This window comes from Macrotis lagotis, chromosome 4 (assembly GCF_037893015.1).
Source record: "Macrotis lagotis isolate mMagLag1 chromosome 4, bilby.v1.9.chrom.fasta, whole genome shotgun sequence".
Classification (NCBI taxonomy): Eukaryota; Metazoa; Chordata; class Mammalia; order Peramelemorphia; family Peramelidae; genus Macrotis; species Macrotis lagotis.
Window position 1 is genome coordinate 277,555,340 of NC_133661.1, and position 288,358 is coordinate 277,843,697.

The 288,358-nt window shown below is 37.1% G+C and overlaps 5 protein-coding genes across 15 annotated transcripts; 4 read left to right on the forward strand and 1 right to left on the reverse strand.

The window, feature by feature from the left end:
* Window positions 1–26,980: 26,980 nt before the first annotated feature.
* LOC141520430 (tripartite motif-containing protein 10-like) lies at window positions 26,981–48,113 on the forward strand. 2 transcript variants are annotated; one of them, XM_074232084.1, is made up of 7 exons: window positions 26,981–27,053; window positions 28,042–28,134; window positions 42,824–43,054; window positions 44,200–44,225; window positions 45,113–45,228; window positions 45,980–46,012; window positions 47,064–48,113. In XM_074232084.1, exons 1-7 carry the CDS (start codon window positions 27,051–27,053, stop codon window positions 47,594–47,596), a joined length of 1,035 nt encoding a protein of 344 aa, XP_074088185.1. In that variant the 5' UTR covers window positions 26,981–27,050; the 3' UTR covers window positions 47,597–48,113. The 2 variants fall into 2 exon arrangements, with proteins under 2 accessions (XP_074088185.1, XP_074088186.1); XM_074232085.1 differs by lacking the exon at window positions 45,980–46,012.
* A 50,459-nt stretch (window positions 48,114–98,572) lies between these two features.
* On the forward strand, window positions 98,573–134,604 carry MAX (MYC associated factor X). 8 transcript variants are annotated; one of them, XM_074236112.1, is made up of 5 exons: window positions 98,573–98,878; window positions 99,457–99,483; window positions 106,674–106,780; window positions 128,219–128,349; window positions 129,537–134,604. In XM_074236112.1, exons 1-5 carry the CDS (start codon window positions 98,843–98,845, stop codon window positions 129,722–129,724), a joined length of 489 nt encoding a protein of 162 aa, XP_074092213.1. In that variant the 5' UTR covers window positions 98,573–98,842; the 3' UTR covers window positions 129,725–134,604. The 8 variants fall into 8 exon arrangements, with proteins under 8 accessions (XP_074092213.1, XP_074092215.1, XP_074092214.1 ...); XM_074236113.1 differs by having other exon boundaries at window positions 98,575–98,878; window positions 106,674–106,781; window positions 128,226–128,349; XM_074236114.1 differs by lacking the exon at window positions 99,457–99,483.
* Window positions 134,605–134,804: 200 nt separating this feature from the next.
* On the forward strand, window positions 134,805–135,542 carry LOC141522583 (pancreatic progenitor cell differentiation and proliferation factor-like). The gene has a single exon (XM_074236120.1). The coding sequence runs from the start codon at window positions 134,887–134,889 to the stop codon at window positions 135,229–135,231; it is 345 nt and encodes a 114-aa protein (XP_074092221.1). The 5' UTR covers window positions 134,805–134,886; the 3' UTR covers window positions 135,232–135,542.
* A 5,792-nt stretch (window positions 135,543–141,334) lies between these two features.
* On the reverse strand, window positions 141,335–234,801 carry FNTB (farnesyltransferase, CAAX box, subunit beta). Of its 2 annotated transcripts, none has more exons than XM_074236110.1 (12): window positions 234,504–234,801; window positions 216,421–216,485; window positions 199,403–199,475; window positions 198,488–198,579; window positions 180,763–180,909; window positions 180,579–180,662; window positions 163,309–163,395; window positions 162,298–162,427; window positions 161,470–161,602; window positions 145,285–145,396; window positions 144,032–144,146; window positions 141,335–142,929 (listed from the first exon to the last, which is right to left on the reverse strand). In XM_074236110.1, exons 1-12 carry the CDS (start codon window positions 234,648–234,650, stop codon window positions 142,804–142,806), a joined length of 1,311 nt encoding a protein of 436 aa, XP_074092211.1. In that variant the 5' UTR covers window positions 234,651–234,801; the 3' UTR covers window positions 141,335–142,803. The 2 variants fall into 2 exon arrangements, with proteins under 2 accessions (XP_074092211.1, XP_074092212.1); XM_074236111.1 differs by lacking the exon at window positions 234,504–234,801 and adding an exon at window positions 233,710–234,476.
* A 44,516-nt stretch (window positions 234,802–279,317) lies between these two features.
* Window positions 279,318–284,830, forward strand: LOC141522577 (uncharacterized). 2 transcript variants are annotated; one of them, XM_074236103.1, is made up of 2 exons: window positions 279,318–279,731; window positions 283,116–284,830. In XM_074236103.1, the coding sequence occupies exon 2, from the start codon at window positions 283,630–283,632 to the stop codon at window positions 284,602–284,604; it is 975 nt and encodes a 324-aa protein (XP_074092204.1). In that variant the 5' UTR covers window positions 279,318–279,731; window positions 283,116–283,629; the 3' UTR covers window positions 284,605–284,830. The 2 variants fall into 2 exon arrangements, with proteins under 2 accessions (XP_074092204.1, XP_074092205.1); XM_074236104.1 differs by having other exon boundaries at window positions 283,144–284,830.
* The last annotated feature ends 3,528 nt before the right edge of the window (window positions 284,831–288,358 follow it).

A 288,358-nucleotide genomic window follows, 5' to 3' on the forward strand; every position in this document is an offset into this window, starting at 1 on the left:
AAAAATGCGGAACTCATCCTGGAAATGGATGAATATTGAAAACTACCTTTGTGTGTAATTGGAAAGATGAAATAAAATAATAAAGAATTATTTAAAAGAATAAAATATATACTTCAGAGTATGAAGGAAAGAGGGGTCCCTGGAATAATGGCAAGGTTGGGACACTCCACACTTGTACTCCTCACATAGTGTTTGGACAACAAATTTAGGTTGTAGCAGAGGTCTTGAACTGCCTGGCCTCTCTTTTTGTGTTTCTTTTGTTTCTAACATCAACCTTGTAGATTTTGAAAGGTCCTAGAAGACCCATGAGTGCCAGCAATAAAGACAAGGTTTACTTGCTGTGGCTGCAGCTCCAGAATCAGGATAGAGTCTTCAACATGGAAAGCACAGACAAATGCACAAGTGAATTCCACCAAACATTTAAACAACAATTAATTCCAATACTACCATATTTTCCCAATGTATGAGACACACCCTTTTTCAAAAAATTTGGGGTCTAAAAATTGGGAGCATCTTATAGAGTGGTTGTAGATTTTTTTTTTAACTTTCATTTCCCCACTTTTTGGTGCTTAGTTTTGTGTTCATTGTGGTAATTTTTTACTTGCATTTCCCATTTTTTCAGGTTGTTGTCTTTTCACTCATTGTTTCACATTTGTTACCAATATATTAGGTTACTTTGTTCTGCCCAGAAATGACTCAGAAAAAATTTTCATACAATTCTGAATTCAAGTTCAAAGTGATCCAGTTTGCAAAAGAGAATGGAAATCATGCTGCTGAAGGTCAGTTTGTCCTCTTCAACTGAGAAAACAATCCAAGCCTGGCTCTGGGAAAAAGAAACCCAATTGAAAACACCCTGGTAAAAGAAGGCCAGGAGAGGCAAGGCAGCCAAATGACCTGAGTGACAGAGGAAAGTGAAGAGAGAAATGGAAGAGCAAAGGGTCAGTGGAATTGCTGAGGGTTCAGCAGGGGGCCAGAAAAACTGTGAACAAGAAGTGAATGATTTCAAAGGAGACACAATGGGTGCTTCAGGTTCATGAAAGGTAATGGACTGAGCATGCCTCCATATACTAGACTTCTCCAGGTGGTCAGCTCCAGACCAGAGCACAGTCAGGAGAGCAGACAGAACCTCTCTGAAGACAGGGATTCATCATCAAACACAGATGAGGACAAGCTACCAGATGAGAGTTTTGATAGTGATGAGGAGTTTTATGAATTTTATAATCAATAAAACTTGACTTCAATAACTTTATGTGATACTTTTTTTTTTCAAATTTTGGGTCCCAAAATTAAGGTGTATCCTATACATGAAGAAATATGGTATATAAACTATTTGGAAAATTAGATGAAACCCTATCAAATTCTTTTTATGGCACAATTTTGGTGCTGATACCTAAACTAGAAAGAACCAAAACTGAGAAAGAAAATTAAAGACCAATTTCCATAATCAACATTGATGCAAAAATTTTAAATAAAATGCTTGCAAATAGATTATAAGTTATCACTGAAATGATACACTAGAATCAGGTAGGATTTATAGCAGAAATGCAGGGATGGTTCAAAATTAGGAAAAACAATCAGAATAATTGACCTTATCAAAATCATATGATTATCTCAATAGATGATGAAAAAGCTTTTGATAAAATACAGCATTCATTCCTATTAAAAACAACAGAGAGCATAGGAATAAATGGGATTTTCCTTAAAATGATAAGCAGTATCTGTCTAAAACTATCAGCAAGCATACCCAAGGTTCAAAGACAAACCCAGGTTCAAAATGAACAAAATTACAAAGCACTTTTCACACAAATTTATAAAGTCAGATCTAAACCACTGGAAAAATATCAGTTATTCATGGGTAGAGTGAATTAATGTAATAAAAATGACAATTTTAATCTACCTATTTAGTGCCAAAGCAACCAAACTACCAAACAATTGTTTTATAGAGCTAGAAAAAAATAATAGTAAAGTCTATCTGAAAGAATCAAAGAGCAAGAATATCAAGGGATTTAATGAAGAAAAATACAAAGGAAAGTGGACTGGCCATACCAGTCTATAAAGCAGCAGTTTTCAACACTATTTGGTATTGGCTAAGAAATGGAGTGGTGAATCAGTGGAATAAATTAGGTTCACAAGACACAGTAGTAAATAATTCTACTAATTTACTGTTTGATAAACTCAATGACTTCAGTTTCTGGGATAAGTACTATTTGACAAAAACTGCTAGGAAAACTGGAAAATCATAGGGCACAAACCTAAGCATAGATGAACATCTCATACCCTATTACAAAGTGAAGGTCAAAATGGGTACATGATTTAGACACAAAGTGTGATGCCATAAACCAATTAGAAAAGGAAGGGAGCCATTTATCTGTCAGATCTATGAAAAGAAGGAGACTATACAACCAAAGAAGAGACAGAGAATATTATGAAATATAAAATGGAAAATTTTGGTGGTTATATTAAATTGAAAAGTTTTTGCAAAAACAAAACCAATACAACTCAGATTAGAAGAAAACAATTTTTACAGCCTGTGTTTCTAATAAACAATTCATTTCTCAAATATATGGAATACTGATTCAAATTTATAAGAATACAAGTCAATCTCCAATTGATAGGTGGTCAAAGGATATGACCAGGCAGCTTTCAGATGAAATTAAACTTAGCTATAGTCATATAAAAATGATCTGTCACTATTAATTAGATAAATACAAATTAAAACAACTCTGAGGTATCACCACATACCTATCAGTTTGGCTAATATGACAGAAAAGGGAAAGGATGAATATTGGAGAGGAAAACTAGGATACTAAATACACTGTTGGTGGAGTTGTGAACTGATCTAAAGATTCTGGAGAGTAGTTCGGAACTATGCTGATAGGGAAATAAAACTGTGGGCATGCTTTTTAAAATTTATTTAAGGCATGGGGTGGCTAGGTGGCACAGTGGATAGAGTACCAGCCCTGGAGTTAGGAGTACCTGAGTTCAAATCCGACCTCAGACACTTAATAATTACCTAGCTGTGTGGCCTTGGGCAAGCCACTTAACCCCATTTACCTTGCAAAAATCTAAAAAAAAAATTTATTTAAGGCAATGGGGTTTAAGAGTGACTTGCCCAAGGTCACCCTGCTAGCTATTCACTAAGCATCTGAGGCCAAATTTGAACTCAGGGCCTCTTGACTCCAGAGTTGGTGCTCTGTCCACTATGCAATCTAGCCACCTCTATGGACACCCTTTGATCCAGTAAATATTACTATTAGGTTTGTAGCCCACAGAGATTACAAAAAAAGGGGAAAAGATCCACATGTACAATAATATTCATAGCAACTCTTTTTGTAAAGGCAAAAAATTAGAAATTGAGGGGATACCCTTCAATTAGGGAATGGATAAACAAGTTGTGATATATGAATATAATGGAATATTATTGCTCTATAAGAAATGATAGGCAACAGATTTCAGAAAAACCTGTAAAGATTTATATGAACTCATACTGAGCAAAGTGAGCAGAACCAGAAGAACACTATACAGTTTAACAGCAACATTGTGAGATGATCAACTATGATAGCAATCAAAGACAATTCTAAAAGACCTGTAATGAAAAATCTCATCCACATTCAGAGAACTAAGGAATTTGAATGCAGATCAAAGCATACTATTTAAAATTTATTTTTTGCTTTTTTGCTTTTTGTGCTTTTTCCCTTATTGTTCTGATTCTTCTGTCATATAGCATGACTAATATGGAAATATGTATAACACAATTATACATGTATAACCTATTTTAGATTTCTTGCTTTCCTATAGTGGGGAGAGGGAAATGTGTGAGTGAAACTTTACAAAAATGAATATTGAAAATTAACATTACATTTAAATATTTTTATATAAAATAAATATTTTTTTAAAAAAGGAAAGCATAGACATCAGAAAGGGAGGCCTAAGCCCAAGGAAGATCCCTCTTGATGCTTTTATGAGCTATAATCACTGGAGGTGAAATTATATCCCAATAAGACTTTAATATTAGTTTCCAAACTATTGAATTCTGCTATGATTCCTTATGGATTAGAAATGTTCTGTTACATAACTGATTCATGGTTGTACCTTGAATAACCTTTTTCTTTACTTTCTTTTTGCTAGAGAGAATTCTTAGGGACTGTAACCCAATGAATGTTAAAATTACGAAGCCTACTTCCCCTTTTGAGAAATTGGGCAATCCCAAATTTCCCAGGGTGACAGGTAAAGGGTGAGGATTGGCACAGTCTTCAGTGTCTGTACTTTTATGAGAAGCATCCACAGCCTCATGCTTCTTTACTAGACTCTATGAGAGGCTCTAGTCTCTCAGGACTAAAATCTCCACACCACCATCACTTCTGCCTCCTCCCTACCAGAACCTTTTCCTTTTATCCTGAGTCCCTCAGCTTTGATTGCTGGGTTTTTGCCCTATCTTGCTGGGGTCCTGGTCTCCATGCTACTTCCTAAATATCTTCTCACAATCCCTCCATGGAGATATCCTTTCCCCCTCTTACTTGCCTTCCCCAATAAGATAGAAACTCCTTCAGGGCAGAGACAATCTAGCATTCTTGATTTGTATCCTCAGCACAGTGTGATGTTTGTCCTTTATTTTCTTTTTGTTAATTTATTTATTTATTTGTTTATTTATTTTTAGGATTTTTTGCAAGGCAAATGGGGTTAAGTGACTTGCCCAAGGCCACACAGCTAGGTAATTATTAAGTGTCTGAAGTCAGATTTGAACTCAGGTACTCCTGACTCCAAGGCTGGTGCTCTATCCGCTACACCACATAGCCACCCCTTGTCCTTTATTTTCAAAGAAGACAATGATATCATGACATTCACATGAACTGGTATGCACAGTGTAAATACTTGACTGTTTTGGAACTGAAAAATTTTTTTTTCCTTTCATCCTAGTGTTGAACATTTGTACCAAATTTGGACCAAAATACAAATTTCACAAGAGATCAATTAAAGTTGGAGTATATGTTAGTTTCTTCCTAACTATCCTATAAATAAACCTAAAACAACTAAATAACAATTAAACTTGCAGAAAACGTGTATTTTTTCAACATATCATGCTTCCACCAAAAGAGTTTAAAATTCCTCTGTTTATGAATCTGTTATTATATATATATATATATATATATATATATATATATATATATATACACATATATATATATGTGTATATATATATACTATATATTTTTTTTTGTCTTCCTGGACAGAATGCTTGTTCCTTACAAGTAAGAATCATTCATTCACTCTATTTGTCTTCTCAGTGCCCAACACAGTGCCTGATACAAAGAAGGTACTTAATAAATATTTGTTGACTGATTAAGCTAAATAGGGAATAGGAAGTCTTCTGGAATCTAGGTATAACCTTGGGGTCAGTGAATTATCCTCTTGGAGCTCTCTTTCTCTCTCTCTCTCTCTCTCTCTCTCTCTCTCTCTCTCTCTTTTAGATTTTGGCAAGGCAAATGGGGTTAAGTGGCTCACCCAAGGCCACACAGCTAGGTAATTATTAAGTGTCTGAGATTGGATTTGAACCCAGGTACTTGAACCCAGGTACTCCTGACTCCAGGGCCAGTGCTTTATTCACTACGCCACCTAGCCGCCCCACTGCACTATGCCACCTAGCCGCCCTGGAGCTCTCTTCTTTCATCTAAAAAAGGATTATACAGATAAACTAATATCTCATGTAAAAGAGCTAGGGTTTTCTATTCTCTTCTCTTAAAAAATCTGGCAACTGACCAACTTTTGATTACTTAAAATTCCTTTTTATGATCCTGTTTGCAGTCCTATGACCGTATGACTTATACTCTTCATTTTTACCTAACCTGGGTGGATTGAGATAAACACCAACCTTTTAGTATGGAAAATTCCTTTATTTTATCACCTCTCTCTTCTAAACCTCACTTAAATTATAAAAAGAAAGATACATAAGTTAAATCAGTCACTTAAACAGATGTTAACTCACCCTTTCCCCTAGCATTCCTCATCCTCCATCCCCTCCCCCCCTCAGTTCCTTTCATTTGGAACTTTCCCTTATTATTTCGATCAGACCACTAGAAGGATTCAAGACATCATTTTATCCGATCAAGATCATTTATAAATAGCAGCTCTGCTCTGCTGCAGTTCATGATACTGAGATGAGTGAATTAAATCAAATTGCTATTAAGGAAGAGAGAATGAATTTTAAAGAAGCACAAGGCAGGTTTCTCCTTTAGTGTCTTTTCATGCAAATCAACCCTCTATGGATACCCAGGGCAAGCACTGTGGCTTAAATTGCCAGGTTTCAAGTCTCTTGAGGAGAAAAACCAAAGAGGTAAAACAGCACTGGGTGATCTGCATTTTTCCTTGTCTTCTGAAATCCAAAGAAGCAGGTTTTGGGACTTTTGAGACTGCTCTTTGTTATAGAACCAATGGAAACTACTCTTTCTGACCGGGAAGACATCTTGTTCTTGAAGAAAACTATCCTTTCACAAAGTGCTACAGAGCCAATTGGGAATCTTGGAGTCTTGAGTAATAGTAAGGAAGAAGTGAAAGCTGGAACCAGCAGGGGAGAAGGGAGGACTGGGTATTGGTCTTTTGGGGGGGGGTATTTTTCTTTAATTTATTTACATATTACTAAAATATTCTTGTTTAAGAATAAACATAATACCCCTCCCCCCCACAAAAATATAAAACCTCATGAGAAATAAAGTAAAAGAAAGAGTAAAAAAATGTGTTTCAGTCTGTGTTCTGATATCATCAGCTCTGTCTCAAGTGGAACACAAAAAATCCATCATAGAAGTTACCTCCATATTTTTTCCAGTTGCTATTGATGATTGTATTTCCCTCCATCTATTCCTCCCCACTATCATCTATTATATTTTCTCTCTCCTTTCACTCCCTCTTCAAAAATGTACTGTGGGACAGCTGTGTGGCACAGTGGACAAAGCACTGGCCCTGGAGACAAGAGGCCCCAAGTACACATCCCACCCCAGAGACCAGCAACCACCATGGCCTGGACAGACCACCCAATCCCAGCACCTTGCAAAAAGTAAAAAAGAAAAGGTGTTATATCTGACTATCTTCTCCTATGATCTGCCCTCTCCTCTATCACCCACATCCCCCTCCCCATCCCCATTCTCTCCCTTTTTCTTCTAGATGTCTATACCCTATTGCGTATGTATGCTGTTTCCTCTCTGATCCATTTCTGATGAGAATGAAGATTCCCTCATTCCCCCTCACCTTCCCCCTTTCCATACCATTGCAAAAGCTACATGAAATATCTCTTATATGAAATATCTTAGACTATTCTACCTCTCCTTTCTCTTACTCCCAATACATTCACCAGACTTTATTTTTATAATATATCTTCAAATTCAACTCTCTCCTGTGCCTCATCTATAAAAGCTCCTTCTACCTGCTCTATTAAATGAGAAGATTCACACAAGTATTATCAGGAACACACATAGTTCATCTTCATTAAATCCCTCATAATTTACCCTTCTTATCCTCCCTCTCTATGCTTCACCTGAGTCTTGTACTTGAAGATCAAACTTTCTGTTCAGCTCTGGTCTTCCCCTGTTTCATTGAAAGTTCATCTTTTCTCTTGGAAGAGGATGTTCAGTTTTGCTGGGCAGTTGATTCTCAGTTGCATTTCAAGCTCTCTTGCCTTCCAGCATATTATATTCTAATCCCTACAAGCCTTTAATGTGGCTGCTGCTAAGTCCTATGTGATCCTGACTGCAGCTCCATGATATTTGAATTGTATCCTTCTGGCTGCTTGTATTATTTTCTCTTTGACTTGGGAGTTCTGGAACCTGGTTATAATATTCCTGGGGATTGCTTTTTTTTGGGATCTCTTTTCAGGGGAGATTGGTGGATTCTCTCAATTTCTATTTTGCCCTCTGCTTCTAGGATATCAGGGGAATTTTCTTGTAGAAATTCTTTAAAAATGAAGTCAAGGTTCTCTTCTTGATCATGACTTTCAGGTAGCCCAATAATTTTTAAATTATCCTTTCTGGGTCTGTTTTCCAGATCAGTTGTTTTTTTTTTCCCAATGAGATATTTCACATTTTCTTCTAATTTTTCATTCTTTTGGTGTTGAATTATTGTGTCTTGATTTCTCACAAAGTCATCAGCTTCCTTTAGTTCCATTCTACATCTGAAGAATTTGTTTTCCTCAGAGAGCTTTCTTATCTCCTTTTCCATCTGTCCAATTCTGCTTTTTAAAGCATTCTTCTCCTCAATAACTTTTTAAACCTTTTCTTTTATCCATTTGACCTAAACTGGTTTTTAACATGTTATTCTCTTCAGCATTTTTTGGGTCTCCTTGACTAAACTGCTGACTTCATTTTCATGTTTTTCCTGCATCTCTCTCATTTCTTTTCCCAATTTTTCTTCTATTTCCCTTACTTGATTTTTAAAATCTTTTTTGAGCTCTGCCATAGCCTGACAACAACTTCTATATTTCTTGAAGTCTTTAGATGCAGAAGCTTGGACTTTCTCATCTTCTGATTGAGTGATTTGGCCTTCTATGGGACCAAATAAATGTATATGGTCAGCTTCTTTTTTTTTTTGTTTACTCATTTCCCCAGCCTTTGTCTGGTTTTGAGGTGCTTCCTGAGCTTTTGAGTATTATTCAGACACCCCAGCAAGGACCTCTGACTGCTCTCTTGGTCTGTTGAATGACCACAAGCTCACCCCTCTGGGGTTCCAGACTGTGGCCAGGGTCTGAATCTAGTCAAAGCCCCAGAGTCCTGTCCCAGGGACAGAGGAAAGACCTCTGCAGTCTCCTTCTGTTGGGAGCCAGGGTCTCTAAGCTGTTTGACACAGTCACAGCAAGAAGACTCAAGGCAGTCACACTGCCTGATGGAGTATTTCCTTCTTCAACATATATAGGGATTTCATGCATACCAATATTTATAGGTTTATTATTGATTACAATATTTACTCACCCTAATACTGAAATGACTAAAAAGGAAGGATTTCAGAAAAATTCCTTGAATAAAACAGATTGCAAACTCTGTCTAAATTTAACAGGACTGCCTCTGCCTGAGGCATACAAAAGGCTTCAATATTATGAAATCTCTGGAAAACCCAGCACTGGTAATTCCAAGGAGATGCCAGAATATATACAGGGAAAACAGATACGAGATGGGTCAGATAGAATTCCAGAGAAATTAATAGTTTTGCCCCCCTTACCATACACAGGAATATATGAAAAAGATGGTGAGAAAATAGTACAGGTGACTGATATGTGAACTCCAGCAGCCTTAGTTTCATGGGAAAGAATAAAAAAGTCACAGAAACTGTGGTTTCTATCAACAAGGCCAGAAAGAAAAATTGGTTATTGTAAGAGTTAATGGATGGGTGGACAAGCATAAAGACCCTCACTACAGATTGTTAAGGAAGTGTATCTAAAAACATTACTTACACAAAAAATATAAAAAACTCTCTATTAAAAGAATTGCTTAATTAATAACTTTAAATGAATTAACAATTATACAATGTAGTAATAAATATGGTAACAGACAGGTTAAGGTCATCATGGTCTGAGTAGGGATAAGAAATTAATTAACTATATGATTATTACTTAAACTTGTAATCACATGATTAAAACTTGTAACCATATGAACTATATGATTGATGATAAAAATTGTACACTCTTGTAACCAAGGAAATGATCTCAGCTTGCTTGCTTGCTTGAAACACATGATTCTGAAACTATAAAAATAAATCCAAGCAGCTGACAGTCAGTCAACCTGCTCCTGCCTATACCCACTTTTTGACTCAACTCATTTTGCCAACTCTATCCCTCCTGTCAGGCTCCAAGAACCCAGCAGAGGCTGGACCCCTGCATCCTTCCACTCCCTTACCTTCTGTGAGCTGAGCACTCAAGGAGCAGTTGCTGGCTGGCTTCTGCTGGGCAGCTCTGTAGGCCTGCTTCTGTTTCCTGGGATCTGGGCTGCACTGAGGAAAGCACTCTGGCCTAGGCTTTGTGCTTGCTCTGGTAGAGGTCTCCCTTCAGATCTTCCAAGTTGTGCTTGATGCTCTCTGGAGTGCAGGTCAGGAAACTGCTTCAGCTGCAGGGAGCTGGTGCTCTCAGGTGCCCTGGGGCTGTTTCCAGGAGGCTGAAGTTCCTTCACTCCTGGGCTGCCACCCCTCCAACCCCATGGAACAGTCTTCTCACTATTTTCCAGGTTACCTTGGGCTAGAGAATTGCCTCACTGGATCTTTCTGTGGGTTCTGTCTCCAGAAAATTTAGTTAGAATCATAATTCCAAGGCTTTGAAATATTTTGGAGAGAGCTCCTAAGAGAAGCTCTTCTCCTGCTGTGATTTTGGCTCTGTCCTCTGGTACCCTTCTTAATACTGTTTTCTCCACATTTCACTAGCTCTATCCTTGCTTTACAATCAGTAAATGTAGTAGTGCCCACATTAATGCTTTCCATTTATTTTGAAATCCAAAATGAGAAACTAAGACTGTCTCTCATTTCACTGGTAAAATGCCCTGAGCACTTTAACATCTGACTTGTCATCCTGGATTTGTTTTTGGTCTGCTCTTTCACTAAGCTGGATGATGCATTGCCTCCACCTTTCACTTTACCTTGGCCCTACCCCCATTCCACATGCATGCCACACCCCATCAAATTAGGATTCTCCTTTGTGAGAGTAGTTACATCACTGGCATGGTGCACAAAGTGTCAGAAAAACTAGAAATGGGTAGAAAATGGTCACAGTATTTCCCTTCTGAAAACACAATAGAAAGAACTCCCATATAATTAATTCAGAGAAGTTCAATTGAATGGAAGGAAAGACCCTAGGACATGGGCTCCATGAGAAGAAACCCCAGAATACTGACACCAGGCCCATGATATTGGATGTTTGGGGGAGGGAAGGAGGTAACCAGGGATACTAGAAAATAGATATTTTGGGACCTTCTCACCTCCTACATGCTTCATTCCTAACTAGTACTGTACTCTTGATTTTCTGGACATTCTCCATCAAGCCCAGGCCCATATATTCCCCTTTCTTCTCCTCTCCTCTTTTTAGTTTTTTTAGTTTTTTATTTTTTATTCACTGTCTTCCCCTGTAAGAATGTAAATTCCTTGAAAGCAGAGACTGCTTGTATCTTTTTGTTTGTATTTGTATTCCCAAGGCTTAACCCAATGCTTGGTATACAGTAGGTACTTAATAAATGCTTGTTGACTTGTCAACTAGACTCCTTAAGGGGATATTCTGGGATACTCTTCTGCTATCACTTAGGAAGCTGCAGTTCAAAGGGAAGCAAGCCTGGCCTAGGCCAAGAAAGAGCACACTTGGCCTGCTGGGGAGGATGGGGGAGAGAAGGAAGAGCATGTTTAACTAATTCCTCTTGCCAATAAAAGAGGCCACATAGAACAGTAGAAAACACATTGAATTTGGAGTCAGAGAAAGGAGGTTTAGTAGGCAGACAGGTGTAACCCCATTGCTCTAAGGCTTTCCTGCTGGAAGGGTGGCCTTGTGCCAATTTCAGATGGTTCTTGGCGTGTTGAGAAGGTATGAGGAAGTACAACTTGGTTTTAAGTAGAAAGAATTGAGAATGAGAATTTTTGTTTGAGTTCAGTTGAAACAGGTGAATCAGTCTATATTCAGTTTTAATCTAGGCGGGGAGAAAAGTGGGTCACCTGGTTAAGATCCCACTCATACAAGTTTTCAGGAATAAATCTGTAGAAAATCTTATTTTGTAGTTTAAAAATCTTTGGGGGAAAAATTAGAATGACAAAAGTTAGAGTAATGGAGTCAGTCTGTTATCTGACAAGGGGATCTTAGCTGTTTAGGGGATCCAAATGGAAGTTGCCACATGCTCAACCTTCATCACCTTTTTAACCTCTTTGGTGTGGATTAGCTGAGAACAGTGAATCCCATAATGTGAAATGCTTGTAATAAATAACACTGGTGCAAAAATATGAAAAATTGACATAAATTAAACTTCTATATAACATTTGGAAAATAGATCTAGGTGAAATTAAATTCATTCTGATCTCATTTTAAGTGAAATTCTTTTTTATTGTTGTAACTATTACACTATGCTAAGAAACTTACTAGTTGAATGGTTTTTAAGCCAAGATATATGATTTGTAAAAAGAAATGAGGATCTGTTCTCTTGAGTTGCAGTGAAGGTCACCTTACTGAAAAATACTTTTCATAAAGCAAATCTTATGTGAATTTTAACTGATTTTTATTATCTCCTTAATTAGGTGTAATTATTTTATAACTTCACATGGTTTTTATTTAGAAATCCAATTTTTTGAGATGATTTTTTGTGTAAGGAAATCTAGATGTGCATTTCATAAAATTAAAGCCATCTAATTTAATAATTAGATTGTTCCAAGTTTAAAAATATACAATATTATTTATAGGACTGTTATATGCCTAAAATGTTATAATATTGATAAATATGATAGACAATTGTATCAGCTATGACCATGAGTAGAGGTAATTTCTCTTATACTCTAGGTATTTAGGTATTTGAGATTTTAAAAAATAAACTGTATTTTTTTAAAAAAGAAAGCAAATGGATTACTCGTGTGCTGAACTCTCTAAAATTCTCTTGAGAAATTATAAATTTCTATTTTTGATCTATATTTAAAAGGAAATTAACAAAAGGTTATTTGATTATTATGAAAATTGTGAAATGGTTAATTGAGTTATTAGTATTTATTATTTGGATTGTTTATATAGATATTGTAACAGAAAATCTTATTTCTACCTGTGCAAGAGTCTCGATGTTGTACAGTTCATATAGAAATTCTTGCACAAAATGGAGGTATAATCATAATTGTCAAGCCTGCTTCATCTGAGGATAAATTTAATAAGTTAATTTGGGGGCAGCTAGGTGGCATAAGTACCAGCCCTGGAGTCAGGAGGACCCAAGTTCAAATCCAGCCTCAGACACTTAATAATTACCTAGCTGCGTGGCCTTGGGCACTTAACCCCATTTGCCTTGCAAAAACCTAAAAAAATAAAATAAAATAAAATAATTACCTACCTATGTGACCTTGGGCAAGTCACTTAATCCCACTGACTTGCAAAAACCAAAAAAAAAAAATAAGTTAATTAGGAAGATTTACAGCCAATTAGCCAAAGCTGTTCAAGTGAATAAGAAATGAAGGATCATTTCTAGTGATATAGTTAAAGATAAATATAATAAAGTAATTATTAAAGGTCTGGCAAAATTTTATTATAATAAGAATAATTTAACTAGATATATTTCTCTCTGGCTTAGAAAAATAGAGGCTTATTCCTGTTATAAATATCATTGACCAAGGGAAGGTGATATTTAGAAACCATGAAAATTAGGGGTTAATTTTTGCTAACACTTTTGAAATTAATTTATGATACTTAAAACTAAAGCTGGGGCAGCTAAGTGGCACATGGACGGAGCACCAGCCCTGGAGTCAGGAGGATCGGAGTCCAAATTTAGCCTCAGACACTTAATGATTGCCTAGCACTGTGACCTTGGGTAAGTCACTTAACCCCACTGCATTAAATAAAAATGTTTTAAAAAGCTAAAGTTAAATACAAAAGAGATACCTGTCATTTTAGAAGTTAAGCAAAAGAAATACTAATTTTTTTTTTAATTTAGGGAAAAGTCTGAGCAGCTAGGTGGTACAGTTGATAGAGCACCAGCCCTGGAGACAGGAGTACTTGAGTTCAAATTCAGCCCCAGACATTTAATAATTGCCTAGTTCTGTGACCTTGGGCAAGTCACTTAACCCCATTGCCTTAAATTTTTAAAAATTTAGCAAAAAAGTCTATAAAAGTCCTTTTCTGTGAATTTTTTCATCTGTATAATTTATTGTAATATTAATTTAAAAACAATTATGTCCAACCTACTACTCTTAATGAGATTTTTGAATATTTTTGAAGTTTTCATTATTAGGTTTGTTTGTTTTGATGTAGATTGTGCTCTTTCAGAGCAAATAGTCAAGTAGCTAAACATTTCAGGTCTAAATCAGTGTTTTTGCTATTTTGTTTTAGGTTCTGACTCATTTCATCTAAAATAAGATTAAATTCTGAAGAATCTTACTTTAAAAGGCTAAAGTTAAGAAATTCTTTTTTTGTTTTTTGTTCCAAGAAATAAGATTTTAGGGTAGAAATGTTATGTTAGTGAAGAGTGATAATTTATGTGTCACCCAATTTAGAATTCTGATTTTTGGTTGTTTAATATTGAATTCGAACATGTGTAGAGATAGATGCAAAATACTTAAGAGTCACCTATGTTCAAGAATCACAATCTATGTATTTGTTGAAGCACAGTTAGTAGGCAAGTTTTCACAAAAATAATTATGAAACATTTGAAATTACTGTGTTTATACATTCCAAGTCTTTGTTTGTTAGTGAGCTTCTTAAAACAAAATCATTTGTGCAATATTGACAAGATAAGTTGCTGATATTGATGTGAGATTATAGTTACCATGTGGCTCATTTTGATCCTCTGGAGATGAAATCACGTGAAGTTCTGATTATAGGAAACTGCTATTGAAGGCTCTTATGGGACTGTTAACTGACTTGTTCTAAGTCAGATTCTAGGTGTGATCATTGAAGGAATCCTACTGGGCCTATGATCTGTGATATCAACAACTCTCCGTGGTCTGACATGCATAAACTGCAGGTGGAATTCTCATGGAAAAATTTGAGATATTGGCAACACAGGTAGGTTTCTTCTAACCAGATTCTCTGACTTGGCAAATACAATGTTCAACCTGGCAGATTTTTAAGCCTGGCTCTTTGAAACTGGCCATCTCTACCTGGAATGGACATCTAAATACATAAATGAATATTTATTTCTTTTTATGTCCCTGCTCTTCATAATAAATTACATAATCACAGCAAAATGATCACCAGTGAGCTAAGCAAGGATTTAGCTTTGGTATCTGTTACTAGCTACATTTTCCTATGTTGAGATCCTTTAACTTCTCACAATGCTACAGGGATATTTAGGGAAATAAAGATTTATGACATCAGGATATGATACTTTATCATTACAAGTCTCAGTTTTGTTTTAAGGAAAGAAATATTAGCGCAACTAGTTATATCAGAAGAATGATGGCCTATGAACTATTTTTAAAATGTTTTAAAAAGAGGTCCATTTTTTCAGCTAATAAAACATTAAAAAAATGTTTTATTGTAAATTGCTTACTAGATATGTATTGTTCTGAAACAATTATCCAATGCACATACCAATATATATGCATACATATATATATATGTATACAGATATGTATGTATAATATACCATACTAGTCTAAAATGAGTATCCAATGTATATACCAATGTGTATTGTATATACATACTTGCATACATACATAAACATATATGTGTATTCATACACAGATATCTATATAAATCCCACCCCTGAGCCTTTTGTTACAACTCAAGCTAATCTGGCGACTTTTGATGAATTCACTTTTATATTAGAACCCATATTCTTATAAAAGTGTGATATTAATGTATTAGTGAAATTCACCCTCCAAATGGGGGAAATGAGTAATGCCAAGAATAAAACTGGAATTTTAATTTTCTATTTAATTTTTTTTAGGTTTTTGCAAGGCAATGGGGTTAAGTGGCTTGCCCAAGGCCACACAACTACCAATGTTCTATCTACTGTGCCACCTAGCTGCCCTCTATTTAATTTTTTATTTGTAACTGAGTTATCTGTGCATATCAGAATGACAACTGACCAATAAAAACTGTAATTTCCCTGATCTAAGAAGTTCCAAATTACTTTTTCTAATAATAGAAATATGTTTGACCTCATTATTTTACAAGGAAAACTTGTATTAAGGTGTTCTTTTACCAGAAACGAATATCTCTCCAAGTAAACTCCAAGTAAAATTGGAAAAAAACCTCTTTCTGAGATCACACCTGGGTCAAGAGACAGCATTGGATATTTCCAGAACAGATGTTTCCAGAAGAGCAGTTCTGATTTGCTTTGATGCGACCCCTCTCCCTCCCACTTTTTGTTTCTCCTCAAGCACCCATTATTTGAAAGATTCACTTACTAAAGGGAACTGCCCCTTTGATATCTGTCAACATGTCATTCATTTCTGTGTTGTTATAGATTTTATACTTCCTAGACATGTCTCCTGTGGCACCACTAAGTCTGGTGTTGTTTTTGCTTCAAGGTGTGGCAGTTTCTTCCAGCAGCCCCTTCACCTCTCCATACCTTTCTTTTATTGATCTGCAGTCCATGCTTTGGTGTCACTGATCAAAATGGGGGAATGTAAAAAGTGAATGAGTTTTAAACTCCTATTTCTATAACAAGTCACTAGAAATTCCACTATTCCACATTAACCTTTTGATTAAATTAGGGAACAGAAAAAAATGGACAAGATCCATTCAAGTATCACCAGTAATTAGGCAAATTAGCATTTGAAAAGAGTATTAGAGGGGGCAACTAGGTAACAGTGTATAGAGTACCAGCCCTGGAGTTAAGAGGACCTGAGTTCTAATCCAGCCTCAAGACCCTTAATAATTGCCTAGCTGTGTGACCTTGGGCAAGTCACTTTTAACCCCATTGTCTTAAATAAATAAAATTTTTTAAAAAAGAAAAAGAAAAGAGTATTGGAGTCAACTCTCAGAACAAAAGGTTTGACAACTCCATAACCTCTTCCTGGAATTTCCTTCTCCTTTTCTACATCTTGTCCTTATCTTACACTGGGGACTGTACCCTTCTTTGGTTGAAAGAATCAAAGATGATGGGATAGTGATATTTAAGTCAAGGATTAACCTTCATCAAGTAGGAAGTTCAACCTTCAGGCTGGCTGAAGGTCAAGATTTTGTGAATTATCAATAAATGTACCTTTAACTTAATTCAGTTTTGCTCTTCCTTAAACTCAAAACTTTCCTACTTCTGGGTAGTTTTTCTCAATAGTTTCCTCACCACAAAGTATAGTGGAAAAAGCATTGAATTTGAAAGTCCTAGCTCTATTATTTAAACCCTGTATAACTTTGGACAAATTCTTTAATCTCTCTAGGCCTCCATTTCCTCATGTACAAAAATAAGGAGTTTTGGGGGGGGTGCGGCTAGGTGGCACAGTGGATAGAGCACTGGCTCTGGAATCAGGAGTACCTGAGTTCAAATCTGGCCTCAGACACTTAATAATTACCTAGCCTTGGGCAAGCCACTTAATCCCATTTGCCTTGCAAAAACCTAAAAAAAAAAAAATAGATGCAAAAAAATAAGGGGTTTGGAATAGATAATACTTGAGGTCTTTTTCAACTCTATGATCCTATTCTAACATTGCAGAATAACTGTCAAACTCCTCCAGGGGTTGAGGTACTAGGTATTCTGTTCCTAAGCATATGGTTTGAACAAGAGTTAGGCACCTGCTTTTGGCTCTCTTCAGTTGATTAAATCTCTACCCTATCACCTGGTAACAATTTTACATATAGCTTGTGTTATGGCTCACTTCTAGAGTTTCCCCTCAAAAGGAGGAATAAAAAGGTTCTCAATGTATGATATGAATCAGGCATCATAAAGTTAATTTATTACTTATAACAAAAACATTAAACAAATGATTTATAGAATGTATTAGACAGCTAGGTGGCACAGGGGTGCCAGTGTGCTAGGCCTAGACTCAGAAAGACCTGGAGTCAAATCCAGTCTCAGACACTAGTTGTATGACCCTGGGCAAGACATTTAATATATGCCTTAATTTCCTCAACTATAAACTGGGAATAATAATAGTACTTTCTTCCCATGTTATTGTGAGTATCAAATGAGATACTGTTTATAAAGCACTTAATATAGTATTTGGCACAGAATAAATGCTATATATTATTAACAGAATGAGAAACAGGATTCAATAACCTAATTTATATAACTAATAATTACTGTTATAACTACTATTACAATCTACTGAGAGGCTAGTACTTAAACCTTTTCATAACATAAAAGAGACTGCAAGACTGCTAATTAGGCATTTCATGTTTGATCTCATTCTGCACAGTTTAAACAAGTCTCAGTATAGGTCTGTTGCTAAAATGACCAGACTTGGACCACTTTCTCATTATTGGCCATCCTCCCTAATGTGGAAGTTTCCCTTGCCACCTGTCAATTCAAGCCTGATGGAATCAATGCCTCAGGATTTCTCAAAATCATTCTTGTCATGGATATATCTAGACTTGGAGATAACTATTAAGGTAGAGATACATCTAATCTGGAAAAGGAATACAAAAATAGAAAAAAAAACATCAAAGGGTTCAGGTGCCAGGTCTCTTGATTGAACCTATGGTCCAAGAAGAAATGGCACCAGCAATCGAATGGGACTGAGAGGAGCACTATCCTTTCCTCAACTTGTGAAGATAAGGAGCCTAAAGATAGTGCACACTGATTACCATACTGGAGAATCAAAGCAAGAGGCAGAATCTATCTTTTCTTCCAAAATCTTCCATTGCCATAGGTTGAGGAAAACACAAAGGGATCATTCAGAATTGTCACATCATACCAAAATACTAAGTTCTTCCACAGCTAGGCTATCACATGGCCAGAAGCGGGCCCCAAGATTCCCATGCGATCAACTGGAACTAGGAATAGCAATTCTGTATAGGTCATTTATGGCTCTGTGAGGCTAATTCAACTACATTATCATCCATGGTATTAGACTCAGTATTCTATGTGCTACCAAAAGGAATGAAAATGCTATTAAATTATAGCAATTATTACTTAAACAAATTTAAACAAATTCAACAAATTTTTATAGGTTTCTACCTTTTAAATTTCTGTTCTATAAGCCAAGTCCTGAATGTTCCTTTCAAAGTGCAGTTTTGCACCAGGTGTTTCAGGAATGTAAAATAGGAGAAAGTATAAATATTCATCAATTCCATTTCAAATGTGCAAAATAACACAAAATTAAAATCCAGTTCTTTAGATGCAGGCCCATGAACTACTCAGTAGCTCCACTGTCATTCTGAGGTCAGCAGTGTTATCTTTCTTACTTAAGAATATTTTCCATAAATCCTCCTCAAAGGAACTACTTGGTATACTGGCGCTATTATGACTAATATTATGACATTTTTTTTAATAATATAGTTACATTTGCTTAAGAAAAGGTGAGGTAGAATCTCAGCTGTACTAGTGTCAATTGAGTTGCCTGACCACTAAACAATCACTGGAAGAATGAAGAGGAAGAGAAAACTTGCTATTTTAGATGTCTCCATCATTCTTCTGTCTGGGACTCACATCAGAGACTCTAGGAGCTTTCCACAGATTTTAGCACCGGGGAAAGCCTGCAATAAATCAACTCTGTCTTTACCAGTTGGTGTTGCTATGGCAATGGGAATGCACTGTGGGCTTTAAAAGATGTAATTTTCTGTGATTCACTGTATATTTTTAGTGATTTTTCTTCCTGTATTATCTCTCTATGGCAATTGTCTATTAATGCTGGCCTGAGCCAACACTAGAATAAATGGTCAGTTCTTAGTAACCCTGGGGATCAATCAGTAAGCCAGTGGTTGAAGTCAATGGATTTATGGATCTTCTGAGAGAATGACCAGATTATTAGAAGACAAAAATTCATTAATTTGTGTCAGGACAAATCTCAAAAGCATAGGTCCAGGAAACTAAGACCTGGTTACCTGCATGGTAAAATTGACTTTGTGTGGGTTGCCTCTCACATCCTGGTTAAGGAATGCAGGCAGTTATGTAGATTGCTATGAGGACCAATTCACAAAGCCTTAGGAAATAAAATATCTTTTGCTAAAAGAATAGAAAAGCCTTGGGCTGGCAAGATTTGAATAGTGTTCTTTGGTCTATGACTAAGTTATCTATAACCAAAGCCCAATTGCTGATGAAAAAGTTGCAGAGTGACCAAATGTAAGAGACCAAATATTACTCTATCTACTCCTCTCACAAACCTGAGCATAGAAAGGGTCTGACTAGTTAACCTCTTTGTTTCTATACAGTAGGATGAGTATTTTAGGAAATGAAGTATAAGACAACCATCTAATAAGACTTCATTTTGTTTAGTGATTTGTAATTCTCTCCAAGTTTGAATGAACTTGAGATGATGTCTGGCTCTTTCAAGGATAGACTCATCAAATCGGTTTCGCTAAATGAGGTCTTCAAACTTAAAGAAGAGCTAACAATCTTTTTTTTAAGGTTCTTGCAAGGCAATGGGGTTAAGTGACTTGCCCAAGGCCACACAGCTAGGCAATTATTAAGTGTTTGAGGTCAGATTTGAACTCTATCCACTGGGCAACCTAGCCACCCCAAGAATTAACAATCTTGAATCATTCACATGGGTCACTTCTGAGCTGAAGTTTATCTTTCTATGTACATAAACTTCATTATCTATGAAGAATGAATTCATTAAGCAAATAGTGTAAATAATAATTCCAGGAAAATGTTTAACCAACAAATAGCTTCCAGATATTTTGGTAGGAATCATTATCAAACAATTATATAATGATTACAAATTAGTATTATATAGTCATAAAAATTGAACTGGAGCTCTGTCATTTACTAACTTGGATAACAACAATAACAATAAAAATAGCAGGTATCTTCAATTACTCATGGATTTATGAATAAAACTATCATTCTTCCCTACTTGATCATCTGACTTTTCAGTAATTCAGATTAGCTTTCCCCTTTTTTTTAAGCTATGGAGATGTAACTATCACCAGAGTAAGGATTCGAGGAAGCATTACCTGTCCTGTAATGCCCTCTGCTGATAACAATCAAACATTACAAAGAATGCTTTCCTATTAAGAAACAAAAAATCCTGTCTAATCCTGAGTGCTATAGATAAGATAAATGGAAGAAGAAAAAGAAAAGATGGAGGTGAGTGATGGCCTCCACAAAGTCTCAAATGAGAATCATGGGAAAGTCCTGCCCCACCTTACATTGTCACATCATTATTTACACCAAAGAGGGAATCAACCATTTACTAGTGGTGCTGCTTTTGTTTTGTTTTTAAATATAAAATTATTTATTGACTACAGTATTTACAATAAAGTAAACAATATACAGTTGCATAACATTCCAGTGACTAAAAGGTTTTGTTTTTGTTTCTTGCCTGATTCCTATGGAGTCACAAGTAACTCAGTTACTCAAAAGGCTAGTTCTACATGTTGAAGGGATGAATTGGGATAAAAAAGGAAAAATAGGCGCATCAAGAGTATAGAAGACTACATAATATGGGTAAGGTACTTCCCCATTTATTCCCATAGTTATAAGAATTCAGCACTCCTAAGGGTCTGCATATTTTGGATAGAATATTTAAGTTTCAGCAGATGGAGATATTACTACATGACTGAGAGAACCCTTTGGTTAGTAAAACAAGATGGGATACCCTAATTTCTAAAGTAGGAAGTCCAAATTTTTCCTCATTAAAAATCAAGGCCAGCAAGGGGTGGCTAGGTGGTGCAGTGGATAGAGCATCAGTCCTGGAATCAGAAGGACCTGAGTTCAAATTTGACCTCAGACACTTAATAATTAGCTAACTATGTGACCTTGGGCAAGCCACTTAACCCTATTGCCTTTCAAAAAAAATCAAGGTCATGATTTGATGATTCTTTCACAACATGATTAATATGGATCTATATTTGGCATGGTTCTTACATGTATAGCTTACATTATATTACTTTCTGTCAGGGAGAGGGGAAGGGAAGGGAGGGAGAAAGATATGAAACACGAAATCTTGTAAAAATGATTTTTGAAAAGTATCACTGCATGTAGATGGAAAAACAAATAAATAAAATATTTAATTAAAAAAACAAGGTCATATATGTTAGACGGGATGTACGAAATCAATGCCTGTGAACTGATACAACCATTCTGGAAAACAAGTTGGAACTATGCCCAAAGGGTAATAAAATTGTGTATATCCATTGATTCAGCAATACCAATACTAGGTCTATATCCTAAGAAGATCAAAAAAGGGGGGAAAGATGCCCATGAACAAGAATATTCATAACTTATTGTGGTGGCAAAGAATTAGAAATTGAGGGAATGGCCATCAATTAGGGAATGGCTGAACAAGTTATGGCAAATTAAAACAATGAAATATTGTTGCTCTATAAGAAACAATGAACAGAAAGATTTCCAAAAAGAATGGAAAGACTTACATGAACTCTTCTCAGCAATACAGAAATTACAGACAATTCTAAAAGATCTGTAATGGAAAATGCCATCCACCTCCAGAACTATGGAATTTGAATACAGATCAAAGTACACTATCTTCACAAACTTTTAAATTTTGTTTTATTACTTTTTCCTTCTCATGATTTTTCCCTTTTTGTTCTGATTTTTCTTTCACAGCATGATCAATATGTAAATATATGTAACACAATTGTACGTATAACCTATATCATATTTCTTGCTCTCCTAGGGCAGAGGGACAGGAGAGTGGGAAGGAGAAAACTTTACAAAAATGAATGTTGAAAATTATCTCTACATATAATTGGAAAAATAAACAAAATTTTTAAAGGATATGAAAAAAAAAGAAAAGAAAACCAAGTCCTAAATGGTTCTATTTTAACATTTAGGTAAACATTCAAGCAAGTACTGGCAGCATTTATTCATGCATATTTCTAATCAAGGGCTGGGCAAGATGAAAGCAAAGATGTTGGACATGTGGGGAGTCTGCAACAAGCATGGTCATTCTTGCACACCTAGCAGTTGGGGTTCTTGACTACCCATATCTGATCAACAAAACTTTGGATAGAAAGTCTATTTTTCCTGGAACTTGGATAAATGTGGAGTTGTTGTCTCATGTGTGTGTATTTGGGTTACCTTTGCATCCACAGGGAAGATGCTCACACTTCTATTATTACTCGAAGTACAACAATGAGAAAGAGTCAAACTTCCAAGAAAATAGTACCTTTGCTTTTGGAAAAAAAATGACTGAATTATTTCATCTTTCTCTTCTACTGAGTGAGCCCAGTCTTCTATCCTTAGTTGGTCCATTTTACTTTACTTTCCCTTGCACCCTTCAAATCTGACTAGTATTACCAATGGCACATGAAAAAAGGATGTCAGTGACTTATTCCCACAAAGAGCTGACTGCCTACATCTCCCTTTCTACCAAGTCTTTCCAGTTTACGATCCATAGGAGGTCTTGACAGACTGTTCTGCCAAAGACTGCCACATTACAGCAAGAAATTTTTTCTTGATCTTGAGTACTCTAAGGATTTTCTGATATAAGGAGAAGCGATAACATGATCCCAATTATCCCAAGGCCACCCCATATTCATAAGTATTGGCATATTGGTCCCAAGTAGAAAAAAATCCAGTATCCATAGTACTAAGAGAATCATAAGTTCCACTACAAAAGTAGGTTTAAATTCCAAGATAACTCAGTTAAAGCAAAATAAAATTTGGTTATCTCTAATTATTCAATCTTTCCCTCTGTCTTTAGGGTGTTTGGGTCACTATGGGTAACCATAAAAAAATTTCTAAATTAACTAAATTCCCACCAGATCTAGGCCGCAAAACTACCTATTCTTTCCTGTTTCTACCACCCCAATTCAAGTTGTCTGTTTTAGCCAAGAAAGCTAATACTTTTTTAAGACTTTGGTTTATGTCTCTAGGTAGGTCCTGTCTTATAAATGGATCAACATTCCTTTAACTTTCATCTCTCTAGAATCCTTTAACGGATACCAAATACTGATCCTTATAGTTCTGCAGTGAGGAAGACAGTATAGGATTAATGATCTCTCTTATGAGTATAGTAAAAATAAGATACAGAAGAAATGAACTCTGTGGTGCTTCAAGCCAGGTGGAGCTGGTAGTAGAATTCAGTCTTCTTGAATTCCAGTCCTCAACATTTTTCAGATACAGGTGTTATTGGCAGAGTACCAAGCTCTCAAGTTTAACAATATAGTACCTGCTTCCACTTACTATGTGAAACAAACCGAGTTGCTTATTGTAGAATTTTTGCCTGGTAAATAATCATTAGTGTAACTATATTTTTTAAATGTTCATTCAGGAAATTTTAAATCTGGAAATGAATCTAAGGGAAACACTTTTAAAATCAGATAATCTACATTTTTATGTGATTAGAATAGAAACCACCTGAAAGTGCTTGTGGACCACAGAGAGCAGTTGTCTTTTTGGACCAGCACCACTCTGGGTCACAGGGATGGGTAGAATAATCTGGCTAAAATTGGTTCCCCTCTTCCATTTTATAACCAAGATAACCCAATTTCTTTTTTCTTCTTTTTTTTGTGTAGACCTGTGATCTCATTGCATAGGAAGTTTCCTGGGGGGTGTGAGGTGGGGAGGTTTAGAAGGAGGGAGACACTCTCAACCAATGTAAATCTGTGACTGTTTGGCAATTTGAAATCTTCGTACTGAGAGATTAGGTCACTCACCTAGGACTTCACAGCCAGGGTCTGTCAGAGGCAAGGCTTGACTCTAGGTTCTCTAATACATTATTTTTATTTGCCTTCAAAAAACCTCTGGGCTCCTATTCTTTTTCCAGATATACTTTTTGTTGTCTCCCCATCTCCTTTCTATTCCTATTTCTTATCCAATATTTCACTTCATCTCTGATTCTTTACTTTTCATTTCCAGTATTCTGAGATATCTATTTTAACTACAATAAAATCAGAATATCTTTAAACCCTCACCATATCAAGAAAAATGGTTAAGGGAATTGTCTTTCTTAGTCTTAGGGGAAATTTGATTCCTTCAATCTATGTATTCACAGATACTGATGTGATAACAAGGTATTAACATCCTGTGATCCCTTTATCAAGCATGAACAAATTTCTCTGAGTCAGAAGGAGCAATTCAGTAACATTAAAGTCCTTTGTACTAGTAGCCAACACCTAACTTGCACTTCAAGTCATACTGTCTGTATTTATGTTCCTGTCAACAAAAAAGAAATATATTCATTAAAAATATTTCTGGTTAGATAGTATGAAGCAAATTTCTCTCTGAGTGTCTACTGTTATACTGGTTTATCATCATCACTCTTGCTCTGATCAAACTCACTCATCTCATTTCATTTTTCTGGCCCTAAGCAGGTAATTTCCTTTTGGTGATTCCTGATCCCTACTTACAAAATCGATCTCCACAATGTCTTATTTAAGGACCTACCATTCCACAACAAATCCTACCTTCCAGGGTGATATGGTTAGTCTAGTTTGGACCTTGGTACCTTGGACAGAGCTCTGCTTCTACAGTCTTGAGAACTTGGGTTCAAAACTTCCCTGGCATTTATTGTGAACTTGGACAAGTCATTTAACCCCTATCTCCCTTGACTTCGTTTTCCTCATCTACAAAACATGGGATGGATGGGTTGAAAGAGCCTTTTCCCTTTAAACTCAATCTATGATTCTTTTCCCAATCTCTAAAGCTTCAGCATGATCTGAAAAAATGTAGGACTTTTTTTTTATTTTCAATGAGATCCCTATAGATTTTCTCCCCACCTTTTTTAAGAGGTGAGGCAGTTTTATTTGCTGGCAGGCTTCTTTTCTCCAGCCCTAAAGGAAACAAGTCACTGCAGAGTTGGAAAATATAAACTACAGAAACTGACAGGAAGGAATGTTTTTCCTTTGGCTTTGATTCAGTGACTAGAAAGGCCCTGGGCAGCTTCTCCCTAAGACTTGCAGTTCAAATTACACTTGGGGGCAAGAAGGGGAGACTTGGCAGCAAGCAGGGGAGACTTGGCAGTCAATGGCTTATGTTCTGAGCTGAGGAAAGTGAAACTTTCCCAGGACTATTGTTCCCTTTTCCTTTAAAGCAGTGGTAACCTCATATGCAGCTGTATCCCTCAAAGAAGTCACTTCATCTTGTTTGGTTTGAATTCTTCCAGAATTCAGTGATCAAAGGCTATAGCCACAACTTCTCCTGACCCTGCTGTGAGGAAAGGGAAACTTCACTAATGTCTTTTGCTTTTCAGTATAGGCAGATCTTCCAGGATTATCAAACAGTTAAAGTCATAGGAGTCAGTGTAACCCCCCTATAGAGAGATTTCCAAAAATCACCTAAAGACATTGAAACTAATTTTGGAATCAATGAAGTTCCCTCTCGATGATGAGCCTCTTATCTCAGAAAAGAAGTTTGAAATTGTGCTGCCTAGTTACGAGGCTTTCTATAAGCTGGACTAAGTATTCTGATTCAGAAAGAAAACACTCATTTGGGGGGGACAGTTTTGAGGGAATGTATGAAAAAGAAAGCAGCAAATCATCTTCCATGGAAACTTGTTTCACTAGCTATACCATCACCTTCTAGGCAACTGACCTTTTTCTTTATAGAATCACTGAAAAATAATTTGAGAGAACAACAACAAAAAAAATGGTTTCAAGAGTCAAGTACCTGAACCAATGTAGTATGGCTTCCAAGAAAAGGAAAGATAATAAATAGTTCAGACTGTAGTTCAAACTGGTTATAGAGCTGCAAAACCCCCTAACTTTACCCTGTAAATGTGTGTAAAGTTTCTGAGGAAATTGGTTTATTTTACAGCATGAATGAACTAGTGATATTTTTCTAATAGGAACTAAATAGAAAAAAACAACAACTCCCTTTACTCAAGATCAGCAACAGCAGAGCAGAGTGCTGAGGACAGAGTACTAGACTTTTAAGGAATCTAGCAGATACTTTCTTCCCAGATTCACAATTTGATATGTCCAATGACCAAAGGATGTTAACTTTATTTTCTTTCCTCTTATGGTAAATTATTTTTGCCTCCATCAGACCTGGGGGCTGCAAACCACATGGAAATCCCGTAGGCTTACCCCACTGGAACCCTGGAGCCTTTCTACAATTTGACCCAATTCCACTGAATCACAGGCTAGCTGAAACAGCACAGAAATGAATTTAGCCCAGTACAACTTGCTCAGTCTTGCTCCCTAGTGGGTAGGAGGTTGCAGAGGTCACAATGCCATTTTTGTGGTCTCAGGATTTGGACATAGTGCTATATATAGCAGATATGGAGTGACACATGCTGATGTCTCAGGACCCCAACCTTTATAAGGATACACGTTGCTGTAGTCTCCAGGGTAGGGCTTAGAGACATCATCAGTGATACATGGCTGACTCCTCTTTTGTGCAGCTACAATGGTATGATTTTTAAAATGCTAAAAGTTCTACCCTTCACCCAAATTTCACTCCTACTAAAATTCCTACCAGTAGAGTTATTCCTCTGGATAATGTGTTGTTGGAACATGTGTTACCTATTAGAACTAATTAAAAATATTAGTTTGTGCCTTTTGAGAAAGAGAGGTAGGAAAGGTCAATTCTGACTGGGGAGAAAGGAGTTGGGAAAGAATGTGATTCTTCCAAGGAAGGCTAATCTTAGGTATGGGTGTAGATGGGTATACTATAGTAAGAAGCTATATGAAATAAGATATAGAATGGAGCATTAGACATACCTTGGGGCAATTAAAAAAGGAGTATAGGGCGTGAGGGTCCCAAGGCATCTTCTGCTTACACTCCAAGTTGTTTTGGTCACCCACCCAAAAGAATTAGCACAGGGATAACCTCATTCCTGTGATTTGGTACCATTACTACACTTAGCACATTCATCAACATCTTCTGTCCTTCACCAAGTACACTAAAAGAATAGGAGGCAGGACTTTGAATCACTAGTAAAACACTGTCATGCCTCTTTTATATCATTACCCCAGCCTTTCAAGGTAACATTGATTGGGCTGTTGATAACTCAAATTTTAGTTCCATCAGACAATCCAAACCTGTTACCCAGGCCTTTAGTCTCAGAACCTCCCACTCCCTACTAGCTACTCTTTTAAATTAGGAAGCATGAAGGTAGCAGTATAGAACAGTGGAAAGATCACTGGTCTAGGAAGCCAGGGGACATTAGTTTCAGCTCTTCCATTCAGCTAATGTGACTTAAGGCAAGTCACTTCATCTGGTTGGGACTCAGTTTTATCATCTCTAGAATAAGGGATACAGACTAGATGATCTTTAATCATCTTCAGTGATTATATATGATGATATACTTTAAATTGAATCTAAATTGAAGCCATGGAGCAGTAAATCCTGGCATTTAGAGGCTCTCAAAGTTTAAAATTCATCTTTGTTTCTTTAGGAAAAAATTGAAAACCCTTTGGAGTTGAAGAAGAAGAGGAATACTGTTTTGGAACTTGAAATCAAAGGAGTAAGGAAGAGTCAGGAATTACTGGTATGAAGAGGGCATGGCTCCTCAGTTGGTTTTCTCAGATACTCATCCCTAGTACAATTGTGAATAGCATGTGATCTTCAGAAAGAGAAGTTTTATGCTTGTAAAAAGTTCCTCCTAGTTTTACATGAAGTTGTTAAATTCAATTGAAAAAATATTTGTCAAATCTACATGTACCTTATTACATTAAAAAAATTGTTAGCTTAACAAGCCACCATAGTTATATAGTTCAATATATAGAAACAATGAGGCTTACATAAAAAAACCATGATCTTGCATGTAAAGCTTGTTTTTTTAACTTTTATCAGTTTATGTTTGTGTGTATAAACATTTGTATAAGTATACTTATGTATATACTGCTATAAAAAAAGTGCTGCTGGAAAAATTCTTGTACACATAGATCCTTTCTCTTTATACTTGAGCTAGATTGTTGAGTGGCATCACTGGGTCAAAGGTTAAGTGCATTTCAATGACTTAACCAGAAGTATATTAGCATGACTTTTCTCTTGTATCCTTTGTCTTCTCTAGACACTTTGCCAAGTTGTTGTGGGTGTAAAGTGATTGTCAGAATTGTTTCAATTTGCATTTCTCTAATCATTAGGGGCTTGCCTAGCACAATGCTTAGATTATACATGTGGATGTGTGTACTTATGGGTAGATAAATCTATCATTAGGTCAATATATTCACTTGGAGTTTATTGTTCTGTGTGATTTAAGATACTGATCTAAAAACTAATTTCTATTTGACTACTTTCTGGGTTTCTAAGCAGATTTTTTTTTTAAATAAGAAGTCATAACCCCAGTAGTTGGTATCCTTGGGTTTTCTGAACACAATAATTTTCAGTTTATCAAAGTTTTGTTTATTTAAATCTGTTCTATCGATCAACTTTTCTATTTCCTTTCTTGCAAAGCAATCAGGAGAGTATTTGTCTCCAGGGTCACACAGCTAGTAAGTGTCAACTATTTAAACCTGATTTTGAATTCTGATCCACCTGACTGCAAGGACAAGGCTTTATCCACTATACCACTTAGCTACTCCAGTTTTTCTGTTTCTTGATCACAATCAAATGTTTAGAATGGTAACTGCTTTATTTGAAATTACATACTATTACGTCCCCTTCATTTTAGATACTATTATGTCCCCTTCATTTTTACCTTTGTTTTTTATTGCTACTCTTCAGTCTTGATGTTTTGTTCTTCTGGATGAATTTTGTTGCTATTTTGTATAGTATATAAAGTAACTCCTTAGTACTCTGATTAGATTTATATTTAATCTATAAATTAATTTAAGTAGTATTATATTTTATAAAATATTTGCATGGTATATTTTAAGAATTAATATTTCTTCAATTATTTCTCTTTATTTCTGCAGAGTGTTTTTAGTCATATACAGCTAAGTCCCAAGTATTATTTTGAATGGACTTTTTCCCCCTATCCCTTATTGCTGGATTTTGTTAGATATACTGAAATTTTAAACAATTTTTATCAATTTATTTTATATTCAAGTTATTGTTTTAATTAATTTTTGGTTGACTCTCTAGGATTCTCTAAATAAATAGTCATGCTAACTGCAAATAGCAATGATTTTGTTTCCTCATTATCAACATTGATGATAATGATTTCTTTTTCTTAATTACTACTCTACTTATCACTTTGAAAACGATATTAAACAATAGTGGTGGCTGTGGATAGCCTTGCTTTACTCTTGATCACTAGTGTTTCTCCATGGCAGATAATTCTAGTTTTTGTTTTTCAATAGATAGTTTACTATATCAAGGAAAGTTCCATTTGTTTCTATGCTTTCTAATGTTTCCAACATAGATTAGCATTGCATTTTATACACCTTTTTCTGTATTATCATGTAGTTTTAAATTTTTTTGTTACCATGGTCATATTATGTTTATAGTTCCCTAATGTTGAACCAAATCTTTTCTATTTTTCCTTTGTTCAAATTTCCATCATTGATATGATACTTATCTCCATTTAGATGTCTTACTAACTTCTCCCTAACTTTTACTCATTTTTTAATTTACTTCTTTTCTGTTGACATACCATCAGGTATTCAGATTAACAACCCCTAAGCCATTCTTGAATTGCCAAGTTTCCTTTTTCTTCTTATGCAATAAATTGTCAAGTGCTATCAATTAATTCTGCATTTAGGACATCTCTCAAAACTCGAGGTCAGGTCCTCATCTTCCTCCCTGCTTCTAATCTCTTATCTTTCCAAATCATCCTCCACTCAGGTGTCAAATTTATATTCCTAAAGTACAGTTCTGACAAAGATTCCCCTGATTCATGGCCTCTAGAGGAAAAACACAAATTCCTTTATATGATATTCGAAGACTTATACATTAGTTTCTTATATACCCTACTTAAAGTCAAACTGACCTACTTGTCATCTCTCTTGTACACAACACATCTCTCCTTTATGGGCTATATCAAATGCTAAGAATCTCCCTCTATACCTCTGTCTCAAAGAATCCCAAGCTGCCTTTAAAGGCTCAGGTGACTTCGTATATATACACATACACCCAAGATATAAGACCCTGGATGGCAGGGACCATTTTGTTTTTATTACTATATTTCTAATGCCCAATGTCTTGCACATAAAAGACAATGAATGCCTACTGAATTAAATAAAGCTTATTTTATGTTTAAGGAACATGGGTACTGTGGATACAAAAACAAAACAAACAACATAGCAGACTCAAGGACTACATAAATATTCTATTGCCATATTCCTTCCTAGAAGAGCCTGTTGGCCAGTAATGTTTATTAAGGCCTTATTTTATGTAGGCAAAGGGAAAGAATGATGAGAAGACTTTCCATGACTAGAATGAGTTTGTAATCTAATGAAGAAAACAGGACTATACCTGAAAAAGACAATTTATTTTTTTAATTTTAAAGATTTGATTTATTTTGAGTTTTACAGTTTTTTCCTCTAATCTTACTTCCCTCCCCCCCCCCACAGAAGGCAATTTGCCAGTCTTTACATTGTTTCCATGGTATACATTGATCCAAACTGAATGTGATGAGAGAGAAATCATATCCTTAAGGAAGAAACACAAAGTATAGGAGAAAGCAAGATCAGACAATAAGATATCAGTTTTTTTCCTAACTTAAAGTTAATAGTCTTTGTTCTTTGTTCAAAGTCCACAATTCTTTTTCTGGATACAGATGGTATTCTCCATTGCAGACAGCCCCAAATTGTCCCCAATTGTTGCACTGATGGAATGAGCAAGTCCATCAAAGTTAATCATCACCCCCATGTTACAATGTTTTTCTGGTTCTGCTCATCTTGCTCAGCATCAGTTTATACAAATCCCTCCAGGCTTCCCTGAATTCCCAGCCCTCCTGGTTTCTAATAGAACAATAGTGTTCCATAACATACATAAACCACAATTCGTTCAGCCATTCCCCAAGTGATGGACTTCCACTAGATTTCCAATTCTTTGCTACCACAAACAGCTGCCTGCTCTTTTTAACCCTGGTGTAAACAGACCCTTCCTGCAGATCTTCCAAGTTGTCTTGGGCTAGAAAATTGTTTCACTCAGTCTTTTTATGGGTTCTGCCACTCTAGAATTTGGTTAGTCATTATATAAAGGTATCTGGAGTTTGGGGGAGAGCTCTTGGAACACCCTACCTTTCCTCCATCATTTTGGCCCTTCCCTCCAAACCCAAGGTTGAAGTCTAATTCAAACATAATGATATTCATCACCTTAAGGAGTTGAGGTTTCAAAGTTCTAAAAAATTCCCTTTATTCCTCTCCACTAAACAATCATAATGTGATAATAGGGAAAATATCACTAGACTAAGATACTGTCATTCTTTTAGTTTACCCAGGTTAGAAAACTTAGTCATTCCTGATCCTTCCTTGTTCCTCATTCCCTTCACCACTGATATAGAATTAAATTGTCAAATCTTAATGATTTTATAAGCAAAATATTTATCTCATCTATTTTCTTCTCTATACCTGCAGAATCACCATCTTAGTTCAGTATCACCTCTTTCTAGCCAAAGAGCTACTATTCTATACATGATACATGCAGCATCTTGATTAATTTTTAAATGTTTTCCTGTATTTTTATTTATTTTATCAATTATTTTCCAATTACATTTTAATCTGCTTCAACTACAATAGAGGGAGTGTTGTGGCTGCATGTGGTGGCAGCATATTTGATAACTCTGCTTTAGACTACTATAAAAATTGGACTTCTAGCTTCTATAATCTCCCCTTTCTAAGATATCCTCCACAAAATTGAACCTCTTCTACCTCAGGTCTTTTTTTTTTTAAGGTTTTTTTTTTTTTGCAAGGCAAATGGGGTTAAGTGGCTTGCCCAAGGCCACACAGCTAGGTAATTAGTAAGTGTCTGAGACCAGATTTGAACCCAGGTACTCCTGACTCCAGGGCCGGTGCTTTATCCACTGCGCCACCTAGCCGCCCCAACCTCAGGTCTTCTTAAAGCATTCCTGGACCCCAAAACATTCAGGGCTTTTTTTTTCTATACGATAAAATACAAAATCTCGACTCAGTTTGGTATTTCAAAGTCTATTGCTTGCCTTATGAGGTTTATGTATGAACAACAGTAACTGTTCAAAACTGATATCAAGTCTTCATGTGCTTCTTGTAACTTCTCAAACATAGTTTCTCATCCTGACCTCAGGGCCAAACAGAACAAGTCTAATTCCTCTTTTTTTTTTTAAATGAGGCAATAATGGGAGTGTGACTTGCCCAAGTAAGTTCCTCTTACACATGAATGACAGTCCTTCAAATTCTTGAATACAACTATCCCCCAATAGTGACTTATGCCACCCCTGAGTATGCTCTTGTCCAAAATAAATACTCCCAGGTCCTTCACTTGGCCTTACATGACAGGGAAGCTGGCCTTTGTCAATGGCCATTACCATGAATGCATTTCTTCCTCATGTCTTGCTTTGTCTTTGCATCTCTAACACCTAGTAGATCAATAAACATAGTGGCAGCGATGTCAGTCATCATGTTAAGTCTGGAGGATGAAAAAAGAGGTAAAAACAGTCCTTTATCTCTATAATATCATGGTCTAATGATTAGATGAATTGGACAGGAATTAAATAACTTGGAAGCTACTGCTCCCAGTTTTGAAATTACTTGTATGATTTGGGGCAAATTAGTTTCCACATTTGACAAATGAGGAAGTTAACCTAAATGCAATCAGATAGACTTAAGTACAAATCTAGGTATGTGAGCCTGTGCACATCACCTTATCTCTACCTCAGTTTTCTCATCTGTAAAGTAGGGATGATAATAGTACCCAAGATATTTGAAAAGTGCTAAATACAATGCTGGCACATAACAAGCACTATACATGTCAGGGATATATACATGCATGTGTATTTATATATATTTAAAATCCTACAGAGTGTCTATTAAATACAAAACATTACGCTAAAACCAGACTACAGAGAGACAGGACCTAGTCCCTGAACTTAAGGAGTTTTTAATAGGATGCATTTTAAATTAAAGTGTTATCCCATATTGGCAGTGGGGATGCTACACTTTTTCCCAATTGTAAGGAAAGATAGAAGTCTGGGAACTTGACGCTTCCTGTAGAGGAGGTCTAGGACTACAGAGTCACAGATGCATAGGGGAGTGGGAGTTGATAGCAAGGAAAGGAGAGGCCACCTGGATGGGCCATAGTATCCAATATTCTTAGGAGCAGGAAGCCTTGTCTGCCTTGTTCAATCTACCTTGTTCAGAAGTGGAAGGAATTAGTTGGTGGCCAGCTTCTGTCTCCAGCAACAAAGAATGTGACATAGTTGAAGAATATAATGGAAAGACACTTTGAAAACAAATATTTAGTCATTTATATTCTTAGAACATTGTATGAAACAATGTAAGCACCTACCAAAGGATTGTTGATTGATTCTCCTGGAAAGAATGTGCCGTTTGCCTGAAGTGCCTGTCTCTGTGTCTAGGACCTGGTAAATTTATCAATGCCCTTCTTCCTCCATACTCCCCTGTTATCATAATTCTCTAAAGTTCATGCTCCTTTTAACTTTCTTATTATTGAAATAAACAGGGAGATTTATGTACACTTTTAGGGAGGATGTTCTCTGCACAAAATTTAAAATTTAGAAGGTAAGGTACTCCAGGATTTAGCTTGGGTAGAAACAAGTTTCTTTTTTGTAGATGTTATTGTTATGAATTCATGAAACTCCTGAAAGTTATTCAACAATCCTCCTTATTGAAATTCATGGCTGCATAAAAGAAGTTGGTTTTCCATATTAGAAAAACTAAATAGATAGAAAATACTTTTTGAACAAACAACAAAATGCAATTGATTCAGTTCACTGAATTGGGACATTAGGACATATACTGGACCCAGAAGTGATGGGAAAGAAGGAATTGAGCTGGATTGCTAAAAACTGCATAGTGCTTTTAATGTGACCCAGAAGTGATGGGAAAGAAGGAATTGAGCTGGATTGCTAAAAACTGCATAGTGCTTTTAATGTGACCCATCTATTCTGTGATACAAAGATTTGTCTCTTAACTAGTTAATTCTTAAGGACTAAACTTTGAAACACAAATGCTCTTTAGAGATTCTATATGGATGTAAATCTTGGAACATCATAATCTCCAAAAAGATTTTATTCTTAAGAGTTTCCCATGCTTTCTGGGCTCACTTCCTTTATAGAATTTTAGGTCATGGGATATTTCTACCTGAAATTTTGACATCAATTAAATACTATGATATTGTCATATTTTCATTTTTGTTTAAAAAATTTTTTTAATATAAATGGTTACTAGGAATGAGTCTGACTCAGGTCAGCCTTCTGTTAAAGTTTAATGTGGGGATGAAATGAATTACTTATTTGACACTAAGGGAGGTTTACTTAGTCATAATATAGAAAAGATATTCAACAAGGATACTCCAGTATTTAGCTTGGGTAGAAACAGCACGTTTTTGTCTCATATGGAAATATATCTGGTCATCAGGGCAAGATTTGATGACTCTTATGGTCATGGGATAGCCACCAAGTCTAAAGGGCCCTGACTCCAATGAGGTAGGTTTTTTTATGCCTTAGGGATCTACAAGAAGTTATCAGAAAGATGACCAGGATGGTATAACTTGAGTCTTAGTCTCCTGGCATAATCCAGTCCTAGGAACAACATTATTGACTTTCAAGGGCCAAACTCGTGTTGGAGATCAGAGTGGCGGGACAATAACAATGATTTAAACATTTTTCTCTCTATTAAGTTAGATTAACATTCTTCATCCATGATTGCTTACAAAACAATGGGCTCCAAAACCTATGTGTTCATCTATCTTATACTGAGAGCTTACTTTCTATTTACTTTTATATGAGGAAAAAACTACTTATTCCACTAAAGCACTGAATGATTTTCTCTTGAGAAACCCATTCATAATTTATCATTTGTTATTTAAAGAGACTTGAATAAACTAGTCTGCTGAAATAGAATAATGGGAATTATATAGCAATATCACTAAGAAAATTTATGATGAGAGAAGAAGGTGGGACTGGTTCTATAAAAAGAAGGAAGAATAAGAAATGGAAAGGCTAAATGCATTCCATGGAATATAAAAACACTAAAACTCAACAACTTGTCTATGAAGGAACACACTTAAAATAAAGCCCCTACAATATTGGCCATTTATTTTTTATCATCTTTACTAATTTGCTGGGATGCAAGTTGTGAGTTAACACACGGTTAAAATAAGATGATTTTTAAAAATTCAATTGACAACTATATGAAATTATGTTCTAAGTCATTAATAATAGAAATGAATAATTAAACAGCTATAAGGTTTCATCTCACAATTCAGTAAAAACAGAAAAAAGTCCATGTTAGAGGGGTTTATTGGAAAGAGACTTATTTGGGTAGCATCTGTTGGTAGAGTTATGAATAGGCTGAACCATCTTTGAAAACAATTTGGAACTCTTTTTTTTTTTTAGGTTTTTTTTGCAAGGCTAATGGGGTTAAGTGGCTTGCCCAAGGCCACACGGCTAGGTAATTATTAAGTGTCTGAGACTGGATTTGAACCCAGGTACTCCTGACTCCAAGGCCGGTGCTTTATCTACTACACCACCTAGCCGCCCCTACAATTTGGAACTCTTTCAGAAATTAACTGAACTTTATGCCCTTTAACTCAGTACCACCTCTCTTTAAGTATACATCCCAAGGAGACTGATGATAAAAAGATTTCATATATAATAAAATATTCAGAATAGCACTCATTCTGCTGAAAAAAAGAAACAAACCAAATTGGTGTCTTTCAATTAGGGAATGGATGAACAAATTGTAGCATATGAATGTAATAGAATATTATCGTATGTAAGAAACAACAAATATGTCATTTCTTATTATTCTTCCTAAAGCACCAGCCTGACCATGTTTCACCCTGCCCCCTCTCAAGTTAAGTTAAACCCAAGTGACTCCCTATCATCTCGATTCAAAGCCCTTTATAACTTACCTCCCTCTTACTCTTCCAATCCTCTTATATCTTATTCACCTCCATGTGCATACTAGCTGATAAAGCCACACTGGCCTCCTTGCTATCCTTCTAAAAGCCTCTATTCCAGGCATTTCCATTGACTTCCCCCCATGCCTAGAATTTCTTTTTCCTCACTATCTCCTGGGTTCCCCTGCTTGCTAAGGTGGGATAAAATTGTTCTTGATCCTTCTTATGCTACTTACTTCCCTCTGAGTTTAGCTCAATGTATTTTATATATAGTTTGCTTGTATGTGGTTGTCTTCATATTATCTGCCTCCTTTGTTAGTTTAGCATGTCTTAAGTGACTTGTGGACAATATAAAGAATTCTAAGAACCTTAGGAAGACTCCTATGAATTGTAGTAAAGTGAAGTAGAGCCAAGAGAGCAATATACACAATGACAACAACATAAAGGAAAGTTACACTAAAAGATATCAGATATATTTTCTATTTAAAAATTCTATTTGTTAAATGAGATGATTCTCTGGAAAGGGGAGGGACAGAAACACTGGGGATTAATCATGTTGACCTAAGAAAGGAGAAGACATATATAAAAACTTATTTAAAAAAAATAAATGAAAGATAACCAGAAACCAGATTGCTACAATGACAAATCTAAACTCCAGAGGGTTGATGATGAAACAGCTTTCTTGGATAGACAGGAGTTGAACTGCAAGTAAAGAATGAGGCAAATGGAGTCAGACATGTTCGATGTGTCAGTTTGACTTGCTTAATTATGCTTTTTTTGTAAATAACATTTTATTTTTTCCAATTATATGTAGACAATTTTCAACATTCATTTTTTAAGTAAGATTATGAGTTCCAAATTTGTCTCCCTTCGTTATTCCCCTTCCACCTTCCCAAGAAGGCAAACAATCTGATATAGATCGATGCACAATCATTTAACTATGCTTTTTTTTTTTGGTAAGACAATAAGGTTAAGTGACTTGCCCAAAGTCACACAGCTAACAAGTATTAAGTGTCTGGGGCCAGATTTGAATTCAAGTACTCCTGAATCCAGGGCCCTTGCTCTATCTACTGCGCCACCTAGCTGCCCCCTAACTATGCTTCCTAATAAATGGAAAGTTCCAGTGGAAGAGTGGTATTGAGAAATTGATAGCAATATAGAAAGAAAAGTATTCATGGAACAAATCTTCATGGAACAGATCTTCAATTATTGAGTGAAAATACTCTTTAGAGAATCAAGAACATGAATAAGTATAGCACAACATGAGAAGGTCCAGGAGCAACAATTAGGTGGCACAATAGATAAAGTGCCAAGCCTGGAGTCAAAAAGACTTTTTTCCTGGGGTGGCTAGGTGGCACAGTAGATAGAGCACTGGCCTTGGAGTCAGGAGTACCTGAGTTCAAATCCGGCCTCAGACACCTAATAATTACCTAGCCATGTGGCCTTGGGCAAGCCACTTAACCCCATTGGCTTGAAAAATCTAAAAATAAAAAAAAAGACCTTTTTCCTGAGTTCACTTAGTACTTATGTTTCTCTAGGCAAGTCACTTAACCCTGTTTGCCTCAGTTTCCTGTAAAATATACTAAAATGAACTAAAGAAGGCAAGGCAAACCACTCTTGTATCTTTGCCAAGAGAACCTCAAATTGGGTCACAAAGAGTTGAACATGACTGAAGTGAATGAACAATAGAAATGCCACCACCTGTCCTAAGACCTGGGGGATACCAAAAAATACAACCCCCCCAAAAAAAACAGGGTCTGCTCTCAAGGAACTCAGAGTTTGTGGCTAAACTTCTTGAAAACTCCATCTATCATAGATGTTGTCATTCCCTTTTCTCTTACTCTCTTATTAACTCTTTGCAGTATGGCTTCTGAATTCTCCTCACTCAAGTGAAATTATTCTCTCAAAAGTTAATAATGATCTCCTGGTTGCCAAGTCTAATGACATTTTTCTTAATCCTCATTCTTCTTAAACCAGATGTGGTTCCCCCCAGAAGACATGGTGCTGAAGGTAAAAAAAAAAACTCTTGATTGTAAAAGGGGTCTGGAAACCATGACACATGAGGAAATCATTTTCAAGGAACTGTTGATGTTCAAGAGAAAAGACTAAGGAAGAGTAAGGGACATGAAAGCAGACTTTCAAATATTTAAGAAGATATCACATAGAATGGATACTATGAACTAGGCACTTGAGGATACAAAGAATGCCTGTTGCTCCAGACAGAAAAACTAGGACCAATTTGTGGAGTTAGAAGATGGCAAGAATTCAGCTCAAACCAGTGAAGAACTTTTTTGAAAATTAGAATTAGCCAAGACAGTACAAGAGGAAAACTTCATAAATCTGTGAATTTCTTGAAAATTTTCAACAAAATGTATTTGAAGTATTCTTGAGAAGATTCCAGAATGGGATAGAATTTTGGATTAGATGATCTATTGAGTCCTTTCCAATTCTAAAGCTTTATGATTATTGAAATCACATTACTCATTTCCATGAAGCTTATCATTTAAGATGGATACACTGACACAGAAAAAAACAGAATGGATCCCAAAAACTGGCTCCCAAATTCTCTAACACGATGACCCACATCTTTTTTTAAAAATTTCATGAGATCTCCCAACTTCCTCAACATCAAAAGAAAAACTTTTCATATTCCTTTCATAATCTTTCCTTTCTTGGCTTTAATGATACTTCTCTTTTCTAATTCATCTACTAACTGATTGTTCCTTTACAGTCTCCTTTTCTAGATTATCACTATCTGCTCACACAAATTGTCCTGGGATCCCTTTTCTTCAAATTCTCCTTTACTCTTCTCCCCTCTCTTCCCTTTTCTTCACTATACCCTTGACTAATTGGACTTGATCAAGTCTCTTCCCCACTCCAATCCTTCCTTCACACTGCTGGCAATGGGTTTTTCCTTAAGCACTGTGTGCTAGTCTGACCATAATGTTTCTTTACTGAGTTTCAGCAACCCCCTGTTGCCTCTTAAGGTAAAATATAAACTCCTATCTTTAGAGGACTAGAATTCCAGCTTCATTATTGTCTATAGTCAGTCAAACTGATCTTGTCTCTATTCCTCATACATCTTCATCTTCCATCTTCAGTTTGGAATCAGCTCCCTCTTGATCTCTGATTCATAAAATTCCCCTCTTCCTTTCAAGACACACCTCAAGCACCATCCTTCCTGATCTTCTCAATTTTCAGTGCCCTTATTCCTAAATTATGTTGTATTTATTTTGCATTCAATTTAAAAATTATTTCAAAAATATTTGTTGTCTCCATAGAATGGAGGAAGAGTTCTTTTGAGAATAGGGATTTCATTTATTATATTTTTGTCCTTAACACTTGGCACATACTGGCATATAAATTGATTGATTGATTGATGGACCCATGTCCAAAGGATCCAATTATCACCTCAATGCAAATAATAATGATAAAATTTATATGCTTTTAAGGTTTGCAAAGCATTTTACATATTTTATCTCATGAAAAGCTTGAGATTTAAAGGGGTTAAGTCAAGGTCACAAAAATACTAAACATCTACAGTGGGATTTGAATTTAGGTCTTTTGATCTTGTAGCTTGACCTGCCTGCTGGATATCTCTACCTGGATGTTGCATAAACTTAATCGTAACAGTTTCCCAAAAAAACCCATTTCTATTCTCTACCACAAAAAAAACCCACTAACAAAAAGTAGTTATTAGGCTAAACTTCCCTGTTTTTACTGAGGGTGTTATCATAGAAGAACTAGGACCCAGAGTTAATTCTTGATTCTTCATCCTCCCTCAATGTCTTGTCAGTTCTGCATCTCTCCTGAACATCCTACTCTCTCTAATAATACAGCCACCACTTTGCTTCAGACTTAGTTTATCAAATCTACCATGACTGCAATAGTTTCCAATTGTTCTCCATCCTTCTAGTCTGTTTTCAAGCCTTTCCTGGACACACAGCTGACAAAACAGTATTTGTAAAGCACAGGTGTTGTAACCATGATATTTGCTTGCTCCAAAAGTCTTCAGGGGAAAATCTATTACCCTTAGGATAAAATGCAAACTCCTTAGCTTAGCATTCAAAACCTTTCAATCTGACTTCAATCTTCCTTCCAGGCTTCCTTCACATCACTCCCCATCATGAACTCCCCTTTCCAGCTAAACTGGTCTACATGTTTTTCCCAACTCAGCATTCCTTTTCCTACCTTTACAATCCATCCTTCATAGTGGGAACACACTGTTTCTCACTAACTCCTCTGTGAAACCTCTCCCAATAATTCAAGTTGTTAGTGGCTATATTAACTCATGAATAGTGTGAATTAGTTGCATGCCTGAATCATCTATATAGAGAAAGCAAATTCTCACATTAAACAAGGGAATGTAGTTCACCGGTTGACCACCAGGTGGCAATACGCTCAAGCCACCAACCTGGTGGTTTCATCTAAACTTTTCCAGTGCACCAGTAGGTTTTACATGAAGGCTCTACAGTATCCTTACCATTTACCAAGAGTGTGCTTAAGCCTATGAACTCTTGGACTACCTACCCATTTTCTTTTTCTTTTTTTTTGTTTTTAGGGTTTTTTTTCCCCCCGCAAGGCAATGGGGTTAAGTGGCTTGCCCAAGGCCACACAGCTGGGTAATTATTAAGTGTCTGAGGTCAGATTTGAACTCAGGGACTCCTGACTCCAGGGCCAGTGCTCTATCCACTATACCACCTAGCCACCCCACCTACCCATTTTCAACACCCAGATTTCCCAGCACTTATGTTGGACAAAGGTCACTGGTCTCAATCCAATTTTGATATAAAGCTGATATCAAAATCATGGAAATCTCAATATGATTCCAGTTCCTTTAACCAACTTCACTCCTGAGATTCACAAATTTTGTTGTTGTTGGGGGTTTTTTGCAAGATATTTGGGGTTAGATGGATTTGTACAACATCAGATATCTGAGTCTGGATTTGAACTCAGATCTTCTGACTACAGGGCCAGGACTCTATTCACTGCACCATCTAGCTATCCCTGAAATTCATTTATTTCATAAGATTTTTCAGTATTGATATGTTTTATAAAAATGAAGAAAAACTATTTTAAAATTAGTTATTAAGCCCAATCATTTCCCCCAAATCTCATTCTAGCCGGTAGATTTAGGGAAAGATTTAGGGAAAAGATTTCTTGTTTGGAATCCCATACTTAAACATTACTTAAACAAATGCTGAAAATAAGGATTTTGAACTATCTCAGCATGATTGTGCCAGTTTCTGGGCTTTGCTGGTCCAGTCCTTCTACATATCAGCCTTGGCTCACCTAGTGCCCTATCTTGCCATCATAACACTTTGGTCCTGTGTCTTGCCCAGAATCTTTTCCTCAGTCACTACAGCTCTGGAAATCTATTACAGGTCTACCTTTGCCAAACTCAAATTAAGTGGAAGCAATAGCAACTTCAGCATCAAGTGGCCAGGGGCAGCCACAGCTGCAGCCAGCTCCCATTTTGCCCTTTCTGTTCCCACTTTCAGTCATAGGGTTGAATGGAGTGGTAGATCAACAATGCTTTCCAAAGTAGAAATCATTCCCCCACCCAGAAGGCAAGGAGGAAACGTCAAATTGCAGGTGAAATCTTAGCTCATCTCCCAGGCCCCTCATATGACTTCCACCCTGTCCTGAGCATGAGTCCTCCTTCCACTGGTCTTCTGATTCACTTTCCCCTGTTACAGATCTCTCTGAATCCCACAGGGATGAAACCTACTCAGACTCCACCTCCTACTTCTTTGTGTAAACATCATAGTCCTCCTCTAGAAGGTAGAATAAGAAAAGGACAGACTGGTTTTTTGTTGGGGTTTTTGTTTTTTTGGTCTTTGTATCATCAGTGTCTCACATTTTTTTCATATAACAGGTACTTTATAAATGTTTAATTGAATTCAGTATTTCTTAAAAATGAAAGAACTAAAATTAATTTTGCTTTCATAAATAACTAGAAACATTCTAGGAATGTTATAAAACTAGGGTTAAGCATCATAGCTATTAAATGCAGATCACCTAATGTGGTTTGAAGTTCTACATATTTTTAAAAGAATCAAATGTTGTGCTCTCAGAAATTCCTATCTTATGTAATATTATAGAATTAAGGAAAGACTTACATAATGTGATATTATTTATGTGTGATGAAGAAAAAAAGGGTTCATTCATGTTGGATGGAGATTTTTTTAAAAAGCTTTCCCTTTCTCATTTATCTTTGTATATTTCAGAGACAAACAGAAACTGAGAGGCAGATGATAATATCTGAATTTGAAAAATTCCACCAATTCCTAACACAGAAAGAACAAGATTTCCTGGCCCAACTGAAGGAGATAGACAAGGCTATTTTAAAGGCACAAGATGAGAATATTAATAAGCTCTTGGAAGAGAGGGCTCTGCTCAGCAACCTTTTAAGAGAAATGGAAAAGAAGCATCAAAAGCCTGAAAATCAATTCTTAGAGGTTAGAACAGTCAATAGGGGAGGAAAACTAGGGATAAAAGGAAGGGTATATTCAATACCATCAACCAACACTAGGCAACTCAAAGACAGGTAACTAAATGTCCCTGTAGAGAAGACACAGAAACTTCAGCAGAGCACTTCCATTTCCAAAAGTGGGAATGTGTTGTCCAAACAGAAAAGGTATTTCTGTGACTCAGTTTGAAGACATGATTGATTAGCTTTGACAAAGCACTCACAAAATCATGCTACCTTAAAGAGATAGCTAGTCTAGTACAAGGGGTTTTAAAGCTGGTAGTTTGATTTGAAATCACAGTCTAATTCTGCCCACCCACTACTTGTTCGGTTACTTTGGATTTCTCCTTTCTGGATTCTATTAATTTGTTGGTATTAATGAGCCAATTTCTGACTACAGAGATGATGCAAAGACAGGCAAGAAACAGGTCTGAAATTTACCTAAATGGCTAGTAATAACTTTAAAGAACATATACCATATTTGTAATAGAATCATTTCCCAATGTGTATATTCCCCCAACACACAGACACATACTTAATAAATACCCACTTGTTGGGGGGGGGAGTTTGTGGGGTTTTTTTGTTTGTTTTTGCAAGGCAATGGGGTTAACTGACTTGCCCAAGGTCACATAGCTAGCTAATAAGTGTCTAAGCTTGGTTTTGAACTCAGATCCTCCTGACTTCAGGGCCAGTGTTCTATCCACTGCACCATTAGCTGTCCCTACTCACTTGTAACAATGGAAAAATTGAGCAAAATCCAAGTAGCAAAGCAACTGTAGCTGCCAATATATACATTATTACATTACCATTATGACAGTTAAATATCTTAATAAATCATTAAAGGGAAGAATTTACTGAGCAACATGACTTTGTTAGATGGTTAAGTCAATTACATTTACTAAGCAATCTTGCCAAATAATGAACTTAAACATATATGTGAAAACACCAGGAAAGTAGGAAAGAATGCATCTCTATTTCTGTTCCCAGAAAAAGTACCCATGATAAGCTCATTTTTAAGTTGTAAAACAAATGTGCTACATAAATACTATTCAAAAGATTATGGTATACTTTGAAAAAATGAAGAAATTCAGGGCATGTAGATCAGGACCTGAGTCTTCTTTGTTTTTCTTACAGGATATCAGGACCATCTTGCGCAGCAGGTATGTAGCTGGGTTGACAGTACTCTCAGGAATTGTTGCCAGCCTTGTCCCCTGAAAAAGATTTGGGGAACCTATTTGATGAGGATGTAGTGGTCACATTCTGAGACATATGTAGATGCTAAATGAGTAAAATAATGAACAAAGAAACCCATTTACTTAGCCTTGTAGTTGCTTGTTCATTTGTCTGGAACCTAAAGAAGTTGGAAGGAAACATGAAGAAAAATAGTAGAAAGAACAAGCTTGGTGGGGAGTCAGTGGATCTGGGTTTGAGTCCTAACCTGTTACTAAACTGTGGAAACTTGATCAAGTTAACTTTCTCTGGGTCTCGGTGTCCTCTGTAAAATGAGAAGTTTGGACTGGATGACTCCTAAGCTTCCTTTTTGAGTTTAAATTTATGATCCTATTAAAAGCATTTTAACTTTGGTCATTAAAGGAGGGAGCAGGTAAGATGTTGATACACTAGGAATTTTTAGTTTGATTATTAACAACCAACCCAAAGTATTGCTAACAATATCTTATCGCCTGACGACTTATAGGGCAAGAATAAAAGTTTCAGCTGAGTTTTGTGACCTGGTGGCTTCATGATACTGAATTCTGATAGGTAGTCTCCCGGATAGATTTCAGAACCTCCATGAAGGGGAAGAATATTAAAGAAATTAGTAGGAAAGTGTTGAGTAACTCAACTCCCTGCTCCTGAATCTGGCAAATGGAATTTCTGGGATGCTGTTCCTCTTGACCTGTTCAATTCAATGAATCAACCTACAAGTATTAAGGATCCACCACTCTGTGTTAGAGGCTAGGGAAACAAAAGTAGTAACACATATATCACTTTCACATGAGAAATGCAAAAATCTCACTTGAGTTCAGAATTTCATGTCTGTCTTTAGGCATGATAATACCAAGCCCCTTATGCCAACTTACAAGTTCCTTGACCTGGACAAGAGAATCAAGAATTTCTCCCGGAAACATCTGAATCTCAGTAATTGCTTACAACAGCTCAAAGGTAATGGACTATAAATGTTTTCATATGAAATGTTTTTATTGATCCATGAACATCTAGATCAGCAGTTCTCAAAATGTGGCCCATGAATTTCTTGAGGTCCTTGAGACACTTTCAGGGGGTCTAAAAGGTTAAAACTACTAATACTAAGATATTATTTATTAAATATTACTCCCTTTCCTAACTATATATTGATATCAGATATTCTTCATATGTTTTAACCAGAACATTGTATCACAACCAAATGAATGTAGAAGCAGATATCAGAATCTAACTGTCATCTAATAAGCAGATATTAAAGGAAGTTGTGAATATATATATATATATATATATATATATATATAAACCAATGCCATTCTTTACTATTTCTTTTTTGTTTTAGAAAACATAGCATTTTTATATAAATTATGTTTATATTAACATGAAATGAATTTGTCATTATAAATAACTAATATTTTAAAATGTATCTATTTTAATTTCTAATACAATAAATAAATATTTATATATGTCTCACATATATATTTCATATATATTCACACACATGCTTATGAATATATTCCACATAAACAAAAGCTCTTTAGAGTCCTCAATAATTTTTAAATGTGTAAAGAAGTCTTGAGACCAAAAATTTTGACAACTAATGACCTAGATGATGAAGTTTCTGCTGTAATACATAATGAATAGCAATAGTTTATATTTGCATAGTATCTGTCTACTTAGTGCCTCAAAACATTTTACTTTTTCCCCCCCCTAGAAATACTACCATCTCCCCTGTTGGAAATAAAAGGTAAATTGCTCAAAATAAAAAGTCTGGTAAGGCTATCTATATGGAATATCACCTTATGAATATCACATTTTTTTCAATCATTATTTGTTTTTCTCTCCCATCTCCATGTGCATACTAAAAAATAATAAGATAAACCCACTGAAACAAATATGCAAATATGCATAATGGAGCATATTCTCATATTGACCATGTATAAAACTATGTGTCTCATTCTGTATATTTGTATCTTTTTTACCTCCCTCTTAAACCTGAGATGAGAAGCATCTTTCTACTTTAGTTCTCTGATACAGTTGGTCATGACAGCCTGTTATTTTTTTTTAAGAAAAGCAAAGAAGCATACTCCTTCCCATAACCTGAACATTTAAGGGGTAGAGAGAATAACAGAAACTAACAGCAATTAGGCTATTTTATATATTCAAAGGAAATAGGACTGGATCACAGAACTCAGGTTATTCTTGTGCAAATTCTGTATTTGCTTGGCTGGGCTCACTTTCAAACAAATTTAGTTTTCATGAAACATAGATGGATAAACAAAACAATATAGTTTACAATAGAAGAAGGACAATTGAAGGTATTGAAATCTGAAACCAAGGAAAGTGAGAGCAGCTAAATAGGTAATGAGGCTATATAGCCTTATTGACTGTAAAAAATGTGTTCTTTCGTTGAAGAACCCCACTTTCTACAAGCAAAGCTCAGCTTTCTTAATTTCAGAGAAGCCTCAGGACTCTGAAATTGGTATTATTGCCTTTTGAACAACAGAGTTGATCATTCATGGTCAATAGAATCTGAACCAGATTCCAGTGATCTTCAGGTCTCTTCTTCTGTGGAAAATACTGAGAACCATAATGTAGTTAGAAATATCTTTGGATTTAGAATGAAAGGCACCTTCCTCTAAAGAAAATGGGGTGGAGGGAGGAAGAATCACAGTTGTCTTCTGGCAGAGTCCTTTCCCACGTCCTCCACTCCCACTCATTCATACCCTTGTAACCAAGCTATGGATTTCCACTGTGATCATTCTCTCCACAAACAAGTCTCTGGTTTTTCCCCCCAGATTCTATGTCTTTGGATCCAGAAACTGCCAATGCTTTTCTTATGGTGACGGAGGATCATCAGCATGTGAAAAATTTAGGGACCAAACAGGCTGTGTCCAGAAACCCAAAGAGATTTTCCTATTTTTCCTGTGTGCTGGGATCTCCGGGTTTCAACTCTGGCCGGCACTGCTGGGATACAGAGGTGATTAACGGAGGTTACTGGGGACTAGGAGTTATCAAAGAATCAGTGAACAGGAAGCAATGGTTTAAGTTAAGACCCGAGGAAGGAATTTGGGCTATCGGACTTTATGAAAGTCAGTACCAGGCCCTGACATCACCCTGCACTAGCATCACATTGAAAGAAAAACCCAAGAAGATCAGAGTTGTATTGGAATATGAAGAGGGCTTGGTGTCATTCTACAATCCTGAAACTAAGAGTCCCATCTTCACTTTCTCTGCTGTTTTCACTGAGAAACTCTTCCCCTTTTTCTGGCTGCCCTCAAAAGGGTCTTCTATAACATTGTGTCCCAGTAGGGAGAGCTGCTTCCCCTGATCATCTCCTCCTCTCTAAGAGATTTACAACATGGACAAATACCTAGGGGCTATTGCCATTGAGGTGTTCATGACTGCATGACCAAATTCAGATTTCTATTCCTTGTTGGGGGCTTTAAGTGTCATGTCAATGAATCTCTCCAACCATAAGTTCTAAGAGCTTTTTCTGTTTTTAATGTGTTTGTAGTCAAATAATAGTTTCTGAACTCTATTCTTTTCTACTACTTTTACCTTCATCCATCCAATTTCATTTATAATTCACTTTCATCAAACAAAATCCACCTCCCCAAATGTCCCCAGCTGTGAAAAAATTCCAAACAAGTGAAAATCTCTGAACCTACAGTTAGCTGGCTGGCTGCAGCTTTGACTCATCGTCCTGATAATGGGAACAGAGGACAGAACCACAAGGCCCACAGGTGTCCAGGGTCCAAAATATGCCCTGGAAGTGGCAAGAACCAGACTGAAATGGGAATTGGATTGAATTTGGGAAATATTTAAATGTAGATGGAAAATAAAATACAAGATAAAGATACACTCATTTCTTTTTTATCTTGACAATAATGATCTAGAGTATCTCATTAAAAAAAAAAATTCCTCTTTTCTTCCCAGGAGACCATGTTCTGTATTCATTAACTCTAATAATTATGAGGCAAGATAGATGTTGCAAGGGATAGAGCTCAGGACCTGGAGTCATGAAGACCAGAGTTAAAATTCATCCTCAGGCACTTGTCCATGTCCTTGTCTGTAAAATGAATTGGAGAAAAAAGTGGCAAACCACTCCAGTATCTTTGCCAAGAAAACCCCAAATGAGGTCACAAAAAGTCAGACATGACTGAAACAACTCAACAAAAACAATTAATTCTATTGAGCAAAAATGGCCCAACACTCTTGAGGCCAAACTCACCAAGATGAGTCAGACATACTAATTTTTGCTCAGTTCTAATCTGACACTGTTAGAGCCACACTCCAAAACTCTCAAACTAAAAAGTAACCTGGTCTAGTGATTTCTGCTGCAACCAAATACCTCAAAATGTATTTTTATAACCACATTCTATTTTAAGTTACTCCTAAGTAGAAAATACTCTAAAAGTAGCTTAGATGCTTTCCAAAGGTTTTTCAGATTATTTCCTTTTACTCAAAAGCCATTTTCTATTCCCCAAATACATCTTTTCTATAGGACTATGCCTTTGCTCATGCAATTCCCTCTGTTTAGAATGCCCTCATCCTCTAACTTTTCTACCTTCTTTGAAAGGTGCTGAAATCCTAATCACCCTTCAAGATAAAGCTTCAATACTACCTCCTCTATCATCTTCTAATTCCTTTGACTTTTAAGATGACCTCTCTTTCTCATGCAAAATTCCATAAACACTTTGTTTATACAAATCCACTTTATAATACAATATTAATATATTTATTTATAAGTAATATTTTATATCATAATCATACTTGATTTTTTATTGGTTTTTATCATGTGATACCAAGAAGTTTTAACATTAATACTAATACATCTTTTGGCCTTGAGTTCAATAGTCTATGAATTATAGAATTACAAGATTAGAAGAGACATTAAAAGATCATCTACTCCTTTTACCTGCCTTCAATCAAAACCTTCTCATTTCAAGAATCTATCCTTTAGGGGAAATCTTATAATTTTTTTCCTGCGTTCTGGTAAGTATTCATCTAAAGGGATAGTATGTCGTGGTGAATGCTAAGTTGGCCATTGGAGTCAAGAAGGCTTGGGATCAGTTTCCACCTCATATACATACTAGTTAGTTGGGTGACCCTAGGCAAGTCATTTTACTTGTCAGCATCCCAGGAAACTTTCTAAGATTAGGTTGTAGAGCAGTCCCCAATTTGCATTAATTGAGGAATCTTCCTCACTATGAAGATTCCTACCCTAGTGAAATCACAAATCTAATTCAAAAAAGAAATGTTCTTCATGCAGAAGAGGGGCAATGTGTTAGAAAGGTGCAACTAGCATCAGAGGACATGAGCTCAAATCCTGACTACTTCCTGTGTTTCCCTTTATATTTATATCTCTATAGATAAGTTTTCTTATCTATAAAAAAGGGGGAGTCAAATTAGATGATCTCTAAGGTCCTTTGTAATTCTAAATCCCTATCACCCAATAAGAATATGAAGTTACTTTGCATACTTATTTGAATTCTGTCTTAAATTTATAAAATTAGTATAATTAATAGAGACAATTTTGACATTTTCTTCTGTTTTCAATTTTCTTTTTTAAAACTTTACTCTGGTCATTGTGAAATCAGACATGTTTAAGAGGTTAATGTGGACTACTGCCCACATTCTTGCCTGATAGCTCAGTAAACAAATGAAGGTAATTAATTGTGTCTAGTGGTTAGGGCAGGGAGAGATTTGGTGACAGCTGCAGGGACTGCTTTACTTGGAAATGTTAAAATGACCTGACTTCTTATTTCCTATTTCTAGTTCCTCAAACTCCTAATTCTTTCTCCTTCACTTTTTTTCATTAAGGACAGTACCAATTCTTTCTTCAGAATATTGGCTCTGTCTTTTCTTCTTAGGTTTTATCACAGCCATTGTTCCAGTTTAGTCCATAAACTCAAAACAAAAATAATACAAAAATTAAAAAATAAAATAATTGTTCCACAGTTATTTCTCATTGAGTAACAAAAATTTTATTTAAGCATTATTTTCCTTATATGATAATATTATTCTCAAGAATCCATAGAGAAATTCCATTTAAAAGTAACTAGAGGACATATAAAATAGTAAGGAGTCTACCCACCAAAATTCACACCTAGAACTATATAAATACAATGACAAATTACAATTTATAAAAATGAAGACAATTTGTATCAAATTTAAATTACTGATCTTGGGCCTTAAATTCATTCACTCAGACTTATTTAAATGTTTTAATCTTGGAGGAACTGAGTATTTTTAATCCAGAGAATACTTTAGGAATATATAGAAATTGATTTCAAATATTTGGAAGGATTAGATTTCTTCTGCCTGGCTTCAGATGTCAGAGCTAGGAATAATAAGGTGAAGTTGCAAATGGGTATATTTTATTTAGAGGCAGCTAGTAGAACAGCCAAGAGATAGGAAAACTCATACTCCTGAGTTTAAATCCGGCCTCAGATACTTATTAGCTGTGTGATCTTAGACAAGTCTCTTAATCCTGTTTGCTTCAGTCCTCATCTATAAAATGAACTGGCAAATCACTCCAATTATTTTTGCCAAGAAAACCCCAAATTGGGGTCACAAAGAGTCAGACATAACTAAAATTACTGAAGAACCAAAAAAAGTATACCTTCTTTATTTTCATCCTATCAGTGATCTTGGAATATTTGGAAGGATTAGATTTCTTCTGCCTGGCTTCAGATGTCAGAGCTAGGAATAATAAGGTGAAGTTGCAAATGGGTATATTTTATTTAGAGGCAGCTAGTAGAACAGCCAAGAGATAGGAAAACTCATACTCCTGAGTTTAAATCTGGCCTCAGATACTTATTAGCTGTGTGATCTTAGACAAGTTTCTTAATCCTGTTTGCTTCAGTCCCCATCTATAAAATGAACTGGCAAATCACTCCAATTATTTTTGCCAAGAAAACCCCGAATTGGGGTCACAAAGAGTCAGACATAACTAAAATTACTGAAGAACCAAAAAAAGTATACCTTCTTTATTTTTATCCTATCAGTGATCTTGGGGAGTGGAAGGGTTGGGAGAGGCTACTGGTGGATAGCTCTTGCTCCTTCATGACTCCCTGAGACATCTATTAAAAAAAAAAGTCACACATTTAGTAAGCTTAGCTTTGGAGTTGGGAGAGAGCAGTGTTATAAGTCTATGTGACTACAGGCAAATAACTCTGTGCCTCAACTTCCTTAGATTTCTGAACCTCAAAATGGGAATAACAATTGTATCTATGTCTCATAAGGTGGTTGGTAAGAGTATTTTAAAAGCATGAACCAGGGGGCGGTTAGGTGGCGCAGTGGCTTTAACACCGGCTCTGGAGTCAGGAATCAAATCTGGACTCAAATACTAAATAATTACCTAGCTATGTAGCCTTGGGCAAATCACTTAACCCCATTGCCTAGAAAAAAACTAAAAAAAAAAAAAAGCATGAACCAGGTAGGCAGTATCATGGCTCAGTAGTTGCAATGTGTTTCTTGGAGTCAGGAAGACCTCAGTTCAAATCCTGCCTCAGATAGTCACTGGCTCCGTGACCTCTAGCAAATTACTTGACCCTATAAAGTTTGTTCATCAGTAAAAGAAGGGCAATACTATTTCCTACCTCACAGGGTATTGTGAAGATCAATTGAGGTAATAAATGGAAAGTACTTTGCTAACCTTAAGGTTGTTATATAAATGGTAGCTGTTGCTTTGGGACAGCTAAGTGGCACAGTGGATAGAGCAAGGGTCTTAGAGTCAGGAGAAACTGAATTCAAATCTGATCTCAGACATTTGATGCCTACTGACTGTATGATCTTGGGCAAATCAGTTAATCCTGATTGCCTTGCATACAGTACCATTTCCAGTCACCTTTGTTTATATCTGGTCACCAGATCCAGATGGCTCCAGAGAAGGCTGGTGACTTAGCACAGCACCCCTCACTCAAATTCACTTTGCTAGTTATGAGGGCATGGTCTTTGTCAAGAGCAAGGATAAACATCATCATCATCCCAAATCAGACGAATCAATTTGTACACTATCTTTCTCGTTCTTAAGTTGTTACAAATGAACTAGAGGAATGTTAGAAAATTCATAATTGAAAAATCTATAAATTTAGAGTTGACAAAAATTATCAAGGAAAATATGCTCCTTGTCCTCTAAATCAATGTATATATAATTAGATCCATCTTTGAGAGATTTGTCTAAAGTCACAGAAGATACTCATAGGTAATGAACTGCTAGTGGATTAATGAATTGATCCAACCATTCCAGAGAATGATTTGGAACTAAACCCAAAGGGCCATAAAACCCAGCAATACTGGGTCTATATCCCAAACTGATTAAAGAAAAACATCCCACATATATAAAACTATATCAGCTATTTTTTTTTTTACAATCACCATTTATTTCAATATTCATTTTTGTAAGATTTTCTCCCTCCTTTACCTCCCTCTTACCCAAGACAACAAGCAATCTGCTATAGGTTATGAATGCACAATGATATTAAATATTTCCATATTAGTTACATGAAAGAAGAATCAGGACAAAAGGGACAAATCTCAAGAAAGAAAAAACAAAAAACAAAAAAGTGAAAATAATATTCTCCCCTTTCTCTGGATGTGGATATTTTCCATCACAAGTCCTTTTAGAATTGTCACTGATCACTGTATTGCTGAGAAGAGATAAGTTAGTCACAGTTGATCAATAGCAACGTTGCTGTTGCCGTGTACAATGTTCTCTTAGTTCTGCTCACTTCACTCAGCATCAGTTCATGTAAGTCTTTCCAGGTTTTTCGGAAATATGCCTATAGCAGTTCTTTTTGTGCTAACAAAGAATTGGAAGTTGAGGGAATGCTCATATGTTGGGTAATGGTGAAGTAAGTTACGGCAGATGATTGTGATGGAGCAGTAATGTGCTATAAGAAATGACATGGGAATGATCACAGAAAAGCATTGCAAGAACTGTACAAACTGATGCCAATTGAAGTGAGAAGAATAAGGAGACCATGTTGAATAATAGCAATATTGTCATGATGATCAACTGTGAAAGACTCAGATACTCTGATTAAAACAGTGATTCAAGACAATTCCAAAGGACTCATGATGAAAAAATGCTATCCAATTCCAGAGAGAGGACTGATAAATTATGAAGGCAAACTGAAGTATAATTTTCTCACTTTATCTTTCTTGTTTTTTGTTTTTAATATGGCTGATATGGAAATAAGTTTTGCATGATTTCACACTACAATTGATATCATATTGCTTGCCTTCTCAATGAATATGGGAAGAGGTGGGAGAAGGGAGAGAATTTGGAACTCAAAAAGAAAAAAAAAGAATGTCAAAATAAATAAATGTTTTCAAAAATTAAAAATACTTGTAGAGCAACATGGTGGGTAGAGATTAAAGAGTGTCTTTAGATACTCTGTGAGTGAACAGAATGTGCTGGACACAAAACAGCTAACTAAAGGATTTTTATTTAATCGAATGTATTCATAACGCTGGCAATAAGATCTATATTGACAGTTGGAAAAGCAGTTGGATTTGAGATGGCAACCATGGCACAATGGTGCTCTCCTGCCAAAACAGATGGCACTTGGCATGTGTTCTGTTATATCCACTTAGTTACAATGAACAAAAAGATCTCATTCTATTGTTTCCTGTTAAATCAATCGCTTAGATGCTTGTCTCTTATTTACTCCTTTATGGATACAAGTGAACAACTATTTCCCAATGTGCAGACACAAGGACTCTGATAACTGTAACTCATAAATCACATTTTAATGATAACTAGCATGTATATATTACTTTAAGGTTTGCAAAGCACTTTGCAAATATTATCTTGTTTTATCCTCACAACAATACTGGTAAGGAAGTGCTATTATTAATTTCATTTATAGGTAAAGTAACAGAAGCAGACAGTTATTAAATGATTTGCTCAGGATCACATATGAATGAATTTGCATTTATATTTCACTGATTCCAGGTACAAGGTTCCATGCACTGTGTCACCCAGCTGCACTAAAGATTAAAGTTAAGGTTAAGGTTTACCTCCTCAAACCAAAGACCTGAGGATTCCATCATGAGGCTTGAAAAAGTCTAGGAGGCACGTGGCATAGAATATGGCATAAAGTGTGTTTCTATGAACCAAAAAAAGTTTTTGCTGAAACTCTTATTGCCAGTAAGGGTTTATAAGATTCTGATTCCTTATAAAAATGAACTTGTCTTATCAAATCACTTTATATGTTCACAGAATTCTCAGATCTACTTAGAAATATTTTATAATAGAGAACCCCTAATTATTTAAGAAAAGCAAGCTCTAGTCATGTTTTAGTTGTGATTTTCTACAAGGAAAAGATCTTTATTTAAGAATATAGAACTACAAAGAGATCATCCCATCTAATTCCTCCATTTTATATGTAGAAAACAGTGTCCCTTTCACCCTTGAGCCCAACATTCTAGGTAATTTATATGTCACAATCCTTTCTAAACTTCAATTTAGGATGGATGACCCATAAATGAAGCTATCTAACTAACCAAATCAAATGAAGAAACTAATCAACCAAAGAATTGGCATAGTTTAAAGCAACATTTAGTGAAAGAATATGGTAATTAAAAATAAGAGCAGAATTCTTCCCCCATAAGTCTAGAGATCAATGGGGAAAGTAATATGCATAATGATCACACACATATGACCAAGCAGAGGAAGAGACATGCCTTCAGTTCTGTAAATCTGTAAATCAGAGTCTGTCTGTTGGTCAAGTCAGTGCTCTCCATTGAGCTTAGCCATAGGACGTTATTTTCCAATGCTTCTTTCTAGGTAACACATCTCAGCACATATTCATTCAGCTGGTTTTCAATAATCAGTGCTTAAAACTCTACCCAATATACTCTGGGGATACTGTAATAAGAAATTCTCTCCACTGTTGGGAAGGAGAAGTAGCTCTTTTAGCTTATCACTGACCTTCAACAATCATTTTTTCTGTTTTTATTTAAATTTTCTTTGTTATTATGATCTTGATAAACATAACCAACACAACAAACATGAACCAACATATAAAATAAAAAGACCACACATGAAATTGTGAATTTCTGGTCTGTATAAAATGCTGTTTAGGGAGTTGGCCTTTCATATGGAACAGGATGGTGCTGAAATGGGCATAATGGGCATTTCTTTTTAATAAAGAAAAATAATTAAATCAATTGATAAAGGATGTAAGGGGTTGTTTCATAAATGAATGGTTTCATGACTGAAAAGGGTTAAGAAAAAATATTGGTTTAATAAAAAGGAAGACAAAGGACAGCTTTTATTTGTTCAAAACTGATAAAAATGTAACTTTAAAGAAACAGTATGAAAGGTACAAACTGTCAGATTGATCTTTAGTAAAGATTATGGAATAGTGTACTATTCCATAGTTGAATAGTTGAATCTACAGAAACTATGTTCCCTCAACTCATTATCATCATTATTATGCTGTTGACAAATTGATAGAAAGACCCTTTTTATAGGTAGGGTAGGTAGGTGATTAGGTAAGTAAGTAAGATAGATAATAAATAGATACATAAGATAGATAATTCATATATCGATGACAAAGCAGAGTGCCAGGCCTGGAATCAGGAAGTCTCATCTTTCTGAGTTCAAATCTGAACTCAGATATTGACGAGGTGCATGACCATGGGCAAGTCACTTATCCCTGTTTGCTGCCTGGTTCCTTCCTCTGAAGAAGGAAATGTTAAACTACTCCTGTAGCTTTGCCAAGAAAACTCCAAATGGGAAAGGTTCAGACTCTCTGGAAAAAAAAAATGACTCAATAACAAAAATAGAAATAAACAGATGTAAAGAGAAAGGAGAAGAGATTAAAAGAGAGAGATAGTCCCAGTCCCTTCCCTGAATTTCAGTCAATCATCACCAAATGCCTTTTGGACATTTCAAACTGGTTGTACCAGACTCATGTAAATTCAACATGTCCAAAACAAAATGGTCTTTTTAAAAAAATATTTCTATTTTTTTCCTCCAGCTACAGAAACAAGTTTCAATATTTACTTCCAAAACCTTGACTTCCAAATTCTCTCTCTTCCTCCCAACCCACTCCCCACATTGAGAAAGTAAGTTATTTGGTGTAGGTTAAAAATTTATAGACGTGAAAAATATCACTACAATAGCCCCCCCACACACAAAAAAAGAGAAACCTCAAGAAAAAAAAAAAGTAAGCCTCAGTCTGTATTCAGATACCTCCAGCTCTATCTTTTTAGGATTGATAGCATTCTTGATCACAAGTCCTTCAGAGTTCTCTTGGGTTCCAGCATTGTTGAGAAAAGATAGGTCATTCATAGCTGACCATCTTACAATATTGCTTTTATTTTGTATAGGGTACATTTCCCATTGCATCTGCTCATATATGTTTACTGAAAGTATCCTGTTTGCATTACAGAACAGCACTTTAGAGGGGCGGAGCCAAGATGGCGACAATAAGGGATCTAGTCTTAGGAGCTCTCTGATAAAATTCATCAACTAAGGACTCTAACTAAACTTTCGAGAGACAGAACCCACAAAGGGACCCAGTGAGGTGGTTCTCCTACTCAAGGTAACCAGGAAAAGAGCAGAAAGGCTCTGCTCCCCGGGGTTGGAGAGGCGCCCTGCCAGAGGGGTGGCCCTCCAGAGCCAAAGAACCTCAGCCTCCCGGAGGCAGCCCCAGGGCACTGGGAGTCTCAGCTCACAGCAGCAGGTGAGTCTCCTGAGCTGCACCCCAAGGAGCACCGGCACAAAGTGGGGGAACAGCGGGGGACCTATGCCAGAGCAAGCACGAGGAGCCCAGCCCTCAGGGCACACAGCCCTGATCCAGGAAACAGAAGCAGGCGGAGCCGGTAAGCAGGAACACCCTGGGCATGAGCCCATTGAGCTGAGGGAGGGGAGTGAAGAGACTGCAGAGCTCTGTCCTCTGCCCCTGAAACAGGACTCTGACCACATTCAGATCCTGATCACAGTCTAGGCCCCCCCACAGAACAGCAGAGGCCCCCCCCACCTCGGCCCTGTGGCAGAGGGGGGCGCTTATGGTCATTCACAGACCAGGAGGGAGGACAGAGCCACACACACTGAGACCCTTGTGGGAGTGTCCCAAAAGCTCAAGAAACACCCCAAACCAGGCCCAGACTGGGAAAATGAGTAAGCAGAGAAACAAAAAGACGACTATTGAGAAATATTTTGCAAATGAGCCCAAGAAGGACCAAAATACTCAGTTTGAAGATGAGGAAGCACAAGCTCCTGCATCTAAAGACCAAGAAAAACAGAAAGTGGGCTCAGGCTATGATAGAGCTCAAAAAAGACTTTGAAAATCAAATGAAGGAGTTGGAAGAAAAACTGGGAAAAGAAAGGAGAGAGATGCAGGAAAAAACATAAAAATGAAGTCAGCAGCTTAGTCAAGGAAATCCAAAAAAATGCTGAAGAAAATAGCATGCTAAAAACCAGCTTAGGTCAAAGGGATAAAACAGTCCAAAAAGTTATTGAGGAGAAGAATGCCTTAAAAAGCAAAATTGGCCAGATGGAAAAAGAGATAAGAAAACTCTCTGAGGAGAACAAATCCTTCAGACAAAGAATAGAATTCAGGGAGATTGATGAATTTAACAGAAATCAGGAATCAATACTTCAAAACCAAAAAAATGAAAAATTAGAAGAAAATGTGAAATATCTCATTGAAAAAACAACTGATACGGAAAACAGACTTAGGAAAGATAATTTAAAAATTATTGGAATACCTGAAAGTCATGATCAGGAAAAGAGCCTTGACATCATTTTCAAAGAATTACTACAGGAAAATTGCCCTGATATTCTAGAAGCAGAGGGCAAAATAGAAATGGAGAGAATCCACCAATCCCCCAGAGAAAGAGATCCCAAAAACCAACCCCTAGGAATATGATAGCCAAGTTCCAGAACTCCCAAGTCAAAGAGAAAATATTACAAGCAGCCAGAAGGACACAGTTCAAATATCATGGAACTGCAGTCAGGATCACACAGGACTTAGCAGCAGCTACACTGGAAGCTCGTAGGGCCTGGGATACAATATACAAAGAGATCCCAAAAACCAACCCCTAGGAATATGATAGCCAAGTTCCAGAACTCCCAAGTCAAAGAGAAAATATTACAAGCAGCCAGAAGGACACAGTTCAAATATCATGGAACTGCAGTCAGGATCACACAGGACTTAGCAGCAGCTACATTGGAAGCTCGTAGGGCCTGGGATACAATATACCGAAAGGCAAGAGAGCTTAGAATGCAGCCAAGAATGAACTACCCAGCAAGGCTGAATGTCCTCTTCCAGGGAAAAAGACAGACTTTCAATGAACCAGGGGAATTTCAAATGTTCCTTTTGGAATGGCCAGAGCTGAACAGAAGGTTTGATCTTCAGATACAGGACTCAGGTAAAGCATGGAGAGTGGAGGAGAGGGGGGAAATATGAGGGACTTAATGAGGATGAACTGCATGTATTCCTGCATAGAAAAATGACACTGATAATACTCATATGAACCTTCTCAGTTAATAGAGCAGGTAGAGAGAGCTTTTATAGTTGAAGCACAGGAGAAAGCTGAATTCAAAGATAAAATATGGTGTAAAAATGGAGTCAATAGAAAAAAAGGGAAATGGAATGGGAGAAAGAAAAAGGAGAGGGGGAATAGTCCAAGATATTTCACATAAGATTTTTTTTTTATTACAATGAGCTATTGCAATGATATGGAAGGGGGGAGGCAAGGGGGAATGAGGGAAACTTTGCTGTCATCAGAGATGGCTAGGAGAGGAAACAGCATATATACTCAATGGGGTATAGGCATCTGGAGTAAGAAGGAGGGGGGAGCAGGGGGAAGGGGTGGGGATGTGAATAAAGGAGGAGAGGATGGACCATGGGGGGAGAGTGGCCAGATATAACAAATTTTCTTTCTTACTTCTTGCAAGGGGCTGGGAATGGAAGGCCTGCCCAGGACCACAGGGCCAGGTGGATTCAGGGCCTAAGGGGTGGTATGGGGGCTCAGGGCTTCTTGGCCCCAGGACCAGGGATCTGTCTGCTGCGCCACTCAGCGACCCTACAGCAGAGTCATAGCGAAAGGAGAGAGAAAATAGAGTACATGGTAGTGTAGAAATAAGAAAGGAGGAAGTTGTGATCAGCAATGGCAACAGTGGAAAAATATGGAAATAACTTTTGTGATGGACTTATCATAAAGAATGAGATACACCCATGACAGAGTTGTTGGTGTTGGAACAAAGACTCAAGCACATTTTTTGTTATGATTATTTGGGGGAGGGTACAGGGCAAGTAGGGCTGGATGGCCTGCCTGGGGCCACATAGCGGGGTGATCTTTGGGTGTCTGGGGCCAGATTTGGACCCAGGTGCTCCTGGCTCAAGGGCCAATGCTCTGTCTGTCACCCAGCCACCCCTACTATTATTACTATTTTACTTTATTTGGGGTCTTTCTTTCTTTTTCTTTTTTTTGTTTTTTGCAGGGCAGTGGGGATCGGTTGGCTTGCATGTCACACGGCTGGGTGATTGTTGGGTTTACAAGGCTGGATATGGACTCGGGTGCTCGTGGCTCCAGGGCTGATGCTTCGTCCATTGCGCCACCTGGCCATACCTACAATTATTACTATTATTTTTTTATTTTAATTTTTTCTCTCCCCTTTACTTTTTTCGCCCAAACAAGTCTATCTATATTCATGGGGGAGGAGGGGTATTTTGTTTACTTGTAAACAAGAATATTTTATTAATGTAAAAAAACATTTGTACAAAATGAGAATAAAAAATAAATTAATTTAAAAAAAAAGAACAGCACTTTATTTCAATCTCATACCACAACTTAAGTCATTCCCCAACCACTAAGCATCCCTTCAATATCCAGCCAGCTCTGTTACTAGAAAAGTTGCTATAACTATCCCTAGATATATAGATTCTTTTCTTCCATAGTTCATCTCTTCTGTAATATAGACCTAGCAGTGACAATGCTAGACCAAAGGACAGGCATGGTTTAGCCCTTTGGGCATAATTCCAAATTGCTCTACAGAATTACTGAATCATTTCACAACTCCTCCAACTATGAATCAATGCCTCAATTTCCTTACATCCCTTCCAACATTTGCCATTTTCTCCTTCTATTCTGTTATCCAATCCAATAGGTATAAGGTATTATCTCAGAATTATTCCAATCTGCATTTCTCCTCCTATCAATAGTGAGGTAGGACTTTTTAAAAAATATTTTTAAGTATATTGCATCGATAACCTCATCTGAAAACTGTTACAACTTTTTGATCATTTATCAATTGGGAATGGCTCTTATTTTTTTATAAATTTGACTCAATTCTCTATGAAATGAAGCCTTTATCAGAGAATCTTTTTTCAATATTTTTCATATGGTTGCTATTGTATTTCCCTCCATGCTATCCCCCCCCATTAATTCTATTTTCTCCCTCCTTTCAATCTGTCCCTCCTCAAATGAGTATTGCATCTCACTACCCCCTCCCACCATCTTCCCTTCCGTCTACACCTAAAACCCACCTGACCCCTGTTCCCTTTCTCCCATCCTTTCCTCTCCTTTTTCCTCTAGGATAAGATAAATTTCTACACCCAATTGAATATGTATGTTATTCCCTCTCTAAACCAATTATGATGAGAGTAAGGTTCACTCACTCACCCTCACCTTCCCCCCTTCCACTCCATTGCAAAAGCTTTTTCTTGGCACTTTTATGTGAGATATCTTAGTCCATTCTACCTCTCCTTTCCCTTTCTCCCAGTACATTACTTTCTCCCTCATTAACTCCATTTTTTCAACATATTATACCTCCCAAATTCATCTCCCTCCTGTGCTTTGTCCATATATACTCCTTTTAACTGCCCTAATAAATGAGTAAGTTGGAGTTATCAACATCATCTTCCCAAACAGGAATACATGCAGTTCAGCATCATTAAGTCCCTCATAATTTACCCTTCTCATCTACCCTCTCTATGTTTCCCCTGAGTCCTGTACTTGAAGATCAAACTTTCTGTTCAGCTCTGGTCATTTCATTAGAAAGTTTGAAAGTCTCTTATTTCACTGAATGTCCATTTTTCCCCTGAAAGAGTATGCTAGTTTTAGTGGATAGGTGATTCTTTTGCCTTCTGAAATATCATATTCTAAGCTCTACAAGACATTAATGTAAAAACATGACTAAATCCTGTGTAATTCTGACTATAGCTCCACAATATCTGAATTACTTCTTTCTTGTTGCTTGCAATATTTTCTCCTTATCTTGAGATTTCTGAAATTTGGCTATAATATTCTTGAGAGTTTAAATATTCAGGAGGTAATTGGTGGATTCTTTCAATTTCTAGTTTACCCTCTGCTTCTAGGATGTTAGGGCAGTTTTCCTGGATAATTTCATAAAAATGACATCTAGGTTCTTTTTATGGTCATGGCTTTCAGGTAGTCAATAATTTTTAAATTATCTCTCCTGGATCTGTTCTCCAGGTCAGTTGTTTTTCCAATGAGATATTTCACATTGTCTTCTAGTGTTTCACTCTTTTGGTTTTGTTTAATTGTTTCTTTATTTCTCCAAAGTCATCAGCTTTCCCTACTTCATTATATATTTGAAGTAATTATTTTCTACAGAGAACTTTTGAATCTCCTTTTTCTTCTGGCCAATTCTGCTTTTTAAGGCATTTTTCTCCTCATGGGCTTTTTGGATCTCTTTTTCCATTTAACCCAAATGGGTTAAGATGTTATTTTCTTCAGAATTTTGTTTGTTTGTTTTTGCAAGGCAATAAGAGTTGACTTTGCCCTAAGTCATACAGCTAGGTAATTATTATATGTCTGAGGTCAGATTTGAACTCAGATCCTCCTGACTCCAGGGCTGGTGCTCTATTCACTGCACCACCTAGCTGTCCTTCTTCAATAATTTTTGTATCTCCTTTACCAAGCTAGTTAATTCAGTTTTCATGATTTTCTCACATCACTCTCATTTCTCCTCCCAATTTTTCTTCTACCTCTCTTATTTGATTTTCAAAATCTTTTTGAGCTCTTCCATAGTCTGAGACCAATTCATACTTTTCTTGAAGGCTTTGGATGCAGAAGTTTTGATTTTGTTATCTTCTAAATGTGCACTTTGATCCTCCATAGGACCAAAATATCTATGGTCAGATTTTTTTTCTTCCATTGTTTTCTCATTTTCCCAGCCTAGGATATCATTTTAATTCTTAGTTGAGTTCTGCTTCCAGGGTGGGGGATGCATTGCCCAAAGCATATGAGGTTTTTGTAGCTGTTTTCAGGGACATCCCCAGGGACCTGCAGGTTTTCAATTTTTCCAAGGTCTTGTGAGAGGCTATGACTGCTCTCCTGGCCTGTACTCTGATCTATGGATCTTTTATGCCCTGGAACCATGAGGAGAGTCCCTGCTCCTCCACAGTCAGTATGCACTGTTATGCTTCCACTCTTTTCTGAGACTGCAGCCCAGATTGAAACCTGGATCTGAGTTTGGCTAAAGCAACAGAATCCTGCTTCAGGGATAGCAGAGTGACCTCTGCGATCTCCTCTGACCCCCTTACCATGGTGTGGCAAAGTTTTCCTGCTGAATTTCCCAATTGTCCTTGTCAGTCCCTGGACTGAGAGGTCTGCCATTCACCCAAGAGCCACATGTTCTGTTCTCAGATGGCTGGAGACAGTTTTCTCTGGCTTGGCCAGGTTGTGCTGCAGAGATTTTCTAACCCAGATGTAACAGACCCTTCCCACAAATCTAAGTTGTCTTGGGCTGGAAAATTATTTTGCTCAGTTTTTTTGTGAGTTCTGCCTCTCAAGAATTTGCTTAGAATCATTATTTAAAGGTATTTTAAGGTGAGCCAAGATGGCAGAGTGGAGACAAGAACTTCCAGAAGTTCTCCTCCAAACAACTCCAAATACCTTTAAATAATGACACTAACCAAATTCTAGAGTGGTAGAACCCATGAAAAGACTGAGCGAAACAATTTTCCAGGCCAAGACAACTTGGAAGATCTGTGGGAAGGGTCTGTTACACTGGGGTTAGAAAGGGACCATGCTGTGCTAGAGCAAACAAACACCAAAGGGTGTCTGGGTCCATGGCAGCAGCAGCAGTTTACAGACCACTCAGCCCAGGTATTGCCAAAGGACAGTTGGGAAGTTCAGAAGGAAAACTCTGCCACACCAGAATGAGAGGGCAGCCTGGTCCAGTGCAGTTCTCACACAGACCTGGTTCAAGGAACCAGGAGAAGGCCTGAGGAGCCACTCAGCATTGCTTCCAGAGAGCTCAACCCACAAACAGTAAGGAGGTCAGGTCTCTCTGCTAACCCTGAGGCAGGACTCTGGTTTTGCCCATACTCAGATCCAGGACACAGTCTGGGAACCAAGTCTCAGGAAACGAAGCTTTACTGCCATAGCAGAGCAGGGACTCTCCTCATGATTCCAAGGCAGAAGGGAGTGCTTGTGGTCATCCACATATCAGAGCACAGACCAGGAGAGCACAAGACCTCTCACAAGACCTTGGAGAAATTGAAAACCTGCAGGTTCCTGGGGATGTCCCTCAAAAACCTCAAATGCTTTGGGCAATGCATCCCCCACCCTGGAAGCAGAGCCCACCTTAACAAAGAGTTAAAATCAAGTTATAGGGCTACAGAAATGAGCAAACAACAGAAGAAAAAATCCTACCACAATTACTTTGGTCCTATGGAAGATCAAAATACACATTCAGAACATGACAAAGTCAAAGCTTCTGAATCCAAAGCCTGCAAGAAAAGTATGAATTGGTCTCAGGTTATAGAAGAGATCAAAAAATATTTTGAAAATCAAGTAAGGGAAGTAAAGGAAAAATTGGGAAGAGAAATGAGGGTGATGCAGAAAAATCATGAAAACAAACCAGCAGCTTGGTGAAGGAGTTACAAAAAATAATGGTGAAAATAACATCTTAAAAAAGTTTGGGTCAATGGAAAAAGATATCCAAAAGGCCAATGAGGAAAAGAATGCCTTAAAAAACAGAATTGACCAGATGGAAAAGAATATTCAAAAGCTCTCTGAAGAAAATAATTCCTTCGGAGCTAAGGGAAGCTGAAACAATAAAACAAAACCAAAAGAATGAAAAACTAGAAGACAAAGTGAAATATCTCAATGGAAAAACAACTGGCCAGGAAAACAGATCCAGGAGAGGTAATTTAAAAATTATCAGACTACCTGAAAATTGTGATTTTTAAAAAAAATCACTGCTTAGACTTCATTTTTCAAGAAATAATCCAGGATAATTGCCCTATCCTAGAAGTAGAGGGTAAAATAGAAATTGAGAGAATCCACCAATCTGAAGGAGATCCCAAAATGAAAACTTCCAGGAATATTATTAGCCAAATTTCAGAATTCCCAAGTCAAGGAGAAAATAGTATAAATAGTTAGAAAGAAAAAAAATTCAAATATTGTGGAGGATAATACAAGATTGAGCAGCTTCTACATTAATTCCTTGTAGAACTTGTAATATGATATTCTGGAAGGAAAAAGTGCTTGGATTACAACCAAAAATCAACTACTCAGCAAAACTGTCAAGGGAATGAAACAGGGGACTTTCAACTTTTCCTGATGAAATGACCAGAGCTGAACAGAAAGTTTTATCTCCAAGTAGAGAGCTCAGGTGAAGCATAGAGAGGGTGGATGAGAAGTGTAAATTATGAAGGACTTAGTGATGTTGGACTCCATGTATTACTGCATGGAAAGATGATACTGAAAATACCCATATAAACCTCATTTATTAGGGCAGTTAGAAAGAGCATATATAGACAAGACACAGGAGGGAGCTGAATTTGAAGGTATAATATATTAAAAAGATGGAGTTAATGGGAAAGAAAGGAATATACTGGGAGAAAGGAAAAGGAAAGGAAGAATAGAGCAAGTTATTTTACATAAAAGAGGCAAGAAAAAACTTTTGCAATGGAGTAGAAGAGGGGGAGTGAGTGAACCTTACTCTCGTTGACTCAGAGAGGAAACAACACACACATTCAATTTGGTATAGAAATCTATCTTACCCTAGAGGTAAGTAGGAGAGGAAAGGGATGGGAAAAGGGGACAGCAGGAGGGAAGGGGTGGGGTTAGGTAATAGAAGAGAGGGAAGATTGTGGGAGAGGGTAGTCAGACACAACACATTTTTGAGGAGAGACAGGGAGAAAGGAGAGAAAGCTAAGAATAAATGGGGGATGGGGGAATAGAATGTAGGGAAATATAGCTAGCAATAGCAACTGTGGGGAAAAAATATTTCATGAACTTACAATAAAGAATGCTATCTATTCCAAAGAAAGTGTTGATGGTATCTGAATACAAACAAGCACACTTTTTTTCCCACTTTATTTTTCTTGAGGTCATTCTTTTCATTATTGGGGGCAGGGTTATGTTTACTTTTACAACCTCACTATTGTAGTAATGGGTTTCATGGCTACACATTTTTAATGGGAGTAGTGGGGTGGGAGTGTTGGGGGCGGGGGGAAGAGGCTTGGTGGTCACTCAGAAGGGATAAAATAATCCCATTATAAAGGAATGTTACAGAACTCGGCCCCTCATTGTTTAAGAGTTCATGGGAGGGAGGACAGGGGGGATAAAAGTGTCTGCTGAGAGGTGGGGAGGGAGCGGGAATGTGATCACAGAAGAATAAAGACTCATGACCCACCTCAGGCGCTCTGTCTGGTTCTTCCCCCATCAAAGAGTGGGGGCCGGAGGTACCCCGAAGACTCACCACGCGTTGGACTGGTGAGTAAGAGGACGGACTAGCATTAAGAAGCCGGCGTTGTAAATAAAAACCCGGCAAGTGGTGCCGAAACCCGGGACCTGATTTTGCTAGGGAACGTCTGAATCCGCTGGTCGGATTCTCCAGACAGCCTCGGTCGTTTCTGACCGGGAGGAAGGAGAGGGCGTTTACTCTCAGATATTGCCTGAGGGACATATCCCTATTGTGTTGACTATGCTTTCTTTCTCTCCCCTTTCTCCTTCTGCTCTAATCACACTCCTTGCCGTGCTGGCCTGTCTGATTGTGCCCTGCTTCCTCCTTCTCTTTTGCCGAACGGGAACTTTCCAGTTCTGCCACCTGTTAGGATTGCAGCCTCGGCTAGTAGACAGCATGGGGGGCCGGAATAGTATTCCCGCCTTTGAGCCGGAGGAAAAAGAGGGCGTTGTAGTGCAGCTTTATAAACTCTGCGCTAAGCATGGCCGTAAATTACCTATCAAGACGTGCCGTGCTTTTGTTGAGAATATCTGGAACATCTGCCCTTGGGTGCAACATAGTGGGATCCAACCAGATAAATGGAAGGTGGTAGGGCAGCAGATGGCCTCCTATAATGACACCTGCCCGGGAAAACTGACCCCCAAGGATTTTACAGTGTATAAGATAGTGGATGCAGCCCTGCATCCCCAGAAGGTGACTTTGGCACGAACAATCAGCACTCAGGTGGGTAGCTCGTTGGTGGGATCGGATTCAGAGGGCTCAGAGGAAGAGGGAAGGCCACCCCCTCCCCTGTATCCGTGGGAGGAACTTAGAAGAAACAATGGGGGAAAAAGGGGCCCCCAGGGAGAAGATTCAGGGCCGGAAGTTTCCGAGCGCGGGAAGGGAGGGGTGCAAACAGTCCTCAGGGGTGGCAGGAAGAGGAGCGTGAGTAGGTGGGACCGGGAGGCTGCTGACGAGGAGGGAGAAGTCCGCGCTGATTGGACAGCTGCCGCGCCCCAGGCTTGGCGGCCCAGCCAGGAAACAGAGGCAAAAAATCCCCCGTGTTCCTTGTCCGCCCTTCAGAGATCCCCTCAAGGGCTCCGCCCATCCGGCCTACTTGCCACCAGTGCCTCCATAGCAATAGAGAAAGGGGAGGAGGTGGACTGGGATGACTGGGGCCTCTACCCGGTATTTACGGACCCCCTTACCGGAGCCCGAGACTACCGCCCTGTCCCTTTTAAGATGCTTAAGGAACTTAAGGAGGCCGTGACTAAATACGGCCCAAACTCCCCTTATGTAAAAAGACTGATGCAAAACCTCTTTGCTACGCACCCTTGGACCCCTGCTGACTTTGACGAGATTGCAGCCGCGTGCCTAGATGCCTCCTTATATTTAGCTTTTAAGGCTCAGGCCCGCAGAGAGGCCTCTAAGCTGGCAAAATCCCGGGGTTATACTCCCCTGGATTTAGCCATTGACCTCCTGTGTGGAACTGGAGCCTGTACTGACCCTGCTGTTCAGGCCCAGTATGGCCAGTTTGAGCTAGAGACTGTTAAAGAAACTCATGTTGCAGCTTGGGATAAGATTGGAGCCATGAAACGGGGGAGAGCCACACAGAAGTTGGTTGGGCTGAAGCAGAGAGCAGATCAGACACCCCTCTCATTTGTGAACGAGGTTAAAGAGACCTTGATTAATGCCCAACCCTACGGGGTGAGAGGAATTTCTTTCTTTTTCAGGCCTTCTGATCATCGTAGGGATCCTTGGAGGTGCTCCATCTGAAGGAAATCCGACATGGGGAATACTCCGAGTTATTCCCTCTCCCCTTCCGGTAGCACAGAACTCCCCGATCTACCCTCGCCTGCTAGTGACCAATACATCGATGGGGCTCCCTTCTGCCTCGGTGGGGCCCCTCATGTGTGGCCACAGGGGAAGACATCGAGGATCCCATACCATGGAGGGATTGCCAGATGGCGGGAGGATACCCCCTTGAGGGTGAACAAGGACGCTGATTCTGGGAATCACCCTACTTGTTGTCTGTTTCTGCCGCCTAGCTAGGCGACAGAGGGGCTATATGCTTCTTACTCAGAAAGCCTTCATGGCCATGGAGACGGGGGAGGATCCCCAAGTCTGGCTAGCCGCCATGCATGACATGTGACACCTAGGGGTAAGACGAGGTAAACCCCAAGACGGGCAACTTCTCCTCACCCAGCCACCTAAGACAGGCCCTGAGGGTGTCGGGCGCCTAGGACGGGCAAGGTCCTGGGTTGAAGGAGATGACCTAAGACAGGGTTCCTCGCCCCCGGCTATCAGAGGCCAGTAGAAATGACACCGCTTAAGGCTAACCTCAGCACCGCTTAAGGTCACACCAAGTGATAACCTTGTAAAACAGAAAGGGGGAGATGTTGGGGGCGGGGGGAAGAGGCTTGGTGGTCACTCAGAAGGGATAAAATAATCCCATTATAAAGGAATGTTACAGAACTCGGCCCCTCATTGTTTAAGAGTTCATGGGAGGGAGGACAGGGGGGATAAAAGTGTCTGCTGAGAGGTGGGGAGGGAGCGGGAATGTGATCACAGAAGAATAAAGACTCATGACCCACCTCAGGCGCTCTGTCTGGTTCTTCCCCCATCAAAGAGTGGGGGCCGGAGGTACCCCGAAGACTCACCACGCGTTGGACTGGTGAGTAAGAGGACGGACTAGCATTAAGAAGCCGGCGTTGTAAATAAAAACCCGGCAAGTGGGAGGAAGGGAGAGAATTTAGAACTCAAAGTTTTGGAGGTGAATAGACTTGTTTCTGCATGTAACTGGAATAAAAAATGTAAAAATAAAAAATAAAATAAATTTCTCTGAAAAAAATAATAAAAAATATGTGCCTTTTGAGCCAAAGATATCATTGCTAGGATTATACCCCAACGAGATAAAATAAACAGGAAAAGCACCCATCGAAAAATAAAGAAACGGCTTCCGGCCAAGATGGTGGAGAGAAGACAGGCACAGTTCTAAAGTCTCCTGATCTCTTCCCCATCTATCACATGAAACAAACCTCTTAAAAGAAATCCGAACCAGGAAACCCAGAAAGACAAGCCAGGAGAGGAAAATCTACCTCAGGATTTGTCTCCCGCCACAGCCTCAGCTGAGTACCAGCAGGTGAGTCTCAGCAACCAGGGAAGATCAGTCAGACTAACAGCTGAATGGGAACCGGGAGTCTAAGGGCCCGAGAGCCGGACCTGCTGGATCAGCAGTGGGGCTGGATGAAGGGGGCTTGGGTCTGTGGGGAAGCAGAGGCGCTGGTGTTGGTGCTGTCCCCCTGGAGCTTGGGGAAGGGGCTGCAGGGAGAGGTCTGGTGCAGGAGAGCTGCGGACACCATCCCTGGGCTCCTCAGGTCTGAGAAACTCTGAGCCCACGACTCCATTGCACTGAGGCCTCCTCCCAAACAAATGCAAATTATTTCTGCCTCAGGCCCAGGTGTGTGAGCAAAAGAACCAGCCCAGCTGAGGAATCACCTCAGGCCAGGGTAAAGCCCACCATTGATTGAAGGCAAAAGAATTCAATAGCTCCAATTCCCTCCCTCAAGCAAAGGGAGAAGGCCTCTCAACCAAGGTCACAGACACCCCAGAGAGGGCAACCAGCACCTCCTACTGGCCAGACAGAAAAACTGCACTCAGTAAAGCCTTTAGCGATCCCAAGCCCAGGTGAACCAGCCCCGCCCCCCACTCAAGGTCTAAGCATAATGAAGAAGGGTCAGCAGAAAGGTGGATCCATAGAAAAATTCCTGGAAGGGAAAGACCCCAACTCAGAGAGGCCTGGAACCTCTGAGGAGAATACAATCTGGTCTCCAGCACAGAAAGACTTCCTTGAAGAAATAAGGAAGGAGCTTAAAAACTTGGGGGAGACAATTAATACCTTGCAACAAGAAAACAAAACCTTAGAAAGTACAATTGGACAAACACAAAAGAAGAATAAATCTCTCAGATCATCAATTGGACAATTAGAAAATGAGAATAATTCTCTCAGATCCTCAAATGAGCAAATGCAAAAAGAAATTAATTCTCTCAAAACCTCAATTGGTCAAATGGAAAGCTCTTTCAAAAATAGAATTGACCAATTGGAAAAGGTTAATGAAGAAAACTCCTCCCCCCAAAAAATAATGGAGTCTACAGAAACTAATGACTCCACAAGACAGCAAGAGTCAGTTAAACAAAATCAAAAAATAGAAAAAATAGAAGCAAATGTGAAATACCTCATCAACAAAACCACTGACCTCGAGAATAGATCGAGGAGGGGAAACCTGAAAATTATAGGACTTCCTGAAAACATTGAAGAGAAAAAAAGCCTGGATTTAATATTACAGGATCTAGTGATGGAAAACTGCCCTGACATCATGGAATCGGAGGGCAAAGTAGTTATTGAAAGAGTACATCGATCCCCACCAGAAAAAGATCCTAAAAGGAAAACACCAAGGAATGTTGTGGCCAAACTCCAGAACTATCAGATAAAAGAGAAAATCCCCCAAGCAGCCAGAAAGAAACAATTTAAATATCAATGAGCCACAGTAAGGCTCACACAGGACCTGGCTGCATCAACTTTAAGGGATCGAAGGGCCTGGAACGAGATATTTTGAAGAGCACGGGAGCTTGGAATGCAGCCAAGAATCTACTTTCCAGCAAAGCTGAGCCTTCTCTTCCAGGGAAAAAGATGGACATTTAACAAAATGGAAGAATTCCAAAAATTTCTGATGAAAAGACCAGAGCTAAACAGAAAATTTGGATATCAAACAGGAGGTTCAAGAGACAGATGAAAAGATAAAAAAAAAAAAGGGGCTAGGGCAGTAAAAGGAAAAAAATGCAATCCAGCAAGTTGAAACTGGCTATATCCCAGCATGGGGGGGGGGGGGGTAGAGACTCTCATAAATCCTGAGAAATATAACTCTAACAGAGAGAACATACCTAGCCAGAAATGATAGACATCCATGACCTATCCATTAGGCTGATATCTAATGGGATGTAACTGGCTTTAACTCCACTGGGGAGAAAGACTCTAATAACTCTCAGGAATTTGGACTATATTCAACATAATATACTGAACTAGAAGGGACAGACACTCAGAATTTTCTATGACTTAGATATAATGATCTAAAAAAAAAATACACTACCTCCCTAAAAAGGGAGACAGGAAAGAGATGGGAGGAGGGAGGGGATTGAATGGGACAAATCTCATTACACTAAGAGGTACAAAAAACCTATGGTAATAGAGGGGAAGAAGGGAGTAGAGGAGAAACACCTAAATCTTCTTCTCATCAGACTTGGCTTAAAGTCAACCTACACATACTCAGTTAACTTATAAAATATCTAACCTTTCAAGAAGAAAAAGGGGAAAAGGGGAGGGGAGGAAATAAGGGGAAATAACAAAAGGAAGGGAAGGGAACAGGGAAAGGGGAAAGAAAGGGGAGGGTGTGATATAGGAGGGTAAACACACTGAAGGGGGTGGTATTCAAAAACAAAATACTGGGGAATATGGATAAAAGTGTTGGGGAAGGGGGAAAAAACAAACAGGGGGAAGATAGCACAGAGGGCAATAAAGAATTAGTAATCATAACCTTGAATGTGAATGGGATGAACTCTCCCTTAAAATGTAAGCAAATAGCAGAATCCTACAATATGCTGCCTACAAGAAACTCATTTGAAGCAGAGAGATACATATAGAGTAAAGGTAAAAGGTTGGAGAAAAATATATTTTGCTTCAGCTGAAGTAAAAAAAGCAGGGGTAGCAATCCTTATCTCAGACAAAGCAGCAGCAAAAATAGATAGCTTTAAAAGAGATAAGGGAGGAAACTTTATCCTCCTAAAAGGTACCATAGACAACAAAGTCATTTCAATATTGAATATATATGCACCCAGTGGGACAGCACCCAAATTCTTAGAGGAGAAGCTGAAAGAACTACAGGAAGACATAGACAGCAAAACTCTACTAGTAAGAAACCTCAACCTCCCACTATCAGATCTAGATAAATCAAATCATAAAACAAACAAGAAAGAAATTAGGGAGGTAAATAGATTGTTAGAAAAATTAGATATGGTAGACTTATGTAGGAAACTGAATGGGGATAGGAAGGAATATACCTTTTTCTCTGCAGTACATGGAACTTATACAAAAATAGACCATGTACTAGGACATAAAAACCTAATGATCAACTGCAGAAAGGCAGAAATACTGAACACATCTTTCTCAGATCACAATGCAATAAAAGTCATATGCAATACTGGGCCAAGGGAGATATAGACGCAGAACAAATTGGAAACTGAATAATGTCATCTTAATAAATGAGTGGACCAAAAATCAAATTATAGAAAGAATTAACCATTTTATCCTAGATGATGATAATAATGAAACAACAAACCAAAACTTATGGGATTCATTCAAAGCAACTCTCAGGGGATATATTATAGCTCTAAATGCTTATATGAATAAATTGAAGAAAGAGGAAATCAATGAACTAAACATGCAACTAAAAAAATTAGAGAAAGAACAAATCAAAAATCCCCAATTAAGTAGCAAATTAGAAATTCTAAAAATTAAAGAGAAATTAATAAAATTGAAAGCAAAAAAACTATTGAATTAATAAATAAAACCAAAAGTTGATATTATGAAAAAACCAATAAAATTGATAAATCTGTGGTCAATTTGATTTAAAAAAAGAAAGAAGAAAACCAAATAGCTAGTATTATAAATGAAAAAGGTGAACTCACCACCAATGAGGAGGAAATTAAAGTAATAATTCGAAATTATTTTTACCCAACTTTATTCCAATAAATTTGATAATCTAAGTAAAATGGATGACTATTTACAAAAATATAAGTTGCCCAGGTTAAATGAAGAAGAGATTAAATACCTAAACAACCCTATCTCAGAAAAAGAAATTCAACAAGCCATTAGTGAACTCCCTAAAAAAAATCTCCAGGGCCTGATGGATTTACAAGTGAATTCTACCAAACATTTAAGGAACAATTGGTTCCAATCCTATATAAACTCTTTGGAAAAATAGGGAAAGATGGAACTCTGCCTAACTCTTTCTATGAAACCAATATGGTACTGCTACCTAAAGCAGGAAGAGTTAAAACAGAGAAAGAAAATTATAGACCTATTTCCCTGATGAATATAGATGCAAAAATCCTAAATAAAATCTTAGCAAAACGACTACAACAAGTCATCACTAGGATAATACATTATGATCAAGTAGGATTTATTCCAGGAATGCAGGGTTGGTTCAATATTAGGAAAACTGTTAGTATACTCAATTATATCAACAACAAACCTATCAGAAATCATATGATCGTATCAATAGATGCTGAAAAACTTTTGACAAAATACAGCATCCATTCCTTTTAAAAACACTAGAGAGTGTAGGAATAAATGGACTGTTCCTTAAAATAATTAGCAGTATCTATCTGAAACCATCAACAAGCATTATACTCAATGGGGAGAGGCTAGAGGCATTCCCAATAAGATCAGGGGTTAAACAAGGGTGCCCATTATCACCACTACTATTCAATATTGTATTAGAAATGTTAGCATCAGCAATTAGAGAAGAAAAAGAAATTAAAGTAATTAGAATTGGGAAGGAAGAGACAAAACTCTGACTATTCGCAGATGACATGATGGTCTACCTAGAGAATCCCAAGAAATCATCTAAAAAAACTACTGGAAACAATTAGCAATTTTAGCAGAGTTGCAGGTTATAAAATAAACCCTCATAAATCCTCAACTTTCCTATATATGACTAGCAAGAAACAGCAGGAAGAGCTAGAAAGAGAAATTCCATTCAAAGTAACCTCAGACAGTGTTAAATACTTGGGAGTCTATTTGCCAAGACAGACTCAGAATCTTTTTGAAAACAATTATAAAACACTTCTCACACAAATTAAATCAGATTTAAATAACTAGGCAAATATCAACTGCTCCTGGATAGGTAGAGCTAATATAAGAAAAATGACAATTCTACCAAAACTAAACTATCTGTTTAGTGCCCTACCAATCAAAATTCCAAAAAATTACTTTAATGAGCTGGAAAAAATTGTAAGTAAATTCATATGGAGAAATAAAAAGTCAAGAATTGCCAGGAGCTTAATGAAAAAAAATGCAAACGAAGGTGGCTTAGCACTACCCGATCTAAAATTATATTATAAAGCATCAGTCATCAAAACTGTTTGGTATTGGCTAAGAAATAGAGTGGTGGACCAGTGGAATAGACTAGGTGTAAAAGCAGGAGAGGATTATAGTAATCTGCTGTTTGATAAACCCAAAGAGTCAGGCCACAGGGATAAAAACTCCCTCTTTGATAAAAATTGCTGGGATAATTGGAAGTTAGTATGGAAGAAACTTAGATTAGACCAACACCTCACACCCTTTACCAAGATAAGATCAAAATGGTTACAGGACATACACATAAAAAAACAATACTATAAGCAAATTAGAAGATCAAGCACTAGTCTACCTGTCAGATCTATGGAAAGGGGAACAGTTTATGACTAAGGAAGAGTTGGAGAACATCACCAAAAACCAATTAGATGATTTCAATTACATTAAATTAAAAAGTTTTTGCACTGATAAAACCAATGTAATCAAGATCAAAAGAAATGTAGTAAATTGGGAAACAATCTTTACAACTAATGATTCTGACAAAGGACTGATTTCTAAAATATACAGAGAACTGAGTCATATTTTTAAAACAAAAAGCCATTCCCCAATTGACAAATGGTCAAAGGATATGCAAAGGCAATTTACAGATGAGGAGATCAAAGCAATCCATAGCCATATGAAAAAATGCTCTAAATCATTAATTATTAGAGAAATGCAAATTAAAGCTTCTCTGAGGTACCACCTCACACCTCTCAGATTGGCCAGTATGACCAGGAAGGATAATGATCATTGTTGGAAGGGATGTGGGAAATCTGGGACACTATTACACTGTTGGTGGAGCTGTGAACTCATCCAACCCTTCTGGAGAGCTATTTGGAACTATGCCCAAAGGGCAACAAAAATGAGCATACACTTTGACCCAGCAATACCACTACTGGGTCTATACCCTGAAGAGATGAGGAAAAAGGGTAAAAACATTACTTGTACAAAAATATTTATAGCAGCCCTGTTTGTGGTGGCAAAGAATTGGAAATCCAGTAAATGCCCTTCAATTGGAGAATGGTTTAGCAAATTGTGGTATATGTATGTCATGGAACACTATTGTTCTATTAGAAACCAGAAGGGACGGGATTTCAGGGAAACCTGGAGGGATTTGCATGAACTGATGCTGAGTGAGATGAGCAGAACCAGAAAAACACTGTACACCCTAACAGCAACATGGGAGTGATGTTCAACCTTGAAGGACTTGCTCATTCCATCAGCGCAACAATTGGGAACAATTTTTGCTGTCTGCAAAGGAGAGTACCATCTGTATCCAGAGAAGGAGCTGTGGAGTTTGAACAAAGTACAAGGACTATTCCCTTTAATTCGGGAAAAAAAAAACCCCAGATGTCTTATGGTTTTATTTGGTTACGTCTGAGAATTCTGTTCTCTTTAAAGATATGATTTCTCTCTCATCACACCCAATTTGGATCGAGGTACAACATGGAAACAAAGTAAAGACTGACGGAGTGCTATCTATGGGGTGGGGATGGGGTGGAGGGAAGCAAGATTGGGGGAAAACTGTAAAACTCAAATAATATCTTTAATAAAAATTAAAAAAAAAAGAAAAATAAAGAAACAAATAAAGGTATTTGGAGTTAGCTTGAGGGAGTTCCTACCTTTACTCCTCCATCTTGGCTCCCCCTCTCCACAATTATCTTTTACCTCAAACCCATAGCTTTTCCAAACTTCTCTCCTTCATCAAAGACATCACCATTCTTCTAGTCTCTAGGTAAGAAAGAAATGAGGTCGAGAGTGACTTCTTTTAAGAGAGAGAGAGAGAGAGAGAGAAGAATCTGGGAGGGGAAGAACAACAGGATTTTTCTGGTCAAAACAAAAACAATTGCTATTTACAGTCACTCTTAGCCAATAAACCTTAATTTGTTAATAGATGAATTAGAAGTATTTCATTCATTCCCATTTCAGTCTTCAGTTTCCAAGGAACTGGCCTGACATAGCCTAGAATATAATACCCTACTGGATCTGTCTTTCTTTTGAAACCCTAATTTCCCAGTTCAGCACTATTTTTATGCATGTTTTTGCTTTGCACTACTGTCTGTCAGGTTCAGATAAGACCGGGGGGGATCATTAGAGTCTAGATTTCCTTCACCTCTTCCTCCATACTCTTCAGACCCACCCTAATTATGAGAAATAGTAAGTTTCTTCCTATTTGCCTTCATTTCTTTCTTAATGTAGTCCCTTTTTCCTTCTCCCCCTACTTAAAACAACCCAATAATTTACAGACCCTGAGTTTATCTTTCTTTACTATGTGACATGAGAGGACAAAATTGTGAAAAGATTTTCCTATCTTCCCCCCCATTAGAATTGTAACCCTGATTCTGCCAAAGCCAAAGTTTTTGTGGAGGATTAACAGGACTCTTGATTAATTAACTAAGGCAATTACTAAGCCCTGTATACATGCAAAGGTGCTTTAGTTTATTATAGAGACTCCAGGGGAAAGAGACTTCAAAGAGAAATAAAGGAACTCCCAAAAAGTTGTCAGGGGAGAAATTTTTGAAAGCTACTGAAACCTATGGAAGCTAGCCTCATCATGTTCCCTGACCTACATGATGAGAGAGGACCTCCCCAGTGAGATCATTCTCTCTCTCTCCTTGTTTAGGCTGTCATCTTTTTTTTGGCTCAGTTGAATACTTTGTGTATTATTTGGTATCCTGGTATGTAGACCTTTCCCAATTTCTCTTTGCTGTTTTGCTTAGATAGATGAGTTTATTTGCTATTTGGGATATGATAGCCTTTGGTAGGAAGAAGCTAAATTGGCAAATATAAACTTAAGGTTTCCCTTTCCACCTTAAGAATAATGAGGAAAGTTGCTTTCCCTATGAACTGCTAACATTTGAAAGCTGGCTGATAGATATGTGTTGCCTAATACCCCTCCTGGAGACTAGAAGACAAATTGACTAGCTTCAGTAATCCTGGACCTTAGGTGGCGTTCCCCCGGTATGACACTAGCATAACCCTTCTCCTACTTTTCTCTATTTATTCATCACTCACAAATCACACCTAACAAATATTTAGTTCCACATATACATATCTTACAGAATGTAAGCACTTCATCATCATTTAACCCCTTCAAGTATATATATATATATATATACATATATATATATATACATATGTATGTATGTATAAATACATATGTATATATATATATATATATGTATATATATATACACATATGTATATATACAACCTACCTTCCAGGCTTATTGTGAGGATCAAATGAGATATTAGTAAAGCACATAGCACGGTGCCTATTGCTATATGAATGCTAATTATTATTATTTATTACTATTTACCTTTCTAGGTTTCTCTTATCTCCTATATTTGCATTTCATTGAGGAATTTTTACTCTTTTCATCAGGAAAGCTGTGAAGACTTCTATTTTATTAAAGGTCCATGTTGTTATGCTGTTTTGCAGGATATCATTTGGTTACAAAACATATTTTTTACTTTTTGGATTATCATTTTCCAATATTTCCTTGCTCTTAAAGGAGTTGTAACAAAATCTTGTGAAATCTTGATAATAGTTCCTTAGTACCTGAGATTTTTCTGAATGCATGCTATATTTCTTCTTTGACCTCAAAACTATGAATTTTGGTTATGACATTCCTGGTTTCTTTTCTTTGGAGCCAGAGTTAAATAACTTGTCCAGGATCACACAGTAGTGTCTGGGGCTGCATTTGAAATGATTTCAGGGGGCCAGGGCTCTATCAATTGAACCACCTAGCTGTCCCATTCCTGGGTATTTTTCTTTCTATCTTTCTTTCTTTCTTTCTTTCTTTCTTTCTTTCTTTCTTTCTTTCTTTCTTTTTTTGAAAGGCAATGGGGTTAAGTGGCTTGCCCAAGGCCACACAGCTAGGTAATTATTGGGTGTCTGAGGCCGGATTTGAACTCAGGTACTCCTGACTTCAGGGCCAGTGCTCTATCTACTGCACCACCTAGCCACCCCATTCCTGGGTATTTTTAAGGGATTTCTTTCATGAAATGAATGCAGGATTCTTTCTGTTTTTACTTCAACCTCTATACTAATAAAGTAAGGCAATTATCTTTTATGATTTCTTAAAGTATGTCATCCAATTTTTAACCATAATTTTAATGCAATTTAATGATTTAAGTGATCTTTCCTTAACTTGCTTTCCAGATTATTTTAATAGTAAATATCTCATGTTTTCTTCTAATTTGGTTGCCTTATTGAATCTTTGAATTTTTTGTTTTATTCTGCTTTTCAGGGAGTCCACTACTCAGGCTGTTTTCAGCTCTCTACTGTAAGCTATTAATTCTACTTTTTTTCCTTGATAGCTTTAATTTTTTTCTTTTGCTTTATTTTTTTATTTTGCTCTTAAGAGTTCCTGTGCCCAAGGAATTTTTGCCCTGAGCCTCTATTTGCAGTTGTTGCATTTTCATCTTAGTATCTCTCTTGAGATACCACATTTTAATGTGAAAATAATAATGAATACAGGCAATAGGTAGATTCACTGTTATTTGGCAGAAAACCTGCATATGTTGTTTAGTTGGTTTTCCATGTCTAGCAAGAAGAGCCATAATCTGGTCCCTTAAAGAAAAGGGATCAAATTCCTTCCTCAGTAATGCATCTTGTAATACTCCTCAGAGAGCTAAACCTGATAAAAATGTAAGTGGGAAATAGCTGCACTTAAGAACATAATGCTAATATGTGATTTTCTAAGTCAGCTAACAGGGATCACTATGTTTGCTTTAGTGACCCTTGTTTCTATAATTTGACACTGCTGTCTTTAAAAACTTGGACAATTCCCAGCTGATTTCTGTTGAATAATTTTGTTATATACTCTAATACACTGTTGGTGTAATTGTGATCTAATCCTACCATTTTGGTGAGCAATTTGGAACCATGATCAAAAGGCAATAAAATTGTGCATATCCTTTCTTTTTTTAAATTAAAATTTATTTTTATTAAAGATATTATTTGAGTTTTACACTTTTCCCCCAATCTTGCTTCCCTCCCCCTCCCCCCACAGAAAGCACTCTGTCAGTCTTTACTTTGTTTCCATGTTGTACCTTGATCCAAATTGGGTGTGATGAGAGAGAAATCATATCCTTAAAGAGAAGAGAAGTCTAAGAGGTAACAAGATCAGACAATAAGATATCTGTTTTTTGGTCTAAATTAAAGGGAAAAGTCCTTGCACTTTGTTCAAACTCCACAGATACTTATCTGGATGCAGATGGTACTCTCCTTTGCAGACAGCCACAAATTGTCCCTGGTTGTTGCACTGATGGAATGAGCAAGTCCTTCAAGGTTGAACATCACTCCCATGTTGCTGTTAGGGTGTACAGTGTTTTTCTGGCTCTGCTCATCTCATTCAGCATCAATTCATGCAAGCCCTCCAGGTTTCCCTAAAATCCCATCCCTCCTGGTTTCTAATAGAACAGTAGTGTTACATGATATACATATACCACAGTTTGCTGAGTCATTCCCCAATTGAAGGACATTTACTGGATTTCCAATTCTTTGCCACCACAAACAGGGCTACTATAAATATTTTTGTACAAGTAATGTTTTTACCCTTTTTCCTCATCTCTTCAGGGTATAGACCCAGTAGTGGTATTGCTAGGGTCAAAGGGTATGCTCATTTTTGTTGCCCTTTGGGCATAGTTCCAAATAGCTCTCCAGAAGGGTTGGATGAGTTCACAGCTCCACCAACAGTGTAATAGTGTCCCAGATTTCCCACATCACTTCCAACAATGATCATTATCCTTCCTGGTCATACTGGCCAATCTGAGAGGTGTGAGGTGGTACCTCAGAGAAGCTTTAATTTGCATTTCTCTAATAATTAATGATTTAGAGCATTTTTTCATATGGCTATGGATTGCTTTGATCTCCTCATCTGTAAATTGCCTTTGCATATCCTTTGACCATTTGTCAATTGGGGAATGGCTTTTTGTTTTAAAAATATGACTCAGTTCTCTGTATATTTTAGAAATCAGTCCTTTGTCAGAATCATTAGTTGTAAAGATTGTTTCCCAATTTACTACATGTCTTTTGATCTTGGTTACATTGGTTTTATCAGTGCAAAAGATTTTCAATTTAATGTAATTGAAATCATCTAATTGGTTTTTGGTGATGTTCTCCAACTCTTCCTTAGTCATAAACTGTTCCCCTTTCCATAGATCTGACAGGTAGACTAGTGCTTGATCTTCTAATTTGCTTATAGTATTGTTTTTTTATGTGTATGTCCTGTAACCATTTTGATCTTATCTTGGTAAAGGGTGTGAGGTGTTGGTCTAATCTAAGTTTCTTCCATACTAACTTCCAATTATCCCAGCAATTTTTATCAAAGAGGGAGTTTTTATCCCTGTGGCCTGACTCTTTGGGTTTATCAAACAGCAGATTACTATAATCCTCTCCTGCTTTTACACCTAGTCTATTCCACTGGTCCACCACTCTATTTCTTAGCCAATACCAAACAGTTTTGATGACTGATGCTTTATAATATAATTTTAGATCGGGTAGTGCTAAGCCACCTTCGTTTGCACTTTTTTTTCATTAAGCTCCTGGCAATTCTTGACTTTTTATTTCTCCATATGAATTTACTTACAATTTTTTCCAGCTCATTAAAGTAATTTTTTGGAATTTTGATTGGTAGGGCACTAAACAGATAGTTTAGTTTTGGTAGAATTGTCATTTTTCTTATATTAGCTCTACCTATCCAGGAGCAGTTGATATTTGCCTAGTTATTTAAATCTGATTTAATTTGTGTGAGAAGTGTTTTATAATTGTTTTCAAAAAGATTCTGAGTCTGTCTTGGCAAATAGACTCCCAAGTATTTAACACTGTCTGAGGTTACTTTGAATGGAATTTCTCTTTCTAGCTCTTCCTGCTGTTTCTTGCTAGTCATATATAGGAAAGTTGAGGATTTATGAGGGTTTATTTTATAACCTGCAACTCTGCTAAAATTGCTAATTGTTTCCAGTAGTTTTTTAGATGATTTCTTGGGATTCTCTAGGTAGACCATCATGTCATCTGCAAATAGTCAGAGTTTTGTCTCTTCCTTCCCAATTCTAATTACTTTAATTTCTTTTTCTTCTCCAATTGCTGATGCTAACATTTCTAATACAATATTGAATAGTAGTGGTGATAATGGGCACCCTTGTTTCACCCCCTGATCTTATTGGGAATGCCTCTAGCCTCTCCCCATTGAATATAATGCTTGTTGATGGTTTCAAGTAGATACTGCTAATTATTTTAAGGAACAGTCCATTTATTCCTACACTCTCTAGTGTTTTTAATAGGAATGGATGCTGTATTTTGTCAAATGCTTTTTCAGCATCTATTGATACGATCATATGATTTCTGATAGGTTTGTTGTTGATATAATTGAGTATACTAACAGTTTTCCTAATATTGAACCAACCCTGCATTCCTAGAATAAATCCTACTTGATCATAATGTAATATCCTAGTGATGACTTGTTGTAATCATTTTGCTAAGATTTTATTTAGGATTTTTGTATCTATATTCATCAGGGAAATAGGTCTATAATTTTTTTTCTCTGTTTTAACTCTTCCTGGTTTAGGTAACATTACCATATTGGTTTCATAGAAAGAGTTAGGCAGAGTTCCATCTTTCCCTATTTTTCCAAAGAGTTTATATAGGATTGGAACCAATTGTTCCTTGAATGTTTGGTAGAATTCACTTGTGAATCCATAAGGCCCTGGAGATTTTTTTTTAGGGAGTTCACTAATGGCTTGTTGAATTTCTTTTTCTGAGATAAGGTTGTTTAGGTATTTAATCTCTTCTTCATTTAAACTGGGCAACTTATATTTTTGTAAATATTCATCCATTTCACTTAGATTGTGAATTTATTGGCATAGAGTTGGGCAAAATAATTTTGAATTATTATTTTAATTTCCTCTTCATTGGTGGGGTTCACCTTTTTCATTTATAATACTAGCTATTTTGTTTTCTTTCTTTTTTTAATCAAATTGATGAGGGGTTTATCAGTTTTATTGGTTTTTTCATAATACCAAATTTAGGTTTTATTTATTAATTCAATAGTTTTTTGTGCTTTCAATTTTATTAATTTCTCCTTTAATTTTTAGAATTTCTAATTTGCTACTTATTTGGGGATTTTTGATTTGTTCTTTCTCTAATTTTTTTAGTTGCATGTTTAGTTCATTGATTTCCTCTTTCTCCAATTTATTCATATCAGCATTTAGAGCTATAATATATCCCCTGAGAGTTGCTTTGAATGAATCCCATAGGTTTGGTATGTTGTTTCATTATTATCATCATCTAGGATAAAATGGTTAATTCTTTCTATAATTTGTTTTTTGGTCCACTCATTTATTAAAATGACGTTATTCAGTTTCCAATTTGTTCTGGGTCTATATCTCCCTTGGCCCAGTATTGCATATGACTTTTATTGCATTGTGATCTGAGAAAGATGTATTCACTATTTCTGCCTTTCTGCAGTTGATCGTTAGGTTTTTGTGTCCTAGTACATGGTCAATTTTTGTATAAGTTCCATGTACTGCAGAGAAAAAGGTATATTCCTTTCTATCTCCATTCAGTTTCCTGCATAAGTCTACCATATCTAATTTTTCTAACAATCTATTTACCTCCCTAATTTCTTTCTTCTTTTATGATTCAATTTATCTAGATCTGATAGTGGGAGGTTGAGGTCTCCTACTAGTAGAGTTTTGTTGTCTATGTCTTCCTGTAGTTCTTTCAGCTTCTCCTCTAAGAATTTGGGTGCTGTCCCACTGGGTGCATATATATTCAATATTGAAATGACTTTGTTGTCTATGGTACCTTTTAGGAGGATAAAGTTTCCTCCCTTATCTCTTTTAAAGCTATCTATTTTTGCTGCTGCTTTGTCTGAGATAAGGATTGCTATCCCTGCTTTTTTTACTTCAGCTGAAGCAAAATATATTTTTCTCCAACCTTTTACCTTTACTCTATATGTTTCTCTCTGCTTCAAATGAGTTTCTCATAAGCAGCACATTGTAGGATTCTGGTTTTTAATCCACTCTGCTATTTGCTTATGTTTTAAGGGAGAGTTCATCCCATTCATATTCAAGGTTATGATTACTAATTCTTTATTGCCCTCCATGCAATCTTCCCTCTGTTTGTATTTTCCCCCTTTCCCCCCCTTTATCCATATTCCCTAGTCTTTTGTTTCTGAAAACCACCCCCTTCAGTGTGTTTGCCCTCCTATATCACACCCTCCCTTTTCTTTCCCCTTTCCCTTTTTCCCCTTTCCCTTCCCTTCCTTTTGGTATTTCCCCTTATTTCCCCCACTCCCCTTCCCTTTCTCCATCCCCCCCCCTCTCCTTTTCCCCTTTTAATACTTGAAAGGTTAGATGTTTTATAAGTTAACTGAGTATGTGTAGGTTGACTTTAAGCCAAGTCTGATGAGAAGAAGATTCAGGTGTTTCTCCTCTGCTCCCTTATTCCCCACTATTACCATAGGTTTTTTGGTACCTCTTAGTGTAATGAGATTTACCCCATTCAATCCGCTCCCTCCTCCAGTCTCTTTCCTGTTCCCCTTTTTTAGGGAGGTAGTATTTTTTTTAGATCATTCTATCTAAGTCATAGAAAATTCTGAGTGTCTGTCCCTTCTACTTCTGTATATTCTATCGAATAGAGTCAAAATTCCTGAGAGTTATTAGAGTCTTTCTCCCAAGTGGGGTTAAAGCCCAGTTACATCCCATTAGATAGTAGTCTCATGGATAGGTCATGAATGTCCATCATTTCTGGCTAGGTGTATTCTCTCTGTTAGAGTTACATTTCTCAAGGTTTATGAGAATCTTCCCCACCCCCATGCTGGGATATAGCCAGTTTCAACTTACTGGATTGCATTTCTTTTTCCTTTTACCACCCCCCCCTTTGTTTTATCTTTTCATGTGTCTCTTGAACCTCCTGTTTGATGTCCAAATTTTCTGTATAGCTCTGGTCTTTTCATCATAAATTTTTGGAATTCTTCCCTTTTGTTAAATGTTCATCTTTTTCCCCAGAAGAGAAGGCTCAGCTTTGCAGGAAAGTAGATTCTTGGCTGCATTCCAAGCTCCCGTGCTCTTCAAAATATCTCATTCCAGGCCCTTCAATCCCTTAAAGTTGATGCAGCCAGATCCTGTGTGATCCTTACTGTGGCTCCTTGACATTTAAATTGTTTCTTTCTGGCTTTTTGCAGGATTTTCTCTTTTATCTGATAGTTCTGCAGTTTGGCCACAACATTCCTTAGTGTTTTCATTTTAGGATCTTTTTCTGGCGGGGATCAATGCACTCTTTCAATAACTACTTTGCCCTCTGATTCCATGATATCAGGGCAGTTTTCCATCACTAGATCCTGTAATATTAAGTCCAGGCTTTTTTTCTCTTCAATGTTTTCAGGAAGTCCTATAATTTTCAGGTTTCCCCTCCTCGATCTATTCTCAAGGTCAGTGGTTTTGTTGATGAGGTATTTTACATTTGCTTCTATTTTTTCTATTTTTTGATTTTATTTAACTGACTCTTGCTGTCTTGTGGAGTCATTAGTTTCTGTAGACTCCATTATTTTTGGGGGAGAGGAGTTTTCTTCATTAACCTTTTGCAACTCCTTTTCCAATTGGTCAATTCTACTTTTGAAAGAGCTTTCCACTTGACCAATTGAGGTTTTGAGAGAATTAATTTCTTTTTGCATTTGCTCATTTGAGGATCTGAGAGAATTATTCTCATTTTGTAATTGTCCAATTGATGATCTGAGAGATTTATTCTTCTTTTGTGTTTGTCCAATTGTACTTTCTAAGGTTTTGTTTTCTTGTTGCAAGGTATTAATTGTCTCTCCCAAGTTTTTAAGCTCCTTCCTTATTTCTTCAAGGAAGTCTTTCTGTGATGGAGACCAGATTGTATTCTCCTCAGAGGTTCCAGGCCTCTCTGAGTTGGGGTCTTTCCCTTCCAGGAATTTTTCTATGGATCCACCTTTCTGCTGACCCTTCTTCATTATGCTAAGACCTTGAGTTGGGGGGGAGGCTGGTTCACCTGGGCTTGGGATCGCTAAAGGTTTTACTGAGTGCAGTTTCTCTGGCTGGCCAGTAGCATGTGCTGGTTGCCCTCTCTGGAGTGTCTGTGACCTTGGTTGAGAGGCCTTCTCCCTTTGCCTGAAGGGAGGAGTTGGAACTATTGAATTCTTTTGCTTTCAATCAATGATGGGCTTTACCCTGGCCTGAGGTCATTCCTCAGCTGGGCTGGTTCTTCTGCTCACACACCTGGGCCTGAGGCAGAAGTAGTTTGCATTTGTTTGGGAAGAGGCCTCTGTGCAATGGAGGCATGCCCTCAGAGTTTCTCAGACCCAAGAAGCCTAGGGATGGTGTCTGCTGTTCTCCTGCACCAGAATTCTCCCCCCAGCCTGGTCCCTGAGCTCCAGGGGGACAGCACCAACACCAACGCCTCTGCTTTCCCGCAGACCCAAGCCCCTTTCATTATAGCCCCACAGCTGATCCAGTAGGTCTGGCTCTCGGGCCCTCAGACTCCCGTTTCCAATTCAGCTGTTAATCTGGCTGATCCCAGGCTGCGTCTCCCTCGGAGCCCAGACTCACCCACCGGTACTCAGCCAAGGCTGCTGTGGGAGACAAATCCTGAGGTAGATCTTCCTCTCCTGGCTTTTCTTTCTGGGTTTTGTGGGTCCGATTTCTTTTAAGAGGTTTGTTTCACGTGATAGGTGGGGAAGAGATCAGCAGACTTTAGAACTGTGCCTGTCTTCTCTCCACCATCTTGGCCCATGCATATCCTTTCATCCAGCACATACTAGGTGCATATCCCAAAGAGATGAGAAAAAAGAGAAAAAGACCCACATGCACAAAAATATTCATAGTAGTTTTTTTTTATAGTGGCAAAGACTTGGAAATTGAGAGGATGCCCATCAATTGGGGAAATGATTGAACAAGTTATGGAATATGAATGTGATGTAGTACTATTGTGCTGTAAGAAATTATGAGTAGCCAGACTTCAGAAAAGCCTGGGAAGACTTTCATGAATAATGCTGAGTGAAGTGAGCAGAACAAGGGGAGCATTGTACACTTTATCAGCAACAATATGAGATGATCAACTACGATGGACACAACTCCACTCTGTAGTTCAGTGATTACAGACAATCCTGAGAGATCTGTTATGGAAAATGCCATCCACATACAGAGAAAAAACTGTGAGAATACAGAGCAAAATATACTAGTGTTCATTTTTTAAAATTTATTTTGTTTTTTCTTTCTTTCTTGTAGATTTTCCCCCTTCATTCTAATTCTTCTTTCACATGAAATATGTTAAACACAAATATACACATACAACTTATATCAGATTGCTTGCTGCCATAAGGAGGGGGAGGGGGGAGGGAGGGTAGTAGAAAAATGTGGAACTCAAAAGCTTGTAAAAGGATGAATGCTAAAACCTAAATTTGCAAGTAACTGGAAAAATAAATTTTAAAAAACAATTTAGTCATACACAGACTAGATCTGAAAATTCTAGAAATTGAAAGAATCCAACTAGGTCTTCCATTATGTTTTCTTCTACCTCTATCTCCATCAATCCTATTTCACCACCACTCCCAACATCCTCTGAAAATGACACTGACTATGCTCTACAAATGACCAGTCTCTTATACCCAGGCACACCAAGTAATACCATTATAAATACTAACACAATAATAACATGTACCTCAAATTTGTATAGTGCTTTTTATTTTTTTAAATATTCTCACATAGAATTTTATTTTATCTTCATTTATCCCTATGTGAAACAAGTAAAATATTATTATTCTCATTTTTGCTAACAAGGAAACAATAAATAGGGGAAAAATTGGCATGCCTAAGTTCACAATCAAATGTTCTTTACATTGTGATTTGGTCAGATGTTATCAGATTTTAATTCTTGCAATTAATTATGCTTCCCATCTTGTCATATTTAAAATTTTTTTCTCTTTAAAAGTCATAAGCTAATAGTCTCTTAACATCACACTGAAAATAAAAAAATAAGTAATAGATGATTATTGCCTAGATCCAAAGACACTCTGGTCCTTTGCTTTTATAATTGTCTTGTTCACTCAAAGGAGGAGGAAAAAAAGCAATGATTGGTCAATTTTTTCCTAACATAAGCTCTTTAACAAGTTTCCCATAGCATTCTGCTTCCAATATAAATAGAATTCTGATGAAAATTTTCAGTATATATTAATAAAATATGCACAGGTTTAATAAGTATTAGAACAAGAACTAAGACTGGGATTTAGTTACTTAGTATTTGTCTCCTCCTCTTAGCTCTCAATGATGACTCCTGATGACCTTTTGGAGTTAAAATTTGTATTCTGAAAAATGCCAAAATGAAAGATTATTACCCCAAGTTGCAATTTTCTTGACTTTATTACAGAATCAACCAAAAAACATTTTTGAGGGTGAGCTACTCAATTCTGCTTTATTCTTTGATGTGGGCCCATGCTGTGGAAGGCAGTCCTGTGTCTCTCTTGTCTTGCAATCAATTTCAAGGTTCTTCACAAAGACTTTGAGAGCGCCCCTGTATGGCTTCTTCTAACCTCCATGTGAGCACTTGACTTGTGTGAGTTCTCCATAAAATAGTCTTTAAATAAATGTATATTTAGCATTCAAACAACAGGGCCAGTCCAACAAGTTGTGCTCTCTGTGGTAGAGTTTGAATGTTCGGCAGTTCAGCTCAAAAAAAGGATATGTCTAAGCCCTTGTCTTGACAGGTGATCTTCAAAATCTTCCTAAAATAATTCAAATGGAAGTGATTTAGTTTCTTGGTATGGTGTTGGTATATTGTTCACCTTTCACAGGCATACAACAATGAAGTCAGCACAACAGCTTTGTAGACCTTCAGTTTGATAGGCATTCTAATATTACTCTCCCATACTTTCCTTTGGAGCTTCCCAAACATTAAGCTAGCTCTGGCAATGTGTGCATCAACCTCATCGTCACTTATGGGTTCATCTCTGGAATACTGTCAAGATAAACTTATCCATAACATTCAAAATTCCTTCATTTGCTGTAATTGATGATTCCATGTATAGATGATGTTGCTAATTAATGGAGAACCTGTGGTCTTTTAGCCAAAATTAGCACTAGCAGCAGAGAACTGATGCACACTTTACTTCATCTCAGCCTCAGAGGCTACACTGAGTGCACAATCATTTGTGAACAAAAAGTCATGTACTAATTCTACCTCTACTTTAGTGTGGGCTTGTAGTTTTTTCAACTTAAATTTACCATCAGTGCAGTAGCTGACTTTGACACTGTTTTTGTCTTCATCATAAAAACATCATGCTAAAAAGCAAGGGAACAAACACACAACCCTACTTCACTTTATTGCTGACTGGGAAAGCATGAGAGCATTGTCCATTATCCAGATCCTATGCAAATATGATATTATGAAATTGATGAACAATACTGATGAATTTTTCTGGTAATCAAATTTTGCCATAATCTTCCATGAGCCTTTCCACAAAGCTCTGTAGACAACATTTAAGACCTTAGTCAGAGCAACGTACATTGTACAGACTTATGTTCTGCTCCTGACATTTCTTTTGTCTGGCAGCAAACACCATATCAATCATTCCACAGCCCTTTCTGAAGTCACAATGGCTCTCAGGTAGATGACCATCATCCAGGTGAAGGATCAGCCTATTAAAGAAGACTCTAGAAAGAATCTTGCTTGAAGTAACTAAGATGTGATTATCACAGGACAACCTATTTCCTTTTCCTTTACAAAGATGGACAATGGGAAACACCCTTGAATTCTGGTGGGATAACATCCTCTTGTCATATAACCCAGAAGATTTCAATCAGCCCCCATCTTGTAAATCTCTACTAGAATAGAATCAGCACTAGGTATTTTCCTACAGAAGAGGAACCTAATGGAATTGGAAACCTTTTCTTCAATTAGAAATTCAACTGGAGAGAGACTGACTTTATCCTGAGGTTAAACAGTCAATGACTTAAGCACTGATTGATGATAGTCTGTTGAGAACATTTGGGAAGTATTCAGTCCATCTCTCCAGGATCATGTCCTTATCATGAATCAATATGGATCCATCAGTGTTGAGAAGTTGAGGTGTGCCATAAATCTTAGGCTACATAGTCTTCAGGGCATCATAAAAGTGCTCTGGATTGTTACTATCACTGTAACACTAAATTTCATCTACCTTCTTGCTGAGCCAAGAATTCTGCATCTTCACCTCAACTTTTTTTGATAGAGATAAGAAGAACTATGCTGCTGGAAAACCCTTAAAGTTCTCATTTTTCATTTAGAAGCTTCTGGTTTCCCCATCATTTTCATCAAACCAAGCTTGATGATTGCAAGTGTTCTGGCCTGGATGAATAAATGCAGTGCTTAATACCAAATCTCTAAAAGCTGTCCACTCCTTTCTGCTCCACTATTGCCATATGTTGGTTCAGCTTACTTTCCAAGTTAGAAACAGTTTATGCTAAAAGAAGCACTGTAATTTGCTAAATTTTCTGGTATTCTTACCTTGGGGCTGCCGTTTTTGATGAATGTGAATGTTACTTTGGAGAACATAAGTCTATTATCAGTCCATCCTTCATCACACTCACATCTCTCTTCTTATAATATTAAAATCTACTATACATCAAAGTTTACTGTGAGGGTATATCCACAAAGTCTTACTGCATTTAGGTAAATGAAAGACAGTATTAATAAGGTCATAATAATAAGGTTATAAGATCCACAAGTCTTCAAAAGTAAGTGACCATTGCAATTGCTGCTGTTGTTTCCAACTCCATTCCTTCCAAGGATTCCCTGTCATGTCTAATAGTTTGTGCCTATTCTGATGTTAAAGTCACCCATAATTACAAGTTTGCCCTTTTGTGGTACCCTGATGATGAAGTTCTCCAGCTTTTTATAAAAATTTTTCTTTGACCTCAACTGATTTATCATGATGAGACCATACACACTGACGATGGTGGTGTGGCACTTTCTTGAAAGTGGCAATTGCATTGTCATGATCTATAATTCACTCCTTTTGGAAGCCCTACAAATTTGCTGACTAGATAAATTTTTACTGCAAAATCTATACCAGTTTCAGAATATTCTCTATCATTGTGACCATTTCAGAAAACTGTGGATCCAGCTCCAATTTTGGTAAGCTGGCCTTCATTTGCCAGCCTTGTTTCACTTAGGGCTGCTATTTAGATGTAACAGTTGCTGAGTTCTCTCACATCAAGATATTCATTTTCAGCTCTAATGGGGTTCATGTTGTCTATAAGTGTCCACACATTCCATATACTGATGGTGAGTGGAATCATCTTCACAAAAAAATTTTTTTTGCTTCAAATGCAAGGTCAGATCTCCACTTTTCACAGTAAGTAGGCCAGAGTTAGGTGATGCAGACAATTATAAGGTACCTTTTCTAGTTCCTTTCCACACAAGGAGGTAAATATGGTCCTCAAAAAAGCCTGCTCAGAAACCCAGGGATTATTGAATTCTACTCTGCTTCAGTCCAGTGAGAAGATGACCCTATGATCTGGGGCACTTAACTTCTGTTCAGGGCTGTGACAATAACTTCCAATGTATTCTCACCTGTTGCTTCATCACTTGCCTGTTGCTACAGGACTTTGAGATATGTAAACATGGTAAAATGGTAGGGGTGTTGTCTTTTGACTTGCACATATATTGAATTTCAGTGAAATATATATATCTGAATTTTCAGGCCATTAAAATCTAGTAGCGAGATAAAAACCAGAATGACTAACAATGGTTCAGAAGGCAGTGGATGACCTTGAGGTCTTCATAGTCTGAGCAAACCCTAAGTGCTCCATTGCACCTGCTTCCTTCACCTTCATGGTCTGATGGAACAAATTGTTCACATCCACTCATTCCACCAGGAAAAGAATTCACATGCCTGGGGTAGACATCCTCCTTACTCACCAAAAGGTCTGAATACAGTCAGTTTTATCCTCAGTCTGGTTTAGCCAATCTACTGAGATGGTTTTACTAGGGTGTGGTTGCTGTACATAGAATCATAGATGAGTCAGATGACAGATGGATACCAAAAGTGGAAAGCAGCTCCAAAAAAGGGCTTGGTAGCCCTAAGATCAGAGGCTCTAATCTTCCCTGAATACCCTTAGACCCCTTAAGTTCAAATCGATATTTAAATGAATGCAATGAGTTGAGAAAGTGTGCCTAGATTGACTTAGCAAATATCTTCATGGAGGAAGAAGTATTTGACATGAGCCTTGAGGGATAGATGAAGAGGGAAGGAAATATACAATTTCTCAGAGGTGTAAAAGGAAAAAGATCAATTGGCTCCTTGTAGGGTTCCATTAGTTTGGCTCAAATGGAATGCTTTTAGTAAAGGAGAGTGGAAAAGAGATTTGGTACCAGATTTGGAGGGAACTGGAATTTGGAATCCCAGGCTTGGGAATTTGAACTTTATCCTGTTGATATTCATAGGAATGATATAAGTAATGATCACACCAGTGATGAGAGTGGTTCTTTATCTGGTAGAATGATGCAGGATGATTTGAGGTAGAAAAGTATAGAACAAACACAATGGCAGTCTATGAGATAATAGCTTGAACCAGAGTATTGGAAATACGAACACAAAAGACATTTCTAAGAAATTGACAGAATGATTGGATAGTTTCACTGGTCTCTTAACAGTTACTTGAGCATGACAACTTTGTCGTCAGTCCTTCTTTCAACTAGGTGGATCACAATCCACCTATACCATATCACCTGAAGCTCTTCTCCATGGCCTCTTCAAAGAGTTCCTTCAGATCTCTTAACACTACAAGTATATCAATGTTATATACAGGCTTTATATATTTATATACAGTTTTTCTCTTGCTCCATGAACAGATCATCTCCTTCTCTGATCCTTCTTCTCTTGGTTGATCCCTATCTTCTTTCAAAGGTCAGGTCAAGAGCCATCCTCTAGAGAAACACCTATCCTGTTGCCTTCAGTTATTAATATATACCCTCCTCTATGAAAATTCTCATATATAGTTCATATTTTTCTATGTTCATGTAATTTCCCCCCAATAGAATGTAAGCTCCTTCAGGGTAGGGACTCTTTTGTTTTAATCAGAGGAATGTAAATGAAAACAGCTTTTAATGGATTAAGAACTCTGATCAATGCAATAACTAATCATGACTCCAAAAAGTTGATTGAAAAATATGTCTTTAACCTTTTGGTAAAAAGGAACAAAATGAAGTTATTTACTTAACTATAGTTAATTGTTACAAGGCATTGTTTTTATTTCTGTGAGGGGGAAAGTTTGGGTAGTGAGACTCACACACACAAAAAAGGAAAAAATGGCAATGAAGCTCTTAAAAAAATGTAAAAAAAAACCCTAGGGAAATTCAGAAGAGAATACAGACAAGCAGAACAGTGCTGATATTGTTATGTTATATTTAATATATAATTTTTAAAGCAATACATAATAAGATTCAATTTCAAATATATTTTTTCTAATTGTTATAGATTGAAATATTCATTATATTTTGATGGATGGTCATAATAATGAAAAATTTTTAAATATGTCATAAGAAATTACTAAAATGATGGATTCAGAAAAATCTAGAAATATACATATACATATATATATATATTCATAATAAGGCAAGTAGAACCAGGAAAATAATTTATATGATGAGGATAATAATAATAATAATGACAATTTATTTAAAACATCTTAATTTTCTAATTAGTATAGTGACAAATCATGACTTTCATTAGCTGGATAATGTAGGATGCCTCCACCCTCTAAATTTTTAGAGGTATGGAAAGAGGCATACATTTATTTATAGAGTCAATGTGTTGATTTGTTTTGCTAGCTTATATGTACTAGTTACAGTGGGTAGATGGCTTTGATATATAGTTGAAAGGAGTTAGTGCTTATTGATAGTGATGAAGAAAAGTGCATTAAATGTTTTTAATATATTTTTAAAAGGGTAAGATAAACAAATGACAAGTAGTTCAGTTTTGATACTATCATATTAAACTTAATATATTTTATATGATGATGAAGAAATAAATGTTCCTTCTGATCTCTAATATCTATAAGATATTAAACAAACAGAAGACTTGTGGACAACTTTGTTCTCTTTTAGATGATCTTAAGATAAATAGAAAAAGAAGATAAGAAATACATTAGGGGGAAAGAGGGGAGGAGTTGGGTAGAATTTACTATCATCTAATCTAATCCTACTATGGAAGATAATACAAACTCAGAAGAGGAAAGAAATCACATGGACCTTACCTTCATCTGAACAAAAGCAGATTGAACTCATGCATATATACATAAAGACACACAATTTGGTGTCAAAACAAACAAAACTTAACAGAAAAACTGGAGTAGCAAGGGAGGAGAGTGAGGCTAAATTGTGGGTAGACTGGGATGAGAGTTTTTGTTGTTGTTGTTAACTTGGTCATTTTCAGTTTCATCCAACTCATCATTTGGGTTTTCTTGGCAATGATAATGGAGTAGTTTGGTATTTCCTTCTCCAGGTCATTTTACAGATAAGGAACTGAGGCAAAAAGCATTAAGTGACTTGCTCAGAGTCACACAGCTAGTGAATATCCAGAGACCAGATTTGAACTAGTTAGGAAGAAAGGAAGGTGGAAAAAGAAGGATGGAAAGCTGGCTAATAACAAGGAGGAGAGATTAATTTTTCATGGATGGGCCAATATAATGGGACTTAAAATGCCACTAAATTAATTTACTTATTCAATGTTATGCCAATGAAACCATCAAAGTATTACTTTTATAGAACAGAAAAAAATAAAATTCATCTGAAGGAATAAAAATAAAAGAGAATTAAGAAAAAAAAAGTGGTAAGAAGTAGTAGGCTTACAATTAATAGATCTTAAACCATAATATGAAGAAGTGACCATCATGATTATTTGATACTGCTGAGAAAAAAAATAGAAAAGTCAGTTAATGGAATAGAATACACACATACAATTCAAACTACTACTCAATAAATTCAAAAACTCCAACTACAGAGGAAAGGATAAACTAATCAATAAAAGCTACTTGAAATGGGCAGCAAGATGGTGCAGTGATAGAGCACTGGCCCTGAAGTCAAGAGGACCCGAGTTCAAATTTGAAATCAGATGCTTAATAATTACCAAGCTGTGTGACCTTGGGCAAGTCATTTAACTCCACTGCCTTGCAAAAACAAACAAACAAGGGGTGCCTAGGTGGCACAGTGGATAGAGCACCAGCCTGGGAGTCAGGAGTACCTGAGTTCAAATCAGGCCCCAGACACTTAATAATTGCCTAGCTGTGTGGCCTTGCAAGCCACTTAACCCCATTTGCCTTGCAAAAACAAACCAACCAAACAAACAAAAAACCCAAAAGCCAACTATTAGAAAAACTAGACTGCATCCTGTAAGATATTTAGTTTAGGCCAGTCTCACACCTTTTACCACAATAAATCACAAATTGATACATGATTTAAGATAGGAAAGATCACATCATAAAGTTAAAATGAAAAATACCTTTTCAATATTTCTCCAATAAAAGGCTAATATCCAAGATATCCAGGGACTTGACCTAAACACTTAAAAACAAAAACCATTCCCCAATTGATAGTTGATAAATATGAACAGGCAGTGAAGAAATCCAAGTTATCATGAACCATATGAAAAAAAAATGGTACAAATCTCTAACAAGAGGAATGTAAATTAAAAAATTCTGATGTCTGCTTTATACGTAGAAGGTGGGCAAAGATGACAAAAGGAAATGACAATTTTTAGAGAGGAAAAGAGAGGTCAGGTACACTAATGCACTATCAGTAGAGTTTTAAAATTGAAATACAAAAAGGCTTAAAGCAACCCTTGTTAATCACAATACTAATTATGCTCTCAGTGATTTATCATCTGGACACACATGTTAGAGGAATATTGCCTAGTTCAAAAGGCAAATACAATTACAAATTACAGATATTGTCCCAATGAATAATGGTTTGCTGATGCAAAAGTAAAAACTACAGAGAATAAGGATACAACACAATGTATATTTAGATTGGGAGCCTGGTATGAACTGGAGTGGCTGTAGAGCATAACAGAAAGCAAGATGTAGAGTCAGAAAACTTATAGGTTCAAATCCTGCCTATGACACTTTCTAGCTGTGAGACTCTAAGTCATTTTACCTAATTTACCTTAATTTCCTCTGATGTGAATTGGAGGAAATTATTTGCACTACTCATTTCAAAGGGCTGTTATGACTGAGGATTAAACGAATTGATGTAAGAGAAGTATTATTCAAACCTTAAAGTCCATTCAAATATTATTTGTAAATTTAATAACATTCATCATTCTCTGTCTACATACTTCAAAGTTTCAGGGATTTGTGATTTCAGTCATGTCAGGATTTCTCCTACCAATGAAGATCAAAATCCCTCTATAACTTAGGTGGTTTATTGGGTTCCTGTAGCCAAAAAAATCAATACCAGATGGACCAGAGTGAATGCATTTGCCAAGGATGTTTCAATTAATCAAGAACAAAAGTCACAGGTTAGAAGACAATTCAGATACTGTCATAGTTCCAAACATAAATGATGCTGCATAGCGATCCAGTAGGTTTATTCTCATCACCCACTGGGCACCTTCCAGGAATCTGAGTAGAAAACTCAGAGCTAAATAGAAAAAAAATTTTAATCACTTTACTGACAATTAGACCACAGAGAGCCAGGTCAGTTTCATCATGATGTAAAAAAATGCAAATGTATACACCATGTTGATGATTACACCTTCAAGAGGTAAGTTAGCTATAATGTGTTGTCAAAAGGTTGTTGCCAAAAAGGTACCATATTGATTATATACCTGGTGTTGCTGAAATTCATTGGTGCCTCACTGATATGGAAAGGAACTACATGCTAAAGGTCAAGGATTCCCACAGCATTCAATCACCAAAAGTCCTGTTTCCTATTAGATTAGGACACAGAGTGATGGCAGTTCTGGAAAAGGCAGTGAGAAAGATGTCTTTGCATAAGATGCATGTCATGTCATCATTTGCTTGATGTCATGGTCTTCTTCAATTATAAAGGACAAGCAATTAAGGTCAACCATTTGGTGACAAGCTTCTCCAAAGCTCATTTCCAACTCAACTAGACCTACTAGATCTTGTACTAGGTTGGCATAATTTTGAGAATCCAGTGCTTGTTCCACACCAGAATGAAACACCAGAGTGGAGCTTTGATGGAGGTTCATATTATAACTCAAGATAAAGGTGGGTTGGTCTAAAATGCTATTCCCATTCACTCTTCTCATCCATTTTAAGGAATTTGCTTGGTTTTTGCAGAGAGGGTGACCTATCATTTCATTCAAAGAGTTCTACCTGTACAAGCATTAAAAAAGAAAAACCAAAAATATATCTAGTTCTGATTAATTAGGCCTCCATTCCTAAAACAATGCTATAGTCTCATATCTTGGAATCTTTACCCCTCTAGGTTTCTATTTAATAGTGAGATCAAATACTGAAATTTAAAACACTTGAAAGGTTCAGAGAAGGGTGAGATTTAGACATTTAAAAAGAACTGGGCAGTAGTCATTAAATGGAGAAAATAATTATCACTTGGGAGAGAGTGCTGAGCTGAGTTGCTGCCTCTAGAGATAGTAGAAGATAAATCTTGTCTTTAACAATACTTAATGTATTTGGAAGACTGCTATGTGATCTAGAGCATGATTGGTTGTATGACTGGGGTAAGAGACAAACTTTCCCAGTCCATTTAGTCATAAAAATGTAAATTTAGTTACTATTATTAAAACAGCTCCATTTGGAGTTAAGTTTGATAGAACTTATGAGAAAGAACCTCAAGGTCAGGACTATTTGTATATGATGAGATTTATATGGCATAATGGATAAAGCATCTGGTCTGGAGTCAGCCTAATTAATCAGAACTAGATATATTTTTGGTTTTTCTTTTTTAATACTAGTAGAGTTAGAACTTTTTAAATGAAATGATAGGTGAGACCCTCTCTGCAAAAACCAACTCATCTTCATTCATTCAAATCTGTCCTCAGACACTTGCTAGCTGTGTGATCCTAGGCGAGTCACTTAACCCTGTGTGTCTCAATTCTTCATCTGTAAAATGAGAAGGAAAAGAAAATGGCAAGTCACTCCAGTATCTTTGCCAAGAAAACTCCTAATAGGGTCACAAAGAGTGAGACATAACTAAAAAATGACTGAATACACAAGATTTAATAAAATGCTTGTAGAATTAACTGTGGCAAATTGTATCATGTTACAGTAGCAAAGTACTGTATTTGGAATCATCAACTCTGGGTTCAAATGAGTCCTCTGAAATCAGAGGATCGTAGATCATGGTTTTATATTTTTAGAGTTGGAAGTCCTTAGACAGCTGTTACCTAAGCCAACCCCTCCATTTTTCACTTAAAGCATCATGTAGGAAAGGTTTCAAAGCCATTTTCAAACCCACAACAACTGGCTCCCTATGTAGCATTTTTTTTAAATTTCTCATTTTACAAATAATTTTAATAGTAAATCTATTACTTCAGCTATTCAGCCAATTATTTAATTATTATCCAACCCCGGGTTCCAATTCTGATTCCTCAAAGACACAAAGGAGGCTGGAGGGTCAGGGATGCTAAGAGTCATTCCCTGAACTTGGCCTGAATAACAGGTAGGAAAGCAATGGGAAGTATATGCAAAATGCTGGGCGGGGCAGGGGAGCAGGATACTAAGACATTCAAGAACGACCCGGTACACCGGGGTCTTTCCAAATTACACAGCAGAAGCTTATACAGGTGGTAATTTCCTTTAAAGCTGGTCGGATGTCGTGAAGGCTTTACATTTTGGGACCTCTTCGGACACGTTAGAGACTGTAACGAGGCTCCCCGGCTCATGCCCCAGGATAAGCACCTCCATCCGACCTTCGCCCGGACTCTAAGTCCCAGGGACGAACAAGCCGCGCCTCCAACTGGCTAGGGGACTCGCTTCTCCCTCCCCGCGGCCCCAAGGGAAGGTCACACCCAGGCACAGAGACGCGTGGCCGGGGAGTCAACGGCGCAGCGCAGGGCAAGTTAGAAAACCACGGCCACGTAAGATAATCAGGACGCCCCGGCACCCCGCCGTCCCCCACCCTCCCTCGCAGGCCCGCTGCCCAGCAGAGAGTGCGTGCGCAAACAGCCCACTCCGTTCCCGGAGCTCCGGCGGTCTCCACGTGTCCTCTCCTTACCCAGAAACCTCTACGGCTGCCAGGGAGGAAAACCTCCTGACAACTCGGGCCGAGTACTACAACTCCCAGAATGCTTCACGCCCCCTTTTCTCCCGCCCTCCCCCGCGGGACACGCAGGCGCTCTTGTTCTCGTCAACAAGCCGGAGCGGCTCTTGAGTGTCGATGGTGCCTAACGGGATTTGTAGTTCTTCCCGGACCTTGGGTCCTTGGGCGGCCGAGGGGGAGCGGACTCCAAGTCTCGGCGGCCCTTGCGCGGCGGAGGCCGGTCACGTGGGCGGGGGCCGGGCGTGCGTGCCGCCGTTGATCCGGTGCTGCAGTGAGGAGGTGGTTCTAGCCTTGTTGTGTGTGAGAGGGTGCGTGTGTGTATGCGTGCGTGTGTGCGTGCGCGTATGCGTGTGTGTGTGAGTGCGGGAGCGAGTGCGCGAGCGGGCGTGTGCGGCCCGGCTTGTTGTTGTCCCTGACTCCCCTCCCCTCCACCCCTCCCCCTCCCCAGCCGCCGCTGCAGTGGCCGCTCCCTGGGCCGCAGGAAATGAGCGATAACGATGACATCGAGGTGGAGAGCGACGTGAGTCCCGGGCTTTCTTCCTTCCCGTGCGTGTCTGGTGGGGGTCGGGGGAGGCGTGCGAGGCCGGGCCGCTGCTCCCCGGACGGGGCCGCCGCCGCCGCGCCGCCGAGGCTCGGGCATTTCCCTCCCTCGCCCGGCCCCCGCGGCCCTCGGAGTCCGGATGGGGAGGAGTGGCCTCGGGAAAGCTTTCCCCCGGACTCTCCCCTCACCCCACCCCCGCGGGGGGGGGCGACCCCCCTCCCCGGCCCCCCCACCTGGCCCAGAACCCCCTTGCTTCCTGGTGTGAGGGGGCCAGAGCGCCCTTGGCACGGGCTGGGGGTGAGGGGCATTCGGGACCCCTTCCCCCCCAGCGCGTCCCCTCGGGCCGGGCTGGATCCCGGAAGAAGGGGCGGCGCAGCAGGCACACCCCCCCCCGCCCCCCCAGCCCGGCACGGGGATCCCGGCTGGGGGGAAGGGAAGAGGGTCGGGCTCGTCCCCCAGCCCCAGCTTCCTTCACCGCCGGCATTTTCTTTCTTATTATTGAATGTGAAGCGTAAAAATAACTTCTCTATTTTCTATTTTTCTCTCTCTTATTCCAGGAAGAGCAACCGAGGTTTCAATCTGCGGTACGTCTCCTCTCTCCATTTCATTTTCATTTCCGTTCAGTTCTAATCCTTTTCGGGGTCAGAGAGAGTTCTGTTACTTTCAATGTTATGATGGTATACTGCACTGTGAAATGCTGGAGGTGAGGTGGGGCTCGACGTCTGGGATTCTAGATGGGGAGAAGGGTTGCAAACCAAATCATTCTAGATTCTCAGGTGTTAGGTTCCAATGAGTCTAGGTGAGTGGGAGGAGCTTTGTCCTTAAGGATAGATTCTTGGAGATCAAATCCAAAGGATCTATATAACTACTGTTTGAATTCAGGAAAGGAGGAAGTTCTGAATTAGTCGTTGTCATTATTTGAAAGCAAAACAGGCAAGAGAATATTTGGAAGAGAAGTAGCTTTTAAACCATTGTTACTTTGCAGGCACAGGTGATCATCAGAAATGAAAAGAGTCATTTGAATACTGTATTCCTCAAAGAGCCTAGCAGTATTACATAAGAATGTAATGCAGAAATTAAAGCCACAAGTTGCACATAGAGGAACAGTAGTAGAATGTCACTGCTCTAGGCCCATGGGTTGAAGTCGGTTTCGAAACTAAAGACAAAAAGTTTTGGAGTTGGTGTGCAAGAGACAGGATGAAAATGGGTAGTTTTGCCAAGGGGGAAGACAGAAAAAAATGTGTTAGAAAATGTGTTTTCTTTGCTTTTCTGTATTAAATGTACTCAATACTTGGTTCAGTGGATGTGGATATGTATCAAAAATGGATGTGAACCTGAAGGTTTTAGTGAATTTCAATGTGGGGTGGGAGAAAGAGACTTTTGGGGGGGGCACAAAACAGAAGGAGATTAGATTGGGAAAGAGGAGAATGAAGCACAATAATGTTCCTGATAGTTTACAGTTGGAAGCAGTAAGGAATAATACTTATTTTAAAAAGAGAAACTTTCTGAATTACAACTTGACTTAACAGAGCAAACTGGGATTCAGAATCTTATCCTGAGACTTGAGGGTTCAGAAGATTTTAAGCAATATTAAGAAAAATTCCAGAACGTAGTTATTTTATTAGACCTGAAAACTGTTTCTGATGGTCATTTGTTTAAAAAAAAAATTTCATTTTAATGGTCTAACTCTGTCAGCTTAACATAATTGGTGAGAGTTTTCCTTATTTTGAGTTTTTTGCAATGAATCTTAGTAGTATATCTACTTTAACACTATACCTTTTTTAGCAAAATTTTTTAAAATTTCACTTTTTTTCCCTAAATTCCCTCAATGTGATCTGAAAATGTCTTCCTCCAGTTGATAGGTGGTAGGAAGGTAGAAAGACTTTTAAAAATTCCTTCTCCAGACTCTTACTTGAAACCACTAGTCATGTGCTTTAACAAGAAACTAGTTTTCTTCGTTGAGAGATAATTGACTTTTTCCAAATCCTATTTGATTATCAAATGATTTATAGATTCATTTTCAATGACCACGAAATGATTAAAATGTACTCTTGTACCTTAAGATCTAATCTCAGGGCTTTGTCTAGAAGTTTTTGATTAAGTGTTAAGGTGCCTAGTTTATCGTTTTTGTTTTTGTTTTTTGACTTTTTAACTTGACTTGCAGAGTCATTCAGACTTTTAAAACAAGTAATCACATCATAGAGAAAGGGCAGATGTGTGTTACAAGTATGTTTTTCAGAACCTGCCAGAGGAATAAGAGTTCTGATTTCTATGATAATCAAATTTGTATTCCAAAACTCAAACCTGGACATTTTTGTTAAACTGAAAAAAATTTCTCACTATGGAAAAGCTATTTTTAGGACTTGGACTTTTAATGGAAAATCAAGCTGTAAAAAATTATTGAGTAATTTGGGTCAACATTGTAAGAGTTTTTAAAAGTTCTTATGTAGAGAATGTTATGTTTTCCAGGTGTAAAAATCCTGTGTCATGAGACATAAGAGACTGACATGAAGTAGGAAATAAAGCTAACTGTAAGAGAAAGTGAAACTGAATCTAATATTCTCTGGGAGCCTTGCAAAAGATAAAGACTTTCATTGGTAGGGAAAAAAAATAAGCTTGACTAGAAGGAAACAGTGTGAGTAACCCAGAAGAATGAATATTCCCTATGACAAAAATTACCATTTTGCAAGAATCTCCAGTGATGTTATTTTTCTTTTAATTCCATTAACTCTTTTAAAAATAATGGAAGGATTTACAATATGAACTTAAAATGATAAATTCCTTTTGTACATAATGTTTTTATGTTTTCTTTCTGTTTTGGTGGCATTCCACAGGAAGGGGGTTAAACTTTGAAAACAAGTATTTGAAACCTGAGACTTTCTAAGAAATTGTCCTTCATGTTAGCTCAGCACACTGCATTTACAGAATATCTTGAAGTTTTAAAGCAGGTTTGTGCAATTCCATTTCTGATGTGAAGTGTGTTGGCTTCTCTAATTTGCTTCTCAGAATTGTAATGTATTCAGAAAGGAAGGAGGGGAGTATATATATTTCAGATTTGAACTTGAATAGCAATTGACTCAGGTGATACATATTGTGCCTCTTCTAAAGTGGTTAACCACAATACTTAAATTCCAACATCACTGGTTACTGAATAGACTTTTTATTACTATTACTATCTGTGCTGTACTATTATAATTCTGTTTAAAAGTGATTTTCTACAAGATGACTTCATTGTTGTACTGATTATTGGAATTCAGGTTCTGGCCAGAAGTTTACTAGGCTCAAAAATGTTTTCTTTAGAAAATGATGATTATAATGCTATTATGCCGTGCTTGTCATACTCCGTAACACCAAGGATTAATCTTCAAAGGAAAGCTGGAAATTTGGTCAATAAAGAGTTAACCTTAAGTAGTTAAGAGTGTTCTAACATTGCCTTGATATGTTGATTCAGTTTAAAAGTTATTTCCTCAAATAAACTTGTGGGAAATTTGAGTTAATATTTTCATTCCACGGGCTTTGGTGTATTTATATCATTGCTTACCACCATCATTGCTGGTTGGGATTTTCTGTTGATCAGGTTGAATCTTTCAGGTGACTTGAGAATAATGCTTAGTTTATAAGCTAAGATTTGTATCATTTGTTATCTTCCCTAAGGAATGAGAGGAGTGCTTATATCTCTTATGAGTTTTGAACAATTGAGTCTGTTCATTATTATTGTCAGGATCAGTGTGGTATAGAATAGAGAGCTATCCTTGGAAGTCAGGACAAGCTGGGTTTTAGGTCGACAAAATCGTTGTGACCCTGGGCAAGTCACTTACCCTCTCAGTGTCCCAGAATCTCTTAATACTCTTCAGTTTCACAATTATAGATATAGTAGTTAGGGGAAATTTTCTCAAGGGAAATTCCCTGCCCCATAAATACAGACAGTTGTTAATAGATAAACAGTAAGCATGACAGAAAAGAGCTGGATTAGAGTCAGGAAGACTAGAATCCAACAAAAACTAACTGGGTGACTCTGGCAAGTCACTTAACCTCTCCTGCCCAGAAACATATGTCAATGATATAGTAAGAACATGGATTAAAAATCAGATATGGATTTCCCCCCCTCTCCAAAAAAAAAAGTAAAGACTATCCTTTTTTTTTTTTTTTTTGCAAGGCAAATCTAGTTAAGTGGCTTGCCCAAGGCCACACAGCTAGTTAATTATTAAGTGCCTGAGGCTGGATTTGAACTTAGGTATTTCTGACTCCAGGGCTGGTGCTCTGGGCCACCACTAAGTAAAGACTATCTTGCTGATTGTTGTAATAAAACACTAGGATTCAAATTCAAATATTTCTTTAAAATCAGTGAGTCATCATGGATTGCTACCTGTGTCAGGCAAATTAATTATCAAATATAGCTATATAAGTTTTGAAAAAAATCTGCGCCTAAAATTCCTTAAGTAGATATTTGGAAACTAACCTGATGAGACATTGCTCTGTACCATCTATCATTTATTTGGCTTTTTCAGGGAAAGCAGGCCTAGCTAACAGAAAAAAATTGATTGAAGATAGATTCTATATTCAGAAAATTTGAAGAAAATAATTTAAACAGGTTTCCCCTAATTTTTAGCAATAACTGTGTGAACTGTCTTGCAAGTTAAGCAACTTGGCTAAAAATGTGGCATTTGCTTTCAACATTTAACAGCTTAACTTGTACTTGTTAGTGTTAGGGATGGATGGATAAAGTGTAGAAGATTTTTATTCTGGCTGCATCTGTGGGAAGTTCAGTGGAAGGAGAAGTGAATGGAGGAATAAAGACCTTGGCAGAGGAGCCAAAGCTGGAAGCTCTTTTGTGCCTGAATTCCTGTTGAGCATCTGTAGGCCACTCTTCAGCACCCCATAGTATTTTTGTAAGCCTGGGATGGCCTGAAGGAATGCTGCTTTGGCAGGCACCATGAATCCAGTTTACTTGAGAAAAGGCAGAATCCACAGCTGCTATCTCTATGGTGCATTTGGGTAAGTTTTTCCCTGGGCTTATTGGCCACTCCAGGAATTCTTCTGTCATCCTCTAGATAAAGTTTGTCTGACTGATTTGCCATTTTATCCTTATAAAAGAACTTTCCCAATATAGGACAGAGCAGGCTCTACTTAATTTGACTGCCTTTGTACACAGTATACATTTTTACATATTTTGTGCATATGCCTATGGGAGGAACTCCTATACTTTTCACTGGTAGTAATCACAAACGAAGGTGAGATTTCCTTCTTAGTAAAGGAAATGTAGGTCTGTGAAGGCACTCAAGAAAGCATTGATGATCAGTATTATCCTGGCTGCTGGCCATATCTTTCTGATGAATGGGACAGTGTTGTCAGACTGCCCTAATTTGATATTGAATGTATCTATGCCAAGTACAATTGTCAGCTCAGCCTAAAAGGATTTATGTATGCTCCAAACCTTCTGGAAATATGGATGAGAGCTTGATTATTTAATACAGATTTGCCTTGGTTGTGGTTTGAAGTATAAAATTAGTCCTGATTGTTGCCAAATAAGTTAGATGAATGTTGAAGGTAGGACTAGTAGAGTATATTTTCTTCTCCTTGTTCATCTCTAAGCTTCACAAATTGGCCATTGATAGGTGTGGCAACTTGGGGGTAGACATGGCAGCAGGGATTGTTTTTTGTTTCCTCTCTTCTGCTAGTTAAATTGGACCTGGAACCACTCTTGTAATTCCATCCACTGCTTTGAGAACAACAGTTCCAGCCCAGGCTTTCTACCAGGCAGCAAACTGTGCTGCCTGCATTGTTGAGCCAGTTTCTCAAACTTGGCTTGCTCCCCAAATGACAAGCCAAGATTTCTGCTGATGGTTGAAAGCCAAGTTCACTTACAGTTCTCCAACCAAAAGGCTTGTTGTCCATTTCAGTCTTTTCAGGGCTCAGTGAATGGGAAGGGAGTAGTGCATTCTGGGGACGATTTTTGTCTTAAATTGTGCTTAGCTCCACCTACATAATTTAGGATCTAGTGAAACTAGAGCCACCTTGATTTCTAACTTATACTTGCAAGGCTTTCCCAAAAAAACAAGGGATGTTGAGAGTGAGGATCAAGATGGATTATAATTGTATTTTAATGGTTTTACTTCTGTGCACAGCCCTCTAAATTGAACAGCATTGAGGTGGAAGAAAAGGCAAGCTGGATGGTTCTCACTAAAAATATATGTTTAACATGCAGATGTCAGTGGAAGAGAGGCCATTGAAGACCCAATGTATTGGTCATTTTAGATATTTTATATTAATGTATTCTTCCAAACTTTGTTACTTTGTCATAAGAAAAGTGGGGAAAGGGAACAGGACTATATTGAATTTGAATGCTACGTGTCATTTCGTCTCACTGATTTTTATAATTAGGAAATAGTACAGACTATACAGTATTGTTCAGGTGATCCAGTAGATGAAAATTCATTGACCTAAATTTCTCTGACAACCAGTTGTCTAATGATTTTTCCATATAGTTTTATGGTATGATTATGGATCAGGATAGTGTACTCGTTACTTGGTGAACAAGGTAACTGACTGTTTTAGAAGCTGCTTAGTCATATGCCTTGGAAAAGGAAAAGTTGTATTGTCTGGCAGTTCCCTGTCCATAACCATGATGGAAACCATGTGTTCAGTTAAATTAGAGCAATAGATAGGAGGCTGTGTTTGAAAATCAGGATGTAACTAAAGCTATTACAGCTGCTTCCTCTATGCTAAGCCACCTTTACCTTTAATGATCGAGTCTGTAGTTCAGAGTCTTGTTATATCTGCTATCTAAAATTGTGTTTTCCCATCACCATGTAGAAAAAGGACTTACTGATTACAGCAGATTGCATCTTTAAGGACCTAGTGTAATTGTGCATCATTCTAGTACCTAATTGAATTATTGTTTTTACAGTCTCATTTTAAAAGTTCTGGATGTTCCCTTTGTAAGTTTGTTTCCTTTTGCACATAAATTTGTTCTTTAGGTCACCCCTGTATAGCTATATAATTCTTTAACTTTTCATAATTCTTTAACTCATATGTGCTTTAAATTCTCATTTTAGAGCAATAGTAGCAATTGTATTCTATCATAAGGGTTAACTATTCCTTTTCACTTGAGTTGAGATAGTAACCCATACTCTTTCTCAAAGCCATTCCCTTTTGGAGAGCTCAAGCATTGGACAGCCTGTATATGTATATATATATATCTCTTCGGCTGGTTGTTTTTGTTTTTGTTTTGGGTGGTTTAAAACAAAGAGACTCTGGTTTGTGTATATTTGGATCCTACCAGTTTAAGTGCATTTTACAGCAGGTGCCCAGAGAGCTTTATTCTGAACATGTGAAGGTGGAAAGCTTTGCCATCTAAGAATTGTCTTTATGGCACAAACAGTTGAAGGGGGAAAGCTTGGCTTGGATTTTAAGAATCAGGAAACATATCACTGACTGTTGTATCACATCGGGAAGTTGGGGAAAGGATTTGTTCTAAGAGAATCACATTTTGCTCCCATGAATAACTTATTTTACTTGTGCATGAGCCAGATATGTCGAACTGCCATGGATGTTCCTGTCACAGACCCTGCTGTTACTCTTTTTTCCTGCCTTTAACAGGACCTAATTCTGGAGACCTACTCCTCACTCAGCTACCTCTTCAATCCAGTGCTTCCTAGTCCAGTTGCCAGGGACATCACTGACAGCAGACATCTCTGGAATGAAACCTGGACCCTCTGGTGCTTTGTACTAGGAATGTTGATTCTGATGTGCTCTTTCTCATTTTCTTTTTCAGGCTGACAAACGAGCTCATCACAATGCACTGGAGCGAAAGCGCAGGGACCACATCAAAGATAGCTTTCACAGTTTGCGGGACTCTGTTCCATCACTCCAAGGAGAGAAGGTGAGTTTATTGAGAAAGCTTTCGGTTACCTCTAGTTTGACTTCCCTTTCAGACATAATGAATCTTATCTACCTGGAAAGAGAAAGCACCCAAAGGTAATCTAGTACCTCCTATATAATTTTTTTCTTCCTTTTCTTCTTTTGATAAATATATTTGACTGATATTATTTTATACCTTTGAACATAATATGGTTGCCTTGTTTTATCATCTTTTTTAAAAAATTATGTTTTATTTTTAAACAATTTTTAACGTGTGTTTCTTTTAAATTTTGGGCTCCAAATTCTCTCCTTCCCTTCTTCCCGAACCCCTCCTTGAGAAGGCAAACACAATATCATAATTCTTAAATATTTTTTGATTCTTGCTTCGCTTGGAGCAAAAGACCACATAGACTCCCTTACTCAACTTTTCCACTACCAAATTATATAAGAATTAGTGAGGCTGTTCTGTGAAATACTTGTTTGGGTAGTACTTGATTACTTATTAGATAACAGGAATTGATGATGATGATAATGTTAATATTTGCCCTTTGTTCTCGAAAAAGACCGTGACATCAGGGAGATGATGCCATGACAGGCATATAAATTAGATTTGAGTAAAGGGGTGTTGTGTCAAGTCACCAGCCTCACTTTTTCCTCCAGAGCCATCTGGGTCCAGGGGCCAGATATGAATCAGGACGACTGGAGATGGCCCTGGAAGAGAGGCAGTCATTGTTAACTAACTTGCTCAAGGTCACACAGCTAGTAAGCATCAAGAGTCTCAGGCCAAATTTGAACTCAGGTCCTCAGACTGGTGCTCTATTCAGTGTATCACTTTTATAAAGCTGAAAAAAAATTAGAAAAATTGTTATAAAACTATTATATAAAATGAACATCTATCTCACTTTGAGTGTATTTATACACTCACACATGCACATTCTAATAGACATTCTCACTCCTTTCCAACCCAATGGTGGGCCCCAAAATGACAAAGCTCATAATTGTGCTAGGGGTTGATGAGCATTCTTTAACAGAATATAATAGTAAATAAGTACCTACAAATGAAAAATTTCAGGATTATCTGTGAACCTGATTCTAATAACTTTTTTCAGACACATTCCCCAGAGAGTATGGACAGCCTCCTAAGAACTCTGTGGAGAGAGACATAAAGGAAAATTTGTGTCCTCATAAACTAGATTGGCCTTCCAAAATTAGTGTTTCCCTGAAGATGCAATCACCAGCTGTTTCCATATTTGAAAACAAAACAAGAGGTTGTGAGCAAGGGTCAGTACTTGGAATTTTGGGAAGAAACATCTGTTTTCATAGACAGTTTTATCTTCAATATAGAATCTTAAGTAGTTAAATGGATCATAGCAGTTCCTTATAATGAATGACCCTGAAAAGAAGACTTTCATCTTTATGGTCCAGAAGTCCTAAGACAAACATTTCTTGAAAAAAAAATTTTTTTTGCTTAAAGGAGTGATTTGAATAACTTTCTTTAGGTAGGAGTCTGGTGATATTTTGCACTTAGTCAAGATCCAGTTTGAATTTGAATGGCTAGGGTGTCCTTGGAACTAATGTGAATATTTTACACTCACACTGGCACTTTAGTAAATCAGAATGTGGGAAGTATGCCCTAAGGTGTGGTCAGTCTTCCATGGCACTAAACCATGGATTAGTTCTTCATCAAAAGAATAAGTAAATAGGTATGCCTTTCACAGAACCAGAATTTTCTAAATTGAATTCACCTATTATAGACTTCAGTGGCTCTGAAGCAGAGGTATTTATCTTGAACAACAGCATTCCTGCGTACAGCACAGTTATAGACCAAAGAATCAGCTAGTGACAGACCCACCCTTTCAGTCAAAGTACATATCTATACAAAGGGCTATTACATGTTAATCTGAGTCATTGTTAATTGGTGTATCTTCCAATTTAAGGTTTAAATTTAAACTTTGTAAATTTTAAAATAAGTGAGGTTTTAAGTAGTCTTTAATATATTTCTAGGATAAGTTTGGTGTATCAAAAGGGAAACTATTCTGGTGATCTAAAAGTATGGCAAAAGAGGCAAAAGTTTGGTTTACAAATTTTGGTTTTATCTCTCAATTAGATATTTTTGCACCTTAAAAAATTTTTTTCCTGATAGTCCTAATAACTTAATCTTGATTTTTTTATTACAAGAAAAAAATGATTTATATAATTTCTGGTTATTTCAAAGTAAAGAATCTGGTTCTGTAGCTTGTGGTACATAAACCCTGTGAAAGACTGAAATAATTTGCCATTAATCTAATTAGTAAGTCCTGGTTCTGAAGTTATCATACCCTTTAATTTTGAAAATCCAACTATAGCATTTTCTCACCAAAAATGATTGAAGGAAGCTGGCACCAGCAACTCTGAACCCCTTAGTCCTACCTGGTGAAAACAAAACTTTCAAATTCAAAGTTGTTAAATATGTCATCACTCTTTTTTTTCCTCTAATATTGTTCCATATATGCAGTGAATCCAGTAGGCCATATAGATTTATCAGGCTGCCAGACTCTAATCTATTGATGCAATATTTTTTAATGCATTTAAACCAAAGGAAAGTGACTCTTGATCTAGGTTGTGGTAATTTGGACTGTGACAATGAGTAGATATAAAAGGTCTTTTCTGTCAAGAATTCTGGCAGCATAGTTGCAATAGCTTAGATCAGATGTCCCTGCTTCTTTCCTAACTTTAAATATCCTTAGTTCAGCTGATTTAATAATACTAATTAAAACACTTTGTGGTTCACCCTCTCAATATTTGAAGACAGTTTCAGGCAGTGTACCTTTTAGGCCAGATAATCAATGAAAAATTATTTCATTCAATGTATGAACAACCAAAGGTATTTTTTATATGAAATTAAAGCTATAATAATAATAATATATATATATATGTATATATGTATATGTATGTACGTATATGTGTATCACTTGAGTATCACAACCTGGAGTGTGTTGGAGCCTGCTCAAACTGGCTGAATTTGTACTTACACCTCAAAGGAGTCAGCAAACCCTACAATATCAGGCCTTGATTTATTATTTCGTTTATTTTTCTAGACTAAAAATCAACAGAAAAATGTTAGTAATGTAAATAAAACTGTAAAGTGTGTCATGGATACATTTACCATGGAGTCAGTTGTTAAATTTTTACTAGTGTTTAACATTTACCTGTTTAAAATTTAAACATTTACCTAATTATAATGCAATTAAGTGTTAGGACTTCAACTCAATTTTTCAAGGTACTTCCTTTCTGGTAACATGGATATTTAATATTGATTGAGTTGATCTTTGACTTGGGTAGGAGCCACTTAAAAAGAGAGTCTGTTCCTAAAATATAGAATCCAGATACTATTGGTCCTTAGTTTCTCCAGTTGGGAAATAAATCCCATTGAAAATGATCACTTTTTGCTTAAGGAAAATGATCGCCTTTTGCTTAAGGAAAATGAAGCAATCATATCTGCTGATGAAATTTCTAGTTGAATATATATATTTATTTATTTTCTTAATATCTTCAGTTAGATAAAGATTTTTCTATAGTTTCCTAGGCTGTTTAGTATTTCTATGCTTATAAAAGTAAAGGAGTAAAGAACTAAAAAAAAAATCAAAAATAGAAAAAAGAAAAATATTTTAAGTCATCAAACATTTGAGTATATATACTATTGGGAATAGAACTCTATGATGCTTTGGGGAGACATAACATAAATGACATGAAGCCTTTTCTTTAGGGTATAAGTATGTATGTATTTTTGTATAAAAAAGATAAATAACTGTTATGGTACCATATATTTCAACTAATTAGTATAGAGAGTTCTATGTGTACTTTATTTTTTTATGTTCTATTAAAGCCTGGTTTCCTTAAAGGGGAGAGGAAGGAATATTAATCGAACTAAATAACCTGCTTCAGACAAGCAAGATTAATTGAAAACCCAAAGACAGTCAGCTACATTAAATAGAAAATCACAAACCCTGCCTATTTCACCTCACTAAAATTCTCTTTCACATGACTTGTGGTGACCAACTCAGAAGTCCTTAAGCAGGATAATATTTGCATAGTTTATCTGTCAGTATTTTTATGGAGATGAAATTCAGTTAATTCAACACTCCTTTTTTAGATGTTGCCATATACATGTTAAGGGATGTGGCCAAACAGAGGTAAAAATAAAACAGTTCAAAGACCTTATTTTCTACTAGGAATAAACAGTGTGTACACAGATAAATGCCAAGTAATTTAAAGAGGTATCAGGAAAGGTTTTCTTAGGAGGGGCAACAAAATCAAACGTTTAAGGAAACTTATAGATTCCAAGATTCCAAGAATGTCAGTTTGATTAGAATATATATTAAAGTGGATTAAGGATATAATAAGTATAATTAGCATGGAAAGGTTGATTGGGATCCAATTATTGAGGATTTTAAATTCTGTAGCATATATGAAAAGTGCTATTATGCCTATGTCTCCAGCCTTGGCCCATCTTCTTTGCTTTAAGATAGAATCTCTAATTACCTCCTGGATATCTTCAGTTGCATTATTTTAAATTGGATTTAGCCTTAAAGCCAGCTCCTTCTTGAGGCATCCCTAAGTAATCATTCTTAGGGTTACTCAAGCCAAGAATCTTAGAATCACCTTTGACTTTCTTCCACCCTGCTGCTCAACCACATTTCAGTCACTCTAAAGTTCTTCTTTTGTAATGTCCTTTGACTCTGCCCTTTTCTTTCCATCCCTACAACCACTATCCTAATCTAGAACCAATCATAATTTACTAACTCGTGTTCATGCTTTGTTTCTCCGACCCATTTTTATCCTCGCTACATAAATATACATCTAAAACAGTATTCTATGCATATTGGACTACTCAAAAACTTTCATTTACTCCATTGCTCAAAATATGAAAGTTAGTTCAGCATTCAAGGACCTCCATAGTTAGACATCTTATTTCTTTTTTTATCTTCTTTTTTTTTCTATAGAAGCTGTATCCTTCTGGCCAAACTGGTTAGCTCATTTTACCAAAACATGTGATGTACATCCATGCCATTACACACACACACACACACAAACACTGGTTGTATAAATTGACTTTTCCGTTCAGGCTCAACCTTATATGAATCCTTTCTGACCTCAGTAATTAGTGATCCTTTCAAAGCTTGAAATACTAACCTTTGAGCATTTAACTTGTTATCATATATTTGTTTGTACTTATGTACATATCCAGCTAAATTTCAAGCCTTTTCTGGATCAGATTGTGACATACTTTATATCCCACATGCTTACCTGCGTGCCGTCTCCTTTTTTTAATGCTGTGATATCTGCAATAAAGAGTCAGATGTGGGAACTCTTTATGAAAATTAAATCAGGAGATTACCTTTAAATAGTCTTACCCCAAAATTCCCCTCTAGTGCAATATTCCAGGCTTTCCTCTCTCTCCCCCTCTCCCCCACCCCAAACAAGGGGTCCAACATGATACTGAAAAAAAGAGATAAAGGGGAGCTCCAGATTGATTTATATAAGTGGTAATCAAAGTAAGATACTCATATTGGGGTAATCTAGGCCTTAGGCTAAACAACATATTTGATTTCCTACAGAAGACCCTTCCCTCTGAAAAGAAAAACCCTTTAGTAATTAGAGAAATTAGACAAAAGGAGGAGGAGTTAGGGAATATGTTGGTGTGGATTGGCTGATATTTTTGGGTTAACACCTGGTCACCTTTCAGTACTGTTTAGAGTGGAGACTGGCATTTGAGGTCTTGTACTTACAGGTCACTGTGATCATGATACAATCAGTGTGTTTTCTTTTGGCTTTCATTAATATTGACTTATATTATTCATAGCTTTCATTGATACGGACTCATTGTTATTATGGCTTTCACTGATAGAACTTTTTTTGCTAAGAAACCCACATTCGTGACTTTTACTATTAGAGACTTATACAAGGAAATCTACACAACTACATACATTCACATGATTGGAATAAGGTCCAAGCCACCCAAAGGGGCCCCTTGCCTATGAGTTTCAGAGACAGATGAACCTGAACTGTACACTTTAGCAATTCAGAGAATAAGAACAGATTAATTCTTACTTTCTACCATCCTACATACGTGTGTGTGTGTATGTGTATATGTATATGTATGTACAGCTCACTTTTGATTAACTAAATCTTTTAGATTAGGTACTGAGAGATTTAGAATAACAATTGATTATTTTTAAAGTTTACAAAACACTTAACATATCTCTGATTTGAGCCTCACAACCGCTAAGTGAAGTAGGTACTATGAATATTATCATATCATTTTAAGTCATGAGGAAGCTGAGGCTCAGATGTTTTATTTGCCCATGGACACACAGCTAAGTTTTTCTGACTGCAGGTCTAACGTTGTCTACCTTGTTATCATCTTTCCTCTACCTTTCCCATCAGTCATATATCATCTACAGCAGGGCTGTCCAAAATATGGCCCATGGTGCGATTTTATGCAGCTCCTCCCTGGGGATTTACTAAATGTTTTAGTAAACAAAACTGTACTACTGCAGAGCTCTCAAGAAAATGGCAAATCAAAATATATTGTCTATTGTTTCGATAAAAACTTTTAAAAGTAAGATTGGACAACCCTGATCTATAGTATGTCCAGTCCTAAATTTTACATAATACAAACCATTCCAAGAGGGCCTTTCTTTGGAGATTGGAAATTTGAATCCTTGAGTGGTAGGTGAGATGCCATATTGGACCTGTGTTCTATGACTTGAGAGATTAGTGTCCCCTCAGGCTTATACTTTCTTGGCTAAAAGATGTTTAGTTAGCAGAGGAAGATTTGGGAAAAGATACAAGTATAAATTTTCTCATAAAGACTGTTCCTTTGAAAGAGAATTAGTCTTGGGGCGGCTAGGTGGCATATAGTGGATAAAGCACCGGCCTTGGAGTCAGGAGTACCTGGGTTCAAATCCGGTCTCAGACACTTAATAATTACCTAGCTGTGTGGCCTTGGGCAAGCCACTTAACCCCATTTGCCTTGCCAAAAACCTTAAAAGAGAGAGAAAGAGAGAGAGAGAGAGAGAGAATTAGTTTGACCAAGTCAGAGTATACCAGAACTATTACTTACATTATCTTGGATGTTGACCTTCATTCAATATACTGTAAAGATCACATTACATTTTATGGTTGCCATATTAAAATATTGATTGATACTGCATTTGTAATTCACTCAAAATTCCCGATTCTCTTTTCATAAGAACTGTCTTGCCCCATCAGATCTGGTAATTTGACCAAAAACCTTTTTACAAAATAAAATCTGAAAGCACCGTCATCTATCCTAAAGTTCAAATTTTAAAATTAAATTTAAAATTTCTAATAAAAAGAGGATTAAAATTCTGAATTCTGTATGTTACAAGCTTTTGTTTATAAAATTGGTGGTTAGTCCTTACCGTTTCAGATCAGAAACTTGTTCTACCTAGAAATCATCAAACTCTGGGGAATTAGGAAGGAGTGGGGCACAGGAGGGAATAAGTTAAATGGGCCTACTATGTGCCAAGTTCTTTTATAGATATTATCTCTTGTGAAGCTCACAACAACTTTGTGAGGTAGGTACTCATAATAACCTGTTTTACACGGGAGGAAACTGAGGCAAATAGAGATTAAGTGACTTGCCCAGGATCACAAAGATCACAAATCAAGTCACAAAAACTGGATTTGAATCCAGGTTTTCCTGACTCTACACCCAGCACTAATCCACTGAGCCACTAACCAAACTTAGTAGTCAGCTCAAAAACCAAACTGTCAGTTCTAAAATTTCAATTAAGAAATGTCACAATGTCACAATAACTAGTATTAGTTATTTGTAAGTCAGTCCTTTCAATTAAGAGCCTAATTTAAACATTTATAATGAATAATATGAATGCCAAGGCAACCAATCTACTGGAAGACTATTTGAAAAACCAAAAGAAAAATAAGATTTTGTAATCACAGAATCATAGTAAAAAGGTCATAGAATTATAAGGTTTGAGCTAGAAGAGACTCTAGAGTCCATCTAGCTGAAACTTGAAACTTGAGTTAAACTATTGCATTTTACCCTCCTATTATGGCATCATTTCCTTGGTCCAACTTGAATAAAATAATAACTTTCTTCACAATCAGTTACATTCCAATGGGAAAATTAAGAAGCTACTACCATTGTTCTTAGACAAAGAACAAAAGAGTAAATAGATGAAAATAAGTTTGGACTTGGAGAAAAGGAGACAAGGGTACTGATGTTGTGAGTCTTCTCTAAATTAGTGTGGGGACAGAAAGTTGAACTTGAAAGTGGAAGAGGGTGTGTGACTAATCAGTGGGGAATTCTGACTTTCTACAGCAATTGTTAGACTTCAAATGCAGTAATGAGATTTTCTGAAGGTTAAGAGAGTAGAAGTGGAATTGAAGAGTTTAAAAATGTTACTGTATATTTCAAATATAGATTCCAGACTGTCCAGAATTGCAGATGAAATCAGAAAGAAAGAACCAACTAAAATAATGAGTAGAGATTAAGGAGACCATGATGATCAGTAGTAGTGAAGAAGTGGAAGTGAGAGGGCAGAGCTTGGGGTCAGAAAATACAGTGAGCAATTTTGGTCTAGATGTGTTGCAGTTAATATGTGACAGTGAGTTTGATAGAGCAAATATTCTGAGAAAGTTGATCTTCAAAAGGAGCTGATCTTCAAAGCACTATAGCTTTTAATCTTTTTTGAACTGATATTTGTTAATAATTGTAATGAGCTAATTGAACTTTAGGTAAGTGATACTTTCTGGATTTCTCCTCTTCCTTTCTCTACTTTGGTCATAATCCTTGTGTAAGATGGGAAGTTTTGCTTCTCTTTAGTTAAGTGAATCATAGTAGCAGGTTGTTTTTTTCCCTATCTCTTGAATTTGAATGTTCTGTAGAAGCTCTATTTCTTATATATATTACTGATATATTGTAGAATGCTGATGTGACAATGATGCTTCTAGTTTCAGTGGAGAGGATTGTCATGCTAATTTATGGGCCTTTTGTTTCAGTTCTAAGCCAAACTCATGAATTATTGCTTATAAAGAATTGGACAATGTAGGTTTCTACAAGTTTTGTCCTCCATAACATGAACCAAAGTATAGATTTATGCTTGGAAAAAAAAACAAACTGAAGTTACTAGTCTCTCTTTACTCTTCTTTTTTTAGTCAATTATTTGCTAAAAGGGACAGCAAAATGGCATGCATGGTGGATAAAGTCAGGGCTGGATTCAGGAGATTCATTTTCCTAAATTCATATTTGACTGTAGATACTAGCTGTGTGACCCTGGGCAAGTCACTTAACCCCATTTACCTCAGTTTCTTCATCAGTAAAATGAGCTGGAGAAGGAGATAGCAAACTACTCTTGGAACTTTGCCTAGAAAACCCACAATGGGGTCATGAAGAGTCAGAACTGAAAAATGACAGAACAACAAAATTTGCTAAAATTCTTTTTGTCTCTAAAGAATCTTGTGCTTTCTATTTGGAATTTCAGATTTTATTAGATTTGTTCCACTATAAGGAGACTCTGAGTTAGAATAAAGAATGCCATTTTGAAACGTTTTGTTCTTCTTTTGGTGCTCACAATTAATAACTACGTAACATTGGGCACCCTATAGAAGATTAGGTGTTTGATCTTCCTTCCTGCCAGGTACTTGATCAGAAATAAAAAAAAGGGAAGCAATGAGGTACAGAGGTAAACTCATGAATTTGAATCCCATTTGTGTATTTATTCTCTCTAGGCCTTAGTTTTCTTAGCTGTATAGTGAGGACGTTGAACTAGATGGATATCTGAAGTCCTTTCTAGCTCTAAAATTTATATTCTTTCAATCTCACTTACTTGATCATCTCTTCTTCCTACCCCACTTCTTAGGTATTAATTTTGTGTGTGTGTGTGTGTGTGTGTGTGTGTGTGTGTGTAATATGTAATTATGTATTGTGATAAATATGTACATTGTAACATTTACACAAAAATGGGAATTTAAAAAGAATGAAATAGAGATGAAATTATATTTGACTCTAAAGTTATTAGGGAGCTACTGAATAGGATCAGACGCTGGTAAAAAATTAACTGATAAGCTGTGTGGAGAAAGTGTTGGAGAGGGGAGAAACTTGAGGCAAGGAGACTAATTAGAAGGTTACCACAGTAGTTGCTTTGAGAGGTGATAAAGGTCTCATCTAGGATGATGTCCTTAAGCAGAGGGAGGGAGTCAGATGAAAAATGTTTGTGGGTATAGAAAGGACAAGAGTTGGCAATTTATTAGATGTGTAGGGTGAGGGAAGGTGAAAAGTTTAAGACAAAACTGAAGTTGTAAAGTTTGATGATGAGAAAAATAAAAGTGTCCCTAATAATAATAGAGACATTTAAAAACATAGGTTTTGGGAGACAGTAATAACGTTTGAAATGAAAATCGGTATTGGGGGAGAAGAATTTGCCAAAAGGCACTTGGGCAGCTGCTTCTCTGGGTCCTTATTCTTTATATTAAACCACAGTGTTCCAGTATAGATAAATATAGTGTTATGTATTTTTTTAATATAAAGTAATCAAAAAGTTAATCCATTTACTGCAAAATATATTTACTATAAAATAATATATTTGACTTCAAAAAATCAACTGCAAAGGTGCCTAGATGGCAGTTCATGGAATTTTAGTGGTCTCCGAATTCAAAATGAGTCAGCCTACAAAATTTCACCAGACTGCCAAGGTGGGATCCATGACCCAAAAAAAGTTTAGAACCTCTACCCTGTATTAACAAAAGTACAATTATCCATATACCATGTAAAAATATTTCTAGTGTATTTTGCCATAGTATCTTTCTTTTGAGGTGATCAGACTTTTCCTATCTACAGTCATCCTCTCTTTCTTTCCCCCCTCTTTTTCTCTCACCCATCTTTCTTTCTTATCCCCTCTCTCCTCTCCCTCATCTCCCCTCATCTTCCATTTAGTGACAGATGCTCTCTTAGATAAGTGGTTTCAGGTTAAGCCAAAGGCCATGCCAAGGAAATGAAAGATGAAACCACACAAAAGAACCTACATATCCTAGCAAGATTTATTGAGATATTTTTCCCAGCTAATTGTCAAGTCATCTTGATAGGAACAAAGGCCCAAAATGGGCATTGATAAGTTATTGCTTTTAAATCACTCCTAACAGGATGTTGTCTTGCTTCAGGTCTTATTAGATCAAGTCTCACACCAATCATCTAATGCCTCATCATAATTTGGGAATTATTTCAACATAAAAATGTCTTCTCAGCTTTTCTTATATACAAGAAATGTTGCATTTCAGATATTTTAATATTGATTCACTGGCTTTTTTATCTTTTGTTGGGTTTTTTTAACTTCTGAACACCAAAAAAAAGCACTTTTCTATATTACAAAATAAATTTTTAGAAGAATTGCATATGAAACTTTTTTTTAAAAATTTCTATTTATTTAAGGCAATGGGGTTAAGTGACTTGACCAAGTTCACACAGCTAGGCAGTTATTAAGTGTCTGAGGCTGAGTTTGAACTCAGGTACTCCTGACTCCAGGGTCAGTGTTCTATCTACTATGCCACCTAGCTGCCCCCAATATATGAAACTTTTAATGTCTATTTCATACTGCTTACTTTTTTTTAAGTATATAATAGAGTCAACATGTTACTATAATAGGATCATGAATGTAGAGCTTTAGAGACCCCAAGCCCCAAATTTTTATCAAAGCTGACCTACTTATCTATACTTCCTTCTGTATTTCCTCCTATTCTATGTATTCTTCTCCCTTCCCTGTTGAAAACAGAAGGGGAACAAAACTAGTAAGAAGTAAGCAGTCCAAATAAATACACCAGCGACTATAACCGAAAAATCTATATTTTTTTTTTTGCACCTTGAGTTCATCTTGTCAGGTGAGTAACAAACTTAGCATACTCTGAAGATGGGGTTGATGAGAATTCTTAAGTCTTTAAAATGTTTTTCTTAATATATAAATTGTTCTAGTTTTTCTCTCTTCATGTATTATCAGTTCATACAAGTCTTCCCAGTTTTTTTTATCATTTTTGCACACCATTATTCCATTCCTTCACATTTGTATTTGTTCAGTCATTCTCTTCAGTTTCCATTTCCCTTCTTTTTCTTCCCCTTTTTTGTTTTGCTTGTAACTATTTCCTTCCTCACATCTTTCCACCTACCCATTTCCTTCCTATCTATTTCCTTTTTTGGTATTTAAACACCAGAGCATTTATGTTTGACTTTCCTTTATTTAGTTCCAGTATAAGTAAATTTTTTATGGTGCTCACTCCCTCCACCCTTCTTCCATGTTTATGTACTCTGCTTACACATCCTGGTTATTATTATCGATCCTTTTCCCCCTTTTTATACCAGTGTATTCTTTTTATTAGCCTTTCCTTTACATTCTTTAAAACCCTCACAACAAAATCAGTTCAACTCCATGGTCTCTGTTTTAACTCCTTCAATACCTTTTAATAACATTAAAGTTTGAAAGGACACTTATTCTTTCTCCCTCTACTAAAAGGTTGACATTTATCATATAGCCTCTTCAAGTTGCTCAAATAAATTTGTCTTTTTTAGGTTGCGTTTGACTCTTATACTTGCATTATAAAATTCCTACTCGACTCTGGTCTTTTCATCAGAAAAGCTTGCAAATGTGTTCCATTGAAATTCTTTTTTCCCCTATGTAGGATTATTCTCAGTTTTGCAGGTTAAGTTATTCTTGGTTATAACTCTCTCTTTTTGCCTTTGGAATATTATAGTCCCTAATCTTCTCTATACCAGGAGTCATAAGGTTTTTATACGAGATCCTGACAGTTTCTGAGTTTGCAGTATTTTTTTTTTTACTTAAATCTCTGAAATTTGACTTGTGAAATTCATTGAACTTTTATTTGGAGGTTTAAATCATGGTTTTCAGGGAATCCTATAATCCTTTTATTTTTTCCCCCCATACAAATTTATTTTATTTCATTTCTAAAAGTAAAAAGGTCTAGGCTGATGAAAGATCTTTTCTTGGTACTTAGATGTATTAAAGTAATATATTCAACAAATGCAGTATCCACAATTGATTTTTAACACTTTAGATACTGAAAATCTCAGTATCAAATCTCAATGTTTTAATGTAAATATTTTGATCTCAGTCCTAGAGCTTATGATTGTGTGGCAGAACCAAATATTGATTCCATATTTATAAATATGTCTGGTTTGAGATATTTTCTAAGTTCCATTTCTTTTTTTAGCTAAGTTCCTTTTGCTATCCATTTTATTGGCTACAATAGGGCTGTCCAACCTTACTTTTAAAAGTTTTTATTGAAACAATAGACAAAATATTTTGATGTGCCATTTTAGTGAGAGCTCTGCAGTAGCTCAAGCTTCATTTATTAAAGTATTTAGTAAACCCACAGTGGGCTGCATAAAACTAGACTGTGGGATGGACATATTTTGGACAGGTCCTGATCACAGCAACAGAAGTATTTCATAAATTCACTGGCTTATAGCATATACTACTACTTTTCCTAGTAATTTTGCTAATTACTGTTGCCTGAGTTGAGTAGCAAAAGAGATACCTCTAAGTCAGTCCCAACAGAGAAGCTGTTGTCTTAAAATTGGGACCTTTGTTTTACTTTTGTTAAAATCAAACTCACCAAACTGAGTAGTAACAATTTTTGGAAGAAAATATTGATGTGTGTTGACAAATATGGACATCTTTCCAAAACTTCTGGTATCATTTCATTCTTCACACAGATATATATACCTTTGCACTAACCACCAAATGTCATCTATTATAGGTATAGTTCAGATGGAGGCAAGTACCATTTGCAAACAGCCACATTTGTGAATTGTTCTTCATCATATTTAAATTGGAGAAATGGTGCTTTATAAATGAGGAGCTTAGTTTGTTTCACTGGCAGTTTTTTCTTTTTCTGTTATGGCATACACATTCAGAAATAAAAATGGAGTTTAGTGCTGGCAGCTTTTTCATTCTTGCACCCACATTGCTTGGGCAAACTCCCTCTTTTCCAGGGCAGACTTCCTAAGAGTCCTGTAATGTTTAAGTCATATTTTGATGAATTTTCCAGATCAGTTTTTTCTCAGTCTTTTGATTTTGTTCTAATATGCTATCTCAGGTCATTGATTTATATTTCATCTAGTATGATTTTCATGGAGTCTGTAACTTGAGTCTAGTTTATAACTTGCTATTTTAAGGTGTTTATTCATCCTCCCCCCCCCCCTTTTATTTTTGATTTCTTGCTTCATTTCTTCTAAGTATTCATTTGGTTCTGATTCTTGGTTTGATGTTTGTCATGTCTAGATCTATAATGTATTTTTAATACTCACTGGTGCTTTCTTTAGTTTGCTCATCTCTCCAGCTTTAGTTCTTAATATTAGTACAATGTTATCATATTAGTAATATATTAATATTTAGGAATACATTCTCTGTTAATGTTTCTTTGGGGAGCAGTAGGGGGTAGTCTCTGCTTGGTTCTGCCCTTTGTCACCTGTGCTGAGCTCTTCCTTACATTTTTGAAGTTCAGAGTAGAGGATTCTTTAGGGCTCTTTATAGCATCTTAAGTCAGTTGTTTTTGATAGCAGTTACATTATATTTTCTTCTATTTATTTTTTCAATCTTTAGATTCTGTTGTTAACATTTTGTGTTTTATGGAGTGATAGATTTTTAGTTTGGTCTAGTCTAATTTTCAAGGAGACATTACTTGGATTAGCTATTCCATTTTTGGTTCTAAGTTATTCATTTTCCTTTTTTTTTTTCAGTTTTACTCTTGCTTCATTTCTAATAAATATTCATGTAGTACTTATGGAAAAGTTCATTTTTCCCCCCTTTGATTCTGCTTGCTGTTGTATAGTTAATTCTAATTGGATTTGGGGGCGTCTCTTGAGTTAGAGATTGCTTAATGACAGACAGCATTCTCCTAGTTCAGGTTCCATTTTGGGGATTAAGTGAGGGGCTTGTAAACTCATTTAACAGTTAAGAAAAATGAGCTTTACTTGGTCTATGGATATGCAAAAATATAGACCTATATCACTTTCAGTTTTGATAGACTCTGCCTTCCTACCTCCTTATGGAAGCATATGTGGTCATCAAGGCAGAATATAACTTTGCATCCTCTTGGGCACCCATCAAACCTGAGAGCCTGATGACACTCTCATCTGGGTGGGTTTTTATTATGCTCTTGGGTGATGAGGAAGCTGTTATCAGCAAGGCATGAGTCAGTCAGGTCCCAAGGTTTCCTTTTAGAGAAGACTCATCCCTTGTAGCAGGAAGAAGAGGAGACATGATATGAGAAAACTAATAAAAGTCCTATCATACTCTTGATTTATAATTCTTTATACTAGTAACTCCTGAGCTTTGTACAAAGGCCAGGTTTTTGGGTAGTCAGCGGTGCTGAAAACTTGGCTGGGGTCATATTGGTTCCTGTACTGATCTTGAATTACCAGTTTATGTGTTGATAGGTTTTAGATCTTCCTGGATCTTCAAGGCCTTTCAGTATTTCAGGATAGAGTGCTAAGAAAAAATAACCCTAGAGCTTGGGGATCTTTGTCTGAGTGCTGCTTCTCAGTCTTTTGATGACCAAAATGTGTCCTGAACCATCTTGGGACTTTCTTGTGGGAGCCCTCCTCCCTTACTGCTTTCCTAATGTAAACCTTTGTGGTCTACAGGCATCTCTGGAGCTATCTCTGGACATGTCTAGGAGGATTACATCTTGTTTGCTGCTGCTTTCCTTTCTAGTAGATTCATTTTTTATTGCTTATGGATTTCCAACTTCCTGTTCATTCTGGGGTGAAGAGTGAATTCTAAGTTTTTCATTGGGTTCATTCTGTTAGTATTTTTAGGTTTTTGCTGGAGTAAGTATTTGGGAACTAGGTTGGTTGCTTCCATTCAACCTGTTGTCTTGGCCACAACTGTCTCAGCAGTTTTCCTCACTCTCCAGAGGTTCTAAGGCAGTGATGGGGGGGGGGGGTATTAGGTGTTATTTCCTCTCCCATATCTATGCTTTGGAATAACAGCATCATAAGTTGAAGGCTCATAGAAAGAGAAGGAAGGTGGTGAGGAAAGGAGTTTTTTGGTTGTTGTTCATTCGTTTCAGTTGTGTCTGACTCTTATTTGACAGATGAGGAAACACAGAGTTTAAGTGACTGGCCCAAATCCACATAGCCAATAAGTGTCTGAGGCCAGATTTAAACTCAGGGAAATGAGTTTTGCTGACTTTTGGCCCTATATTTAGGGTCTATTGCCACCTAGGTCTTAAAAATTTATTAAGCTTATTTCTATATCCTTGACCTTGGTTGGGATTTGTAAATTTTATCAATAATTTTTCTTTGTTTAGAGGTCCAGGGCCTCATCACACTTTACAGATAGCCATTATCTAGATAGTTATACTAAGAGCTCATGAGGCATTATGATAAGGGGCTGCATGACACAGGGAAGACAAAATAAGTAGTATAAGTAGTAATAAAATAAGAGTAGAGATTGCATTAAATTTATTTATAACCTAAATTTTTGACTTGATCCTTAAAACTCTTCCAAGATTAGGCAGACTCTTTAAAATATGCCATCTATGAGGAAATAGTGATCAGGTTTACTTGTAGTCAGAATTTTTATTCAGAACTTTCTATTTAGAGAATCTGTTAAATCTGAGAGACTTCAGTCAAGTACTGAGGGCCAGACCAAATACTTGTACGGTTTGTGGCTCTAGGTTTTTAGAAAGAACATTAACAAGCTAGATGACTACGTTCAGTCAAGTAAGAGAGGCAAATTTCACCTTAATATTAGAAAAAAACTTCCAAACTAGAACTTTCTAGAAGTGGAATGGTCTACTTCAGGAAGAGCATTACATTTGGAGTTTTTCTAAGTGGGTAAGTTGTGAGGTTGCTTCTGTGCTTATGTGCAAATTTGTATTTAAATAATAATCTTCCTGGTTAAATTTTGTGTTGTTGCTGTTCAGTTATTTCAGTCATGTCTGAATCTTGATTACTCCATTTTGGATTTTCTTGGCAAAGATATTAGAGTGGTTTTGCCATTTCCTTCTCTAGTTCATTTGATAGATGAAACTGAGACAAACAGGGTTAAGTCACTTGTACAGGGTCACAAAACTACTAAATATTTGAGGCCTGATTTGAACTTAGGAAGAATTTTGCTGACTTCCAGGCTTGGCTCTGTACCATACCATTTAGCTGCCTCATTTCATTTTATCACTTACTAATTAGGAATCTTATTAAGTATCCTTTAAACAATGGGAAGTTACATCTAGATAGCTGCCATAACACACCGAAATTTGGACCAAAGCAGATCTTTTTTATTTTACTGTTTTACCCTGCTCCAGTCTGCCTTTAATGATTCAACTCGAGGCATCTCTTGCAGTGAAACCTTCTCTCATTGTCCCAACAAGAAGTAATCTAAATTCCTGTAACTTTATTGTTTCTGCCATTTATGATAACTTTAATGGACCTATCATCTCATTGATGTGAGTACTGCCATTGGTGAGGATCACAGTTCCGTCATTTCTTTTCATTTCTGTATGACTATTATGCCTGTCTTTCTATAAATTTTCCAGTGTGTAATACTTAGTATTCTAGAGGCTTTCCTTTAATTCTTTTAAAGTTATATAGGAATCAGTAGAGTATATAGATCATAGAATCATAGATTTATAGCTGAAAGGAAAGCCCAAGGATATCTACCCTTCAAAGATGTTAGTGGTTGTCTCTGTTAATCTTTACTCTCTACAATGTGACCCAACCCACCAGTCATACATTTTTCTGATGACATCTTTATGTAATTTATTTTATTTAGTTCTTGGTTGCTTGTCTTGTAGGCCTACTCAAGTTTACCATGATCTTTGGAAATGAGGAAAGAAAAAAGCATTTTTTAAGTCATAACTGTATGTCAGGAATTGTGCTAGGTGTTTTGAGAATATTGACTCATTTGATCCTCCCAAAATACTTGGGATGCTGTTTTTATCCCTATTTTACAGAAGAGAAAAACTGAAGCAGAAAGAACTTTTAGTGTTTTGCCCAGGGTTACACAACTAATAAGGGTCTAGAGTGATATTTGAAAACTTAGGTTTTCTAGGCTACAAGCTCAGCGCTCTTATCAGTGTGCCCCCTAGTTGTCTCAAGTATTCCATAATTTGGCCCCAATTGTGCCTTTTTCTAAAAAAACCAACTCTTCTGTTTAGTTTTAGTCCATGAATACCTCCGTTGCAAATTACTGTACCAACAGATGAGCTCTTTGGTCTTTCTAACTGTAAATAATAGTTTGGAAACTAATCGTTTTTTACCCACTTCATTTTTCTTAGGTGAATAGGCCAAAAATTTTTTTGAATAATTATGTATAGGAGATGTCATCTTAACCAAACAAGAGATGTGGATAACTACAAAAGATAAAAATAGATAACTTTGATTACTTGAATAATTATATCTCATTTTGGAGGCTCTACAGGGCTTGATGCAGCCAGCACAGTCTTAGCAACAAAGAAGGAATATCTAAAGGACTTCACTATGTGTAAGGAATTCCTCCTAGATTTGGAGTCTACTGGGCATTCATGATGTTGATGATATTATATCTGTATGATTTTTGGCATGTTTCTTTGAGTACATTTTAGTTATTTGGTCAATTTATCCTTATACCATCTTGTAATAATTCATTTATCTAAGAAGCATTTAATTAAAATGCTTACTATGTACTGGGCATTTTCTGGTAAATTCTATTCAAAGAAACACGTACACAGGAAAGTAGATGCAAAGTAAATACAAAGCAGTGACCTGGGATTAAAAGGCAACAGGTCCAAGCAATTTAAAAGGGATCAAGATTGGCTTCTTATAGGAGATGGTATTTGAATGGAATTGTGAAGGAAACCAGGGATTAAGTCACACAGCTAGGCAGTTATCAATTGTCTGAGGCCAGATTTGAACTCAGATCTTCCTGGCTCCAGGGTCTACTGTTCTATCCACTGCACCATCTAGCTGCCCAGGAAACTGAATTTTTTTAAATTAAAGATTTTATTTGAGTTTTATAATCCCCCCCCAATCTTGCTTCCTTCCCCCCCCCCACAGAAAGCAATTTGTCAGTCTTTAATTTGTTTCCATGTTGTACATTGATCCAAATTGAGTATGATGAGAGAGAAATCATATCCTTAAGGAAGAAACAAAAAGTATAAGAGATAACAAGATCAGACAATAAGATATCTGTTTTTTCCCCCCTAAATTTAAGGTAATAGTCCTTGGTCTTTGTTCAAACTCCTCAGTTCTTTCTCTGGATACAGATGGTATTCTCCATTGCAGACAGCCCCAAATTGTCCCTGGTTGTTGCACTGATGGAATGAGCAAGTCCATTAAGGTTGATCATCACCCCCATGTTGCTGTTAGGGTGCACAGTGTTTTTCTGGTTCTGCTCATCTCACTCAGCATCAGTTCATGCAAATCCCTCCAGGCTTCCCTGAATTCCCATCCCTCCTGGTTTCTAATAGAACAAGAGTGTTCCATGACATACATATACCACAATTTGCTAAGCCATTCCCCAGTTGAAGAACAGTTACTTGATTTCCAATTCTTTGCCACCACAAACAGGGCTGCTATGACTATTTTTGTACAAGTGATGAAACAAAGGATTTAAAGAGGAGAGGAAATGAGGCATTTCAAGGATGTAAAACAGCCTGTGAGTAAAGAAATGGAGGTGGGTCACATAGGCTGGTTTGGCTGGAGTATGAAATAAATACAAGGAGAGTAATACATAATATTCTTGGAAAGGTAGGCAGGAACCAGAATGTAAAGGGCTTTAAATGCCAAACACAAGTAAGACAAGCTTCTTAATTAAGAGAATGGTGACATGGTCAATTCTATGCTTTAGTAATGCAAATTTAGCTGTTTTGAGGGAAATGGATTGGAAATGGATAGATGTAAGTCTGGAAGAACAGTTATTAGGAAGTTTTATTGTTTTGAACCAAGCAAGAGTAAATGAATGCCTGGAGTTGGTGATCATGACAGTGGTGAGAAGAGGGTAGATCAGAAATATGTTGTATAGCTAATTGGATTTGAGATGGGATGGGTAAGGAGAGAGAAGAATCAGAAATTACCCTGCAGTTTGTGCCCTCCAAAAAAGTAGGGAAGTTAGGAGAAAAAGAAAAGGGTTTTGGGGGAGGGGAGGAAATAATCATTTCTGGTTTGAAAATATTGATGCATGTTGAAAATGAGACCTCCATTTGGACATGTTCATGAAGCAGGATTGGAGCTCAAGAGGACTAGTTACTTGTATACTTGTACACATCTCTCCCAAATAGATATTTGAACTCGAGAAGTAATGAAGAATATTATAATACTGTTTTATGTTTCTTAAAGTACTTTGCATCAAATTGTTAGTATTCACTAATGAACAGCTTGAGAGGAATTATGGCAGGAAAGCCAAGATACGATTGCAGGATCTTAGAAACCGTTGTATCCTATAACAAAAAAAATCCTTCTGTTTATCCAACTTGAGGAAATATAAACTGACAGTTTCAATATTTGATAAGAAGTTTTGATTTTTGAAAACTTGACCAGGTGAGAGGTGATCCTTATGAGAGGTGATCCTTAGCCCATCTACTTTTGAAATCACTTGGATATTTGGTAACTATTTGAATTACACTGCTGGATTTCCTAAGAAATGTCCCTGCTTCCCATTGCTACTAGAGTAAGATCTCCATTGAGTTTCTTTGTTCCTGCACTGTGCCACCAATTTAAAATTAGTATCTGTGAGATAACTTGAGAGGGCAGCTTTGAATAATTCTGGCAGTATTTACAACCTAAAGAAACCTCACAGCCAAGTTGTACACAGGAGCACTGTTACCTGACATCTACCATTTATTCTTATGGGCAGGTAGTGTCCAGGCCACCCACAAACCTTGATAAAGCATATTATTTGCTTTCTGCAATTTCTTGCAGGACACTACCACCATTTCACTGTGTTAATAAAACATGCAGTTTATATTTTCACAAAATTGATTTATTGTTAGTGGTGGTGGTGATGATGATGATAGAAAATACAATGTAAAAAAAAGACAGCACTGCTTATTATATACATTTTGTATCATGTTTTCCTTCTAAATATCTGAATGAGCCCTGGGTGCTTTTTAGAACAAAATATCTCTAGTCCAGGTCTGGCTCCCTTTTTTTATGGATTAGGAACCCACAGTTTTGCCACAGTATGGTCAGGAACCAATGCTAATATCCTAAGTGTTTAGACATTAATTAGTACTGTAAATGCCTTGGACACAACTGACCTGGGAATTTCTCCTCAGATACCTGGAAAGGCCCTCAAGTGAAGATTTCGTATGCATTTTATTTGGCTGCACTCTTAGCCCTCTCCATGATCCTGCTGCCAATGTTCCTGCTACAGAAAAACACATTTGTTTCATCACTACAATAGACTAGGTCTTTATTTTGTCCCCTGTGCTTTTCTCACTATTGCAACAGGCATCCCGGGCCCAAATCTTAGATAAAGCCACAGAGTACATCCAGTATATGAGAAGGAAAAACCACACACACCAGCAGGATATTGATGACCTCAAGCGGCAGAATGCTCTACTGGAGCAGCAAGGTGAGCGTCTCAGACCCTGGGGCAGCTGGCCCTCCTTTGCCATGGCTAGCTGAGGGCCATCTCATCTGCGCCGGGATCAAAACCAATTGTGGAAAGCTTAATAAGCCTCAGTCCTAAAGAATCTAAAGAATGTTTGGGAGATAGAACCTGAGAAAGGAACTTTGTATTGCCTGTCCAAATCATAAAACTGAGGAGGCAGGGGTGTCTAGGGAATTAAACCCTGGATTAGAAGTTTTTGTGTCTTTTCTGAACTGGAGCCAATCATTTCCCAATTCTGTGCCTTACTTGCCCCGTCAGCAGTCAGGGGCACCAGATGTCTGTTAACAACTTTGAGGTCCTTGGATTTAAATATACTGTGTAAATACCAAAGCCTCACAAGTGTTCGGTAACAAGTGAGCCCACTTCAGTGTAAATAATTGTCTGATCAGGGCAGCATATGGGCCAGGTCCCTGCTGTTGTCAAATGCTCACAACCGCCTTTTCCTATAACCACAGGGGAAAGCAAGAGCTGATCAAGTTCTTTGTTCCTGGGGAATTCACTTCTCTTCCTCCCTCATGGAAGATGCAAGTAAAAGGAAATGCAAGTAACCACTTGGGTTAGAAAAATGCAATGCAACATCAAAAAAAAAAGGGTTCTTAGCATTCCAGTCTCAGATAAGCTGAGCTGGGCCTGGGAAGTGGGGGGGGGGGTATTGGTGGGGAGGCACCAACCTGAACAGCCTGCATGTGAGGGATCTGTCAAAGGGCTCAGGTACCATGTATGGTGAGATGCTTCTGAGGGCTCAGTTTTTCAGTACAAGAGTCTTTCCTATTAGGGAACTTTGGCTCTCATGTCATCCTTTGCTGCCATTGTGGATGATATAATCAGAATGGATACAATCTTTCCCACCCTTGTCAAGACTGCCATTGGTGGAGATTCCAGCTGCTTTTGTGTCCTTCCATTGCTGGATTCCACAAGGAGCCCCATACTCCTGTCTTTGCAGTGTGCTTCTGTGACAGGGTTGATAACATTACAAACTTTTTCTCTAGAATTGTTTGGGAGGGGAGGGGCATCTTACTGCTTCTAAACCACCCATAGATTCAGGGATTAGCAGACCCTTAGGAAGAACACAAAGGACCTTGAATTTGAGCCATCACTTCTGGTTAACCTCGAGCATGCCTTAACATAGTCCTTGTCTTGCCTTTCAGTCCGTGCACTGGAGAAAGCGAGGTCAAGTGCCCAACTGCAGACCAACTATTCTTCTTCAGACAACAGCCTCTACACCAATGCCAAGGGCAGCACCATCTCTGCCTTCGATGGGGGCTCAGATTCCAGCTCTGAGTCAGAGCCTGAAGAGCCCCAAAACAGAAAGAAACTCCGGATGGAGGCCAGCTAAACAGAGCAGGCCAGCAATAAAAACTGTCTGTCTCCTCCATCATCTCCTCTCCCAGTTCATCGTTAGACCCTTCCCAGCTGTTTAAAGACTCTTTATTTTCTTTTCTTTTTTAAAAAAGTAGCTCTTGGACTGCAGCTTTCATCTTCTGCCTTTTCCCTTCAGCATTCTTCTTCCCCCACCATGAATTTTTAAACCAAAACATACCGACTTGGCAGCTTTTTCTGTGGAGGACAGATGGACATACCTCTGAGCACATGCTGCCCCTGACCTCCCCCACCTTGTTGGGCATCATTGCCCAGGTGACTTCTTTGCTCACAGGTTGCCCTTCCCCCTCCCCTATGTCTCCCTTGTCCCATCCTTCCCCCATCCCCCTATTTGATAGACTTTGTGAATCTGTGAACTGTTCAACTTTTAGAAGATGACCTGTTTGGAATAATCAGAATTACCCAGAATTTTTTTAAGGAATTTTTTTTTCTAAAAAAAATTTATCACTCCTGCTGAAGGGTTAAGGGGGGGGAGGTGCTGTGGTGATAAGGATAAGCGGTGTGATGTCTTGCTTTATTTCACTCCTGCTTCTCCCAGCTAAACCACATGGAGTTGGAAAGTTCAGTCAGCTTTGTTTTTGGTTTTTTTGTCTGAGTTGCCAGCATTCAGGAGGGTCATGTGACACCATGTGGTATGTGTTTGGAGGCTGCAGTAGGGAAGCATCAGCCACCAGGGGATTGATTGGGGTGGGGGAGGGGGGCACGGAACAGGAATAGTGGGAGTGGAAAAGGGGTTAGGTTTGGGGAGGAGTGCATTTTTTTTTTTGTATTAAGGGCCAGTGATGATGTTTTGATATTTATTTCCTGCTACTGAAATTTGAATACAAGTGGACTCCTGTTCTGATGATGTCGGTATTGCAAAGCGACAGATTCATAAAGTAATAATCAAATTTTCCTTTCTGTGTGTTTCTAAGAAATAAGAGCCAACCAATTTTGTATATAAATATACCAAGAGCATCTTACCTGGTACTAAAAACCACAGACTAGTTCAGGCCCCTTCTGTTTCTCTTTCCCTTCTATTCAGGGATCTCCCTTTATATGACCTGGCCCTGGTTCTGGCTATGGTCAACAGGTTCCTGTGAGGGGGTTTGTGTGTGTTAGGCTTCTTTTTCTTTTTCTTTTTTTTTCTTTTCTTTTTTTTTCTTTTCTTTTTCTTTTTTTTTTTTTTTTTTTTTGGTCTGCCCTTCCCTGGTCTGGCGTTTGCTGATCTCTAGTGTGTATTATGTAGTTTGTCCATGTTTAATTCCATTCCATGGAAATAAAAAGTATGTTGTACATACTGCCGAAGAATTGTCTTGCAAGTTAAGGCTTTCCCCTTTACTATAAGACTATAAATAAAAACTTATTTTATCCTTAGTGTGGTGATGTCTTCTTGCCCTTGTGAAGGCGAGGTGGTTCAGGGAATAGAGGGGAATAGAGGTTTTGGCTGCTATCTCTTGATGTATATCCAAAGATTTCATCTACTTCTATGGCTTGTTGTAATGCCAGGAGTAATAAATTATTCACAGGCTAAAAAACTGTTCCCACTTGTTCTGTGGACTTAGCCCCAGCTCTCAACAGATAGCTGTTGGCAGTCATGTATTTGAGATCAGATACTTTGTTAGCTTCCCCTTAACTAAGAATCTGATTGAAAAGAAGTCAGAAATAACACGGACTTCAGATAAAATTCTTTGGCAATGCTTTCATCTCTAAAGTGGGATGGCTCACAATCCTGATTGTGCTGTAGAGATCATTTTGGAAAGCTAGTTATTGATGAGCTGACACATACTCCAGAAAAGCAATTAGAAATGCTAAGACCCTATTCTACAATGTTCAGTTAAACTGAATTAGCTTTTGGCCCGCAGACATGACATCTTAACTCTGATCCAGTTTTTGAAGGGCTATCATGTGCAAGATGGAGTTAATTTATTCTGCTTTGTCACCTTGGAGAAAAAAACAATTGTTGAACATTCCATAAAGGAAGATTTGGGCTTGAAAGGAAAGGACTTCCAAACAATTAGAGCCATTCAGATGTGAATTGGGCCATGACCTTAACCTAATGCCTGGATGACTGCTTGTTGAGGATGTTGTAGAGGAGATTGCAGGGCAAATACAGGCTGGACAAGTTAACATCCAAGATTACTTCCAGTTTGTTCATGAGCTAACCTTCTCTGGCAGCTGAGATGATAACAGTGATGTCGTACATAGAACAGAACTATGTTAAGAAACCAATACCATAACTATACTTGTTTAACACTAGGTTTGATCGTAAGATTTAGAGCTGGCAAAGATTTCCTATTCCAACCACTCCATTTTACAGTAAAAAAAACTGACTTCTAAGCCCAAACAAGAAAGAAGTGATAGGCAAATTCAACCCCAGGCCTCTAGGCTCCAAATCCAGTCTTTTGCCCCAACACTACTAGTGATTTAGGAAACAGAAGAAAGTTTGGCTGGTGTTTGCTCCCCGTTACTAACTACTCCAGGATTTCTAAATCTAGAAATGAAAACTTCTCTTTGGATTGCTCAGACCATCATGAATGTCAGAATTCATGGTATTCTATCAAGTGAAAGGGAGTTGTGAAGAAGCACAGTAATGGGGGAAACCTTTCATTTATCTCCAGATTTATTTGTTGGATTACAGGGTCAAGCTTAAAAGGAAAAAGTGTGTATTCCTGTTGAACTAAAGAATCACTGAAGAGCCAAAGTTGGGAATTTGATGAACTGAGATCTTGCTCCAACATCTAACAGAGTTTTCAAAGCAAATAATACAAATGAACAAAAACAATTACAATTCTTGACATATATCTTGGAGACCAGACTGGATATCCAGGAAGTGTGTAAATGAAACTGCATAGCCCATCCCAGCTGCAAAATTTAATGGATACCCTCAGAGTACTCTTCAGTCTCTTCTCTGTGTCTATAAAGTGAATAATCTCTTCCCACAGGATAAAGTTGATGATTTTATATAATAAAATTAGAATACTTGATTTGTTTGCATATTTTTGATAGTTTTTTTTTTAACAAAGTCTAACATCTTGTTTGCTTGGCCACTGTGAGCAGATGACTTCACTGAGGGTCTTTATTAAAAGCTTCCTCTGTCCCTTTCTTGACTATAATCAGTGCAGTGTAACAAGGCTTTCTGCTATGTTCCTTTCCTGCTGTGGTGAATGGTAAGCAGAACTTGACATTTTCTCTCACTAGAAATTCTGGGAGTGTAGGGTTTTTTTTAAGTGGTCTAGTTTTTGATACTTGGATATGTTATACTCATTATATAATCATTATATATCGGCTCCAACAGCAGGACTGCCCACTTTTTTATGACTAGGTAAAAAATAATTACAAAGAAAACTATGGAAAGAAGCTGTAGGAGAATTTACCTGGAATAAGAATGAAGAGAACTGAAATCTATACTTAGTTTTATCCATATCAGCATATGACCGAGCCTTCTATAAAATAGGGAAATCATTCTAGTCTCATATTTTCCTTATATAAATGAAGATTAATTTTTTTTAATTTTTCTTAATCTTTAGAGGTGAGCACTGTATAGTAAGTCACTGCAATTAAAAAGATTACCAGGAAATCACTCAGGTTTGAAATGATTAGCAGAATCGTGTATGTGACATACACATACACTCACAAATCCATAGTAACTGCCAGAAACATTCTCTCAACTGGAGACATGAGCTTTGAGAGAGCAATGGAAGCATAACTGAGCTGAATCAATACAATGACCCTGTTACAAGCAGTCTTAACTTCTAAGAAAGGATGAAAGACATTCCCTAAACTGTTTACTTCATACTGCTTATGAGGGAAATCAAATCTCCAAGAGAGTTGTTAGCCAGGCCTCTAAAGGGAGAAAGAAAGCTGTGATCTCTTCCAACTTTATCCCTTTCTGAAATACCAGTTGAGAAGGGAAGTTAACAGGTCAATCATGATTTTATGCAGAGCAAGAATGCAGACGTACAGTGACAGGCTCTCAAATAAGAAAGCTGGTGCTCACTAGTTAACTACTGTACAGCTTCCTAGGGAGTTGGATGTTGGCTTTTTTATAGAAATAACATGCTGCCTCTGCTCTATGATGAGGCAACACAATTCCTAAAGTTTATGTACCAGAAAATAGCTCTGTAAGCCAAAAGGGAGGAGGAAAGAGCTTTGTGTTTTGTCTTAAAACAAAAAAAAAAATCAACGTAACATTATGAATCTCCTTTTGTGTTGTCTTCCACCATTAGAATGTAATGTTCTTGAAATCAGAGACAGTCTTGATAATCTGTATCCCCAACAATTAATACTGCTCTTGGCATATATGATTTTAAATACATGCTTTTTCACTTCATGTATTTTAGATTTACTACAAAAGACTTCTGATTTATTCCTTCCTTAACCTGAGTTAAATTCATTAAATACCATCCCTTTTCTATCTCATGTATCATTCATTACCAAATCATTGTTCCCCCATCCTAGTATTCAGATCAGTCAAGATTTAACTACACTAGAATAGTTTTAAGAAAGACTCACCTGGAAAGGAAATTATTCAAATTCCTCAGTCAACCCAACTATCAAGTTTAACCAAGGTTGAAGGCATACCAGGTACTCTTCAGCCTCCAAGAATAAATATGATCTCCACCCTCAGGGATTCTTATACTTCAGCCAGGGTGGAGAAATAGTCAATAAATAATACACTCCTCTGAGATTGAGCTCTTAAAATTTGAACAAATTTGCTTTGCTACAATAGATACATCATTTCCCTACCTCAGTACTTTATTTTATAGTGAAGATGGGGAGAATGAGTGACCTGTATCCAAAAAGTCAACAGAAATACCATTGATAAAGTGCTAAATACGTTGCAAATATAGCGAGTTGGAATACTAAGAAACAATCAAGGGAATACTTTAGTTTCAGACTCAACAACTAGGTCAGGTGGTTTCATCAAGAAGTTTAACTTCGAAAATCCAAAGAACTCTCGCATTTTCCGTTGCCGTGGAGTTTCCTCCCGTGATCTACTTTACAAATGGGCTCTGTGGCCTAGTGCCCCTTTCCCCCGAGCCAGGTCACCCGTGATCGTCCGCCGCAGCCCTCTGCCTGACGGGCTGCTCGGGAGCCGCCACTAAGGGTTACATCATCACAAGAAGAACAAGCAACATGGCAGCAATCCCGTCCAGCAGTTCACTTGTAGCAACCCATGATTACTACCGAAGGCGTCTAGGTTCCACTTCCAGCAACAGCTCCTGTGGAAGTGCTGAGTACTCTGGGGAAGTGATCCCCCACCATCCAGGTCTTCCTAAATCAGACCCAGGCCATTGGTTGGCAAGTTTCTTCTTCGGTAAGTCGAATCATCCATTCATGACAACTGTATTGGAATCCCCAGAGAACTCAGGAACTTTGCAGGTTGCTCAAGGCACGATCACCTGTGACCTGGCTCAGGAGGCCATGAGGAAGCGGCATGTCAGCGAGCCCAGTAAAACCAACATTGGGCCTTCTGCATGAGCAGCAGAACCCTCCTTGCTGCTCCCCCTGCTTCTGAAGTGTGCTAGGCATCAGAGCCCATTTCCCCCTCCCCTTTCCTCTCCCATCTATTCCCTTAGAATAGACAGGCTGTTTAAGTGTAGAAGTAGTTGCGATATGTGTGTGGTTTTTTTAAAAAGGAAAACAAAAGCAAAACACCAAAAATCAAATAAAAGAAACCAGTTTTTTTTTACTATCTGAATCACCTATGTGCTTTCCAGCAGTCTCAGTAACTTCGTTTACTTTATTCTCAACAGAAACTAATAAACTTTGAGCAGCCTTTTAAAAAAAAAGTTTAATTTCTAGCACTCAGCTGTTATTAAAGAATTCTAGCAAGTACACACTCAAAAAGTATTTCTGTGAAAAATGGAGCTAATTTCATTTCTCTCCCCTCCTCTTCCCATATGGTGATGTTATGGTTAAATAATTTTAAGTTGTCAAGGAATGGAATAACATATGCTTTAAGTAATGAATGAAATTATCAGTAAATGATGGTAAATTGGTTCAGGTTAAAATCTGGCAGGATCTTAAAACTGATACCAGTTTTCAAAAGACTTACCTGCTACTAGAGAACCCAGTATTTTCTTTACCTTAAAAACTAAAGCCCCAGTTATTTATTTACATTCAGCAACTAAACACCAACTAATATGTATAGAACATTTATTACATATTGAAGTACCATGTGATGCCATGTAAGCATGCCTTTTACATTTGCAGTGCCTCCCATTATTTAGTGGGGTGAGGTGCTGGGGCAGAGCTCTCTGAGGACAGATGACTCATTTGCCCTGCCTATGCTCCTGTGCACCCACACACGCACACAGCACAGATGAGTAGGTGTCTACAGAGGAAAGCAGCTGGGAAGGCCTAGCTTGAACCAGCCTAGTTTGTTTTTCCTACACCCAATAATAGGGTCTCTCCAGCCTATTACAATCTTAAAGCCAGATCTATCTCTTGGATTGTTGCTGTTTAGATAATATTCATTTGGGAAGGAGAAGGGGGTGATTCCTGTGTTGGCTTTAGGCAAGTTAATACTGCACAACATTCTCCCCCCATTTTTTTCTAATACATAAGAGGAAATGGGAGCAAAAGTTGAGGACTGAATGCTAATCTCCAAAGCTTCCCCTTCAACAGCAAGCATCTCTTCCTTAAATGGGCTGCAGAGTGTTAGGATACTATATGATTTACATTTACTAAAGGTCATCAACCAGTAAGTAGTGGACCCATGACTGGAACCCACCCAGGTCTTCAGACTCCAATCCCAGTAGTCTTCCCACTAAACCATGCTGCCCCTTCTTTCAGAACTAGGTGCATATTTGTAAAACATGTTAAGAACTTTAATCCCTTTTCAAAAAACAAACTTTATCTGTAGTACAAATGATAGCTAGTTTTAAGACAGTTCACACAGGTGCATGAGTTGGCAGTAGCATAGAGAATTAGAACTAAGTCAACAATTCAAAATACAAAGTTTCATGCCTAGCCTACCAAACCACAAAGTAATTTCCTATCCACAGGTGTGCCACCCATTATAACAAGTAAGTAATCCTCCTTACCTTTCTAAATGCTAAGGCTTCCATTGCTTAATACCTCTCCATGTCATCAGCATGAGGAGCACAACAGTGTCAGCTTCAGGTCAAAAGTACAGAGCAACCAGTCAGAAATAATAAAAGCTATACTGCTGATATACATATGTCAGGGAATGCAAGGGTAAGTTTAGGATTAACTCTAAGTCTTTCAGAAGGGCATCAAGAGTTAGCTTATGCTCAATTCTATCTATCCTGTTGCTGCTCATTTAACACTAGAAAAAATAGCACTGAGCAGTTTTAACATTTGTAGTAGGTTAGACAAGGTATGGTGTGTGTACAGGATGTACACAAATATGTCACTTCACAAAAGAGAGCATGAGGGGCGGCTAGGTGGCGCAGTGGATAGAGGACCAGCCCTGGAGTCAGGAGTATCTGAGTTCAAATCCAGCCTCAGACACTTAATAATTACCTAGCCATGTGGCCTTGGGCAAGCCACTTAACCCCATTGCCTTGCAAAAGCTAAAAAAAAAAAAAGCATGGCTGGCATGTGTATACACAGTCATACCCACACATACTCATACATACAGACACATATAAGACTTAAAGGATTTCCCCAGTAAGGGGTAATTCTTGTACTGATACAAATTGCAACCCCTCCATGCTTTTATAGAAAGTCTTCTTAAACTGATGTGAGAAAAAACTTGATGCAGTATAAAGAGTTGGAAAATTTGGATCTGAATCTGAGCTCTGCTTCTTTCTTACTACTATGTGACCTCAGGCCAATTAAGGTCACAACAAGGAGCTCTCAATACCCTCATCTAAAGTTCTTTACCAGCCCTAAAACCAAAAAATTTCATATGGCAACTTTGTAAGCACCACCATCACCACCACAAAAATAATAGCTAGCATTTCTATAGCTCTTTACAAATAACCCATTTTATCCTTCCAGGGACAGATGTTAGCCATTTTATAGGTAAGAAAACTGAAACAGGTTAAATAATATCCAAGGTCACACAGTAAGTATCTAAGGCCAGATGTGAACTCTGATCTTAATAACTAGGTTCAGTGCTCTATCCATTGTATCCCTGTTCCTTGGTAGGCCAGCCCTTAGCTAACAGACCATAGTCTATTGCCAGGTTTGTTACTAAAAACCTATCTTGCCAAGACCAGCCAGAACTACTGAAGTACAGACTTCTAGAACTTAGTATTACTTCCAGGCCAAGGTGTAGCATCAGATGAGGACTCTGATGGGGAATGTACACTATGTAAATGCATTCACCTAAATATAGTTATATATAACAATTTGACAAATCAGATTCATTTACAATTTGACATGTATCATAGTTTTCCTTATTACCCTACTGGACAAATTCCATGAAGACAGCTATCATGCCATATCTCAAAACCTAGCACAATGATCAGTCTTAATTAATATTGTTGAATGGCTGAACTTAGCAAGAAAGACAAAAATGTTTGGAGCTTTTTGAAAAGCTAAACTATAAACAAAAGGGAGATTAAATATCAGTGGTTTGGTATGTATGGAACAATAATAATGTACAATATAGAGAAGACAACTAATTTAACTTCTGTATTTTTTACCAAAGAAAATGATTTTTGGATTCAGAAAAAAAATAAAAATAGTAAGAAGTTTAAACTCAAGTAAAGCGATAGTGAAGAGAGTACCTAAATCACTGAGCCAACATGCATTTCCTCCCAAGATCTCAAAGAAATGACTAAGTCACTGTCAATTCTATCTTTTAAAAATCTTGAAGGATAGTTGTGCCACAGGATGCAAGGAGGGTAACATTTCCTGGTTTTCAAAAAAGAAGAGTCCTCAAACACATTCCTGACAAAACGATCATACAACTTCAAGAACAGATTGTTCCTGGAAAGGAAATTAGAGACAGATCAAGTTTAACTCCTCACTTTATGGTGAGGAAAATCTGAGGCTCAGAGGTTGACTAATATGCAATAGCAGTAGTACCAGGGGCATGCTGCCCCTCTGGGAAAAAAATATTACAAAAACCCTGGGCAAATTTCTTTATTCTGTGCCTCAGTCTCCTCTTCAAGAAAGGGGGCTAGCTTAAAATCTATGATTCTCTTTTTCATTACATTTGGACATTTTAATCATGTATTATATAACTCCTTGATCTTTCTTTTCCATGTTTTCTGTAACGTTGTGCTCTGATACTAATTCTAATCTTCCTAGATATGTGAAAATAGAAAGTATATAACACCATACACTATAACCCTGCACAGATTCTACAAGGAAGAGCTATCAAAGTTGGCTATTATTTAAATGCAAGGAAATATTTGAAAACTACCAGTGTCTTAGTATTGAAGATTAAGGAAGAGAAATGTTTTCATTCAGTTGCCTTCAGTTGTTGGGCTTGTTGCCAAAGAAAAAAAAAGCTGACTGGCTACTATGCCACTGCAAGTAACTCATGTTAGTTTTATATTTGGAGAAAAGAAAGAGAGAATAAAGTTATGCAGATGTTGGCAAAGAAAATCAGAGTGTGGGCAGCCAGCCCCAACTTTCCACAGCTGATGGACAAAATTGAAGATCCAAGTTCTATGGCCATTAGACTCTAACCCAAAAAGAAATGAGGGGGGCAGCTAGGTGGTGCAGTGAACAGAGCACCAGAGTTCAAATCCAGCCTCAGACACTTAATAATTACCTAGCTGTGTGGCCTTGGGCAAGTCACTTAACCCCATTGCCTTGCAAAAAAAAAAAAGAAATGAGGGTTGCTAATCCAGAAGGAAGGATCCCTGTAGGCCAAGTATAAACTTAGTTTTAAAATATATTATCTGATTTTGTTGTATTTTAAACTACTTTTTCGTATCTTTCCCAAATACATTTTAATCTAGTTAAGGCAGCATTTAGGATTAATCTGGGTCATTTGTGGATGCTTGTTTTAACACCTCTGCTTTAACTAGAAAAATATATAGTTGGTTTGATAGCAAATGGCCTGCAGGACAGGCCAAAGTTCTTATATCTCACAATTTCTACAAATATAACAATATACTATCCTTCCTTTACAAAGATCATACTACTACTGAGTAGGATGCATGGACTACTTGCAACATGTTTAGTACTTTACTTGATCAAACATTTGTCATCTAATCCCTGTTTTTACCAGGAGTGTAAGGTAGTTAATATGAATCAGTAAGTATGGGAACAGATTTCATTTTGATACAAAGTAAAACTTCCTAGTAATCAAAGTTGTTTAAAATTGAAATGAGAGGCTTTGAGGGACACCCAAAGGAGGATGTAGACAGGATTAGAAATCATGTTCAACAAGGGATTGAGGGCATTTGAACCAGAGAAGAGGACATTGAAGGGATAATGTGATCTTATCTCCAAGAGTTGTCAGTAGTCTAGGAAAGAGAAGGATTAAAATTGCTCTGCCTGGGCCCAAAGGTATGATTTATCACTCAACTGTCTACCCCAACCCTGACTCCAAAATGAAAGGAACTCAACTTTGTACAAGATCTGCCATGGACACGCTAAGGCTGGACTGGGTATTCACTCACTTATTCACCTACACTATTATTGTGACATTTTCCTTATCTCCAGGGCTAAGGCACAAGATGGCTTGGAAGTTTATTGTGCTGAGTGGAACTTTCATGGAAATGACTTTTGGCACTTGGGTAAGAAATCTCTGAATCAACTATACAACTGTACAACATAGACTGGGGGTATTTTTAACAAGAGAAACAAAATGTTACTATATGTATGGGATATCAAATCAAGCCTATAATAACAAGTAAAGAATAGATTATAGTAGGGTATACAGAAAGGCCAAAAATTACCAGATACTTGGTGAAATTTGGAAGTGAAAAATTGGAGTCAAATCAGACTCAATTTAATTTAAATCAAAATTGAATTTCTCTTCATCAGCAATCCCCGAAGCCACTGTCAAAAACCCTGAGATAAGACAATTACTAAGGCAGGAACTGGCACTAGAGGTATGGACTGAATCAGACACCGACTCTCTAAAGTGTGAATATGATCCTTTGAGGCTAACCTGGAAGTGATACAGTCTTCCCAAGAGTTCTTGAGATGACCCAGAAGAAGTAAGAAATTTTGCAACACTCCATACCCAGATGCAACCTTACAAAAAGAAATTTTGGCCTCAAAGGATTTGCTGACTTTAAGTATTACTGTAAATAACTTTTCAAATTTATGTTCTGCTTTCCCAACCATGTCCCTCAAAATAAGGACCTCATCTTCTTTCTTCTCCACCTTTGCCTAGTACAGTGCCTTGTACATATAGAGAGATGGACTGAACTCGGTACTCTTATGTAATTTTTGAATGAGAAAACACCTTCACTAACTTATCCAACTTAAGGTTTTAAAAGTTGCCCAGAGCACTGACATGCCTACAAGCTACAAAGCCAGTATGCCATAGGATTTGAACTCAGTTCTTTTTAGTTTCAAGGCTTCCTCTCTTACCTTGTATATAAGATTTGCTGATCAATAAAGCAGGATACAATAACCTGCAACATTACTTATTTCTGAAGTTTTTTTTTAATTGCAGAGGCCAAAAAAAACACCATCATAATAAAAAATGTTACTATTTTATTATCTAAAGGAGGTAATACATAGCCCCAAAAGCAAAAGCAATAGGATATGAGAAGTGGAAAATGGCCAGAGTTTGACAGCAGAAATTCCTAATTCTGCATTTCTGAGCCACCCCACTGGTCCATCGCTGCTTGGGCAAAGTCCAGGTCAGTAATGATGAGTTCCACTTTAACTGCAGCAGCAAATGGGTTTCAAGTCAGGAGGCAGCCTTCAATGAGGTGACTAAGTGGAGATCCTCAGTATAGACAGGAGGCTCTGATAGGCCATAACCCTCCCTTCAGCATGAGCTTTCTCCATGACAAGTTTTACTCATTTAACTGCCTGATGCTTAACCTCAATTCTATGACACAACAATAGGCAGGGACATTCAAGAATCCCAGGTCACATTTTAAAGTGAAAGCCTTAGTAGTGTTAACAGATGAGGGGCATGTCCTTGGATCTTCTTGAAGAGGTTGGAGTTTGATGGAATGGCGGGGCAAAGGGTGATGATGCACTGAATGGTCACAGGCTCCACCTACCTCACCCTAATGCAAATAAAGACTCCCTCATGGTTGCAAAGTTGTTTTAAAGGTACATGATGGTAGGGGATAAGGAATGAGACATGGGGATTTGCTTCCTCCTGCTGTGCAGATTTAAGCTGGAGGCTCATTTCTCATACTTGGTCTCCCAGGTATGATTTATAGCACCCAAGGAGGAAAAAAGTCCTATTCAGTGCAACTGCGGCTCTCAGAGGAACTAAAATCTTCTAATCTCCAATAATAGGAAAGGATTCAGTCTCTCCTAGCCACAGGGAAAACTACATAGAACTTTCTACCACATCCAACTTCCCTTGAAATTTGGGGCAGCAGGTGGGAGCAACTGAAGAAATACAATGGGCTTAGGTATCCTTGAGTCCTTTAGGGGAAACTCTTAAAAGGACCATTAGTGATCCCATGGCTTCAGATGGGCTTATATGCTACTCCTGGAAGGGCATCTCTCCTGGCAAATTTACAGTGGAGTGCAAGCGGAAATAGCAGCAATTGATGCTAAAATACTCACATACATTATTAGTTTAAATATAATTGTCCAGGCTTGGAAAGCTAACAGGAAGGCAACCACCTCCTTCTCAGCATGCAGTGCTCCCAAGCACACCATAACTAGGCCAAAGCTGATTAGTGATTTCACATGGGCCGGTTGGTTTTTGGTCTGGCTGGCCTCCTAGGCATAAAAAGAACAATGACAAAACACAGTGTTCTCCAAACCCAGGAGTGTGAGTGTGTGTGTGTGTGTGTGTGTGTGTGTGTGTGTGTGTGTGTTGTACACATGCACAAGTGTACACATACACACACATATCTTTGTGTTTTAAGAAAGGGGAAAAAATATAGCTCCATGGTAGCTAAGGCTTTGTACAGCACTGTGTACACTGTGGCTATGTTATATATGGAAAGAGTGGGGGGACAGTGCCTTTTAGTCAGTGGCAGGAGAAGTTGCTGCTACCTCCTCCTCCACACATGGAATGGGCTTCTGCAGGAAATACATGACGGCCTGGACCACCTTGTCTGGTGCAATGTTATACACAGGGTGAGTAGGTTGCTGCAAAAAGAATAGACAAATCTACAATTAATACTTTCTTTTATAAGGGTTCTAGTCCATGTTAATATTCTCCTATTCTTTTATCTCTAGATAAAAGCTGAAATCCCAGGTCTGGGCCAGGGTGTCATTACAGATACATTTTCTTCATCTAACAGCCTATCCCTATATCTCAGGAGTCCTAACCAAATCTTAATACTGTAATATCACTCTGAACCTCAGTTTCCTCATCTGTAAAATAAGGAGGGTGGATCAGATGGGTTCTATGGTCCCTTTCATATCTAAATCTATGTGAAGGTAATTATATTTAATTGAGAACATAGTCTGTTGCTATTAGACTGTTCTCAATTAAATGTACTTACCTTCACTCTTTGTCAATATAAACAATTTAAGTCAGTAAGAATGAGTTTAAAAGATATCAATTTTTTAAAATATGATGGCAATATTAAAAACAGTAACAGAATTCTAAATTTGAAAACTACTTAAAGGAAATATTTATAAGAATATGCAACTTATGTAGATTTCAAGCAAATTTGAAAAGACTGTAATATTATATATATGCATTTAACCACTGGGAAACTTTGAGTCCACTAAGATTCTTTGAAGGTTCAATGCGGAGACTGACTCACTACAGACAATAATTGGCCTCAGTCCGACCATTCTAAGTCTCCTGAATATTTGCTGACTGATCTGACTACAATAACCAACTATGACCTTCTGATTCTAAAAGAAAAAGAAATAAGAGGATGGCAACATCTGTATACTAGAACATAAACAGTCTTTGCTAGAACCATGGCCTTTCCCAGACTGTGACTCTTTTAGACCTTCAAAACAGGGAGATAGATAACTTTGGTATGAACTGAATCACTATCTAAATAAATTACCCCAAATAAAGGAGGAAAGAGGGAAAAGATTCAGGTTTTGTGGGCTCCTTCCACAGTAAAGAAAGTGCAACACTCAGTTCTAGAAATTAAAAGCAACTATTCTATTCTAAGCATTAAGTTTTCAAGGCAAGCTCTTGATTAAGCCCTAGGCAAAGTGTAATGATGGCTCAAAGGACAGTGGATTTATGGCTGTGGTGTAAGAGACCTCCCTCACATCTTACCAAGCGATTTTCTGGCACTCCCAAGACCACATCGCATAGAATTTCTCCACTGCCAAAGTGTTGTGCTATGGATAAGCCACTCAAGCAATAACAAGTATGGTAGAAATCCCTCGACCTAAAGGTGAAAAATACTGATGAGTAGAAATCCTTAGTAAAGAAAAACTCCAACAATGCAAGGTTATATATATATAATGTCTTCTTTGGATCAAACAGCTACCTAGATTCCAAGTTCAAGAATATAGACACATCAAATAAAAGAATAAGACAAAAATGCAAAGAAATTAATATAATTATAGAAAATTCAATTTTCCCAAATCCTTTCATTTTTATGAATGCCATCTCCCTGAGGTGAGGCAATGTAATTATTTATCCTAGATATCTCCTAGAAAAGGCTGTGAAGAAAAACTTTTCAGTAGTAGATTCAATACCAGAATACTCTATTTCCTCTCAAATTCAAAATAAGACCTCTAGAAACAGGCAAAGTCCTTTCTGACAACCTGCAAAGATGGACCTTTCCTTGGGTGCCTAATTATCAGTAGCAAGCTGGCTGAAGTAGAAGAGGAGGCAGAAAAGTAGTGGCTTGTTTGGTTTCCAGGTTGTTGTTGTTTTTAATTATAGCATAGAAAGGCATCATATATTTGTTTTCCATCATTTAATCAACTCTGTAATTAGCTGTTGTGATTATAATCCCTGTCAGCTACAATCATAGGCTTTTAAATCCTGTTCTTTTTTTTTAAAATCAGCATAATATTTAAGAAAAGAAAAGCCCCAACAAGTCTGGTTGTCTACTTCTGCTTGAGATTCCTGGAAACTAATGGTGTGATGGGGCGGGGCAATATGTGATTAGGTATATATGTTTAAGGAATTAACTAGACACCAAAAGTGGTATTTGGATCTGGAGCACTGAGAGAAGGGAAGGGCACAAACTGGGACACACTCTCTCTCTCTCTTTAAAGCAGGAATACCAGAGAACTAGGCCCATCCCATATCAACCTCCAAAGTGCTTGACTTTTTCCATCACTGGAAACATTTAAATGTGCGTGCAACAACTTCTGGCCCATTGGCCATATTGGTCTGGCATACCAAGGCAATTGCAGGCAGGATTTGAAATTCAACAAATCTAGGAGCTTTTTAGGTATAAATTAATTGTTTGAAAACACATAACCCATGATGATGTTATATAAATATCCATATGGTCCTTGGCAGAGGATGGGGATTCCAGATTTTTTATCTTCCCCTCTCAAAAGACTTACTTGCCAGGCTTATCCAGGAGCCCCCCTGCAGGGCACTGACAGCATAGGAGAATATATTCCTGCAAGGCCTGCTGATGAAACATCCAGTGACTCATACTAAGGGCAGGATCACCTATGGAAAGGGGAAAGAAAGCCTACATTAAATCAGACAAAATGATTACAGTAATAACTATTATTTAAACTAACCTTAAAAATGGGGTACTGGGGAGGCTTAACTGCTTTCACCTCTAGCCCACTCCAGATCTTCTCTGGAATCCTAAATGACCCAAACAGGGTACACTGTAATGGCAGCACACTCACATCATCAATATTACAGTATCAAGTCTGATGAGCAATTCCATAGTTACTTCCAGGCAGTAAATTATTCTTTTGGTTTCATCTTACAATGTTAATTCTCCTTCCTTACTTAATCCTATTTTTATACCTGGGGCTGTTCAGGATCTTTCATTCTAGTCCTCTTAAGAAATCTTTTTAGTGCTTCTGTGTGTCTTAAGTGGTTTCATCTACTATGCTCTAATTAGCTACAAGAATTCTTAGCAGGAAGAAATGTGATTTTTATCTCTCTTTCCACTTCCTAATAAAGTCTTAATTTTTTAAATTAATTTTTTCCCCTAAAAGGACTAGATTTTTTTTCCATTTTTGCTATTTATTTACTTAGCTCCCAATGCAGGTAGGCATTAATTTTCAAAAATAAATATTGTTTTAATAAAGCACAAATTAATTTCAAAGTATATGGTTATGAATTTTCTCCATTGAAGAATGCCAATGTATATCTGATATTTTTTAGTTAATTTTTTTCAATCAGCAAACACACACCTTCTGTTCCTCACAGTACTCGCCAATTGAGAAATAAAAACAAAGCCCCGTTACAAATATATGTAGTCAAGGGGCAGGTAGGTGGCACAATGGATAGATCACCAGCCCTGTACTCAGGAGTACCTGAATTCGAATCTGACCTCAGACACTTAATAATTACCTAGACATGCGGCACAGGTATGTACAATATTGTTGTATTCAATAATCCAAAACAATTCCAAAGGACCCATAATTAAAATACTATCCATCTCCAGAGAGAGAATTCAAGTGTAGACTTAAGCATACTTTCTTGTATGTGTTTGTATTATATACTTGTATTTTTTTGACATGTGAAATATGGAAATGTTTTGTATAACTTTTTATGTATAAGCAATGACAGATAGCTTGCCTTCTCAACAGATGGGGTAAGAGGGAGAGAATCTGGAACTAAAATTATTTTTAAATGTACGGTAAATATTTAATGAAAGAATAATACACTTAAAAAGTAAATAAGTGAAAAAGGAATACTGCTGTCCCTGAATAAAATTGTTATTTTACTCATCAGCACAGATTTCACTGATTTCTGAAATTATCACCTTTACTATTTCTCAGAACACAATACTATTATTCTATTATATTAACATATCATAACTTACTCTGCCATTCCCAATTCATGGACACTTTTTTCCAATTTTGTCATCAGAAGAATTATATCTTTGTACATTCATGGAATTTGTTTTATGACTAAAACCTCCCTTAATCTTTCCTCCAAGTCTCCCTTCTCCATTCTCTTCTTTATCTCCTATTTCTGTATTGAATAAAATGTATTTCTGTAATAAACTCTGTGTATATGTGTGTATTCTCCCCTTCTTTAACTGATTCATCAGATGAAAGTAACGCCCATTTTTCTGTGAGCCACTCCTCCCACCCCTCCCATCTTGTTTATAGATTTCTACTTGTGTACCTTGATTATGTGAGATAAATTTCACTAAATTTTCTCTCCCTTTTGCCACCAGTGTATGTTTCTTTCTGTCTCTTTCAATTCTTCAAGATCATCAAGATTTAACAGAATTTATGCTAGTCTTTATGTACAATTAGACTATGATTCCTGATGATAAGGTTCAGAGGGGACATATCATTTCCCCTATAAGAATATAAGCAACTTATCCTAGTCCCTTAAGACTGTTTGTTTCATGTTTAGAGTTCTGCATTTCTCTTAACTCCTTTGATTGAATTTTGAAGTTTCTGCCCAGCTCTGGTCTTTTCATCAGGATTTCTTAGAAGTTTTCTCTTTGATTAAAAATCTATTTTTTTTCTCATAGTATTCATTTTACCCAGTTTTACTAGGTAAATTATCCTTTGCCTTCCAAGTTCTCCGCTCCTTTACAAGAGTGAATATTAAAGCATGTGTGATTCTGACTGTGGCTCCTTGGTACTTGAATGGAATTCTTTCTTACTTCTTGCAGTATTTTTTCTTTGACCTGGAAAGTAAATTTTAATTTTAATGTTCCTGGTAGGTTTCATTTTGAGTTTTCTTTCAGTAAGTATCCAAATAATTCTTTCTATTTCCAATTTGCCCTATGGTTTTAAAAGATCTCAGGCATTTTAGGATTTTTAAAAATATGACTAGGTTTTTTCAAATGAAAAAGGATTTCAGGTCATCCAATGATTCTTCTTTTTTTAAAGTGAAACTTTATTTTGTTTTTCCAATTTCCAAAACTATGGCAGTTTTTCAATATTTATCCATTTGCAAATTTATGAGTTATGCAATTTTCTACAACCCTACCCACTGCCCACAGTAGTGGACAGTCTGGTAAATGTCATACATGTACATTTGTGTTTAACATATTTACAAATTAGCCATTTTATGTAAGAGGATTTAGAACTAAGAGGAAAGAAATAAAACCATGAGATAGAAAGGAAAAGTGAAACATAGTATGCATTCAGATTCTGTAATTTTTCTTCTCTGGATGTGGATGGCATTGTCCATAGAATGTCTCTCAGAGTTATCCTTGATCTCTTAACTGCTGAGAGGAGCTGAATTATAGTTGATTATCTCACCATGTTGTGTTAATGTGTACAATGTTCTTTCTCTTGGTTCTGCTCGCTTCACTCATCATCAGTTCATGTAATTCTTTCCTTGCTTCTCCAAAGTCCGACTACTCGCAATTTCTTATAGAACAATAGTTCTCCATAACAGTCAAATACCATAATTTGTTCAACTTTTCCTCAATTGATGGACATTCCCTCAATTTCCAATTGTCTTTAACACTACAAAAAAGAGCTGCTACAAATATTTTTGAACATGTGAAATTGTTCTCTTTTTTTATGATTCCTTTTGGATATAGGCCTAGTATTGGTATTGCAGGGTCAAAGGGAAAGATCAGTTTTATTACTCTTTGGGCATAATTCCAGATTGCTCTCCAGAAAAGCTGGATCAGTTCACAACTCCACCAATAGTATATCAATGTCTCAGTTTTCCCACATCCTTTCCAACATGGTTCACTTTTCTTTTTTGTCATCTTAGCCAATCTGATAGGTGTGAGGTGGTATCTCATAGCTGTTTTAATTTGCACTTCTCTAATCAATAATGCTTTTTCATACAACTATATATAGCTTTACTTTCTTCATCTGCCTGTTGAAATCAACTGGGGAATGACTTGTAATCTTATAAATTTGATTCAGTTCTCTAAAAATTTTAGAAATGAGTCCTTTATCAGAAAACACTAGCTATGAAAACTGTTTCCCAGCTTTCTCTTTTTTTTTTCAAATCTTGGCTGCATTGGTTTTACTTTTTATTTTTTTTGTTTGTTTGTTTGTTTTTGGCAAGGCAATGGGGTTAAGTGGCTTGCCCAAGGCCACATAGCTAGGTAATTATTAAGTGTCTGAGGCCATATTTGAACTCAGGTACTTCTGACTCCAGGGCCGGTGCTCTATCCACTGCGCCACATAGCCGTCCCTGTTTCATTATCTTTCCAGGGTTTTTCCTCTACCTTTCTCTTAGCTTGGGAAATTGTCTTACGAAACATTTCCAGCTATTCCCCTGACACAAAAGGGTCAATGACAGAGTGCCTAAGCTTTTATAGTTCTCATAATGAACCACTGTGTGAATTTTAATAATTGTGCCATCTATCTGGTATGTATATAGATAGATATAGGTATGTAGATATATAGATATATATAGTCCCTGATACTCAGGGAGGCTGAGGCTGAAGGATTGCTTGAGCTCAGGAGCTGTAAGCTATAATAGGTCTAAAGTTGATTAGGTATTAAGTCCTGAACCAGAAGAGAATGGGGGTTTGGGGGTGGGAAGAGAAGTAGCAAGCTGCCTAAGCAAACGTAAACAAAAAGAGAGCAAGTCAAAACTTCCATGACAACCAGAAATGACACTGAGTCTTCCTAAATTTCTTGTGCATTTTTTAATTTTAATCATTGAAGCCACAGGTATGAAAATGGCTCTGTGAACAGTATTGAAAAAAATTGGTCACAATACACAAAACATAATTGTTTACAATGGATTCTTACTGCAGATCCTGTTACAAGTATAAAATAACTTAATTAGATAAACTATATCCTATAGCTGTCAATACTGTACTCCATATCCATAAGAAGAAAATTCATTGATACGGAGCGAGATGAGCAGAACCAGAAAAACATTGTATACCCTAAGAGCAACATGGGGGTGATAATCAACATTGATTGACTTGCTCATTTCATCAGTGCAACAATCAGGGACAATTTTGGGCTGTCTGCAATGGAGAATACCATCTGCATCCAGAGAAAGAATTATGGAATTTGAATAAAGACCAAAGATTATTACTGTCAATTTAGAAAAAAAAAGTTATATTATTATGTAATTTTACTATCTCATACCTTATTTTTCTTACTTAAGAATATGATTTCTCTGTTATCACATTCAACTAAGAGATATAACATGGAACCAATGTAAAAACTAACAATGCCTTCTGTGGAGGGTGGGAGGTGGGGGGAGGGAAGTAAGAATGGGGGAAAAATTGTAAAACACAAAATAAAATCTTTCTTACAAAAAAAAGAAAATTCAAATGACAGAAAAACTATGATTAACTAACATGACTAATCTGTGCCAATATAATAAATATGAAGATGCTACTTATTAATTAACAAAGAAAGAAGAGATAAAGAAAGTCCAGTTAAAAAACTAGACAGGCACAGCCAAGATGGAGGACTAAAGGCAGGGACTCCCCCAAGCTTGACTCCAGACAACTCCAAAAACCTTTAAATAATGACTCTAGCCAAATTCTAGAGTGGCAGAACCCACAAAAAGACTGAGTGAACAAGGTTCCAATGCAAGACAACTTGGAAGATCCACAGGAAGGGTCTGCTACACTAGACTGAGAGGGAAGCACACAGTAGCCTTAGCCATGCCAGAAACAGGAAGCTGAGGGGCTGAGTTAGTGACAGTGGTGGCAGTTTCCAGACCTCTCAGCCCAGGGATTGCCAAGGACAATTTGGAAAGGCAGGAGGAAAACTTTGCTACAAGGGCTGAGATTGGAGCACAGCCCAGCACAAGCTTCAGCAGTGTAAACCAGACCCCACCAGACCTGCTCCTTTCTTTATCCCTGAGGCAGGATTCTGTGGCCTTGCCCATTCTCAGTGATGTGTCACAGTCTGGGGACCCCAATCTCAGGAAGAGGAACAGAAACATAATAGAGCTTACTGACATGACAGAGCAGGGATACTCCTATAATTCCAGGGCAGAAAGGTGTGCTTGTAGTCACATACAGACCAGAACACAAGCAAGGAGAGCAGTCATATCCACTCATAAAAGATTTTAAGAACTGAAAACTTGCAAGTCCCTAGAAGTATCTAAAACAGCTGCAAAAACTCTCATAAGTTTGGGACAGCATGTCCCCCACCCTGGAAGCAGAGCCCTTCCTTAACAAGAAGTTATAATCAAGTCATAGGATGGGGAAATGAGCAAACAACAGAAGAAAAAAATCCAATTACAGAAAGTTACTATGGCCATTTGGAAGATCAAAATACATACACAGATGAAGATAACAATGTCAAAGCTTCTACATCCAAAGCTTCCATATGGGCTCAGGCTATGGAAGAACTCAAAAAGGATTTTTGAAAATCAAGTAAGGAAAATTTGGAAGAGAAATGAGAGGGATACAGAAAAATCATGAAAATCAAGTCAGTAGCTTGGTGAAGAAGATATCAAAAAAAATATGAAGAAAATAATATCTTAAATACCAGACTGGACCAAATGTAAAAAGAGTAACAAAAAAGTCAATGCTGAGTAAAATGCCTTAAAAAGCAGAAAAGGTCAAATGGAAAAAGAAGATACAAAATCTCAATGAAGAAAATTTCCTCTTAATGAAAAAAAGTGCAAAAAAAGGGGGGGCTTAGCCCTACCTGATCTATAAAATTATATCATAAAGCATCAGTCATCAAAACTGTTTGGTATTAAGGAACAATTGGTTGCAATTCTACATAAACTCTTTGGAAAAATAGGTGAAGACGGAACTCTGCCTGACTCTTTCTATGACACCAATATAGTGCTGATACCTAAACCAGGAAGAGTTAAAACAGAGAAAGAAAATTATAGACCTACCTCCCTGATGAATATAGATGCAAAAATCTTAAATAAAATCTTAGCAAAACAATTACAACAAGTTATTACTAGGATAATACATTATGATCAAGTAGAATTTATCCCAGGAATGCAGGGTTGGTTCAATATTAAGAAAACAGTATAATTAATTATATCAATAACAAACCTATCAGAAATCATATAACTAAATCAATAGATGCTGAAAAAGCTTTTGACAAAATGCAGCACCAATTCCTACTAAAAACACTAGAGAGTGTAGGAATAAATGAACTGTTCCTTAGAATAATAAGCAGTATCTATCTGAAACCATCAACAAGCATTATATTCAGTGGGGAGAGGCTAGAGGCATTCCCAGTAAGATCAGGGGTGAAACAAGGATGCCCATTATCACCACTACTATTCAATATTGTATGAGAAAGTTTAGCTTCAGCAATGAGAGAAGAAAAAGAAATTGAAGGAATTAGAATTGGGAAGGAAGAGACAAAACTCTCACTTTTGCAGATGACATGGTATAACCAGAGAATCCAAAAAAATCATCTAAAAAACTACTGGAAACAATAAGCAACTTCAGCAAAGTCACAGGATATAAAATAAACCCTCATAAATCCTCAACTTTTCTATATATGACTAGTAAGATATAGCAGGAAGAGCTAGAATGAGAAATCCCATTCAAAGTAAGCTCAGACAATATAAAATACCTGGAAGACTATTTGCCAAGGCAGACTCAGAAACTTTTTGAAAATGATTAAAAAACACTTCTCACACAAATAAAATCAGATTTAGAAAACTGGGCAAACATCAACTGCTCTTGGATAGGTAGAGCTAATATAATAAAAATGACAATTCTACCAAAACTAAACCACCTGTTTAGTGCCCTACCAATCAAAATTCCAAAAAATTAATGAGTTAGAAAAAAGTTGTAAGAAAATTCACATGGAGATATAAAAAGTCAAGAATTTCCAGGGATTCAATGAAAAAAAAGAACAGAAGAAGGTGGCTTAGCCCTACCAGATTTAAAATTATATTATAAAGCATCAATCATCAAAAAAAGTTTTTGAGGGGAAGAATGTTTTAAAAAGCAGAATTGGCCAGATGGAAGAGATAAGAAAGCTCTCTGAGGAAAACGAATCCTTCATATGTAGAATGGAACTAAAGGAAGCTGTTGATTTAAGAGAAGTCAATACACAATACTTCAACACCAAAAGAATGAAAAATTAGAAGAAAGTGTGAAACATCTCACTGAAAAAACAACTGATCTGGAAAACAGATTCAGAAAAGATAATTTAAAAATTATAGGGATACTTAAAAGTCATGATCAGGAAAAGAGTCTTGACATCATTTTTAAAGAATTCCTACAGGAAAATTGCCCTGATATCCTAGAAACAGAGGGCAAAATAGAAATTGAGAGAGTCTACCGATCTCCCCCAGAAAGAAATCCAAAAAAGCAACCCCCAGGAATATTATAGCCAAGTTCCAGAACTCCCAAGTCAAAGAGAAAATATTACAAGCAGCCAGAAGGACACAGTTCAAATATCGTGGAGCTGCAGTCAGGATCACACAGGACTTCGCAGCAACTACATTAAAACCTCATAGGGCTTGGAATATAATATTCTGGAAGGCAAAAGAGCTTAGAATGAAACCAAGAATCAACTACCCAGCAAAACTGAACGTCCTCTTCCAGGGTAAAAGATGGACTTTCAATGAACCAGGGGAATTTCAAATGTTTCTGTTGGAATGGCCAGAGCTGAACAGAAGGTTTGATCTTCAAATACAGGACTCAGGTGAAGTAGAGGAGAAAGGGAAAATATGAGGGACTTAATGATGATGAACTACATGTATTTCTGTATAGAAAAATGATACTGATAATACTCATATGAACCTTCTCATTTAATAGAGCAGGTAGAAGGAGCATGTATAGATGAAGCACAGGAGAAAACTGAATTTGAAGATATATTGTGGTGTAAAAATGGAGTCAATAGATAAAAGGAAAATGTAATGGGAGAAAGAAAAAGGAGAGGAGAAATAGGCTAAGATATTTCATATAATAAGATTTTTCTTTATTACAATTAGCTATTGCAATGATATGGAAGGGGGGAAGGTGAGGAGGAATGAGGGAATCCTTGCTCTCATCAGAGGTGGCTAGGAGAGGAAATAGCATATATACTCAATGGGTTATAGACATCTGGAGTAAGAAAGAGAGGAAGGGGAACAGGGGGAAGGGGTTGCTGTGAGTGATGGAGGAGAGGATGGACCATGGGGGGAGAGTGGTCAAATATAACACATTTTCTTCTTTACTTCTTGCAAGGGGCTGGGAGTGGATGGCCTGTCTGGGACCATAGGGCCAGGTGGATGCTGGGCCTAAGAAATGGTATGTGGGCTTGGGGCCTCTTGGCCCCAGGCCAGGGATCTGTCTGCTGCACTACTCAGCTACCCTACAGCAGAGACAGAGTGAAAGGAGAGAAAATATAGTTCATGGTAGTGGAGAAATACGAAAGGAGGAAGTTGCGATCAGCAATGGCAACAGTGGAAAAATATGGAAGTTAACTTTTGTGATGAACTTACCATAAAGAATGTGATCTACCCGCGACAGAGCTGGTGGTGTTGGAACACAGACTGAAGCATATTTTTTATTATTATTTTTTTGGGGGGGTGCAGAGCAAATGGAGCTAGGTGGCCTGCCTGGGGCCACACACCTTGGTGATTGTTGGGTGTCTAGGGCCAGATTTGGACCTGGGTGCCCCTGGCTCAAGGGCCAGTGATCTGTCTGCCACCTGTCTGCCCCTACTATAATTATTACTATTTTATTTTATTTTGAGGTTTTTTTTTTTGGTTTTTTAGGGCAATGGGGTTGGGGTGGCTTGCATGGGGTCACACAGCTGGGTGATTGTTGGGTGTCTGGGGCCGGATTTAGACCCGGGTACTCCTGGCTCAAGGTCCAGTGATCTGTCTGCCACTCGGCTGCCCCTACTATTATTATTACTATTTTATTTTGGGTTTGGGTTTTTTTTTTTTTTTGGTTTTTGTAGGGCAATGGGGTTGGGGTGGCTTGCACATGGTCACACAGCTGGGTGATTGTTGGGTGTCTGGGGCCGGATGTGTCCACTGTGCCACCTGGCCATACCTACAATTATCATTATCATTATTATTATTATTATTATTATTAATTTTATTTTTATTTTTTCTCTCCCCTTTACTTTATAGCTCATGTGGGTCTATATTTTTTGGGGGGAGGGGGTATTATGTTTACTCTTAAGAATATTTTAGTAATGTATAAAAAAATTATTTGTACAAAATAAGAATAAATAGAAAATCAAAAAAAAGAACAAAAAAACGAACAGCCACAACAGCAAAATCCCACTATATATATGAAAGACCAAGGACTATTAACTTTAATTTAGAAAAAAAACTCATCTTATTATGTAATTTTGCTATCTCTTATGCTTTATGTTTCTTCCTTAAGGATATGATTTCTCTCTCATCATATTCAATTTGGGTCAATGCACACCATGGAAACAATGTAAAGACTGGCAAACTGTCTTCTGTGGGGGGTGGGGGGAGGAAAGCAAGATTAGGGGAAAAATTGTAAAATTCAAAATGAATAAAATCTTCAAAAGGAAAACAATTAAATAAAATGCTACTGTTGTTGTAGTATAAATTACTCTTCTGATTCTGCTCACTTCACTCTTTGCATCAGTTCATACAAGTTTGACCAGGTTTCTCTGAAGCAATTTCTTTTGACATGTCTTAGGACAAACAGAACCCCATTACATTCAAATGCTAGAATTTGTTCAACCATTACCCAACGGAGGAGCACCCTTTTAGTTTTCAATTGTTTGCTAACACAAAAAATATTTTTGTACACAGAGGTACTTTACATCTTTCTTTGATTCTCTTTGGGGTATATTAGCTATATCAGGGAGTCAGAGTATTCACAGTTTAATAATTTTTGGTCATAGTCTCAAATCATCTGCATTTCTGCTTCTGAAAATAAGTTGTTCATATTGATACAGGGAGTTTTGGACATAGGAGATGTTATTAGAAACAAATTTTGTGGAAGGAAAAATATTATCTGTGTTGATCTGGGGAACTGTACTGTTCAAAGTGACCCCACTGTTAAATGTGAGTTCATCAAGATGAGAGTGGCCTTAGCTCATTCTCCTTCCTTTGGTTTCCATTTTATCTGACCTTGGCTATTGAGAAGTCAAGGTTTACAATGGCATGAGAGAAAATAATGTGTTGGATTTAGAGGTCATGCATCTTGAGACAGGAAAGACCAACCCAAAGCTTGCCTATTGGAGAATACTTGGAACCAGGTGCTGGACCATTCCCCAAGAGGTCCAACCTTCTACAGAAGAGCATTTAAGGTGCATTAGAAGAGAAGCTAACTCTCTCTCCTTTCAATTTTAAATTGGGAACACAAATCCCCAACAACAAGATCTGAGTCATTTATTTGTGGAGGAATGGCTCACAAATCCGTGTCAATTCCCTACATAGCTTAACTATCAGAAATCATACTACAATAAAATTTTAGATCACTGGATCATAAATCATGAAATGAAAAAGACCTCAAAAGCCATCTAGTCCAAACTGAAATAAATTTCTTTTTTTTCCTTTCCCTTCCATCCTAGAGAAGATGGCTACCAATAGATGTGTGTGTGTGTGTGTGTGTGTACTTCATTGGTAAATAGTTCATGGTCTCATTATACTCAAAGTCCAAGGTATCTGAGTGAGAGTTTCCCTCTAATTCAATGAAAAAACTTTTTTTTTTTAGGTTTTTGCAAGTCAAAAAGGGTTAAGTGGCTTGCCCAAGGCCACACAGCTAGGTAATTATTAAGTGTTTGAGAACGGATTTGAACCCAGGTACTTCTGACTCCAGAGCCAGTGCTTTATCCACTGTGCCACCTAGCCACCCCAATGAAAAAAACTTTGATGCAGCAATCTATAAGCAAAGGAATTAAGAAAAATCCTCTAAAATGTGAGCTGATAATATGATCATTATTAAGTGGCTCTGCTTACCCTTCCTCCCTACCAAGAAAGACTGTCATAAGTCTGACTTACTTCAGCTCTCTCCAGATTTTTTTTGGCAATCACAGAATGACTATATTTACATATCTGAAATGTGTTTCCATATAGAGAACCTCCTGACAATATGTCAAAAGACCAAAATTCTCAATACAAAAAAATTCTAACTAGCATGAATATCAAAATACTCAAATTCGTGTTTTTTCATATATCTACTATTCCACAGAAAAAAAAAATCTTCAAAACTCTCCTCACTTCCCTGTGAGTAAAGAAGCTAAGGAGTAAATATGTGTGCCAAGCTCATATTGACACATCATCAAAGAACTCTTTAGAACAGAAATACAGATCTCTATATTCTGGATCGAAAGGTTTCTAAGAACTCTATCTCTGTGTTATGGAAAACCTTGACTGAACACAACAGCATGTGAGAATGGGAGAAAATGTACAAAATCTGTGTTTTTGGTCCAACTTGGGAATCAACTCTTTTAAGATATTAATCAATTTCCAATTATTCTGACTAAAATAAAATATTCCCTCTTAGAACCTGAAAATAATTCATACTGTATTTAAATAAGATATTGGAAAATTGGAAAATTCCCCCCCCTTAATCCCTCTTAAAGGGATTCTTCTTCATATGTCATCCCATTTTACAGAAGAGGAAGCTGACATTCATAGAGGTTAAGTGACTTGTCCACCATCATCACATAGGAAGAATATGAGGCAAGATTCAGGTCTTCCTTTCCCTAATTCCAACTCTTCATACACAATTCTATCCCTGCCTTATGATAAAAAAAGCAAATTCTCTTCCTTCTTCCTCATTTCAACAATATGTCTCCTATTCTCTACATTTCCTTTCCTCTCTTATAATATGGGACCAAACCAAGTTCTGGGGATCCTCTGTTTATCTTTCTTTACTCCTTTTATAACCAGAGAAACCAGTGGCATTTTGAAAGAATGCTTGTCTATTTAAATGTAAGCACTTTAAGATTTTTTTCCTCTTCTTATCACTCAAATGTATTTATTCGTTCACCTTTCCAGAATTCTTTTTTCTCTTGTGTTTGTATTTCAGAGATTCTACCCAGCTTGTTTTTCTTTTTTTTAATTTTTATTTATTTATTCTTATTTTGTACAAATATTTTTTATACATTACTAAAATATTCTTAAGAGTAAACATAATACCCCCTCCCCCCAAAAAATATAGACCCACATGAGCGATAAAGTAAAGGGGAGAGAAAAATAATAATAATAACAACAACAACAACAACAACAACAATAATAATAATAATAATAACAATAATAATAATAATAATAGTAGTAGTAGGTATGGCCAGGTGGTGCAGTGGACGGAACACCGGCCCTGGAGCCAGGAGCACCCGAGCCCAAATCCAGCCCCAGACACCCAACAATCACTCAGATGTGACCCCATGCAAGCCACCCCAACCCCACTGCCCTGCAAACCCTCCCCCTAAAAAAAGACCCAAAATAAAATAAAATAGTAATAATAATAGTAGGGGCAGCAGGGTGGCAAACAAAGCACTGGCCCTGGAGCCAGGAGCACCCAGGTCCAAATCCGGCCCCAGATACCCAACAATCACCCAGATGTGCAGCCCCAGGCAGGCCACCCAGCCCCATTCACCCTGCACCTCCCCTCAAAATAATAATAATAAAAAATGTGCTTCAGTCTGTGTTCCAACACCACCAGCTCTGTCGTGGGTAGATCACATTCTTTATGATAAGTCCACCACAAAAGTTACTTCCATACTTTTCGACTGTTGGCATTGTTGATTGCAACTCCCTCCATTTGTACTTCTCCACTACCATGTATGCTATTTTCTCTCTCCTTTCACTCTGTCTCTGCTGTAGGGTAGCTGAGTGGCACAGCAGACAGATCCCCGGCCCTGGGGCCAAGAGGCTCCACATACCATCCCTTAGGCCCAGCATCCACCCGGCCCTATGGTCCCAGACAGGCCATCCAATCCCAGCCCCTTGCAAGAAGTAAAAAAAGAAAATGTGTTGTATTTGACCACTCTCTGCCATGGTCCATCCTCTCCTCCTTCATTCACATCCCCCCTTTCCCCCTGTCCCCCCCCCCTCCTTCTTACTCCAGATGCCTATACCCCATTGAGTATATATGCTGTTTCCTCTCCTAGCCACCTCTGATGAGATGGAAGACTCCCTCATTCCCCCTTGCCTTCCCCCCTTCCATATCATTGCAATAGCTCATTGTAATAAAGAAAAATCTTATTATATGAAATATCTTAGCCTATTCCTCCTCTCCTTTTTCTTTCTCCCATTACATTTCCCTTTTTTCTATTGACTCCATTTTTATACCATATTTTTTTTTAGGTTTTTGCAAGGTAATGGGGTTAAGTGGCTTGCCCAAGGCCACACAGAGCTAGGTAATTATTAAGTGTCTGAGACTGGATTTGAATCCAGGTACTCCTGACTCCAGGGCCAGTGCTTTATTCACTACACCACCTAGCCGCCCCCATTATTTTATCTTCAAATTCAGCTCTCTCCTGTGCTTCATCTATAAAAGCTCCTTCTACCTGCTCTATTAACTGAGAAGGTTCATATAAGTATTATCAGTATCATTTTTCTATGCAGGAATACATGCAGTTTATCATCATTAAGTCCCTCATATTTTCCTCTTCTCCACTCTCTATGCTTCACCTGAGTCCTGTATTTGAAGATCAAACCTTCTGTTCAGCTCTGGCCATTCCAACAGGAATTGCCCTGGTTGCTGTGAGCCACGGCTCCCAGCACCCTGGGGCTGCCTCTGGGAGGCTGAAGTTCCTTCGCTCTGGTGGCCACACAGCTAGCTAATTACTAAGTGTCTGAGAATTTGAACTCAGGTCCTCCTGACTCCAGGGCTGGTTCTCTATCCACTGTGCCACTTAGCTGCCTCGGTTTTAATAGACTTGAAGAATTTTATTTTATAATTTCTTGAAAGGCAATGTCCAGATCTTTTGTTTAGTTCTGGTTTTCAGGTATTCTGATTATTAACTTTCTTTTCCTCATTATGTTTTCCAGGTCAGCTAATTTTGACAGCTGATACATTTTCTTTTATTTTTTCCAATCTTTTGATTTTTAATATTTTTTATTGTCTCATAGAGTTATTGAGTTCTGATTACTCCATTTTGTTTTTAAAGAGTTCACTACTTCTGTTAAGTTTTTCCACATTCTAACTTAATCTATTTATTTTCCTTGAAATTTTTTCCCCTCTAGAGCTCTGATTTCATTTTTTTTAACCACTTGCTTAATTTGTTTCAAATACTCTTGTAGTCCTTGTAGTCTGAGATTTTCCTGAATTTACCTTGTTGGCTTTTCTTAATCCATAGAACTTCTTTACTTTTTTAAATGATACTTTTAAAAACATATTTGGCCCTTAATATTTTAAATTTCTGGATTGGGGCTTTGTACTAAGTTAAGACTCTGTTCCCTTCCATATTGGTGGTTTGGCCTGCCCTCTCTGTAGAATGGATGTAACTAATTCTGCTATCAATGGTTAAGATCAAGCTCTACCTCTACAAAAATTCCTGGCTTACACAGTTCAACTTCTGATGACTCCTCAGCCCTTTCTCTGTCTCCAGAATCAAGAACTGACTGATGGTTCCCAAAAGGTTTCTATTAATTGCATTAATAATAGGTCTCCTGCAAGATCCAGATGCATTATTACCTAGATGCTACAATCACTCCTTCAGTTGATATAACAGACCTCTGTTTAGGAACATGCTACCTGGGTACTGGGACTTCCATGTCTTCTGGCCTGTCTCCACTCAGAACGTTTTCAGGCTTCTGGCTATCTTTTCTGTACTGTTCAGAACTGGATGGGGAAGCTTAGAGGTATTTTGGTTTTCTTTATTCTGGTGAATTTTTGGAAATTTATTGGAATATTTGTAAGAAATCTGCACTTCCCTACATCCTATATATCACCATGTTAACTAGAAGTCCATTCACTGCATTTTTAAAATTATTACTACCAAGTCTCAATTTTGTAGCCAGTCTTGGTCAACAGGAAAAAAGTCTGTTCTTACCACATTTGTTTTATCTGCTACTTAAAAACCTTCTCAGGGACTGAATAATTTCATTTCTTCCCCTCTTCCTCATGGGCTTTCTCTTCCTACATAATTCTTAAGCATCACTTGATAGAAAACTGTTGCTTGAAACTAAATTATCATGATAATCAGTAATTATTATTTTACAAGAGGAAAGAGGACCAGCCACTCCATCTCATACAGAAACAATATCATCTGTGCAGGATTAGAAAGGTAGATGATTCTATGTCAATCTACTCAGAAAAGAAATAACTAAAGCACAATTTAGGCTCCTCAAACTACAAAAACCACATTAGGTACCTTACTTGCAATGTCAACAACAGAGTATATTAGCTATAATATTGGCACTGGAATCAGGAAAAAGATATAGGCTGAAATAAATCTTGCTTGTGATAATTTACTAACCTGTGTGACCATAGGAGAGTGACTTTACCTTTCTAAGTCTCAGATGTAAAGGGAAGTGCTAATAGCTATGGTACCTACCTCACAGAGTTGTTGTGAGGTTCAAATGACAATCTGTGAACTTTATCCAATAATATCCATTATTACTATTCCTCAAGGCATGATTTACTTATGTTTCATTCACAATATCTAAGTAGATATATCTCATTTCAGAGCACCTAAAAAGAGCAATATGGATCTCTCAAACAATTATAACCTCATTAATTTATCTAGTTATGGCAGCTTTGCAACTTACTTGCATCTTGTACTCACCTTGAGCATGTAGTGCTCGGTGGAGCAGTGGCAGTAACCCTGCCTGCCAGAAAGAATAACAACCATCTACCAACTTGTTGCATCGGCCCTGAAATCCACCTTCAAATCTCATCTGCCGGCTTGTCACCCATTGCTGAGAACAAGAAACAAAAAACGGAGTTGGTCACATAATCATGTTAAATATTGCCAGAAGTCATGAGTCCAATGGGTATGTCTTAGGAAAACGAAGGAGCTATTTTCTGAATGCAGTTACTTGACACCTTTATTGAACTCAGGACACTCACTGAAATATAGGGTACTAAATATGAACACAATATGATAATAGTCTTTGCCTTTAAAATGCTCCAAAGAAAAATCTATGGTCACCCCTTTGGCAATGGATACATTCATATCCTGACTTCTAATTGACTATGGCTGCAGCCTTGAAGTTATATACGGGCTCACTGACTGATGACTTAACAGATCCAAGGAGGATCCTGAATAGCTGCATCTATTCTCCATGGAATTCACACAAGCATACTCTTTACTGTATTCAGTGCTATAAAATGTTATGATGTTACGCAAAAACAGGAAAAAGAACTGAGGCGTTCCCAATACCTAGACAATAAGTTGCTACTGCTTCCATTTATTCCTTTTGAAAGGCTAGCTCTTACTATAAAATTGAGTCCTAGAGGAGAGCTTTAGACTAGTAGTTTATGAGTTGAGGACAAATGTTTTGTTAGTTTTCAACACAGTTGATTAATGCTTATTGTTAAATTCTCTGAATTAATATGAATTCATAATATAGCATTCAAACCTAAAGTAGAGATTACACAAAAAGGTACTTACTAACAAACACTTCAGGTTTAGGGACTTCTCCTTCTTGAGTATGACCAGTGCTGCCAGTCCACAAAAAGTATAGCCACCATGGGCCTCCATGCCTGGCACACCACCAATTCCACCTTCCCAGTTCTGACACCTAAAAAAAAAAAATGAATAAAACAAATAAAGGAGTAGTCAAGTACACCTAATTGATGCCACACATTCACAAAATAAATATCTTTTCTTCTAACAAATAATGAAATCACATAAATTAAATTCAATGGCCACAATTTAGAAATTAATAATATCAACAATATCACCTGGCTCTACAATCACAGGAACCAGAAGGCCTTCTCTTCACTCTGCCCATTTTCCACCATTCCACTGTATTTGTATTTCCCATCACCACCAGCCCTTTTCTATCCCAAGAAATAAGAACTATAATCAATACTACAATTGCCTCTCAAAAAAAAAAAGCACTTCAACTGACTGCCCTATTATTATTCCCATTCATTGTGATTTCCCAGGCTCAAACTTGCTAGCCTGACCACCACTTTCTTATATATGCTGTCTTCCCCATTAGAATATAATTTCTATGAAAGCAGAGACAGTTTCAATTTTGTATTTATAACTCTAGCATTTATCACAATACTTGGCATACAGTATGTGCTTAATAAAGAGCTTTCATTCATTCACTAAAAATAAGTTATACAAGATCTCCCTCCCCCACCAAAGAACTCAAGGAACTATGGCTGAGCTTTAAAACATTTTACCAAAACTAATAAAAACTATTCAAAATTTTAACTTCATTGGTCAGTTCAACATGGTTCTTACCATGTTTACTCCATCTTTACTTCCATATCTTAAAATTCCCTTGATTCCTTCAAATGAGGTTAAGGCATTACATTAAATAAAACAGTCATAATCTTTAGCAATGAGTTGTCCAAGAATACCTCATGAGTGTCAAGAATATAGTGGTTTGGGGTTCTTTTTAAACAAATTTTATTAAATCACACAGCGAGTTACTGTTTTACTTACCTTGCTATCCATTCTGCAGTACCTTCGAAGAGTTTAGGTGTGATGATGTTAGTTAAGGAGGCAACTGAGGCAGCACAGTAAGCACTTCTAGAAAGGTAGAAAGAGACCAAGGGTTCAATTCTAGAGACTATTTCACTCAGTTTCAGGTTCTCTTCCCAGTAGGTGGTAATTGTTAGATAATGCAGCCTCCCTACCTGGCTCCCCAATAGCAAAATCTGGCATTCTATTCTCAGCTTCCCATGGCAAGTTTATATTTAAAAATATAATACAAATATTGAATCCATGTCAGTTTTATTCTGTGATCTATAATAACTTCGAATCAGTCATCAACCTTTCAATTCAACTATATTCAAGGTACAAGTGGTAGGTTCTGGTAATCCAAAGACAAAAAATGAAAGTTACTTCCCTCAAGGAACTTAGAATTTACTGGGAGAACTATTTCTGGTATCAGTTTTAGTTTATAACATATACAACTGATAACAGTGGTATTTTTCACCAAACTTCATTGTACCAATTAAAAATTTTTCACTATTTTGTTTATGCTGTTCAAGATAAATTCAGTATGAGAACCATTACATACTAATTATTTTCTTTAAAAAAGCCCTTCTTATAATACATATATATACATACATACACACACACACACACACACACACACACACAGTCAAGTAATATTAGAGTGAAGCTGAGACATTCAATTGAATACTTCTTGATCACTAGTCAATTTGTTTAAACTTATTGCAAAGAAGTCAAACAAGTGATTTAAGGGATATATAAAAACAAGCCAGCTTAGTTAAGTCCCTGTCTCATCAGGAACAGAAACTTTGACTCTTTAGTGAAATCTTAATCTGAGATAAAATAACCCCTTTAGGAAAGTCCACAAAAAGAAGTTACATGGTTTATTCCCTTCTAAAGTACTTAGTAGGGGCAGCTAAGTGGCTCAGTGGAGAGAGCACCAACCCTAGAGTAGTCTTAGTCAGTTAATTACCTAGCTCTGTGAACTTAGGCAAGTCACTTAACCCTTGTCTTGCAAAAAAGTCAAATAAATAATAAATGAGGATAAAGTACTTAGAAGATTTACTCATCTACATCAAAACAAAAACATCAATCCATCAGACTCTCAGTTTTCTTCTTAAAAGGCAAGAACATGAGGATACAGAAATATCCATTTACCTCCTTCCAGATAACAGCAAATATTATCTTTGAAATTTGTTTTCAATAGCATACTCAACTACTGAATAATTTTTATTAGTATTGCATACCCAAAGAAATAGAGTATGAAGTTCACCAGTGAAATAAGTCATATTAGGGAAAAGGGAAAATATTAAGCAATGGAACTTGCTAAGAAGGCTAAAATTTATTTGGGATCCTCCTGAGTTTCTGAAAGGGTCACTAGACTACCACAGTTATAAAAGAATTCACATAATCCTTTAAAAATAGGGTCTTTAAAGAGAAAAAACAAACTACCACAGACCCAGAGAAACTGGTGTAAGAATTATAACCATACTTATTGATACTCTGGGCCAGAAGACAGATGAACACAAGCTTTCATATTTCAAAAGGGGCAAAAATCTCTTGAAAAGTAATTATAGATAATAATTCTCAATACTTCAGTCTGGCCTAATTCCTCTCATAATCATATTTTATTCCATTAGCTCTAGTGTCAAAGATCACTTCTACAATCAATCCCAGTTTTTCAATATGATCTTTTCAATAATCTAAACCCTAAACTTTGTTTCAGAGAAAATAAAAATTGTTTCCTCTCATCACACTCATATTCCCTATTTCACTCTAGAAGGAGAGGATCAGGGAAGTAAACAGAAGTATCTCCCTTCCATTATTTCATAAGGACATGCAGGAACCAGACATTATTCTCATGAATACACAGGAAAAATCATTAGATATAGCTTTATATCTATTAAAAAATTTCTATATATTAAGAAATCCTACAGTAAAGTTCCACTCCAATATGGCACTGTGTGAGACAAATGTAACACTTAAATAAATTTCAGAGATTTCTCAAGGTATGAAGAGAAAAAATTTTATTCATTTCTTGAGAAACAGGCCCCACCGGTGAATGAGGTCCCAAAACAAAGAACCTAAGGTCCATAAATCCTAACATGACCACACACACACACACACACACACACACACACACACACACACACAAACACAAACACACACAAACACACAAACATCCATCCTCATTAGTTAGGAATGTGGTCTTCACAATTTAAGCTCATAAACTAATCTAAGGAAAAAGTATACAATTCAAACTGGGACAGGTTCCTCCCCTTCCAGACTAAGGAATGTATTGACATCTGGTCCAGATAAGATAGGGTCAGTTTACTCCTTACATTTCGGTCAAGGTAACATTAAACTGCTTGTCGGGGGAAGAGAGGCAGAAGAGATACAACACACAATCTAACTATTTTTAATCTATAATATTCTACTGAAGAAATCTCAGACTTTATCCCACTCACCACTAAGATACAGTGGTGACCTTTACTTCCTACAGAGAGAACCAAACTATGGTAAATGTTAGAAAAGTTTTAGTAATAGATGCTGTGATAGCATGTCTGATTTTCAGGGCACTGGCCTTGATAAGTATAGGAAGGTAATCAACCCTCTAGGTAGATAGATAAATATGGTTGGATAAAATAACCCATAAAACAAAGAAAGATTCTAATGGCCTTAAGTGATGGAGGCAGAAGCTGAAAAGAGGGAAAATAAAGAGAATCCAGTTGTAAACAGAAGACAATAGGGATTAAGTGACTTGCCCAGGGTCACACAACTAAATGCCTGAGGCCAGATTTGAATAAGGTCCTCCTGACTCTAGAGCCACAGTTTTATCCACTGAGGTACTCAGCTGCCTTTAAAGACATGTGAGGTCCTAGTCCAGTGACCAATGAGAGCATGTTACTGAAGTAATTGACCTACATTCTTGCCATATAAGTGAAATCAGAAGACAAGAAAAAGGTGTAACTAAATGTTAAGGATAGCTCTTAGGTTCTTATTGGAGAGGTAAATGAAGTAGTTGACAGAGCTATGTATTTAGGGGCAATAAGAAACATCGTTTCCTGGACATTTATACATTTTCTTATTGCAATGCTCAAGATGAATGAACACTTACATTATTGAAAATAAGTGTAGTGTATGTACCAATATCTGATGCAGAGGAAGAGAAATATTTTGAAGAACTTAGTTAAATTCAGTAAAGCTAAATCAACATAAAATTTAATGCTCAGTGACTTCAATATAAAAATGGGACTATAAGGAAACACTGAAAAATAAGGCTCAGGTTTAGAAAACAAAGAGCCCAACAACTTGCACACTATACACATAACTACTTATCATTAAAATGTTTAAAGAGAATAAGGAAGCAGTGGATGTGGCAAATACAGACTAACATGACAAAAAGAAAAACTGACTATATAAAATATAAATATAATAGCTATGTTTATATAGTACTCACTAAGTGCCAGTCACTGCTAATTATTATCTATAACAACACTGGGAGAAAGGTTCGATTATTATCTCCATTTTACAGATAAGAAAACTGAAGCACACAAAGGTTATATGACTTGCTAAACGTCTATTGATCTTCTTTTCTTCCTTCTTTCTTCTTGTCATTATCTCTATCACTATTATTTTGTGGACACAGGGGAAGAACACAGAATGTGAAGTCAAGATCTTATTTTAAATCAGATATCACTTTCCAACTGTGTGATTTAATAGGAAGTTTCTTAGATCAGATTTGAATTCAGGTCTTTCTGACTCTAGGCTTTAGTACTCTATCCACTGCCCCATCTGTATTTCTTAGTATAAATAAACTGATTACCACTGTAGCAATCATCTTTGAACTAATTGTCTGTCTACAGTCTGTTCACTGACCTTATAAGAGCAAAGATGAAAATACCAGGTTAGAAAAAAGAATTTAAAAAATGAGCCTATCTGGATTATTTAAACAAGTTCCTGATGCAAAAATAGAAAAAAAAATCTAAATAAAATATTAGACATCATGATTGCTAACATTTGTATAGTGCTTCCTATATGCCAGACACCATACCTATTGTCTCATTAGGTCCTCCATAACTCCATAAGGTGGATACTATCTTCAGTTTTCAGATGAGAAAACAAAAGCAGATAGAGTTTAGATGGCTTCCCCAGGGTCATACAGCTAGTAATTTCCTGAAAGCCAGATCTGAACTGAGGTCTTCTAACAGTAACAAGTAAAATTTAAATAGATAGCAAGGGGCAGCTAGGTGGCGCAGTGGATAGAGCACCAGCCCTGGAGTCAGGAGTACCTGAGTTCAAATCTAGCCTCAGACACTTAATAATTATCTAGCTGTGTGGCCTTGGGCAAGCCACTTAACCCCACTGCCTTGCAAAAATCCAAAAAAATAATAGATAGATAGATATCAATTACTGTATGCCAAGTACTATGCTATAAGCTTTACAATCATTATCTCATAGAATCCCCACATTCCCTGCAAGGCAGATGCTTTTATAAGCCTCATTTTACAAATGAGGAAACTGAGCCAAACTGGTTAAATGAATTGTCCAGGGTACCAGCTGGATACCAAGATCAATCTAAACACAGGTCTTCCTGACTCCAGGCTTGGTGCTTTCTCCACTACACCATCTAGTTGTTAATAGATTGCATGCGATTGCTCTTTCAGTCTATGAATAATATGGCTGGCCAACTTCTGGGCAAAATAGTAAGGTTGGGTGTTCTGAAATTGGTGAGTCAGTCAACAAAGTTGCTTTCCAGTATTCCCTATCTACAACTGTTTGTTGATTCATTCACAGAAGGAAAAGAATCATTTTCTTTAAGTTTTACAAGTCAAGCATTTCAAAGAATTCTTAAATTTCCATAAGGTTATATAGATTTTTGTAATATAACTATAGGCCAAGAAAATTCAAAATACATCCTCCAGCTGAGAATTGCTAAAGCATATTATTTAAAATAACTTATGATTGATAAGATTAGACCAATTTTCTTTTGATTTTATATCCTATTTTTGTATGCTATTCTATGAAATAAAAATATGCACATGGATTATGTTATATGAATGGTGTTCATGTAATATTATTATTATTATTCTGGAAAAGTCCTTACATTAAAAAATCAACTTTGCAAGAAAATGCAAATGATATCAGAAATGACAATCTTTATTTCTAGGAAGGCACAGTTATCTACATAGCAACAATTATGAAGACTATTGTTTTATTGGTATTATATGGCTTTATTTGTCTTAATGTGATGAAACTCAAACCCAGGGTTTTTTGATTAGAAAATTTTTTCAACAGAAGTATGAAGAAATGAAAGAATACCTTTTTTCTGCTCATCCTGAAAATGCATCTATAGGTTCTCTTGAGGAGAAGATCCCACTCAAAAGAGTTGGGACACTTGCTATTTTGCAAAAACTTTTTTTATTGAAGCATGTTATAAAGTTTCTTACCAGATTCCTAAACAGAAAAAGTACCACACAGTTTCAAAGATTTTAGTCATGTCACATGCACTGAAAATGGTCAAGCTGGTTTGTGAATTGAGTTAGAGGGCAAAGGAGGAAGCAGTTCCATTGTCATGATATATTTCTAGAATAGTTCATGTTTCTCTTAACATTTTGAAGTTGAGTGACTGAGAAAGTAGCAGCCTCATGATTCCCCTTCTAGCAATTTCTTTGAAAGACAAAAACTGTAAACAACAGAAAACAGTTCAGAATTTTTTTCAAAAGCTTTTTCTATCTTGATGGCTTTAAAGTAGACCCATGGATTCACAAATCTTTTCCTTTTGATTTTAAACTGTAATGAAAGACCTTACCTAGTCTGTGATAAACTCAGAGTTTATCCTGGCACATAGCAGATGCTTAATAAATGCTTATGAGTCTAATGATCTTAGGCCAAAAAACTTATTAGAACAGAAGCTTAACGCAAATGAGCCTGCTTGGATTCTCTAGTATTCCTTGAGAGAAATGTGGCTTTACCTTTTTTAAAAAAAAAGCTATGAAAGCTCTAATTCTACAACAGAATATCTTTGGGAAACAAGGATTTTCCATACCTATAACCAACAACAAAAAAAATTAAAATCAAATAGAAAGGGGGCAGCTAGGTGGAAAGAGCACCAGTCCTGGAGTCAGGAAGACCTGAGTTCAAATCTGCACTCAAACAATAACTGTCTAGCTGTGTGACCTTGAGCAAATCACTTAAACCCATTTTCTTAAGTAAATAAAAAATAAATTTAAAAAAATCAAATGAAAGTCTAACATAACAAGTGTGTTGCCTGTTAAAGATCAATCCACAGATGCCCATCAGTTAGGAAATGGTTGAACAAATTGTGCCATATGATTATGATGGAATGCTACTCTTCTACAAGAAATAATTAGCAGGATGCTCTCAGAAAAAATTGTAAAGACTTACAAGAGCTGATACAAAGTGAAATACACTGTGTACATGGCAGCAGCAATAATGTAGAATCATCAACTGCAAATGACTTAACTTTTCTCAGTAATATTGTGACACTGAAAGACTTATGATAAAGAATGCTATCCATCTCAAGAGAAAGAGCAATGGCAAATAGCAATGTTTTCTTTCATAACATGGCTACTATGGAATTATTTTGCTTGACTAAACATTTATAATCTATATCAAAATGCTTGCTTTTTTCAGTGGGGAAGAGGAATGGGGTGGGAGACAATTTGGAGCTCAAAGTTTTATTTCGAATAAAACTAAAAAAACACTAAATATTAAAATACTAAATACTAAAAAGAAGACCAACCCACAGTTTACTATTTTTATTTAAGTTCAGCAACAACAGCCTTAAAACTGATCTGTCTTTAAAAAAATAAAATTTCAGGGGCAGCTAGGTGGCGTAGTGGATAAAGCACCAGCCCTAGAGTCAGGAGTACCTGGGTTCAAATCCAGTCTCAGACACTTAATAATTACCTAGCTATGTGGCCTTAGGCCAGCCACTTAACCCCATTTGCCTTGCAAAAACCTAAAAAAAACAAAAAAAATTAACTCCCAGTTGAATGTTTGAAAAAAAATTTTGTCTTATATCATTCTTAATATAAAAGTTTTTTTCCTACCTATCTCAACTCCAAATGAAGAAAGAAAAAAAACCCTATTACAAAAATGTATAGTCTCATTATGTACTTAGTCCTTCTTTTCAGGAAGTTAACTAGTTATTACATTTCATTATGAGCCTTTGGATTCATAATTGGCCAACTATTCTGATCAGATTAAGTCTTTCAAAACTGTTTGGTAGGGGTGGCTAGGTGGCCCAGTGGATAATGCACCAGCCCTGGAGGCAGGAGTGCCTGGGTTCAAATCCCAGATCAGACACTTAATAATTACCTAGCTGTGTGTGGCCTTGGGCAAGCCACTTAATCCCATTTGCTTTGCAAAATCCTAAAAAAAAAAAAAAAAAAAAAAAAAAAAACTCTCAAAGCTGTTTGGTCTTTAATATTTATCTTATTGTATAAATTGTTCTCCCAGTCCTGCTTTTCAACATCAGCTCATATAACTTCTCTCAGGTTTCTCTGAAACAATTCTCTTTATAATTCTTACAGAAAAATACTATTCTATCACATTTATATACCAATGGAAGGACAGTTTCCAATTATTTGCCACCAGCAATTTAAGTCCTTTTGTACTGCAAAAAAGAATTTTTTTTGGTTTCTAGATTGAAAAAAATTTTCCTTTGTTTAGGACTACTCCCTCCCTTAATCAACAAATCTTATTTATCCCTTCTCTGTTCTCTCCTTTCCTACCCTCTTGCTTTTCTGTTGATTGAAATGTACTTCTGTACCCAACTATGTGTTTTTTCCTCCTTTGAGAAGTTCAGAAGACAGTAAGTTTCAAATGTCAGCCATTTTCTTCCATCCCCTTCCTTCTTGATTATATAGACATAAATTTTCCTTTTCCTTCCTCCCCCCCCCAGTCTATTCCTTCTCCCCTCCTCTTTCATTCTTCTTTTAAGATCACCAAAACATAACAGAACTACTCCCAGGAAGTATGTGTAACTGGACATATGATTCTTGATAACAGGATTCTGGAGTGGACATATATTTCCCTATATTAAAATGTAAATAGTTTATCTCTTAAGTCCCTTATTCACTCATGTTTACCTTTTTATGTTTCTCTTGGTTGTTTGGCTATCAAAGTTTCTAGGCAGATCTTGTCTTTTCATTAAGAATGCTTGGAAATCCTCTGTTTTATTAAAGATCCATCTTTCCCCCATGAGATTATACTGTCTTCCTGGGTTTTTCTTTATCTTTGATCTGCCTTCTGGAATATCATATTTAAATTCTCCACTCATTCATAATAGGGCTGTTAGCATATGATTCTAACTGTGACTGACTTCTCACTATTTGAAATATAAGACTTGTTTGCTTGCAATTTTTTTTAAAAGAAAGTTCTGGATTTTGACTTCAATATACCTGGTAGTTTTCCTTTGGGAGTTTCTTTCTGGAGGAGACTTAAGGGATTACTTCAATTTCCACTTTGCTTTCTGATTCTAAGAAATCTGGGGGGGGGGGGGGTTATTATATGATTCCTTCATATTTGATGTCTAGGCTTGATGTCATGGCTTACAAGTAGTCCAATGATTCTTAAAATTTCTCTTTTAGATGTTTTCCCAAGAAAGAGTTATTTTTATTTTTTTTACTCTTTTTATTTTGTTTTAATATTTCTTGTAGTCTCATGGATCAGATAGCTTCTTTTTAGTCTATTCTAATTTTCAGTGTTTGTGGCTTGGGTAAGGTTTTTGTATCTCTTGTGACAAGTTGTTAATTCACTTTTCAAGTCTTTTTCTACAAAGCTCTCATTTCATTTCCAATGCTTTCTTCTATGCTTTAATTTAAATGATAAAAACCTTTAAAAACTTTTTTAAACTCTTGCTTTAATCTCTTCTAGGAATTCTAGTTGGATTTTTGTCCAAAATATATTTATTTACCTTTGAGGTTTTGCTTATTAATATCTTGGAAACATACTTTCTAGGTTTGTGTTATATTCACAACAGCTTTTTAAATTTTTGGGGGGGTGGGGAGAGATTTTTTTTATTGTTTGCTCATTCTTCTAGACTACTTCCTAACTTTGTACTTTAGATTAGGGCCTCATTCTTTTTTTTCCTAGAGAAATATGCTGCAGTTTTCTTGAGATATTTCAAATTGTGTATATTATATCAAGATCTTGGAGGCAGCTCATACTAGGGACCTGCAAACTTTCAGAGATCTCAAAGTAATCTGATATAGATCAAAATCTGATTACTGCCTCATTTGTCTGTAGCTTGCAAATTTCTGACAGGGAGGGGAGTTTGGGCCTAAGCAACATACATGTGGGCTTGTCCCAATTAGAGTTCAGTCAGTGACTTGGCCATTTGGAAAGCTGGGTCACAGTGACAGAAATAAAGACCCCTCTTTGGTTTGGGATTCCTGCCTTCATTATTCTGTTAAAGGCTTCTGAAAGGGCTGAAAGTTATAACTGAGACTTGCCCACTCCACTCTTAGGATCTGAGCTACCTGCCCATCAATTAGGGAATGGCTAAACAAGTTATCGTACATGCATACCATGGTAGGACTCTAGAGAGGCATGGAATGAATTACAGAATCTGATGTAGAGCAAAGGGAGCAGAACCAAAGAGAACAACAACATTGTGAGATGATCAACTTTGATGGAAGCAACTCCTCTCAGCAGTTCAAAGAGGTAGGACAATTGTTTTTGACTGGCTTTGGACAATGTTATCCCAATCCAGAGGAAGAAAAACAAAACAAAATAAAACAAAACCATTCAGAAACTGGGTTGTTTTGTTTTATTTTGTTTTTCAGATGAACAATTTATAAAAATTATCTTTTATGTATCTCCCCTAATCCTAATTCCTCATACCGAAAATGACTTATCGTAAACATGTTTATCAAAAAAATATGTATGTACAATGCTAACCTGACCACTGCTGAGGAAAGGGAGGTCAGAAAGGAGGGTAGACAGTAATTTTCTAACTTAAAAATACACATGTGCATATGGATGAAAATTTTTTTTTTAATTTTATAAAAGGATCTGAGCTACTGAGTTGCTGCTTGTGTCTGAAGCTGTTCTTTGTCTAAAGCACAAATCTAGGGCTTTCAACTGCTCCTCGTCCTAGAAGGTTATGCCCTAGGCACAGAAGACCTCATCATCTATGTCTCAGAACTGGATAAGAAGTTACTGAGCTGACAGCTAGTACCAATTCCTTGCATTTGTATGAGCGTAAGCCCCTTCATGCTGTTCTTGCGAACGTCTCCCTGATATGACTTCTCCCTCTATTGGAATGCTCCAAAGTCAGTACTTAATTAGACTCCATCTCCAGTGTTTGCACACTTCTTTATCCATCTCCTTATGCTGACCTGGAATTAGAAAAATGATCACTGATTATTTTTTCTCTTGAATTTCTCAATCAGGACTTGGTCTGGTGTGTTTCCTAGATCAGTTTGGAGGAGTTCTGGTAAAAATTCAGTTATAATTCATTGCTATTCCACCATATACATGTACTGTAATCATTAAATATCATACAGCTGATACTCATCATGAAAAGACAGTTCAATGCTCACTGTTTCCTGAGCCACAGGAAATATTTATGGAACAAAGGTATTTAAGGGCTACAAGGAAAACACTAAGTTAAAATCTGAAGGAACTTAAAATTACAACAAAAGACATTACCAGAATGCACTCAAATAAAGAAACTAGACACCATCCACTTATCTTTTCCATATGACAGAGGAAGGTCTTTGTCTGTGTGATCTCAATTTAAAAAACTATTACTAAGATCAAGCTAGTATTTGAATAGGAAACCTACAGAATGGAAGGAACTCTAGAGCTTAAAGAAAAGGTTCATCTTCGTTTTTGCCCTAAAACTTAAACTTAATTTAGTTAAGTGATGAAATGTTTCTTTACTTTAATAGCTATATTTGCTTTGTTGTAATATTCAGGCCCTTAATTCAATTTCTTGCTTGGGCAGACAAGTCACAGATAGAATCCTTTACATCATGTTTATTATGAATTTAGTTACCTATGTTGTCATTATCCCTATACTATGATTTACAATGTTTATCTTCTTTAATTTTCATACTTGAAGTTTTTAATTAGTTAAAGCACTAGTAAATTTACTTAGAAGTCAAAGACAATTTAAAAATGGAAAATAAAAAATAAGGAATCCAGAAACTTCACCCCAAAAAAGGATATTTTCTGACCCCATATATATAAAACAATGAGGAAATGTTTTAAAAACTTAAATTGTGGGAAAAGTGAAGGTAAGCAAAAGTCCTATATATTCTACATGTAACATTTTCTGCAAAGTACAGAATCTGTCCACTAAGTGTGGACTAGATATTTTTGGAGTAAAACAATTATGAACCAATAGGGAACTATCTGGTAAAATACTATATTACTGAATTGTACTATATACTCTACTGGCCTATAAGAAATCATAAATATCTCAAAATATCACATCAGGAGGGCTCTGTCATCAGCTAATATGTTATGTTGAAATTATCCATAATTTTCTCAAATCTGATTAACATATATTCATTAAGACCCTACTATTTTTCTTGTACTTTCAAGTTTCTAAATAAATGCAGTTTTAATTAATAAAGAAAAATGCATGTTATTAAAAACAAGCATTTTTTCTTTTTTAATAGCAATTTACATTAAAGAAAATATTACCAGCTAAACAACCTACTAATTTTAAAAACTGGAACACATATAGAGCTCTTGGCTCAGTGCCAATGACACTGTGTGACTAAATAAAATAAAACCCATTGAAGACACCTTCTGAAACTAAGAACTATCTCAGAAAGGTCATGGTCTCAATTCTTGGCCAGGAATGAACCATGCTTGACTGGAGAGGAGAAAAGAAGCAATGAGACCATAACACTTCTAGCCAGTCAAGAATTCAGGGCATTTTTCATATTTGGGAGCCTAGATCCCAAATAATTCTGATGGGCATTTCCATTGTGATTTGATTTTTAAAAAATAAGCTAAAATTTCAGAAAGAAGTCTTTTTTCTCCAAATATTTCATTCCTATTGATTTATGTTTTTACATTACCTTATTTCCTGTCACCACATTTCCTGTCACCTCCCTTGTTCCTTTCCCCTACACAAAGAGCCATCCATTAGAAGACAGAATAAAGGAGATGAGGAGAAAAAACAGTTCAGCAATGCCAACCAATATATAATTTAGCCTGACAATACATATACAATTTTCTGTGCCCAAGATCTCCCATTTCTTCAAAGAAGAGAGGGTTCTCATATCTCTTCTGCAGTCAAGCTTGATATAAGCCAGGACTGACTAGGGTGGTCTGATGGATATGTTCAAGATTTGAAGAAAATGGGACATTTGTTGTTCATTTAAGAGTTAGCAAAATGGAGATTTGCTCAATCATAGCGAGGGAAGGTTACTTAGGGAGGACAAAGCACTGCTTTCACCAAGTCCACCTGCAACTTTCTTCAATAATCAATAAACACTTATTGGGGGCAGAGCCAAGATGGCAACAGGAGAGGACCTTCTCTCAATTGCTCTGGAGCAAAACTTATAAACTAAGGATTCTAACTACATTTTTAGAGAGACAGAACCCACAGAGGGATCCAGTGAGGCAATTCTCCAACCCAAGGTAACTTGGAAAAGAGCAGAAAGGCTCGGCTCCATGGGATCAGAGGGGTGGCCCGCCAGAGTGAAGGAACTGCAGCCTCCCGGAGGCAGCCCCAGAGTTCTGGGAGCCGTGGCTCACAGTAGCAGGGGCAGTTTCCTGATCTACACCTGGAGGAGCACCAGGCACAACTTGGGGGAACAGCGGTGGGGGGGGGACCTCTACTAGAGCCCAGTTCTCAGGGCACTCAGCGAGCAGCATGGTGGCAACAGCCCAGATCCAGGAACCAGGAGCCCCCAGGGCATGAGCCCATTGAGCCTAGGGAGGGGAGTGAAGAGAGAAACTGCTGAACTCTGTCCTCTACGCCTGGAACAGGACTCTGGGGCTCTGACCACATTCAGATCCTGATCGCAGTCTAAGCCCCCCATGGAACAGCAGAGTCCCCCCCCACCTCAGTCCCATGGCAGAGGGGGGCGCTTATGGTCAATCACAGACCAGGAGGGAGGACAGAGCCTCACACACTGAGATCCTTGTGGGAGTGTCCCAAAAGCTCAGGAAGCACCCCAAAACCAGGCTCAGGCTGGGAAAATAAGTAAGCAGGGAAAAAAGAGGAACACCATTGAGAAATACTTTGCCTGTGATCCCAAGAAGGATCAAAACACTCAATCTGAAGATGAGGAGGTACAAGCTCCTGCATCTAAAGACTCCAAGAAAAAACAGAAATTGGGCTCAGGCCATGACAGAGCTCAAAAAAGACTTTGAAAATCAAGTGAGGGAGATAGAAGAAAAATTGGGAAAAGAAATGAGAGAGATGCAGGAAAAACATGAAAATGAAGTCAGCAGCTTAGTCAAGGAGATCCAAAAAATTGCTGAAGAAAATAACATGTTAAAAACCAGCATAGGTCAAATGGATAAAACAGTTCAAAAAGTTATTGAGAAGAATGCTTCAAAAAGCAAAATTGGCCAGATGGAAAAGGAGATAAGAAAGCTCTCTGAGGAAAATAAATCCTTCAGACAAAGAATAGAACTCAGGGAGATTTCTGATTTTACGAGAAATCAGGACTCAATACTTCAACACCAAAAGAATGAAAAATTAGAAGAAAATGTGAAACATCTCATCAAAAAAACAACTGATATGGAAAACAGATTTAGGAAAGATAATTTAAAAATTATTGGAATACCTGAAGGTCATGACCAGGAAAAGAGTCTTGACATCATTTTCAAACAATTATTACAGGAAAATTGCCCTGATATCCTAGAAGCAGAGGGCAAAATAGAAATAGAGAGAAGCCACCAATCTCCCCGAGAAAGAGATCCCAAAAAAAACAACCCCCAGGAATATTATAGCCAAGTTCCAGAACTCCCAAGTCAAAGACAAAATATTACAAGCAGCCAGAAGGACACAGCTCAGATATCGTGGAGCTGCAGTCAGGATCACACAGGACTTAGCAGAAACTACATTAAAAGTTCGTAGGGCTTGAAATATAATATTCTGGAAGGCAAAAGAGCTTAGAATGAAACCAAGAATCAACTACCCAGCAAAACTGAACATCCTCTTCCAGGGGAAAAAGATGGACTTTCAATGAACCAGGGGAATTTCAAATGTTTCTGTTGGAATGGCCAGAGCTGAACAGAAGGTTTGATCTTCAAATACAGGTTTGATCTTCAAATACAGGACTTAGGCAAAGCATAGAGAGTGGAGAAGAGGAAAATATGAGGGAGTTAATGATGATGAACTACATGTATTCCTGTATATATACTGGTAATACTCATATGAACCTTCTCATTTAATAGAGCAGGTAGAAGGAGCTTTTATAGATGAAGCACAGGAGAAAACTGAATTTGGTATAAAAAAAAATTTGGTATATAAATTTGGTATAAAAATGGAGTCAACAGATAAAAGGGAAATGTAATGGGAGAAAGAAAAAGGAGAGGAGGAATAAGCTAAGATATTTCATATAATAAGATTTTTCTTTATTACAATGAGCTATTGCAATGATATAGAAGGGGGGGAAGGCGAGGGGGAATGAGGCAATCTTTGCCCTCATCAGAGGTGGCTAGGAGAGGAAACAACATATATACTCAATGGAGTATAGACATCTGTAGAAAGAAGGAGAGAGGGGGAACAGGGGGAAGGAGTGGGGATGTGAGTGATGGAGGAGAGAATGGACCATGGGGGAAGAGTGGTCAGATATAACACATTTTCTTTTTTACTTCTTGCAAGGGGCTGGGATTGGATGGCCTGACCAGGACAATAGGGCCGGGTGAATGCTGGATAAGGGGTGATATTGTGGGTTCGGGGCCTCTTGGCCCCAGGGCTGGGGATCTGTCTGCTGCGCCACTCAATTACCCTACAGGAGAGAGAAAATATAGTTCATGGTAGTGGAGAAATACGAAAGGAGAAGTTGCGATCAGCAATGGCAACGGTAGAAAAATATGCAAGTAACTTTTGTGAAGCACTTATCCTAAAGAATGTGATCCACCCATGACAGAGCTGGTGGTGTTGGAACACAGACCGAAGCATATTTTTTATCATTATTGTTTTCTGGGGTTGTTGCAGGGCAAATGGGATTGCGTGGCCTGCCTGGGGCCACACAGCTGGGTGATTGTTGGGTGTCTGAGGTTGGATTTGGACCTGGGTGCTCCTGACTCAAGGGCCAGTGATCTGTCTGCCACCCAGCCACCACCCCCCACTATTATTATTACTATTTTATTTTATTTTGGGTCTTTTTTTTTTTTGGTTTTTGTAGGGCAATGGGGTTGGGGTGGCTTTCATGGAGTCACACAGCTGGGTGGATTGTTGGGTGTCTGGGGCTGGATTTGGTCTCGGGTGCTCCTGGCTCCAGGGCCGGTGCTCGATCCACTACACCACCGGGCCATACCTACAATTATTATTATTATTATTTAATTTTAATTTTTTTCTCTCCCCTTCACTTTATCGCTTATGCAGGTCTATATTTTCTTGGGGGGAGGGGGTATTATGTTTACTCTTAAACAAGAATATTTTAGTAATGTATAAAAAAATTATTTGTACAAAATAAGAATTAATTAATTAAAAAAATAAGCACTTATTAAAGGGCAAATGTGCTAAGCACTAGGGATGCAAAAGAAACAAAAAAAAGTTCTTGCCCTCAAGGGGCTCACAATCTAATGGGGGCGACAACATACAAACAAAGACCTAGAAAGCAAACTATAAAGCAGAATAAGCAGGAAATAATTAACAGAGGGAAGGTACTAGAATCAAGAGGGATTTGAGGAAGGCTTCTTGTAGAAAGTGGAATTTTTGTTGGAGCTTAAAGGAAGTCAGGGAGATCACTGGAGCAGAGAAGAGAGAGCATGAGGATGCTGGAGAGACAGCATGAGGAAGCCCAAGAAACTACCCAGAGCCAAGAGATTGAGGGTCTTTTTAGTGGAACAGCCAGGAGGCCAGAGTCATAGAATTGAAGAGTGCATTTGGGAAGTAAGATAAAAGAAGACTGGAAAGGCACTAAGTAGTTCTGAATGCCAAACAGTACCTGGCAGAGTCCAGTGACAACTAATAACCTAACTTTCCAGAATTGTACTAATAGCATAAGCTTATCATTCTACAGCCCCTTCGACACAGACTATTCTCATTTTTTTCATATCTTTGCCCTGTAGATCATTCTCTTGATTATTTAAAAATCATACTTTTCTCACACGTTGCCACTAAGAAAGCTATTTCTTTCTATCTCACAATTTCCCTTGTTTGTTTCCTGGTTGACTAATGAATAAACCCAAAATAGGTACTAGGAATTCTAATGGGTCAGAATATTTCATTCCCTGAAACAAGTTTTCGGGATAGTTTGAATAGCTTTTAAGTAAATTAACTAATCCAGTCTACCATGGTGAGAAATACTGGTACTTCAATGATATAACATACAATTTTAAGCTTTATTGGTTCTTCCTGCCATTCTTCCCATTTATATATTTGTAATCACCGTGCACATTATTTTCATGGGTTTGCTTGCTTCATTCTAGCTTCCCATGCTTCTCTGAATTTTTCATATGTATTTCTTATAGTCCGTACTATACTATTCTATTTAAGTATCATTCCATCATATTTATATATAATGTTCCACAATATGTTTAGCTATTCCCCAGTCAAAAGACACCTATTTGATTTCCAGTTCTTTGCTATCAACAAATAGTGCTATTTAAGAGTATTTTCTTTTGTCCTCCTGAGAAACCAGAAGGTACCCTGGATGAAGGGTATAAAAAATTGTATGGTCACTATTTAAAGCTCAATTCCAAATTGCTTTCCAGAATGTCTGGACCAATTTAGAACTATACCAATAATGTATACCTATCTTGCTGCAGCCCCTTCAACACTGACGATTCTCACTTTTTCACATCTTTGCCCTTTTGATAATTTTCTTGATTTTTAACATTACACTCTTCTCTCACATTTCTAGTGAGAGAGCTATTTCTTTATACCTCACAATTTTGCTTTTTTGTTTCCTGGATGAGTAAGGAATAAACCCAAAGCAGAAGGCTTTGGAAGTTTCTAAGAAAATTTTCCATCACTTTCTTCCATAGTTCAACTTTTCTAAATTCAAATAAATTTTAAAACCTAATGAAACACCTATAATCCCTACTCTCAGGTATTCAACAAATCCCCAACTCACCTGACATCCACCTCACCTCCAATGTGCATGATAAAAGAACCATCAGGTTGCTTCAGGGAATAGAGGTATTCTAGAAGTTTCTCTCTGAGACACAAAAAAGTAAGAATTTAGCAGATCAGTACAGAGTTTTAGCTGATGCAAACCTGATATTTTGAGATTCAATCTCTGCAGAACCAGATTATACCTGTTGATCACATCAAAGGCCTCTTCAGTGCCAATAATACACAATGCATTGACTGCTGCATAAGTGGGTGCAAGGTGTGGGTGTTGACCAGGTCCTCCTCCAAAGCCACCTGTCGGGCTTTGACATCGTTCCAGAAATTGACACACACTAAAAATAGCAAAAGGGAAAAGCAAAGTCAGACTATTCTCTATACATAAATTATGTCAACAAATGCAAAGAAACAGTTCTAACCTTTGCATTTATTCACGCTCAAAAAGGAATAAAGGAGGTTTTTGCTTCTCTTTATCTTCTGTAACTCACTGTAAGAATCATTTAGGCAAGGTAGGTCCATGGATCTATTATAAGAAGATTCTGCCAACAAAAAATATGCTAAGAAACCCAGAATTACCTCCCCAAAACAAGTACAAAATAAGGACAGAGAACGAAAAATCATTTCCCTTAGAACCAGAGATTGCAAACTTATCCAACAGTGCCAACTTTCTTCTTTTTGACCTTGCTGATCTATCTGTATAGATAGATTACTATATTACTATATAGATTACATCATTACTCTGTCCTATTTTATTTCCTGGGTCTTGTACTTAACTTCCTTATCTAAAGGAAATATGAACGACCTAAAAAAGGAATAAGATTAAATTGTTGAATTTGAAGGATTTCAACCTATCTGACCATTGCCCAAAGAATGAATCTCAATGACTACATTCCTGGCAAGTATTCATCTACCTTCCACTTGAATATAAAGGCCATACCTTCATTTTTTTTTTAGTGAACAATTCTAAATGTTTAAGAAATTTTTCTATACAATGAATTGAAATTTATACAGCCTGGTCCTAGTTCTACCCTCCAAGACCAAGCAAAACAGATTCTTCTTCCATATGACACTTTAAATATCTAAAGATACCTATCAAGTGTCTCCCAAGTTCTCTCTTCCCCACACTAAACCTTAACAGTTAGAATCTCAAGGCTTTCAAAGATCATCTATACCACCTATAACAATACTGAATATAATACTCAGGATGTGATCTGAGCAGGTCTATCATCTATCTGAATTTTGACTTTTAAAAATATATGCCGAGGCAGCTAGGTGGGTTAAAGCACTGTGTAATAAAGCACTGGTCCTGAAGTCAGGAGGACCTGGGTTCAAATAGATAGAGGCACTTAATAATTGCCTAGTGTGACTTTGGGCAAGTCACTTAACACCACTGCCTTAAACAAATAAATAAAAAATATACTGAAATTTTACTAATTTTTCTGGATGCCAGGGCTATACTATTGACTCATGCTAACTATGCAGTTCACTAAAACTCCAGAGTATTTAAGAAATTTTTGTTTATTGAAAATTCTGATAACTCATTCTGGCATCAGTTCTTCAAGTCCCTGCCTCATTAAAAAGTGTGAGAAAGAATGAGGGGGGAAAAAACCTTTGTAACATGAGCATAGTCAAGCAAAACAAATCCACACAGAGGCCAGATTCAAAAATGTATCTATCTGCCTCTTTTGTCCATCAGTTCCTCATTCTGTGTCACCATCAAGATTCTCTAAAATTATCTCGTTTCATTTCTTAGAGCACAATAATATTCTATCATTTTCACATACCATAATTTGTTCTACCAATCCTCTGTCTAAGACAATCTAAGATAGCCCCTTAAGTTTTAGTTATTTTCTCTTTTCCCTTTGACTTTTACTAACCTCATCAAGATCAGGATTAGTTTTTTTTTAACTTGCAGCTAATAACTCCCTGGTATTAATCTTCTCCACTAATTCCCACTTCTTTTACTTTGAATTTGAAGTATTTCTATACTAGACTATGTGTGTATGTATGTGTGTGTTATGTATATTTTGAACTCTCCCCTATTTAAGGTAAGACTGAAATTCATGTCAACTATCCCCACTCTCTCCTCGATTTGTATAACTCTTCGTTTAATGCACCCCAATTATGAGACATAGCAAGTTTTACTCCCTTCTTTGTCCTACATAAACTAGTATATTTCTCCTTTTACGCTCTCTTTCTCCTTTTTTTGAACCCTCAGAATTAAGTCAACCCTAAGACCACTGTTTCTCTTAGTTAACTCCTCAGTGCCCTTTGATGATATTATGATTCTAAAAGAAATCTTTATTTCCTTCCCCACCAAATGAATGTTAGCACTACAAAATTATTATATAGTTCCTTCTAAATGCTCAAATTAATTTACCTTTAAGGTTTCTCCTGACCCTTGAATTCACATCTCAAAATTCTGCTCAGCTTGGTTTTTGCATCAGAAAAGCTTGAAATCCTCTATGAAAGGATGTCTACTCAGTTTTGCAGGATAGATTCTTTTTCATTGTAAGCCTATCTTTTTTCCTCCTTGAAATATCTTATTCCAAGATGTTTTCCTTTATGGTAGAGGCTGCCAGGTAGGGCAGCTAGATGGTTCAGTAGATAGAGTACTGGCCTTGTAGTCAGAAGGATGGGAGTTCAAATCCAACCTCAGACATTTTATTCTTACTATGTGACCTTGGGCAAGGCACTTAGCCCTGATTGCCTCACATCCAGGGCCATCTCCAGTTGTCCTGATTCATATCTGGCCACTGGACCCAGAAGGTTACTAAAAATGTAAAACACTACTAAATTTTAATTTTAAAATTTTTATAAAATCAAAGTTGTCTTTTGTAATATTGTTCTATACCATGGCTAAATACAAACTATCCCTATCTACAGTAGAGATATTACCTTCTATTTTCTCCTAGTTATATGTAGCCATATATTTATCTTATTTATCCATTTGAAATCTACATATGGTAAGAATGCTGACATAATCATTTAGCATAACATTCTCCTAACTTCTGTTATTACTAAACTGTACTCCAGACTATCTTTTTTTTTTAGGGTTTTGCAAGGCAAATGGGGTTAAGTGGCTTGCCCAAGGACACACAACTAGGTAATTATTAACTGTCTGAGACCGGATTTGAACTCAGATACTCTTACTCCAGGGCCGGTGCTTTCTCCACTGTGCCACCTAGCCGCCCCCAGACTATCTTCTTAATAATATTTCTCCTTAAGTAGCTTTACAAAATTCAGATTAGTTTTTAATATGTAAATTGATCTCCCTAGGTCACTCTCCTTTTACTGTCTTTGACCAAAACTAAACCTTGTTGTCTTTTTTCATAGACACATTCCTTTAGAAAGGCAAGTCCCTTAGGGCTGATTGAACAGACTCACCAATTTTCTCATCTGATTTTGGTCTTCTGAGTGGAATGCCCTATGGCAAATAATTCTATTTGTTTCTTAAACACATACACACATTCTTATGTATACTACATATGTTTAATATATATACATAATATATGTATATATCCTATAAATAAAATTAAGAAATTAATAAAATTAAGAAATCAGCTTCCTGGTTTAGAAATACCTTTTGAATTTGAATATCATTTGAATATACACTTCCTAGAACATGACCTCACAATAAATTATGCAAAGGTTTTACAAGCTTACACTAGCAGTAATTACTGCAAGTAAAAATTGACAATAAGGAAAGTTCAGTATTACTTAAAACTCATCCAGAAGGTTCTTAAAATTTTGAAAACATTCACCACATCACACATTATCCAACTGAAATAACTTGTGTCTTAATACCACAGCAGCCATCCTGAAGAGTAAGCAAGAAATATAAGGTTTTGGCTGCAAGAGGCTACAGATGGAACAAAAACCAACCACATACCAAAGGAGAATATCACCATAACCCTATCACTTAAGACTTCATTCTCTTCTTTGTCTCTCTAAATAGATTCTTGTCAAATGTAAGAATCCTTAATGAAACTCACAGTTAAGCTCTGAACCTGCTAGAATCTCAACTTCCCAAACATTTTTAAAACTTAACCTTTCTGCCAACTTCATTCAGGCTGACATACTGCATTTGCCTCTCCTCATGGTAGTGCTGAAAAAACTGAGGGAATGAATGAATGTCTTTTCCTAAAGTCTAGGTATTAGACCCTAATAAATTAGTGCACCTTAAAGAATTAGCCAACATCATCATGCAGTCATTCTTACTATCTTTAAAAAGGACAAAGAAAAAAAAAAGAATTAAAAAAACCCAAAGATGGGGCAGCTAGGTGGCGCAGTGGATAAAGCACCGGCCCTGGAGTCAGGAGTACCTGGATTCAAATCCAATCTCAGACACTTGATAATTACCTAGCTGTGTGGCCTTGGGCAAGCCACTTAACCCCATTTGCCTTGCAAAAAAAAAAATAAAAAAAAAAGCTATGTCAGCTAAATTTCCATACTGAGAAAAACATAATACCATGTCCAAAAATACAAATAGTTTATAAGTATCAAGAGATCTGCCTGTTTTTTGAAAATCAAGTCATAACATAATAATGACTTTTTTTAATCAACCAACTAAAATATCTCACAAAGATATTAAGTTTACTTATCCTGGGGCAGCTAGATGGCACAGTGGCTAAAACCTTGGATTCAGGAGGACCTGAGTTCAAATCCAGCCTCAGACACTTTAATAACTACCTAACTGTGTGAGCATGGGCAAGTAAAGCTAAAAAAAAAGTTTACTTATTCTTCAATATAGCTTTTCCTTCTCTCTTACATGATATGAATCAACAAATGTTTTAAATTATCACTTTTAAGACAATATTACTATTAGGTATCAATCAATGAGCAAATACTAGAGTAGGCACTAGGGTATAAAAACAAAAATGAAACAATCCCTGACCTCAGGAAGTTTAAATTCTTTTTCAAAAAATATTTCATTTGTTTTAACCATTCAAAATCTGCCTTCTTACTTTTCTACCCCTCCCTCAATTAAGACATACACACACACACACACACACACACACACACACACACACCTATTATAAAAATGTTTAGTCAATTAAAACAGATTTTCACATTGCTCATATCCAAAAAATAACTGTCTCTGAATCTTTCACCTTTCTATCAGTAGGTAGGTAAGCATTTTTCTTCATTATTTCTCTGGAATCATAGTGGGTCATTATCCTGATAAAATTCAGCATATCATCACATTTATACAACATAATTTGTTTATCCATTCCCCAGTTTATGGGCACTCTCTCATATTTCAATTCTTTATCAACCCAAAAAGATCTATAAATGTTATACATTTTTGTTTGTTTTGCTTAGGACTGATCCCTATGCTAATTTACCTTCCCTCTAGTTCCTCTAACCCATTTAACTTTTCCCTAATTTCCAGTTGAGTGAAATGTATTACTGTACCCCATCATGTATTATTTTTGTATATTCTCCCTTATTTGGACCATTTCATATAAGTGGTTCAGAAGTTAGTCAATCTCCCTAGCCCTCCTCGTTTGTATAGATGTCTATTTTGTAAATCTTGATTATGTAAGATGATTTTTCCTATCCTTCCTTTCTCTTTTCCCTGTCCTTAAGTATATTCCTCTTCCTATTTCTTTCCACTCTTTACTTAAAAACATCAAGACAGAATAGAACCACTCCCAGGCCTTATCACTCCATGATTCCCTAAGAGGAAGTAGAGATATCATTTCCCCTTATATGAATTAAGCATTTTATTCTTATTCAATCCTTTATCATTATCCATTTATTTCTACCTTTTTATATTTCCATTCACACCTGTGAATGAATTTTAATGCTTCCCCACAGTTCTGATATTTTTACCATGAATGCTAGCAAGCTCTTTATTTTCATTAAAGGCCCATTCTTTTCTGCTATAGCATTGTATTCAGGTTTGCTGAATTCTTGCTTTCTGGAATATCACACTCCAAGTTACCCCCTCCTTTATAGGGATGACTTCCTAAAACATGTGTGATCCTGACTGTGGCTCCTCATTTCTTAAAAATTCTTTCTTCCTGGCTGGTTGTAGTATTTTTTCTTTGACCTGGAAGTCCTGGATTTTGGCTATGAAATTCCTAAAATTTTTCATTTTGAAGATTTCTTTCAGGTTACTGGTGGATTCTTTCTATTCTAACCTATACTGGTAGATTCTACCCTCTGGTTCTAAGATCTAGGCAATTTTCTTTTAAAATTTCTTCAAGTACAGTATTCAGGCTCTTTTTTTTGGCCATAGCATTTGGATAGTCCAATAATTAATAAATTTTTCTCCTCCTCCTTCTGGCTTTCCTTTGCCATGATATCTTTCTTCTACTTTCTTATTTTTTTCAACTTTTCTGACTTTTAATATTTCTTGTTGTTTCATGGAGTCATTGGCTTCTTTTTGATCTATTCTAATTTATAAGGAATTTATTACTTGGATAACTATTAATCCCTTTTCCAAGTCTTTCTTTCATAGTTTTTATTTCATTTCCAATTTTTTCCTCAAATACTCTCATTGTTAAAAAAAAATTTTTTTTAAAACTTTCTTTTTTAAAACCCATGCTTTATCTCTTTCAGGAATTCTTCTTAAAGATTTGCCCTAACTGTGGTTTTTCTTTGAGGCTTTTCTTTTGGAGTAATTTTCTACTTTTGAATTTGTATCTTGAGCTTCCCCACTACTAAAATAGCTCATTATGGTGAGGTTCTTTTTTTTGTTTTGTTTGTCTGCTTGCTTATTCTTCTAGCATACTTCTTTGACTTCAGACTCAATGTAAAGCTGGGCACTGCAGCACTTAAAGAGGAAATGTCTAGTCTGAATCTATTATTGCTTTCTTGAATGAATGTTGAATTATTCCAATATCTCAGAGACAACCAAATCTTCAGTACTCCAAAAGTGCTCTGATCCAAAGCAAAGTCTGATTGCTGTCTCTCTGATGTGAGTCTGAAAGTTCCTGATCTGGGCAACTTTTGGATCTATTCAAAAATAAATTGCTTTCAAAGTAACCTCAGACAGTGTAAAATACTTGGGAGTCTATTTGCCAAGACAGACTCAGAATCTTTTTGAAAACAATTATAAAACACTTCTCACACAAATTAAATCAGATTTAAATAACTGGGCAAATATCAACAGCTCATGGATAGGGAGAGCTAATATAATAAAAATGACATTTTACCAAAACTAAACTATCTATTTAGTGCCCTACCAATCAAAATTGCAAAAAATTACTTTAATGAGTTAGAAAAAATTGTAAGTAAATTCATATGGAGAAATAAAAAGTCAAGAATTGCCAGGAGCTTAATGAAAAAAAATGCAAACGAAGGTGGCTTAGCACTACCCGATCTAAAATTATATTATAAAGCATCAGTCATCAAAACTGTTTGGTATTGGCTAAGAAAGAGTGGTGGACCAGTGGAATAGACTAGGTGTAAAAGCAGGAGAGGAGTATAGTAATCTGCTGTTTGACAAACCCAAAGAGTCTGGCCATTGGGATAAAAACTCCCTCTTTGATAAAAACTGCTGGAATAATTGGAAGTTAGTATGGAAGAAACTTAGATTAGACCAACACCTCACACCCTTTAACCAAGATAAGATCCAAATGGTTACAGGACATAGACATAAAAAACAATACTATAAGCAAATTAGAAGATCAAGGACTAGTCTACCTGTCAGATCTATGGAAAGGGGAACAGTTTATGACTAAAGAAGAGTTGAAGAACATCACTAAAAACCAATAAGATGATTTCAATTACATTAAATTAAAAAGGTTTTGCACAGATAAAACCAATGTAATCAAGATCAAAAGAAAAGTAGTAAATTGGGAAACAATCTTTACAACTAATGATTCTGACAAAGGACTCATTTCTAAAATATACAGAGAACTGAGTCATATTTTTAAAACAAAAAGCCATTCCCCAATTGACAAATGGTCAAAGGACATGCAAAGGCAATTTACAGATGAGGAGATCAAAGCAACCCATAGTCATATGAAAAAATGCTCTAAATCATTAATTATTAGAGAAATGCAAATTAAAGCTTCTCTGAGGTACCACCTCACACCTCTCAGATTGGCCAGTATGACCAGGAAGGATAATGATCATTGTTGGAAGGGATGTGGGAAATCTGGGACACTATTAACACTGTTGGTGGAGCTGTGAACTCATCCAACCCTTCTGGAGAGCTATTTGGAACTATGCCCAAAGGGCAACAAAAATGTGCATACCCTTTGACCCAGCAATACCACTACTGGGTCTATACCCTGAAGAGATGAGGAAAAAGGGTAAAAACATTATTTGTACAAAAATATTTATAGCAGCCCTGTTTGTGATGGCAAAGAATTGGAAATCCAGTAAATGTCCTTCAATTGGGGAATGGTTTAGCAAACTGTGGTATATGTATGTCATGGAACACTATTGTTCTATTAAAAACCAGGAGGGACAGGATTTCAGGGAAACCTGGAGGGATTTGCATGAACTGATGCTGAGTGAGATGAGCAGAACCAGAAAAACACTGTACACCCTAACAGCAACATGGGGGTGATGTTCAACCTTGAAGGACTTGCTCATTCCATCAGTGCAACAATTGGGAACAATTTTTGGCTGTCTGCAAAGGAGAGTACCATCTGTATCCAGATAAGGAGCTGTGGAGTTTGAACAAGGTACAAGGACTATTCCCTTTAATTCGGAAAAAAAAAAAACCCAGATGTCTTATTGTTTGATCTGGTTACCTCTGAGAATTCTGTTCTCTTTAAGGATATGATTTCTCTCTCATCACACCCAATTTGGATCAAGGTACAACATGGAAACAAAGTAAAGACTGATGGAGTGCTATCTGTGGGGTGGGGGTGGGGGGAGGGAAGCAACACTGGGGGAAAACTGTAAAACGCAAATAATATCTTTAACAAAAATTTAAAATAAATAAATAAACAAATAAATAAATAAATAAATAAATTGCTGCCCTATCAGCCAGCTGGAAAGCTGTCGGTTCTGAGTGGCAGAACCACAGGCTCCCATTGGGCTGGGATATCTGCCTCCAATATTCCTTTGTAAGTTAGATACTGTTCTCCCTTGACTTTTGAGCTACACCACTGCTAAGACTGACTTCTTAACTTAATCTTTCTCTGGATAAAAATCAGGATCTTTCCACTACACAAGACCACCAGGGTACAGAGGTTCCCTTTTCAATCGAACCTGGAACTGAATAATGGATGACAAACTCCTCTTCTGGATGTGGTATCTCTATGTCAGTCTAGGACCTCCTTGTGCACAGCTTTTGCTTAGATGCTCACATGGCACATTCCTAACCAACCCTGTCCACAGACCCAAATAAGCCTGGACAGATAACTCCATATGACTTTTTCTGGATTTTCACCTTAGTATTCAGTGTAATGAATTTTCTAGATTTGTTTAAAGAGTTTTGTGGAACTCTGTTGTACCATTCTGCCATCTTGACTCTGCCTGGAGGAGCTTAATTTTTTTTTTTGCAAGGCAATGGGGGGGGGGGTAAGTGACTTGCCCAAGGTCACACAGTTAGGTAATTATTAAGTGTCTGAGGTTACATCTGAACTCAGATGCTCCTGATTCTAGCACCGGTGTTTGATCCACTGCACCACATAGGCGCTTAAATTTTAATGAGGGAAACAACATGTACATATATAGGTATAGATAAACAGAAAGATAGATATGACAGAAACAAAAATAAGTTAACCTTGAAAAAGGCACTAAGGGGGAGAGAGAGAGAGAAAGAAAGAGAAAAAGAAAGAGAGAGAGAGAGAGAGAGAGATCTGATAAAAGGTGGTGTCTGAGTTTGAATAGGATTTAGATTTATGTTGTATAGGATATTGCAATAGTCCAGGCCAGAGGTGATGATTACCTGAACCAGGGTGGTAGATGTGTGAGTGAAAAAATGAATGAATGAACAGCATTGACTAAGCTCTTTTTATGTATTAAGTAATTGAGATATAAATATAAAAGTGAGAGTTTATGCCATCAAGGCGCTTACATTCTAATAGAAGAGATAACATATGCAGAATATTGGTCAAGGAAAGAAATTCTGACTCTGGAAAAAATGGTGTGAAGAACAATGGGACAGTCAGCTTTTCAGAAGCAATTGATTATTGTTCTCAGAGCAAGAAGTGGAAAGAAGATGGAACTATATGTGCATAGCTGCACAATGACTGGTGAAGATGAAGCTGCATAATACCAGAGGATAAAGAACCAGTGACTTACTCCTCATAGATGTGATCTCTAGAGGTCTGGTTTATAGATTTGAAGAGGTAGCAGAATAGAGAGAACAGAACAGATGTTAGTGGAGACAGAAAGAAGATTTTGCAACTAACTGGATATGTAGGGTGAAGGGGTTGTCAAGGAAGACACTAAGGCTGCACACTTGGATAACAGAAGAAATGATAGTACACTTCACAGTAATAGATAAATTCAGAAGCAGGTTGACTTGTGGGGGGAAGAGATAATGAGTTCTGTTTTGGACATTTTGAGTTAAGAGATATCTACAGAACATCATTAGAAATGTTCAAAAGGGGGGCAGCTAGGTGGCGCAGTGGATAAAGTGCCGGTCCTGGAGTCAGGAGTATCTGAGTTCAAATCCAGTCTCAGACACTTAATAATTACTTAAGCTGTGTGGCCTTAGGCAAGCCACTTAACCCCACTGCCTTGCAAAAACCTAAAAAAATGTTCAAAAGGCAGTTTGTGATACAGGAGATCAGGGGAGAGACTGGGGTAGATATATAGATCTGGGAGTCATTTGCTTAGAAATGATAAATAAACCTGAAGAGGCTGTTACCAAGTGACAGAGTGTAGATAGAAAAGAGGAGGCAAGACAGAGTACTGGGCTATATAACGGGTTCAGTTAATGGCTATGATATGGATGAAGAGTCAGAAAAACAATCTGTAAAGGAAGAATCAGACAGGTAGAAAGAGAACCAAGAATGTCCCAAAAAGCCAAAGAAGAGAACACTATTCAGGAGAAGGTAATCCACAATGTTAAATATTTCAGAGAGGTCAAGAAGAATGAGAACTTTTTTTAAAAAGGCCTTTAGATTTATTTGATGATTATGTTTGACAATTTTGGAGAGGACAGTTTCAGTTGATTGAGGTCATAAGTCAGGGGGTTGAGAAGAGAGAAAAGAGAGGGATAGCATATAAGCTACTTTTTCAAGGAGTTTATCTGCAAAACAGGAGAGCTAACTAGTTACAAGACCTTATATGAGAAAATATCAATGATTTAGCATCAGTTTTGTGGGACATAAATTACTGGTTAGTCTTGAGCCTCTTCTATAATTAACATTTAAACCAGTGACATGGATGGTGAAGTGGAAAGCAGATATACTCATTAAGCATAGGTGAAAGTTAACAGCAAAGTAGCATATGGCAAAGTAGCATATACCTTTATCAAAAAGAGGACAATGGAAATCCACCTGGACTTAAAACAGATTAGGGAAATGATAAGAATAAAACAAAAACAAAGTGAATAGGCATAAGTACAAGGAAGGTCTTCAGGTACAGACTGAGTGAGATAAATAGAAGCAAGATGGCAACTTCTTTTAAAACTATATATATATATATACACACACACACACACACACACATCATACCAATATACATATTCATGTATATGCACACATGTGCCACTATGTGTATGTGTATATGTGCATATCCCTGTGAAATGCTGGTAAATAATGACCCTGGGCTCTTGAATGCTATACCAGTGGAGTATAAGCTCAGTACTAGCACCAAACTAGAAAGCCTTTGCATATGGGTCCAAAAAGATAGCACATGTTTTAAGAAATTTCCATGTTCTATATTATACTGTCCCTGGCTCCTCCCTGTCTATGATAGCGGAGGTGAGAAATCAATCTTCTACAATATGGGATTCTACACCATCCTTACATAATCCATGGCCTCCATTTGTGTCAAGTTACCTTGATGTGTGGGATGGAACTCAGCTAAACCCCAAAGGCCCTGGGAGGAGTGGCAAGAACCTAGAGTAGGAGAGGACCTCTCAAAGAACCTCACTCCTCCTGCCATGGCCTGAATAACTTTTCAGCCAGGATTCCAAATTCCATGACCTGGCTAAGCCTTAAAAGCATCTTTTCTGTTCTGAAAATGCAAGAAAACACTTATCTCTCTATTGGCTGTGATTTAGAGTTACTTTGACCTCTCTTCCATCTCCTGACTTCATACACTTGCAGCCTTTTCTCAGTCTCTCAGTTCTAGGGCATTCTCTCTAGTTGTTCCCCAGACCTGGAATATTCTCCCTCTTCCATTCTGCTCCAGCTATTGACCTCCCTCACTTTCACTGTCTCAACTAAAATCCCACCTTCTCCAGGAAGCCCTCCTTAACCCCTCTTAATTCCTCTATTAATTATTTTCTTTTATTCTGCACATAGCTTGCTTTGTATATGGGCAGCTAGGTGGCGCAGTGGATAGAGCACTGATCTTAGAGTCAGAAGGAAGAGCATTTGAATCCAACCTCAAACAGTTGACACTTACTAGCTGTATGACCTTGGGCAAGTCACTTAACCCTGATAGCCTCACATCCAGAGCCATCTCCAGGTATCCTGATTAATAACAAGTTATGCATATATTTGTTTGTATTTCTCTTCCCCATTAGACAGTAAGCTCCTTGTTGGAAAGAAATGTCTTTTGTCTTTTTTTGTATCACTAATGTTTAACACAGTGCCTTGAATAGAGTAGGCACTTAATAAATGTTTATTGGATTAACTGAAATGCTCTCCCTCTATAAATTTCTGCCCCTTAGAAATCTGTACTCCATTCAGAGCTCAATTAAAGCTCTACCTCCTTTCCTAATTTTCTCAGTAATTAATTGTTCCCTCTCAATTATTCTGAGTTTGTATACATGGTGTATTTCTGAATCTGTGGGCATGATGAATCCCCCCAGTAGGATATAAACTTTGAGAGGGCAAGATTTGTGAATTGTCTCCCCAGCCCCCAGCAAAAAGCCTGGCCACACACAAGTTGCCATCTTGCTTATATTTATCTCACTCAGTCTATACCTGAAGACCTTTCTCAGTCAAACTCATGTAGTCATTTCCCATCTTGAATTTCATACCATTTTTATCTTTGATCTACTTCCTTGTACTTATGCCTATTCACTTTGTTTTTGTTTTATTCCTATCATTTCCCTAATCTGTTTTAAACCCAGGTGGACTTCCATTGTCCTCTTCTAGATAAAGGTACATGCTATGGTGGGAGGAGCAGTTAGGTGGTGCAGTGCATAGAGCACCAGCCCTGGAGTCAGGAAGACCCAAGTTCAAATCCAACCCCAGACACTTTAAAAAATTGCCTAGCTGTATGACCCTGGGCAAGTCATTGAACCCACTGTCTTAAATAAATAAAATTTTTTTAAAATGACTGGTTATTGAAATGTGGAAAGGAAAGCAAATAGATGGTCTGGCTGGAAAACTGTATGTATAATCAATGTGGAAGGATATATTCAAGCAAGGCTGAGATGGATTTTAAATGACCCGTGTGTTTTATCATAGATCCAAAAAGAAGCCTCTCAAACTTATTGAGCATAGGAATATCTGTGAATTAATCATATTAATTAATAATAAATTTATAGAAGATAGAGAAAAGGACTAGAGGCAGGAAGACCAATCAGTCAATCAATAAACAAAATTAATTAAGCATCTAATGTCAGTTACTGTTCTAGATTCTGAGGAATATAAATATGAAGAAAGGGAGGGCGGGAGGAAGGAAAGAAGGGAGGGAGGAGGGAGGGAATCAAACAGAGAGGGAGGGAGGCAGGGATGGCAGAAGAGGGAAGAAAGAAGGGAAGGAGGGACAGGAGGGAGGGAAGAAAACAGAAACTACTGTTCTCAAGAATCTTAGGAACTAAAATAAAAATAGCTTTGAAATTTAAGAACTCTAATTTACAAAATTACTAAGAATATTCCAGAGGAGTCATGATAAAATTTGCTACTTATACCCTGAGACTTAATGAGAGACTTAGAGTGCAGACTGAGGCATTTCCCCCCCCCCCAGAACCAGTGTGGGAATTTGTTTTATCTGACTATGTATATTTGCAACAGGGTTTTGTCTTTTTTCTTTTTTTTTTTAGTTTTTTTGTTTTTTGCAAGGCAAATGGGGTTAAGTGGCTTGCCCAAGGCCACACAGCTAAGTAATTATTATTAAGTGTCTGAGGCTGGATTTGAACACAGGTATTCCTGACTCCAGGGCCAGTGCTCTATCCACTGCGCCACCTAGAAGCACCTGTTTTGTCTTTTTTCAGTCTCAAATGGAGTGGGCATATAAAAAGAAAAGAAAGATTTTCACTAATTAAAAAAATAAAATTTAATTTATTGAAAAGTTTATAATCTTGTAAAAACAAGCAACCAGATATAAAATAGATATAAGATAATTAGGGAGTAAAAGTATTAGTGAATGGGGTACTCAGGAAAGTATTGACAAATACGGTGGCACTTGAGATGAATTTTGAAGGAAGCTGATGATTCCAAGAGGTGAAAGTGAGTAAAATTACATTCTAGACATGGCATAGGCAAGCAATGGAATTGTGAGTCAGAAGAACAAGATGACCAGGTTGGCTGGAGTGTAGTATGTGTGACAGGGAATAATGTATGCAGGATGGAGTCAGATTGTGAGGGATTTTAATTTGACAAACAGGAATTTATATTTGATCCAATAACTATTTGAAGAATTTAGGAGATTATTATAATAGTTCAGACTAGAAATGATGAAGATATCAACAAGGATGATTGTGGTATGAGTGCAGTATAAATGGACATGACATAAGTTGAACAGTGTCTGAATCCAAGATCCATAATCAAAGTGATACAGAAAACCCAAAAGGAGTAGATAAGAGCCATAGAGATGACTGGAGGATTTAAGATTAGCATGCTGAAATAATCCAATATAAGCTATTCTAAGGACAAATGGGATTGATATGAATTGGGATAAAATTGTTAAATATAAGACAAAATTTCAATACAAATTAAGATACCTTAGTCTCTCTAAATAATGACTCTCTCAAGACATCTTTATACCAATTAAGTGACATCAAATCATTCACATTACTGAAATAATCAAAGGGATCTTTCACGAAGATAGCTACTTCTCAGCCATTCTTGGGCCTCTCTCCATAATGATTCTTGGAGTGATCCGGTCTTATTTTATTACTGACTTGGTCGGGGGCTCAGACACTACCCTTGGGCAACTCACTTAGCTGCTGTCTGCCTCAGTTTCCTCATCTGTAAAATGAGCTGGAGAAAGAAATGCCAAATCACTCCAAGTAGCTTTGCCAAGAAATTCCCAAATGGGGTAATGAAAAGTCAGACACAACTGAAAGAACTAAATGACAATACACATAAAAATATTATGACTTGAACACACTCCTGTTCAAATTAGGTTGGATGCTCTAATCTACTAGTAAATCCTATTATCTTTGTTCTCCAGATACAGGACTTGGCAAGAACAATGTTGACCACCAGAGGGAACCCAAGTTGTTCTTAAAATGTAACAGAAATTTAGCAGTAAACAAAATATAAAATTAAGAGAAAAAATATCATTTCTGGCAGGAACAAAAACCCACAAATAAAAAGTCACTCTCCTATGGCTAAAATCTTAGCTCAATTTCAGTGCTATTCATCAGAAATGAAACAAATTAAGAATTCATTTGCTACACGTTTTTCTCATTAAACAAAATCACAAAATCAAATGAATAATCTGAAAATTTCCTGACTTTAAAATAATGAAATAGCTTTAAGGAGAGAATAATTGTTTTACACACATGTACATGCACATACACAATTTCCCAGATCAAGTGGTTGGGATAATGCATATCTAGCTCACTAACAGGAATTACCATAGACCATGTAATTTCCTACACTCAAAACGCATTATTTGAAAGTGAGTACAACTCTTAAGTAAGTCTGTATAATTTTTATTCAGAAAGGTCATATTTAAGGTTAGTGAGGATATTGTGAGGTAGCAATTTCCCAAATACCAAACATAAAAATGCTTGACTAATGTTACTATCACTCTAACTGGGTCAGGTCACAGAAGCAACACAAAGGAAGACTTCTACTATTTATTTTCCTAGGAGAAGTCAAAGACTTTGCACAATTACAGAACACTAATCAGGTATGCCATCTAGAAAAAAAAATGTTCAAATCTAATTTATACCTGAACTTTTCTATTACATTAGCTCCTCCTGCTCTTTTATCTCCTTTGCTCCAGCCAGATCCTACTCTGGTTTGACCCACGATATCTGAAATTCACACCAAAGTGTGATAATTACATTGTGTTTTTTATCTTTTTAAATTTCATACATTGATTAGCATGCTCCCCTATAGTGTTTCATTGCCATTTGAAAAAAATGCCATTCACCCAAGTGGTATTTTAAAAGCACATGGGCATTAATTTTGACAAATAAATTCTTGTTATTTCAGAAGTTCTGCCAACTCCACTTCCACTGTTAAAAGAAATTTGGCCCATAGCATCCTCATGATGGGAGACAATGTAGATTATTTTACTCCCTCTCAGAAGGGATTTGTTCAAAGTGCAATTCCTTACTATCCCCACCATCCACATTCATCACAAGACACCCTACACCCAGGAAACCAAGAATGGGAGGTTATTGTTGAGAAAGAATGAATGAGACAATGTGCAGTTCTGTTCTTATGGCACGACAATGTGACCTAGGCCAGGGCACCAGCTGGGTTCCATGTATCCTGGCACAGCTGCCTCCACTTGATGCATAAAAATGAACCTGGCTGGAGAGCCTTTCCAGAGCCTCAGAGAATGCATATTAGACTAGATGATAGCAAAGGTCCCTTCCCAGTTTTAATAGTCTATAAAACTACTACTTGTCTTCCTCAAATGAAAGTATGATTTCTCATTATGACAGATACTAAATTCAAATTCCTAACTCATCTTTTTTATTAGGAATGAAAATAAAAATTAACTTCCCAATATTGAAGAATTCATTTTTCTCTCCAAAATATATACAGTGGGAATATTCTAATAAAAAGTACTGCACACAGAATACCATCTGCACAAAAGACTAAGAAAAATCCAGTTTCTTAAATCTCCAATTATACATTAGAACATTTAAGAAAATTATGAATAAAGGGTCTGTTTTAGAGAGTTTTCACCACCAAGGTACTATATAGTTACCAGCTAGAGTATTACTTTCCTAAAAGTGAGAGATATTATAGGGACTTATTCCATATACTTATGGAAGAACAAAGAATCTGCTTCATGAGAGTTAGCAAAGCTTCCCCAAAGAAGTCAATCTTTGATACAAAACCTAGAATTAGAGAATCTGATTATTTTAAGGATCATACAGGTCAACCTCCTTTCATATGGTAATCTCCATTATAATATGCCTGATAGAAATGATACCATCCTATGAGTCCCTACAGGAATGGTACCAGTGACTGCAAAACCATTACCTATTTTACACCAAGATCATAGTTTTTTACTCAAATGATCAGAGCTGATGATCAATTTACTTCTTAAAAGACTATGAACTGGTAAAGATATTAGGCCAGAGAATAAGCCAAAACCCTCCTGTTGGATCCTTAAAATTTGAATTATCTAAAAATTCTCACTGGGCCTTTGAAAAGGAGGAAAATTGGGGCAGCTAGGTGGCCCAGTGGATAGAGCACCGGCCCTGGAGTCAGGAGTACCTGAGTTCAAATCTGGCCTCAGACACTTAATAATTACCTAGCTGTGTGGCCTTGGACAAGCCATTGCCTAGCAAAAACTAAAAAAAAGGAGGAAAATTTTAGAAAGTTCCTATGTGTCAAGAAAGCAAGATTTTTTTTCTGTAATCTCCTGATTCTTCACATTAAAAAAAAATTGATATAAAATTAAGAAGAGAGCCCCAAAACCAAATTTAAGGTGGCTAAAACCCAAACTCACTCTGAAGCCACTGACTCAGGAATGGGTTCATCCAGTAACTCCAAGCTGTGCAGGATCCAATAGCAGAGCCAAGGGCGGCTAGCATCCAGACACTGTGAGAGATGGACAGGGAAGAAAACATATTTTCTATTCATACCACTCCAAGACAATGCTGACATGGTATCATCTGTCTCACTCCAAGCAGCCTGGTGAGGGAGAAGTCAAGATCCCCTATTGATAAAAATCAATAAAGGAAGGAAAATAGTTCTGAAAAGCTGTGGCCTTACCCAGGAGCTGATAAAAGTAACAAAGGAATTAGATTTCAACAATAGATTTCATTTTAAACCTAGTAGATCCTCAACCAATAGTAACAGAACTGAAAAGTCTAAGGGAAAACAAAAGCTTGTTGACATTCTTGCTGAGGATATCAGAAAGTCAGGGGAGGAAAGGGACTTTCTGTATTTAGTGAAACCTATTATTAAATATTGGTATCATCAAATAGACTAACACAAAAAATAATCTTAGACAGATGCTTGAAATATTTTATAGGACAAAAAGTTCAAAACTCAAAGAAAAGGACAACATTATATACCAAAAAGGATATAATACTCTGAAATTCAGTTGGACACCAAAAAGATTCCCAGTTTTTGGTTTGTTTGTTGTTGTTTTTAATCTGAATATCAGGATAGCCTGACCAGATGGAATTCTTGGCTCCAGATATTCTTTTGAAGCCTCATGAAGGAAGGAAGGGGATCAACAACCTGGCTTTCTCTCATGAAGGAGACAGATATATGGTACTATTGTGCAATCCTACCTTGGGAAACATAATTTCAGGAGGCTTTTTGCTGGTAAAAAGAGAAGAGTAGAGAGACTTATCTGATCATTGGTCTGGTCAGTTGGAAAAGTCTTAAATTCAGTGCTCCTGAGCTGATTTACCTCATAGGCATCTGTCAGCTGTCGAAGGCCTCTTTTCAGGTAATGGAAATGCTTCTCTCTATGCAGAATAAGTCTGGAAAAACAAAGAGCTTATTATAAATAAGCCTTCTATGAAAACTTTACATGAATAGTCCTCTTCCCTCCGACAGTTAAACATACATATACTCTCTTCCCCTCACCATGGTCATACAATAAATAACCTGCAACTTTTATAGTCCTAAAAGGTGGATAAATTTTTTATGGAAAATAAAAAAAGAAAACAAACTGAGTGTCCTTCAATTGGAGAATGGCTGAACAAACTGTAACACATGAATGTAATGGATTATTATTGTAACCTAAGAAATGATGAATATGAGAAAGCCAGATAAATAAGGGAAAGCATATATGAACTGATGTAAAGAAAGAAAAAGTAGAATGATAATATGTACAATGATTACAGTAATGTAAACAAAATAACACAAAAAGGCAACAAAATTCAGATTGAACTCAATGACCAATCATGGTTCAGGAGAACAGAGGTGAAGAACTACAGGTCAAGCAGGTTTTATACAATATCAGATGAAGTAGTTTTGCTACTTTGCTTAATTATGTTACTTTGTTACAAAAGAGAATTCAAAAAGGGAAGAGAGACAGGAGCATATATCAAAAAATGACTATAGCATAAAAAAATGGAAGGAGTTCATAAAACTATTTTTAAAGACAAAACACTACCAAAAGTGTTTCAAATAATCCACTGTCCTATAACTGGCAAGCTCTTTTCTCCAATTAGAATCCCTGTAATTCAGAAGTGTAGCCTGACTAGGTAGTGAGCCTCTCCTGCTACCATTTGCCCTGCTCCCTCATAACCCATTCTTCTACAAACGCTTTGACCACTCTCCCCCTCTTTCTAGTATGTCCTACAGAAATTCCATTCTATAGTTAGCAAACGCCTACATACTAAGCTTCTTCTTTTCATATGCCTTACATCTCTTTGCGATCATAGAAATCTGGCTCCTCCTAAAGAAGAAAACATTATATCCCTGGGTACCCTCTGCTGTACTGAAAATATTTTGTCTCATATTCCCAATACATTGTTCAGGAAAAGAATAGGCTCCATACCTTCCCCTAGCTTCCATCATTTAGCAACTTCACCTTCTTGAGATAGTCTCCATCTGACTCTCCATCTGACTTAATATAGATCCTACTTCCAGTTCAGTGCTGAGCTCATAGTTTTCTTCCCCAGTCCAACTCATGTTCATATACTTCAAATTACGTGTTGCTGCTTGACTTCTACTTCATCAATAGTACTAATCTCATTATAGTCATACCCTTGAGTTCCTCATCGTTTCCACTGCACAATTTTTAAATTTCTCTTTCTTGACTGTATCATTCTTCTCCCTTCCCTGTCTCTTGGGTTTCATCCCTCCTGAAATTATTCTCCAACCGTCCCAAAATTTCCAGTCATGCCAGCTGCTCCTTGTTTTCCCAGGGCATCAGCTTCATTCTGGCCTCTATTCCCTTCCTTTTCAAATCTTTCTTTTCTTTTTAAAATTCCATTTTACTTTCAATTTCAGATTTTTTCTCTTTCCCCCACCTCCTCCCCTCTCCATTGTGAGAAGGAAAGAAAGACAAAACCCATTACAACTATGAAGTCATGCAAAATCACCTTAAAAATCTAGGCCCTAGTAACCAGTTCTTTATCCTTTAGTCCCTTGCTCCCTTGTCTCATCAACTTTCTTATCTCTTTCTAAACCCTAACCTTGGGTTATTCTCACTACTTTCCCCAGCTCCAACCAGCTACTAGTGAATGCCACTCAAGGAACTCAGTATTATTCTAAATCTCTCCTGAAATCTCTTATACTATCTCCTCTCCTCTTCCCCTCAGCAAGAGACTGTGCCTAATATTTTACTGAAAAAAAAAAAAAGACATCACAAGCTCCCTCTATCCCCCATTTCTATACTTCAAATTCCCTCAACATACTCATTTCTTCTTCTTTGCTTACATGTCAGAATATGTGACCCTTTGCCTAGATGTGACAAGTTCTTCTGCTTTGGTCCTTGATCCTGTCTCCTCCAGCTGTCAAAGGCCTCTTTTCAGGTAATGGAAATGAAACTGCCCCTTTGATCATCATTCCTTTCTCTCTCTCTTAAATTTCAAACATCTCTTTACCAACTAATTCCTTCCTTGAGGCCTAAAAATACAGCCAGGTATCACTCACCTGGATCCTTTTTAAAAAACTTCACTTGCCCCAGCAGCTCCTCGAAGTATTGTCCTTAGTCTTTCTTACTTTTCACAGTCAAATTCCTAGACAACAAAGAAAGTTGTCTATACTCTTTGTCTCTGCCTTCTCAAACCTCCCATTCATTTTTCTACTCATAACTTTCAGATTCCACCTACTGACCAATAACTACCATCTCCAAAGTCACCAATAATCTCTTTATTTTAAAATAATTTAAAAACCTTTCCTTTCTTTTCATTATTTATGACATCTCCACCGTATGTGACACTGTTGAATATCTTGAATCTCACGGATATTTTCTCCTCTGAGTTTCAATGACTTAGCTCACTCCTTGTTCTCTTTTTAAGCAGACCAACATCATCCATTAACTCTGTAGGCTAATCATCTATTTCCCACCACTTACGGCTATTCCCCATAGCTTTATCCTAGCTTCTTACTCCTTTCTCTACATAACTTTCTTGGTAATCTAATTGATTCCAAAGGATTCAATTACAGTCTTTTTTTGCAGAAGACTCCCAAATTTAAATATCTAGTCCCCATCTCTCTCTAGCTAGTCCTCTGTCTTCTCCAGGCAGCTGAATAGCTTCACTTAATGTCCCTCAGGCAGATTCTAAAACAACACATCAAAAACAAGTTTCATTATGTTTCCCACCAAACTCATTTTCTCCCAATTTCCCTATTTTTATCATGGAAAATGCCATTTTTCCAGTCCCTTGGGTTTAGAACTCAAGAATCATCCTCATCTCTTCATTCTTACTCACATCCTACACTTCACCATCTAGTTAAGTCTAGTTGATTCAACCACTACCTCTCTCAACTCTGTACCCTTTTCTTTACACACATTACAATCACTCCAATTCATACCATTACTACTTCTAGCTTAAACCATTCCAGTCATTTCCTAATAAACAATTTCCATACAACTGCCAAATAACCTGAACCATAAGTGTAATCATATCCTCCCTTTGCTTAAGAAATTTCAGTGGCTCCCTTTTGTCTCTAGGACAAAATACAAATCCCTGTTTGGTATTTAAAGCCTCTCAAAGTCTGGTTCTAGCCCCTGCTACTACATTTACACAATATCCCTTCTCATCCCCATTAATTCCATGTTCCAGGCAAACTGAACTATTCCCTGTCCCTGTATCTCTGTGTACAGAGAATTCTCTCCCTTCTCACTTCCATCTTATGGAATCCATCACTCCTTTCAAAGCTTGGTTCAACAAACAGGCACCTCAAGTGGCCCAAATCACTTTTCCTGATTCCCCCACTTGTCAGTCCTTGCCATACTACCCTCCTACATCCCTCCCCCAAATCGCTATGTATTTCCTTTATCCACACTTTGTATTTACTTACCTGTGTACATGTTGTTTCCCCCTAGTAGAAATGTAAGCTCCTTGAGGGCAGGGACTGTTTCATTTTTGTCTTTGTATCCCCAGCATCCAGCACAAAGCCTGGCACAAAGTAGGTGCTTAATAAATGCTAGTTGACAAACTTGGGCCTGGAGAAGAGTTAAGAAAATTCACCTTCCTGCCTTCTGTGCAGAGGTGGGGGATTATTGCATATATTGTTAGACTTGGTAGATGTGTTGTTTAGTTTTGCAGAATTGTTTTTTTCCCTCTTTTTAAATATTTGTTTCAAGAGATAGCTTTGAGGAGAAGGGCAGGAGGAAGGAAACATTAAGAAATGAAGGTGAAATAAAAACAAAAGATGAATAAAAAATGACAAAATAAATGCTTGTTGAATTGAATAAAAGCACCTAGAGATCATATCAGAGAAATTACATGGGTGAGAACAGTCAATAACATCCTCTCTGTAGAGACTTTCTTATACTGCAGAAACCACAATTTACATTCTACAGTCAATTGGAAACCACAATTCGAAGGGCTTCTGGCTGTCCAGCTCAAGTTCCCTTTCTTATTCCAATTATAGAGCCATTAAATACTTTCTATGCCTTCTTTGTCTTTCTCTGCATTTTAAAGATATTTCTTCATAGAAATGGAAAACACTTCCTTAGGTTTTTAATTTTCAGTGACTAGCCCTCTGTAATCTATTATAACTTCATTGATATCTCATCTCCTAATTGGTGACCTAAAGTCATAGGTTTTCTGTTTTCCTTTGTTGTAGAGAATAGTTTTTTTTTGGAATCTTATCAGTATCAGCATATTGGTCAGAAACATGCTACACTGTGCCACTTATTCATAGATCAACAGGTAGCAATCCATTCTCAGAACTTATGGCAAAGAAAAATAAACTGAGTCAAGACTCCTAATATCTAAGTCTTAATCCAATAATGAAATGACGTGGGGTTTTGTAAGGCAGTACTTCTGTGTTTGTAAAAGAGATCATCATCAAAAGAATCAGAGCTACATATCATTAGATTTTTAAGACTACAGGAAAGAGAAATGATGCCTAATAACTTCAAACAGCATTATATAACTCACCTACAAAATAATGATCTCAAAAGGTCTCATCATGCTTTAAGGTTCTTTGAATCTATCTATAGCAGAGGAGGGTGAGAGAGATGATAAAGGAAAGGGTAAGGAGTTTAGTTCAGTTTTTATCTCAGCAAAAGTAGTAGGCCCATCAGAGTAAGTAGTAGGCCCATCAGAGTAAGTAGTAGGCCCATCAGAGTAAGTAGTAGGCCCATCAGAGCAAGTAGTAGGCCCATCAGAGCAAGTAGTAGGCCCATCAGAGTACCGTGCCCCTCCTGTATCTGCTTTCAATTAGATTATCTAATTAAGAAGTAACCAATTAAGAAAAAGGGGGAGGAGAAAGACAACTCAGTCAGAAAGTAAAAGCAATCTTTATTCTGAAAGTGCTTGTTCTCAGGAAGATTTCCTAGTTTAATTCTCAATGGCACATTTTATCAGCATTTCTAATACTAACACAAAACTACACTTCAGACCAATTAGTTCACTCTTCCTCTTCTGACCAAGGAGACATTATTCTCTGCCTTTCTATCCTTATTTCTAATCTCAGTCCACTGAGGGGCCTCTCCATTAGGGGTAAACCAATCAGAAGTCTAAGTAAATTTCTATCAAGATCTGGCCCCCTAAGTGAATTCTGTAACTAAAAAGAAATGAAGGCACTTTTCTAATCTAATCTTATTAGATCAATTTCAATTTCATACCTTTCCAATTTCTTCAGCTCTTGGGTTGTTCCTACATATAATTTTAGAGAGCACAAAAAGATGTACTCAATTCTTCCCACAGAGTTGGCCTTACTCTGATGAGTCTCACCATCCCCCAATAAAAATTCCAAAGAAACATTATGCTGGGAAGTTAGGACAGAGCCTGAGGCCAGAGGAAGCCTGCTGAAGATGTGGAAAATGCTTGAAAGACATACTGATAGGGTTTACCAAGATAATTTCTTAGCAGATTTAAACACAAGTAAAATTTTCATCAATGACTATAGACTAAAAGAAGAATTCCCATCAGCCACTTTAATTATTTTCACATCTGAAAAAAAATTACTTATGCTCTCTTTAAAAATAGAAATTTATAGTATTTATTAGACTAATTTAAAAAAATAACCCCTTAATAAACAAAAAAGGTAATCATTCTTCTGTGTATCTATCTGAAATACACAGACCAAAATAGTGAACTGCCATTATTTCAGTGATGCTCTTAATTATTCATAATATCAATATTTTCAGAACCTGTTTTTTTTAGTGGCTTGGGAAGAGTCAGGCAGAGAACTCCCAGATGAGTACTTGTTCCTAAACTTAAGTCTATGGTATCACCTCAAAATGATGACAATGCACTAAATAAAACAACAAAAATAGTTGAAAGGAAATAAATGTTACACAACACACTTTGAAGGAACATTACCAGAAAGACCAAAAAATGAGTAAGCAAAAAAGAGATCTGGTACAATGAATGGAGTAAAAGAAAGTTAGAATACTCCCAAAGGAAAATGAGGCTGCTTCTTTGGAAGAGAGATTGGATGTAGCAATAAACATAATAATAGCTTAGAATTTTAACAGAAACTGTATAGAAAGATCTCATAGCTAAAAGCCTGGAAAATAGGATAACTGAAGGAATTCAAGAAAACAAACATAAGAGCAGACAAAACAGAAAAGATTGTGGGAAATCTAACCCCATTTACTGATCAGATATTGCAATATCAATTTCCCCTGATCCCTTAGTAAGAAACTTCAATATACTGATGTCCCCTCAAATACCTAGCTTTCTGATTCAATAACTCTTTGTTCATGACCTATATCTTCATTTCACTTCAGTCACTGATAGGGATAGTCGCATGGGATGCCAATTCTATAATCTAATTTCTGATATTCTTCTTTCTACTCTTCATTCTCATCATACTATCTTCCCCCACCCTGAACATCTCCATAAACACAAGATCTCTTTTTTAGTCTTTTTTAATAGATTTTATTTATTTTGAGTTTTACAATTTTCCCCCTAATCTTACTTCCCTCCCCCCAACCCCCCACAGAAGATAATTTTTCAGTCTTTATATAAACACAAGATCTCTTAAGCCATCATTCCTGCTCTGAATCCATTATCCTCTTTAAGGCTGATCTGTTCAATTATCCATTATATTCTGCCCTAGGGCAGCTTGTGGTACAGTTGACAGAGAACTGGCTTTGGGACCAGAAGGATGGAAGTTCAAATCTGGTCTCAGACACTTGACCTATTAGCTGTGGGACCTCGAGCAAGTCACTTAACTCTGATTGCCTCACATCCAAAGCCATCTCCAGTAATCCTGATTCTCTTGTCCTCTGCCCAGTATCTGAAGAGATGTTATTATTACTTAATCATTTTTCAGCCTTGTCCAAATCTTTGTAACCCCATTTGAGGTTTTCTTGGCAAAAATGCTGGCATGGTTTGTTATTTCCTTCTCCAACTCATTTTACAGATGAAAAACTGAGGCAAACAAGGTGAAGTGACTTGCCCAGGGTCATACACCTATTAAGTGTCTGAGGCTGGATTTGAACTCAAGAGGAAGGTCTTTCTGGCTCCAAATCCAGCAAGCCATCCACTGCACCACCTAGTGCCCATCTAAAGAGATGGCCCCCTTCTTTCCAAGTGCAACTCCTCAGACAAAGATAGCTAGAGCTAGAGCTAGATGTGATTCAGATGTCATCTAGTCTAACCCACTTCATTTTAAACGTGAGAAAACTAAGGCACAGGGATGTTAAGAGACTTAATCAAGGGGTGACTAGGTGGTGCAGTGGATAGAGCATCAGCCTTGGAGTCAGGAGTACCTGAGTTCAAATCCGACCTCAGACACTTAATGATTACCTAGCCATGTGGCCTTGTGCAAGCCACTTAACCCCAGTGCTTTGAAAAATCTAAAAAATCAGTCAATTATTTAAAAAAGTGACTTAATCAGTTTTAGTAATTTAAGTGTCAAAAGGAGGAGTTGAATCAAGGCCCTTTAGTTTTAGAAATAATACTCTTAGACGGGCGACTAGGTGGCATAGTGGATAAAACACCGGCCCTGGAGTCAGGAGTACCTGGGTTCAAATCCAGTCTCAGACACTTAATAATTACCTAGCTGTGTGGCCTTGGGCAAGCCACTTAACCCCATCTGCCTTGCAAAAAAACTAAAAAAAAAAATAATACTCTTTCTGGAGATTTTCTCCTTCAATTATTTTCAGTCTCTCCATATCTAATGGTTCTTTTTCTGCATTGTGCAGTCAAGTCTAAGAATTTATCCTTAAAAAACCTTCACTTATTTCCTTGATAAGTTGATATAAGGTTTTAGCCTTCATAGCCAACTCCAAGAACATGCTTGCCCATTCTTCATCTTCCATAACTTCTCAACCCATTGAAATCTGATTTCTGACCTCACTATTGAAACTAACCTATTTCACCTAGATTGCCAACAATCTCTCAACAACCAAATCTAAACCTCTCTTCAATTCATATTCCATTTAAGTTCCTTTGCTTTCTGTGATAGTTTCTCGACCTGACTGACTACTATTCTGATCTCTCCCTAAATGTCAAAGTGATCCCCATTTCCTTAATTATCAATCATCTTGCACCCACTAAATATGATTTTCCACACAAGATTTTGTCCTAAACCCTCTTTTTCCTCCACAAGTGATCTTATCATCTCTCACATAAATGCTATCAACTAACCAAATAATTCTTAAATTTATAATTTATAACACTGATTTTTCTCCTGAAATTTCTTAAAAGCCTCACCACTAAATGACTGCTAGATATTCATTTTTGAATATTCCATAGACATCTCAAATTCAAAATGTTCAAAGTGAAACTCATTTTCCCTCCTAAACTTATCATTCCTCCTCCAAAGTTCCCCATTTATATCAAAGGCATCAAGATCCTTTTGGTTCAGGGGCAGCTAAGTGGTACAGTGAATAGAGCATGGGCCCTGGAGTCAGGAGGACCTGAGTTCATATCTGACCTCAGATACTTAATGATTACCTGGCTGTGTGACTCTGGGCAAGTCACTTAACCCCCATTGCCTTGCCAAAAAAAAAAACAGAAAAGAAGATACTTTTGGTTCCCTGTGCTATACCTTGAAGTCACCTTTACCCTCTCCCTCACCCCCATAAGCAATCAGTTGTCAAATCTCCTTTCACATTATTCCTTGTATCCATTCCCTTTTCTCCATTAATATAGGCACTAAACTAATTCAATTCCTCATCACCTCTTTAAAAAGGCAATATGGTATAGTTGATGGAGCACAGGACCTCTAGTCAAGAAGACCTAAGTATAAATCCTTCTCAAAAAAGATACTATCTGTGTGATCCCAGGCAAATCACTTAACCTCTGTGGGCCTCAGCTTCTTAACCTGTGAAAGGAGGTGTTTATACTCAATAAAATCTAAGGTCCCCTCAAATACTAAACTTATGATCCTATCTTATTTTTTGGCCTAGACTATTTTCAATAGCTTTTCAAGCAGTTTTCCCTACTTCTATCATGATCTTTGCCATCTAATCCTTTACACATGCTTTAGAATGTCAAATCAATATCCATAGAACAAATGTTCATAGAACAAATGTCATTTTCCAGTGCACAGTGTGACTAGAATGTTACTTTAGGGTATCAACAGGTTTCCTTCCTGAATAAACTTCCACTCCAATTCCTTCTCATCTCATGTGCCTCCACTAGTATTCACTCTCTTCTAGGCTATCAGCCCTAGGACCCCATGATCTATCTCCCACCCCAACCAATTTTTATAGAAATGAGAATTAAGACTCTTTAGAAGATAAGTTATTCCACCCTCCCAGCCGAACTGCACCCAAAATTGGATTGTCCCTGAACCTTTCCCACCACTCCAAATCCCTTATTACTGTTTTTATTCTATTAGAGAAAAATCTTAGATATGGTTTCATTTTATTACAGCAATGATCATGAGTGCTTCTACTGATACATGTCTGACCTAATTTGATGAAACCAGATTGAGCTGGGATAATCAAATGAGTGCCAGACTTTGTGCTACAACACATATACACATGTTTCATAGAGATTTTATTGCTTTGGTGGGGTTTTTTTTTTAGATTTTTCAAGGCAATGAGGTTAAGTGGCTTGCCCAAGGCCATATGGCTAGATAATTCACCACCTAGCCTCCCCAAAAGAGTACACTTCTAATGAATATTAGAGATATTTTATGGGCTGTTGTGGGAAAGTAAAGTACTTTTAAGGATCACTGCAATCCACAATGAAATAGGATTATATTAACATGCAATGGAAAAGTGTAAAAATAAAACAAAACAAAAATATCAACAAATGACAAACAACTGCTATAAAACAGTCTAACCAATTCTCAGAAATCAAGCAAAGTCTCTCTGAGGGATCTGGCAGCTATAGTTAGAAGGATAGGGGGTGGCTAGGTGGTGCAGTGGATAGAGCACCGACCCTGTAATCAAACCCAGCCTCAGACATTTAATAATTACCTAGCTGTGTGACTTTGGGCAAGCCACTTAACATCCCACTGCCTAGCAAAAACTTAAAAAAAAAAAAAGATAGCAAAAAGATCATTTTAAAAAAGCTGCTAACTGCAGTGAGGAAGAAAAAAATACTTGTCATAGACAAAACAATGCAAAGACTGGAGTACTCAAGATTGTCTAGAAGATAACTTTTACCAAATGAATAGCCAAATGAGTTGACAGCCTTTCTCTCCAAGGTCTACTCCTGTTCCACAATGTTTGTATACTTAAAAGTTGAACTAGTTTGAACTGCTGTTAAATGCTCCTGCAAACTTGTTGATTCATCAGTTATAATTCTATACTCCTCATCTATATTCCTGGTAAATCATTGAAAAATTAGAAAAAAAGAGAGAGAGAGAGAGAGAGAGAGAGAGAGAGAGAGAGAGAGAGAGAGAAAGGAAAAGATGCCCTTTTTGCTACTGATCAAGACTTCATCACAACTGCCCCAAGTAAACCTAAACTACTAGTGGCCCTGGGCCTTCAACTTATCCCATTGTTCATCTATTCTATCACTAGGCATGTTGCCAAATAGGACAGTGGGGAAAAAAGGAAAACCACATTCAGCTTCATCACTGACTGAATTGCTGTTTATCTCTCCATACTAAACTCTACTTTTCTATGAACATCAAACTGTTCTGGCCCATCCTCATATGGCATCCTGTCATGAAATGTAACTCTGCCTAAAATATTCATGACACTGGGCATCTTCATCAGAAAATAACTTTCACACACAAAAATAAGTTTTTTTTTCTTTTTAACTTCCACTGAACTTGGAAGTTTTGTCCTAATTGGGGGAATTAATGAACTCTAATATGTTGATATCCTGAAAAATAGACTTGTTCCGGAATTACAGAAATTCCCAAATGGATTTGGAGTTGATATATACTCTAAACCACCTAGCACTATGCCACACATCACAAAAAGTTAAGAAACTTATCTAGAAGATGAAGATAAACAAGTATAAATGGCCTGGGAATTCACAAGATTTAAACCTCATTGATAATCTACAAGCTGGGCTGCTAGGTGGCACAATGGAGAAAGCATTGGCCCTAGAGTGAGGAGGACCTGACTTCAAAGTCGACCTCAGACCATAGTTAGTGTTTAAGAAATTTTTTTAAAAGATATTAACAGTTACAAGGTTTATCATAGGTCAATAAATATAACTTTTTTATTTTGTTCCAGTTCATTCACATACCATATTAGGATGAAATACAAAATCCCTAGCCTGGCATTTAAAACCCTTCATAATCTATGCAAAAACTTTTCAGATACTTCATACTATTCCCATTCATATGTTCTATATTCCAGTACAGGAAGTCTTATTTCATTCCCTCCAGATGCCAGTGCCCTAACCCCTCCTGAAACTGCCTTGGAGTTATTTATCAGATTCAGTCCTGTATTTTCCTAGGAGAAATTAAACTCCTGTAAGGGAGGTTTTTTTTTTTGTCTTTGTACTCCCACTGCTTAGTATGGTGTCATGCACAATGCAAACACATGTTTGTTGAATTGAACTCATGAATTAACAAAAGAAATATGGACAAAAGTTTATTTAAATGGAAAATAAAAATTGTGAGTTGGAAAAGGACCAAATCAGAAAAACAATTTTAAAAGTATATCAGGTGCAGCTAGGTGGCACATTGGAGATAGAACCAGCCCTGGAGTCAGGAGAACCTGAGTTCAAATCCAACCTCAGACACTTAATAATTACCTATCTGTGTGACCTTGAGCAAGTCACTTTAACCCATTGCCTTAAATAAATAAAAAAAAATTTTAAGTATATCAAAGGTACAAATAATGAAATAACCTAACAAAAATGTATAGAATACATCTAAAGCAAGGCTTATAGAAAATATATATTCCTAAACACTGACATTACCAAGAGAGGACTAATGTATTTAGATAAAACCAGCAAATTAATAATTTCCTATGTGATCTAATATAAAACATTAGAAGAGAAACAGCTCAGATGATTTTCACAGCTTTGGCTAGAGAGTGAATTCATAACAAAATAAGGAATAGAGGTGGAATAGAGGTGATAACAAAAGATAAAACAGATCATTTCAATTACATGAAATTTTGTCACAAAATTAGTATAACCAGGACTAGAATTTCCTATATCAACTGGGGAAGTTGGGGAAATATATCTGCTAAGGGTCTGATAGTCAAGATAGATAAGCAATTAACAGAAATATCCAAGAACAAAAGTTATTCCCAATAGATAATTTTTCAAAGAAACTAACTGTAAAAAATTAATAAACTATTAATCATATAAAAAATGCTCATAATAATACTGTCTAAGGTTCTACACTGTGCTCATTCTAAACCATTATATCCATTCAAAGATGACAAAAGAAGAGAATACTCTATACTGTAGTACTCTTATAAAGATGAACATTTTTGGTAAAGTTGTGATGAACTGATCCAAACATTCTAGAAAGTAACTTGGAATTATGCAAAGAAAGTGACCAAAATGGCCTTATTCTTTGGTCCAGACTTCTCAAGGCATATATACCCAAGGAAGTTAATGATCAAAAGAAGACACCCCCCCCATTAAAATATTTATTTTTTTGCAATAGCAAACAACCAAAAACAAAGTAGATGTCTAACAATCAGAAAATTATTAAACAAGATATATGAATGTACTAGAAAATTACTGTAGTTTTAAAAATGATTAATATAGTGAATATAAATGTCAATATTCATAAAAACTTTTTGCGAATGGATACAAAAAGAAGTAAATCGAATCAGGAAAACATACACAGGGAATTCTTAACCTTTTAACTGTTATGGTCTCCCCTCTGGCAGTCTAGTGTAGCTTATGTGTTCCTTTGATAGAATAATGGTTTTTAAACTCATGAAACAAAAAATATAAGATTACAAAAGAAATCAATTTATGTTGAAATAGTTATCAAAATCATTTTAAAACAAGTTGAAAGACACCCAGGTTAAGAACCCTTGAAATATACAATGACTACAACAATGTAAATGGAAAGAAGAAAAGCAGTAAAATAACTAAAGCTAAATGCTTTAGTCTGATATCAAAGAATGAAAAAAATGCACCTCCAACCATTCCTTGCAGAGGGAACAAAACTATGCTCCACAATTCCATGGATAAAATCAAGAATACTTTTTTAATGATTATTTTTGCTTAACTGAGTTTTTAGTTGCTTTTTTCTTTAAATCTTTGTTGGAAGGAATATTTCTCTACAAAGGTATAGAAGGATGAATATGGTAGGAAGTATATAATATTAAAAAACAAAATAAAGCAAAATTTATTTTAAAAATTAATAATTTTCAAACAAGCACAAAAGATTTTGAATATTAAATGAGAAACAAGTGAAGATTTTAAAAAATTGAAATATTCAAGAGTTTTTAAGATTAACAAAATTAATAAACTTTAAGATAATTTGATTTAAAATGGTGAATATTAAGAAATAAAAATAAAACATCTATCTTTTGTCTGTAATCAATCAACTATTTTCAGGAACTACTCTTTGTAAAGGGTTTTGTTCAGATTTTTTTGTTCAGGGAAATTCTGCTGAGTCAAAATAAATCAATTTAAAAAACAAAAGGGGGATATTTACTGTAAATAGAAAGGAAGAAAATATATCAAAATTACTATATCAAATTCTATGAAAACAAAACTAAAAACATAAGTAATGATAAAGATGAATATCTTAAAAAAATTTAAATGCTAAAACATAAAACAGATCAAATAACCAAAAATATGAAACAGAGAACACAAGTAACTCAATCTCAAAGAGAAATGATGCAAGCCATAAATACTCTCAGAAAAATAGCCAGTACAAAGTTACAAATGAATTTGTGAAGCAAATTTCACATATTTTAAAAGCAAATATTCCTTTTTATATATTATAAACTATACCTCCCTACAAAAAAAGGGAGGAAACAACACTTTACCAAACACCTTTAATGAAGTATACATAGTCTGGATTCCCAAATTACAGAGAAATAAAGCAGAAAAAGAACTGTAGAACAGTTATCACTAATGAATAGTATCTGTGACTTAAGAAAACCTCAAAAAAGAGCTTGCTCTATCAATGCTGAGGCACTAAGAGATGAAGTAACTTACCAAGGGTCATCTACCTAGTAAATATGAAAGGCAGAATTTGAGATTAAGTTTTACTACTCCAAGTTTCAGCAAGCTATCCACTAATGAATCACTAATGAATATCTACACAAAAATATTCAATAATATGCTGGCCCAAAAAAAAAGGCTGGCATGTAACATATAGGAAAAAAATCATTAAGATCAAGGAATGATTTATACCAGGAATACAAAAGTGGTTCAACACTAAGAAAACAAATAACATAATAAACCACAATAAAGATCAATGAATCTGAAAAACTTTTCTATAAAATACAGAGTTAATGACAAACTAATAAAAAAGCAAGAGGACTTTTTATTGAAAACTATAGGTTACCATACCATTATCTATAATGGGGAAATAAGATCAGGAAATAAGAATGGCTACCATCAATGTTATCATCAGGCGTAGCATAAGAAATAATAGACATAGCAATAAAACAAAACCAAAAATAAAAGGATTTAGGGCAAAAAGTATTGGCAAAAGGAGGCAAAATTGTCTCTATTTGTAGATGATAGTTTATTTAGAATTAAGAATCGAACAGAAAATAATCAAGATAATTCCTTCAGCAAATGAGATAATATACATAAAGTAAGTACTCTGAAAACCCGAATTACTATTATTATTATTCAGCAGGATATAAAAAAAAATACACAAAATATCACTTTCCAAATGTTACTACCAATAAAAACTAGGGGAAAATGTTATTTAAATTAAAATCAAAATGCATTAAATATTCACGAGTTAACTTACCAAGACACACATATAGGATTTATATCAATAGAAACACAAAACAATTCTCACAGAAATAAAGAAAATGAAGACATATATAAGTCATAATTAGACTATCCCAATATAGTAAAAGTAACAATACTATTAAAATTAATTAATATATAGTTTTAACACTAAGCCAAATTGCCACAGTGATACTTCAGAGAATTGGACAAAACAATAACAAAATCACAATGAAACAAGAAAAAGGTCAACTACAACCAGAGAAATAATGAAAAAAAACAGAAACTAAGGGGAATCTAGCATGAAAAGATCTCAAATTATATATTATAAGGCAGTTTTTAATCAAAATTACTCAGTGTTATCAATCAATCAACAAGCATTTATTAAGCACCTATGCTGTGTCAGGCATTGTGCTAGGCGATGAGGATACAAAAGACAAAAATGAGACAGACCCTACTCTCAAGGAGTTTACACTCTTGTGGTGGAGACAATATATACATATGTAAGTATATACAGAATAAAAACAAAATAAATACGAGATAGTCTAGAGAGGGAAGGCATTAGCAGCTGAAGGGATCAGTAATAGGCTTCATGTAGCTAAGTTTAGAAAAAAGGAAGGAATTCTATGACGTGGTATTAAGGGAAAAGTGCAATCCTCAGAGGAAGTGCATGGGCATCAGAGATGGAATGCTGTCTAGAGGAACTGCAAAAAGGCTGATTTTCCTAAACTACAGAGTGCAAGAAAGGGAATACTATATAATGAAGCTGGAAAAGGAGGCAAGGGTCAAGTTGGTAAAGGGTTTTTAAAAATCAAAGAAAAATTTATATAGAGAGCCACTGGAGTTTATTGAATGAGGAAGTGACATGTCAGAATTGCATTTTTAAAGTCACTGGTAGCTGTGTGGAGGATGGACTGAAGTAGGGAGAGACTTGAGGCAGGGAGACCAATTAGGAGGCCACTGCAATAGTCCAGGTGAGAGGTGATGTGGGTCTAGATACTAAATAAAAATAGAAACATTGATCAATAAAATAGACCAGATAAGCAAAGAAATTTATACAACAGTCTAGTCTTCAATAAATCCAAGAACATAAAATATTAGAGAAAGAATTTTTATCACTCAATAAGAACTACTAGGAAAATTGGAAAGTAATTTGGTGGAAAATAAGTTTAGCTCAGCATTTTATAACACATATCATAGTAAATTCCAGATAAGTAATAGTTGATAGTTTAATCAAGTTTCCTTATTGAAAAGTTAGTACTAACAGGTTCTCTATCCAACTTAATAGGAAAAGAATCTTTAACCAGTTATGATAGAAAGCATATTACGAAAGACAAAACAGACTATTTCAATGGTATAAAATTCAAAACTTTTTGCACAAATAAAATAATTTCAGATAAAATAAGAAGAAAAGAACTGGGGAAAATATTTGCATTAAACATCTCTGATAAAAATCTGACATCCAAAATCTGGAAAGAATTAACACAAACTTTTAGGAAGAAAAGCCATTCCCCAATTGACAAGTAATCAAAGGAAATGAACATAATGGTTTCAAAAGAAATGCAAACTATCAATAATTATCTTTTTAAAAGAGTTCAAAGTCTTGACTAATTTCTGAGAACAATTTTCTCACAGCAATGAAAATAGCAAAGAGTCAATGTCATCATAGATACAAAGGGACTTAAAAAAGTACACAAATTCACTTGTAACTTGACAATCATTTTGGAAAACAATGTAGATTTTGAAAGAAAAGTTACAATGTTGCTCATGTCCTTTGACATACCTAACTCAAAACTGGATTTAAATTCCTTAAAGGTTACTAACAAGAAAAGTATGAAAATAGCACCATAAGAATCACAGCAGCATAGATCATCTAATTAGTCACAGGGTGAATAAATCTTAGTCAACTAGTAATGACAGCTAAGACACTGTTCCCCCAACCACCTAAGATTGATTCTGATCAAAATATATGTTACATAGAAATGGATATCACTCATTGATGTTCCTCTCCAGATTCGAAATCATATCTTACCTTGGTACATGATGGTTGATCTTGTAGGCATTGAAGACCTCTTGTATCTTATCTTCTACTTTTGCCTAGTAAAAATGCAGGAGATGGGTGAGAGAACAGAAATGTGTATAAGAAGTCTGTAAAATCAACATCCTACTGTCTCAGTAGCAATCAATCAATCAATAAGCATTTATTAATGCCTACTGTGTGCCAGACATTATGCTAAGTGCTAAGGATAAAGACAAAAATGAAAAAAATCCCTTCTATCAAGCTGTTTACATTCTAGCTGGGGTAGACAATGGTTTAAACGTATAGAATTATTCAAAATGGATGTAAAGAAACTTTCCTTGCTTAATGAGGAATTCAGTTTCACCTATAATATAATTATCCTCTCAATCTATGTAAACCTGTCAATCTATGTAGCAAAGAATGTTACAGATTCCAATGTTCACTACAGCTTGTTATTTTAAGCTACAATATGGTTTTCTGTAAGTTTAACTTCAAAAACATACCCTCAAGGTGTCATTTATATAAAAAAACTTATCTTAAAGTCCCTAAATCAACTCAATTAAGAATATTCTAAAATAATTAGGCTAAAACAGAAGTGTCAAGTTTGATACTGCCATCAATGATTCAGAGTAATGCAAATTAGATTAAAATGTATTTGGGAAATAACAACAAAAAATAACAAAACAGCTAAAGTAAAAATATTTTCTAAGTCATATAACAGCAGAGATCCTTATGTATGGTTTAGTGGTCTAAGTTTCTATTTGAGTTTGACATCCTATGTCTAAAATATTTAATTTAGAAATCACTGAAATTTGTTTTGAAGTGATTTGAATAGGGGTATATTTGATGAGTCAGGAATTCAAAATACTTCAAAAGCTATTAATAAGTTAGACTGAAGATGGAAATAGGTGGAAAGATATCCAGATTCTTAAGTTTCCCATTCACTGCATTTTATTAAATAGTGAAAATAGCACCCCCTAAGATAGATATAAAGTACCAACTTAAATAAACAGAACTATTCTTTTTCTAAATTGCTCTATTTCTAATTCATACCACTCCCAGATTGGGAAACTTCATTAAATAGGTTTCAAAGACTTCCTGAAGGACTCCAAACTGAATGATACAGAAAAATAAGAAATAGAGAATAGTAGCCAAAGGATTTAGGCAGATATTCTGCTAAATTATGTCAAAGGAAGATTTGCTTAGTAGACATTACAAGGTCAGACCATGCTGACTGAAAGAAAATAAAAATTAGAAAGAAAAAACTCTCTCAAACACAAGCCTACTTGAATCCATACACCTAATTTAAAACTGTTAAAAGACAGTGGTATCAAACTCAAACAAAAACTGATATCTTAACCATAGACCTAAAAAATTATGGGCCAATTTCACCTCTAATGTAAACAGCTAAGTTTGTCATCTAATCAACATTCAGATGTCTAGGCTTCCATAAAAAAAAAAAAGCCTACATCTTAGAACTCTCCAATAAGAAATCTCCCTTCTTCAGGATCTATCAAGTAACAGACTCAACATTCTAAGTACTTTATCTGTACAATATATTCAAACAAATTTCACTCTACCAAGAGGAAAAGTCAGTGTTATTTATCTAAGTAACACTGTATACCTTCTCCAAAGATTTTCAGATTTTCTTTCTTCCTTTAAGGCAATCTGGTAGAAATTCAAAGTAGTTTTGTAATGAACTCATTCTTGAATATTTCAACCTTTGAACTGCAATAATAACTTCAATATTCTAGGTCTATAATTCATAGCAAATATTCTTAATTATGACCAAATAACTGCTTTTCTCATTTTCTCTTAAATTTTACATACTCTAGGATATTCGAAGAACAGGACTCAAATTTAGCATAAAAACCAAATCAATTCAAGCATTTTGGAAAAGCTACTACATTCTAACTTTTTTCATCAGAAAGAATAAAAAGTTCAATCTTAATTTGTAAAATATTATGCAAACCTATCTATGAGAGTTCTAAGATGTGAGCTTTTCTGCCCTTGAAGTCTATATAGCTGAATGATAAGGAGGAGGAGATGCCAAGCTCATCACTTTACATTAAAATACCTTTAAACAATTGTAAATGAGTCACATTGCAGAGCCTCCTAAAAAGATCAATAAACACTAAAACAAATTTGGTCTGATCATCTACTCAGGCAAAACCTAATATATAATGAATGATGACTACCAATATCAATTAACCTGCAATCAGAGAGACAACATACATAGTTTATCCACTACTAAATACACCTGGAAATGAAGACAAAAGGGAAAGAGAAAGAAGAATATATATGTTTATTATGTGACAAGCACCATGGTAAGTGGTTTTTTTTACAAATATTCTCTCATATGATATTCACAATAACACTGGGAGGTGGATATTATTATACCCATTTCATAGTTGAGGGACTGAGGCAGACAGAGGTTAAGTGACTTGCCCAGGATCATACAGCTTATTAATTCTCTGGAGCCAGATTTGAACTCTGGTCTTCCTGATTCCAGGTCCAGGAGACTCTATCCATTGTACTACCAGCTACCTCTAGACAATAAAAACAGACAATGAGTTTGGTCCAGTGTTAAACAAGTGGAAGAGGGTGGCAAGGAATACCTGCAGGAAATTTCAAAGTTCCTTTAATAACCTCAAGCTTGTCCTAGAAGCAGAAGTGTGTGTGTGTGTGTGTGTGTGTGTGTGTGTGTGTGTGTCTGTGTCTGTGTGTCTGTGTCTGTGTGTCTGTGTGTATTTTAACATTAATAGTCTACCTGCATTGTGTGTATCTGTCAGACATGGATCATAACAATCATAAAAGAATTAAGAGAATAACAAAGAGGGTAATGGAGAATTGCATGATTGTGAACATTCAGCAACAGATAGCTAATGAAGACATTACATAAGCAGTTTTTTCAAATGAGAGATTGGTCTAGATGATCTTCATTTCGTAAATCCCAATATTCTACAAACTATCAAAAATGAGGTCAGATTTCTAAGACAGTTTTTACATAATACCAAAGCGGGGAAGTCCAGATTGAATACACTTCACTTTGAAGTTTTAGTTTTAAAGTGACCTTCTTTGTGGCTCCTCTCCAAGGATCCATTATACTGGGTCCTCTTCTCTTCTCTATACTTGGTAATCTCCTCAGTTCCCATCTCTCCAGATAACTCCTAGATCTGTCTGCCCCACATCAGTCTCTCATCTCCAGCTTCCTACTGGACATTTAAAATAGGATATCATATACACATCTTAACCGTTTTGCTCCCAAGTCCTCCCTTCTTCCCAACTTCCCTATTACTGTCAAGAACACAGAAATCCACCCAGTCACCTATGCACACCACCTCAGTATCATATTGCATTCTTCCACTCTCATCCTACATAGCCAGTAAGTTGCCAAATCTTGTTTTTAATCTATCTTCACAACAGCTCTCATATAGTTCACCTTCTCTACACTCACTCATCCAAATCCTAGTTCATGCTCTCATCATCTCTTACCTGACTACAGCAGTAGTCTTGATTCGGGCTTTCTAATTCAAATCTGTCCCTAATCTAAGTACATCTTCCACTCAGCCACCAAAGTGATCTTCCAAAGCATGTCACCCCCACTTCACCCACCTCCTACTCAATAAACTCCAGAAGTACCTTCTCACCTACAGGATAACATATTAAATCATGTTTGATATTCAAAGTCCTTCACAACCTTACAACCTTTTCAATATTTTTATACTTTAGTCCTTTCCTAGGACTCAATAATCCAGCAACAATGGCCTGTTTGCTTGCCCATGAGATGTGTCTCAATTCCATGTCTTTTCCCTGTCTTTCCTTAACGTCTATAATGCTGTTCTTCCCCTTCTACCAGCTTCCTTCAAAGAAATACAAAAATGTGATCTCCATGCTCAAGAGAGAATAGAAGTACTTAGAGAGCAGAGATAACATATATGAATTTCTATGAATTTTGGTACTTAGCAACATGCCAAGTATATATTAAGTACTAAATATTTACTGATTATTGATTGATGGAGGGAAATTAAGGAAGACAGTAACTTCAAAAGGAGTCAAATTCAAAGTCATTAGAACACAAACCAAATTCTCCTTTATCTTTTCCTAATGTTCTCTTTATTAATAGTTTCAATGATTCCATTTTCAAAGAACTTCCAAATTCTTTGCACCCTTCATTTTCAGCAAAAGAATCATAGGAAATGAATTTATTGATGGGAAGCAAAACAAGAGATGGCAATAGCCAATAGCAAAGGGTTCAGAGGTCCATTTCCCCATAGTCATAAGGCACAGGGTTCATAACCATGTTAATCAAAGTGATATGACTTCTCAGATTTTTGTCATTCTAAATTATCTAAACGCCGCCTTTAGAAACATTACTGGATGTAAATGAAAGAATTATTCACTGAAAACTAATCTCTCTGAAATTTTTTAAATTGAAAAATATAGGGATTTCCATGAATATCTAGCTTCATGAAACAGAAAGGTTATAGAAAAATCACACTGCTTCTAAGACTGACATAAGTCTACATAGATTATGCAATCTTCATTACTGATATATGCTCATTTAAAAATTTTACTTCAGTTTATTAAACCCAACTGGGTTTTAATTGCTTTACATTATTATGTTCAAATGATCTGCTGTTGTTTTTTTCAAAGTTTTAATGACTTTGTTGTGCTTCAGTCATTCACTCATATCCAACTGTGTGACCCCATTTGGAGTTTTCTTGACAAAGAAACTAGAGTAGTTTGCCCTTTCCTTCTCCAGTTCATTTTACAAATAAAAAAAACTAAAACAAACAGGGTATCCCCTCAAAATTCACAAATTAAGATGCATTATCATTTTAAACTTTACTAGCTTGAAACTGCACTAAGACTTCAGGAACAAAGTATTGTCAGAGACCAGCCATAATTAAGGACTATTTCTCCAATTAAACTCTCCCCTTTATGTTTGTAAAAGTGCTCTGTGGTTGTATTTATATAATTTTTATACTAGTTGCTAGTTTAACTTCTAAATATTTGATGCATTTTGATGTTATTAAAAATGGAATTTAAATTATATTTCTTCCTGATTTTTATTATCACAGTGCATACCAAAACACTGAATATTTTGCATATTAATTTTGTATCCTGATCTTAATGAAGCTACCATCTCAGTGTTTCTTAGCGGATTTGGATTTTTTTAAATGTACTAAATGTCATCTACTTCCTTTCTGTTGATGCTTATATCTTTATTTTTATCTTGTCTTATTAATATCACAAAAAATTTCTAGAATCATTAAATAATAATGGGGAGGAGTAACATTCTTGCTTTACTTCTGGTTTGTACTAGCAAAATTTCTAGTATTTCATCACTGCAAACAATACTAGCTTTAAGCTTTAAATATATGCTTTAAATTATTTGAAATTAAAGCTCTTTCTTATTACTTTATTTTTGTTATTAATTTGATTGTCCAATTGTTTTTATAAATGTTTTATAAATTCTTTCATCCCTCAAATGAATCTATGTTATGATGAATTATTTTCTTACTATATTTCTGTACAATCCTGTTGAAGATTTTATTTTAAAATTGCTTCTGTATCCTTTAGTACAACTGGCTTACAGTTTTCTTTCCCTAGATAGTCTCACATTTGAATATCAGACCCATACTTGTATTATAAAAAGATGTTAGTTTTCAGTAAAATTTTAACATCATAGGAATTAAGTGCTTTTTAAAATGTCTGACAGAATTCACTTGTAAATTCACTTAGACCAGGATTTCTTTTTTTCTATTTCAGTTCATTATTGCTTTGTTTGACTCTTTTTTTTTTGAAACTAGTTTAAAATCTCTTAGCTCTCATTTTTATTAGTTTGGGAACTTTATGTTTTAGATATTAATCTCAGTTTAATAATTCTCAGTTTCAAAGACATATAATTATTTAGTGGAATGACTAGGAAAAGGTGGTGTCATCAATAAATAAGGAAGTTAGGAGGAGTGTTTAGATAGACATTAGTTCTGTTTCAGGCATGTTTGAGATGCCATGTTTGGGATGAGTAAGAGATGTACAGAAAGAAGTTGGAAATAGAGGACAGGTGCTCAGAAATAGGATGAATGCTAAATATGAAGATGTGGTATTCATCTGCAAAGAGATGATAGCTGAATTGAGAGAGAGAGAGAGAGAGAGAGAGAGAGAGAGAGAGAGAGAGAGAGAAGGGTACAAAAGACTGTAGGACAGAACAGAATGAATTGATGATTAATCTATAAAATAGACTGAGGAGTATCAAAAGGTAAGAACAATGTCAACAGAAATAGAAAAACCCTAAAAGGAGAGAATATCCTGAAGAATTAGGAACAGTGTTTCAAATGCTACATAAAGGTCAAGGAGAATCAAGGCTGATAAAAGACCACTGATTTAACAATAAAAAGATCACTACTAAATTAGAGAAAACTGTCTTAGTCAAATGTCACAGAAAATAGATTGCAAAGGGCCAAGTGGTTGGGAGGGGAGATAATGAAGGCAATAAATGTAGACTTTTTTCTAGAAATTACGAAAAGGATGAGCGATATAGGATAATAATATGGAAACAAGTAGAGTCACAAGAAGAGTTTTTTTGGATGAGGAAAATCAAGATATAATTGAGGGCATCAGGTAAGCAGTAATGGAAAAGAAGAGTTGAAATTAGGAAAATAGAGAAGATGGTCAAGGGAGGTAAATTCCAGAGGAGATTAGAGGAGATAGAACTAAAGATAAAATTAAAGATGTTGGTGTTAGCAAGCAAAGAATGAAAAGAGAGTGAAAGTTGAAGTGATTTAAAGAATGTTAAAGTGATTTAAAGTGATAAGCTTTTAACAGAGGTCCTCAATAAAGTAAGATTTTTCTGTTAAAGGACAAGGGGAAGGGAGTGTCTAAGTGGTTTGAGAAGATGAGATTTCCTCTGTGGGGAATGCTTTGGGGGAATTTACCAAAGAAGAATAAAAGAACTGATATATAACACTGACTGCATGGTTGAAACTGAATCATATATATTTATATATAGTGAGCCATGTTAGAACAGTTGGACATTTGTACTTTCTCTAAAACAGATCAGTAGTTTAACAAGGCAACTGGTAGATGTAATCCAGGGTTGGTTTCAAAAAATCATAATCAGTGGTAGGCAAAAGGGTGAGATATTCAAAGGTCTAGGACAGTAGAAAGTTGAAATTAGTTTAAGATTGTGAGGAGAGGAAAATGAAGGCAGAGGTGATGGCCTAGGAAAAAGCTAGAAAGGGTAAAATGATTAGAAGTTATAATGAAGATTTAAAAAAAAATTTAAAAAGAGCTGAGGCATAGGAAGAAATTGAAAGATATGAGAGTTATGGTTAGAGGAATTTCAGATGTATGGATTGTGGGGATGAAAAATATGAGTGATGGTGACATCAAGGGTATGATAGAACAATTTCTCTTAGTGGCTAAGATGGTTGAACTCAGAAGCTATTTGAGAGGATATTCAAATGCAAAGTGAAGTCCCCAAGAATCATTACCAATCATTCCCCCCATATGATGTAATAATAAAGACATGACTACATTAGCTACCCTAGTACTTTTCATAAGTAAATTCCAAAGTGTTTCATTTTATGTAACTTAACAACCCAAGCAGGCAACTAGGGCTGAGCACTAAGCCTAAAGTCATGAAGACTTGAGTTCAAATATGGCCTTAGACACTATGATACAGGGTTTAAACCTGTCTGCCTCAGTTTCCCCAACTCTAAAATGGGGATAATAGTAGCACTTTCCTGCCAGAGTTGTTGTGAGCTTCAAATAAGACTGTAGTAAAGCACTTTAACATGGTGCTGGCCCAAAGTAGGTACTTAATAAAGTTTGTTCATTTCCCTTTACTTTTCCCAACTTGAACGTTCAATTTACAAAAAAAAAAGCATACACTTTGATAGAAGTTAAGAGAAATCTTGTTTCTACAGGCAAGGGCTGCTCCTTCTGCTCATCTGGATGGGAGGATTACTCCCTCTTTTGTTCAGGAATTCATAAACCAAGAAGTGCCTGTAAAGTTGGAAAGTTAAGAGATCAAAATGATTTCCTCAAAATCTTTCAGAAATCTAGTGGAATGGTCAAGAATAAAATTAATACCTGATCAACATAACTTCTTTAATACACTATTTTAGTTTGTGTCTGTGAAGTAATTTTCCTCTGGATATCTAACTAGTTAGAAATATGGTATGCTTTCCATTTCACTCCTATCTGAGGAAGAGTAAAAGATACAGTATTTGCAATTTCTAATAGTTTTGTGTTCATAATTGATATTTTAAATTTCAAAGGCACATCGGCTTTCATCTCAGTAACTATCAGTTTCTATATTTTTCCTTCATTCCTTGGAGTCTGTTCTGAAAACAGATGCTGCCTGTGAGCCATTTTTTAACATTTCTTTTTGGGATTTTTTTGGCAAGGCAATGGAGTTAAGTGACCTACCCAAGGTCTCACAGCTAGTAAATATTTTTAATATTTTAAAAGGAATAACTTTGCCATCAAGTAGAACTGGAAAGAAAAAATAGACTAATATTTTATAATTAAGAAATGTTGAGTATAAATCTGTAATGGTCAACTGGTATTTTAAAAAGTTTGGCACTGATATCTCTAAGACAGAAGCAAAGGCATAAAGTTGGGTCTGGACTAAATTTTCTGTTCTGCTGTAACCAGTTTTATTCAAAGAAAATGACATTAAACAAAGACTATCACTTCTCCAGTTCTTTACATAAACATCCCTCCAATTACCTGAACATCTTGAAATACCTGGTGCCACCTTTTACATAAAGCTTTTCCTCATTCCCCTAGCTATTAGTTTTGTTTTGACTATTTTTTTGCCCAAACTCTTTTCTCTGAAATCCTATTTAATACTGAAATAATGTATAATGTTACTAACTTATTTCCATTAGCCTCAAAGTATTTACTTGGTATTTCATTGTATCCCTTTCTTGTTTTTCCCTCCCCCCCAAAAAAACCTCATTCATTCATTCAACAAATATTAATAGTTTATAATACAGTACAGGAGAAAAGAAATATATAACCATGAATATAATACAAAATAAAACATTATAAATATAAAAGATCTATATGGTGCTATGAGAACAAGGTGCTTTGCACGCTCATAGGAAGGAAAGATTTCTGGTTCAGAAGATTAGGGAAAGGGAAAGTGTCATATAAGTGGTGGCATTTAAGTTGATTAAAAGATGATTCCTTTTTTATTTTTCTTTTTGTTTTATTCTGAACTTAACTTACACTAAATAAAATGGACATTTTCATTTAAGTAATAGAATAAAAAAAAGATGATTGTTGCAGCAACATTATTAGGTTCTGCTAACTTTTCCATTTTAAGTATATAATAAGTTTAACCTGTAGCTTTCAGTGCTGTTCTACCTGTCTATAGTAATGATTTTTAAAAGAGATTTGAAAGGAAAGAACTGCATTTTAGTTTTAGGATATAGTATGGGCCAAGGCACAGAAAATGAGAAACAATGCAATGTGATCAAAAGGTGGCAAAACAATCCAGTTTTGTTAGAGAAAAGAGCATGAAAAAAAGAGTAGCTTGAGACAAAACTCAAAAGGTAGGTTGGAGTCAAATTATAGAAGACTGAATGCTACACTAAGGAACTTGACTTTATTCAGTATACCTGAATTCAGACTTTAATCAAGGATGTAGTCATAGAGAGTGTTTGAACAATAAAACAACCTGATGAAAGAACTAGGTACTTACTCAGAAGTACAAAATAGGAGTTTGGGCAGGGAAAAATGATTGGAGTCTATTGTAATACTCCAAGAGAGATAGGAACTGAAAATCTTAAATAGGATGTGAAGTGGTGGGGTCAGTGAAGAGAGAACTGGTGAAGAGATAACATAGAACTAGGACTAGAGGATTTAGTGACTAATTGAATATAAATAGAAACAGAAAAGTCAAATGGGATTTTCTAGTCTTAAAAGTGTCTAAAAATAGGGTTTTAGAGAAACCAGGGAAAACTTATATGAAATGTTATAGAATGAAGTGGATTAGAATCAGAACAATTACTACCATAACAAAAACAATGAAAGGATAAATAACTTTGAAAGACTTAAAAGCAGGAGCCAATCTGGCTCTTAGGCAGACCCATGATAGCAGAGGAATGGGAAGGACAGTCCAGCTCCCTCTAATAACTCATAGATCTAGAAACCAAACAAAACCAAGACATTATTATCACAAATTTTTTTTAAAAAATCATAGTGAGTTGTTTTCCCAGATCAATTTGGCACAGAGAGAAAGATATGAAATCAATGGGAATAAGATCTAGTCAAAAAGAACCACATTAAATTTTAAAAGGGGGGGGGCGGTGCAGCTAGGTGGTGCCATGGATATTGCACTGACCCTGGAATCAGAAGGACATGAGTTTAAATCTTTCTTCAGACACTTAATAATTACCTAGCTATGTGACCATGGGCAAGTCACTTAACCCCATTGCCTTAAATTAAATAATATTTTTTTTTTAAAGAGGGGGTGGGAGAGAGGCACTGGAAGCATCTTCCAACACTGGGAGAGATTGTTTACTAGGGCATGAAAAGAGAAAGGAGTACTTATGGAGGCATGAGAGGAAAATGGGTATAAATTAAGGAATGAACTAGTCCTAGACAAAATAAATTCTAAGGAGGTACAAATATATTTACATCCACTATCTTTTAGGTGGCAAAGAATTGTACACATAGGGAGTGACCACCAATAAGGAAATAACTGAATGAATCATGGTTTATAAATGTGATAAAATATCATTGTTCTGTAAGAATGACTAAGGGAATGGTTTCAGAGAAACCAGGAAAGATTAAACCAATATAAATTATTCCAGAGTGAGGTGAGTAGAACAAGGAAAAGTTTACAGAGTGACAAAAAGTATTTACAAAGATGAACAATTCTGAGACTTAAGAATTCTGCTCAATACAATTACTGACCACAATTCCACACAATTCATAAAATATACTTCCTACACCTGAGGAGAGAGATGGACTCAAGAGTAAAGATTCAAACTTTTTTTTTTACATGGCCAATCAGGAATTTGTTATGCATTATAGTTTTTTCCTTTCTCAACTGATTGAGGGGAAGGAGGAAGAGTTTTTGTTAAGGGTGAGTTTTTATTGACTTAAAAACATTTTAGTTTATAAAAACTAATTAAGAACTTTGTCAACACACTGACTCAGAGATGAAAACAACACACTCATCCAGAGATGAAAAATGTTCCCCAGCTACTGATAGAAAAGTTACAGACTGGGGGCAGGTAGGTGGCACAGTGGCTAGAGTACCAGCCCTGGAGTCAGGAGGAACTGAATTCAAATTTCTCCTCAGACACTTAATAATTGCCTGGCTGTGTGACCTTGGGCAAGTCATTCTTAAACCCAGTGCCTTAAATAAATAAATTGTTTTTTAAAAGTAATGGACTAAATATAAGAACCACATTTTTGAACAGGATCAACTTGGGAACTTGGTTGATGACTATGCATTACAACAATTTTGTTTTTCTCTTTTTCTTAGGAATGAAGATAAGGAAGAACACATAGGAGGGAGAGAAAATAAATGCTTGTTAATTGAAAAAATATCATTTAAAAAACTAAATGAGGGGTGGCAAGGTGGCACAGCGGATAGAGCCCCGGCCCTGGAGCCAGGAGGACGCAAGTTCAAATCCAGACTCAAGACACTTCATAATCACCTAGCTGTGTGGCCTTGGGCAAGTCACTTAACCCCACTGCCTTGCAAAAAACTAAAAAAAAAGTATGTAAAAAAAAGTATGTATAAAAAACTCAATGCCCCCCAAAACACTGTCTGCAAAATAGAAAAGTTCCAGTTCACCCTAAAGCACATCTTATTGCTAAATCTAACAATTTTTTCTTAGGTCTCATCATTTTTTACTTCTTTATAATTTCTGACCCTATTTCCAACCACTTCTTTCTTTTTTTTTTTTAGTTTTTTTTTGCAAGGCAAATGGGGTTAAGTGGCTTGCCCAAGGCCACACAGCTAGGTGATTATGAAGTGTCTGAGACCAGATTTGAACCCAGGTACTCCTGACTCCAAGGACAGTGCTTTATCCACTGCCACTTAGCCGCCCCCACTTCTTTCTCTTGAACTCTTTAGTCCTTATTTTATTAGTTATTCTTAAGTCTTCCCATAACTTCCTAATCACTTCTAAATCTTCTTCAATGGGTCATTATTCATGTTCTTCCCCCTTAAAAACATGAGTGTTCCCTCAAATTTCTGGCCTGGGCCTCCTTTTCTCCTGCTAAATCTTTTTTCTCTCTCAAAGCTCTTACCAGCAACAAAGGGGTCAATTAACATATCTATGCTGTGAATCTCAGATCTATATATCCATTTTTAATCTCTCTCCACAGCTCTAACATATCACCAATTCTACAAAGGACATTTCTAACTAAATGTCCTGTAAGGCATCTAAAATTCAATTTTCCAAAATGGAACTCAGTATTTTTTCTTCAAAAAAATCATCCTTTATTTGCTGATTTCATCAGTGCAACAATCAGGGACAATTTTAGGGTATCTGTGATAGAGAATACCATCTGTATCTAGAGAAAGAATTGTGGAGTTTGAACAAAGACCAAGACTATTACCATTCATTCATTCATTTATTTATTTATTTTAGGTTTTTGCAAGGCAATGGGGTTAAGTGGCTTGCCCAAAGCCACACAGCTAGGTGTCTAAGTGTCTGAGACCGGATTTGAACCCAGGCACTCCTGACTCCAGGGCCAGTGCTTTATCCATTGCACCACCTAGCCGCCCCATTACCTTTAATTTAAAAAAAAAAGTTATCTTATGTAATTTTGCTATCTCTTACATTTTTATTTTTTCCTTTAGGATATTTTTCTCTCAACACATTCAATTTTGATATGTATAGCATGGAAATAATATAAACTATAAAATTCAATAAAAATAAAAAATAATTTTTTAAAAATATCATCCTTTTTCCCAACTTTCCTATATCTGTGCAGAGTACCACCATTCTTCCAGTCATGCAGATTAGCAATCTTTCAGCCATTTCATTGTGCCCAGTTCCAATATTCATCAGCTGCCAAGTGCTGTCTAGTCCAATTCAATATATCTAACATCTGTCCACTTCCTTCAACTCATCCCTAAAGACCCTAGTTCAGACCCTCAACATTTCTGGCCTAGACTACTGCAATAAAATCTGTTAACTGATATCCTTGCCTCAAGTTTCTCCCCTCTGCAATCTCATACTCCACATAACTGCATATTATTAAAGCATAGATCTAATCCTGTCACTTCCCTGCTCACAAAACTTCATCAGTTTTCTATTGCCTCTAAGATAAAATACAAACTCCTCTGTTTGGCATTTAAAGCCCATCACAATTCCTGTTCTAGCTTATGTTTCCAGGCGAATCACACATCACTCCTCCTCGAAAACACTTTGCCCTAGTCAAACTGATTGAGTTGCTGCACCCCACACACCATTCCATCTTCCACAAAGGCTGCCCCCTGAGCCTGGAATGCTTTCCCTCTTCACCTCCTGTCTTGGAACGCCTAGCTTCTTTCAAGGTTCTGCTCAAATGAAACTTCTTTGATGAGGCCTTTCCTGATGCTCCCAGTTCTTAGTGCCTTGTTCTGCTGTTCAGTCATTTGAGACGTGTCCAATACTTCATATTGGGATTTTCTTGGCAAAGAAATTGAAGTGGTTTTCCACTTCCTTCTTCAGCTCATTTGACAAATGAGGAAACTGAGGCAAACAGGGCTAAGTGACTAGATCTGGGTCACACAGTTAGTTTAGTGCACTCTATCCATTGCTACATCTAGCTGCCCTTCTCCTAAGCAGTGCCCGGCCCTGCTTCCCCAATATTACTTTGTATATATTTTCTATTTAGTTACTTGTATACAAGTTTTTTTCCTGAATAAAGGCCACAAGGAATTATTATGGCATTCCAGGTACCTAGTATGAGGTACACATAAACATGTACTTTAAAAATGTTTGTGAATGAATTTCTTTTAAGTTTTAGTTTCCTGTACCTGAAATTAGGGATGAATTATAACAATAATGTTAAACTTGAAAAGAAACAGGAGTCACTAAGCTATACATATACATAAGGAATTTTGTGGGCCAAATATCAACTTAGAAAACTGCCTATGAATATTATCTATGTTCTACTGCATTTTTTAAAATTTTTGCTAAATACTACTTAATTATATTTTAATTTGGTTTTGACTCAGACTGTAATGCTCTGGCTGCCTGTTGGACAAATATGAAGTAGATGATCTCTATATGGTCACATAATTCTAAAAAGCTACAATTACAGGACTTCTGATTGTTTTACATGTATGAGTCTTATTTCCCTAAGTAAAATAGGAGACAGAAAACAATCACAAATTATAAAGTCTTGGGGGCAGCGAGGTAGTGCAGTGGATAGAGCAGCCCTAGAATCAGAGAACCTGAGTTCAAATTCAGCCTCAGAAACTTAATACTTACCTAGCTGTATGGCCTTGGGCAAGTCACTTAACCCCATTGCCTTGCCTTGCAAAACAAAACAAAACAAAATGTAAGTGTTGAAAGGACCTCAGGAGTCCTTTGCTCCAATAAAAATGTCCTACATTCTCCAAGAAGATTACAACATCAGGGAGGTGATTCCATGACAAGTACACAAACTGGATTTGAGCAAGGAGGTGCTGTGCTAAGTCACCAACCTCTCTTCCTCCTCCAAACCCATCTGTATCTATCCAGTGGCCAGATATGAGTCAGGATGACTGGAGATAGCCCTGGATGTGAGGCAGAGTTAAGTGACTTGCCCAAGGTCACATAGCTAGTAAATATCTGAGTCTAAGATTCAAACTCACATCCTCCTGATTCCAAAGCCAATGCTCTATCCACTGCACCATCTAGCTGCCCTTCTGCTCCAATATATACCAAATATATACCAAAACAGAAATACCATCTGGAAAATCCCCAACAAAGGAATACTTAATCTCTACTAGAAATCTGCAATGATGTAGAACCTGATACCTCCTAAAGCAGTAAGTAATCCACTGGCTAAAAGCATGAGGCAGTTATTCTTTATACTAAAACAAAAAAAAATGCCCCTCTACAACTTCTGTGTTCCTAATTCTGAACTCTAAAACTAAACTAAAAAAGTGTAATCTCTCATCCATCATAACAGCCCTAAAAGTGATTTTCAATACCCCATCATAAACACTCACCTATTTGACTGATTTTTCCACAATTGGCTGTTGACACATTCTATCACTTATATTTGTGGTCAAAAGGAAAAGAAGAAAAAATAAACAAGCCTCAAATTGTATCATCAGTGAACAATCTATTCATGGTAAAGGTAATATCTCAGAATGGGAATGTTCCAGTATTAGGCCTGCAACATTGAGTCTTTTGCAAAGGGTTAGATTCCAGATGGTTACTTTAAGGAAACAACTGTTTGACAAATCTTTAGCAATCTTTTAGTCAATCTTTTAGCACTGATAAAAGGAAAAGGGAAAAAGGATAAAGGGAGGAATCAGTACTAATGGCCTTTGGCCAAAGTAATATTTGGTTTCACTTCAAACATCACATTTTCTAATTAAAATACAGCATTATGGTAATAAGACATGGAACTACGGATAAAGGCCCGTTTGTTACCAGCAGCAAAAACATAAAATTGTCAGTATTCAGTATATGTCAATTTATGAATAAGCACAGTAATCAAAAAACCAAAGTCATCCCCAAATGTAAGATCCTACCATCTCCCTGACAATAGTCTCCTATAACCTGAGCCCTTCTTTTTTCTTATCTGTCCCTCAAAGTTTGAGTTGAAATAAGATCAGGGGAAGTAATAAAAGACAAAAGGTAAACTTGTCTTTACTACTTGAAGCCACAAATGTGAACCATGAGAAGAAACATGCCTAAAACATGTTAAGAAAAACAAACAGCAAGAAGCTTCAAACAATCAGCAAGAGCAGAAATATAACTGATAGAACCCTAATTGATCATAGCCCTACCTAGAAGCATGGTTTAGTGAAGATGGATGGACTTAGAACTGGGAAACTGTGTTTGAATTCTTTTTTTTTTTTAAGGTTTTTTTGCAAGGCAAATGGGGTTAAGTGGCTTGCCCAAGACCACACAGTTAGGTAATTATTGTCTGAGACCGCATTTAAACTCAGGTACTCCTGATTCCAGGGCCAGTCCTCTAACCAGCTGCCACCTAGCCACCCCTGTGTTTGAATTCTAAGCTGCCATTTACCAATTTGAATTTGTGAAAACCACTTAATTTGTCTCTCTTGCCTTATCTGTAAAAGGGGAATTTTATATAGATATAGCTATATGAGTTTGTTATATAGACTTTGTTTATTGGTCCAGTCTTAAAATATCAACAATGTTGGGATTTCCTGATGTCGGAAATCTTTGTGTACTTTCACAGATGAAGATCAGCAACTTATATGAGTCTTCTTAGAAGGTTAATTAATGGGGCACCAGGTAATTAAATGATTTGCCCAAAGTAACAAAGTTAAAATGTGTCAGAAGCAGGAATTAATCCAAATCTTCTTGACTCCAAGGATGACCCTTTAACCATTTAAACACTTGTTGGAAGGATTAAATGAGATAAATCTAAGAAGTTATTACTAAAACCTCTGTTGATCACAATACCAGAGAACAATAAAAAAAAATTGTTATTTTTTTATAACCTTTCAAGAAAGAGAAGGGCAAGACTAAATATGCAGAACAAAATACTTATTTTGGGATATGGTTTAGATCATGAATTTGTTTTTCATGACTGTATATTTGTCAACACAGGGGAGGTAAGGGAGAGAGAAAATGCCTATTAATTGAAAAAAACCTATTATTTCTTGTCTTTTCTCTGTAATCATCTTTTTTCTCTTCCCTAACATAATGCTCTTTCTCCATTATTACTATTAATATTCTCTATAGACTACTTTTTGTAGGACAAATTTTGTCCTATCTTTATGGCCTACCCTCATTTGTAACGTTTTTTCTCAAAGCATCTAAAAGGCATCATCAGAGTCTAAAATCTAAAACATAAATATGGTTGAACTATCAATTTCAACAATCCATCACTTAAGGAAATTTGAAAATATTGGAAAAACTGTTCCTGTTGGGAGATTTAATCTTCACAACTCTAGAAGTGTCGTGGAGAAATAAAATCTAAAAGGGAAGGATTTCATCTCTCTCTCTTGCTAAAATACTTGGGTTCTAATTCTTTAGTTAGATGATTTTCCTCTGTAACCACCAAAGACGAATAGGCAACTTTACACGGACACAGGATTCCAAACCTAGACCTAAATATAAATAAGAAAGCTGCTACCTCCATGGTTCATCGTGGGGTTTCCCTTGCTGTGTTCAGAGCACTGGATCTGTAGAACAGCCTGCTGCTGTTCTGTCACTACTGAGGTGAATCAGCCAGGCTGCTTTTCCTCATCACCAGATGGTGAAGATTTTAGCAATAACCAACTTGGGAGCCTTTCCAACTTGAAGAAAGAGAAGAAACAGGGAAACAATTCCGGTCTAAAGCCTTCAGCCCCAGCCTGGTGAGTAAGAGGAAAAGCGAATCCCTCATATTCATCAAACCAGGTGGAGCAGGTAAGGCCATGGTGGGGCACATGTGGGTCATTGAGGAATTCATCAGGGTCCAGAACGGAACTACCCAGCTTTCTCCGCACCCCAAAGTCTGAGGTAAATGGGATGGCAAAACTGGAAGCGAGCACCCAGAAAAGCCTCCATCTCCCGCCAGCAGGAGGGGACAGGAAGGGAGGGGGTAGGTCAGTCTGACCCTTGGCCTTTCCCAGGCCCTCCCCGACTCCTCGTCCCAGAGACACCAAGGGGGGCTCGCCTCCTACTCCAAGTAGCCCCAGGTCGCCTTCCTGCTCCCCACCCCATCCCAATCTTGAAACAGCTAACTTTCCCTCTCTCTCTCCCGGTCCACCCGGCCCCAGGCACTGGTAATCCGCACCCCGCAAATGGTAAGCACAGGGCCACCGCGATGCACTGTGGGAACGGTAGTCCCCAGGAGCTTTTCAGCTACGGTCACCGATGGAGGGCCGGACTGCCGCTCCCAGAAGCCTCCGGGCCTCGGCTTCCCCCCAGCCCCGTCCACCTCACCTGTTCCACGGAGGTGACCGTCTCCACCGCGTCGTCTTGCAACCGCTCCTGCACGTGCTCCGGGCTCAGGCAATACAGAGACTCGGACCAGACCGGTGGAAGGGGCGAAGGGAAATAGGAAAAGGAAGAAGCAGCGGCGGCAGCCATGGCTTAAAAAAAAACCGCTGGCGGCAGGCAGGGCTCAGCCTCGTCAAGCTGCAACGCGGAGCGCATTGAAACCCAGGCGGGCCGAGGCAGCTACGGCAAGCGGAGGCAGACACAAAGCACCGAAGGCGAACCTCGCTCCCTCCTTCCCCGCCCTCCTCCTCAGGGAGGCTCGCTGTTGCACAGCCTTTCCCCGGGCGAGATGCGGGGATGCTGCCGCCCTCCTTTGGGGGGAGGAAGCTGCTGCAATTTGCTTAGCCCTAAGGAGGCTGGAAAAGAAAACAACTTGCTCCGGAGCTGCATTTCTGATTGGTTTGGCTTCGCGGCCGGGGTAGCTGGGGCATAATTTCCACCTATTCTCTGACCCAGCTCGAATCCTCACCTAGTTACCTTAATTCATCATAATACTGAAACATCCACGTTGTGTTTTTTATGTAAACATTTTGATCGGTTTTGTTTCGACACAGCTGATATTTCCTAACAAACATTCGACCAAGCCCAAGTCTTGTATTAACCGGAAAGAGCTGTCTTCAAACTTCCACAACTCGGTATGAACGCCGCCGGGGTTTTGTTGCCTCGTGTACATCGTTGCAACCTTTGTGCAACTTATGTTCTTTTGGTTCTGCAAAACTTCTTACACATCTTGCCATGTTTTCTTGAATTCTTCATCTTCGTTCTTCTTTATGGAATGGTGATATTCGATTACCTTCATGAATACATTATATAACGCACCCAACATTCCATAGACTCAATCGATTGTATTCAGTCATCCTCCAAATACGAGCACGTTTCAAGTTTCCTATTGTCATAATGTTACTATGAATTTTTTCTTTTATATCTTGCTGCCAGTAGTTTTCTTAATTCATCAACTCAAAGGATGCTAAAGCCTTGAAGGGAATCTCAGAATTCAAAGTTCAACATTTTGCAAATAAAGAAACTGAGAAGATTAAGCAATTTACCTAAAGTCATACAGGTAGCAAGCATCCAAGGCAGGATTTAAAATCATATCAATAAACATTAATTAATCAACTACTAATTAATTGCCAGGCAATGTGCTAAGTCCTAGGATATAAAAAAAGAGGCCAAAAATTGCCCTTGCACTGGAGGAATTTACAATCTAATAGGTTCCAAAACCAGCACATTCATATCTCATCCCAGTAGTATATCTCTACTTGTTGAACATTTTGTGTGTGTGAACAATTATAATTTGTAGCCTAATTTCAGATTGTTTCAAGTAAAGCTTTATTAATTCACACTTGTGACAGAAATGAATTAGCCTCCAACATTCAATTTTCCCACAGGCAGTGGTGTGTTGGAGCCATCTCTCAGGATTGTTACATTTTCGATTTGAGCATTTGCACCTTAGACATGAGTAATTATTACAAATCAAGGTTTGAGTTACTGTTTTCTTAACTGTGGAATTAAGAAATGTTGATAATGCAGATTAAGCTTGAATGTATTTGCCTACGTTTTTCTAAAGAGTTCAATAGTTTTTGTTTTGTTTTTAAAGTAAATATTTTGGGGGCTTTTTCCCCAATTCGATGTAAAAAAAAACAATTTTACCATTAGTTTAGTTTTTTTTTAATTTTCAGTTCCAAAATTCTCACCCTGCCTCTCCTTTCCCCTTCACTGATAAAGTAATTTCATATGGGTTATAGGTGCACTTATGAAAAACACTTTCCCATATTAGTCATGTTTTGAAAGGAAACAGATCAAAATAAAAAACACCCCTAAGAAAAAATAAAGTAAAAAATAGTCAATTCTTTCTCTGGAAGTGGACAGCACTTTTCATCATTTCCTTCAAAAAAAATTAATTTCTGTCCTGCTCAAGGTCTGTTTCTCTCAAGCTGTGTCAACAATTAGAAAGAGACCATTCTAAGAAAGTAGTAAATTTGTCTGATTATAAGAAACCCATAAAAATTCCTATTCCTATGACATTTTAGAAAGAGAGAAATCTGTTTTGTATGCCTGTAACATATGTGATTAAAAAACACATATCAGGTCAGAAAGGAGACACTAGTCCTGTTGGTAACTGACATAGATGATATCAATAATTTTGTCTTTAGTTGTTTTAGAAGACCATGACATCAGGAAGGTGATGCCACTATCAAGCACATGAATTGGAACTGAGTGAGGGTAGACGGTGCTAAGTCAGCAGCCTCACCTTCTCCTCCAGAGTATCTGGATCTTATGACCAGATATGAATCAGGATTACTGGAGATAGCTCTAGATGCCAGGCAATCAGGATTTAGCAGCATCTCAAGGTCACACAGCTGGTTAACAAGTGACTGAATTTAAACTCCTATCCTCCTGACTCCAGGGTTAGTACTGTGTCATTTAGCTACCCTATCTTAGAGAATAAAGAATATATAATCTAACTTTTTATTTTTTCATTTTTAGCCCAAAATAACTGTTTGACAATCACTTATCTGCAGCAAAGTGTAAATATTGTGTCAATATCCAATGATTTGGGATATCACAAATAGTTAATGCAAAGTTTTCTCATTCTATATCTTTTCTTCTGATTCTATTTGATTTTTGAAAAGGTATATTTTATTTTTAAAAAGTTATACGGGGTGGCTAGGTGGCTTAGCGGATAAAGCACCGGCCTTGGAGTCAGGAGTACCTGGGTTCAAATCCGGTCTCAGACACTTAATAATTATCTAGCTGTGTGGCCTTGGGCAAGCCACTTAACCCCATTTGCCTGGCAAAAACCCCCCCCAAAAAAAAGTTATACAACACTTTCTAGACAACAACAAAAGGTTATATTATCCAATTTTACAAGTGAGAAAATTGAATTCAGAAAGGTTAACTGATTTTCCTCTGTTCAAACAACTAATGATTTTTAGAGATAGCATTCAAACCAGGTTTTCCTATTCCAAACTCAGTACTTTTCCCAATATGCATATTGCAGTTACAAGTAGCAAAAAAATTCAGGAACAATTATCATAATTTTAGTCAGCCTTGTCCAATTAGCCTGGTCTTGATATCACAGAATCAGAATTCAAAGGCATTTAAGAGGTGAGCTAAAGTAGAAGTATTATAGTCAGTGCTTTCCAAACTAGATTGAAATATAATTAGGAAATATTTAATAAAATAAACAAAAATAAATAGAACATAGTTAATGATAATGTGTGGTTTTCTAAGTCAATAGACAACCTGCAAGGATCCTAGAAAAGTGGTCACTTTTCTAACTGTTTGACACCACAGTCTGAATCTAATGTTTTAAAAAAATCCTTTCAGTATCTTCTCTTTTGGGTTCCCTCCCCACTTCCACTCAGATTCAGAAATCAGTTTCCAAAAGGTAATTAAAAATCATCTCAAGTTTTAAAGATAATATTTTTAAACCCATACCAAATGGGCTTACTATTAACAATCAACAAGTAACTTTAACTGTTAGCAAAGATATTGACAAAGATAATACAGTTAAAATAGTAGATATGACATTCCTCCCATAAAACCTTTGCACCATCTCACAAATACTCTAAAAAATAAAAATAAAACCAAAGAGCTAACAGTGCTTATAAGGAAAAAGTTTTCTTTCTTCCATTTGAGGAAGGAAACTAGCCATACACATGTGTGGGTCTTCTCTAGGAGAAGACCTGCTTTAGTGAGGTCAAATCATGATACATATAGCAGTGGCAACACAATAAGCTGTGGCTCTGACATTGAGGGGTAATAACCACAAAGACAAGTTTGATTCATAGCAGGGCTTTATGACCAGAACATGATTCCTAAAAGTGTTTATCCACACTCAGGGACCACCTCCAACTGGTTTGGAAACAATTCTGAGATTTTGTTATTACAGAGTTCATCCAAAGGATTTTGGTCATACCAAGTTGAGAGCACAGTTTGCTGGCATTACCTTATTTCCAGAAAACAGTGAAAAGAGGAGTAAAAAAGAGAGGGGTAAACACGACTTGAGGATCCTGACAGATTGTAAGTTATTTAGGACAAAACTTTCTTTTGCCTCTTTTGGGTTTTTTTTTTAAATCACCAGGACTTGACACAATGCCTGGCATATAGTAGTAGCTTAATAAATGTTGATTGATAGTTATAGGGGGCCAAGATGGCGGAGAGAAGACAGGCACAGTTCTAAAGTCTCCTGATCTCTTCCCCATCTATCACATGAAACAAACCTCTTAAAAGAAAGCCGAACCAGGAAACCCAGAAAGAAAAGCCAGGAGAGGAAGATCTACCTCAGGATTTGTCTCCCACAGCAGCCTTGGCTGAGTACCGGCAGGTGAGTCTGAGCTCCCGGGGAAGATCAGCCAGACCAACAGCTGAATCGGAACCAGGAGTCTGAGGGCCCGAGAGCCGGACCTGCTGGATCAGCTGTGGGACTGGACAAAAGGGGCTTGGGTCCTTGGGGAAGCAGAGGTGCTGGTGTTGGTGCTGTCCCCCTGGAGCTCGGGGACCAGGCTGGGGGAAGAGTTCTGATGCAGGAGAACAGCAGACACCATCCCTAGGCTTCTTGGGTCTGAGAAACTCTGAGGGCACGCCTCCATTGCACAGAGGTCTCTCCTCAAATGAAGGCAAATTTCTTCTGCCTCAGGCTCAGGTGTGTGAGCAGAAGAACCAGCCCAGCTGAGGAATGACCTCAGGCCAGGGTAAAGCCCACCATTGATTGAAGGCAAAAGAATTCCAACTCCTGCCTTCCAGCAAAGGGAGAAGGCCTCCCAACCAAGGTCACAGACATCCCAGGGAGGGCAACCAGCACCTCCTACTGGCCAGACAGAGAAACTGCACTCAGTAAAGCCTTCAGCGATCTCAAGCCCAGGTGAACCAGCCCCCCCACACCCAACTCAAGGTCTTAGCATAATGAAAAAGGGTCAGCAGAAAAGTGGATCCATAGAAAAATACCTGGAAAGGAAAGACCCCAACTCAGAGAGACCTGGAACCTCTGAGGAGAATCAATTGGACAATTACAAAATGAGATTAATTCTCTCAGATCCTCAAACAAGCAAATGCAAAAAGAAATTAATTCTCTCAAAATCTCAATTGGTCAAATGGAAAGCTCTTTCAAAAGTAGAAAAGACCAATTGGAAAAGGAGTTGCAAAAGGTTAATGAAGAAAACTCCTCCCCCCAAAAAATAATGGAGTCTACAGAAACAAATGACTCCATGAGACAGCAAGAGTCAGTTACACAAAATCAAAAAGATAGAAAAAATAGAAGCAAATGTAAAATACTTCAACAAAACCACTGACCTCCAGACTAGATCGAGGAGGGGCAACCTGAAAATTATAGGACTTCCTGAAAACATTGAAGAGAAAAAAAGCCTGGACTTAATATTACAGGATCTAGTGATGGAAAACTGCCCTGATATCATGGAATCGGAGGGCAAAGTAGTTATTGAAAGAGTACATCGATCTCCACCAGAAAAAGATCCTAAAATGAAAACACCAAGGAATGTTGTGGCCAAACTGCAGAACTATCAGATAAAAGAGAAAATCCTGCAAGCATCTAAAAAGAAACAATTTAAATATCAAGGAGCCACAGTAAGGATCATGCAGGACCTGGCTGCATCAACTTTAAGGGATCTAAGGGCCTGGAATGAGATATTTTGAAGAGCAAGGGAGCTTGGAATGCAGCCAAGAATCTACTTTCCTGCAAAGCTGAGCCTTCTCTTCCAGGGAAAAACATGGACATTTAACGATATGGGAGAATTCCAAAAATTTCTGATGAAAAGACCAGAGCTAAACAGAAAATTTGGACATCTAACAGGAGGTTCAAGAGACACATGAAAAGATAAAAAAGGGGGGGGAGGCAGTAAAAAGAAAAAAAAATGCAATCCAGTAAGTTGAAACTGGCTATATCCCAGCATGGGGTGGGGGAAGATTCTCATAAACCTTGAGAAATGTAACTCTGAGAGAATACAGCTAGCCAGAAATGATGGACATTCATGACCTATCCATGAGACTACTATCTAATGGGATGTAACTGGCTTTAACCCCACTTGGGAGAAAGACTCTAATAACTCTCAGGAATTTTGACTCTATTCAATAGAATATACAGAACTAGAAGGGACAGACACTCAGAATTTTCTATGACTTAGATAGAATGATCTAAAAAAAAATACTACCTCCCTAAAAGGGGGGGGGACAGGAAAGAGACAGGAGGAGGGAGGGGATTGAATGGGGTAAATCTCATTACACTAAGAAGTACCAAAAAACCTATGGTAATAGTGGGGAAGAAGGGAGCAGAGGAGAAACACCTGAATCTTCTTCTCATCAAACTTGGCTTAAAGTCAACCTACACATACTCAGTTAACTTATAAAACATCTAACCTTTCAAGTATTAAAAGGGGAAAAGGGGAGGGGGGGCAGAGAAAGTGAAGGGGAGTGCAGGAAATAAGGGGAAATAACAAAAGGAAAGGAAGGGAAAAGAGAAAAAGGGAAAGGGGAAAGAAAAAGGACGGTGTGATATAGGAGGGCAAACACACTGAAGGGGGTGGTTTTCAGAAACAAAAAACGGGGGAATATGGATAAAAGGGGGGGAAAGGGGGAAAAATACAAACAGAGGGAAGATAGCATGGAGGGCAATAAAGAATTAGTAATCATAACCTTGAATGTGAATGGGATGAACTCTCCCTTAAAACGTAAGCAAATAGCAGAGTGTATTAAAAACCAGAATCCTACAATGTGCTGCTTACAAGAAATCATTTGAAGCAGAGAGATACATATAGAGTAAAGCTAAAAGGTTGGAGCAAAATATATTTTGCCTCGGCTGAAGTAAAAAAAGCAAGGGTAGCAATCCTTATCTCAGACAAAGCAGCAGCAAAAATAGATAGCCTTAAAAGAGATAAGGAAGGAAACTTTATCCTCCTAAAAGGTACCATAGACAATAAAGTCATTTCAATATGGAATATATATGCACCCAGTGGGACAGCACCCAAATTCTTAGAGGAGAAGCTGAAAGAATTACAGGAAGACATAGCAAAACTCTACTAGTGGGAGACCTCAACCTCCCACTATCAGATCTAGATAAATCGAATCATAAAACAAGAAAGAAATTAGGGAGGTAAATAGATTGTTAGAAAAATTAGATGGGGTAGACTTATGGAGGAAACTGAATGGGGATAGAAAGGAATATACCTTTTTCTCTGCAGTACATGGAACTTATACAAAAATTGACCATGTAACTAGGACATAAAAACCTAATGATCAACTGCAGAAAGGCAGAAATAGTGAATACATCTTTCTCAGATCACAATGCAATAAAAGTCATATGCAATACTGGGCCAAGGAGATATAGACCCAGAACAAATTGGAAACTGAATAACCTCATTTTAAAAAATGAGTGGACCAAAAAACAAATTATAGAAAGAATTAACCATTTTATCCTAGATAATGATAATGATGAAACAACATACCAAAACCTATGGGATTCATTCAAAGCAACTCTCAGGGGATATATTATAGCTCTAAATGCTTATATGAATAAATTGGAGAAAGAGGAAATCAATGAACTAAACATGCAACTAAAAAAATTAGAGAAAGAACAAATCAAAAATACCCAATCAAATACCAAATTAGAAATTCTAAAAATTAAAGGAGAAATCAATAAAATAGAAAGCAAAAAGACTATTGAATTAATAAATAAAACCAAAAGTTGGCATTATGAAAAAACCAATAAAATTGATAAACCTCTGGTCAATTTGATTAAAAAAAAGAAAGAAGAAAACCAAATTGCTAGTATTATAAATGAAAAAGGTGAACTCACCACCAATGAGGAGGAAATTAAAGTAATAATTTTTTAAATTATTTTGCCCAACTCTATGCCAATAAATCTGATAATCTAAGTGAAATGGATGAATATTTACAAAAATATAAGTTGCCCAGGTTAAATGAAGAAGAGATTAAATACCTAAACAACCCTATCTCAGAAAAAGAAATTCAACAAGCCATTAGTGAACTCCCTAAAAAAAAATCTCCAGGGCCAGATGGATTCACAAGTGAATTCTACCAAACATTTAAGGAACAATTGGTTCCAATCCTATATAAACTCTTTGGAAAAATAGGGAAAGATGGAACTCTGCCTAACTCTTTCTATGAGACCAACATGGTACTGTTACCTAAACCAGGAAGAGTTAAAACAGAGAAAGAAAATTACAGACCTATTTCCCTGATGAATATAGATACAGAAATCCTAAATAAAATCTTAGCAAAACGACTACAACAAGTCATCACAAGGATAATATATTATGATCAAGTAGGATTTATTCCAGGAATGCAGGGATGGTTCAATATCAGGAAAACTGTTAGTATACTCAATTATATCAACAGCAAACCTATCAGAAATCATATGATCATATCAATAGATGCCTGAAAAAGCTTTTGACAAAATACAGCATCCATTCCTATTAAAAACACTAGAGAGTATAGGAATAAATGGATTGTTCCTTAAAATAATTGGCAGTATCTATCTGAAGCCATCAACAAGCATTATATTCAATGGGGAGAGGCTAGAGGCATTCCCAATAAGATCAGGAGTCAAACAAGGGTGCCCATTATCACCACTACTATTCAATATTGTATTAGAAATGTTAGCATCAGCAATTAGAGAAGAAAAAGAAATTGAAGGAATTAGAATTGGGAAGGAAGAGACAAAACTCTCACTCTTCGCAGATGACATGATGGTCTACCTAGAGAATCCCAAGAAATCATCTAAAAAAACTACTGGAAACAATTAGCAATTCGAGCAAAGTTGCAGGTTATAAAATAAACCCTCATGAATCCTCAACTGTTCTATATATGTCTAGCAAGAAACAGCAGGAAGAGCTAGAAAGAGAAATCCCATTCAAAGTAACCTCAGACAGTGTAAAATATTTTGGAGTCTATTTGCCAAGACAGACTCAGAATCTTTTTGAAAACAATTATAAAACATTTCTCACACAAATTAAATCAGATTTAAATAACTGAGCAAATATCAACTGCTCATGGATACGGAGAGCTAATATAATAAAAATGACAATTCTACCAAAACTAAACTATCTGTTTAGTGCCCTACCAATCAAAATTCTAAAAAATTACTTTAATGAGTTAGAAAAAATCGTAAGTAAATTCATATGGAGAAATAAAAAGTCAAGAATTGCCAGGAGCTTAATTAAAAAAAAAATGCAAATGAAGGTGGCTTAGCCCTAACCCGATCTAAAATTATATTATAAAGCATCAGTCATCAAAACTGTTTGGTATTGGCTAAGAAAGAGTGGTGGACCAGTGGAATAGACTAGGTGTAAAAGCAGGAGAGGAGTATAGTAATCTGCTGTTTGATAAACCCAAAGAGTCTGGCCATTGGGATAAAAACTCCCTCTTTGATAAAAACTGCTGGGGTAATTGGAAGTTAGTATGGAAGAAACTTAGATTATAGCAACACCTCACACCCTTTACCAAGATAAGATCCAAATGGTTACAGGACATAGACATAAAAAACAATACTATAAGCAAATTAGAAGATCGAGGACTAATCTACCTGTCAGATCTATGGAAAGGGGAACAGTTTATGACTAGGGAAGAGTTGGAGAACATGACTAAAAACCAATTAGATGATTTTGATTACATTAAATTAAAAAGCTTTTGCACAGATAAAACCAATGTAAACAAGATCAAAAGAAATGTAGTAAATTGGGAAACAATAACTAATGATTCTGACAAAGGACTCATTTCTAAAATATACAGAGAACTGAGTCATATCTTTAAAACAAAAAGCCATTCCCCAATTGACAAATGGTCAAAGGATAAGCAAAGGCAATTTACAGATGAGGAGATCAAAGCAATCCATAGCCATATGAAAAAATGCTCTAAATCATTATTAGAGAAATGCAAATTAAAGCTTCTCTGAGGTACCACCTCACACCTCTCAGATTGGCCAGTATGACCAGGAAGGATAATGATCATTGTTGGAAGGGATGTGGGAAATCTAGGACACTATTACACTGTTGGTGGAGCTGTGAACTCATCCAACCCTTCTGGAGAGCTATTTGGAACTATGCCCAAAGGGCAACAAAAATGTGCATACCCTTTGACCCAGCAATACCACTACTGGGTCTATACCCTGAAGAGATGAGGAAAAAGGGTAAAAGCATTACTTGTACAAAAATATTTATAGCAGCCCTGTTTGTGGTGGCAAAGAATTGGAAATCCAGTAAATGTCCTTCAATTGGGGAATGGCTTAGCAAACTGTGGTATATGTATGTCATGGAACACTATTGTTCTATTAGAAACCAGAAGGGACGGGATTTCAGGGAAACCTGGAGGGATTTGCATGAACAGATGCTGAGTGAGATGAGCAGAACCAGAAAAACACTGTACACCCTAACAGCAACATGGGAGTGATGTTCAACCTCGAAGGACTTGCTCATTCCATCAGTGCAACAATTGGGAACAATTTTGGGCTGTCTGCAAAGGAGAGTACCATGTGTATCTAGATAAGGAGCTGTGGAGTTTGAACAAAGTACAAGGACTATTCCCTTTAATTTGGAAAAAAAACAGATATCTTACTGTCTGATCTGGTTACCTCTGAGAATTCTGTTCTCTTTAAGGATATGATTTCTCTCTCATCACACCCAAATTGGATCAAGGTAAAACATGGAAACAAAGTAAAGACTAATGGAGTGCTATCTGTGGGGTGGGGGTGGGGGAGGGAAGCAAGATTGGGGGAAAATTGTAAAACTCAAATAATTTCTTTAATTAAAAAAAAGATAGTAATAGGGAAGTTAGGAAGGGAGAGGGTTTGGGGTGAGGAACATAATGAGTTCAGTTCTAGAGAAATTGGATTTAATATATCTTTGGGATATTAAATTGTTATAGGGCAATCTAGAAATTTCCAAAAGGCAGAGATAAAACACTAGAGGTCAGAAAAAATGATTTGGGATGGACAGTTAGATCTGAGAATCATCTGCACAGAAATAAGTGAATCCATAGGAGCCAATGAAATCACCAAGTGAAATAGGATGGAAAGAGAAGAGAAGCAGACTCAAGGGGTTCCCTCATGACTATAAGGGAATGAAATTTCCTCTCTTTGAGGCTAAAAACCCTCTATTTTTTCAACTTATCTTTGTAAAGTTTGGTTTCTCTCTTCTCAGTATCCTGATCAAAATTCCTCTGGATATGCTTTAGTTTATCAAACATCTTTCTAAAATATGGAACTAAATAGACAAAATACTCTAAATGTCTGAGAGAACCATATTCCCATTTGAACACTATACTTCTCAGTGATTTAACTCTAGCATGCTCATTCACCCAACTATACCCAAACAGGAAATTCAATTATATGTTGATATTCAATTGGCTTAGCTAATATTTAGACCAATAGAAATAACATGTTTCTGAACCAATAGAATTCCCCATAATATTATATTAATTGTGAATATGACACATGTATAACAACTTTTCAGACAAACTGGAGGAAAAGTTTTTCAACATTTTTTTCTCTGCTGATAAAATGATTCTGCTGAAGGATACAGAAGAAACAGAGGTTGTCTTACAAATCAGTTAGAAACATATGCAAATATATTTGTAGGGTCAAGAGATTTCCACACCGAAGTTTCTCATACCACTGAAATTATAGGTCCAGAGCAAATACTAGAAATATTTCAAGAAATGCAGCTTGAAATTGAAAACCCTTTCTTTTTCAAAAACATAGCAATAAATAGGGACAGTAGCAGTCTCCATTTGATTTGAGTATTTAATCTAAATACCTTATATTTTTGAGAATTCATAGGGACTTCAATAGCCATCTAAGCAGGTCCTTTAAACAAAAGAAATCCTTACTAAAAAGTATCCAACAGGTGGTTATCTCAGTTCTTCCTTAAGACCTCCAAGGATGGGAAATCTTTCACATCTCATTTTGGGAAAGTTTTAATTATTAGGAAGTTTTTCTTGACATCAAGTCTAAATCACTCTGTTTCATTCATTACTTCTGAATCAACCTTTTGGAGTTGCATTAATTATAGTTCTAAAGTCATTCAAAGTAGTTTTTACATACAATATTGTTATTATATAAATCATTCTCTCACCAGTCTAAATCATAGGGGTCTTCTCAGTTTCATCTGAAAATTTTCATTTCCCCATTTCGATTTTGCAATATTCCATCATAATATTTCCATTATCTATACATGTATATATATATATATATTTATATATATACATTATATACATATATATACATATATATATATATATATATATATAATAATTTGGTTAGTCATTATCCAATGAGATAATACCTCCTTGTTTCCATTTTGGGACTATTACAAAAAAAGAACTGCTATAAATATTTTTTATACATATAGGTCATTTTCCTCTTTGAGTGATCTCTTTGGAATATAGACTTAATAATCATATATCTGGCTCAAAAGGTATGCCTAATTTGGTAAGTGTAGTGACAAAGTCCCAAATTGCTTTCTAAAATGACTTGAACCAATGCAAAACCCACCCACATTGTACTAATATGCCTGTTTTCTGCTCTAGATTTTTTTTGGCAAGGTAATGCGGTTAAAGTGACTTGCCCAATATTGCACAGCTAAGTGAGTATTAAGTGTTTGAGACTGGATTTGAATTCAGGCCCCCCCTGACTCCAGGACTCGTGCTCTATCCACTGTACTACCTAGCTGCCCCTGCTCTAGATTTTCCAGAACCTTTTAGATACTGACTCTTTCATTCACTGTGCTACTTATCCCTGTCACCTTTGATCCATTTGCAAATTTGATGAGCATACCAGCTATTCCTTTATCTGAATCACTTCACTAAGCACAGATTCCACTGGATATATGTATTCCGCTAGAGATTTCCAATCATTAAACAAAGGTTCAAAGATTTCTGTCTCTCCTTATATATACATATATAAATGTTCATACATATACATATTTAAATATATATATTTAAAAAACCTTTTTATTTGCCATCCATGTAGCTCCCCAATTCAGAGGGAAAAAAGGAAATACTATAGATATTGTGTCAATATGTGAGAATGCTACCTAAAGATTAAGATTTTCCTCTTACATATGTGAATAAAGTCACTAGAGAACTATTCCAAAGCAATATTTAGGCAAATTTGGTGGTAAAGAATATGTACAAACATTCTGACTATGCTTAAGGGGTTATAAAACCATACATACCCTTTGATAGAGCAATACCACACACCATTAGGTCTCTATTTCAAAGAAATCATAAAAAAGGAGAAACAACTCAGGTATTCAAAAACAGCAAAAAAAAAAAAATAGCAGCTCTCTGTGGTGACAAAGAACTAGAAACCGAGGGTATGCCTATCAATTGGGGAAATGTCTGAACAAGTTGTAGTATATGAATATAATGTAATAATATTGTTCTATAAGAAATATTGAACAAGAGCATTTCACAAAAACCTGGAAAGTCTTACAAGAACTAATGCTGAGTGAAATGAATAGAACAAGGAGAACATTGTACACATTAACAGCAGCATTGTGTGATTAACTATGATGGAGTTAGCTCTTCTCAGCAATACAATGTTCAAAGAAAACTTCTATAAGACTTGTGATGGAAAATGCTATTCACATCCAGAGAAAGAACCATGGAACCTAAATGCAGACCAAAGCATATTATTTTTACTTTTTAAAAACTTTTTAATTTTTTCTTCCTCCTGGTTTTTTCCCTTTTGTTCTGATTCTTCTTTCAGAACATGATTGATATTTAATATATTTAACATAATATTTTTACTTGCTTTCTTTGAGAGTAGGAATGGACAGGAGGGAGAAAAATTTGGAACTCAAAATCTTATAAAAATGAGAGTTGAGGGGTGGCTAGGTGGCATGTTGGATAAAGCACCGGCCCTGAAATCAGGAATACCTGGGTTCAAATCCTGTCTCAGACACTTAATAAATTACCTAGCTGTGTGGTATTGGGCAAGCCACTTAACCCTATTTGCCTTGCAAAAAAAAAATGAGAGTTGAAAGCTATCTTTACATGTAATTGGAAAAAATAAAATACTATTAACTAAAAAAGAATATATACATAAATGATAAAGATATTCAAAATAAAATAAAGATAATTATTGGATGAGTTAGTAACTTTATGCTTTCACATGAAAACAATTTTTAGGCATTCTTTCAACATCAAACTTTTGCTTTTCTTTAACAAGTAATAAAAGCACAGTCTTTGCTAAGGACCAAGTCTAAAGGAATGTTCAACATGAGTGATAAGGTGTTTCCTTGGGATGGAGGAATGAAAAGATGAACAAGATTAATTACAGATTTCCTTTCTCCCCCTCCTAAATCTTTAATACTTGGTATACAATAATTGCTTCAAGTACAGCATCAAGATAACAGTAGTGTTCCCCTTCATTACTAATTGTTTTGCTGTTTACCAGTATCAATTATCAAGCCGAGAAAAAGATAATGTTACCAGGGATAAGAATAGGTCAGAGAAAGGGAATTCAGAGAAATAGCCCACAGGACAAGCTAATAATGACTAGTGTTATTGTACCTATTTCAGAGTCACGAAGCTAAGACTGGTTGGTGCCAAAATATTAATAAATCTATGATGAGCAATGTACTTGGGATTGGGGATATGGATGAAAAACACGAAACAACCTTTGAAACTCACAGGCACCTCATTTTCCTCTAGTTTTTTTTTTTGGAGGGGGGTTTGGAGGCAGAGGGCAGGGTAGGGAAAGTTGTCTGATTAGCTAAATGCCATGCTCATCATTTACAATAAGCTGAAGAGACAAAGGAAAGCATTTGTATGCTTTAGGTAAAGTTTAAAAATAGGAGAGTATGGGAGAAAGACCCTGCACTAAAATTCCATTTACAATTAACTCTTAGAAAACTCTTTGCCATGGATTATAGAGCTTCTAAGTGGCATCATGGATAGAGTCAGGAAGATTCATCCTGAATTTTACTCTTATTTCTCATAGTCACTAGCTGTGTGGCACTGGGGAAGCTATTTAACTCTATTTGTTTCAGTTTCTTCATCTATAACATGAGTTGAAGAAGGAAATGACAAATTACTCCAAAACCTTTGACAAGAAAACCCTAAAAGGGCACAACTGAAAAATGAACAACAACAAAACAAAGTAGAGCTTTCTTTTGAAAAATTTATTTAAAAAAATACAAAAATGTATTTATGAGATCCTCCTGTATTCTAACTAAGTTTTGCTTGGGCAGGATTTTAGGATTTTCACCAAACTCTTCTTGCAATAAAACTGTGAAACAATATATTATTATTCCTTTTTTAGGAAAAAAGGAAATTAGTTCAGAAAAAGTAAGGTTGACTTGCCCAGGAATACATAGCTAGTATAGTAGCAAAAACTGGACACAAATGTGGATTTCATGACTTCAAGTATAGTTTGTTACCCACTATAGGACCCTGCCTCTCAGCTGGTTGGTAAAGGCAACTAGAGCAACCTTGTAACAAATCTCCATTTTCAACAAAGGCACTCAAAGCACCTGGAAACCTCAAGAGTTTGTATATAACAATCTCTTAAATCAGCTCTGAAATGCAACTGTCTCTATAAGGTATAATAGATGCTTAAAAGATGCATCATCATCATAATAATAATAATAGCTAGAATTGATATATTACTTTCAAGGTTTTCAAAGCATTTTACAATATTATTTCATTTGATCCTTCCAACAACCCTAGGAGGTAAATGAATTGGTATTATATCCTCGTTTTACAAATGAAGAAATTGAAGCAATCAGAAGTTAAGTGGTTTGCCCAAGACCTTACATCTACTAAGTGTCTGAGATTATATTTGAACCCAGATCTTCTTGATGCTAAGCCTATACTATGGTTTAGAATATCAGAGTTAGAGGGTCAGCTACCATTTGTCTAAGTCATAAAAAAGGAAGCTTTAGGGTGCGGCTAGGTGGTGCAGTGGATAGAGCACCAGCCCTGGAGTCAGGAGGAGCTGAGTTCAAATCTTACCTCAGACACTTAATAATTACCTAGTTGTGTGGCCTTGGGCAAGCCACTTAACCCCATTACCTTGCAAAAAAAAAAAACTTTCAAAAAAAAGGAAGCTTTAAATATGCTTCCAGGGGTAGTACACAGTCCTGGAGTCAGAAGGGCCTGAATTAAAATCCAGTCTCAGATACTTAATACTTACTTAGCTGTGAGATCTTAAGCAAGTCACTTAACCCCATTGCCTTGCAAAAATCAATAAATATATAAATGTATATATATATATATATATATATATATAAATATATAAATGTATATATATATATATATACACACACACACACATATACATATATGTATATGCTTTCATATGCACATAGGATTGGATTTACTCTGGTAAAAACAAAAAATCCAATAACTGTAATAAATTATGGAGATCATAGTGAATAGGTATTCTAGATTTGCACAGAAGAGTTATTGAATACCTAGCAAAACAACTAAAGTAATCATCCTTCCCCTGGGTTTTGATAGATATAATGACTTGGATACATAATGACCTGAGTCAGATTTTGATTGCTCAGAACCTACTAGCCTGATCACAAAGCAAGTCACAGCCTCTCAGTGCCCCTAGAAAATCCTCAAGACTAAATTACTGGTAATTTATCTTCAACAGTGGAGAGAATTTCTCCACTGGGTCTCTTCTCTTTCCTCTACCTCCCCTCTTGCAAAAACAAGAAGAGAAAATACTAGAAATGAATCAAGATAAGCTGCCTGCATTTGGAAAGCCTACTTAATTTCTTCTCTTCTCTAAGGACATTAGTGTCAATAATATTTAAATATTGATATTTTCTAAATTAAACATATGAAATGAAAGAAACTGTCCAGTCTTCAGGGGTTGGAGAATATGACTGCTAGTTACTACCTGTGAATTTTGGGCAAATCACTTTATCTTTCTGGACCTCAGTTTCCCCACTAAGGGGATTTGACTAAATTATTTTAAAACTTCTTTCAGAGGGGCAGCTAGGTGGTGCACAGTGGATAGAGTACTAGCCCTGGAGTCAGGAGTACCTGAGTTCAAATCCGGCCTCAGACACATAATAATTACCTAGCTGTGTGGCCTTGGGCAAGCCACTTAATCCCATTGCCTTGCAAAAAATCTAAAAAAAGCAAACAAACAAACAAACAAACAAAAAAACTTCTTTCAGTCACAGACAGATAACCCCTGTCTTCAGAGGTACCAGATTTATATATAACCATCTTAAATAGCTACATCCGTAATTGATCTCTTAACCATCTAGTCTCAGTTTTCTCAATTGTAAAATAAGGATAATATTGTAAGGATAATAAGGATAATACCTTATAGGGTTATTGTAAAGATCAATGAAATAACAAACTTTTTAAAACATGAAGTGCTGTAGAAATTTTCACTAAAATGATTATCCCTTCCCTCCACAAATAGATAGTTAATTGAGTCAATTAATCAAATCACACCCCATCCCACTTAAAGCGAGTAGTAAGATGCTGATTCCAGGTGAGAACACAGCTTGATTGACTGCAGTCAGAGCCTTTAGATTATGTATTAAAAGTCCTGGATCAGTTGGATATCCTTGAAAGTCCATTGGATAATCTAGAGTAATATTGGGTGATCTGGAAGTATCTGATAAGTCATTTTTTAAAAAAATAAATAAATAGCAAACTGATTCAAAACTCAGGGCCTTAAGAATATGACAGTTTAAGTTTTCCAGCCTAGTGCTGAGAACCCAAGCTTGAGTGGGAAATAAAGAAAGCAAGTAAGGAAATAAGCATTTATGAATAATCTGTTATTGTGGGGTAAACACATTATCTCATTTGATTCTCACAACAAAATTGGGAAGTATGTGCTATTATTATCCTCATTTTAAAGTTTAAAAAACTGAGGCAGGTCAAGGTTAAATAACTTGCAAAGGGTCAAACAGTTAATAAGAGTCTGAAGTCATATTTTAACTCAGGTCTTCCTGAGGCAAGGCACACTATCCACTATTCCACTAGAGGAGTTGCCTAGAAGAGCCCCAGTTTTAGGTTCAGTATCAATCTCTTCTCTCTTCTACTGCTTGGTCAGAGGAAGATATTGAAACTTCAGAGGGTCAGAAGCTTTGAACTTTTCATGAATGTCATCCCCACCATAGTATCTTCAAAAAAGCATGAGTCAACAAGGATAAACTAGATTCAGTGAAAAAAATTAACTTTAGGACTTAACAAGAAGTCCATCAGAAGTCATTCTAAGACATTAAAAGAAATATGCTGATTTGGGTCTTATTCTGGTCAATTAAAGTCAAACTCAGGAAATGAGACTAAAATTTTTTGGCACTACAACACATCAAGCAGTTGCAGTGGGACCAGTTGTCAAATCTAAGGTTTAACCTCTTTTTATAGCCAGTAGTAGAAAAATTCACATATAGCGATAAGACAATCCCAATTGGTAAAAATTTTAAGAAAGATGTAGGATAATGTCATCTTAGCTCCTCCCTATTGCAGCATCCCTAAGAGATGGAGTAGTTCACAGGACAGGTAATAAGAGTATCTCCAAGGAGATCTTTCACTCTTCTGCAATCTAGCTAAACAAAGTACCCAAAAGTTAGGAAGATTAAAATATGGGGGTCATTTAGACATATTTAGCCCAATGGCTTCACTTTGTATAATCTCCCTTTGGAGCTAACCATATTCATGTTGCAGCAACACCATTTCTTTTCTCAACTGCATCATCCTAAGCTCTACTGCAAAATGCCAAATTCATTTGAACAAGCAACAGTGGCTGCTAGGCAACTGAAATTTTATATCAGAAACAAGTGTACTATGGTCATGAGTATTACAAAATTCACAATTCCATGATTTCTTCAATGTCATAAAGGCTAAACAAACTTAGCAGAGTCTTAACATCAGATCTCCTTGTAACCTGATAACCCACTCCCATTGGGCATTTAATCAGTACATGTAGTTATTTGGTCCTGGAAAACATTTTCCCTTAGACATTCTGGAAAACGCCTCCTTCTCAGGGCAGCACTGAAGGAAGCTCTTCCTAGTCAATCTACTTCTCTGATTCTAAATCATACAGCCATCCTTAGGTAATTCTGGTAAAACCTGCCTGGTAATGAAACAATTCAATTTAGTAAAAACTCTCAAATTTGCTTTTCCAGTAATTAGTTCATGTTGTAAGAACTAACTCAACTCTATGGATCTAATCCTATTGACAGTAGAGCTATAAGAACAATAAATTAGGAACCCAAAATTAACATGGAACTTTAGATAATTTCAGATTTTTACCTCTCTTATTTTCTATTTTTACCCAGGCTCTGTACTTGATATGAACTATGTCATCCACAGAGTAAGGAAGAAAGCTTGACTTTGAAAATGAGCCCTTCTGTCCCTTAATATTATTATGCAGATACTTCAAAATAAAAATTTTCAATAAGATTTAACATTCTTTTTTTTTACGGTTTTTGCAAGGCAATGGGGTTTAAGTGGCTTGCCCAAGGCCACACAACTAGGTAGTTATTAAGTTTCTGAGGTCGGATTTGAACTCAGGTACTCCTGACTCCAGGGCTGGTCCTCTATCCACTACACCACCTAGCTGCCCCAAACATTCTTTATCATTATTAATCCAATTTTTTTTTAGATTTTTCAAGGCAATGGGGTTAAGTGGCTTGCCCAAGGCCACACGGCTAGGTAATTATTAAGTGTCTGAGGTTGGATTTGAACCCAGGTACCCCTGACTCCAGGGCCGGTGCTCTATCCACTGCACCACCTACCCACCCCTATTAATCCAATTTTTTTTAAATTTTTATTAAAGATATTATTTGAGTTTTACAGTTTTCCCCCAATCTTGCTTCCCTCCCCCCACCCCCACCCCACAGATAGCACTCCATCAGTCTTTACTTTGTTTCCATGTTGTACCTCAATCCAAATTGGATGTGATGAGAGAGAAATCATATCCTTAAAGAGAACAGAATTCTCAGAGGTAACCAGATCAAACCATAAGACATCTGGGTTTTTTCCCCCGAATTAAAGGGAATAGTCCTTGTACTTTGTTCATACTCCACAGCTCCTTATCTGGATACAGATGATACTCTTCTTTGCAGACAGCCCAAAATTGTTCCCAATTGTTGCACTGATGGAATGAGCAAGTCCTTCGAGGTTGAACATCACTCCCATGTTGTTGTTAGGGTGTACAGTGTTTTTCTGGTTCTGCTCATCTCACTCAGCATCAGTTCATGCAAATCCCTCCAGGCTTCCCTGAAATCCCGTCCCTCCTGGTTTCTAATAGAACAATAATGTTCCATGACATACATATACCACAGTTTGCTAAACCATTCCCCAATTGAAGGACATTTACTGGATTTCCAATTCTTTGCCACCACAAACAGGGCTGCTATAAATATTTTTGTACAAGTAATATTTTTACCCTTTTCCTCATCTCTTCAGGGTATAGACCCAGTAGTGGTATTGCTGGGTCAAAGGGTATGCACATTTTTGTTGCCCTTTGGGCATAGTTCCAAATAGCTCTCCAGAAGGGTTGGATGAGTTCACAGCTCCACCAACAGTGTAATAGTGTCCCAGATTTCCCACATCCCTTCCAACAATGATCATTATCCTTCCTGGTCATACTGGCCAATCTGAGAGGTGTGAGGTGGTACCTCAGAGAAGCTTTAATTTGCATTTCTTTAATAATTAATGATTTAGAGCATTTTTTCATATGGCTATGGATTGCTTTGATCTCCTCATCTGTAAATTGCCTTTGCATATCCTTTGACCATTTGTCAATTGGGGAATGGCTTTTTGTTTTAAAAATATGACTCAGTTCTCTGTATATTTTAAAAATGAGTCATTTGTCAGAATCATTAGTTGTAAAGATTGTTTCCCAATTTACTACTTTTCTTTTGATCTTGATTACATTGGTTTTATCTGTGCAATTTCTTTAATTTCTTTTTCTTCTCTAATTGCTGATGCTAACATTTCTAATACAATATTGAATAGTAGTGGTGATAATGGGCACCCTTGTTTCACCCCTGATCTTATTGGGAATGCCTCTAGCCTCTTCCCATTGAGTATAATGCTTGTTGATGGTTTCAGATAGATACTGCTAATTATTTTAAGGAACAGTCCATTTATTCCTACACTCTATAGTGTTTTTAATAGGAATGGATGCTGTATTTTGTCAAAAGCTTTTTCAGCATCTATTGATATGATCATATGGTTTCTGATAGGTTTGTTATTAATATAATTGAGTATACTAACAGTTTTCCTAATATTGAACCAACCCTGCATTCCCGTAATAAATCCTACTTGATCATAATGTATTATCCTAGTGATGACTTGTTGTAGTTGTTTTGCTAAGATTTTATTTAGGATTTTTGCATCTGTATTCATCAGGGAAATAGGTCTATAATTTTCTTTCTCTTTTTTAACTCTTCCTGGTTTAGGTAGCAGTACCATATTGGTTTCATAGAAAGAGTTAGGTCTATTAATCCAATTTTAAACATTAAAACTCTAACCCAATTTTTGGTAACTTATTATTAAAACATATTCAAGTCTGTATTTCCTGTTAGACACATTTGCAAGTCAAATATATATTATATGTATTATAGATGTGTGTACATATAGTTGTTTATCTTTAATTCTTTTTTTTTTTAGGTTTTTGCAAGGCAAACAGGGTTAAGTGGCTTGCCCAAGGCCACACAGCTAGGTAATTATTAAGTGTCTGAGACTGGATTTGAACCCAGGTACTCCTGACTCCAAGGCCAGTGCTCTATCCACTGCGCCACCTAGCTGCCCCTCATGGGATTTTTTAAAACCCTGTTTTTTCAGAGATATAGTTCAAGAAATCAATAATGAAAACTCCAGAGGATAAAAAATAAATTTTCTCAACTTTCTGAAAAAATAGTGATGGACAGAGGAGGAAGAAAAGAAAAAGGAGAAGGAGAAAATACAGTAGCATTCTTCAACTTCTGCTTGAATTTGGCATGTTGAGTCCCCTGCTCCCAGATAACATGATAAAGACAACTAACACAGAATCTTCTCCTTAGAAGCTGGTTCACTCCTTCCCACAGATACAGCATCTATGGGAGTAGTAAGCTTAGACTTGGACCATAATGATAATGAGACACAGGGATAAGAAATGTTTCACACACACTTCTTGTTTCCTGGACAATATATGTGTATGTATGAGCCCTATGTGTATATGTATGTGTTTTGTATGTATGATAAAGAGGAAATATTATCATACTCCCCTGGCACATGCTTTGGAGTCTGATCTCCATCCCATTGCTATCTAAATAATTAACTGGTAAGAGCAGTTCACATTTCAGATCTTTTAAAGGGAACCCTGAATGCTTTCTATGTAGGGAGGGGTTGGGGGAGGTGCTAATGAGTGGCTAACACCTGAATGTGACTGGTGATTGCTGACAGAAATACACCTTGATGAAGGGAGAGGGCATGTGGTGCATACTAGGAGAATGGTAAAGGAGGAGTTGGGGGGGGGGGGTGTGGAGGTCATTCCTCTTATCTCATTGGAATCGGAAATTAAGGGGAATGGCTGGAATAAGTTATAGTATATGAATGTTATGGAGTACTATTGTTCTATAAGAAACCATGAATAGTTGAACTCTAGAGAAGCTTGGAATGAATTACAGGAACTAATGCTGAGTGAAGAACCAAGAGAACATTGTACATATTTTTTTTTAGTTTTTTTTTGTAAGGCAATGAGGTTAAGTGGCTTGCCCAAGGCCACACAGCTAGGTAATTATTAAGAGTCTGAGGTTGGATTTGAACTCAGGTACTCCCAACTCCAGGGCCAATGCTCTATCCACTGCGCCACCTAGCCACCCCAAACATTGTACATATTAACAGCAATATTGTGAGTTGATCAACCTTGATCGATGTAGCTCCTCGAAGCAGTTCAGAGAGCTAGGACTACACAGGGAAACCTGTTATGGACAATGTGATCCACATCCTGAGAATTCAAAACCTTTTGTAGCATATGGTATTAGCCATAATATTTTTATATTTCTCCTGCCAATTGGAGTTGCTGACAAACATACCTAACTATGCTGAAATATCAGGTCACTTTCTTAAGCAACAAAAAAACCAAACCACCTTCCTTTTCAGTATATTCAAATTCCTTTTTTCCTTCCTTCAAAGTTTTATATGTAAATTTAAAGTTGGATTTAACAAAACAAACCAAAAATAAATCTAACAAAAGTTGGATTTAACAAAAAAATAATCTTTAGACTCCACTAATTTTTAAATACTGGAACCATGGTAAAAATTTTTATAGGTCATATTTTCCTTCACTTTACTTAATTGTTTGTGTGTGAGTGTGTGTGTGTGTTAGTACCCTTAGAAACAAAATTCCTTTGATACTTTGCTCTTTCAAAACTCTTTATTGCCAGTTGGTGGCACTGTTAAGCTGATTTTCAAAAAGTAATTAAAAGTTTCTCTAAATATGAAGATTTTTTGAGCAAAATGATTAAATGATAGCTATAGCTATATAACCAAGGTATATTTTTATTCTAGAATGGCAAGTTTTTAAAACATTTCTGTATGTTCATCTGCCTACAGAATTGATATTTGTTTATTTCTGAATATGTACAATCTCATTAAAATATACATTTTATAGAAATAATTCTACATGAGTGAAATTTTCAAGAAGTCACTATAAGTTCACACTCTACATGTTTTACTTTTAAAAAGAAACATCTGCATAGCATGCAGTAAGAAAAAAGATAACGTTCAAATCTGTTTTCTCAAGGGCAGTACCTCAATTTTTAAAACCCACTGCTTTCAGTTGTTTTGTTCTTTAGTCATTTTCAGTAGTATCCAATTCTTTGTAATCCCATTAAGGTTTTCATGACAAAAATACTGGAGTTTGCCATTTCTTTCTCTAACTCATTTTGCAGATGAGAAAACTGAGGCAAACAAGATTAAATTACTTGCTTGTGTCTGAGGTCAGGATTTGAACTCAGGTCCTCCTGACTCTAGGGTTGGTACTCTATCCATTACAATATTTTAATAGTCACCATAATTTGGAAATTTACTGAAAAAGATATTTCATTTCAGTTATAAATTTTAATCTTTGGTTTATAATGCTATACCTTTCTACAAACCTGGGAGAGAATTTTTTTTCTCCTTATCTGTCTTTCTCTACAAACTACAATCTGACCAGGGTTGTAAAGAGAAAGAATCTCAGTTTTCCCTCTGTTTCCTCCCTGAAAGTTTAATCAAACGTCAGTGAGAATCCCTGCTTAATATTATTAACAGCTGGGACAGCTATTTTGAGATTATCTTAATCTTTTCACCCTTCTAAGTCCCCCCCTCCAAACTGCCTCACTGTATTTTACTTTTTATGGATGATAGAAATTTCCCAGATCCCCAAAATAAATGACCAAAGTGGCACAAAGTTTATGTAACTGTTGTTAATTCTGAAAATATGTAATAACCCAACTGTTAATGCTGAAAAATAAAATAAAATAAAACCAGAGTTAATAGAGATTATAAATTAGGAGAGAAACTAGATGTGTGTGCCAGGATCTCTTTGAGGAAAAGGCCCACTACAGTGAGGCCAAGTTTTAATACATATACTAATGGTTAGGGGTGGCTAGGTGGCGCAATGGATAGAGCACCGGCCCTGGAGTCAGGAGTACCTGAGTTCAAATCCGACAGCTGTGTGGCCTTGGGCAAGCCACTTAACCCCATTGCTTTGCAAAAAAAATAATAAATAAAACTCAAAAAATACATATGCCAATGGTTAGACAAAGAAATATGCAATGAACTGTAGTCAGGGCAATAAGAGGAAAGTTTGATTCATAGCAGGGCTTCATGACCAGAACATTGTTCCTGCAGGTGCTTGTCCAAACTCAGGAACCACCTGAGGCTGGTGTGAACCAGTTCTGGGACTTAGCTACAACAGAGTTCATCTAGAGTGCAAGCACAAAAGATTATTGTTATGCCAAGCTCAGGATACAACCTACTTGCTGAACCTTAGCCCTGGAAAACAGGGTATCTCCTAATAGTAAAAAGGGAGGCATGGAATGGTCTTGGCTTGGGGATCTTACATTATCTTCAAAGTTCTCCAAAATAAAATAGATCTGGTATACACAAGAGAACTTCTGATATGGAAACCTCCTTGGACCCATCTCACTACCTGCATTGCCCCCTTCCTGGGGCCCCACTAAATTCTTTTGTTCCTTCTTCTCTGATTATTCCCTTAAAAGGTGATTTCTTAAAAGTATCATGGTCTTTTAGTTACTTTAACATGCACAGCTAATAATCAAAGTCCCCGGTAGGGGCAGAGCCAAGATGGCAGTGGGAAACTAGCATGCTCCCTGAGCTTTTCCCTACACAAGGCTAAATGAAGTCTCTGCACAGACATTAAAGCCACAAATACCACCAAAAAATATATATATAAGATCCAAAGAAGTTTTCAAAGGTAAGACATTGTGGTGGATCTTCAGTATAGGTCTGTCTGTTTGGGGGAAAAGGAGAAGTAAAGCCCAGCCAGGATAGAAAGTGGGAAGCCTTTAGCCAAAATGCAGTCCAGGTTCTGACAGCTTGACAACAGCATAAGTCCTGGCAGCTAAATGGCAAGCCAGCAGGGAGGATACCAACTCCAAAGTCTGAACCCTGGGGACACCCAGGCAAAAGATAGACCTGGCTGGGAAAAAAAGCCTGCATAGACAGAACCTGGACATAAGGAAACAAACCTGTGCAGAGGACTACATCTTGGCCAATGACAAGCCAGGGATCAGATCCCAGCCCCAGCATAAAAAACTTGGGTCTATACTCCCTATTCCTCAGGATAAGAAAGAGCTCAGACATTTCAAGATGAACAAAAAAAAACTTAGAGTGCTTATTATAGAAAGCTACTATGCAGATAAAGATGATAACAATGGGGACCTTAGAAGAATAAAACAATGAAAAATTACCCACAGGGGAAGTCTCAAGAGTCTTTGAATTGGACTTATATCCAAATGCTCATAAAAGAGTTAAAAAAGAATTTAAAAAACCAAAGAAGAGAAGAAGTAAAACAAAAAAAAAATGAGTCATGCAGGAAAATTGTGAAAAATTGACCTATTAAAGTAAACTACCAACTAGAAAAAAGAATTTAAATCTTCAAAAAATAAAATTGACAACTGGAAAAGGAAACACAAAAGCTAATTGAAGAAAATAAAACCCTAAAAATTAGAACTGAACAAATAGAAATTAATGAATCTATGAGATTATAAGATTCCATCAAAGTAAACAGGCTGAAAAAATTGAAGAAAACATAAAAGTATCTAGAAACAAACAACCTGGAAAAATAGATCCAGGAGAGATAATTTACAAATTCAATGGAAGTTAAAAAATCAAGGATAGTGATCCTGATCTCAGATAAAGCAAAAGCAAAAACTAATCTCATTAAAAGGGCTAAGGAAGGAAACTACATCTTCTTAAAAGGCACCATACAATGGTTATATGGAGGGGGGGGAGGCAAAGGGGAATGAGGGAACCTTCATTCTCATCAGAAATGACTCAGAGAGGAAACCAACCGTATACACACTCAATAAGTATTAACAGCTAGAGTAAAAAGGAGAGAAAGGGGAAAGGGGGAAGGAGGGGATGTGGGTGATAGAGGAAAGGGTAGATCATAGGAGAGATTAGTCAGTTATAACACATTTTCTTTTTTACTTCTTGCAAGGGACTGGGATTGGGTGGCCTGTCTGGGACCACAGGGCTGGTAGTTGTGGGGTCTCATGGGTGGTATGTGGTCTTGGGGCCTCTCGGCCCCAGGGCCAGTGATGTGCCACTCAGCTACCCCTCAGCACATTTTAGAAGAGGGATGGAGCGAAAGGAGAGAGAAAATATAATATATTTACAATCAGCAACAGCAATAGTCAAAAAATATAGAAGTACCTTCTGTGATGGACTTATGATAAAGAATGTGATCCACCCAAGACAGAGCTGATGGTATCAGAACACAGACTGAAACACATTTTTTTTCCTCTTTCTTTTACTTTATTTCTCATGAGGTTCTATATTTTTTGGGGTGAGGTGATATTATGTTTACTCTTAAACAAGAATATTCTAGTAATGTATTAAAAAATATTACTTGTCAGGGGAGGCTAGGTGGCCCTGGAGTCAGAAGTACCTGGGTTCAAATCCAGTCTCAGACACATAATAATTACCTAGCTGTGTGGCCTTGGGCAAGCCACTGAACCCCATTTGCCTTGTAAAAAAAACACTAAAAAAAATCCCATAAAGCAGCAAAAATACAAATTGGTTCAGGGACCACAAACAAAAGATATATGGACTCAAAAAAATATTACTTGTACAAAAATATTTATAGCAGCTCTGATCCTGGTGGCAAAGGAAAAGCTGAGTGAATTACAAAGAAACAGCAAAACTTTAATATTGGTGGAACATAACCTCCCTCTCTCAAAACTAGATAAATGTAACCACAAAATAAGCAAGAGGGAAGTTAAGAAGGTGAATAAAATATTAGAAAACTTAGATAGGCCTCTGGGGAAAATTTAATGAGGATAGAAAAGAATATATCTTTTTCTCTTCTATGTATAATATCTATACCAAAATTGGCCAGGTATTAGGGCATAAAAATTTTCTAATCAAACACAGAAAGACAGAAATTATAAATATATACTTTTCAGATCTTGATGCCAGGGGCTGCTAAGTGGTGCAGTGGATAGAGCACCGGCCCTGGAGTCAGGAGTACCTGAGATCTTGATGCCAAAAAAAATTACTTGAAAAAAGGTCATGGAAAGAAAAACCAAAAATTAATTGGAAACTAAATAATTTTAAAGAATGAGTGGATCAAACAACAAATCATAGAAATAATCAACCACTTCATCCAATAAAATGATAACAATGAGAAAGCATACCAAAATTTATGGAATAAAATCAAAGCAGTTATTAGGGGAAATTTTATATTTCTAAATGCTTATTTGAATAAAATAGAGAAAGAGAAGATTAATGAATTGGGTATGCAACTTAAAAAGCAAGAAAACAAACAAATTAAAGTTCCCCAATTAAATACCAAATTAGAAATTCTGAAAATCAAGGGAGAGATTAATAAAATTGAAAGCAGGGGCAGCTAGGTGGCACAGTCGATAGAGCACCGGCCCTGGAGTCAGCAGTACCTGAGATAAAATCCGGCCTCAGACACTTAATAATTATCTAGCTGTGTGGCCTTGGGCAAGCTACTTAATCCCATTGCCTTGAAAAAAAAATTGAAAGCAAGAAAACCATTGACCAAATAAATAAAATTAGAAGTTGGTTTTATGAAACACCAATGACAGAGATAAACCTTTGGTTAAACTTATTTAATTTTAGTTTGGTTTTTTTTTTGCAAGACTTAAGGTAAGTGGCTTGCCCAAGGTCACACAGCTAGGTAATTATTAAGTGTCTGAGTCCAGATTTGAACTCAGATACTCCTGACTCCAAGGCTGGTGCTCTATCCACTGCACCACCTAGCAGCCCCTCTAAACTTATTTTAAAAAGAAAGAAGAAAACCAAATTACTAGTATCAAAAAATGAAAAAGGCGAACTCCCAACCAATGAGGAAGAAATTAAAGCAATAATTCAAAATTATTTTGCTCAACTGTATGTAAATAAATTTGATAACCTGAATGAAGTAGAGATGAATGTTTAAAAAAATATAAATTGCCCAGATTAACAGAAGAGGAAATAAAATACTTAAATAGCTCCACTTCAAAACAGAAATTGAAGAAATTATCAATAAACTCCCTAAGAAAAGACTCCAGATCCAGATGATTTACAAGTGAATTCTACCAAACATTTAAGGAACAATTATTCTTATTCTACATAAACTATTTAAAAATATAAGAGGAGTTCTGTCAAATTCCTTTTATGACACCAAAACAGTACTGCTATCTAAACAAGAAGAACCAAAAAAGAAAATTATAGACCAATCTCCCTAATGAACATTATTGCAAAAATCTTAAATAAAATTTTAGCAAAGAAATTACAGCAAGTTGTTACTAGAATGATCATGTAGGATTTATGGCAGGTAGGTAGGGTTCAATATTAAGAAATCATTCGAGGAGCTCTCTGATAAAACTCATAAACTAAGGACTCTAACTAAACTTTCAAGAGACAGAACCCACAAAGAGACCCAGTGAGGCAGTTTTCCTACTCAAGGTAACCTGGAAAAGAGCAGAAAGGCTCTGTTCCCTGGGGGTCGGAGGGGCGGCCTACCAGAGGGGTGGCCCGCCAGAGCCAAAGAACTTCAGCCTCCCGGAGACAGCCCCAGGGCTCTGGGAGCCGCGGTTCACAGCAGAGTGGGAGTCTCCTGAGCTGCACCCCGGGAGCACCAGGCACAAAGTGGGGGAACAGCGGGGGACCTCTGCCAGAGTGAACTTGTGGAGCCCAGCCTTCAAGGCACACAGCAAGCAGCTTGGTCTTTCAGCAGCCTAGAACCAGAAACAGAAGCAGGTGGAGCCAGTAAGCAGGAGCCCCCAGGGCATGAGCCCATTGAGCTGAGGGAGGGGAGTGAAGAGAAAGAGACTGCTGAGCTCTGCCCTCTGCCCCTGGAACACATTCAGATCCTGATCCCAGTCTAGACCCCCCCATAGAACAACAGGGCCCCCCCACCTTGGCCCCGTGGCAGAGGGGGGCACTTATGGTCATTCACAGACCAGGAGGGAGGACAGAACCTCACACACTGAGACCCTTGTGGGACTGTCCCAAAAGCTCAGGAAGCACCCAAAAAAACAGGCTTAGGCTGGGAAAATGAACAAGCAAAGAAACAAGAGGAAGACCATTGAGAAATATTTTGCAAATGAGCCCAAGAAGGATCAAAATACTCAGTCTGAAGATGAGGAAGCACAAGCTCCTGCATCTAAAGACTTCAAGAAAAACAGAAATTGGGCTCAGGCTATGATAGAGCTCAAAAAAGACTTTGAAAATCAAATGAGGGAGTTGGAAGAAAAACTGGGAAAAGAAAGGAGGGAGATGCAGGAAAAACATGAAAATGAAGTCAGCAGCTTAGTCAAGGAAATCCAAAAAGATGCTGAAGAAAATAGCATGCTAAAAAACAGCTTAGGTCAAATGGATAAAACAGTTTAAAAAGTTATTGAGGAGAAGAATGCTTTAAAAAGCAAAGTTGACCAGATGGAAAAAGAGGTAAGAAAACTCTCTGAGGAGAACAAATCCTTTAGACAAAGAATAGAATTCAGGGAGATTGATGAATTTACCAGAAATCAGGAATCAATACTTCAAAACCAAAAAAATGAAAAATTAGAAGAAAATGTAAAATATCTCATTGAAAAAAAACAACTGATATGGAAAACAGACTTAGGAAATATAATTTGAAAATTATTGTAATACCTGAAAGTCATGATCAGGAAAAGAGCCTTGACATCATTTTCAAAGAATTACTACAGGAAAATTGCCCTGATATTCTAGAAGCAGAGGGCAAAATAGAAATAGAGAGACTCCACCGATCCCCCTGAGAAAGAGATCCCAAAAAACCAACCCCCAGGAATATTATAGCCAAGTTCCAGAACTTCCAAGTCAAAGAGAAAATATTACAAGCAGCCAGAAGGACACAGTTCAAATATCATGGAGCTGCAGTCAGGATCACACAGGACTTAGCAGCAACTACATTGGAAGCTCGTAGGGCTTGGAATACAATATACTGAAAGGCAAAAGAGCTTAGAATGCAGCCAAGAATGAACTACCCAGCAAGGCTGAATGTCCTCTTCCAAGGAAAAAGATGGACTTTCAATGAACCAGGGGAATTTCAAAGGTTCCTCTTGGAATGGCCAGAGCTGAACAGAAGGTTTGATCTTCAGATACAGGACTCAGGTGAAGCATAGAGATTGGAGGAGAGGGGGAAATATGAGGGACTTAATGAGGATGAACTGCATGTATAGAAAAATGATACTGATAATATTCATATGAACTATCTCAGTTAATAGAGCAGGTAGAGGGAGCTTTTATAGTTGAAGCACAGGAGAAAGCTGAATTTGAAGTTAAAATATGGAGTAAAAATGGAGTCAATAGGAAAAAAAGGGAAATGGAATGGGAGAAAGAAAAAGGAGAGGGGGAATAGTCCAAGCTATTTCACATAATAAGATTTTTTTTTTATTACAATGAGCTATTGCAATGATATGGAAGGGGGGAGGCAAGGGGGAATGAGGGAACCTTTGCTCTCATCAGAGATGGCTAGGAGAGGAAACAGCAAATATACTCAATGGGGTATAGACAACTGGAATAAGAAGGAGTGGGGAGCAGGGGGAAGGGGTGGGGATGTGAATAAAGGAAGACAGGATGGACCATGGCGGGACAGTGGTCAGATATAACACATTTTCTTTTTTACTTCTTGCAAGGGGCTGGGATTGGATGGCCTGCCCAGGACCATAGGGCCAGGTGGATTCTGGGTCTAAGGGGTGGTATGGGGGCTCAGGGCTTCTTGGCCCCAGGACCAGGGATCTGTCTGCTGCACCACTCAGCTACCCTACAGCAGAGTCAGAGTGAAAGGAGAGAGAAAATATAGTACATGGTAGTGGAGAAATAAGAAAGGAGGGAGTTGCGATCAGCAATGGCAAGGTTGGAAAAATATGGAAGTAATTTTTGTAATGGACTTATCATAAAGAATGTGATCCACCCAGGACAGAGTTGATGGTGTTGGAACAAAGACTGAAGCACATTTTTTGTTATTATTATTTGGGGGAGGGTGCAGGGCAAGTGGGGCTGGGTGGCCTGCCTGGGGCCACATAGCAGGGTGATCTTTGGGTGTCTGGGGCCGGATTCAGACCAATGCTCTGTCTGCCACCCAGCCACCCCTACTATTATTACTATTTTGCTATTTACTATTTACTATTTACTATTACTATTTTATTTTATTTTGGGTCTTTTTTTTTTCTTCTTTTTGGTTTTTGCAGGGCAGTGGGGATCAGGTGGCTTGCATGTCACATGGCTGGGTGATTATTGGGTTTACGAGGCTGGATATGGACTCGGGGTGCTCCTGGCTCCAGGGCTGGTGCTTCGTCCATTGCACCACCTGGCCATACCTACAAGTATTACTATTATTTTTTTAATTTTAATTTTTTTTTCTCTCCCCTTTACTTTTTCACCCAAGCAAGTCTATCTATATTCATAGTGGGAGGGGTATTTTGTTTACTTGTAAACAAGTATATTTTATTAATGTAAAAAAAAATTTGTACAAAATGAGAATAAAAAAGAAATTAAAAAAAAGAAATCACTCAATGTGATTGAACATATCAATAACAAAACCAACAGGAATCATATGATTTTATCAATAGTTGCTGAAAGAACATTTGACAAAATACAACATCCATTCTATTTAAAAAAAACACTGGAAAGTATAGGGGGGAAATGGAGTTTTCCTTAAAATAATAAGCATTATCTATCTAAAACCATCAACAAATATTAAATGTAATGGGTATAAACTTAAGCTAGGAACATTTCCTATAAGATCAAAGGTGAAACAAGGATGCCCATCATCACCATTACTTTTCAGTATAGTATTAGAAATGTTAGCTTTAACATTTTGAGGGAATCACAATTGGTAATGAGGAAGAAAAGCTTTCATTCTTTGCAGATGATATGATGGTATACTTAGAGAACCCAAGAAAATCATCTAAATACTACTTGAAGCAATTAACAAATTCAGCAAAGTATCAGGATATAAAATAAACCCACAGAAATCATTAGCTTTCTATATATATGAACAACAAAGCCCAAGAGCAAGAGATAGAAAGAGAAATTCCATTTAAAGTAACTGAAGACAACGTTAAATACTTGGGAATCTACCTCCCAAGGCAAACCCAGAAACTGTATGAACACAATTACAAAGCATTTTTCAAACAAAGTCATATCTAAACAATTGGGAAAATGTCTCCGTTAGGTCAAGCTAATTTAATAAAAATGACAATTCTACCCAAATTAAATTATTTAGTATTCAGTGTCATACCAGTCTAACTACCAAATAATTACTTTACCAAGGTAGGAAAAAACATTTGGAGCAACAAAATGTCAAGAATATAAAGGGAAGTGATAAAAAAAATGTAAAGGAAAGTGACCTAGCAATAAGTTAACTATAACTATACCAAAAAGCAAGTCATCAAAACTGCCTGATCAGTGGATTAGGAAAGGTTCAAATGAAGCAGTAGTAGATGACTACAGAATCTACTGTTTGACAAATCCAAAGACATTAGTTTCTGGGATGAGATCTCACTATTTAACAAAAATTGTTGGGAAACTGGAAAATATTATGGCAAAAACTAGATCCACATCTCACACCCTATACCAAAATAAGGTCAAAATGGGTAGAGGATTTATACATAAAGTGCAACAACATAGATCAATTAACAGACCAAGAAATACTCTATCTGATAGATCTATGAAAAGAGGAGAAATTTATCACCAAGCAAGAGAGTACATTCTAAATTGTAAAATGGATGATTTTGACTATATTAAATTTAAAGTTTTGCACTGATAAAACCAATGCTGCCAAAATTAGAAGGAAAATAGAAAACTAGGAAACAATTATCACAGCTAGGTATTCTGACATAGGTCTCATTTCTAAAATATAGAGAGAATTCCATCAAATTTATAAGGTTACAAGTCATTCCTCAATTGATTAATGGTCAAAGGATATGAACAGGCAGCTTTCAAATGAAGAAGTTAAAGCTATATATAATCATATGAAAAAATTAGAAAAATGCAAATTAAAACAACTATCAGATTGGCTAAAATGACAAAAAGGGAAAATGAGCAATGTTGGAGAGATTATGGGAGGTTTGGGACATTAATGCATTGTTGGTGGAGTTGTGAACTAATCCAACTGTTCTGGAGAGCAATATGGAACTATACCCAAAGAACAATAAAACTGACCATATCCTTTGACCCAGAATCCAATACTAAGTGTATATTCAGAAGAAATCACAGAAAATAGGAAAAGTCCCACATGTTCCAAAATATTCATAACTACTCTTTTTAGTGGCAAAGAATTGAAAATGGAGAGGATGTCCATCAACTGGTGAATGGCTGAACAAATTATGGTATATGAATGTTATGGAATACTATTGTTCTATAAGAAATTTTGAATAGTTCCAGAGAAGCATGGAATGAATTACAGGATCTAATGCTGAACAAAGGGAGCAGAACCAAGAGAACATTGTACACATTACCAACATCATGAGTTGATCAACCTTGATGGTTATATCTCCTCTCAGCAGTTCAGAGAGCTAGGTCAGCTTAATGGCTAGGCTATGGACAATGCTATTCCTATCCACAGGAAGAACAGAACAAAACAAAACAAAAAACCCTTCAGTATCTGAATGAACACTACATTCACTTTTGTAAAAATTTCTCTTACGTATTTCTTTCCTATCTCATGGTTATCTTTCTTTTCCCTTAATCCTAATTCCTCATACTGAAAATGTCTAATCTGTAAACATGTTTAACACAAATGTGTATATATAATATTCACCTGTCTATTCACTTGCTGAGGGGAGGGGGGTGAGAAGGGAGAGTGGAGGGAAATTGTTTAATTTAAAAATATGTATATGCATGTGGATGAATGTTGAAAAACTTTCATAACATGTAACTGGAAAAATATCAATTGAAAAAATAAAAGTCCCATATTTATCTGACCAAATTTTTGTTTTCCATGACTTTTCAGTCTGAACTGAACTCTACAACTTAGATTTTTTGATATTACCAGTTGAACTGGTTTTCTTGTCTTTCAACAACTTGATAAGTTGTTAGAGTCAGTAAACAGAAAGCTTATGGTATCCCAATCCCATAATAATAAGAGTATTCTTTGTCTTCTGTCTCTAATGTCCAACCTAGTGTTGGTCAAGACCAACTATTCACTATAGCCTTCTTTCCAAAGCACCACTTCTTTATCTTTGTACACAAAACAGAGTCAGATTTGAGCTCAGGATCTATTTCATCTTATCCTTCTTGAGTTTGGGAAGTTTAATTTAAATTAATTAAATGAATTACTTTTGGAAGCATGATTTTATTGTTGACTAATAGCTGAAAAAATTCATTCTAACTGAATGCCAGCTGCAGTTTTCATGCAAATAAAAGGTCCCAAGGGCATCACCAAAATTGTTAAAAGAAAAATACTTATTTGGACCTCACCCAAGCTAACTAAAGGCAAACTTGATTAATGCAGCTAGGTATTGCAATGGATAAAGCATCAACCTTTTGAAACCAGGAAGCTTCATTTTCCCGAGTTCAAATCTGACCCCAGACTCTGCCTAGCTGTATGACCCTGGGCAAGTCATTTAATCCTGTTTGCCTTCATCTCCTTATCTGTAAAATGAGTTTGAGAAGAAAATGGTGAATTGCTCCAGTATCTTTGCTAAGAAAAACTCAAATGGGTAATGGAGAATTGAATATGACTATTGCAACAACTTGAAAGAAGACAAAAGGAGTTTATTCGCACCCAGAGGCATCAAGCAATAGCAAAAGGGCCAGTCAAATCTAGGTTCCAGCCTACTTCTCTAGGCAATAATTGTCTAGAAAATTTAAATTGTAAATAAGACAATTTTAATGAGTAAATGTCACCTATAACAATGTCATTAGGAGAAGATTATGGGATTAGCCTAGGTTTGACCTCACCCTCTCCAGCAATTACTCAGACCATTGTTTTGCCTAGAGGCTTTTTAGTTGATGGGATTTGGGGTCACCAATTAAAGATAAAAATCGAGGGTTACTGAAAGATGAAGGAATTTAAGTGCTCCCTGGGGTTTTAAAACTACTCAGGATTTTATTACACATTATTACAAAGTATAGAGGTTAAACTTTTCCTCTTTGCTGAGAGTCAAGCACTTTAGGACAAGATGAATGACAGAAGACTATGCTGGCTGCTTAAGAGAAGGAGAGAAAGGGAGATAAAGTAGGAGAAGCAAGACTGGGAGATCCGACTCTCCCAGCCTGAACAAAGGTCTAGCCCAGGTTTTATAACCTTGTCCATTATCTGGGCACTGAGGGCAAAAGGGGAAATCCTTCCCCACTTACATGACTGAAACCAGGTAGAAAGCTGGAACCTGGGAGTTGGAAATGAGGAAACGAATTTTACATTTAACAATGAAACAATAGAGGTCAATTTACAGCTCAGGAGCAAAGAGCCTTCCACACTTTAACAAGATTTAACAGCAAAGATTATTTTCTACATTCATAATTCTCTGTGACCTTACTCCACATTAAGGGTAAAATGAGTTTCAGAGTCCCAGAATTACTGCTTTACTTCATATGGTTTCTAAGATTGAGCCCATGTTTTTCTAGGAGAGTGCTGCATTTCTTTGAAAAGATGTTTTGCATTATATATGCATTATATTATATAGTAATACTAAGCCATTGTATTAAATAATCTTTTCTAAAGCTAATTAAGTCTTTCTGACTAATTGACATCAACTGATAGTTATAGGTGAAGCACACTGATTTGAGTTTAATGAACTAATGTATAAAGAAAAAAACTCATGAGCCCTTCAGTATAAGTGGAGATTGGAAGCATCTCCAGAGTAGGTGCTAGACTTTTTTCCCTCCTTTCTCCTTCCCTTCCTCTTCCCTTTACTTCCTCACTTCTGCCTTCCTTCCTTCCTTTCCTCCTTACCTTCCTTCCTTCTTTCCTCTTCTTCAATGTTCCCCACCTCCCTCCTTCCATAAAGATATTTCTATTACATGCATGATCATTCCTTCTAAGAAGGGAATTCTGCTGGGGCACAGGGCGCAGTATTGCTGTAGAAAATTGTAAATGTAGCAGAAGCAAAATCTTTTAAATGGGTGGAGGTTCCTGCTCTTGAGATTCTGCCTCCCTTGGACACTGTTGTTTCTATCTTGTCCCAATTTTTCCTTTCACAACTTTGGCCTGGATGGTGGTGGGCAGGAAATGACCTGTTGAAATTGGAGATCAAACATCTTGAAACAGTAAGGATAAATATGTGACTTACCATTGGGGGATACCTGGCTCCAAGGTGTAGGGCCACTCTCAAGCACCACCCTCTGTCTAACTTACCCCAGAAGGGTATTTAATAGGAAGTACTGGGTCTTTGGCTCCTCTTACTTCTTCCAGCTTCCTATGCAGAAGGATGAGAGGTTTTCCTGGCTCTTCCTTAATCCATGTGGAGCATTAATGCAAGCTCATGGCTGCCTGATCTTCTTTCTCTCTCTCTCTCTCTCTCTCTCTCTCTCTCTCTCTCTTTCTCTCTCTCTCTCTTCCTTTCCAGACTTCAGCTGAGCCTTTCAGCTGGCCCGCTAACATTAATTAACAATCCTCATGGTTTTTCCCTAGACTCTTCTTAACTTTCCTATTACTTTCTTTTGTGTTGTAACTTCCTTTAATAAATCTCTGTTTTCTTTTTATACCTGCATTCCCGGGTCAGAGAGTTATTCTTCACAGGTGGATAATGGCACAAAATCGGCAACAGTATGTCAACAGATTCTTAAAGATTGAGAGAACTTTCTTTTCAGTGTTGAGGGACATCTAATGAGAATGTCAGGAAATGAAAGATCATAGAATCATAAATTGAAAGATGAAAGGAACTTTTAAAAATCTAATGAAATTTTGATGAAGAAGCTTAGACTCAGATAAATTAAGGGATTGATCCAAGATCATATAACTAATAACAGAACCAAGATCAGAATCCAACATTTCTGGTTTGAAATCTCAAATTCTTTTCAGCCAATAGTGCAATGCAGCTAAAATTTCAAGTTCTTAAAGGAGAGTAATCCCAAAAATCTGGAAAGGCAGACCAGAGCAAGAGAGTGGGAGGTAAGACAAAGGAAATTTTTATCCTATGGGCATTAGGGAACCACAAAAGATTTCTGAATGAGACCTGTGCCTTAGGAAGATTATTTGGCAGCTTTGTAAAGGATGAATTACAGATAAGGAAACCAGTTAAGAAATTGATCAATTGGGGGGGGCTAGATAGCTTAGTGGATAAAGCACCCGCCTTGGAGTCAGGAGTACCTGGGTTCAAATCCGGTCTCAGACACTTAGAGATTGCCTAGCTGTGTCGCCTTGGGCAAGCCACTTAATTCCATTTGCCTTGCAAAAACCTAAAAAAAAAGTTGATCAATCTGTATAGGAGGTGAAAAATATCTTTCTTCCTACTGGAATAAGAATCATTGAATTTACAACATATCCAATATGTATGCCCCAAAGTAATCTTTTCCCTCTTAAGTGTGAAAAATAAAAACCTAGACAAATTTAAATCTGTGGAGTCAACATAATGTCACAGAGCAATGGATTTGGAGTTGAAACATGTGAAATCAAATCCTTACTGCTACCTATTATCTATTATAATATTTGGTAATGTCCTGATACAAATCTTGATATTGATGCAAGACAGACCTTACTATCCATCATGATCTTCCAACTCTTTTATAATTTACTTTTTTGTAAGTAGACTTTCCAATTGGGAAGGAAGCAAATTAATTATCTTCAGACTCCAATCTCCCCCAAATTATTTAGTCCATTTAGTAGTTTTTTTCTCATTTCAAATTAATAATTTAGTATACTCATTTATTAATCAGTGTTTGTGAGTTTGTGTATCTAACCTCCAAAGCCTGATAGACCAATCAAATGCAATTCCAGAATCAGAAGAGCTAATGATCAAATCCTGCTGTTGTTCCCATGGTTTTAGATATCACCACTATCATTTCAGATGACTCAGATCTATCTGTCTAGCCTTAACCTCCTTTCTAACCTCTGGTTTCAAATTTCCAACTGCCTTTTGAATATCTCAAATTGATTGTCCTGTAGATATCTTAAACTTCATATGTGCAAAACTGTACTCCTTATCTTTCCCCCAAAACTCTCTCCTCTTCTTGACTTCCTTGTTACTGTAGAAAACATTACTATCCTTCTAATCACTCAGGATTGTAATTGAGATGACATTCTAAACACCTCACTCTCTTTCACCTCCTTTGTCTAATCAGATATCTAGTTCTTTCATTTCTTATTTCATATATCTTCTATATGCCCTCATCACTTTAAGTTTAGTCTACTTACTAGTCTTCTTATTCCAGTAGGAAGAAAGATATTTTTCACCTCCTATACAGATTGATCAACTTTTTTTTTAGGTTTTTGCAAGGCAAATGGGGTTAAGTGGCTTGCCCAAGGCCACACAGCTAGGTAATTATTAAATGTCTGAGACCGGATTTGAACCCAGGTACTCCTGACTCCAGGGCTTTATCCACAGACCCACCTAGCCGCCCCCCAAGTATCTAGTTTTTAAAGTCCTTCATCTTCTTGCCCCTTTTACAGTCTTTTTACACATTTCTACTGTACTCTTTAATCTGATGATAATGACTTCCTTGCTGTTATTAGAATATGACAATGCATTTTTGAGTATGTATTTTCATTGGCTGTACCTCATGCCTGAATTTTCTCCCTCCTCATCTCTTTCTTCAAGTGTAACCCTAGTTCCCAAACCCATTGAATTGAATTCTCTCTTTTTGATGGAAGTGAATGCCTTACCCTTTATGAGGAATGGGTTAGAATTATCTAGAGAAGAGTGACATCTTTCTTTGGTCCCTTTCAATATTCTAAGTTTCCTGCTTCAAGCCTCTGAGCACTTATAATTTCCAACTTTGGAAGGGAAGATGAAAGAGGCCAACTCCACTTCAAGTTGTTGAGGGGAAAACAAACTTCAAGAAGACAAGAGAACTAGCATTCTCTATCAAGTCAGTTATCACTAGCATGCTACACTATAGACTGCAGGATTCTTCCATTAGGTGAAATCTAATACATTCTCTTAGGTTGAGTTGAGTTATCTCACTCTCATTGGGAGAGCTCCTTCACCTTTTATTGCCTGATATATATATATATATATATATATATATATATATATATATATATATATACATACATATCTTCCTATGTCTCTATAATCTTCTCTGATGTCTGTTTTGTTATAATTTTGAAAAATGAGTTTCTTTGCTATTTGGTTATGTGTGCTCATTGTGGAAAGGTATTTGGTGGAAAGTATGAATTAGGCCTTGGATATTGAACTTGTACTCACTTTTTCCCCCCTCCCCCCAATAATAATTAATGACAAAGCAATCAAAAGTTAAAACCTGATCAAAAACACTAGCCTAACTATATTTAAATTAGGACAAGATAGATATAATTCTACCCTGGTATCCTCTTTCTGGCCCTCCAGCAGGAATTAAAGTCTTCCTTGGAGAAGTGTAGAAGGAGGCTAGATATGTCTATTCTGCCACCTTAGTGTCACACAATGACAGCCCTCACCACAGGTGGGACTGTTTATATTTGGGGTCTTTCCTTATACTAGTTTATTTCAAGTCTCAGCCAAAGTCCCAGCTTCTGTAAAAAGATTTTCCCAGGCCTCCTTAACATTAGTGCTTTGGCTCTGAGAATATCCTCAATTTATCCTGCACACATTTTACTTGCATGTTGTTTCCCCCATTAGACTGTGAGTTCCTTGAGAGCACAGTCTTGGGTTGTTTGTTTGTTTTGTCCTTTTTTGTATGCTTAACATTAATGCCAATATTTGGTACAATGCTTATTGTTAGATGGAGTAATTGGTGATCCCATTAACACCTTCAGTCCTCTATTTTTCACCATTTTATTACAGATAAACTTTTTAGTACTCACTCAAAAAAAAATTCCAAAATAAAACACATAAAAAAGATTTTATTTTTTTATTAAAGATATTATTTGAGTTTTACAATTTTCCCCCCAATCTTACCCCCCCACGGAAAGCAGTATGTCAATCTTTACTTTGTTTCCATGTTGTACATTGATCCAAATTGAGCGTGATGAGACAGAAATCATATCCTTAAGGAAGAGACAAAAAGTCTAAGAGATAACAAGATCAGATAATAAGATATCTGGTTTTTTCCCTAAATTAAAGGGAATAGTCCTTGAACTTTGTTCAAACTCCATGGCTCTTTATCTGGATACAGATGGTATTCTCTATTGCAGACAGCCCCAAATTGTCCCTGATTGTTGCAATGATAAAATGAGTGAGTCCATCAGGGTTGAACATCACCCCCATGTTGCTGTTAGGTATACAGTGTTTTTCTGGTTCTGTTCATTTTTACCCATCATCAGTTCATGCAAATCCCTCCAGGCTTCCCTGAATTCCCATCCCTCCTGGTTTCTAATAGAACAATAGTGTTCCATGACATACATATACGACAGTTTGCCAAGCTATTCCCCACTTGATTTCCAATTCTTTGCCACCACAAACAGGGCTGCTATAAATATTTTTATACAAGTGATGCCTTTACCCTTTTTCATCATCTCTTCAGGGTATAGACCCAATAGTGGTATTGTTGGGTCAAAGGGTATGCTTATTTTTGTTGCCCTTTGGGCATAGTTCCAAATTTCTCTCCAGAAAGATTGGATGAGTTCACAGCTCCACCAACAGTGTAATAGTGTCCCAGATTTCCCACAACCCTTCCAACAATGATCATTATCCTTCCTGGTCATACTGGCTAGTCTGAGAGGTGTGAGGTGGTACCTCAGAGAAGCTTTAATTTGCATTTCTCTAATAAGTAATGATTTAGAGCAATTTTTCATATGACTATGGATTGCTTTGATCTCCTCATCTGTAAATTGCCTTTGCATATCCTTTGACCATTTGTCAATTGAGGATTGGCTTTTTGTTTTAAAAATATGACTCAGTTCTCTGTATATTTTAGAAATGAGTCTTTTGTCAGAATCATTAGTTATAAAAATTTTTTCCCAATTTACTATATTTCTTTTGATCTTGGTTACAGTGGTTTTATCTATGCAAAAGCTTTATAATTTAATGTAATCAAAATCATCTAGTTGGTTTTTGGTGATGTTCTCCAACTCTTCCTTAGTCATAAACTGCTCCCCTTTCCATAGATCTGACAGGTAAACTAGTCCTTGATCTTCTAATTTGCTTATAGTATTGTTTTTTTATGTCTAAATCCTGTAACTATTTGGATCTTATTTTGGTAAAGGGTGTTAGGTGTTGGTCTAATCTAAGTTTCTTCCATACTAACTTCCAATTTTCCCAGCAGTTTTTATCAAAGAGAGAGGTTTTATCCCAATAGCTGGACTCTGTGGGTTTATCAAACAGCAGATTATATAGAGTTGGGCAAAATAATTTCGAATTATTACTTTAATTTCCTCCTCATTGGTGGTGAGTTCACCTTTTTCATTTATGATACTAGCAATTTGATTTTCTTCTTTGTTTTTTTAATCAAATTGACCAGAGGTTTATCAATTTTATTAGTTTTTTTTAATAATACCAACTTTTGGTTTTATTTATTAATTCAATGGGGTTTTTTTGCTTTTGCTTTTATTAATTTCTCCTTTAATTTTTAGAATTTCTAATTTGGTATTTAATTGGGGATTTTTAATTTGTTCTTTCTCTAATTTTTTTAGTTGCATGTTTAGTTCATTGATTTCCTCTTTCTCGAATTTATTCATGTAACAAAAAAAAGATTTTAAATAAGTCAAATAACTTTGTAAAGGAAAGGTCTATAGAGGCTAAAGGATAGTTAAAATGAAAGAGAAAAAGAAAAGCTTTTAGAGGCAAACTAGACATTTTCTATCCTATAAAGAATGGAAGGCTTGAATATCTTAATTGCCTTTGAAAACACCAGAAAGATAACCAACTTCAGGGGATAGACTATATTCACTCCTTTGTCCCTAGTCACTTAATTACATTAAGTATCATTAGAGATACAAGATATTGGAAGTAAAAATGAATCAAAAACTAATCATTCTAAGACAAATGTCAAGAAAAGAGAGAGGACTTTTGAAGTAGGAGGAATTTATCCTTTAAAAGGAAAGTTCTCTTTCATCTGCTACCAAGAGGTGACAAAATATCCCAGAGTTCAGTTTCTGAAGAAGTCAAAGCAAAAAAAAAGTTTCTGGAAGTCTTAAACTAAGAATTATTGATTCAACAGAAAGACTTCCAAATGAAAAGAACAGGTTAACATACCAGCTGAAGAGGGTGTTGTGCCCCTATCCTAGTCAGTTGATAAAAGTAGAAAAAATTATAACTGTAGCTGTCCCCTGAAGAGCAATATTATACCCTAGGAGTGTCAAGACAAAGCCAACCTATTTGGATAGTGAAGCAGCTCATAGCCAACTTCCTGAGGCTGGGGGGAAAGGAGAGTTATATCCTGCAGTTCCAGAATTCCATCTGCAATACTTTAAGTTTGTGCTCACACTTTATCCCCATCCTTCCAAATTCTGGTTATATTTTTGAGGGGCTGTACTCTTGATATTAGGGAAAATGCTTTGCCATTACTATTCTTGCCATGCCATTTGAGTAAATGCTTTTGCTAAAAGAACTAAATCAGTGATTGATAAAAAGAAAGACTAATAGTTGAGTCTTCTATCTAGTGTTTAGAATGAAAAGCAATCGCATTTCTACAAATCTGGGGTATAGTAATAGCTACATGTTAAGAGGCCCAAACTGCTTAGTGACATTGTGAGTTGGGCAAGGGAGCTTAAATCTGGGTTCATTTACCTTTTCTTAGCCTTAGCAGCTATGATCCCTTCCTTCCCGAAACTAAATTTTAGAATATGCAGTTAAACGTTATCATAATATGCTTCTGGAATCTCTCTCTCCCTTATTGTTAAATGTTCAATAATCACAGGAAGAGAGAGGATTAGAATTTGGGAACTTTGGTTAGTTATCTTTGGGAGAATCACATAGTTTCCGGTATTTCTTAAATATTAAATCAGGTACAAGATAGATAGCCATCTTCTCTGTGCAATGAAAAGATGACATATTTGTGAACAAATGTATAATCTGACTCTCTAGCTGCCAGAAGCTTTAATTATCCCCTTGTTCTTTTAATGTATATTCTTCCTCAGTCTCTGTTCAGGGCAGTCATAATGTTATTTGTTATTTTAGCCTTAGATTTTTAAGTTTTACACCAAATTCATATATATTTTGGATCTAATATTCAGCAAAAAATAATAGTAAAACATTAAGTTTTATTGCTTGCAAATATGTTATTATGGGGGCAGCTAAGTGGTACAGTGTATAGAGCACCAGCCTTTAGAGTCAGAAGGACCTGAGTTCAAATTTGGCATCAGACAATAATTACCTAGTCACTTAACCCCATTGCCTTGCAAAAACTAAATATATATTTTATTATGTCTGGAGAAAAGAGGGGGAAAAAAGGAGACAAAATATCTAATCCAAACAAACAAAAAGGGGAGATTAAAATAAATAAATATATATAAGCTAAAATATAAAACTGAATTTTATATGAGTAAAGGGCAGGGAAAGGAACAAGTGTTTGACAAGTTCCTTTAAGCTCCAAGCACTGTGCTAAGTGTTTTAAAATTATTATCACATTTGATCCTTGTAGCAACTTTGGGAGGTAGATGTTATTATAATAGCCATTTTACAGTTGAGAAAACTAAAGGATATAGCAATGAAGTAGGTTCACACAGCTAATAAATGTCAGAGGTTGGATTTTTAGCTCAGGCTTTGTCTAGGAAAGTTCTGTGATAGTGACAAAGACAGAAAAGTTATTTCTAATAATAAATTAGGGAAAGACTTCATGTAGGAGATGGGATTTTATTTGGATCTTACAGAATAGAACTGAGGAGTAAAGATGTAAGGGAACATATGAGCAAAAGCATAAGAAAGTATAGAATGTGTTCAAAGAATAAAGGGTAGTCCACGTTGGCTGCAAAGTATCATGAGTAGAAAAATATAAGACTTAAGTAGGAGAAATTTTGGTTAGAGAAACATATTTTATAATTAATCTGTTCTCTCTATACTGTGTCGGGGGTCGGCCCTGACCTCCTGGGTGGATAGGACCTCCCCGGGAGTGAGGTCAGACCAACCCAGAGAAGACACGGCTCCTTAAGGGGAGCAGTGGCTTCGCCTGGTTGGCCTGTGTCCATTGCTCCAATCGGGTGGTAGGTTCTGCCCTCGGGGCGGATTGGGGTGGCAGCCCGGAAATAACTCCCTATATTAACCAGCGCCCTGAGCTATTCGGGGGATCCCTCTGCACCTAATAAAACATATGCCTCCTGAAGAAGTGTCTGCCTGAGTCCCTCCTCGCTGATCCCCGGGGGAGGGAAAAACCAGGGACGCCTGAAGCAGTGCCCACTGAGGAGCTCACTCGGGAGTCCGGGGAAGAAGACCCCGGACAGAACTGGCCCCCGAACAGGGACACCCGAAGACCCCGCCGAGTGAGGTAAGCCTGTTTAAGTAAAAACAGAAGAGGCAGACACCCTAGGTCCACGGGACACCTAGAGGGAGTAAACATGGGCAAAGGAATGTCTAAGCATTTACAGCCAGAGGATTCAGGAGTATTAGCATGTCAAGTACATGCACTAGTAAAGACTCATGGCATAAGAGTCCGTATAAAAGAATGTAAGGATTGGGTGGAAAAAATATTGGTTGTCTCCCCTTGGGTCTCCCACACCGGCATTGACCCTCAGAAATGGAGAGTGGTAGGAACTCAAATGGCCTCTTATAACACAGAAAAACCTGGCTTTCTATCGGACACGGACTTTGTGATTTACTCCGTGGTGGCTGCGGCTCTTGACCCGCAGCCTCCACTGGGAGCCGTGCCCGGAGAAACACAAACAGGGCCCTCGTTACTAGGGGAACCTGAATGGCCCCCGCCCCCCAGATGAGGGGCTTGACGACCTGAGGGAACCAGCCCCCAAATACCCTTAAAGAAATAGGGAGTCTGCTGTAGATTTTATCAGCAGAGTGCAGACCACCGTGGAAGGGAAATTCGGGACAGGGAATGCAGCACAACCATTAATCATTCAGTTAATAAAGGGAGGACTAACTCATTCAAAGGGCTTGCTAGCTACTCTGCCTGCTGACCCCTCCTTAGAGGAGATAATTGATAAGGCCCTAGACGAGGAACCCCCCCCCCACCCTCTCCAAACCTCTATTAATCTCCTCGCTAATGCTTTACAAACCACAAACTTAGTGCCTAGATCAAAGGGTAAAGGAAACTGTTTCCGATGTGGAAAGACCGGTCACTTTCAAGCTGAGTGCCGTAATTCCCAGAAGAGTGCAATGAAGTGCTTTGTCTGTGGTAAACCTGGTCATATAGCAAAGCATTGTAGGCAGAAAAACAAAAACCAGAAGTATAGCAATGGTGGGCCGCAGGGAAACGGGAAGAGGGGTCGAGAAGCCGAGGGCCCAACCCCAGGGCTGATCTGTTAAATCCCTCGGTTACTATTCCCCTCTCAGAGAGCACAGAATTGAGCCCATGGACTACGACTACTGTTAAAGCCTCCCCTAGGGACTTCCACCGCTTAGTGATTGGAACTGCTCTCGCTCCCCAAGTCATTGTCCACACACAGCTCCTAAGCCCAGGCCAGACTTCTATAACTGTTACAAATCCCCATCATTACCCAATAGAGCTAAAAGGCGGTGAGCCTGTTGCTCTTGCTATTTCCCTCCCCTGGATAGATAAGGATTGGAGAGAGCGTACCCATGAGGACACATTTGTGGCATGGACACAGGCTATATCAGCCCACCGTCCCACTTTACCACTTATAGTGGAGGGAAGAGAGATTGTAGGCTTAATTGATACAGGTGCTGATGTCTCGGTCATATCCACAAAAGATTGGCAGCCCTGTTGGGAACTTTCAAAAACTCCCCAAGACATCACGGGAGTTTCAGGAGGTACTTTGGCGAAAAGGTCCCTAAGATTTCTAAAATGGAAAAGTGATGATGTGGCAGGGATCTTCCGCCCTTTGGTACTTCCTATTCCTATGTCCCTATGGGGGAGGGCTGTTTTGCAAACCTTGGGCTTGTCCCTAACTACAGACACAGCTTTAAACCACTAGGGGTCACTGGAGGGCCGCAACCCATACCGCTGACGTGGCGATCTGACAAACCGGTTTGGGTAGATCAGTGGCCCCTCACCAAAGAGAAATTACAGGCCCTTGCTAACATAGTACAAGGACTTTTATCGGCTGGACAAGTAGAGCCATCCACCAGCCCATGGAATTCCCCAGTTTTTGTAATCAAAAAGAAAAGTGGGAAGTGGAGAATGTTAGTAGATCTAAGAAAGGTTAATGCCACCTTACAACCTATGGGTACCACCCAGCCTGGGTTACCTTCTCCAGTTGCCATTCCAAAGGCTTGGCCCATAACTGTTATAGATATAAAGGATTGTTTTTATAGTATACCCCTTAACCCTGTAGATAGACAGCACTTCGCCTTTAGTGTACCTGCTGTAAATTATCAAGAACCTGCTACCTCCCTACACATATTTAGGACATCAGGTATACAAGGATTTAGTGAAGAAATCTCCTAAGATTGATACAGCTCAAGTTTCTACATTAAATGACTTTCAGAAATTAATTGGTTCAATCCAATGGCTAAGGAATGTAGTTCCTATTTCCAATGATATGATGTATCCATTGTATGATATCTTAAAAGGCTCATCTGATTTGAACTCGCCCCGTACATGGACCCCTGCAGCCATGGAAGCTGTTACCCAGATACAGGACTTGGCATCCACATCAACTGTTGCCCGATTAGATCCAACCGCTCCGGTTTATGTAACTTTGGTGTGTCATCCTTCATTGGGTAAGGCCGGAGTAGTGTTCCAAGTTACAGGTCCTTTACAATGGGTACATTCATCAAAACCCATTAAGTCTATACCCTCTAGGTTTGAAGTGGATGCACAACTCCTTTTGAAAGCAGCAGAAGCTGCGATCACTATTTTTGGCACCATTCCTATGTTACTGCTCCAGGAAGATCCTGCAATACTTACTCATTTAGCACAGAACTCAGAGGAGTGGGCCATGTTATTGTCTACTTATCCCACTTCTCAGGGTCATCCACCTCCCTCATTACGAGGATGGTTGCAACTCCCTTTGAAGTATCCCTCCAACCCAGTAGTTCCTCAACCAGTACAGGGAGTCAATGTTTTTACCGATGCTACCAAACACCATAGAGCATCTATTTATATTCCAGATAAGAAGATATTGAAGGTGTTACAAACTCCATATGCCTCAGCCCAAAAGAATGAATTGCAGGCCATTGTGATAGCCTTAGAACTGTGTGCTTATGAGCCCTTTAACTTAATCACTGATAGCTATTACTGCTTTGTCTTATTGCAACAGCTAGCTCTAGCAGATCTTTCTTTGTCCAATTCTGCAGTCATAGATCTCTTACACCAAGCACAACGGTCTCTCCTACACCGCTCTGACCCCCTCTATGTCTTACATGTCAGATCTCATGTGTCCACTTCTGGCCCAATCTACTCAGGGAATGCCATAGCTGACTCGGCTCTCCTTGACCCTGATATCAAAAGTGAGATAGTCATGTATGCAGATCAGATGGATGTCACCCACTTTCAGGCCAGCCTGATTCATGTCACTGTGGACACTTTTTCTAACTTTATTATGGCCACTTTGCAGCCTGGTTATGAAACAAATACTACCTCCACAAACTCCACTAACACAAGAAACACACACACAGACAAAAAACCTAACAAAAAATAAACCCACAACAGTATGGTGGAGAGATGAGGAAGGACAGTGGCATGGTCCCGCCCAGGTGATGGTATGGGGAAAGGGATTCTTGAGTCTCCACACAGGTGAAGGGACACGCTGGGTGCCCACCAGGTGGACCAGGACCTGTACAGAAGATAGAGAAACCACCAAAAAAGCAGATGGAAGCGCCTCAACAGGACGCAGAAAGCAAAGACGGCACATAAATGGCTAAGTATACTAGGAATATTAAGCAGATTAAAACCCATTGACTCCCGATCCATTCCCCTTCATTGGAAAAATCTTACTGAGGCCACTCATTTTACTTATTGGACAGTAATACCAGGGTTTCCTACAGTTGTTCCAGCCACATGGATAGGAGATCCAGTGGAATTACAGTTAGCAGGCTCTGCCTACCTAGTGCTAGGAGGACTTAAAGGGGCTCCTCCTGAAAAGAAACATGATCTGAATAGCCCTGTAACTTTGACTTCTTTGCATCTTCCGATATGCCTTACTACAGGCTCTCACCCCCTCTGTGCTCAGGTGGTAAATGGAACACTTAAAGAAACCCCTCATGGACCAGATAGCAATCTTGGGCATGGTGACTTCTTGCATTTTTCTATGATCCAACATCTTATGCCTGTGGCCTATCTGACGCCAGTTGATAAGACCAAAGGAGATATACACTATGTCTCGTCACTCCCTCTGCCCAATAACAGTTATATAGGAAGAATGGCTTTGAGCGAGTTCAATAAAACGTGGCATTGGATTCTGGGAGGCGGATGCAATACCACTAAAGCCTCTTGGGAAAGTAATAAAACTGATGGCCCTTGTAATTTTATGGACAGGATTAGAGTGGCTGCAGGAATGTCCCCTAACCAAGAAATACCCCATTCCCCTCTACCACCATGCTCTCCTTCACCAACTATGTTTGAAGCCGTACAGGTTTGTTCTACAGGAGTTCCAGTCTACGGTCCCAACGTGAACGGCACTCAAGTGTATTTCCTGGATGGCGGCCCAGGCCCCTATTTTGCTGCTCCGGTCCCGCATGTGATGAAAGACAACAGTACCAGACCACAGACGCACCTTTGGAAAGCCGCAGCAGCCTTCGATGTTATCATTCATTCTACGGACAACACTGCCCCTGCCAAAGTGAACAACACCATCTGGAACCTTTGGGCTGAACTGTTTTATGACTTATATTGGGTGTGCCCCGAAGGACAGAGGACAGACTATTGGTGTAATGTCTTCACCACACAAGCAGTGACTGTCCTACCTATCTATCTAGATGAGTTAGACAAAATAATCAATACCATAAGGAATATCACAGATCAGTATAAGAAAGATATGGAGGATGATCACGGTCTATTCCCTGATTGGATAAATAAGATAGAGCTTAATCATTGGATGCATTATTTGTTGATTCTTGGTGCATGGTGTCTAATGGCCTTATTGCTATGTTGCCTGTTTCCCCTTCTTTTTTCTCTGTTTGTAAAAATGGGGCGTTGGGCCCTTGAGCAACTCAAGGCAGACATACTCATGTCAAACAAAAAGGGGGAGTTGTCGGGGGTCGGCCCTGACCGCCTGGGTGGATAGGACCTCCCCGGGAGTGAGGTCAGACCAACCCAGAGAAGACACGGCTCCTTAAGGGGAGCAGTGGCTTCGCCTGGTTGGCCTGTGTCCATTGCTCCAATCGGGTGGTAGGTTCTGCCCTCGGGGCGGATTGGGGTGGCAGCCCGGAAATAACTCCCTATATTAACCAGCGCCCTGAGCTATTCGGGGGATCCCTCTGCACCTAATAAAACATATGCCTCCTGAAGAAGTGTCTGCCTGAGTCCCTCCTCGCTGATCCCCGGGGGAGGGAAAAACCAGGGACGCCTGAAGCAGTGCCCACTGAGGAGCTCACTCGGGAGTCCGGGGAAGAAGACCCCGGACAGGCCAACCAGGCGAAGCCACTGCTCCCCTTAAGGAGCCGTGTCTTCTCTGGGTTGGTCTGACCTCACTCCCGGGGAGGTCCTATCCACCCAGGCGGTCAGGGCCGACCCCCGACAATACTGACCTTGCATCTTCCCTCTACTCTATCCCATTGTTCAAGTTTTTGAGATAAGGTGAAGGAACTGAAACCCCATCAACAAAACAATGGATTCCTGCCCTAGTCAGAAAAGATTAAAATTTTTGAGCTACACCCCTATCAGCACATCCCTTTTACCTGAGCTCTGCTCTTTGAGCTACTTACCCTCCCACCTACATCTCCCTACATACTCCTTACAAGTTTACCCTCTTCTTAGTTGAGTTGCTTGTCATCCAGTGAAACTGGCCTACTCTTGGTGAACATGATACCCAGGTATCTTCCCATGCTCCTATACCTTTCCTTGTTACTCATCCTCTCATGGGGGCTTATGTCAATGATGTGACTGCTGCTTCTAATCCCCCTTAGGGAGACTGGTAGCTTCCAACTGCCTTTACACTTTCTCACATTTTACTCTCTTCTTAACTCACTTTCTTTACCTTACTGCCTTCTAAATTAACATAACTTTTTGCAGTAGCCTGGGAATTAAAACTTATGCTTTTTCTTACCTTTCTTTATTTCTTACCTTTTTGAGTCAGAGAGCCTTATGATAACTCTTATCTCTCTGATAAATAGACCCCCAATGATCCTTGTAAGTCCCCTCCCCTGAGTCATTCTCCCAGCTTCAAGATCATTCCAAAAACTCAGATTGCAGAAAGATTGTGAAGGGCTAAGGAGCTTGGAATGACATGGTCAAATCAATGCATAAAGAAGTTTTGAAGTGATATGATATATGGATTTGAAAGGGAATAAGAGTAAAAGCAGAAAAACTAGTTAGAAAGCTGTTGCAAGAGTCAAATTTAGAGGAAATGAAAATCTCAAAAACAAGAATCAAAAGGGGGATATGGATATAAGTGATACTACAAAAGGAACAGGATTAGACAACAAACTTCATTTGAGAGGTGACAAAGATGGCATTAAGAGTTGTGAATGGGTGAATTTCTTAATAATAGAAAAAAGGAAGTTAAGAGAGATCAGATTTGGAAAGAGAGGAGGAAGGAATTGAATTTCATTCAGACAAATGATTTATTTAGCAATGTATGCAGTTGCAAAACAAACCAGGTTCAAGACTCTCAGTAAACCAAGGAGCCTAAAACTTGGTTCCTCTATTATTAACATATAATTTGGAGGGAAAGGTCATCCCTACTCACCCTGATCCATATCTGGTTACTAGACCCAGATGGCTCCTTAGGAGAACATGAAACTGGTGACTTTGCACAGTACTCCCTTGCTGAAAGGTCAAAAGGTGGGCCAGAGGTATAAGGAGGAAAGCAATACAAAGGTGAATGCAAAGCTGTTTATTGAAAGAAGGAACATAGGGGTGGCTAGGTGGTGCAGTGGATAGAGCACCAGCCCTGGAGTCAGGAGTACCTGGGTTCAAATCCAGACTCAGACACCTAATGATTACCTAGCTATGTGGCCTTGCACAAGCCACTTAACCCTGTTTGCCTTACAAAAACCTAAAAAAAAAAAGAAGGAACAGCAGACTGGGTCCAAAGTGGGTACCCATCAGGAGGTAATTGGAGAGCATACTTTTTATAGGGTGTGTGATATAGAAAGTAGAGTTAATCTCCATAGAAATGCCAAATGACTTAACCCCCATGGAAACCCCAAACAACTCACAACTTCCTTGGAGACTCCAAACTACTCTCAATCCCTAAAGAAATCATAACAACCTGCTTCCTGTCACATACCCTATAAAATGTGTGCTCCCCTGGGGCAGCTAGGTGGAGCAGTGGATAAAGCATCAACCCTGGAGTCAGGAGTACCTGGGTTCAAATCTGGTCTCAGACACTTAATAATTACCTAGCTGTGTGGCCTTGGGCAAGCCACTTAACCCCATTTGCTTTGCAAAAAAAAAATTGTGCTCCCCAATTACCCACTGCAGGATACCCACATTGGACCCAACCTGCTATTCCCTCCTTCATTTAACAGCCTTGCATTCACCTCCATTTGCATTACACCCTCCTTATACCATGTTCCACCTTTTGACCTTTCTTTTGGTACCAAATCCAGGAGAGGCACAGCATAGAATTCTGAAGGCATACAACCAGGGAAATAATGAGTTGTGGCAGCACACTCAAGCTAACTCCCTAATCTTGCCAGAAGGAACCCTTACAACCTTCTCCTGGACCCACCAAACCCTAGGTATTTAAGGACAGCTGCTATACTTTGGCTACTTCAGAAGACAGGACTCATTAGAGAGGTAAGACTCCTTCCCAGTCACTCCCCCTTTCTCCTTGCCAGGACACTCAGGGTGTTCCTTTCCTACAATTTCTTTTTTTTTAAATTTTTTTCTATCCTACATTTTCTAATAGACCAATGACATCAAGGAATGATATTGATGAAGGATGCCTAGGAGATCAGCATCCCTGCAAAACCTGCTGGGCTGGGGGTATTGTTTATAAGTGAAGAAATTACAAGGCTCTCTGACCCAGGAGTATGAGAAAAGCCATGAATTTTAATTTCAAGGTTACTGCAAAAAAAAAAAGATTACAAGCTAATTCACAGAGTTCTTTAAGAAATAGCAAGGTAGAGGGGTGGCTAGCTGGTGCAGTGGATAGAGCACCGGCCTTGGAGTTAGGAGTACCTGGGTTCAAATCCAGTCTCAGACACTTAATAATTACCTAGCTGTGTGGCCTTGGGCAAGCCACTTAACCCTACTGCCTTGAAAAATCTTTAAAAAAACCCCAAAACATCAAGGTAGGAAAAAATGAGTGTTTTTTAGAAGATAGTGAAGTTAAGAAAAGATAAGCAGCTGTATATTTGCATGGGAGCAGCATGGGAGAGAGGGAGCAGAGCTTTCTAAGGAAATCTAGTCTACCTTCTGTGCCAGGGGGAGGGGTCAAAGAATGGCCAATACCTGAACATGATTACTTCAGGCATATGCCTTGACAGGATATGTGGTATGTGCTAGAAGGATAAGGGAGGGGTTGGGGAGATACCAGGGAGAGACTTAAGGAGTGGCTTAAGGCATGACATAAGGCACCTGCACATGTCTGTAGGAGTTATCTTTAGCTCAGAGTTAGAGTCATATCTAAGGGTCTTAGGAATTTATAATATCTTAACTTTCAGAGTCTTTATTAGCACAAGGTATTTTACCTTAATTTGGAGATGCTCATTTATCTGGAAGTCTTTGTTAGCACAAAATAGAATGAAGAAGGATTAACAGTTTTAAAGATGAACTATTTAACAGAATGTTTGGTTTAGTGCTTGTTAATTGAGAAGGGGGCCTTGTTAAGAACATTACAATACATTAAAAAATTACAATGTTTCTCTCTC

Bases quoted from the DNA above. Each gene is read 5' to 3' on its own strand.
- LOC141520430 (XM_074232084.1), top strand. The intron at 28,135-42,823 runs GTATGAAGAGGG...TGTATATTTCAG, and splicing joins GGAAGAGTCAGGAATTACTG to AGACAAACAGAAACTGAGAG. The intron at 46,013-47,063 runs GTAAATTGCTCA...TTTTCCCCCCAG, and splicing joins TCCCCTGTTGGAAATAAAAG to ATTCTATGTCTTTGGATCCA.
- MAX (XM_074236112.1), top strand. From the start codon at position 98,843: ATGAGCGATAACGATGACATCGAGGTGGAGAGCGAC. The intron at 98,879-99,456 runs GTGAGTCCCGGG...CTCTTATTCCAG, and splicing joins ACATCGAGGTGGAGAGCGAC to GAAGAGCAACCGAGGTTTCA. The intron at 128,350-129,536 runs GTGAGCGTCTCA...CTTGCCTTTCAG, and splicing joins TGCTCTACTGGAGCAGCAAG to TCCGTGCACTGGAGAAAGCG.
- LOC141522583 (XM_074236120.1), top strand. From the start codon at position 134,887: ATGGCAGCAATCCCGTCCAGCAGTTCACTTGTAGCAACCCATGATTAC.
- FNTB (XM_074236110.1), bottom strand. From the start codon at position 234,650: ATGGCTGCCGCCGCTGCTTCTTCCTTTTCCTATTTCCCTTCGCCCCTT. The intron at 216,486-234,503 runs GTGAGGTGGACG...CATTTTTACTAG, and splicing joins CGGTCACCTCCGTGGAACAG to GCAAAAGTAGAAGATAAGAT. The intron at 180,910-198,487 runs GTGAGTTTGGGT...TGCTATTTTTAG, and splicing joins CCTGAGTCAGTGGCTTCAGA to TGTGTGTCAATTTCTGGAAC.
- LOC141522577 (XM_074236103.1), top strand. From the start codon at position 283,630: ATGATCCAACATCTTATGCCTGTGGCCTATCTGACGCCAGTTGATAAG.